This window comes from Heloderma suspectum, chromosome 7, assembly GCF_057233095.1.
Source record: "Heloderma suspectum isolate Gila_16-S chromosome 7, 16-S_ref, whole genome shotgun sequence".
Taxonomy (NCBI): Eukaryota; Metazoa; Chordata; class Lepidosauria; order Squamata; family Helodermatidae; genus Heloderma; species Heloderma suspectum.
The window spans coordinates 122,051,197-122,297,944 of record NC_139464.1 but is presented as its reverse complement, the minus strand read 5'-3'; the positions used below and the strand labels follow the sequence as shown (position 1 = coordinate 122,297,944).

Here is a 246,748-nt window from a genome sequence, read left to right as displayed (position 1 = left end):
GGAAGGAGATGCTAATGGAGGAGTACCAGATTTTTTAAAAGGAATCAGCTTTGCTGTGCTTTGGTCCATGCAGGGCTCCGTGAGCAGGTTCTCTGCACCAGTAAAAATCGCTTCACAGAACATACTTCCAGGTGAGGGTAGGGGGTGGAGTGAATGTCATCTGACTGGCAGGAGCTGCTCAGCCAAGTAGAGAGGCTTCCCCCTCTCCCCCCTTTCTCCTTTCCCCTGAAAGTCCTGATGCACCTGCATTTCAGGAGCAAACCTCACTGAGCACAATGGGAATTACTTCTGAGTAGACATACATATGCTTGTGCTGGGAAATGGGGGTGAGAACACAAAGATGGGAAACCAGCCCCCATTTTAACCTGCAGGATCTCTATAACAAAGGGTCGAAGTAGTTACTTCCTAAGGCAATAAACCAAACAAAGGAGAATCAGAGCCTCAAGATTGCGCTTTACACACTTAGGGAATTGGGCTTTAAACTGTGCAATGTCAGTTGTGGGGGATCTTTGTAAGTTCTGATGTGGGCATTCAGAGGGCAAGCCTCATTGACCACAAGGGGAGTTACTTCTGAGGAGACACTAATTGGTTTGTGTAGGGATGAGAAACACACAGGAAATACCCCTTAACTGGGGTCACAGTGAAACACACACCCCTGGGCAGGGCTAGCATACCCAAGGTAAAGATGCGGGTTGGGGCACACAGCAACTATACCAGGGAGAACCCAACTTAAGGAAAAGGATCAGGCTTTAAGCAGTCCCAGGAAATCCGGTTTTTCCCTGATAAGCTGGTGGCTGCTGGATGGCCTAATGATGGTCCTAATAACCTCAACATGCAGCCAGCTCAGAGTAAATGGCTGGTGGAAACACCCCCAGGGTAACTATTATGTTTAGGATTGGGACTGGGAAGGATGAACAGAGGTTTGCTTTTTCTCGGAGGTTTGCTTTTTCTCGAGGATACAGGATGGGGATTTGCCCCAGTGCTGGATGAGAGAGGAGAGGTAAACTACAGAGGCTTAATTCAGCACTTCCAGTAAACTTCCCTGAGCAGGGGAGCATTGACAGAAGCGGGGAATAACTCTCTCATTCACTGAGCAGCACCCATAGGGTTGATGACGTTTTTCAAGATGAAATCGGCTTTGGCCCATAAGCGGCACATGAAGCAAGAGAAGCTGGGCTTTAGGTAGTGCATGCTCGGCTTTTCTTGCTTCGTGTGCCACTGACGGACCAAAGCCGATTTCAGAAAAAAATGGAGAAAAGTTTAAAATGCTTCTCTATGCGTTTCTGTGAAGATTGGCTCCTTGAGTGTGACCTTTGTATAGAATATTTGTTACCATTTCAATACTAATAATTTAAAAACAATGTATTATTGATCAGTCTGTGTGATCATATCTTTATTATGGTATGATGTAATAATACTGCAGTGAAAAATGTAATTGAAGTCTTTTTTAAAAAATTACTCTTATAAAAGAATACTAAGTAGGCATGTATGGGATTGCACTGTCAGTCAGTTCCATATACAATCCTGGGACTTTACAGAGCAACTTTAATCCCCAGATCCGCTTGCTGGGTTGGAGGTGGGGATAGGATAGGATAGGATAGGATAGGATAGGATAGGATAGGATAGGATAGGGTGGAGGAAAGGGCTGTATTTATCTAGTAGCCCAGTTCTGCCTATGGAAAGCTACTGATGGCAGGGATCCCAATGGCAATGGCTGGCATGAAGCTCCAAAATCAGGCCCCTGGAGGGGTTAGGCATGTGCAGCTTTGGATCCAAAGCCTCTCTGATCCCTAGAGGGACTCCAGGATTGGCCCCTCAGCTATGCCAGCCTGGCAGAGCAAAAGCACCCCCGTTGTTTTCATCTTCCTGCCTTGGCCCCACACAAATGAGCAGGGCTTTGGAAGTGGTGGCGGATCTGCCACTTCACTCCCCCTCGACCCCATGTAGTATTGCTTTGTAAGCTACTCTGTCTTAATTTTTATACTTAATTGTACATGGTGAAAAATGGAGGATAGGGTTTTTCCCATCAAGCACCTAACAAAATAAGATGAAAACGTTTCTTTTTGTTTTTCCATTTGTCACAGTATTCAGAGCCCATAGTTAGCGAAACATTTATTGCAGTTCTTACTCTGGCATAATATAGCCTTGCAAATTACAGTCTAGTGACACCTTAAAGATGAATAGAGATACAGTACAATCCTAGCCACATCTACTCAGAAGTAAGTCCCATGGAGGTCAATGGAACATACTACCAGGTAAGCATATAAAGGAGTTTTTTCCAACCTGGTGCCTTCCAGATGTTTTGGACTACTCCATGCTGGAAAAAGCTGATATATGAGACTGAAGCCTTATTTCTTCAATAAGTCCTATTGCCTGTGCCATACACTTTCATGGACTATAAGTATAGAGCAAAAATACCCCTAGTGTCAAGTGGCCATGAAATGCAAAAGAAACAGTACATGACAATTCTGTGTAAAGTTTATAAATATATACAAGATAAGCACAGTGACTATTCACAACAGCAGTGATAAGTTCTATTATAAACTTGGATCCTAAGTTGCACTACTGTTCACATAAAGGGTGTGTGTGATTTCTGCCAATTCCCCCTCCTTTTGCACCCCTACACCATATCCTGCCCCATTCCACTCCCAGGAGCAGATTTGGGGGAGGGGGTGCTGCAGAGGAAAGGAAGAGGAGGAAGGCCTAGTTTCCTACCTGTATGCTGTACAAGAAAGAAAAGTAGGATCCCAGCCATAATCTTCATAGCTCTGCTGTGCTGATTTAACACCTATAAATGGGAGAAGAAGTCATGGACTCAACTGATCCATCCGATGATACCTAAAAAAAGGTATGGTTGTTAAATCTGCTTAAAGCACCTTATTATTAAATCTCCTTTAAAAGTTTCAGCTGTGCTTAATGAATTCTGCTGTTGCAGTTGTAGCAATGTGTTTTCTTCGTTCAGAGTAAGTTCACCTGGCGGGGGTGGGCTTAAGACTGACACGACGAGAACTGGAGAATTTATACACAGTTTCTTTTCATGAGGTACAATGGTACAATTGATGTGGAATGTTTGGGTTCAAAAATAATGCTTGAAGCTTGCTGAATGGCCTCAGGAAGCCATGCATAGCCTACACCACAGGAGCTATTTAGAAGTTAAAACAAAGTAATGTAACTATGCCTGGCTCACTTTTCATAGAACTGAAAAGAAAGCTAAATAGGTGCTAATAATAAATGTCACAATGTGTATTCAACGGCTGAATGTGCCCAGTAGTTTCTGAATTTCTAGGACTGCATGGCAAATAAATGCTTGCTAACTGCGTCTGCGAAATCCTTATACATGGTTTATCATATATGGATTATATTACATCAAGATACACATCTGTGGTGGGGGGGGGTTGCATGACTTTCTAGCCCCAAGGGCCACATCTGGTGCAGGCTGGGGGCATTCGGAGATGCACATATGTATTCACGTGCACACACACACATTCACAAATTGGACATTCTCCCATCGGGCATACAAAGTGGAGCTCAATTCTATGCATCTCTATTGAAAAGTAAGCCCCAGTGCAACAGCTTTCAGGCTGACACAGCACAATTCTAACATTTAAAGGTATTTAAGTACCAGCTGGGTATTTAAACTTTAAATGTCTTTCAAGTACTCTTATCTCCGATCAATGACCAGAGATATGAAAAAGGGTTTCCTTAGTTACTGCTGAAGAAAGCCACATTTCATTGGTCTTTCTAAGGTCCCCCTTTTTGCTGTCTTTTTCTGAAGTCCAGCTGATTAGCTGCAGTCTGGGGAAAAGTGGATGGGAGGCGCACAGCTCACAGCTGCTTGCAGGCTGTACATCTGTGTTATGACTTCCGCTAATTCTACAGATATACGTCAATAGCTAGAGTGACACAAGATTACCTAAATTACGATAGTGTAGCACAAAACTCAAGCCCTCTATCTTCCTACTGCACCCTTGTATATTTATTTATTTATTTATTTATTTATTACATTTATATCCTGCCTTTTTTCCTCTTGCAAGAAATCCAAGGTGGCATACATAATCCTCCCCCTCTCCATTTTATCTTCACAACACCAACCCTGTGAGGTAGCTTGGGCTGAGAGACCGTGACTGGCCCAAAGTCACCCAGTGAGCTTCCATGGCCAAGTGGGGACTAGAACCCAGATCTCCCGACTCCCAGTCCAACACTCTAGCCACTACACCACACTGGGTCTCTAGGAGTAATATCCAGGAATATTAGATTTAGGCAACCCTATTACTTACATAGTAATACTATTGTAAATAGTATTACTATTACTATTAAATAGTATCATTAATAATAATAATACTATTAAATAGTAATACTATTATAAATAGTAATAGCAATTCCACTGGAGAAGGAAATGGCAACCCACTCCAGTATTCTTGCCAAGAAAACCCCATGGAACGTATCACAAGGCTAAAAGAGATGACGCCGGAAGATGAGCCCCTCAGGTCGGAAGGTGTCCAATACACTACTGTGGAAGAGCAGAGGGAATTTCCAAGTAGCGCCAGAAAGAGTGAAGCGGCTGGGCCAAAGCCGAAAGGACACTCAGCTGTGGATGTGTCTGGTGGTGAAAGTCCAATGCTGTAAAGAACAATATTGTTTAGGAACCTGGAATGTAAGATCAATTAATCAAGGTAAGCTGGAGATGGTCAAACATGAGATGGCAAGGTTGAACATCGACATCTTGGGAATCAGCGAGCTAAAATGGACAGGCATGGGCGAATTTAAGTCAGGTGACCATTATATCTACTACTGTGGGCAAGAATCCCTTAGAAGAAATGGAGTAGCACTCATAGTCAACAAAAGGGTGGGAAAAGCAGTACTGGGGTACAATCTCAAAAACGATCGAATGATCTCAGTACGAATCCAAGGCAAACCATTCAACATCACAGTAATTCAAGTCTTTGCCCCAACCACTGAGGCTGAAGAAGCTGAGGTTGATGGGTTCTATGAAGACCTACAACACCTTCTAGAACTAACACCAAAAAAAGATGTCCCCTTCATCACAGGGAATTGGAATCCTAAAGTAGGAAGTCAAGAAATCACCGGGATAACAGGCAAGCATGGCCCTGGTGTACAAAATGAAGCAGGACAAAGAGAATTTTGCCAAGAGAACACGCTGATCATAGCAAACACTCTTTTCCAACAGCACAAGAGGTGACTCTACACATGGACATCACCAGATGGTCAATATCGAAATCAGATTGATTATGTCCTTTGCAGCCAAAGATGGAGAAGCTCTATACAGTCAGTAAAAACAAGACCTGGAGCTGACTGTGGCTCAGATCATGAGCTTCTTATCACAAAATTTCGGCTTAAATTGAAGAACGTAGGGAAAACCACTAAACCATTCAGGTATGTCCTAAATCATATCCCTTATGAATATACAGTGGAGGTGAGGAATAGATTTCAGGGATTAGACCTGATAGACAGAGTGCCTGAGGAACTATGGATGGAGGTCCGTAACATTGTTCAGGAGGCAGCAACGAAATCCATCCCAAAGAAAAAGAAATGCAAGAAAGCCAAGTGGCTGTCTGATGAGGCTTTACAAGTAGCTGAGGTAAGAAGGGAAGTGAAAAGCAAGGGAGAAAGGGGAAGATATATCCAACTGAATGCAGAGTTCCAGAGAATAGCAAGGAGAGACAAGAAGGCCTTCTTAAATGAACATTGCAAAGAAATCAAGGAGAACAATAGAATGGGAAAGACTAGAGATCTTTTCAAGAAAATCGGAGATTTCAAGGGAACGTTTTGTGCAAAGACGGGCATGCTAAAGGACAAAGAAGGCAGGGACCTAACAAAGCAGATGAGATGAAGAAGAGGTGGCAAGAATACACAGAAGAACTATACAGGAAAGATCTGAATGTCCCTGATAGCCATGATAGTGCGGTCACGGAACTTGAGCCGGACATCCTCGAGAGTGAAGTCAAGTGGGATTTAGGAAGCATTACTAGCAACAAAGCTAGCAGAGATGACAGTATTCCAGCTGAGCTGTTTAAAATCCTAAAAGATGATGCTGTTAAAGTGTTGCACTCAATATGCCAACAAATTTGGAACACTCAACAGTGGCCACAGGACTGGAAAAGGTCAGTTTACATTCCAATTCCAAAGAAAGGCAATGTTCAAACTACCGTACAATTGTGCTCATTTCACATGCCAGCAAGGTTATGCTCAAAATCCTACAAGCTAGGCTTCAGCAATATGTGAACCGAGAACTACTGGAAGTATAAGCTGGGTTTCAAAGAGGCAGAGGAACTAGAGTTCGAATTGCCAACTTTCGCTGGATCATGGAGAAAGCAAGAGCATTCCAGAAAAACATCTATTTCTGCTTTATTGACTATGCTAAAGCCTTTGATTGTGTGGAGCACAACAAACTGTGGCAAATTCTTAAAGTGATGGGAGTACCAGACCACCTTACCTGTCTCCTGAGAAACCTGTACGAGGGTCAAGAAGCAACAGTAAGAACCAGACCTGGAACAACCGAGTGGTTCAAAATTGGGAAAGGAGTACGACAAGGCTGCATATTGTCACCCTGCTTATTTAACTTATATGCGGAGTACATCATGAGAAATGCCGGGTTGGATGAATCAGAGGTCGGAATTAAGATTGCCGGGAGAATTATCAACAACTTCAGATATGCAGACAATACCACCCTAATGGCAGAAAGCGAAGAGGATCTCAAGAGCCTCTTGTTGAGGGTGAAAGTGGAAAGTGCAAAAGCTGGTTTGAAACTCAACATTAAAAAAACTGAGATCATGGCATCTGGCCCCATCACTTCCTGGCATATAGAAGGGGAAGAAATGGAAGCAGTGACAGATTTTATTTTCTTGGGCTCCAAGATCACCACAGACGGTGACTGTAGCCATGAAATTAAAAGACGCTTGCTCCTTGAGAGGAAAGCTATGGCAAACCTAGACAGCATAGTAAGAAGCAGAGACATCACCTTGCCGACAAAGGTCCGTCTAATCAAAGCTATGGTTTTCCCAGTAACAACGTATGGCTGTGGGAGCTGGACTATCAGGAAGGCTGAGTGTGGAAGAATTGATGCTTTCGAACTGTGGTGCTGGAGAAGACTGGACTGCAAGGAGGTCAAATCAGTCAATCCTAAAGGAAATCCACCCTGACTTCTCATTGGAAGGACAGATACTGAAGCTGAAACTCAAATATTTTGGCCACCTAATGCGAAGAGAAAACTCCCTGGAAAAGACCCTGATGCTGGGAAAGATTGAAAGCAAAAGGAGAAGGGGACGGCAGAGGATGAGATGGCTGGATAGCATCCCCAATGCAATGAATATGGACTTGAGCACACTCTGGGAGAGAGTGGAGGACAGGAAGGCCTGGTGTGCTATGGTCCATGGGGTCACGAAGAGCTGGACACGACTGAACGACTGAACAACCAATGGTGCAATCCTATGCATGTTTGCTCAAAAATAAGTCACACTGAGTTCAGTGGAGCTTATTCCCAGGTAAGTGGGTACAGGATTACAGGCTAAATTGCATTCTGCCAGAACAACTTAATCACTTGAACACTCCCACCATAAATGATTTCTTTTTAAACAATTCATTAGCCAGTATTTCCACTAAGTGTAGGACTGGTGTGACATGGAGGGAAGGTGGAGGCCATACACAGCATAGAGACCAATGTATGGTACTCAACAGAGGTAAGAATCGGCCATAGCACTGTTGAAGTGCGGACCCCAACAGATTCTCTATGATGCCATGCAGACCTTTACAGGAAAATGATTCCCCACCCTGGCCTTAACTCGTATGCAGAGCACTGTTCTCGGCCTTTTGAATTTCCCTGTTTCCATAAACTCTGTATTTCTACAGTATGTTTTACTCTTTCATCACAGCACAGTAAGCACATGTATTTGGTTCATCTCTGTTAACGTGGGATACATGCGCTGTCCCATGTGAGCTTATTACCTTGCAAAATAAGTTGCCTTAAGCACCACGCATCTATCTGTTCACATGAAAAGAGATGACAAACGTGGGTCGTGAATTTAAAAGAATCTGAACTACAGCAAGGAAATGTGCTGTATTTTTTAAAATAATGTATACCCATCACATGCGTTCCTAATGGTAAGGTGTACAGCTTCAGTTGCTTTGCATCTTAAGAATGCATATTTTAATCATTGGTACTCCTTGAACCATCATAAGAAAATCAGTATGATGCGTCTTCACAAAAAGGAAGCAGATCAAGAATGATTAAAGCAAATGGCAGTTACGGATGGATGATAACGGATGTCAGTTTGAATTCTGTGAGAAGATACCTTATGATCAAATGTGTTGTGACTACCTTGTACTGCTATGCACTACTATGAAAGACATGGCTTTAGAATAGTACTTTGCACCCCTTAAGCAGTAAGAAGTTCCAGAGGCAGCTACAGGATCAGTTTCCTTGTGAGACTATTGGAGAGTTACTGGAGAATACTGAAGTGTTGTTAGAATATATGGTTTTGTGAACTGCTCAGAGAGCTGTGGCTATTGGGCTGTACAGACATGCAAGGAAGTAATTAAAAAAAATGAGGGGGGGGGGAGCAGGCAAGTACCTGGGCAGATAGCATGTCTTTAAAGCAGTATCTGTTCCCCAAAAGCAATAGTACAGGTTTCTTGTTGTCACCTGCTGTAAAACACTTCTTAACATTCTGTTAACGGCAGTATATATATGACTCAATTTTAAGAGAGGACCATTTGCCACCTAGTGGTTGAAAGTTAGATTTCTCGAACTGGTGGGTACAAATCTTTCTACATCTCTTTTCTTATGGCACACCAAATGCACTAATTTAAAATTGCTCCCAAATTCTAGCTGAAGAGAAATTTCAAGGTGAATTCAAAAGTTCTGGCTCAAGTGAGGCGTCTTAAGGAATTTAAAAGAGAAATATCAAGATTGGATTAAACTAGTGAAGTTGGAAATAATTTATAATTGACAAGCATCAGGTTTGGAAACAAGCAACACAGGGTACGTTTCTCCTTTGTGATGCTACACAGGGGGTTCAGAAATCTTCTAGAAAGCAGTGGCCAGTTTGGTTGATATATGCAGCAGAATGAAATGGTAAATGCCAGTGACAGAATTCTGGACTGGAATATTTCAGCTTGCACACGAGGAGATGCCCTTTCTGAATAGTCACTGATGTAAAATATAGAAAACAATGCTCTCTGCAAATGAAAAACTAGCACAGCACAGACAAGGATATGATCAGACTTCTCTACATGCATACTGTCCACCCTACCGCTACATTCAGCGCAACATGTAGACTAGGCCACGGTTAGTCTCATAAAGGTGGTCTCTTTCCAACTTCAGGACGTCTACTCTGACAGGCAGGGGCCTGAGGCAGAGATGTTACTCAGTTCTTCTACTGGGATCCTTTAACTTAGGTGTGGGCAACTTGTGGCCATCCAGACGTTGGACTACTCCCATCAACCCGAACCAGCATAGCCAATGGTAATGCATGATGGGAGTTGTAGGCCAAACCATCTGGAGGGCCCCAAGTTGCCCACTCCTGAAGCCTCGTTGGAGCCTTGTTGGATCAGCACAGTGTCCATTTAGTTCAGCATTCCCTTCCCAGATGCTTTTGGAAGCAGACAAGTAGGGCATTGTGATAACCACCTTCCCCTATAGTTTGTCCCCATTGTCTGGTATTCATAAATATACTGATCCTATACATGGAAGTTCTAATTGAGAGCCAGGGCCTGCAGGAGAAGCCACCACCACCTCTGGGGAAGAGGCGTCCCTGCTGCCGCCGCCATCACCAACACCAGCACCAGTCCTCACCGTGGACTTCTGCCTGGTGGACCGCCAGTCCCTGCAGGACCAGGCCCCCAGGTACTGAGCCAGCTGTGCTGCTTCCACCTGCCCCTTCCTGGAGGGGCTACATAAGCTGGCTGGCTGAGGTGGCCTGGGAGAGCCAGGGCCTACAGGAGAGGCTACCACCACCGGGGAAGAGGTGTGCCTGCTGCTGCCATGCCTGCTGCCACCACTGCCACCATCACCACCATCACCACCACCGTGGACTCCTGCCTGGCAGTATTTTTAAAGGGGATTTTAAATTGTTTTTAAATTTGGGGGGAGTCTGCTGTGTTTTTAGGGGTGGGTAGCCTGCCTGATAGGCGGGAGCGAGGGGCCATGTGTCCACCTGATGGAGGCAGTTGGGGGAGTGTTGGGGGCCAGAACATACCAAGGCTGGGCGGCAGGCGCTGGCGGAGCACTAGGGGCAGGCCATGCCAGGTAAGGGGAACAAGGGAGAGATGTGTAGTATCTGTCCCCTGCTCCGCGCCTGTCCAGAGCCAAAGGATGGCTGGGGGAGGCGTGACCCCATCTTCTGGCCTTCGTTTGCTGCTCTGCAATGCCAGGTCTGTTACCCAGAAAACCTCCCTCATCCATGACATGATCCTGGATGAGGGTGCAGACCTGGCATGTATTACGGAGACCTGGCTGACTGAGGCCACTTCTCTAACTCTTACAGCCATGTGTCCAGCTGGATTTTAGTATGCACAGCAGCCGAGGGCTGGGGATCGGGGAGGGGAAGTGGCTGTTATCTACCGAGAGTCCTTGGTCTTCACCAGACCCCCTCTCTGGGAGACCAAGGTTGCTGAGTGCATGTACTGGAGGTTGGGCCCGAAGGGCAGTCTGGGGATTCTGCTCGTGTACCATCTACCCCGCTGCATGACTGACTCCCTGGCCGAGGTGCTTGAGGTGGTCTCTGATGTGCGTGTGCAGTCCCCTAACTTGTTGGTGTTGGGGGACTTCAACGTACATTTGGGGGCCGTCCTCATAGGGGCACCTTGGGACTTCATGGAGACCATGGCTTCCTGAGAGCTGCACCATATTCCAACTGGGCCTACCCATGTAGCCAGTCATGCACTAGACTTTGTGTTTGTTTCTGGAGAAGCGGGGAGTGATCTGGAAGTCAGGGGTATATCCATAAGATGCCCCAGGCGTCTTATGGATCTGAATGGATTCCTGAACATGCTTGGGGATTCTCTGGAGCACGCCAATGGTCACTTGGTCAAGACCCTGGTGGGTGGCTGGAATGCTGCAAACAGTGGGGCATTAGATCGGGTGGCTCCGAAACACCCTCTCCCCCTGAACAGGGCTCGGACTGCACCATGGTTCAATCCGCAGTTACAAGCGCTGAAACAGGCGGTGAGACGGCTAGAGTGCCGGTGGCGGAAGTCTCGCTCCAAAGACGATCAGACACGGGCTAGAGCTGTATCTTCAGCCTATCACATGGCGGTGAAGGCAGCAAAAAAGAAATATTATGCTGCCTCCATCGCGTCTGCAGAGTGCTGTCCCAGGAGGCTGTTCCAAGTGGTCTGGAGCCTGGTCGGTCCAGTTGCTCTGGAACCGCTGGAGCATTCTAAGGCCTCCTGTGAGGCCTTGGCAAGGCACTTTGCAGATAAAATTGATTGGATTAGGAGTGTTACTCCGTGCACTGTGGATACAGTTAGTGAGCAAGAGGCGGCCTGTAGCACACCAGTTTTGTGGGATCGGTTCCAGCTTCTTCCTTCTGATGAAGTGGACAAGGTGCTTTCATCTGTAAGGCCGACCACCTGCTTACTTGATCCTTGCCCATCTTGGCTCATTATGCGCTGCAGAGAGAGGTTGGGTGAGGGTATCAAGGCGGTGGTGAATGCCTCCCTTAAGGAGGGAGTGATGCCATCAGCCCTCAAGGAGGCAGTGATAAGATGGCTGTTAAAAAAGCCCTCCTTGGATCCCCAAGTTCTGAACAACTTTTGTCCAGTCTTGAATCTGCCTTTTTTGGGCAAGGTGATTGAGCGGGTGGTGGCGATGCAGTTGAAGACACACTTGGAAGAAGCCGATTATCTAGATCCATTTCAGTCGGGCTTCAGACCTGGGCATGGGACAGAAACAGCCTTGTTTGTCTTGGTGGATGATATGAGGAGGGCTCTGGATAGGGGCGAATGCTCCTTCCTTGTTCTCCTCGACCTCTCAGCGGCTTTTGATACCATTGACCATGGTATCCTCCTGGACTGCCTGGAGGGGTTGGGCATTGGAGACACCGTATTATGGTGGTTCCGGTCCTTCCTCTGCAGCAGGTACCAGAGGGTAGCACTGGGAGAGGAGGTTTCAGACCCGTGGCTGCTCACTTGTGGGGTACCACAGGGTTCCATCCTCTCCCTGATGGTATTTAACATCTATGTGAAGCCGCTGGGGGTTTGGGATCATCAGGAGGTTTGGGGTGCGGTGTCATCAATATGTGGATGACATGCAGCTCTACCTCTCATTTAAATCTTCACCAAGGTTGGCCGTAGAATCCCTGTCCAAATGTCTGGAGACGGTGAGTGGCTGGATGGGGAGGAATAAGCTGAAGCTGAACCCTGACAAGACCGAGGTACTTTTGGTGGGAGACGAGGAGGCTGGGGGATGTTGACCTGGTGTTGAATGGGGTATGGCTACCCTTGAAAGACCAGATCCGCAGCTTGGGGGTCATCTTAGACTCCCAGCTGTCCATGGAGGCTCAGGTGTCAGCTGTGAGCCGGACAGCGCTGTACCAACTCCGTCTGATACGGCGGCTGCGCCCCTACCTTCCCGACCATCTGTTCCCATCGGTAGTACATGCCCTGGTCTCCTCTCGTTTAGACTACTGTAATGCGCTGTACGTGGGGTTACCCTTGAAGACAGTTCAGAAGCTGCAGCTGGTACAGAACGCGGCGGCTCGCCTGATTAAAGGCAGCTGCCAGCAAGATCACATCACTCCAGTGCTGAAGGAGCTGCACTGGCTGCCAGTTGTTTTCTGGGCCAAATTCAAGGTGTTGGTTTTGATCTTTAAAACCCTATATGGCTCCGGCCCAGCCTATCTCAAGGAGTGCCTCCAGCAACACCAGACAGGCTGCTCGACAAGATCAGCCTCGGATGGCCTTCTCTCTGTCCCATCAGCCAGGACAGCTAGGCTGGTGAGGATGAGGGAGAGGGCCTTCTCTGTGGTGGCCCCCACTCTGTGGAACTCCCTCCCTAGGGAACTCCACCATGCCCCCTCTTTAATGAGCTTCCGCCATGCATTAAAAACATGGTGGTTCAGGCAGGCATCTGGGGTGGGCTAGGGTATTTTTAGAAATGTGATGTTTTTAATGTTGAATTTTATTGTGTAAACTGTTTTTATTGTTGTACATTGCCCAGAGTGGCTGGGTGACCAGCCAGATGGGCGATTAAATAAATAAATAAATAAATAAATAAATAAATAAATAAATAAATGCTTTCATAGCACACTGCCATCAACAGATATCTTCATAATCTAGTGCAAATCCCATCTCAGACTACTACCTACTATCAGACTACTACCAACTACAGACTACTACCTACTACAGGGGGTAGTAGTCTGAGCATGATTGGTATCACTCATTCGGATAGGTTTAAGTAGGCTGCTGTCTAAGCTTAGTGAATATTTCACTAAAGAAAGGTTAAATATTAATTATGCTAAAACAAAGGTGATGGTGTTTGTAATGAGACATTCCCGCTTCCGATGTTCTGTTGATGGCCATCAGATTGATCAGTGCTGGGAATTTAAATATTTTGGCATTCATTTTACAGAAAATCTGTCCTGGAAAGCTCATGCAGAAGCAACTAAAGTAATGGCATTAAGAACTATTGGAGCCATTCTTAAATTTTATCATACTGCGGGCGGCAGCTTAGTTGACCCAGCTCTGAAACTTTTTCAGAGTAAAGTAATTGCCCAAATTTGATATGGGGCTGTGGTCTGGGGTTGGGACGACTCTCTAAGGGTCACACTGGAGGACCTTCAAAATAGATTTCTCAGAAAACATTTAATTTTGCTACCTGGTGCTCCCGTTGCCTTGGTTCAGGCAGAGATTGGTCTTCCCTCCATTAGTGCTCGTACCCACTGCGCCTTGATTAATTACTGGAGAACTCTAAAATAATCTTCTGTCCAGGTTTTGCCAAAATTATATTATGAAGAGCTATTAAACTGTAAATTCTGGTGCTCGAGATATTATAATTTACTACAATCCTTTTTCACCTCAGTTGATGCATTTTCTACTCTGGATTCAAAAGAGAGACTTCATGAATGTATCTTTGGTCACAGTGTCTCCCTGGACAGACAGGCGATTAATAACTCACAGTTTTCAAAATGGTACAGGTTTTACAAATATGATCACCAAAGAGCCGCCTATTTGACAAAGCTTACCTTCTCAAAACTTAGGCAAGTTTTTACAACTCTTCATTTTCAAACTGTGCCAACAGCAATGACTGGCAGCAGATATTCTCACCTTCCTCTGGCTCAGCATTTATGTATTTGTGATGCTCCAGAGACTGAAGATCTGCCACATTATTTGCTGTCCTGCCCTTCATGCTCTGAACCAAGGTCTAAATTTCTGGGTTTTATTTTGTCTTATCTGTACTGTAACACTGTTCCGGCAATGATTTTCTATCTTTTGTCTGATACAGATCCCACTGTAACACACAATGTCTCTCTCTTTGCTTTGGCAGCATTGAAAATTCGTGCAAAATTCATTTCTGACAACGCAGTTGACAGTTCTGGGAATGCTTTCTTTTAATGGTCTTTTAAGCTGTTTTAATTCCCAGATCATAATTATTCATTTAAGTGTGGAAGGGGTATATTTTAAATGAATGTTAATGAATTTTAAATAATATACTGTGAATATGTTTTAGTTTTAACTATTTTATATTTTGACTTGATGTTGTATCTGCCCTAATATGTTTTAGTTGTTTACTTGTTTTGTATATGTGAATGGCCTATGGCCCATTACTAAATAAATAAATGGGGGGGAGCATGATTGGATAAAATATATATTTGCCCATTTCCCTTGCGACTTGAACAACTTTACACTTTTGAAATAAACATACCAGAAATAAACCAACAAAGGTGAAAACAAAACAATTCTTTTTAAAAAGATTGTTTGCCATTTCTTGAAGTTTGAGGTCGAAAACAATGAATGTAACATAAGAACAGCCATGCTGTATCAGAACAAGGGTCCATCTCGTCCAGCATTCTGTTCACACAGTGGCCAACCAGCTGTTGACCAAGAACCCACAAGCAGGGCATGAGTGCAACAGCGCCCTCCCACCCATGTTCCCCAGCTACTGGTGTGCACAGGCTCACTGCCTCTGGTACTGGAGGTAGCACATAGCCATCAAGACTAGTAGCCATTGATAGCCTTTTCCTCCAGGAATTTGTCTAACTCCCTCTTAAAGCCATCCAAACTGGTGGTCATCGTTACTTCCTGTGGCAGTGAATTCCATAGTTTAACTATGTGCTGTGTGAAGAAGTCCTCCCTTTTATCTGTCCTGAATCTCCCACCAATCAGCTTCATAGGATGACCCCGGGTTCTAGTATTTTGAGAGAGGGAGAAAAATGTCTCCCTATCCACATTCTCCATACCATGCATAATTTAGTACACATCTATCATGTCTCCCCTTATCCTCCTTTTTTCCAAGCTAAACAATCCCAGCTGTTGTAACCTTTGCTCAGAGGGGAGATGCTCCAGCCTCTTGATCATTTTAGTTGCCCTTTTCTGCACCTTTTCCAGCTCTACAATATCTTTTTTTAGATTTCGTGACCAGAACTGTACACAGTAATCCAAGTGTCGTCGCACCATAGATTTGTATAGGGGCAGTATGATGTTGGCAGTTTTATTGTCAATCCCTTTTCTAATTATGCCTAACATGAAGTTTGCCTTTTTTTTTTTTACAGCAGCTACACACTGGGTTGACATCTTTGTGGAGCTGTCCACCACAACCCCAAGATCTCTTTCCTGGTCAATCACCGCTAGCTCAGATCCCATCTGGCTATACTTGAAGTTGGGATTTTTTAGCCCCAACGTGCATTTTTCTCTCTCTTCTCCCTCTGGTGTCCTTTCAGCTCCTCAGCTTCTCTTCCTCCTCCTTTAACTATCACCAACTGACTCTTATTCAGCCCCTTTCCCAACATTCTGTGCCTGTCCTTTCATTGGCTCAGCACTCTAAGAGCTCACAGAAGTAAGCATTATTCCATGTGCATACACACACTCTGTCACATGTTACATTACATGCACAGTCAGGGGCATATGCATTAATCTCCCCTTTGCCTCATCCCTCTCCCTTCTCCCTTCCCAAGCTGCCAAAAACTTGAGCTTTGAACTTTTTAAAAGTTTCAAAATTTTCTGCACATCTACACAACTCATGTTTCAATTTTAAAGAAAATGAACAAAATCTTTCTGGTAGATCTCTAGTAATAAGTTTTACACTACTGTATCCTTATATAAGATATGTCTTGTCATTCATCTAAACACAAGGACTCTCATTGAAACATTGGATACCAATGTTTCCCCCCCCTTATGATAATTACTTTTGTTATCACACAGTGGATAGTATCATAGTGTGCCTGTGTGCTTGCAGGAGTCACTGCTTGGAGTCACCACAGGGTTCACACTTCTAAAAAATAGTCCAAAAAAAGTGAAAATGCTTGCTTCTAGAATGGGGCATGTTAGCAGAGCTTGAAGAAGGGAGCTCCGCTGACCTGTCCCAGTTTGGAAATGAGCATTCTGTCTCATTTCTGGGTTACTTTAGAAGTGTGAAAGCCCTGTTGCACCAGTGGTTGCTTCCGTGAGTACAACAGAAGTTGCAGAGGTGAAGTGGCCTGTTGGATACTGCCTGAAATTCTTCACTTGGCTTCAATACTCACATTTCATTCCAGGTGAACATGATGTAAAATATGCTACCAAAGCTCAACGGCTTTTAATTTAATTAGCTTAGCTTCCATGTTAAGCTAACCACACTTGCCATTTCATCGCAATCACAAAAAACTATGGTTAGTTGAAACTAGGGGTGGGCATTCACTCACACAGATACAGTCTTGTCTCATACTCTTCTCCTTTTTCTTCTTCCAAAGTAGGTTTACATCCAGTTTCCAAGAAATGAATCACACGGACAATATATCTGTCATGTGTCTGTAACGTCTTCCAATCTAAAGGGCGAAAATGGGAGGATCTGGTCTTTCAGGCAAAAAGTCTGGATTCTCAAGTGATGTTGGTATGTTGTCTTCATCACCTGGCAGTATCTCTACTAACTCTGAGCTTCTAGATGTTAGTACTTCCTCACCAGAATTATCTGCTTCAGCACCTATCTGTGCTTCATGAGTTTGCATAATTGCCTTACAGACTTCATTGTTCCAAATACTCCACTCTTCAGGATTAGGCTGAACTTGAGAAAGCATTCCAATAACACACTCTTCTTGTTTCAGATTTTCCTCGTCATCTAGTGGAACTACATGTGGCCTTCTTGTTAGTGCATCTGCATCCACATTTGCTGTTCCAGATTTATAGACAATATCAAAGCTGTACAGTGACAAAGCTGCCCCTCACCTGTGACCAGCTGCATCCAATTTTGCAGTCTTCAGCATATCTGCCATCAGATTGTTGTCTGTCATCACTTTAAATTCTGCACCATATAAAAATCATGAAATTTATCACAAACGGCCCACTTTAAGGCAAGAAATTCTAATTTCTGAACTGGATAATTGCGTTCACTAGAACTCAGCCCTTTGCCAGCATAAGCAGTGACTCAAAGTTTTCCATTCTGTACCTGGTACAGGGCAGCTCCTAGTCCAGTGAAACTTGCATCAGTATGAAGAATATATGGAAGTTTCCAATCAGCAAATCCAAGAACTGGTGCAATGGCGAGCTTCCGTTTTGAAGTCTCTAAAGCATTTTGACAATTTTCATCCCATCTACCAGCAAAGGTTTGTCTTCCATCCCATTTCCTCCCCTTTCCACCTCCAGCAAGAAGGGAATTCAAAGGTCTTGCAATAAGAGAATACCCATCTATAAACTTCCGATAATATTCAGCAAATCCTAAAAATGTATGCAGTTCTTTCATAGTAGTTGGCACTAGCCATGTTGTAATAGCATCAGTTTTCTCTTTATCTGGGTGAATTCCATCCTGAGAAACCACATGTCCACAGCTTCAATCTATATTCTTGTAGTCATCTCAGAACTTTCAAGAGACGTTCTTCATGTTTCTCACGAGTGGCTGAAAAAATAATCAGATCATCTAAAAATGCTACTGTCTTGGTTAGATGCATGCCATGCATGCCATGTTCCATCATTCTCTTGAAGGTAGCTGGGGCATTTGTTAGTCCTTGTGGCATCCTCTTGACCTGCCAATTTCCAAATGGTGTGGTGAAGGCCGTTTTGAGGCAATCACTTGGCTCAACTGGTATATGATAATGGGCTCCTTCACACTGAGCTTTTATCCTGCGATTGAGATTGCTCCTTCACGGAAGTTTGCGGGCTCTTTACATGATGCTGTGACCCTGCCGTGACCCTCCAGGGCGTCTCCTACACTTAATGCCCTTTGTTCCATTTTTAAATAGATTGCAGATAATGAGCTATCAAATTACCCCATTGTGTTCTGCTTCAGTTTCCTCCATGAAAAGAGTTAAAGCGGCAAGAAGAGGTGCGAGATCAATGAAAGATATGGAAGACTCAGAGAAGGAGGGGGAAGGGGAGAGGGGAAAGGAAGCGCATATAAAGGGAGTCAGAAAGCCCCGTTTTAAATGCAGGATTTTAGGCTGGTGTAGAGATGCCAATATAGAATCATAGAATCATAGAATGGTGGGGTTGGAAGGGGCCTACAAGGCCATCGAGTCCAACCCCCTGCTCACTGCAGGAATCCAAGTCAGAGCATCCCCGACAGATGGCTGTCCAGCCTCATCTCGAACGCCTCCAGTGTGGGAGAGCCCACCACCTCCCTAGGGAATTGGTTCCATGGTCGTATTGCTCTAACAGTCAGGAAGTTTTTCCTGGTGTTCAGCCAGAATCTGGCTTCCTGTAACTTGAGCCCATTATTCCTTGTCCTGCACTCCGGGATGATTGAGAAGAGATCCTGGCCTTCCTCTCTGTGACAACCTTTCAAGTACTTGAAGAACGCTATCATATCTCCCCTCAGTCTTCTCTTCTCAAGGCTAAACATGCCCAGTTCTTTCAGTCTCTCCTCACAGGGCTTTGTTTCCAGTCCCCTCCCCTGATCATCTTTGTTGCCCTCCTCTGAACCCTCTCCAGTTTCTCTGCATCCTTCTTAAAGTGTGGTGCCCAGAACTGGACACAGTACTCCAGATGAGGCCTAACCAGTGCTGAGTAGAGGGGAACTAGTACTTCCCGTGATTTGGAAGCTATGCTTCTATTAATGCAGCCCAAAATAGCATTTGCCTTTTTTGCAGCCACATCACATTGTTGGCTCATATTCAGCTTGTGATCGACAACAATTCCAAGATCCTTCTCACTTGTAATGTTGTTGAGCCACATATCCCCCATTCTTTTTCCTAGGTGCAGAACTTGGCATTTATCCCTATTAAATGTCATTCTGTTGTTTTCTGCCGAGCACTCCAGTCTATCAAGATCACTTTGAATTTTGTTCCTGTCTTCCAGGGTATTAGCTATTCCGCCCAGTTTTGTCATCTGCAAATCTGATCAGCGTTCCCTGCACCTCCTCCTCCAAGTCATTAATAAAATATCTTCTTTTGAGGTCCAGTACGGAGAACCACTTTGCTCCTGCCAATAACGCAAATGTTTCTTCAATTCAAGGCAGTGGGTAAGCATCTTTTCAAGTCATGCTGTTATGTTTTCTATAATCTAGCACAATTTTAAGTGCTCCAGTTTTTTATGCACCAACACCACTGGTGAGGCATATAGGCGGCAGGTTTCCTCAATCACACCCAATGCTACTAATTCACTCAGATGTTGATGCAGGTCTTCAAAATCAGAAGGTGATACCCTTCTAGTCTGTTCTTTAAAAGGCATATAACTTTTGAGCTCAATTTTGTGTGCCATTCCTGAGATGCTTCCAAAATCCATATCATGCATAGAAAAGGCATTGGGTGTTTCTTTATTAATGGTCTCAGCTATCACTTCCCTTTCAGCTATAGCTAAGGGATAACCTTCGAAATCAAGGGGTAGTTTATAGACACTTTTTCCTTCTTCTGTCACAAATGTTGGAATGGGAACAGGTTTCATCCACATAACCGCTTATCCTTTAGCAATGACAGTGTGAGATTTTAATACTATATTCCTTTCAGTCACATTTTTGATCCATACTCCCATTCTCATCGTGGAACCAGTGATCTTTACCAACTGAAGAAAAATGGCAAGCCCACCTGATCCAGGTGCAACCCCTGGATCTTCCAGCAATATGGAACTTCCCTTCCCACAGATGCTGTGTGTAATGTTCCTGACACAGTTGTCACTTTGCCTGGGGGAAGTTTCACTGATTTCCTTCCTTGCAGGATCACCTCAGTTTCATCTTCAGTCTCTTGGCATGCTCTTTGACTCTATAAAATGTTACTACAAGCACCTGCCCACACTTCTGATGAGATCTTTTTCAGAACCTTGGGACCCCATTTTCTCTTACAATCTTCTAGTAAGTGCTTCAGTACATTAGTGCCTATAATGGCATAGACTTCTTGATTCATGCGTTGATCTGGGCAGACAAGAACTAAAGTGTCATGCTTACTGTTGATCCCACAGGTAGTCTTTGGGAAGCTTATTTCCAAGGATATAAATCCAAGATATGGTACTAGCTGTCCTCCAGCTCCTTCAATTTGCAGGATGCTACCAATGGACTGCAACTCCCTATGAAGCAGGTGCTTGGTATAAAAGGACTCACACATACATGTCACTTGAGAACCCGTGTCTATTAAACAAGAAACCTTAACTGCATCTAAGTAGACATATCCATGGCAAGGGGGTCCTACTAGGTGTTGGTTCATCTCGTTAGTGTCCTCCTTAGCCAAATCTGTTTCAGGAATCTACTTACTAACAACTTTACTGTGAGGCTCACTTTTGGTTTGAGATCCCTTCTGCGTTAAGCACTGACTGGTTAGCTGCTGATGTACTAATGTGGGGTTAGCAGCATTTTCAAAATTTCTCTGTAGATGCCCCGTTTCCCACAGTTAAAACACACACAGTCTCTTTGCTTTATAGCTGGCTTTTCTGTATGACTTTTCTCCTTAAATCTGGCAGATTTATCTTTCAATGCCGCATCCCATCTTTGCTGGGTAGTCTTTGGTTGTGCCAGTTCCTGCTTAGATATGATGAAGTTGACTATTATATACTAATAAATTTCTGAGAACTGAGCTGTAAGCTTTGAAGCATTTATAACACTCCTATAAGCTTCTTCCAGAATTGTATAGCATTTCTCAGGACTTGACTTGCTACCTGCCCCATGTTACCCCAATGCTGAGGGTAACAAACTTTCTATGATCTTTCTCCCTGTAGCCCTGTCTGATATTGCATCATCTTCTAGCAATTCTCTAACCTGACTTGCCAGGTGGAAAAACACATTATTCCCTATATTTATTATAGAAGGAAAAACCTCAAAGTCACACAGAATTTTATCTTCTTGATCTCCATTCACCCTCTGCAGATCAGTTATTTGACCATAGGCCCTAATGGCTGTTCTGATTTCTTCTGTAGTTTCTACAGGGGAAACTCCACTAACAAACAGTTCTAAGAGGATCCAAACCATATTCCATACAGGCATCCGTGACTAAACAAAAAAAAAATTGCCTCTGGACAGCCTTCAAGTCCCTGTTGGGGCACCAATTTTGTAACACTTTTTACAGGGTCTCTAAAGGGACTCACAGCAAAGACCTTATACAGGGACAATTAACAGATATCATTTCGGGATCAATCCTATGGCTGCTAGACAGCGGCTAGACGGCCATAGGATATCCTGTTTTCCAGGAACTGACATCGGAGCCCATGCTCCCCCCACTTCCACACTGCCTCCGAGGCAGCACGGAACAGCCCCGTCCTCCGCTCTTGGAAGAGGAGTGTGGTGCGACTGAAAAGGGGCGTGTCTGGGGGCATTCCAGGGTGGGGAGGGTGGAAGTGCCTGTACGACACATCCAGTGTGTCATACAGCAGCCTCCTTCCCTGCTCAGCCCTCCCGTGGTTAGACAGCTGCAATCGGCTGTCTAGCCGAAAATGCAGGTCAGGAGAAGTGCAGAGGGAACGATCCCCTCCATGCTTCTCCTGCTCTGCTTTGGATAGGTGGTCGCCTCCGAGTCCGGAGGCGGCCGCCTATCTGAATTTCTTAATTATCAACAATAATAATACACACAAGAATTTTATTCACACATAAATAACAATTCACATATCATAAAACAATAAAACAGAGCACAGCCCTCCCAAAGTTTGGGTCCACGGCAAAAATATAAATAAAACTTCTCCCAGAAGCTTGGTTTTTTCTGCTGGCGAAAGAGGGAAAACCATCTCTTCCCATTTCACCTCAGCTCTGCAGCAGTCTTCTCAAGTGGATCAGAGTCCAGTAACAAACTTTACAGACAACCCTTTATATAATATAAATGAACATAAACAGACAAGGAACTCATAGTGTTTGTGAAAATCATGACTCTTTAAATTTTTTAAAGGAAACCTCACTACTAACCTGTCTCAAGTGTTCAGGGCCCTACAGAGAGGAGAAAGCAAGCTTCTCCCAAGTTGCATGGAGGTAGCTGACCATAATGGTGGCCACTCCTTATCTCACTCCATTTCTAAGCAAGTGCAGGAATATCTTATTTATTTATTTATTTATTTATTTAACTTCTTAATCGCCTATCACTCTGGGTGATGTACAATACAACAATCAAAAACAGTAAAATTAAGCATTAAAACATCATGTTCTCAAAATACCCTAACCCACCCCAAATGCCTGCCTGAACAACCAAGTTCTCAATGTGTGGCGGAAGCTCATAAAAGACTGGGACTGGGCATGGCGGAGTTCTCTGGGGAGGGAGTCTTCCCTCCAGAATTCTTAAAGGGAAATATATCAGTGGGTTAGACTAGGTCTCAGCTCTAGGAGATAAGGGTTCTTGTCATACCTGAGTTTTTTTAGCAGGATCATTATTCTTTAATCACTGAGCTTTAGGTGGTACCACTGCTCTCCTGCTGCTTTCGCACAACTTCCACTCCTTTTTTCCATGTTATCTGAGAATGGGGAAAACCCGGCATTTTCTGTGCTTGCGACTGAAATGGCCATTTCCACCCTGTGTACTTCCCCTTTAGCGCTTCGTCCCACTTTGTGTGGGCGTGTGCTGGGGGGTGTTGCTGGGCGGTGCTGAATAACATTGTCATGACAACAAATTGGTGGGAGTGGGCTTTCAAAGGTTGTCACAGAGAGGAAGGCCAGGGTCTCTTCTCGATCATCCCAGAGTGCAGGACACGGAAGAATGGGCTCGAGTGACAGGAAGCCAGATTCCGGCTGAGCATCAGGAGAAACTTCCCAACTGTTAGAGCAATACGACAATGGAACCAATGACCTAGGGAGGTGGTGGGCTCTCCCACACTTGAGGCGTTCAAGACGAGGCTGGACAGCCACCTGTCTGGGATGCTCTGACTTGGATTCCTGCATTGAGCAGGGGGTTGGACTCGATGGCCTTGTAGGCCCCTTCCAACCCTACTATTCTATGATTCTGTGAACTCCCATAGCCTGCTGTCCAGATCACTAGAAGGGCTTGCGACTTCCCTGCTTCTGTGGAGGAGTGGAGGGATGGGCAGAGCCATCAATCATGTTACAGGAACCAATGATCGGGTAGGGGAGGGGGCATGGGGCCAGCAGCCCACTTCTGTCCTGATTGTTCTGTGCAGCTCCGCCCAGCCATGAAAAGGTATAGAGTGGAGGGATGCGCTGAGAGAGATGCCTGTACACAGCGCCAGTGTAATCCCGGAAAGGATCAGGAATCAAAAGGAATGGTTTGTAGCGGAATAAAATGCCAAGTGTGAAGAGAGCCATGAAGTAGCAAGGAAAACAGCAGTGTGAGCATGTGCAGAGTGCCTTTCCCTAAACACAATGTAATTTCCAGCAGCAGCAACTCATTCAAATAAAGGCTTCCAAATCAGAGACTATGGGATAAACTACACATTCATAGGAAATCTATGATTAGATGCATGACTAAAAAAAACCCTATCTGGCAGAATGGGGCTGTCAACAGCAGTGAGAGAGGGTTCCCCCTTTTTTTCTTTTAACTCTTTCCCCCGGTGCCATTTTCGATTTTTCTGATCAAAATTGTCCTGACTGCCGTTTGCCCTGGAGGGAGAAAATACCTGCATGTTTTAGCTTAACTAGCAACTTATATTTGTAAAAGCAAGGATAATATTATACATTTACGTCTTAAAGTGCATAAATTAGCCCTGCTGGAAACTGGCTCCTTGTTCACAATATTCTCTCTGCAATATTTCATGTCAGGACATTTTCTACAGTAATTTGAACAGACGGCTCACAGCATGAGCAGAAGGGAAACGAGTTTGGCACCAGGGACAGAAATTCAGCCTACATTACGTGAAACCAGCGTGAAATGTTGACCACAGTGAAAAAGCTTTGGAGTAGAGCGGGAGCCCCACATCGATGCCAAACAAATTGCATCTTTGAGTTTTGCAACCAACTTTTACTTTTGTTTGTTTTATTTCTTTTTCTCTGCAAATGTTTATGGGCTTGACATATTCATGTGTTATAATATATTACAAGAACTAAATAACTGCCAAACGTTCGTGTTAATTGACATGGTACACTGCATATTCTCAGACCTGCCAATTCTACTGCTTTGGGTGGTAGACACACAGATTTAAGGCTATTCCCCATTCTGCCACTTTGAAAGGTGATTTCTCAGTTTTGCCTTATTGAGCGTCTTTACACATCTTTGGTGTATATCTAAGATGTATATGTACACCTAAAACTGTTAAGTGTGAATGAAACAACCCCCCCGACTCCTGTGGTACAGATAACCTCAGCTGGGAGCCATTGTTGGCTGCAGGAAGACCCTTAATTTTGCTGGGGTTTGAGCAGGTGGGTTGTGTGCCCCACAGATTTGCCTCCAAGTCACCTTTAGTGATGCGCTGACTGAGCTGCACTGACTCCCATGGAAAGGGCCACCTCTTGGTTTTCAGTAGTTTTCTGATTCCTTCTGGCATAGTTTTTCTTAGGCCAACACCTGACTCCCAACAGCTTCATTAGGAAAATACTGAATTCCACTGTCGGTATGGATTATTTATTTATTACAGTTATTTATATCCCGCTCTTCAGGACAGAAATCCTTTCAAGGTGGCTTGCAAGTAAGATAAAGATGCATTAATAAAATCATCATAAACAATATTTTTAAAAAGTTTTAGAACTCATAAGGATTTGCCCTGCAGGACAATTGATGACAGAGGGCTCTGTAGGGGAAGGGAGAGCCTTTGGTGGCCTTCACATGCCTGCCTCCCTCTCTCACATGGAATCCTTTCCACAGGGCAGTTGGTGGGAATGGCCCTGTGCCCCAATAGTGCCCATGAAGGGGTCCCTGATGTGGAGCCCGCAGGCATCTGCCAAACATTTTTATTTTTTTTAAGCCCCCCCCCTTAAATATACATACATGGATTTGTATATATATCTGTGGCAAAGAATACATATAAAATGCATACAACTTTCTACCAATTATACATAAGCTTCAACAAAAGTGGGCCAAATAGGTAAAGTATCTATTTGAACTGGCATCTGTATGCCACCCGTTCAAACAGTCAGAGCGTTGTAAGGTCCTCAGTCTATTGCATTATAGGAGGTAAGTGTTTAATCTTCCAGTGTTGTAATATCAGTCTTTTAGCTGTCAAAAGAATCATTTTACACTGACCATTTGTTGATTTCCATGAAACAGGTAAATAATTTAAAACATTATGTACATCACTGAATATTAAAGACTGTTCCAGTACAAAATTTATCTGTGTAATAACCTCCCTCCCCGCCCGCCCGACACTACTGGACATTGCCAAAACATACATTTAAAAGAGGCATTAACTTCATTGCACCGCCAGCAATTAGCCAAATTAGACAATCCTCTATCAAAGAGATGTTTTTGCTGAATAAGACACAGCCTGAGATCCACAGACACAACAGGTAGATCCCAAAGTGGCTGTCCACTGATTAGGCAATTTGTGGTGCTGCCCACAGCAGTTTCCCAAATTCCCAAATGTGCCCACAGGTCCAAAAACGTTGGGGACCGCTGATATGAGGTGATTTCCAAGCACGCTTTATCTGAATGTTGACAGAGCAATGGAGAGAAGGCCAGGGAACCAAAGAAGCATGGCAGCGGTGGGGATGGGTGGGGGTGGCAGTAGAGATAAGGGGTGTATGTGCAGACTGCCTCTTCCAAATGTGGTGTATACATGGGCAATCTGTGTGAAAAGAGATCCATTGGAGAGAAAGACTAGGTGGATGGGAAGTCTCTTTCCAACCAGCCCCCTGCAATTCATTGTTGATTCCCATGGGTGTGTCTGTGTGTGTCTATATATTTGGCATTTAATGCCAGGATGAGGTGTTCTGTTATCCCAGGCTTTTACGATACTAGATTCGATCAAGACTTAGTCATACCTAGAGTATATGTGTTGAAATCAGTGGGACAAGTCAGTCATGACTAACTTCAGTCCCACTGATTTCAGTGGGCCTACTCTAAGCATGACCAAGTCTGGATCCAGCCCCTGATGTGTGCGTGCGTGTGTTGCTGTTTGTTGAGTATAACTCTCTATGCTATGTTTTTATATTGTTTTGTTTTTATACACTGCCTTGTCCACTTTCAATAGAAAGGTGCTTAAGAAATTTTTATGAATGAAATTATATTATTGAAAAGGCTCTTTCCAACTTGCACGAAGTTTATATCCTTGTGCCTGGTTAGAGTTGCCAAACACAGCCGAAGCCCACTAGAGATTGAAACCTGTAAAGAAAAGGAAATCCTGGATCACCATAGAATGTTCAGTTCCCTCCACGTCAATCTCCGTTGGCCCTTTGGGTTTTCTTTTTAAACATCATATTTCATCATGTACTGCCTGGCTTAAAAGCCATCATAAATCTATAAAATGCACTAAGAATAACAAAGACAGCGCTATGTAATGTAGGGGGCTATAATTCCATCCAGCGAGATTGTAAGGCCGCATAAATCAATGAAGCAAGGTTTCACTAGGAAGTGTTGAGATGGAGGCTCAAATGACATGCGACAATAGCAGGGCCAAGTCCGTCCCAGTCATGTATGGGGGGGGGGGGGCTGATTTTGAGCAGAACTCAACCCTCTCCCATCCTGTACCTTATGTCCTCGCAGTCAGTTGCCCGAACTTCTTTACTCCTAGTGGAACTCCAGTAACCAGAAGCTGGTTCAGTTGAGGGGTGTGTGTGTGTGTGCACGTGCGTGCGTGCGTGTGCGCCAGGGGAATGCTAAGGCTGCGGGGAGGTAAGCTGCGGGAGGAAGGGTGGATTCAGTGCATGATTGGGGCATATCCTGGCACAGTGTTTTGGTTTAATGGCAAAAGTCTAACAGGAGTCATATAAAATACCAAGCGGGCTGTTGCTTTTTAAAGGCATAATATTGAATAAGTGCACTCGTAAGGTTAGAATGGTAAAAGGTATATGTAATGCAATCCTATGCATGTTTAGTCAGAAGCACGTCCCACTGAGTTCAATGTTACTTGCTTCCTAGTAAGTGTATGTAACACTGCAGCCCCAGGGAAGAAAGGTATGAGGTAGTGAGAAGGGTATGATCACTATTAAGTAGTTACTAATAATTGGTGTTTAGATGGTGAATTTGAAGTGTTCAAATCACTTATACATTAAGAGGGAAAAATAAAAGCAAAAGTATTATGTGGACTTTATCTCAGTAATCCTTACAAGACTCCTGCAAGGTAGTATGTGCATTTCAATGAGGCAGACGGAACCCATTAAGAAAAGGGGGGCTCCCCCTACCTTGCTGCCAGTCACAGAAACACATACCTACAGTGGGAATTGAATCGTGCTTAGTGGCCCTAGAGGAAAAAAAATAAGCGCTCTAAAATCTTTTATTGAAATCCGAAACTAGTCTCCAAATATGTAACCTTGATACTTTCAGAACACTTGCTCATGTGGATGACCCAGATCAACACATGTCTGGGTCAATACATGATGACCCAGATCAACACATGCTTTCTCCTCTACATTCCTCTCTACTGCTTCAGACCTGAAGGACAGGCTCCCTTCCTTTCCCTTTTTTCTCAGAGAAGTGATACTGACCAGGGAACAGGGGTGAACTTCCCTAACTTGGTGCCTCTAGTTGTTTTAACTACTCCCATCAGCCTCAGCCAGCATAGCTAATGATTAGGTTTATGGGAATTGTTGTCCAAAACATGCAGAGGCCACCAAGTTGGAGAAGACTGGGCTGGGTTCTTGTCGGTTGTGGAATCCATCCTTTGGAATGCCAGGTTCACCTAACCACAAGGAAATGCCAGTCTGACAGTAAGACAGATTCCGATGTTTAAAAATCATTGTATGTAGTGTATTTTGTCAAGTTGACGTGATTTTTTAAATCTGGCATTCTTTTTGTGTAAGTTACTTTGAAAGCTTCATATATTCAAAAGTGAGCAAATACATTTATTATTACAAAATAAATCAGAAAGAAGTATAGAAGTAACATCTGTCCGCACAGTCATATTGCTAGACCACAAACCATGTCTTTGCAAAGCCGCATGGAAAGGATGTCGACGACCACCAGCTAGTCAACCAGCAGGTGTCTCTGCACACGTATCCAGCAGACTGTCTTGTACTGCTCCAGTTCTGCAATAAGCAGAGCCAGAGCAGGAGTGAATCGACTCATCTTACGTTTGTGCCTATAGCAGCAGTCTGCCATGCAGAACTGTAGTCATGGGAGCTTTTCCTTGCATGAGGGTCATGTGATAGGGAAAACTTTGCCTGCAGCAGTGCTGTGTGATGACCTGCTGCTAAAGGCACAGGAGAGAGAATGAAAAAGGTGGCAGCCATCTCCCAGAGAAGGGGGGCAACTTAGCGAGTTGGTGGGGGGGGAGAAAAGATGAGTGCTGCTCACCAGACATGTTTTGTAGCCTGCTGGTTGCTCGATAATCGAACACAGGATATTTATCAAGCCCCTGTAGGGCCATCCATACATGTCAAGTGGGCTACATAAAGCCTACTGGGTTACAAGTTGTGCAGGCCTGTGGGGCCAGATGTAGCATTTTAGAAAGGGGACAACTTAACTTGTGCTATAAGCTCAGGATCTCAATATATGCTGCAGACATAAATGCCAGCAAATCACACAGTGGATCTTCCGATGCCCAGCAAAATCCAAATAGCAACCGCAGCAAACCATCTTTGTTAGGACTAACTGAGAGTTAGCACGGAACAGCCCCATCCTCCACGCTTGCAAGAGGAGCGTGGAGCGGGCGGCTGGAAAGGGGCGTGGCCGGGGGTGCTCCGGGGCTGGGAGAGCGTAACTGCCTGTGTGACACATCCAGTGTGTCGTACAGCAGCCTCCTTCCCCGCTCTGTGCTCCCGCGGCTAGACAGCCGCAATCGTCCGTCTAGCTGAAAAAGCAGAGCAGGAGATGCGCAGAAGGAACGATCCCCTCCATGCTTCTCCTGCCCTGCATTGGATAGGTGGTCACCTCCGAGTTCAGAGACGGCCGCCTACCTAGATAGGATTGCTCCCTGCACCATATACAGTTTGCAACCAGATTACATCAAAGGACGTCTCCCCTTATACCAATCTCCCAGGCCACTGCAACCTTCAGGGGGAAGCCCTGTTGTCATGCTGTGGCCTTCAGAGTTCCGTTTGGTGGTGACATGGAGATGAGCCTTCTCTGTGGTGTCACCCACCCTTTGGAATGATCTCCCCTCAGAGATATACCAGGCCTCTGTGCAGGTGAATTTTTGATGTTTATTGAAATCAGTTTACTTTGGCTTTTCCCCAGTTATGGGTGATCTTTGAACCAACCTCTAATATACTACTTTTGGTATTTTTGGTATTGCTTTGTAAACCATTTGGGGATTTGTTCAGTGGGAAGCAGTATGTTGCTGCTGCTGCTGCTGTTGTTATTCATCTGCACGATGTTTTCTAATTGCTAGCCCTAAGAGACCTTCATCTAGAAGCCCTCTATCAAAGGAACATCAGAAGAGCCCTGCTGGATCGGACAAGGGTCCCTCTAGTCCAGCATTCTGTTCACACAGTGGCCAAACAGCTGCCCATGGGAAACCCATGAGCAGGACATGAATACAACAGCACCCTCCCACCCATGTTCCCCAGCAACTGGTGTACATAGGCAGACTGCCTCCGGTATTGGAGGTAGCACATAGCCATCAAGACTAGTAGCCACTGATAGCCTTTTCCTCCAGGAATTTGTCAAACCCCTTTTAAAGCTATCCAAATTGATGGACATCACTACATCCTGTGGTAGTGAATTCCATAGCTTCATTATGCACTGTGTGAAGAAGTCCTCCCTTTTATCTGACCTGAATCTCCCACCAATCAGCTTCATGGGATGACCCCGGGTTCTAGCATCTTGAGAAAGGGGGAAAAATGTCTCCTATCCACATTCTCCACACCATGCACAATTCTGTGCACCTCTATCATATCTCCCCTTACCCTCCTTTTTTCCAAGCTAAACAATCCCAGCTTTGCTGATAGGGGAGATGCTCCCGCCCCTTGATCATTCTAGTTGCCCTTCTCTGCACTTTTTTCAGCTCTACAATAACATTTTTTAGGTGTGGTGACCAGAACTGTACACAATATTCCAAGTGTGGTAGCACCATAGATTTGTATAGGGGCAGTATGATATTGGCAGTTTTATTCTCAATTCCTTTTGTAAATTATGCCTAACATGGAGTTTGCCTTTTTTTACAGCGGCCGCACACTGGGCTGACATTTCCATCGAGCTGCCCACCACACCCCCAAGATCTCTTTCTTGGTTGGTCACTGCTAGCTCAGATCCCATCAGGCTATACTTGAAATTGGGATTTTTTTTGCCCTAACATGCATCACTTTACACTTGCTTACACTGAACCGCATAAATGTCTGGGCTCACATGACTGAATGCTCCCCCATATAAAAGGGCGAAAACCTAGCTCCCTGACTTGCTAGTTTTCTGTGTGGAGGGATGCAGTTATGTTTTGATATGGAGGAGCTTGCTGTCACGTGAGCTCTCACCTGCAGCAGCACAGCTCAGCGACTTCCCATCACAATGAGAACTAGGCCAACGTGGGTGGTGGGTGGTCATGCATGCTCAGGTGGTGATATTTGTGGTGAGAACGGCAGTATTCAGGTGCCCTAAAGCATTTCTGTTTTAATCTGTAAAATGTTAAGAGTATGTTAGCCCCCTTTCCACCGCCATCAGCCTTTTCCTATTTTCCTTAACAAATAGGCTGAAACCAATCGGAGCAAGACAGCACAGAGGCCATTTGGGTACCGCCCAGGTGCTTTAGAGAGGAGAGATCTCTGATCCCCTCAGGTCTATTCTCCCATTTCTGACATACTAGTGCAAATCCTGTGTCGCCACAGGGGCCAGTAGTCTGGGAACGTTTGGATAAAAATATGTTTGCCCATTTCCCTTGCAACTTGAGTAGCTTTACACTTATAAATGTACTACAAACCCCCCCGACAGAGGAGGAAAAAAAGATGTTTGTTTTTAAAAGGTCATTTACAATTTCTTGAAGTTTGAGGTCAGAAACATATGGTGTAAGATTTCTCTCTCTCTTCTCCCTCTGGTGTCCTTTCAGCTCTTTCTCCTCAGCTTCTCTTCCTTCTCCTCTATCACCAACTGACTCTTATTCAGCCCCTTTCCCAACATTCTGTGCCTGTCCTTTCATTGGCCCAGCACTCTAAGAGCTCACAAGAGTAAGCATTATTCCATGTGCATACACACACTCTGTCACATGTCACATTACATGCACAGTCAGGGGCATATGCATTAATCTCCCGTTTGCCTCATCCTTCTCCCTTCTCCCTTCCCAAGCTGCCAGAAGCTTGAGCTTTGAACTTTTTCAAAGTTTCAAAACTTTCTGCACATCGACACAACTCAAGCTTTTGGTTTAAAACAAAAATGAGCGAAATCGGTCTGGTAGATCTCTAGTAATAACCCTTGCACTACCGTATTCTTATATAAGGGCACAATCCTAAGTTGATAGTCGGCAGCCTCCAAAGTTGGAGGCTGCCAAATATCCAACACAGGGCAGCCGGAGCACAGAGATGATCCTTGCCTCTGTGCTCTGTCCACTCTGCATTTTCCCTGGGTGAGTAATTTCGCATATCTAGGCGCAGCTTTGGGGAGGGGAAGAGAAGGAGGCTGGGATGCACATAAGAAACTGTGTAAAGCAGCTTCTGTGGTCCCCTCCCTGCCCCAGGGACTGCCCCTTTTAGCCATCTCCATATCTGAGCACGGTGATATAGCCAGTGCAGAGAGAACTGCGCCCTCTAAGACAGGGAGGGGAAGGGGGAGGGGAGCATGGTTTCTGGGCTCCAACCTCGGATCCCAGAAACCAAAATATCCTATGTCCCCTAGAAGCTGCCTAGGGGACATAGGATTGCGCCCTAAGATACTTTTCACCTTTCTTTCTTTCTTTCTTTCTTTCTTTATTTTATTTATTTATTTATTTATTTCATTGCTATACCGCCCAATAGCCGAAGCTCTCTGGGCGGTTCACAAAAACTAAAACCAAACAACACACAATAAAACAATTTAAAATATATAGAACATTAAAACCACAATATAACAATACAACCACAATAAAACCTAGCAGCAGTACAGGAGTTTAAAATACAGATTTAAAACAGCAAAGATAAAAATTTAGAAAGCTAAAATGCCTGGGAAAATAAAAAGGTCTTCACCTGGCGCCGAAAGGAGTACAATGTAGGCACCAGGCGAACCTCACTAGGGAGCTCATTCCAGAGCCGGGGTGCCACAGCAGAAAAAGCCCTCCTCCTAGTAGCCACCCGCCTCACTTCCTCTGGCAGGGGCTCACGGAGAAGGGCCGCTGAGGATGATCTTAAGGTCCGGGCAGGCACATATGGGAGGAGGCGATCCTTCAGGTAACCTGGCCCCAAGCCGTTAAGGGCTTTGAATGTTAACACCAGCACTTTGAATCGGGCCCGGAAATGGACTGGCAGCCAGTGCAGCTGGAAAAGTACTGGCGTAATATGAGCTCGCAGGCCAGTCCCTGTTAACAATCTTGCTGCCCTATTTTGGACCAGCTGAAGTTTCCGGACCGTTTTCAAAGGCAGCCCCACGTATGACGCATTGCAGTAATCCAGACGAGATTGTGAATAAAGAATAAAGAGACTCTATAAATTGTGAATGGCTTATTATGTTGTGCCAAAGCAAATTAGTTCTTTATGAAAGTCTGGCACTAATAGCTGCAAATAAAGCTCCCTAAAGATGAATTAGATCTTCAAGTGCTGGCTTAGATTACTCTAAAAAGAGAGTGGACAAGTTCATGGGTGACAGGTCTGTTGGCCATGATAGCTACATGGATCTGCCACGTCCAGACGCAATGTGTCCCTGAATATCAGTTGCTGCAGACACTCAAGGGGGAGGGGACTTGCCCTTGCACCCTCCTTGGGGAAGCTGTATGGCCACTGCTGGAAACAGGGTGCTGGACTAGATGGATCCTTGGTCTGATCCATCAGAGTTACGATATTCTCAACCATGATTATCTGGACTCCTTTTGAAATATTGGTGTTTGAGGGCCAAACAACATATTGCATGGCTGCTACCAATAAGTGATGAACCACCAAAAATGCCTAATACAACATGTCAAGCAACGATCACCATAAAATATATTGAATCATGTATTTACTTTTTAAGTGCTTATGCCCATTGTTACTTCATATGTTTTACTACTTGATGTCCCTTTTTTGGGTTATTCTGCATAAAATGCTTTATTAATTTTGTAAATATGGTTTTTGTTTTTGAGTCCATGAGGAAAGCCCTGGCTGGCTTAAAATTGTTGTTGTTGTTCAGTCGTTCAGTCGTGTCCGGCTCTTCGTGACCCCATGGACCACAGCACGCCAGGCCTTCCTGTCCTGCGCTCTCTCCCGGAGCGTGCTCAAGTCCATATTCATTGCATCCGTGATGCTATCTAGCCATCTCATCCTCTGCCGTCACCTTCTCCTTTTGCCCTCAGTCTTTCCCAGCATCAGGGTCTTTTCCACGGAGTTTTCTCTTCGCAGTAGGTGGCCAAAATATTTGAGCTTCAGCTTCATTCTCTGTCCTTCCAATGAGCACTCAGGGTTGATTTCCTTTAGGATGGACTGATTTGACCTCCTTGCAGTCCAGGGGACTCGTAAGAGTCTTCTCTAGCACCACAGTTCGAAAGCATCGATTCTTCGGCGCTCAGCCTTCCTTATAGTCCAGCTCTCACAGCCATACGTTGCTACTGGGAAAACCATAGCTTTGATTAGACGGACCTTTGTCGGCAAGGTGATGTCTCTGCTTCTTACTATGCTGTCTAGGTTGGCCATAGCTTTCCTCCCAAGGAGCAAGCGTCTTTTAATTTCAGGGCTACAGTCACCGTCTGCGGTGATCTTGGAGCCCAAGAAAGTAAAATCTGTCACTGCTTCCATTTCTTCCCCTTCTATATGCCAGGAAGTGAGGGGCCAGATGCCATGATCTTAGTTTTTTTAATGTTGAGTTTCAAACCAGCTTTTGCACTCTCCTCTTTCACCCTCAACAAGAGGCTCTTTAGATCCTCTTCGCTTTCTGCTATTAGGGTGGTATCGTCTGCATATCTGAGGTTGTTGATAATTCTCCCAGCAATCTTAATTCCGACCTCTGATTCATCCAACCCAGCATTTCTCATGATGTACTCTGCATATAAGTTAAATAAGCAGGGTGACAATATGCAGCCTTGTCGTACTCCTTTCCCAGTTTTGAACCAATCGGTTGTTCCAGGTCTGGTTCTTACTGTTGCTTCTTGACCCTCGTACAGGTTTCTCAGGAGACAGGTAAGGTGGTCTGGTACTCCCATCACTTTCAGAATTTGCCACAGTTTGTTGTGATCCACACAATCAAAGGCTTTAGCGTAGTCAATGAAGCAGAAATAGATGTTTTTCTGGAATTCTCTTGCTTTCTCCATGATGCAGTGAATGTTGGCGATTTGATCTCTAGTTCCTCTGCCTCTTCTAAACCCAGCTTGTACTTCCGGTAGTTCTCGGTTCGCATACTGCTGAAGCCTAGCTTGTAGGATTTTGAGCATCACCTTGCTGGCATGTGAAATGAGCGCAATGGTGCGGTAGTTTGAACACTCTTTGGCGTTGCCCTTCTTTGGAATTGGAATGTAAACTGACCTTTTCCAGTCTTGTGGCCACTGTTGAGTGTTCCAGATTTGTTGGCATATTGAATGCAGCACTTTAACAGCATCATCTTTTAGGATTTTAAATAGCTCGGCTGGAATACTGTCATCTCCGCTAGCTTTGTTGTTACTAATGCTTCCTAAGGCCCACTTGACTTCACTCTCGAGGATGTCCGGCTCAAGTTCCGTGACCGCACTATCATGGCTATCAGGGACATTCAGATCTTTCCTGTATAGTTCTTCTGTGTATTCTTGCCACCTCTTCTTAATCTCATCTGCTTCTGTTATGTCCCTGCCTTCTTTGTCCTTTATCATGCCCGTCTTTGCACAAAACGTTCCCTTGAGAGCTCCGATTTTCTTGAAGAGATCTCTAGTCTTTCCCATTCTGTTGTTTTCCTCGCTTTCTTTGCAATGTTCATTTAAGAAGGCCTTCTTGTCTCTCCTTGCTATTCTCTGGAACTCTGCATTCAGTTGGGTATATCTTCCCCTTTCTCCCTTGCTTTTCGATTCCCTTCTTTCGTGAGCTACTTGTAAAGCCTCATCAGACAGCCACTTTGCTTTCTTGCATTTCTTTTTCTTTGGGATGGATGGTTTAAAATAACTTATGTATTTTTCAGCATCTTGAGATATGGTCTTTCCTTTTGCGGGGTGGTTTTTTAGTGGATGTTTTCTGATTCTGTGCATTGTTGCCAATAAATGAAGACCTGAAGACCTGACCAATCCTTTGAGTTTCCAGAACTCTCTCAGAAGGGCACCATTTGGACTGGAGAAGTGACCACTTAACCAATTCCTTGCCAGTCATTTTCCTTCTGAAATACCCTCAGCTGCTTATATTCCCCTTCAATGGTTTGGACCTGTGTTTACTTCAAATGTGACTCCAATTATATCTGGCATGTGTTGGAGGGAGATGGAATCAAGTGGGGAGTCAGCCCAGAATGGAGGCATTGTAAGCAAACTTCTTTGCCCGCAAGGTAGATCAAATTGTGATAGCAACCTGCACTCCAGCCAGCAAAAGTGATGATACAGCACTAGCAAAGTGTCTTTGATGACGAGGGGTGGAGTGTTTTTGGAAGGTGGACAGATGCAAATCCCTCCCATTCAGGTCTGGGTCATCCAGCGAGCGGGATGTCTTTATTACGATAATACCTTACTTTCCCCATAGGAGACAATACAACCCATTTACTTTTATGAGAGAAAGCAAAGGAGTACACTCCAGGATACGACTAGGGTGGGGGCTTTAAACATGATCCCAGCCTCGGCGGTGTTCCCAGTAACCTCAGCCACTGACAACTAATCCTGCCCTGTTTTCATAGCCCCACCCTAGGTGAAGATTTTCGGGGTTATGCTAGGGCGTGACAATGATGGGACAGCGAGATGGAATATTCCACACATGTACATACTTACATACATACATATGTACGTACGTACGTACACACACAGACACATATACACAAAACCAAACCAAAATTAATCTTATGTTTAGAATCTATGACAATTACCTTACGTGAGAATTGTTCAAGCTAAGGAATATTTACACTGAGAATAACAAAAGGAAGGTATTGTTATCTAAAGGTGTTGATTTTAAATACAATGTGTGTTACCCCGCCCCCATGTTAATTGCAAATGGGTACTAATAGGGAAGCTGTTGCTGATTCAGAAACAACCCTGACATAGGCAATTGTTTTTGCATGCAACTTTCTCCCACTTGGGCTCATTACGGATATAGGTTTACAGCTGCTCAACACAATTTCCAGAGAGGAGGAGTGGAATTCTTGACTATATTACTTCAAGCTGCAAGTAGGTGGTTTACCGTTGTTTTTAATGCTTCCTCACATGTAGTAACCTAACACATCAGGAAAAAAAGATGTACAATATGCCTCTCCTAGGTTTTCTACTTGTAGGGGGTTCTTGTATGTATGTATGCTTTACAAACAGCTTAAGTTCGCTTTGATTTCTTCGGTAGACCCTCAACGTATGGTAGATTTCTTAGGGTAGGTGAGGGGCTGGCAGTCCCCCTGGCTTTTTTTTTTATTATGTAGCAACAAGGCCCAGACATGGCAAATGAGATGCTGGTTATTTGTTAAAGTAAGCAACTTACACTCTGTTAATACATGTTTTAAATAAGAATAAAAAGAGAGTGTTTAAATGTCAATTTCATTTTGTAAACTATTGCTCCTCTTCATCTTCCATTTAAAGCCTCTTCTTTTCATTCTTATTTAAAACTTGTGTTAACAGGGGTGTAAGATGCTTACTTTAACAAATAACCAGCATCTCATTTGCATTTTTGGACTTTGCTGCTATATAATAACGTAGTTGATATGGTGCTTCCAGGAGGGCTCTTAGTGGTGCCAGTCAAAAGGCACCGTGCAGCTATTTTGTCTTTTCCTCCTTTTTTGTGGAAAGAAAAAAGATGGAAGGTGGGCCAAAATGGGAAAAGTGGGAAATGATGACATCTCTCCCCCGCCCCTGTAAAATTCTGTAAAACATAGCTTTATTGGACAGAGAAGTTGTGGTTCGTGAAAGTGATACACAAGAAAACATAACGATCTGTGATAAATATTGCAAACCTTCAAACAGTGAGGTGACAGTCTCCATTCTGATGTCCAAACCCTGCTCTTACCAGAGGAGATGCCAGAATGCTTTAAAGGTGGGTGTGGGGCTGGGCAAAAAACTAGGGTGGGAGAGCCCAAGAAATGAGAGAGAGACTGGCAAGATGGTGGGGTGCGTGCTGGAGCTGAAGAATAGCACAAGAAAACACAGTGGGTAGAAAATTAGAGAAACATTTCATTTCTTATATTGATGCTATTCATTTTCCATGGAACAGGAGAGGCAGGCTTGTGCGCACCCTGGAAAAGTGAGCCTACCTGGCCCTGAAATTAACCCCTGGCTTAATTTCAGGATAGCATTTAAAATGTGTCAGTTTGAGGTAGTACAGTCCAGATTTCTACCACACATTTTTCCAGTTAAAATTAAGGCAGGTTTTAAATCAGCATTTAAAAAGTAGTATGTACATTGGATCAAAATATGCTACCTACCACTGCATATTGGTTATGTATGAATGTCACTGGTTTGGCTCATACTGTATTCTCCAATGCAGACGGAGATGAATTTTTATTTATTTATTTGTATTTAGTGAGAAAGCTTTTACAGAGACTTTTCTCACAGACTCAAAAGTGCCTTACAATAAATAATGCATCATACTGCAAATAGAAGATTTCTGCTGTAAATGAACACTTTGAAATTCTACATATTCTCCTGATGTTCAGTGTCTCTTCTTAATGCGTTTCTTCTTTCAGCCACTCTACTGCTGGTTTCATTTGCTGCTATTCGAATGCCTCCAGGGATTTAAACTGCATTGCTGTTACTAAATGCTCCAGGATAACTGGAATAAAATCTCTCTGTCTAACCCTTGGCAGAGACTGGAGGGAGCTGCTCACTGGGCATGAAGTTCGGCTAGCACGTCAGCGAGGGGGATAGGATGGCCAGGGTAGTGGTTGGCACGTGGGCTGGACCTGGTAGATCTTTTTATCCTCCTCCATCCCAGGCTCTGCACAGCATGTGACCCACCAAGCTCAACACAGCCCACCAATCATGTGTTGTGGCCTGCCAGGCATTTGATGCAGTCTCAGGCAGGCACCAAAACCAAGGTTAGTCAAGCTCCTGCTGGCCCACCAAGCAAAAGTGGTGGATCACATTTGCCTAGGAAGGTCACAGGTTCTGCAGACCCGCTGCAGCCACTGAGCCCTGGCAATAAATAGGACGCTATGCTAGCTAGTTGGAGGCATTAAACGGTTGAATAGTACAGGCTTGGCCAACTGGTGACCTACCGAGACAATCACAGCCCCCCCCCTCCGTATTGTGGCCTGACAGAAGCTTAATAACCCTCCTGCTTTTTATCTCTCAGGCAAGCAACAAAGAACAGTAAGTTCTACCCCGGGTCAGCTGCTGTGCATGGTGGGCTGTGTTCAGCTTGGTGCATCTCAGATTGGGCAGGACTGGATTAAATCTTTCATCGTTAATAAATAATTGATGGCAGACTTGGTAGTGGGCAAAGGGCCATCCCCCCCCCTAACCTCCCAACCAGTTAAACAAGTTGCTAAAATGTTACTTAAGCTCTTCCCAAGCTCTTCATTAGAGGCAGGCAAGGTTTTCAGGCACTGATCCAGATTTCACACCTGGTAAACTGACAAGCTTCAAATAGGGCTGTGAGGCAAGTGCCATTTTCCTCATAGATTCCCAGCTGAAATGAACTTGAAATAAACTTGTGCTTGCAACCCCCCCCGCCCCCGGCATACGAACGTACACAAGCCGTTTGTAGTGTTTACATGTGTCGCTTTTGTGCACCTCTGTGAATCCGATATCGCTAGTAGCTATTCTATTTTTGTAAAATGGACTCATAGGCATATGCGCTTCCAGACATCCACCCACTAAATTCTTTTCAAAACCAGGCAATGGAAGTCCCTTGTGCCTCAGCCTCCAATAAAGAGATGCTATGAGGGTCTGGCGGGCCCTAAATCACTGGTGCTTAGCTATGGCGGCTACCACAGCACTCCACCCTCTTGCGAACCCTTGCCTCATTTGTGCTGCAATGGGCTGCTTCACCTGGGTTTGAGGGGCCTTAACCTCAACAGCAGGGGCCTTGCACAGCCAGTCTTTTGTGGGTCTGTTTACACTAGAGACTGGGGGTGCTTCCACACTAGGTGGAAGCCACGTTTTGTTGACGCACTTTTATGGGGCATCTGCATGTCACAACTGAACCATTCTTCCTCGTCTCTTTTCAGATTGCAGAGAATCTGACCTTCTGGGGTGGCGACAGAGTGGAACAGCAGAGCACTCTCCATGGGTGCAGATTACCTTAGCGCTACTCTTCTGTCTTTGGCATGGTTTTGCCGTCTGATGTATTGATTGAGCAGGTGAACCTTTCACCATGCATCTACTTTGGCAGACCATCACTATTAACTTCCCTGTCAGCGCCATTGTAGCCGTTTTTTTTGTTTTTTTTAATCTATACTTTAATTTGTGCTATAACACTTTTCTCACCTGTCTTTTAAAAATATTCAACTATAGGGCTTAAATGAGGAAGTAATGCTTAGGCAGTTAGCTAGGATCCTGGCTTAACTGTCACTGCCTGTCCGCAGAGAATTCTAAGAGGCATTTCTCAGCATCCTCACAAAACTACAATTCCCAGGGCTCTTTGGGGGCGTCCATTATCGTTAAACTGATTAACAGTGCAATCCTACACGGGAGTAAGTACCATTGAGTGCAGTGGGGCTTGCTGTCAATAGGTGTATACAGAATTGCAGCCTCAAGTTTGTAGTTTGGATATGCCCTCTGTGATTGTTTGCAAAAGGGTTAAGGATTGCACCTGCTTGCTATCAACCACTCATCTATGCGATAAATCTTTCTCAACCGGCATCAAAAGTAGCAAGGGAGGCAGGCACAGGCAAAGGAAACATCAGTGCCTACTCCAGTTGAACTACCCTTCCCCTGGGAGATGAGAGGGGAGCAGGTCCATTCCACTAGCCCTACTGACAATCTATCTATTTTTTTCTTCTTCCCACCCCATCTCCTTTTCCTTGTGTGTTGTGTCTTTTTCGGTTATAAGCCTGCAGGCAGGGAGTGTCATTTTTGTTGACTGATTGTAGGCTGCCCCAAGAGCCTTTTTTGGCTGAGGAGCAGGATAAAAACCATTTTAAATAAATAAATCTTCCGATGAGTAATAATTGCCATTTACCATGAAAACTGTATGAATGGCCACATCTGTGTTGTAAAACAAGTAGTGACCATGCAAAGATGAAGAATATGTGGTCGCAGTGTTCATTCTCAGATCATGACAATTTCATTCGAATTAAACGGTACATCAGGCTCTTCAAAAAACAACACATTTTATTGCATTCTGAGATAAAGAAGCCTTCTAAAAATATGCATTAGTTGGCAGGCACAGTATGATTTAGGAATGTAAAGTATTTTATAGAGGAAACAACTTTATACCCACATACAGTTTACCTTGGTGACAACAAAGATCTTAAAATCTTGCACAGGCATATCTACACTACACATTGAAACTGGTTTAAAACTCATACCCTCTTCCCAGGGAACTGTAGCTCTGCGAAGGGGGCAGGGGCTCTCCAACAGGGAATTCTCAGCACCTTCCCCAAACTACAGCTCCCAGCATACATTCGGGAATCAACGGTGCCAAAGTGGAAGAAACCCTGTCTAGGTGTGCGGTGCAGCTGTGCCATCTCCTCCAGAGATGGAAACTGGTTTTCTGGGCATGCAGCAAAGCTGCTCCTCAAGGAAGGCAGTAGGTTGTATAGTTATCTCCTGATTGGGGCAAAATCACTACCCTGAAACCACACAACCTACTACCTCACCCTGCCAGAGCACTGGGCAGCGTTTCCAGGAAATGTAACCCTTTGCTGGCTTTTGTTCCACAGTTCAGAGGGACAGCCTTGCATGTGGCAATGCAGGAGGAATATTGGGAGTGCCACGTGAGGCTGCAGCCGCTGGTTTTGGTGTCCAAGGGGCATCTGACACTGCCAAACAGGGCTGAGGATGTTGCTCGGCCGTATCTATGCTTGGTGCTGCATCGTGGCACCAGCGCCGCGTGGCTCCAGCTCTCCTCCCTGTCTCCACCTCTGTCCAGAGTCCTTCTCCACTAGCTGCACGGGCCTCCACCAACCCCCTTGTGTTGGCAGCACTCTGCCTCTCCTCAAGCACCGCTACCACAAGTCTCTTGCGAGATTTTTCCCCTTGCGTGGCCCCCGTCCATGCGCTGCCACACCCGCTGGGAATAGCTGCATGGACGCGCTCCTCTCCCTGAGCTGACAGCGCCAAGTGGGTCTATTCATGCCCCACCCCTCCAGCACAGACCTCTAATGGCCAGTGGGTTGTTTTGTGATTTACACTTGGGGGATTGTAGAATCTTCCAAAATGTCCCGTGAAATTACTAAACAAAGGGTTTTCCCTCCAGTTCTTTCCTGCAAAACATTGTAAAGAAGTCCACGCAGTTGTAATTAGCCAAAATTTATGCGCCTGGACATAGGGAGTGCCTCTGTGTTATGTACAACTCAATTTAAGAGGTCTTTATTTGGCTGGCACATTATGCCTTTGGATCATATCCTTGACTCAAATATATCTATTGACTGCTTTGAATAGAGAACGACAGAAGAATCTTATAGTGATTTATTATCTACCCCAAAGTGAGTCCCGTTAAATTCAGTGCAGCCAATTTCCCAGGTAACTGGGCACAGGAGTGCAGCCTGAGTTTAATGTAATGTTCACGTAATTCATCACGAGCCTGCTCTTCGGTCCTGATTCGCACACAAGCAATACACATCAGCAACGGATGTCACGACAACATGATGTCCTGCGCTGTTATCACAGCCACTTCAGGAAAGACAGTAGATTGTATAGTTATCTGACAGGCAGGGTATAACCCTAAAACTATACAACCTACTACCTCACCCCAAAGGACAGTCTGACTCTGGAATGGATGAAGTTCAGCAATTCCCAGGATTGCATTTCAGTGACCTGGAAGACACAAAAAAAAGCTGCTGGAGAAAAGTTAACGGCTCTGCATTTTGAAACAGCACATCCTGTTAGTCAGCCCATACGCTATTGATTGATAACGTCATGCTGGCTCAGAGGTAAGTCCCACTGTGTTCGCTGGGCACTTACTCCCAGGTAAGTGCGCACAGGGCTGCAGCCTTAACCACAGTGTAGTCTTGAAGGAAACCAAATATTTACATTGATCGTGCTTTATCTTTTATGTCATGAAAGTCTATCTTTATGGCGACTGCCATATAAACGGTGCTGGTCGTGATCCTGCACTGTGTGCGCATATGCTGTCCAGGGCACGCAGCTGCTGGAAGGGTCCCGCCACCGAGCGCACCTCCAAGGCAGGCTGGGGGTGAGGGGGGCTTCTTCACTTCCTGGGGAATGCAGGGAGAGGGGGAGCCTGTTGCAGCACCCTGCCAAGCCTAAAAAAATCACGGGGACTCTGTGGGTACCTACTTCATGGCGGCATCTTTCACCTGATTGAGAGCTCACCTCTCTGGTCCATCCTTAATAGCCTGTTGGGGAGGGGAGCCAATAAAGCTCTGACCATGTGCATCAATAACCAACTTAACAAACTTCCTAGTAAACAACAATAATAAACCTGCAATCCTATGCAGATTTACTTGGGAGTAAGCCCTTCTGTGTGAAGAGAAAACTCTCTGGAAAAGACCCTGATGCTGGGAAAGACTGAAAGCAAAAGGAGAAGGGGACGGCAGAGGATGAGGTGGCTAGATAGCATCACTGATGCAATGAATATGGGCTTGAGCACGCTCCGGGAGAGAGCAGAGGATGGGAAGGCCTGGCGTGCTATGGCCCATGGGGTCACGAAGAGTCGGACACGACTGAACAACAACAACAACAACAACAACAACAAAGCCCCTCTGAACTCAGTGGGACTTACCTCCGAGTACAGGATCAGCTGCATGTTGCAGCTATACAAGTGTAATATTTCTTACTAGAGATCTACCAGACCAATTTTGCTAAATTTTTTTAAACTGAAGCTTGAGCAGTGTAGACATGCAGAAGATTTTGAAACTTTAAACAAGCTTAAAGCTCAGGCTTTAATAGCTAAACAGTATGTGTGTTTGCTCTGCGCCAAACAGCACCTGATCTGACCTAAGGTATTTTCGGTCTGCATTACCTGCATCTTCCCGCTTCCCTTTTTTTCTGTTTCTGTTTGGGTTTGTTTTTATTTGTTTTGCTTCATGGGCAGGCTTCACAGGGCGCTGCTAGGGGCAACAGCTATGCTTCCCCCCCCAGACTACATTGAATCGGAGCTCAAGGAGGGAGGGGCTGCTGATGCTCTGCCCATTTGTGGATTTGTGTGTGTGTGTGTGAAAGGGGGGTAGTGGGCAGGGTGACGTGGCAGGGTGACGTGGCAGGGTGATGTGGGGTGCAAGACCAGTGCCATATTGGAAGGCTCTGGCTCAGGGCAGAGGAGAGAAAGGCATCGTTTTTTTCTTCTCTGCCCCCTTGCCTTTTCAACTTTACACATTTTGTTTTTCTCACCTTTTGTTTTTCAGGTCCAGGTGGGGCTTCTTGGGTGGGGGCTGCACCCTGCAACAGAGGAGGGATGGGCCTGTCTATACTTTCAAGTAATGGGAGGAGGTTCTTATTGGAAGGAGGGAGGCTTATTGTGTGGGTGAATGAGAGGGAGGGTGGTGGGTTGGAAGACCCGGTTGCTATGGCGGGGGGGGGGTTGCTTTAATGTAGTGGGAAGAGGTCATATTATTGGGGTGCTCATTGAAGGGAACCTGATGTGGGACATAACTGGAAAGTTGAGAGTGGAAGAGGGAGGGAAAGAAGGAAATGCCCCCTGAAATTTGACATGGGGTTGAAATTTCCATTTCTGATCATGTATACTTTCACCCATAAGTGCATGAATAATTTTTCGCATACTGGCTCTCAGGTGATCTGGTTATTTGGGGCTCACAGATCAGGGGTTAGGAACCATATACCTCTACCCCCCGCCCCAGGCAGGATGCTATCATTAGGTGACATTAGGGGCCGGGCCCCTCCCCCTGACATCACTGGGTCCCTGGCCGAAGTGCTGGCTGAAGCTCTTCTAGTTGGTGCTTTGGTAGGGAGCTGGTTTCGCTCGTGCTTTGCTGAGCAGTGCGCTAAGTAAGGGAAATCCCCCTTGTTACCTCCAATCTGTTGTTAGGGGGAATGGGACACAAGGGAATCCCCTTGATCACAAATTGGACGTAACAAGGGGATTCCTCTCCTTGCCTCTTCCCCAAGTCCCTGGTGGTAGCCTCCAGGCCAGGAGTGGGGTTTGGGGAAGTGAATGGGCCGGGGCTGTGGAGGGAACCCAAACCTCCCTGGGCCAGACTGGGGCCATGGTCTGGAGGTTCCCCGTTCCAGTCTCAGAGGATGTATCTATATTATACACCCCGAAGTCTTAACATACAATAGTCTTCAGAAAAATAATCTTAGCAATCCTGAATGTTTAGGCAGAATAATGCATTCTGTTCAGAAAGAACAGCGTCAAAAGCCAACATGCACTACTGTTGTGGGAGAGTCACGTGGGTGTTCAGAAGACGAATCTTTTATCTCAGATTCTCTGCCTGTAAAAAAGCAGCACTAAATTGCTTCACAGGTGAGTCATAAGCTCCATCATAAATATTAACTACAAACTGTTAGTTTTAACCCTGATTATCCTGTGGTTAAAAGGTTTGGCTACATTAATGCTTAATGTGCCTGTTACGAAATGTTTTGCTCAAGGGTGAATGCCAATTACTTTTTGTTTTTTTTTAAAAAGCTTGTAAATTTAAACTTGTTAAAAATGCTGCTTAATAAACCAGAACGGCACGTACAGAGTCTGTCTAAAATCTATTCCACAGGAGGAAAGCCGATACTCCTCCCCCACCCTATTTCCAACTGTTTCAGTGCTAAGTGAACAACGCCCTTTGCTCTTCAGAAGATTGGAACTGATGCTAATAAATACCTCAACAGTCTCTCCTTAAAAGGCACCAAGCCAGTTATTTCTGTTATGTAATAGGAAAGATGACAGTTTTAAGGCAGGAGAGACATAAAATCCAGAGGCTCACAATTGCCAGGATCAGGAACTGAATAGAGCGTTGTAATTGTACATTACATAAATAGGGTTGCCAATCTTTCATTTAAAAAAGCGCCAGAGTGAAAAGCAGCTTTGGGGGAGGACCATTTTCATCTGGATTGCAGCACGGGGGATATTCCAGCTGGGCTTCTCCCATTGCCCCTATTTAAATGAGAAAAAAACAGACATATTAAACGCATCTGTGCATTTAACATAGCATCTAGTTTGGTTCTCAGTTACAAGCAGGGCCAGGGCAGGGTTAAAACCACATGATGGCATGGGAATATGCAACAATAAGTCTGCTGTCTCCACTGCCTTCTGGGTTAATTTAAGGAGAGGTGAAGATTACTGGCATCAACCCCAACAAAAAAGCTGGAGTGGGGCCCATGCTGTGGGAAGTGACTTGCTCACACGCCTCCCGGGAAAGTGCTCCACGTGGGCCCACTCCGCATGTCCTGGTGGCTGCCCTTCTTCTAGATCCAGCCTATGAGAGACAGGCAAAAAGATACATCTGTGACCATATCCAAAGCAGCCTGTGTCTGCCTGTTCAGACGCTGAAAGCTCCCTACAGGCAAGAAAAGTGGGACGGCCTCAATGTCTGACTAAGCTTCTCGACCCAAGGCTGCTAATCTGCTATTAATCTGCTGTAGTGACTTTCAGTTTTGCTGCAGAACTGAGATCCGAGCACTACACAAAGAGTGTTTCTTTTCCTGCTGTTCTGCTACATAACCTCTAGGTGGCATGGTGGTAGAGCGGAATAGTACAAACACACAAGTGGAAATAGTGTTTTCTTTCCATTTTACAATTACGTACCACATTTTTCCTGCTCTAAAAAAAACTTGTCGAAAGAACCCGTACACAACCAGGAGTAGCGCATGATAAATGCCTCGTGTAGAAAAGCCCTAACGAGGCTTCCACACTGGCAGCTTCTAAGTGCTATTCAATCATTATTTTTCCACTATAAACTACACATGGCATTGCATTTGACTTTCTACACTTTGGGGATCTTACTATGTGACATAGCTGTGTGGCAGGGACAATTCTGAGCATGCAATTCTTTGTAAATCAATACTTCTTTGATCGGGTTTTAAAATCAAATATTTAATTTGTAGTAAAGCACTTTTTACTTAGGCAGTGTTGCATGATTACTTCCATAACTGTTTTAAAAAGTGGCCTGACGTATGTTTTAACATTAATGAAAAGATCTGCAAACAAAAATAATAGTGATAAAATGGTGCCAACTAGAAAGGGATTGCTTACTTATTGTTAATCAGTTTAAGAATTTATACTGAAATGCCTTTTCATATAAACAACATTGCACAAATATTTCAATATTTTTAAAGAGATCCAAACAAAAATTGTTACAGCAAAAATTGAAAGGTCAGTTAGGGTGCAACCCTATGCATATTATGACAGAAAACAGCCCTACAGGTCCCAGGATTTCCCAGCCAGCATGGCTGGCTGGGAGTTGTAGGACTTGTTTTCTGTGCAAGCATGCATAGGACGGTATCCTTCAAAAATAAACATGCTGATAAAATGATGCTGATGAGAAAGGTAATAGTGAACGTGTGCATGATGATAAGCTCACTAGACATGTCAAAACCATGCCTCTTTTAAACATTAAAAACTAGCACTAAGGTGATCTGCACCGGTGGAGACGGCACCACTGTTCCATCTTCCCCTTCCCCCCACCCCCCAAAACAGATGTTCTGTGGTCTAAAAAGACATAGAAGAATAATGGGGAAAACACAAGAAAACAATGATTTGATGGTAGGCTACAATCATATACCCACCTGCCTGGGAGTAAGCTCCACGGAGCTTCATGGGACTTATTTCTGTGAGAACTCATACAGGATTGCACAGAAAGTTCTGCAGACGCCCTGTAAAAAGTGAGTAAATGAAGTGTGACTATTCCAGAGTAAACACCTAATGCACAAATACCCCGGGTTGCAGCTAATTTTCCCTAGCATTTGGGAAGGGGAGGAGCAAGGAAACGTAGCCACAATAAGAGCGATAACAACAGAAGGAAGACACACTTGGTCAGCAGCTCCTCTTTCCCACTATGTCTGCCAGGCCTGGCATCAGTAACCAGCATACCTGTGCAACTGCTGGGGGCCATGTGCCCTGGCAGGGCCCAGTGGAATGACTCCTCCTACCACCCCTGCCATGGGGCCTTTCCCAGCACGGCCTCCAGCTTCAGCCACCACTTGGGTCCCCCAGCAGCAGCACTGCACCACCAGTCACTCCCCTCGTCCTCACTCCAGCACGTGGCAGCACGTTTGGATCTGTGGCAACGCTGAGCATTACGTCGTGGGTGATCTGATATGGTGGTTGTCGGCAGCAGATCGGAGCCTAGTGGCTGTTTTGTTTCTATGAAGAAGTGCTGCTGCTGGGGTGAGGATGTCTGGGTGAGTAACTGGCACTGGGTGGAACCCCAACTGCGGAGGCAGGAATGCTGGTCAGGGCCCAAGTTGGCAGCACCATGCCAAGGATCCGTTAAGGTCTAGTGCCAGCCCTGATATCGTAGAATCATAGAATAGTAGGGCTGGAAGAGGCTGTCCAGCCTTGTCTTGAATGCCTCCAGTGTGGGAGAGGCATATCTCCAACCTCAACTTTCCTTGCCTGTAGGAAGGGAGCTTTCATAGTTGGGAATGGGCAAAGGCCAGGCTGCTTTTTCAAGGTAAGTGTAATGTGCAGCCCAGCTCTGTGAGGTCACAAGGAGATTCAGAGACTGAGTCTCAGCCTGTTAGAGCAGACCGCAAAGAAGACCCTCTGTCCTTGTTTCTTCAAACCCAGTCTTACAAAAGCAGATGGTGTTGGCAAGAAAAGGAGAGAAAGGATTCAAATAGGTTGCAATTCAGCCGATGATAAGCACTTTTAGTTCCCACTGGTGTGTGCGTGTGCGTGCGTGCGTGCGTGTGAGAGAGAGAGAGAGAGAGAGAGAGAGAGAATGTGCTTAACTCGAATGAAAATTAGGGGAACTCAGAAATGCTTAAATTTGGCTGGACTGGGGCTGTAACAGTTTTCCATGATCCTTTTTACCTGTACTTACGCGTTGCTTTGCTGCGTTGGTGCCAATGGGCTTTATGCGTCTGCCTAACATGGTGGTGAAATGTGGCATACAACAGCTGAACAAGGCAGCCGCAGTGAGAACTCATGCTAGAGTGTGTTTCCGTGATCTCAACGGGAGGCAGCGATGGCTACCAGATGGTCCGAGCATAGAAATCCGTACCACGCAAGCCTTTGATAAGAAACCTGTGTGTGTCGGGGGGGAGAGAGATGAGATAGTATTGAGGAAGAAAAATAATTACCTGAAATGACAATTCCAATAAAGGTCTCATGTACAACATTTGACAAAAACAAAAAACAAAAGGAGTGAGGAGGGGCAAAGGCTATGAAGAAGATTCTGGGAATTTTGTGGAAGCCATTTTATTTGTTTGTTTGTTTATTAATTACATTTATATCCTGCCTTTTTTCCTCCAAAGGAACTCAAGGTGGTGTACATAATCCTCCTTCTCTCCATTTTATCCTCACAACAACAACCCTGTGAGGTAGGTTGGGCTGAGAGGCTGTGACTGGCCCAAAGTCACCCAGTGAGCTTCCATGGCCGAGTGGGGACTAGAGCCCAGATCTCCCGACTCCCAGTCCAGCACTCTCGCCACTACACCACACTGGCTCTTAGCCTTTAGGTTATCCTTTGTCAGCCATGAATTAATTTGGTGTTGGGATTTACTAAAGAGGTAGAGAAACATTTAATTTTCCGGCCCAATTTTATGCATGTTAATTAAGTAGTACTGAGTTCAGCAGGAATAACTCACTGGTAAGCGTTCCATGTTGTGATCCACACAATCAAAGGCTTTTATTTTCTTGGGCTCCAAGATCACCGCAGACGGTGACTGTAGCCATGAAATTAAAAGACGCTTGCTCCTTGGGAGGAAAGCTATGGCAAACCTAGACAGCATAGTAAGAAGCAGAGACATCACCTTGCCGACAAAGGTCCGTCTAATCAAAGCTATGGTTTTCCCAGTAGCAACGTATGGCTGTGAGAGCTGGATTATAAGGAAGGCTGAGCGCCGAAGAATTGATGCTTTCGAACTGTGGTGCTGGAGAAGACTCTTACGAGTCCCCTGGACTGCAAGGAGGTCAAATCAGTCAATCCTAAAGGAAATCCACCCTGACTGCTCATTGGAAGGACAGAGACTGAAGCTGAAGCTCAAATATTCTGGCCACCTAATGCGAAGAGAAAACTCTCTGGAAAAGACCCTGATGCTGGGAAAGACTGAAGGCAAAAGGAGAAGGGGACGGCAGAGGATGAGGTGGCTAGATAGCATCACCGATGCAATGAATATGGACTTGAGCATGCTCCAGGAGAGAGTGCAGGACAGGAAGGCCTGGTGTGCTGTGGTCCGTGGGGTCACGAAGAGTCGGACACGACTTAACAACAAAGCGTTCCATGGGATTGCTGCCGTAGAATTCCTAATTACATGAGTTGCTATTTTCAAATCTATCAAGTTCTCACCAAACAACATCCTACTGGTAACAGGTGGAATATCACTACAGCGCAACACTACAACAAGCACGGGGAGGTAAGACGTGCAAAACTGGGATTTGGGGAGCCCAGAGAGAATGGGGTGTACTTCAGTGGTGCTAGAATGCTTGAGATCCAGCCATCCAGACCATGGGTGAGCAACTTGTGGCCCTCTAGATGTTTTGGCCTATAACTCCTATCATCCCTCTCCATTGGCAATGCTGGCTAGGGCTGATACGAGTTGTAGGCCAAAACATCTGGAGGGCTACCAATTGCCCACCCCAATCTGGAAGGACAGGTCTGGAAAACATTCGCCAAAAGAGCCCGCTGTGGAACATGACAGCAATTCAGTTGCACAACCGACGCGGCTTCCCTTTTGTAACGTTCTGCTGCTCTTAAATGGACTTACTGCAGTTGAGTGTGTGCGCCTTTAACTCACAGAATAAGGCTTTTATGTAGTTAAACCTTCACTTATGGAGTGAAAAGAAGGCTTCAAGGTGTCAGAAAGCAAGGAGATCACTGCTGCCATGGTGTTCAACAGTGTGCTATTCTCAGTGTCAATTATTCATGATGCTTTTGCTGAGGGCTCTAATTTTACATAAGTGAAAGCAACAAGGGAACTGTTACGACGATCGGCTTAGCACTGAGACATGGAGGCTCGCTCAGAACTAAAGGCTTCCTTAGCTGTTCAACATTTTGCAGGCTTCCTATTCCTGCACATAGCCTCCTAACTGCTCTTTCATTCAGTAACCCTAAACCCAACCCAGCTAGGGCTGCGTGTGTGTGTGCTGCCCCGATCGCACGACCGGTGATAGCACCAATCAGCGGTTCAGGTGGTGGTAGGGGGATAAATGCAGCCACTCAGCCCTACCACTGGTCTGCTGACCAGGGCACCTCCTCCAGCTAATGATGCGCATGCAGAAACAAAGACAGTGTGGAGCTACCCGATGTTCTCAGGTGCCGCTCCCAAGTAAGACATCACTTGCTCTCTCTGGTCTTCCGGAAGGGCTGGGCTCTGGGTTCCTACAAAGCCAAATGACATCTGCAGAGGCTATCAGCAGAGCAGGAGCCCTTGCTCATGTTATGGAAGTGCCTCCCAAAAGAATCGTAGGGCTGGAAGGGGCCTGCAAGACCATCGAGTCCAACCCCCTGCTCAGCGCAGGAAGCCTGATTCCCAGGTGGTCTCCCATCCAAGTACTAACCAGGGCTGGCCCTGCTCAGCTTCCGAGATCAGGCGCATCCAGCCCAAGCGATCAGGGGTTCAAGGTTTCAGTCTTCTTGACTATGCAATTCAACCCCCCCTTTTTTGGTACAGCCTTGTCAGACAATTTTTAGCTCCCTAAATTAAATTTACTGTTTTAATTTCCGAACTCTCGTTTGCTTGCCTTAATTGTGACTTTAAGCTCTATGTATTTATTTTCATGGATGAGAGGAAGGGCTCTATTTGTGGAAGACCCCTCCATCCAAATTTGGAGGATTACTCCTCCCCCCAACACAACTCCCCCCATTTGGCAGGGCCTCCTGGCTCTCTGTGTAGCATTTTCAGAGGGCTGGAGGGGCTGCCATGGGAAAGAGCAGGCAGGGAAGTCCACTTCCACCAGCACCGTTGATCCAGATTAAATCTGGATACAAGCCTTAGTCATGGCCAAACTTCCTGAGTTTTACTTTAAAGAGAGGTGGAACAATGAACGAATACACAAAATAATTAGAAAAAAATGCTATTGGTGTACGTCCATTCTTTTCAACCAAACCAGTTTTCCTTTAAACGGTTCATACCGTATCACCAAACTTGTGGGGTGGGAGGCAGGGCGGAGAGGCAGCTCCTGTGCAGCAAACTCTCTTTTTCAAAAATAAAAAATTAAATTAAATGAGTGCAGGTGGTATATGTATGTGAACCATAGCCCTGGTTTACTATTTTCAAGAAAAATGATCAGATTGCAAGCTCCTTCCCTCCCTCCCTCCCTCTAATTCTCTCTGGAAGTCCTATGTACATTGTTAGTGCTAGATAAATAAAAAATAAAAAAGCCCAATACTGCATCATAAAGTCCAACCACTTTTCCACCTAAGGTGGAAAAAAACAGAAATCAAGTGAATGCTGTCTTTTACTGGTAAGGCTTAAGACTGTACGAGATCTAGCAGTAAATGTTAGAAATGTTTAGTGTCATTTTCATGGTTTATATGTTTATTTATTTGATTGACTGATTTGTACTCTGCCCTTCTACCAAAAATAGCACTCAAGGCACAGTTTACACTTATGGTAATGTAACCTGTAGATAATGGAAATGAGGATGACATTTGGACATTTACTGAAGGAACTCAGCTGGCCTTGAGCTTTATTTGTATCTGTCAGAATGTTCTGGTATTTCCCGCTAGGCCTCTTAAATGTGAAGAGTTATACGACGTATAATAGTAATAATATAGTACTTATATAGCATGTTTCAAGTTTTCGTAGCACATCACAATTCCCACAGTAACCCTTACGATCTGTAAGGCAAGCGAGTATTGTGAGCCTAATATTGTTACTTCAGATGTAGATACTGAAGCTGAGGGAAAGCAGCTTGTCAAAGGTGACTGGCCCAGTGAGTTCATGGAAGGGAAAAGACTAAAACTAGGGACTTCCTGATTTGTAGCCACTAAGCTATACTACACCAGCTCTTGCAAATTCACAAACCAGTGTGAGTAAAAAATTCAGGTCTGGAATGCTTGCTTCCTAATAATCTTGTCAGTCAGCACTATCCCCACAATGACCGCTAGATGTCATAAAGCAATCTTGCAAACAAGTGCGGGCAATTAGATGCTCGATGCAGTAGTGTGCTACCTCAGCAAAAAGCTGTTTAGACATGAAATCTGTTTAAATGTGTTATGATCCACATAATACACATATTCTCTCTCTGTCTCTCTCTCTCTTCTCACACACACACGCACACACACACGCGCGCATAATGGAGGAGCATGTAAAATTGCTAGGCTTTATCAAAAGACCTTCTCTTGCCCACGACCATGTGCTTGCAGACATCATTATGAATTTGTAAGTGTGCTAAAACCTTCTCGGCAGCAAAGATCCCTGCCTGTGATTCCCACCCCCCAGTTAGGACACAACCACACATCACCTTAGCATACAGCCTGAGACGTGCATGATCCTTTGTGACGCTGCAGGGGATCTTGGGTTGCACCTCTTTTGAGAGAGTGTCCTGCACTGAATCATCGCAACCTCGTAGGGTGCAGCCATCTGAGGCAACTGCCTGGATTGCTTGTGAAAATGGGAAGATGCTCTTTGTTCATGGGCCACTGGTCTAACCGGCCAAATGCCGTCCACTCAGGCTGGCACTGGCTCTCTAATTTATTTATTTATTATTTATTTATTGCATTTATACCCTGCCTTTTTTCCCTTGCAAGGAACCCAAGGCGGCTTACATGATCCTCCTCCTCTCCATTTTATCCTCACAACAACAACCCTGTGAGGTGGGTTGGGCTGAGAGTCTGTGACTGGCCCAAAGTCACCCAGTGAGCTTCCATGGCCAAGTGGGGACTAGAACCCAGATCTCCCAGCTCCTAGTCCAACACTCTTGCCACTACACCACACTGGCTCTAAGGTTTCAAGCAGGATTCGTTGTTAGCCCTGTTGCCAGGGAACCTTGAAATCTTCCCTGGAGATGTTGGAGCTTGAACTTGGGACATTGCACATGCCAGGCATATACGGCACCACCAGCCTATCCCCCCCCCCCCCCCGTATAGTCTGGCTAATCCTGCCTGTGTTTATTGCATTTAGGAATCATGAAACTAGCCTTTTCTGAGCTCATCAGGGCCAATCTGTAGATGTATGAAGGTACCCAATATCCTATGCAGTTCTGTGGTATAACACAATGGATCCTAAGGGTTGGTTCACATGTTAACCTCTCAGTGAGGAAACATGTGGAACCAAGTCTCTGACTTCATCACATGAGGCAGAAATCCCACATCCTTACCAGGGTTTTCTGCTTCCGGTTTCTTTGCGGGATTACGATGGGCTCCTTTTCACAGGGAACATGTGATCTGAATTGAAAACTTCCTTTCTGGGCAATGTTCTATATGTTTCATTATACAGCACCATCTAGTGGCTGTATTGTAGCACAACGCTGTCATTACACACTGCCGATATCTCACATTAACATTTGTTATTAGCTTATCTCTGATCTTTTAAAAAGCGGGATAAAGTTCAAAAAGTACAGAAAACACTCTGGAGGTTGACGACATTATGTAAAGGACCCTCAAATGTCCATGAGTGTGCAATAAAATCACAAGCGTGCAATAAAAGAAATGCTGCCTCTCTCTTGCCTTCTTTCCTTCCCATTATAGCAAATGCAGAACCAGGGGGAGAATCTTTCCAGGCATGCCACTCTTCCCTTGGTTCCTCTGATCCTCTGGCAAGGCATTTACCACCCATGCCACCCACTTCACCAGTCTACCTGTGGCTGCTCTTATTAGCCAGGGTGGGTATGGGTCGAGTACACATGTTGTTGGCTGGACCTCTCCAAGAATCCTTTCCCCCTCCCCAGGTTGCACAAACTGAAACACATCCAATTTAAGTGGACAAGAGGTGAACTAACTACAGCATCAAAGAGAGCAATCCTATGGCCCCTAGACAGGGTCTAGGGAGCCACAGGATACTTTGGATGCCTGGATCCGAGGTCAAAGACACTGCTCCATCCTTGGACTCAGGAGTCTGAGCTCCCCCCCCCTCGCAGCTGGCACAGAGAGAGCTGTATTGGCTGCCTCTCTGAGGTTACAAAGGTGTCCTCGGAGAGGAGGAAAGGGGGGATCCCCAGAAGTGGGGAGGGGCCTGGGGAAATGGGGATATGAGCTGACTCCAGCCTTCCCCAGCCTCTTTCCTTCCCCCTCCCCGACACCTCAGCTAAATGGGCGAAAATGCCCGTGTAGCTAAAATGTGGGGGGGGGGAGTGCAGAGACGAAGATCACCTCTGCACTCTTTCTGCTCTTCATTGGATGGCCATAAGCCTCTGAGTTTGGAGGCTTACAGCCATCCCCATTGGACAGCATCTTAAGTTGGAATGGATATGAGTGACAAGCTACTGTGCAGTCCTCCCCTTCACCCTGTGAGCTACGATGTAAAAGGTCTCTTCTTCGGAACAATTCTGGTCGGCTTTGAGTGGATGGAACGGTGGTGGAAATCACTGGGAATTTTATCCTGGTGCAGGGAATTCTTACCTGATTCAGTATGCAAAATGAAGCTTACATGTCCAGGGAGAGAACATTCAGCAGCAATCATGCCAACCCCCTGGACCGTTTCCCCATTCCAGAGGTCAACCAGGGCTTCAACAGTTTGTGTGTCAGGAAACTCCCCAAGAGCTATCAGAAAACCACTGGGATCCATCAGCCTCCTGAGGCAGACTATCTTAATAGTTCCCGTGCCTCTGCAAAGGTCTGGGGTGCTGCTGAGCATAAATTTGGCTAGGCAGTGGCATTGTCCATGACAATGGAGCTATATTAAGTTCCCAGATCACTCTCATCCGACCCAACAACAAACAAACAAACGAGGTCCAAGGTGTGTCAAGCCAAATATGCGAGGCTAGATGTCTGGGCTTATGGGAGTAGAAGTGCAAAACATCTGGTGAGCACTAACAGAATCCCTACTGTGTTCCAAGCACCCAGCTCTAGAAACACACCCCAAACCTGGTGAAGGCCAGATGGGACACCTGGGAGGAATCTTTATGGAAACGTATTGAGAATCACTTTCACCTTTTCTCCACTTTTTCCTGAAATCAGCTTTGGTTTGTCAGCGGCACACTAAGCTGAAAAAAGCAGACTATACCCTTCCCAAACCAATGGCTTTCACAGGTCACACTGCACTCTAATCCGCCTTACTCTGGGGTGGGGTGGGCAGTGTCAACCAAGTATGAGAGGCTTGGTCCCTGCCCCCTCCTCAGGGACAGGAAATGTATTGTAAGGGATATCAGGCATCCAGAGAAAAGGGGCAGAGCCTTTTTTCTGGAAGTTTCCCTACATCCCACCAACAGCTGTGCTTGCCAGTCTTTCTCCACAGAAACAACACTCCCACACCGCTAAGGCGTTAAACCCTTAAAGCAGTGAATCTTTAACATATCCCAATGCTGGATGAAAGTCTCTGTAAACCCCGCTCCCTTCTGTGCATGTTTACTGGGAAGTAAGAAATAAATCTTACTCCCCTGCAGTGAATCTGTAATATATCCCAGTGCATACACAGCCATGGCATATTGCTAAAGCATCAAAGGGTTAAAACGCTAAAGCTGTTTAGCTCCTTAAATGCTTTAGCACTTTAACCCTTTGGCGCTTTAGCAATATACCCTGGCTTCGTATGCCTTGGGATGTGTTAAAGATTCACGGCAGGGGAGCGAGATTTACTTCTTACTTCCGAGTAAACATGCACAGAAGGGAGATATGTTAAACATTAAAAAGCAGGCTGGCTGCCTAACGTGAATGAGTGTCCCCACTACTGCGATATTGTGAGGGGTCGCTGCTGCACTCTTGGGGATTTTCTTAATGGGAAAAGCTACTTAGACTGGGGAAACAAGAGTTTCCCGTAACCTTCCACTACCTGCTCTTCCACTACTGACCCACCAGCACCATAGGATTCTTCTGATAACAGATGAGAACAACAAGGAAGCATAGCGTAGTGGTATGACGATAAAAGAGATCTGGGACAAGCTGGCTGTAGTAGCGATCAGAACCATAGCTCCAATAACCAGCTGAGAGCTTCCTCGTGTGGAGGCTCTCCTGAGGCCTCAGTGTGACCCAGGCCTTACTTGTAAGTCAATGTGTTTAGGAATAGACTGCCTTGCTGCCAAAACTGATGTTTAGATGGGTGCTCACAGCGCAACACATGGTTTTAAGCGGTTAATTCTAGTGTAGGATATTCATACTCTACCTTGTTCATGTGTAAATTAACGTCTGGTATATAGCAAAGCTTTGAAACGATTGCTCCAAATATCTTTTTCTCCATAAATATCAGCCATTCTGAATCAACAAGCCATGATAAAAACTATTATTCAGAGTCTAAAGTTATTAAATCAGCATTTTAATACTGCCCAAGAACTGTATACCGCTATAACTGTATCAAAATCTTGTACGCACAGGCAATTTATGGCAATGCAGCATTACTACCTTTCATTTATTTTTCTGTTCATCCTAACGTGACGTTTAGAGGTAGTTCAGAAATAAGCTGAACCATTTAGACCCAGGTTCAGCTCAGCTCATTTCGAAGTCAATTTTGTCAGGTTTCCCCCTATGAGTACCCAAACCCATGCCCACCCACACAATCAGTATCATTCCAACATGCTGTGAGGGGAAAACGATAGCAGCAGGCAGCAAAAAATAAAATAAAATAAAAGGCTGCCATTTTCCCCGACAACGCCCTGGAATATTTATTTATTTATTTCTATACCGCCCAATAGCCGAAGCTCTCTGGGCCGAATATTGCTCTGTCTGGGCAGTTGGGAGAAAGAAAATGGCGCCTGGGCTGCTGAAATAAAGGTGCTACCTTTTTTCCTTTGCAGGTAGCAGTGAAGCAAAAAAAAGAAGGAAGACCCATGGTTGCTTCTAGTGGTGAAGAACCCTCTCCCCAAATTTCACCACTCTGCCATGTCCAGAAGTCAGAATTTGCTCCTCTCCCGATGAGTATTGCCAAAATAATTTTGCTGAACTTCACCTTAGCCCTAATCAAAATAAACTTAGACCCAATACAAATCTGAAGCCATTTTGCAGCCTTATCACATGATGTAAAGATTAACTTGGAATTATGAAAGTATTTTTATGTGAAGGCTTATTCTATGGTGTATACAAACCTTGTAATTTGGCTATTGGGTGGTATAGAAATGTAATAAATAGACAGACAGACAGACAGACAGACTGACAGACAGACAATTCCCCATTCAGAGGTGATATTACAACTCTTAGAACCAATATTTTCACAAGCAAATACGTATCGATTCCCAGCAAATGCCATTTCCCACTTAAAACAAACAGAAGATGTACATGTTGGGCCCCAGATGAAATACTTGCAATTGAAGCCCTAGAAAAACTGGCTAAATACAGATAATCCAGCAGGAGTTTATCAGGGGATTGATGTAATCTATGGAAATTACATTACATAAATGAAACAACATTAAAACTACCTCATTAGGCTTTTACTTCCCAGGAGAACTCCCAGAATGATAGTACTGGAGGACCTTAACATACATGTCGAGGGCATTAGATACGGAACAGCTCAGGACTTCATGGCTGCCATGACAACCATGGGACTGTCCCAACATGTCATTGGCCCAACACATGTGGGTAGGACACACTTTTGATGAGGTTTTCTCAGTTGGGCAGGGTGATAGTGATATGAGGGTGGGAGATTTAACATCTATTCCCATGTGGTCAGATCATTTCCTGTTGAGGCACAGACTTCCAGGGGCTTTTCCCCTTTGCAAGGGAGGGAGATCTATTAAAGCGATCTGCTGGTGGAGGCTAATAGATTTTGATGGATTCCAGACGGCTCTGGGAAATTTTCCAGCTGGTATGGCTGGTGCTTCTGTTGATGCCCTGGTTATGCTGTGGAACATGGGGATGTCCAGGGCGGTTGACATAATAGCACCTAAGTAACCTATCCCTCCTTGCAAAGCCTGGGCAGCACCATGGTATACATCTAAGCTGAGGGCAATGAAGCAAGTGGGATGACAGCTGGAACACAGGTGGAGGAAAACCTGTGCTGAATGTAACCGAACACAGTTTAGAGCCCATCATCATACCTATACTGTAGTGGGGAGGGTAGCAAAAAGCGTTTCTTTTCCACCTTCACTGCATCTTCACAGTGCCACTCAGCAGAGCTTTTCTGGGTGGTGAGGGGTCTGTTACAACCTGACCCAGAGAGAGAGAGAGAGAGAGAGAGTTGGTTGTACCATTGGAAGCATGTTGTAACAAGTTTATGTGACACTTTGGGGTTAAAGTTGTTCACATCAGTTACTGCTATCCCAGTAGTAGAGAAGTCCAGTTGTGTTGGATGAGTTTCAGTCATTGAGGGCTAGGATGTGGACAGTGTGCTTGGTCATGTTTGGCAAACATTTCTATGCTTGACCCTTCCCGTTCTTGGCTTATTACATCTAGTAATTCATTCAATGCTGAAGGCATAAGTGAGTTAGGTTTGATAGATGTATGGCGTATGCTACATCCTGTGGAGTGGAATTATCCTTTTTTTTTCATCTGTCCGTCAAAATGGCTTTAGATTATACTATTTTTTGGTCTCTTCTCCTCTGTTTCAATGTGTGACAGCATGTGCTATTGATACAATTGCTATCTCAAACCATGTTCCGGTTCATTTAGGAATTAAATTGCCTAATTTTGTTAAGCTTTTTGGCACTTGGCGCATGAATGTTTCCCTTCTTAATGATAATAACTTTAAAACACAGACGGCTTCTGAACTTAATGAATATTTTGAGATTAACAAAGGTTCAACCACTTCTTGTGCTATAGCATAAGAGGCCTTTAAGGCATATATGAGGGGAAGGATTATTGCATATGCTTCTTAAAACGAAAAGATTAGGGTGATACAAGAAGAGAATTTGGATAAAGCAGTGAAGTTCTCATTAAGTCAATTTACAGCCTGTCCCTCCCCAGAACTTTATCAACAGAGTAGAGTGTACTAAATATGAATGGGGTAAACTACATGAATCTAAAGCAGAGTTCATGTTGACTTGTCTGTGTCAGAAGTATTAGGAAAGGGAAGAAAGGCCTGGCAAGATTCTAACATCTTGGTTGTAACAACAAAAAACTTAGAATTGCATATTCCATTGATTAAAGATAACCACCACAACAATGTATACACTACCCCAAAGGATATAAATCTAGTGTTTCAGAAAATTTTATTCTGAACTATACAGGATGGATATGGATCCTACGACTCAGTAACTTTAACGTTTCTCTTCAGATTTGGTCCTTCCACAATTGGATTTATAGCAAAGGGAAGTACTTTGCAGTTGAGGAGTTTAAGTGTGTTATTGAGAATATAAGGAATGGGAAAGCTTCAGGGCTACTTCTTTTTTCTATAGAATGGTATAAGGAGCAGTTGAATTTGTTGACTCCTAAGCTTTTTTGTCTTTATCGTGAGGCTTTTGAATCAGGAAATTTACCAGCATTGTTATATGATGCTTAGATTTCTGTTTTTCCTAAACCTGGGGGCAGGGGGATCTCCACAATAACGGAATGCAAAGCATGTTTGAGTATAATCTGGGTTTTCATTGAATTGGATTTGGTCTATCAGGGACACTGTACAAAGCAAGAAAAGCTGAGTGTATTGGACCTTAAAAATCCACTTTTCACGGGTCACACAGTGCTTGAAAGCAACATACTTCCAGGTTGGGTGGTGGAATAGAACTGAACGTCATCAACCCAGCAAGTGCTACTCAACCAATGAGAGAGGCTTATTTCCCACCCCTGTCCAGGCTCCTCCTGGCTACCATGTTATTATCCCTGACAGCATCTGAAGGTTCCCCATAAGAGCACCCCAGCAGCGCAATTTCGCTCCATTCCAGCCAACGGTCAGGAAATTAGAGCTCCCACTCCTTTTCTCCTTTTCCAGAGAGTAAATACAGGGATCTAGGTGCTTCACTCATTGACAGTCTGCACCCTGTGTTGGCCAGTCATAAAACCCCAGTTGTGCACTTCCAGGGAGTAAATACAGTGACCTAGCTGTTTCATCCATTCTCCGTCTGCAGCCTCTATTGCCTGCTTTCTCCCCACTGAGAATCTGTAGCATCTTTTTCCCATTGAGAAAATCAGAACTGTGCTGTTTCAAATACTAGTGATCTACTGAGAGGAGGTGGCCAGGAGTGGGAGCCTGCAGCACTGGTATTTTGCTGTACTGATACGGCAATACAGTGAAAACTAAAGAAAACAGGAGAGGGAGGCAGCTGGCAGAGGCAGCAGCAGCACTAGAAGAGGGAGGCAACTCCAGCAAGTCCTTTCCCTCCATGCAGAGAAGCAGCGAAGTAACACAAGCATCAGAGAAGCAAAATTATGCAAGAATCAGAGAAGGCTCTCAAGGGGGACGGAGTGGGAAATGGAGGCTAGTTACTCCCACTGGCAAAAAGGAAGTACAGCATGATTCTGAAGTAACAGAAGAGCACTCTAGCGCTTTTATGAGTTGGAAAGGCAGGCTAGTTACTCTAGTTACCTAGGTTACTGAGGTCACGGTCAGGAGAAAGACACACCCCTAGAAATGCCCCGATCATACCGAATTTAAAGGGGAGGGATGGGCACACAGCAGCTGAACTGCAGGAGAGCCAAATTAAGAAAAACAACGGAGTAAAAGTATTCTGTAAAAATGCAGCTTCCCCACAGGTAAACTCTGGGGTGGCTGCAGACTGGCCACGATGTAATGTGCCGCAAAGGACCTCCAAATGGTCCCAGTCTGCAGCAAATCACCCATGAAGGCAGGCCCCGGTAAAGATCATACCAACTTTGCAAATTATAGGCCAAATTCGGCAGCAGTTATTTTGCTTGATGCTGAGCTATCAAATAGTATTTGACAAATTACACTGGCATTTTATGTCTGCAACTTTGGGGAAAAACTGGTTTTCTGCATGAATGTTTAAGTTGGATTAGAACGTTGTATTTCTCTCCTGTGTCACAAGTGATGACAAATGGAATTTTTCAAGTTTTTGTTTAGAGAGGGGCATAAGGTAGGACTGTCCTCTTTCTCCCTTGATTGGAACCCTTGGCAATGCAGTTAAGCAGAGCAGAGAAGTTCATGGGTTTGTACATAAGCAGATGAATATAGAACGGTTTTATATGCGAATGACTTGTTATTTATCAATAGGTTAAAGTATTCTATGCCAAAATTAATAAGATCAATCGAAATCTTTGGTATACTTTCAGGTTATACTATCAATTTGTCAAAATGTGAATTAATGTTAGTAGATAGTATTAAGATACCCCATGTAGTTACTAAGGGGGCAATCCTATCAGATCTGCCCTGGGTACTCGTGAGCCTCCGAACTTGGAGGCTTACATGTATCCACTGCAGAATGGGTGTGTGTTGTGCCTCCCGCTCTGCATTTTAGCTAGACAGGCATTTTCACCTGTCTAGAGGAGGCTTCGGGGAGGGAAGGAGTCTAGGGACGGCTGGGGATAGCTTGTATCCCCACATCCCCTGTCTCCTCCCCTTCCCACCTACTGGCACGCCCCCTTTACCCTTCTACAAGCTTGCGTTTGCGAGCTCGTAGCAGCGGCTGGTGTGGTTCTCTCTGTGCTGGATGTGATGGGGTAGGGGAGGGGGTGGGGAGTATGATTTCCTGGTTCCCAGGACAGAGACCTGTCTCTGACCTTGGACCCAGGAAACTGCAATATCCTACATCCCCCAGATGCTGTCTAGAGGCTATAGGATTGCTCTCCCCATGATAATTTCACTGGTGTCCAGAAGCTATAACATGGAATATAGGTGCTTAGACACATTTCTCAAATAAATAATTTAAACATATTACAGGCAGAAATATCTCTTGATTTGGAAAAATGGGCATCACTTAATTTAAGGACTTCAGGTAAGGTTAATATATTTAAGATGAATTTTTTATTATGCATAATTTATGCATTGCATAAATATTCCTTTATATATTCCCCAAATGCATTTTTTAAAACTCTGTGCAGCATTTCGGAAGTTTATTTGGGGGATCTCCTCTCCGGTTTTCGCTTAAGGCGACGTAGTTGCCAATGAGGGAGGGAGGATTTAATTTTCCAGATCTTAGTTTATATTATAAGGCTTACCTTTTATCTTATACCAATTATTGGAATATATCTTTTTCATTTAATACTCCTCCATGGGATGTTTTGGAGTCAAACTATGTAACACCTCTTTTTGGCTGGATGGCTCTATGATCTAGGCACATTAAAAAGAACAGAACGGTTCCACCTGCAATTTCGGCAACTAGAGAGACATGGCATATAATGTCTCATCAGCTGCAGTCTGACTCTTATTCTCATGCTAAATCAACTTTATGGGAGAATCTTGATTTGAAAATAGGAAAACTGCATTATTTAGAGGAATTGGGTTGATAGTGGAATTTATACTTTAGATCAGTTAATAGGATCAGACAATAAGTTTTTACCATTTTCAGTACTGCAGAGCAGATATCACTTCTAGTGCTGGTTGGCAATATATTCAATTACAGCACCTTCTGGTGTCTATATTGGCAATGAGTGCTTCAGCACCTCCTATCCCGTTGGAGGAATTAATTGGCCCTTTACAGAAGGCTAAGCCTACAATAGTTGTTTATAAATGTCTTTTGAAGACATTTCTTCAAAATATACAGTGTATGTTCTGTATATTAGAGGGGGATGGAATAGGGAACCGGAATGCTCTATCCAGCCTAATCAATGGAGAGTTGTCTTAGCTTTCATATGTACTATTAGTCTAGATTGAAAATGGAGACTGATTCAACAAACATTTTTGTTTCCTGTCTATTGGAAACAAAGGCTGGTTAAGAAAAAGTGGTTAGCTCTGGTAGATGCTGGCGATGTAATGCAGATAATGTGTCGCTGAGGCATATGATGTGGGCATGTCCTGTAGTGGCTTCTTTCTGGTTGGAAGTTACTGCCCAAATAAATTTTGTTCTAGAAAAATCTGTGATAATTGTGGTTGCTCACAAGCTTTTAAATTATATTCCCGTGATGTCAGGATTAACAGTTGGACAGGAAAAGTGGATAGAGACAGAGCTGAAACAAGTTTGTTCCTAAAACCTTCCTACAAAATTATTCCCTTAATCCTGAGTATTCGTTAGGTATTCTCTGAATATTCAGGAAATATTTTATACTGGTAATTGAAATCTAATAGTAATTCATTTCAATACTTGATATTTGACATGCAGTAGTATTGTTATTTGATAGCTGACATCCAATGATATTTAATATCTGATCATATAGATGACAAACAGTGCATAGTATTTGATACTTGGCAGCTCGTGAGATTTCGTATTTGACAACTATCACAATGAAGGGGGGACGGAGACACAAAGTCTGTCCTACCTCTATTCTACTTGTATTTTGTCTCTAGCTGCAACTCACCAGTAGTTCCTTTGGAAAAGGGTTTCTATGCTTCCAGGAAGAAAGATGTTGGTGTTTATTTAATCCTTACCATTATAGAAGCTCAAAAATTAGACATTTTATCTTGATATATTACAGGGTTTGTGTATGGTTTCAAAGGAATTTTGTGCTCTTTCCAAAAGTATTTAAATTTCTTAAAGGAAAACTGGAAGAAAGACAACTTGGTACTTCCTTGCTTAATTCTGGCGTTGCCCCAGGCAACGTTCAGCACCAGGTTACAAAACGCATTATTTTGTCATTAATTTACAATGGAAGTTGAACAGTACTAGGGATAGTCGAGTCACTCTGTATCCAGTCTGCGTCAGTTCCGCATATATTAAATCGTAAGTCTGTTCTCTCCAGTTTCCACATCAGTCTGCAATTAAAAAAAACACCAAAGGCACAAATGCCTACATTCGTTTTCATAAGCAACTGTCCTTAACATGTGCATTTCAGAGGGAACTTTCCCTTATATGTATATTTTGTACACCAAATATATTTATACGCCACTCTCTGTACTTAACTTTCCCTAAGATGGGTTGGACTCGATGGCCTCGTAGGCCCCTTCCAACCCTACTACTATTCTATCATAAGATATACATTACTGTATGCAATTTTGAGCCAAGAACTGCACCGCAAAATTCAGAAGAGGGTGCAGTACAGAGAATAGCTGTATCCCAATCCATGTATTAGGTCTAGGGAAGTGCAATCAAGTTAGACTGGTTAAAAATGGGGACCAGATGAAGAACTCCCTGATCCGTATTGGGCAGAATCCATAGAACTGTGTCGATGCACACAAGTGCTACCCAGGTCCTCTGGACAGTTCTCTGGAGGATCTCGTGACCTTCCAGAAGCTGCACACAGTAGGGAGATCTCAGAACTGGCACAGCACGGACCAAAGCGCCTGTGTGCGAATCAGAAGCGATGCCTGAGGCTATCTGGAACTTGCCCGGTGCTTTATCAATGAGGAAAAACACAGGGGGCTGGTTGATATACGCCAGCAGCTCCTGAAGGATTATCTTCTGGCATTCATGAGATGACTGTTACTAAATATGGACTGGCCCATATCTGCATAGCTTCAAAGGGTAGGAACCTCCTCTGGGCACCTGGTACATGACCACCTGTACCTCTGCAGGAATGTGTATGTGCAGCTTAGTGATTTTAGTACAGAGATCTGTTTCAGAGCTGGCGAAATTGTTTGAAACTTATTTCACAAGCAGGGCTGTATTCAAACTGCTCACTCTTAGCATGCTTCTGAAAAGATAACAGCTGTATATCTTCATGCTTCTTGAAACAGGCATCTAAGTTTCCCTGTGTTTCCTCTTCCTCTTCACCTGTGTCAATGTTGCTTTTTTTCACTGTAGGTTTTATCCTGGTAGGACTCCCACTCCTTTCCCTTTACAAAACACTGCTCTCCTTCATTGCCATTTCCTCTGATTCCTTAGAAAGTAGACCCTGCTCTAGCTTGTTGCGCCTCCAAAAGCTGCTATTTTAAACAAAGATTTTATTTTGATTCCATTATGAGCTATAAACCCCTACGCTTCAATTTCCCATAAAAGAGACCCTGCTCCTATTTAACATATTTCATAGCCCTTAAAATATTTAATACATTGATTTGTCTCATTGAACAGCTGAAGATAATCTGTTTCAAGTGAGATTCATTTCCCCCCTATAAATCTTTCAGTCAATATAAATACAATGTATGGGGGTTAAATTAGCTTAAAATGGGTACTGACAATATTTGGCATTATTAATCCATTTTCATCCCACCTTTCCTCCAAGGAGCTTAGGTTGGTATATATGAGGTTTTCCCAATTTTACCATCACAATGATCCAAAGAGGTAGAGTTTGTGAGCTGTGTGGCTCTAAGCAAAATTGTCCTGCCTGCTTTACTCCCCAAAGGTAAAAAAGTCGGTGACTCTGTATCTTTTCCTGCACAAGTGGCAAATCAGGTTGGGAGTAGGGAAGGAAAGCAGCTAGGAGTAGACATATGACTGGCAAGGAAAGGGTTAAACATCCCATCCTCACCCATCCTTTCACTGGTCCTCCACAGCCTGAAACCCTCTGCAGCTATTTTTCATTAAATACACACACACACACACACCACAAAATGATAATGGGAATATACTTTGGCCTTAAGCAAAGTCTCAAACTTAGGTTTTCCTAATCCAACATTCTATCAAGTGTTTCTGTCCATTTGATTTCTCTCTCTCCCCCCCCCACCCTCTCTCACACACACACCTGTCATCTATAATCATGTAGATGCCTTCTGAGCAGAATAGGTTAAAATAGACAAAAAGAAAGGAATATATCTACTTTTAAGTATAAAATAACTTCCATCTAAACTTAAGCACTCCAAAGTCTTACTGGTTTCAGTGGGAGAGTCAAGTCCATGCTGAAATCTGTACCATTTGAAATCTTATAGATATCTACTCAGACGTGAGTCCCATTGCATTCAGTGGGGTTTACTTTTAAGCAGACATGTGTAGTGCTGCTCTGTTAGAAATGCTTAGCTTTGGCTGGACTGTGCTCAAAATGTACAAAAGGCAAATGTGAAATTCTGGAAACTCCCAACATTTGACAAGATTTTATTGATATTATAGTCAAATATCAAACTCAGGATTATAACACAGTATTGCACAAGGTACCACTCTTAACAGGCATGTGATAAAAACTGGAAGCATGATCTGGCCCAAGATAAGCACTTTTAAATCCCGTTGATTCCCATGTTTATGTCTTAAATGTCTCCCATTAAAATTGATGGGACTTAAAAGTGCTTAATTTAGGGGTAAACTATATGCCATGTTAAATATGTACCATGTTGATGATTCTAACACGGGCCCCCAAAACTGGACTGGGGCTAGTACATGTAGATAGGGGAAGTTTAAATCTCCCCCCACCACTGCTTCCCCCCCTTGCTAAATTTGCCCCCCCCCCCATGTGGGAGCTAAAAACAGAAAGAAAGAAAACACCTCGGAAGGCACATTACAGGCAAAATTAAGTCATTTTAATGTTACAATGATTTCAATTAAAGTTAAGCATGTGCTGGATTATGTCCAAAATTATTAAATATGGCTTTTCCTTTAACAATGAATGGTAGCCTTAGTTTAACTGTAAGTTGTTATTTCACATTTCCTTCAATATCCTTAAAAAAATCATCTATATCTAGGTTTCAGTAACACATAAATACATCTGACTGTTTAGTTGGTTAAAAGGCAGAACAATTAAAATTTCTTTAATTGGTGGCCAGTCCTAATGCAAACTTGGTAGCAATGGCAAGAAAGTCAAACCAACAGAAAATCAGACTGGTTCCAAACCAAACCCAAAACTAAAGAAAACCTCTCTGCGTGTGGACTTTTCTCAACACTAAAGTCATTTTTCTAAAACTAACCTTTCTTTGGCAGATTATACATCTGTGAGCAATTTATTTCCATGGTTCAACCTTAGCAATTATATATAATTCCCTCTAATAGCAAAGATGGGTGGTTGAGTGCCTATCAGTTTGAAATTGAAACAGGGCCACCCAAAAATAAAACAGCAACCTTCCACAAAACAGCATGACAAGGACTGGTGATCTTTCGGGATCTATGGAATGTTGAGGTGTCAGCTGAGGGGGTGGGGAGGAAACTAGAGTGGGGTGCGGGAAAAGAAGAGGCAATTGGCCTATTCAAAGCCCTGACATCTTATACTAAGTATCGCGGGGGGTGTTAAGGATCGTGGGGGATAAAGTTAAAAGGACTCAGCTCCCAGCACTATGCAGGGATATTTCAGGAGGAAGCAAAGGGAAAAGGGTACCTTTTTTCTTTCCCATTCTCCAGAACCCCATCTCCCACTGTACAGAGCTATACAATGCTCAGATTCTGTGGTGGAAGTCCCAAACTTGAGGAACACAGGAGGCTGCCTTATGCCAGGTCAGACCATTTGTCCATATAGCCGAGTATCACCTACTCTGAGTTTTAGTATTCCCCAGGGACTCAGGCAGAGAAGCAACTGATATCTGCACAGCAGGGGGTGGCCTAGGGCAAGGTGAGGAAATAAAAGGTGTCATTTCCCTCTTCCTCCCTCTTGAAACTCCCCCTTCCTGTGAGGCCCAAGCAGGACTACAAGGCTCCTGTTCTAGGCTGGCTGGAGCCCACAGCAGGAGGACTCTGCTCAGATACGTTTTTTTTAAACATATCCAAACTCTGTGCGCGTGCACACACAGAAGTGAAAGTTCGGAAAAATTCGAGAAAAAGGGTTTTCCCTGTTTTTTTTCCCAAGGACTGTTTTTGTTTCCCCCCGAAAAATGGAACAGCTTTGGATTATGAAATATTTTCTTTTATAATTTAAGACAAAGTATTCATATATTGTTAGCCATCATTCTAAAAACGATGTAATAAGAACACTTTTATAGAAAGACTAGAAATGTAAAATGTCTGGAAATAATGAAGCTATAGGGGAAAATGTTTTTTTAATCCCCTTTGTAAGATTCCCAGCATAGTTATTTATTTATTTATTTTTATTTATTTATTTTTATTTATTTCATTTCTATACCGCCCAATAGCTGAAGCTCTCTGGGCGGTTCACAAAAATTAAAACCAAACAACACACAATAAAACAATTTAAAATATATAGAACATTAAAACCACAATATAACAATACAACCACAATAAAACCTAGCAGCAGTACAGGAGTTTAAAATACAGATTTAAAACAGCAAAGATAAAAATTTAGAAAGCTAAAATGCCTGGGAAAATAAAAAGGTCTTCACCTGGCGCCGAAAGGAGTACAATGTAGGCGCCAGGCGAACCTCACTAGGGAGCTCATTCCAGAGCCGGGGTGCCATAACAGAAAAAGCCCTCCTCCTAGTAGCCACCCGCCTCACTTCCTTTGGCAGGGGCTCACGGAGAAGGGCCGCTGATGATGATCTTAAGGTCCGGGCAGGCACATATGGGAGGAGGCGATCCTTCAGGTAACCTGGCCCCAAGCCGTTAAGGGCTTTGAATGTTAACACCTGCACTTTGAACCGGGCCCGGAAATGGACTGGCAGCCAGTGCAGCTGGAAAAGTACTGGCGTAATATGAGCTCGCAGGCCAGTCCCTGTTAACAATCTTGCTGCCCTATTTTGGATCAGCTGAAGTTTCCGGACCGTTTTCAAAGGCAACCCCACGTATAACGCATTGCAGTAATCTAGACGAGAAGTTATCAGAGCATGGATAACTGTAGCAAGGCTATCTCTGTCCAGATAAGGGCGTAGTTGGTATACCAGCCTAAGCTGATAAAAAGTGCTCCGTGCCACTGAGTTCACCTGTGCCTCAAGTGACAGTTCTGGATCCAAGAGCACCCCCAAACTACAAACCTGATCCTTTAGGGGGAGTGCAACCCCCTCCAGAACAGGTTGAATATCACCTAGCCGGGCAGACGAACCACCCACTAACAGTACCTCCGTCTTGTCTGGATTGAGTTTCAGTTTATTAGCCCTCATCCAGTCCATTACCGTGCCCAGGCACTGGTTCAGAACAGCCACTGCCTCACCTGGTTTTGATGAGAAAGAGAGGTAGAGCTGGGTGTCATCCGCATATTGATGGCACCTCAGCCCACACCTCCACACTATTTCATTCATTCCTTATTAAAATTATTGATCTGAAGTATATTTCACTGATAGACAGTTACGCTCAGTTTCCCAACATGTGAGTAGAGTCACCATTGTGCATTCTTGACGGTAAATGTGCATTCATGACACATTCAGTTTGGGTTTTGTTCCTTAGAGTCCTATGTTTCTGATGCTGTAGCAGTCATTTAATGTAGTTCTTATCTATTCAGACAATAATTACAAATTTACTGAATTTCCTTTTAAAAGCTTAAAGATATAATGATAATTGTATGAGCAAACCAAGTTATACATAAAATAACTTTAGGAACAGAAAGGCTGCTTTATGTTCCTAGAGCAGCCCTCCTCAACCTGGTGCCCTCTGGATGTCTTGGACTACAGTGCCCAGCATTCCTGACCACTAGCAATGTTGCCTGAGGCTAATGAGAGCTGAAATCCAACATATGTGGAGAGCACCAGGTTGGGGAAGGCTGTCTTAAAGCAAAAATGTGACTTTAGAGCTGTAAAGAGTGCTTAAAAAATAAGTATTGCTTATTTTTCATTTCCCCCCCAAAATTTCAATTGCCCCCTGAGAAAAAACGGGAAGAAAAATGTTTTTTTCCCCCATGGCCATAACATTTCTGGAAATTTTACACCTCTCTCTGTCTCTCTTTCTCTCATAAAATAAAATGGCAGCTCCCAACATTCCATAATGTGACCAGGCAAGAGAAGCTAGAATAGGGCTTTGCGGATAGGGGCAGGCCTGAACCTCAAAAGCTCATGACATCAGAGAGAAGGAACAAGTAGCGCTCCCCTGGCAATGGCATCATTCAGCGTGCCCCTTCATTCGTTCAATTTATGAGATGCCCTATAGCCAAAGCCCTCAGAGTGACATACATAACAAATACAATAAAACCAACGATGGAACACATTAAAATAGCTTAAAAGAAGCAACAATAATTCAAAAATAGTTTTCAAGAGAGAGATACCTATCAAAGCAGCTAGAACATGGGAAAGTACGATTTTAAAATGCAGCTTTAAACATATAACTAAAAACAACACAAGCTGCAGTTTGAGATAGCCTTTGAGAATAAAAAGGTCTTCACCTGGTGCCAAAAAGTCAATGAAATTGGTGCTAGGTGAACTTCTCTAGGGAGGGTTCTCCACAATTTCAGCCACACAAAAAAGGCCTGCTCACGTGTAACCACTCACCAAATCTCAATGTGTGGGGGTACTTGGAGCAGAATCTCAGATGATGATCTCAGGGCACCAGCAGGAACATATGGGAAGAGGCATTCCTTTAGATACTGTGGTTGACAGCTGTGAAAGGCTTTATAGGTTAACATCAGCACCTTGAATTGTGCCTGCCCGGACCTTAAGATCATCCTCAGCAACCCTTCTCCATGAGCCCCTGCCAAAGAAAGTGAGGCGGGTGGCTACTAGGAGGAGTTGGAGTCTCCCACTTGCTTCATTGCCCTCAACTCAGATGTACACCTGGAAGCTGAATGGGCTCTGCAACATGGGAGAGGATGCTTAGGAGCGATTGTGTCAGCAGGCCCTGGTCAACTCCATATTCCACAGAGTGACCAGGACTTCAATAGGAGCACCGACCAGACTAGCCAGAAAATTTCCCAGAGCCCTCTGGAATCCATTAGCCTCCAGGGATCCTAATAGGTCCTCCCCTGCAGAGAGGATTAGTTACTGCAAGCCTAGAGGGAATAGACGTAATATCTCCCATCTTCAGACCACCATCCTCCTGTCTAGTAGGGCAGACCAAATCCAGAGTGTGATGAGCTACATGCACTGGGCTGATGACATGCTGGAACAGCCGTATGGTTGTCATGGTAGCCATGTAGTCCTGAACAGCCCTGGTGGCCCTGACATGAATACTGAAGTCCTCCAGGACCATCGTTCTGGGAGTCCTCAACACCGAATTTGAGACCTCCTCCATCAGCTCAGGCAGGGAGAGTGTTGGACAGTGGGGTGGGCCAACACAATCTGTCCTGAGCACCCAAAATAAGATAGACGCTCAAGTTTGGCACTCATACCGGAAGCCTGGGGATGGAATTCCTATAGACTACAGCAACTCCCTCTCCCCGGTCATGTAATCTATTCTGGTACTGAAATGAGTACCCAGGCAGGCACACCTGGAAGAGACTAACTCCTTCCCGACTCATGTCTCAGTAATATATAACAACTTGGCTGCCTCATCCGCAATCAAATCATGTATGAAAGAGATCTTATTATTGACCAATCTGACATATAACAACAGCACCAGCAGACCAGAGGGCAGGCTAGTCAGGCCGCCTCTCTTTTGGATGGGGGAGACCAGGAGGTTGTCTTCACGAGCAATTTAGTTTGAAGTTAGAGCTGCCTGAATTCCTTCACCAATCTGCTGCCAACCAGCCGCTTCCCTCTTGAAAAGCTGCATTTTCTGAAACTCCTTTTACCCCGATTTTTTTTTTACTGAAAGTGGCTCCCTGGTGGTTTTACCACAGGGTGTCATGTCCCCCCCGCATTAAATCCTGGGTGTGCCTCTGTGACCTGGCAGTGATGTAGTCAAGGGGGTGTCAGGGTGGACACTGAGCCCACAGAATCCCAGAGTAGTTCTGATTCGGAGGAAGAGCAGTCGCTCCTGGGAGAGGAGCGCGCCCCTTTTTCCCAGGGCCCGCAGCTGACAGAGATTCCTCCCACCCACATTCCTAGATTAGAAAGCAGTCCAGGGAGTGACCCAGCACCGATAGCAGACTGGTTGGATGCGCGGCGCAGATGCAGAGAGCGGCGCCAAATGGAGAGCGCGGAAAGGAGGCGTAGCGCCCGGTTGGCGCTCAAAGAACGGTTGCGCCCAGAGGATCCGAGGGAAAAGGGGAGGGAGTCTCCCTAGTCCTTATATTCAGGGGTCTGCCAGTAACTGCTTTTCAAACGGGGACCAACTGTTCCAACTTAGGGCATAGGGATGCTGCTGCTCAGATCGAGTTGCTACCTGTAGAGTTGTAAGTTGTAAGAGAAGAATAAAGCTTTGAAAAGAATCCCTTTGTCTGCGTCTGGACTTGGCTACTGGATTAGACTGAGAGAGCCCTCCAAGGAGCCCTTGACAGGGGGTGGGATGCCCCCTTCCCTCTTGTTTCTCCAATGGAAGTAGTTTTTCCCACTGAGGAAATCCCCAGGAGCATAGCAGCGGCCCCTCACATTACCACAGTAGTGGGGACATTAATTCACCCTAGGTAGCCTGCTTTTAATCATTAACATAACCCTCTTCTGTACATGTTTACTCAGAAGTAAGAAATAAATCTTGCTCTCCTGCAGTGAAAGGGTTAAAGGCTACCTTTAGTAATTCGCCCTAAAGCGCTTTTTCACTTCTTGATGCTCTCTTAAAACGCTAATGCAATTTTGTGCTTCTTTGATATTATGTAGTTTTTCTGATGTAAAGTTGTTTCTCTGTTGTTATGTAAAGTCCCTTCTCAACTTTATTGCAGTAACAATCTTTCGGGTTAATGGGAGCTTCTCATTGCAGGCAGGGAGAAGGAGAAAGGGGAAGCAATAACTCCATGGCAGAATGCTGGAGCGGGACGAAATTGGGGTGGGGGGAAGCTCTCAGGGGGAGCCTTCAGATGCTGCACTTGAGAACGGGGGATTTTGGCTTCTTCAGGGAAATCTGCACACTTGGGAAAAATTAGTTGCTCTCCATTCATAATAATGTAGTAGCAGGGGGAAGCCTGGACTGGAGTGGGAAACAAGCCTCTCTCATTGGTTGAGCAGACCCTGCCAGGTTGATGATGATCAGTTCACCCCACCCACAGTTCAAGCACTGTGTGACCCCCTAAAAACCAGATTTTAAACGTTTGGTACACTCAGCTTATCTTGTTTTGTGTGTCCCTGATGGACCAAAGCCAATTCCATGAAAATCTGGGTAATACTCCAATGCACTTCTCATTCCACTGTCGTGAAGATCCCCCCCCCCATTATAGGCACAAGATAATAGCTAATAGCTTCTAATAGCTCTTCTCCTCACCTGGCATGTCAGTCCCATAATGCCATACTTCTCTCCAGTTTCCATTTACTTTATGGTTGCTACTCTCGTGCTACTCTCCTACACTCCTAACTCTAGATACACTGGCTCTGACCGCAATCCCCATAGAGACACACAGTCGTAGCACATTGTAATTTAACAAAGAAACAGAAAGTACATGTTTATATATGTAAGAACAGGCCTGATTTTCAATGGCTGGGTCACCAGGTAGAGGAAGAGGTTTAGCTAGCTGTGACTGCAATAGTGCTCCAGGTTGCACCCTGTTCCTGTCCTCCATATAATGGCTGCTATTCTGTGGAGCTCCATATATGCCTCAAAACATGTTGAGGCCGATATAGCAATACAGTTCCATTTACACCCACGTGTGCAGTCCAAAGATGCAATGTGCAATTCCCTTTATCTAACATCTTTAGAGTGCAATATTAAAGGCAGAGTCCCTAATTAATTTTTTAGTCCAAGCCCTCCAGCTAGTAGCTCTTTATTAACACAGTGCGTCAGAAAGATACCAAAAGATTATCTTTAGGATTAATGGAAATCATTGTCACTCTTTTAAGCTTGCTGAATAAATAATCTTGCAGGCTGATGGTATGAGCAACCAGATTATGAAAAGAACCCTTTTCGTAATTATGTGACACAATTCTGCAGGCTTTTCCCTTTTCCTGCAGTGAGAAGCTTTTAGATTTCTTTTTTGTGCATTTGTTTGTTCTAAGCCTAAAATGGTATTTGAGAACAAACGGGTTTGGTCTCATACCGTTTTAAATGAACATTTAATTGTTTACTACACCAATGAGAGAATTTCTTTTCCGCCCCACTCCATATTGTCACTCCATGTATGCACAACATCACAGTTGTGCATAAAAAGCCCAACAAACTAAAAAAATGGATATAATGAACCAAAGAGTTTCTTTCAGAGTTGCTGCTGAAATCCTGCCTAAAGCAAAATTCAAAGTAAATTTGGGGGTTTCTCCTCAAGTGACATATACAATGAATTTCTAGGGAAGTCAAAAGAGTGAGACCACCAAATTTTCTCATGGAGGGGCAGATCTCCAGGGTTAGCATCACATGAATTAGCCTCACATGAAATTCAAAGTGAACTTTCTATGTTCCTCCTCAGGTGCAACATGCAATGAATTTCAGGGGAAGCCAAAATCATTACGGGAGCAATCCTCTAGATGCTGTCTAGAGGCCCATAGGATATGCTCTTTTCCGGGAACCGACCTCAGAGCCCATGCTCAGAGGTCAGTTCCTGGAAAACCGACCTCCCCCCTCGCCTGCACTGCCTCGGAGCCAGTGTGGAGAAACCCCAACCTCCATGCTCAGAAGAGGAGCGCGGAGCAATTGAAAAGGGGCATTCTGGGGTGGGGAGAGCGGAGCTGCGTGTACAACACATCCAATGTGTTGTATGGCAGCTTCCTCTCTCGGTCAGCCCCCCTGCCACTGTCGAAAACGACTGTCTAGCGAAAAATAGCAGGGCAAGAGAGGTATGGCGGGAAAGATCCCCCTCGTGCCTCTCCTGCCTTGCTTTGGATAGGTGGTCGCCTCCAAGTTCGGAGGCAGCCGCCTATCTTGATAGGATTGTGCCCTAAGACAAGCTCAGTTTGTTCGCATATCATTGCTTATTGTTCCTTGCAAATCGGTTTCCCTCCTGCTGACATATACCAACAGCCTACTAGATTGCACAAATCACAGTAGCTGTGTGTATAGGCTACAGGTGGAGGAACTGCCTCAGGGACTCTACATGAGCCTTCTCCAATCTGGTGTCCCCAAGTTGTGCTGGACTACAACATCCATAACCCTATAACAGTTAGGGGGTTATGGGAGTCGTAGTCCAACACATCTGGAGAGCACTAGGTTGGGGAAGGCTGCTCTACACGGCCATTGCTGGACTGCAAGCTGTCAGTGGCCCTGCACGCTACAGCAGGTAGCAGTGGGAGCCACTGAACAGCTAAAATGCGCCACAGGAAATATATCGGTATTTAATGTTACAGTACCCTTTGGGTTTTGTATGTGATACTTTGGCTGGTCATTGCTCAGAGACTGACCCCAACTGCCCATGAAGAGGTTGGACTGGGTGAAAAAACACATATCCACCCCGACCACTGTTTGAAGAATAGAGGCCCCCTGAGAGTATAGAAGTCGGCCACTTCCACTTCCGGGCCTTGTATAATGATTGTGAGCAGAAGGCAGATCCTAGAAACAGTAGCTGATTCTTGTGCGCAAACTGTGATCCCTGGAAATAGTAACTGTTTCTTATATGGAAAGGGATTGTACGATTATGCCATACTAATCTTCTGGTTTGTTGTACTAGTCACCAGTGCTTTGTTAGTAGAAAAAACATTGTGGTCGACAACAACCACAAAGGTGACTCAATCCATGGCTACATGATGAGTAATGGTCTGTAACAACCATGTTACTAGTCCAATTTTTAGAATGCACTGTATGCGGCACCACAACACGGAAACCAATGCTTCATAAAATTTTTGCAGCACTTAACGTTTTACCAAAAAGTGGGTTTTTGCAGGATAAAAAGAATGCCCTGCCTTAAGTGTTCTTTCATTTTTTTATTTTTGCATCTGTTTACAGCCCCTTTATACTACTGCTTCCATTGTGTCTATATGGCTTCTCCTCTCTTCAATGCATCAAATAGAGCATTGAGTACACTATGTCATCACCAGGGGAAGAAACAGCCTTCCCCCATTGCCCTCACACTGAATGGGAGGAAAGAGAGAATGTGTCCCATTGCTGAGGCAACTGGACTAATGCTCTCTTACATCCAAATGCAGATGTCATTCCTCTGCCCTGCGCTGCTTAATAGGATATGCGGCTGGATGCAAGGGAATGCGGGCTAGCTTCTCCCCCCCTCCCTTGACATTTCCTTTCTTGCAATTAGTTTCATGACTTTTTGCAAAGGGATGCACAAACTTCTGAATAGAGGAGATTATGACAATGTTCCAGTGTGTATCCATCCTCTTCAGCTCAGCACTAAAGCAAACTATACTTCAATGCTGAAGATGTTTACTATTATTTTAGTATTTATCAATTAATTTATATTCTTCCTTTCTTCAATGGAACTCTAAGTGGCATACATGGGGATGTACGAAAGTCACTTACCTTTTTGACGAGGCGATTCGTGGTGGGGGGGAGGCCATTCTCAGATGGTCTCCCTCCAGGCATTGACCAGACTCAGACTGCCTTAGTTTCAGCACGATTGCTTTAGGAAGCATGGTACATATCTTATGGTTATGTCTGAACCAACACTAAAAAGTAGAAAATATCCTACCCCTTTTGTTTGGTAATAAGTAGGGATGGCGGAGAATTCCGCCACGGATCTCAGTGAGGCTGAATGCCAGTGCATTCGGCCCCCTGAAATCTCTGGCGGAAAGAAACCCCCCTGCCCCACCACCCTGCGAAAGTCACGCGAAACGGAGCACCTACTTGGTGCCGTTCGCGCTGCTTTGCGAATGGTGGCCACATCTGCGGCAGCCATTCGCTTCACGATTTTTGCCGTGATAGGCTACGTAAATACTTACGTAGTCTATCACGGCTAACGCAGGGACACCATGTGTATCCCTGAGGCCGTGATAGGCTACGTAAATATTTACGTAGCCTATCACGGCGAAAAAAAGGGACGCAAATGGCAGCAGCTATGGCGGCCGCCATTTGCATCCCCGCACAGCCCAGCAGCGGCCGGATGTTGCTGCGGGTGGCCCCGGCCAGCTGGCGGCTCTGCGGAGTCACTGCGGAGCGGAGCTGGCCGGCGAGGATTTCAGGGGGAGGGATGGAGCGCCTCCCCTCCACCGCGGATGTCATGAAATGAAACAGGTGAGTCGTTTCGTACATCTCTAGTAATAAGATCATTAATCCACTGAAAAATTAGTTATTTGGCTGCAGTATATATGGACCAACTAACATTTCTACCACTCCTTCCCCCCCATACATACATGCAAACTGTGCAGTGTTTCAGTGATGTCCTGTGGAAGCCTGTTTGTGGGAGAGTATTTTTGGCAAGATTCCTTGGGAAGATCAGGGGCGCTCAACTTACCTGTCTTTCACCCTTGAATAAGAGATCATGTAAGAGCACACAAAATATCTCTGGTGGATGGATTCACAGTTCCAGGGAGAAACACTGGGTCCTACGTCCCAATGCAGTTTGGTTGGTACTTCCTTTTTCTAACTGAATGCAGCCACTGGGATGGTGATTTACCACAAATCAAACACTGCATGTCTCATAAAGATATAAGGATAGAGTATCTTCCTCTGTCTATGTCTCAGTCTCACCACCTAGATCATAGTTTTTAAATAGGGTTAGGCAGTGAGGACTATGTGTTACTGGAAACACAGAGCACCTGACCCCAGGGTCTGTGGCTGAAATACCCAGGAATTCCTCTTTGTGTTGACAGCATGGTTATCTTATTATGTATGTAATATCCCACCTTTTTTCCTCCTTAAGGAACCCAAGGTGGTGTACATAATCCTCCTCCTCTCCATTTTAGCCTCACAACAACAACCCTGTGAGGTAGGTTGGGCTGAGAGTCTGTGACTGGCCCAAAGTCACCCAGTTGAGTTTCCATGGCCGAGTGGGGACTAGAACCTGGATCTCCTGACACCCGGTCCAACACTCTAGCCGCTACACCACACTGGAGGTTATTACCTTAGGATAATAAGCTCCGGAATCTCGATTGTCTCAATAGCCTCATGGATAAGTGTTCGGCGTGGGATAAAATTCCAACTGGAAAAACAAAAAAGGAAGATGAATGTGCTGCATCCTATAAAATCTAGGGATGTTAGAGAATTCCGCCACGGACTCCAATGAGGCTGGATTCTAAAGAATCCAGCCTCATTGGAGTCCGTGGCGGAACGGAGCACTCTCCCCCGCCACCCTGTGAAATTTTCCTGGGACGGACCCTATCTGGCATTGGTCGGTCCAGTCCATCCGCTGCCCCGGTCTGTGGCCGCCATTTGCCTCCCTACTTTAGCCGAGATAGGCTATGTAAGTATTTACGTAGCCTATCATGGCAAACAGCAGGGACGCAAATGGCGCCTGCTACGCTGGATACCATTTGTGGCCACATCCCGGCAGTGGACGTAAGGCCGGCTGCGGGCGGGCTCAGCCAGGGAGGATTCCGGGGGGGGGAGGGAGGGATTGCCTCCCCTGCACCGCAGACTCCCCGGACCGGGGTAAGTAATCCGCCCATCTCTAGGTGCATCATCCCATCCAATAGGAAACATGATGCTGGTGCCCTTGCCCCTGGTCTAGAAGCTGCAGCTAGTACACGGTGCAGCAGGTAGGATGCTCAGTGGGACACTATATATATAAGCCAGCCCTTGGGGTGACTGGGCATATTTGTCTAGTAGTCATCACCCTGGCATACTGAAGCGGGAGGAGGGAGGTTAGATGCCTTTCTCCTTATTTCACAGTTAATAATGAGTAAGTTTAATTAGGCCCAGATTACTTGGGTGCTTCTCCATGGCTAGGCAGGTACTGGATATGGGGCAGGTATTAAAATGAAAGAGGGCACCATGGTGCCCGTGTTACACAAATTTTGAAAAATACTGAATTTATTGAAAAATGTCAACTCGGTGTACAGCACTGATGAAAGAGGCAATTTAATTAGGGAAGGGATTGAAAATAAAGTGGCAAGTCTAAAAAATTCAATATACCTCTGAATAAGAGATACTGGTGCCAAATAAAAGGAGAGGTCTGTTGCCTTCATTGCAGCTTCCCTGAGGCATCTGGCTGGCCCGATGGAAACAAAACACTGCAGTAGATGGACATGGGCCCACAAATATGTTCACCATGGCAAGCATTTCCCTTCCCTTTAGTAAACACCTCTCTGAAGCCCAGTATGATGTCGAGATCTGCCCCCGTTTCCAAGCCTGGAGCTCTTTCTCATGCATAACCTCACAATTGGACTATTGTAATGGACCCTACGTGGGGCTGCCCTTGCCCCTGGTCCAGAAGCTGCACCTAGTACACAATGCAGCAGGTAGGATGCTCAGTGGGACACTATACACACATTACACATGTATTAAAAGAACTGCACAGGCTATCTATTAGCTACTGAACCGTTTTCAGGGTTTTCCTGTTGACATACAAAGACCTAAATGACTCAGGATCAGGATACCTAGCTGACCCTCTTCCTTTATATATACCCAGTCGACCCCTGAGATATTCTGAAAAGGGCTTACTGGTCGTTCTGTGGCCAACAACATCACAGGCAGTGGTGCATAAGTGGGCCTTTTCAATGGTGGCACCCACCCTTTGGAACACTCTCCCATATGTGGTTTGAGAGGCAGAAACAGTGGCAAGTTGAAACGCCTCTTGAAAACACACCTATCCACAGAGGCTTTCCTTGACATGTGAGAAACTCTGTTACCTCCCTTATTATTATGGTATTGTAATATTTTTACATGTTTTACTTATTATTTTATCTGGGCTGTTGTATTGTTGTGTTGTATTTTAATGTGAAGCACTTAGGGATTTTAATATATTAAGCTGTACAAAAGTATTTAAATGAATGAACAAAAGGTTGAAGGAATGAAAGTGTTTTTTTTAAAGGATGGTTTTAAAAACATGGAAAATAAAAAGTGGGAGTGACAGCTTCAAGGTGAAAAATACATTAGGATGGGAGCTTTAAACTGGGGTCAAATAAAATATGGAGCGATAACTATCTGAAGTTTTTCTCTTTAAGAAAAATACATTAGAATTTTTTCATGTTTAAATCTCATTTGCCACCAGCTTGAGGGTCTTTTCTCTAAAATGTGCTTGGTTTTTAATGACCAATTTCATCATGGCTTTTATGCTCATTTGTGGATGAGCTGCGCTGTCTTTCCAGTATTTTAAAATTAAATATTGTTCTCAATCAGGCCTGCACAACAACTTGTGACCCACCCAGCTCAAAGCAGTTCACTAGTGGCTAAATAAACCTTCTGGTTTTGCTGCCTTCCTGGGACTGCAAAACAGTAAAACACTTCTCAGGTCACAACATATGGCCGGTGGGCAGCTTTTGGCTTGGTGGGTCATGTTGTGACAAACCTGTATTTCCATTTTTGCAAAAGCATAACAATGGTGGTAGTGCAAGTGCATCTGTTGAACTAGGGACAGTGTGTAACCAAGTACAATTAGTGCTCTGTTTAAAGGCGATTAATCTCTGCTTAGAGAGTCATACATTTTACCACTGGGTAAGTTATAGCAGCCACAAGATAACAGCCTAACAAACTGACAAATGTTTAAAACTGAGAAGAATGAGAGCTGATTGCATGCGGGGAAAAGATAATCTTTTCGCCCAAGTTATTCTATTAGCAGTTTGTTCCCTTAAATCTGCCACACATCAGTTTCTGTCAATGCAATTTCCCGCATGGCTACCTGATAAAGGGGCAGGCTTCCAAGAGAAATACATACTTAATAAGACCGCACATTTATGTGGTCTCTCTTCTACATCGCGAAGTCTGGATTAGTCAATGAAGCTTTCAAACCGGCCAACACGAAAATTAGTGCTTGGCAAAGCGTGTGGACATCTGTTTGCCACAACTTTATTTAGCCCCTTGGACATTCCCCAGAGGTATGGCATACGGGTAGTGCTGCCATACCACACCAGAACAACTGCAGACGGAAGGGAATGCAGACAGACATGCAAAGTGTTTAAAATAGGAAACATGGCTTTTGTGCAGGGGAGGGTGGTAGCAAAGCAGGTGTATGTATATTAGGAACTTACTTTAATAACACTTCTGTTACACACGGGCACAACTGTACTCTTCCCCCCTGCCCCAGAAGTTGGATGGGTATTTTTGTGAAAGTCAGACAGGATAACCTCACAGTGACCTCCAATCTGGCACATAGCCATGAGGGAGGATTCTGAAGGACTATCCCTCAGTGCTGCATTGATTAGATTTCTTCCCATAATACCTCCTCTGTTTTTGCTCAGTAAACCTTACTGACGTCGGAGTTGAGAATAAAGGCAGATACGGGAAATAAAAGCTGATCTCCATGTGAAAATGGGCCATAAAACTAACAAGATTCTTAACATCAAGGTAGTTTTCTATGCGCTCCCCAAACCAGACAGTGGAAGCATGGGGTGGAAGCAACAGAAAACTTGGGTGGGGGTTCGTGGGGAGGGATGCTACATTCACATTAAAAAACAAACAAAAACATTGCAAGCTCAAGCTTGAAGCTATCCAGTTCTCAGAGTTGGTTGCTTCAAGAAGTTAAAATTAACTTCTTGCATACATTGCTGGACTGCATTTATATGCTGACAAAATATTATTTATTTACCCATTTATTTACAATATGTATATACCGCTCCACATCTAAGATTCTGGAGGAGTGATATTGAATGCCGAGAGGAAGTAATTCATTGTATGATACAGAAAGAATGTCTGTGGTGTTGTGTTTTAAATTTTCGAACCTCAAAACGGTAATAAAATCAGTTTTAACTCCATGGGACATAACAGTTCATTTGGGGGCAAATATTAGCAAGGAGGATGACCCACACTTGTAGGAAGGCTGTACACACCAAACAACAGATGCAGACGAAGGAACTGGTTCAGGTCCTAGACTTCTTTCCGTAGATTTCCCACAAATATTGGAGTTGTTCCATACTTTTTGTTCCCTGTGAATATGCTTGATCCAGCTCAGTGCTGGCCCAGTATCAAAGACTGCCACACTTGTAAGAATCACGTTAACCCACTTGTAAGAGTCGCAGATTCCCTTGGCTATAATCTGCCTGTATTGAGAAAAACCCTCAGGCCACTTCAATAATAGCTATGTGCAGAAATGAAATCAGTGGGTACAATCTTCAACATGCAGTGGGTCAGGTGAACATCAGTTCTTTGCTGATGTACAACTGAACCTCAGGAGATGTACAGCTCACTGGTGCAATAGCTCTCTTGACATTTGCGTGGTTTTCTGGAGCAAGGTCAGCAGCTGGTCAATCCACATGGCACAATTTGCACCTTGCTTTGACTATTTCATCCTTCTATTTGTTCTATTTTGCCTCGCAGCTCTGAATGGTACAGGTGAACGAAAGTCGCTTCAAATACAGCTGGGTCCATATGTGAGTGGAGGTACCAATCCAGCTCTGAGGTTTCAATTTCACAGACCAAACTATCACCCGAAACCACTGAAAAGATGACTGAGCTAGAGACCATGGGTGGTTTCCTCAAATTACACGTACAATTATTCCCTCCCCTAACTTACCTCTTATTTATAGTGCAACCATACCTTCAATACCCTAATAATGTGACTGAAGGGTAGTGTATAAATCTAAATCAATCAATCAAAATCCTCTTTCTCCTCTAGACTTCTTGCACTCAGCCCTCTGCTAGCCCACAACCCTTCCGGGGTCCTATCCCTACTCTTTCCAACTTCTTTCAGCTACCCTCATTCCATGGATTCCCTGTCCCTGGAACGCTAGTGTAACACAGTGGATAAGGGAATGAGCTTTGAATTATCAGTCACCAGTTCAACACTTAGCTTAGCCCTAAACTTACTGGAGGGGCCATGTGCCTTAAGCCAGCAACCATACCTCAGTCCCTACCCCCATAACATATAGTATTATTAGTTACAAGTTTTAACCAGTAGATTAATCTACTAAACCTTTAGCTCAGGGGTAGGGAACCCACAGCCTGCATGCAGCTCCCAGAGTTATCTGACTCGCCTTTTCTTTTTCTTCCCCAATGTTGCACTCCTTGCATATTCTTGCTCCCACAGCATCATCACTCTTCTTCTGTGATCTAGACGCAAGTGCTTCCTTTTTCACAGGCGTACACACACACACACACACACACGAGAGAGAGAGAGAGGGAGAGGGAGAGGGAGAGAGCGAGAAAGTGCAATATGGAGGTGGAAAAAGCCAAAACTAAGAAAAAAGTGGGGTGGTCTGCAGGAGTTAAAAGAGGGATAAAAAAATAGATAGAAGGAGGTGGGGGGACAAAGACCCTTGAAAGGAGTCATCAGAGGTAACTCTCTCTGTGTACTCATTAAACAATGCGTAACTTACTTTCTGAACTGTAGAACTGCTCATCTGTTGCTTGCTGGATTTCCCGCACAGATCCGTCTAGCAACAGGTGATGCTAGGATAAGTGCAAAGGTTGTTTTTGGTTTATGAAATGGTATACGCCAAGATGCTTATTTCCTTCAACATCTCACAAAGACACTGATATGGCTTGGTAGCCCTAACTAATACTAATGCTGCCATTGTGTGTGCAGCGTCTAACTGTGTCCATGAGCCGGATGAAAGGAACAAACCAGAGACACCAACCTAAATGGGTAATTAAATTGGCCACAACTTCATTAATTTTGAATAGGATTGGCGGAGGCATAGGGTGTGGATCCCGCCATCAGGCAGCCCAAATGCTGTCCAATTTTCCTTCCTGGCCCACCTGCCAGGAGTGTTGGTGGTGGGTGGAAGGGTCAGAGGCCCACCACAACGCAGACCGCTAACGTGGGCCCTTTCCCCTCCGCCCTGGATGTGGCATGCTTGCAGCCACCATGCTGGCCTTGTCTTGCCGCCACACCCACCCAGATCCCTTAAGGGGATCCCACGGCAGGGAAGTGGGGAGCCCAATCCCGCTGTCCCTCCCAAACTGATCCAGCCCAATGCCTATCACAAAGTTGTGACATTAACAGTACAATTCTACCAAGAGAGCACTCGGATAAACAATTCAGCTTGTTTACACATGGACTACTCTTGCGATGAGGAAGGCGAAAACCCTCCCCTCTCCCTCCTTGCCAATTAGAAGGCAGGTACAATTCCTTCCCAGCCCCGTTAACTGGCAACTGACTTCTGTCCGCTGCAAGATCTACTATTACCAGGTGTGGGTGGGTGTGTAATCCAGCAGTGGCGCCAGCCAGCACACGAGGCCCCGCTCTTTTATGAGCCAGGCGGACCAGAGAGGGAACTGCCTGCTGCTGTTCCCATTTAGCTCGTCTCCTCACGGCCACACCCCAGCTGAGCCGATCAGCCTTTCGACTGGCTCGGCGCTATCGGGCTGCAGGGAGGCACTGCTGCGGCTGCACAGGCTCCTGCCAGCTCCCTTCCTTTCCTGCCACAGGACCTGCATGCGCTCACAATGGCAGCTCCCCGGCACGCAGGGAACTCGATTTCTATGCATGCTTACTTTGGAGAATGTTCTATCTGAATTCAGGGGAACTTGCTTCCAAATAAATGTGAAAGACTAGTGCCCCTCTACTCAGAACTGGTTAGGCCTCATCCTGAGTACTGTGTCCAGTTCTTGGCGCCACACTTTAAGAAGGATGCAGACAGACTGGGGAGGGTTCAGAGGAGGGTAACGAAAATGATCAGGAAACAAAGCCCTATGAAGAGAGACTGAAAGAACTGGGCATGTTTAGCCTTGAGAAGAGAAGGCTGAGGGGAGATAGGATAGCACTCTTCAAGTACTGAGGGGAGATATGACAGCGCCCTTCAAGGACTTGAAAGGTTGTCACAGAGAGGAAGGCCAGGATCTCTTCTCGATCATCCCAGAGTGCAGGTCACGGAGGAATGGGCTCGAGTTACAGGAAGCCAGATCCCGCCTGAACATCAGGAGAAAACCTCCTGACCGTTAGAGCAATACGACAATGGAACCAATTACCTAGGGAGGTGGTGGGCTCTCCCACACTAGAGGCATTCAAGATGAAGCTGGACAGCCATCTGTCAGGGATGCTCTGACTTAGTTTCCTGCATTGAGCAGGGGGTTGGACTCAATGGTCTTATAGGCCCCTTCCAACCCTACTCTTCTATGATTCTAAACATGCATAGGATTGGACTGTAAATATTATTATTATTATTAGCAATAGTAGTAGTAGTAGTATTAAAGTATTGTCAGTAGAATCACTGGTAAAATTTCTCTTATACCTGTGCTATGGGATTCTACCTAAGTATTGTCTTTTTGAAAGTTGGCTCCAGGTTGTTATGGACTCTTGTTCAAGAGGCTATCAGTGAGATCTCCAAATCCCTTTAATGTGAAAACAGAAGACAACGTCCTTGAGAATGTACAGAATGTTCTCTCTTACCACTGAATGATCCCAGCCAGTCTCAACGCATCTGAGATTAGGGGACGTTTAAGGAACCTTGTTACTCCGAGACCCCACCTCATTTCATATAGTTATGAAATCTATGTTTGTAGACTGTACCACAGATTGCTACTGCTACTGGCTTCTGGGCAGGGCCAAGGATTTGTTTATGAGAGCAACACTATGTTGGGTACAGTTTGCACCATGTCTTTTCCCTGATGTGATTTTAGACTGCTTTCCCACTTTCTGGCCCCTTGTGAAGTAGGTCTCATTTCTGCTTTAGACAATAAAATAAATAATAAAAAAAACAGCAGAAGAAATGGGACAAGGCGTGAATGGCGGTATGTGTGCAATTAAATGTCACACATCCACCATAAAGGGAATTACTCCAATACTGTGAGGGCAGGACAATGTCCAGACTCCAGACCAATTGCAGGTAGGCTTGTACTGTTGTAGTTGTGGACAAGCTTTCCTGCAGAATAACCTGCAAGGGATGGTGTAACACCAAGTATTAAAAATGCTGGTCTGCACAAAACCTCGGATATGGTAGCTCAAATGCTGGACACTATAGCAAAGAAACGGCAGGTAATATTCAGAATGAATCACAGCTGGTTTGGAGGCTCTGATGGAGAAATGAGTTAGAGGCCTCCCTATAATGTTTGCCTCTCGCCAGCAACATATTACTGCCAAAAGAAAAGAACAGTTGGTGGCATCCACCCAGGTTTGGCTTCTCATGTTCTGGGTCTGGTCTTCTTCCAGACACTGTAAAGTTGCTTGTTTAAAGGCAGCCAGTCAGCAACAATAAAAAGGCTAAACAAAACACACCAATTTTGTATTCCTATTGAAATGTCTTCCATGCCACGCTGTTTACTTTCTGTTTCTCACAGTCTTCATTAGTCATCAATCAACTACAAAATGGCGGCAGGAGGAAAGTAGATGTTTTTAAAAAGCCTCATCAAGGAACTAGACAGAAACAGGAGAAATGTATGCCAAAAGGGAGCCAGTCTAACATGTGCTTGTTGGTTTTAAATAAAGATTAATATTTTCTCTGTCTTTCAGTGATTGTCTGAGTGATTACCTATTTTTAACTTAGGTTCTTCTGTCTATGCTGCTTTCATTTGAGTAGTTTTATATGTTCTACCATGGCACAGATCAGTTTGGTCCATGATACAAAATGCCCACATGAAAATTTCCTATAGTTTAGCATGCATCAGGTATACTCAAGATAAGCTAATGACAGTTAATCAGGGTATTAAAGCTCACTTCAGACACTGTATCTTTAAAAAATTCATTTATTGCCTGCCCTTCAACAGTTTCCCAGGGCAGCTAATCACGCTGGGAACAAACCTTAGTTGCATGGTATGGGGGGAGGCACACACCCATTCCTCCACCATGGAAAGGCCGTTGCTCCCCAGGCGTCTCACTCTGAACTAGGTCTTAGCTGAAACTAACTTCTGTTTGATTTTGCCCCTTATCTGCAAGAGCATTGAGAGGCTAAAGTATGATTTTCTTGTCCCTCAAATGCAACTTTAAACACCATCACTAAAAACAACAAATGTTTTCATGAACATAGGAAGCTAACTTATACGAAGTCAGATCAGTTAGTCCAGAGGCTGATAATGCTGCATGCTTTATCAGTGAAACTCATAAATAGATAGACTAAGGAAACCATTAAAAGTTAACACAAAATGTATTCCTGTTTTCTGGAACTGTGTCACTACCAGATTTCTAAATGTACAGAAGTGGAAGGTTCCAAAAAAATCCATGTTCCAACCCTTTGAAAAAAGCAGGCATGCACATGCTACCAATTAGATTTTGTGTACATGTCAAATTTCAGGGTTAAATAGTCAGCTGTTTTGCATTATTTCCTCCAGGGAAAACAGCAGGACAGTGTTCAAAAAGTGTTTGGTTGGGGTGGGAAATTGTCCACCTTCCTATATGTTGAAAAAAGGCTCAAGAGGGGTGGGAATGGATTCAAATACAGAAAAGTGAAGATATGGAAACGGTATCATACCTACATTTGTGACACACTGATAGTAGTCACAATGTGAAAAACAAAGACTTCAGAACAGGTCTACACAACTTGTGGCTCGTGTATGGCGTCCTGCGTGAAAGGGAGGTCTGGGAGGCAGAAATGGTTTTTAGATAGGTGGTGGTACTGCTACTAAATGAGAGGGGAGGGAAGTCTACTTACAGCAGAGCAAGGCTTTTGCTGTTAAACTGCGATCTCTCGTGGAGCTGTCTGCGCACAACAAATGCTCCAGGAGGACACACCGCGAAGAATTCCAGCTGCAGAAGAGTTGTTTGGCCCTCTTTAAACACACAATCCCTCTATGTTTATAAAGTATCTGTTTCCTTCAGACTGTATTGCTGCAACATTCCATCTCACTCCAGAAGTGCTGGCAGCTTCCAGGAATGCTATGGCAACAGGTGGGAAAACCGTGCGCAGTTCCGTCAAGATCTAGAGCCTTTGCGAAGCCTCATGCGTACACAGAGCACTCAGAGCTCACAGGCCATCTTTGAAACCACTAATCTGAATGCCATGTTGATTGCAGCTGTGCTTTGTATTTGTTAGTAAACCCCCAAATCCTGTAATACCATCTGGAGCAGGGTTATGTTACGAAATCTGAAACATAACCCCAGTTCATGGAAAAGTTCACTGAAGGCCAAGACCCTCCCAAGGAAAGCTTGCTTGATTTACACACATTCTCTCTCTCTCTCTCTCTCTGTGTGTGTAGGTTGGTCCCATCTCAGGACTTGAGCTGACATTTATCTTTCTTCTCAAGGTCTCTGGGAGGAGGCGTAAAATCTCAGGGGGAGGGGTACAGAACAAAAGGGGGGCAAGCTGTTTGCAGCTTAGCCTGATGAGAGCTTCTGTTCTTTGAGTCACCGCCACGTCCATCAGGGTCTACCCCTCAGGGACTAGGCATAGCCAGGCTCTTACCTTGACTGGCCAGGTGCCATCCTGGGCTCTGTGAGGAACCACAAGGCCCTGTGCCTACTCCCACTAGGCGCCACCCTTTATCTCCCAGGCTACTCCCTCAGAATCTTGTGATCTGAGATCCCAGTGTTCCGGCATGTATATGCAGAAAAGAAGAAGGTCGTCCCAAATAGGTTGTAAACTTATGTGCGCTGTAGACTAGAAACAGCAGTGCTTTCTCGTAAAGATTTTATTCAGAGGTTTCAATGACAACTCAGCATGACTGCTGAGGAACATCTTGCATAACTCATAACCTTCCATGCTGAAGCCAATACGCCAGCAAAAACAGAGTGGACTGTCAACTACCTGGCAGGCTGATGTACTGCCATTGGTGTCAGGGTGGACACTGAGCCCATAGAATCCCAGAGTAGTTCTGATTCTGAGGAAGAGCAGTCGCTCCTGGGAGAGGAGCGCGCTCCTCTCCCAGGAGCGACTGCTCTTCCTCAGAATCAGAACCACTCTGGGATTCTATGGGCTCAGTGTCCACCCTGACAATTGGCTTAGTGGGGCATAAGTTGCGCACGTCAGTGGGGACGCACTGTTTTATTGTTTTAATTGTTTATATATTTACGTTTTCTTGCATTTCCAAGCCCTCCAATATTTCGCAGGAGACCAGGCAAAAGTGGGAGCATCAGGTCACAAAACATACCAAGTAGGCTGTGCTCCCCTTGGTGGGTCAGGCATTGTGTAGGCATGACCTATCCCTGTGATTCCTGGGTGCAATCTTGAAAAAAATGTTGTAAACTATACCACAAGGAGGAAACCTGTCACAACTGGGTTGTGCTGTAACCAATGGAATGGATCTCAGTTGCAACTATCTTAAGTATCATCGATCATAATGGTACAAAGTTGAAACACATTTTGCTGGGCTGTGCCCACTGTAAGAGGTTTTGTAGGGAAAAGGGCTGGAAGAGTGTATTGCAGCCCCAAAAGAAACCATACCAGGTTCAAAAAGTTAAAGTTAGCTTAATTTGCAAATGGGTTAGAATATGGCTATGACCAAGCAGTAGCCCAAAATGGCAGATTGATGCTCTGAATGCATTGAAGTTACCATAACGACCTAATGTACCTTTTTATACAACCCCTTTCCTCATAATCATGTAAGCAGTTGCCTTGACAACCAAAAGAACTGTGTAATATGTCAACAGCAAAACCAAAGAAATATCTTTCTTGCCTTCCTTAAACTCAGAAAACCAAAAAACCTTAAACCAAAAGTTTTCCCATGAAAGTGAAATTTTGAAACAATTTGCTTCTTTTCGTCATCCTCAGGTATTTGTATATTTTCCAAGGAAGGAAAGGGAAAAAAAAGAAGCAAACTCTGGCAAAAGGTGGTTGCAGCTATCCCCAACTGAAGCCCAGTGGGCAGGACTGGATTCCTCCTTACCCTCCTTAAACTACACTGGTGGAGAAAAACGTGTGCCAGTGTAGTGACACTGCTCAAGTGGAAAATCTGGCTAAAATTAGGAAGTGGAAGTCAGTCGGCCCAACCCCAGATGATGGCATAATGTTATGCCTTTGGAACTTCAAAAACATTCCTATTAGAGATCACCCCCGTCTCCCTCTCTCGCAGCCTCTATAGCCACAACAAAGGACAGGATTCCAGCTAGTTCAGGGATATGATACAGCCCCAGGGATACATCGAGAAATGGAACACAGATCTCATATATCAAGATGCATGACATGGGGCTACATCACTTTGTCCTGATGTCTTTAAAATGTGCTGGTTTTGACCTATAAAGCTTTACATGGCTTGGGACCAAAATACCTGATGGAGCACCTCTCCTGGCATGAACCTACTCCTACACTGCCATCATCATCTAAGGCCATCCTCCAGGTGCCTCCTCTGAGGGAGGTCCAGAGGATGGCAACAAGGGAGACGGCCTTTTCGGTGGTGGCTCCTCAACTATGGAATGCTCTCCCTAGTGAGGTCCACCTGGTACCAACATGGTTATCTTTTCGGCACCCCGTTAAGACTCACCTCTATTCCCAGGCATTTGACAGCGTATGGCAAGGTTTTCACCATTCCTGCAAGTTTTAGTGTTGATTGTTTTAAATTGTTTTTGTATGTAAATGGTTTTTATGTTATGTTTTATATTGTATTTTTTAGGTTTTAATATTTTCTAAACCGCCCAGAGAACTTTGGCTATTGGGCAGTATAGAAATGTAATAGATGATGATGTTAATACACACACACACGGCATGCGCACACATGCACACTCATTAAACAGACTACAGTATACTCTAGAATGATTCAGATATGTTTGTCTGGCTTGCTTCTTGGCCTGCGTGCTTAATGCTGAATGATGGCCTGTGAGGAGCCACGATTATAACTGTTGTTTCTAGAGGTTGGAAGGGGAATATAATAGCACTATGAGCCAGGAACTCCATTTCCCATCAGCCTGCCCAATTTGGACTCTTGACCTTTGGGGGAGAAGGGTTGGAAGCTCACGGATCTGGATGTAAGAAGGCTTTGGCTCAGGAAGTCTCTTGTGCCTTTGGACTCTCCAGTTAGAGCTTTAGTAGCTTGGACCGAAGGGAATTTGAAATTCTGATCCCAGGAAAGCTGGCTACTTTTTATAGAGTCACCAAGACTTGGAGGGAGATTCAAGCTGGGGAGAAGGGTGAAAGAGACCTGCCCATTCTACGAAACTGACATCAGGGCTGAACACAGAGTAGTTTGTAGATATGAGATACATGTTCTGAACAAGTGCGGTGACACTGATGGCCTAACTAAAAAAACGAAGAAACTTTCTTTCGTTTGACAAAAGCTTCTTTGCTTGGTTGCCTGATGGGAATTCTTGCTCATCAAAAGCAACCAGGCAAGTGACTATTCATATGCCTGACTTACATCTTTTGTGGAGCTAAATCTGGCATTCTCTTGCAGTCCTGCAATTAATGTGTTAACTTCACATCCAGAAAGAGTGTTGCCTTTCATAAGAAAAGCATTAAAGCTTGCCAAGTATAATAAAGCCAAATGAAGGCCATCCGTTTGCCTTTTGTCAATATTTTCATAGCAACAAACAGATCAAATGAAAGATATTCCAGGGCTTTTATTTTGTACATCGAATATGCTTTGGTAGATTTAATTTCAAAATGATTTCCCCGTGAACTAATTTAGCACAATAGATTTAAACCATCCATTGCTGCTTACCTCTTTCTCTCCTTTCTCCAGAACTAAGACATTTTATTTCACCCTCTAGAATCATAGTTTCATTCAACATTATCAGCAGTGCAAATTGCACTTCATACTTTTTGGCCTCATGGTTATTACATTTTCTCTCTCTTCACCCATGGGTCGTTCGTTCTCTCTCTCTCTCTCTCTCTCTCACCCTCACCCAGTTGAGGTTAACACCTCACCCACTGATTGACAAAAGCATATGCCATAATAAACCTGTTAGTTATCAAGGTGCCACAAGACTCTTATGCCCCCCTTTTTTAACTGCCCCTGCCCTATGACAGCACAGCAGTCCAACACAAAGAAGAGGTGAAGGTCTCCGTTGCATGGAGATAAAATAATGAGGAAACCTTGAAATGTTCAATTTCTGTGTGTAAGGCAACTGGGAATCCTAGACAGAAATGGTCAAAGCACTGTGGAAGATACAGAAGAAGAAAAAGAGATGGCAGCTCTAAATTTATTCCAGCCTGGCTTTTTTTCCTAGTCCAGAAGACAGGGGTCCGACTGGGAGACAACACTTCCCAATAGTCACGAAGAAACTGCAGAACATCATTTTCTTTCTATCCATTACTCTGAAGTAAGCACCATTAATTTGATTGTACTTACTTCCAAGTTAAGTACAGTCAGGATGGAAGCATTAATAGGTAAAATAAAAGTTTTGCTTCTTTCCTTGTTCAGACTGCAGTTGGAAAATAACATTCTTTGCAAACATTAACTCATCATTTTGCCCCACCTAAAAAAAAATACAGCATCGGATTTCTTGACATCTCTCCTTTAACCACTTTTCTGCTGGAACCAGTTCCGGGTTTTACATGTATAAAAGGAAACTATTTTGCATCTACACTCCTTGCCATTTTCAGCAATGAATAATATTTTATGTACCGAACCTACCAAAATTAAGATTGCGCCTGTACAACGTGGGACTTTCCAAACAGAATGCAGCCCACCAGATGCTTGATAACCTCTCTTTTTTATAGTCTCAGGTAGGCTGCCAAAATGGGAAGTTATTATGCCTTTGGTGGGCCAGCATATGTGGTTAGGAGGATATATTTGGCTTCAAGCTGTGGCTGCATTTGGCTTCAACTTTTTCAGGCCTGAATGAGAGATGACACTGGATTTTGTGGGGTTCTTGATAATTAGACCCTAATGGGATATACACATTTCTGCCGACTCTGTGCAATCCTTTAAATGATATCTGAACCAGGTGGTAGCATTTTTCCATGAGCAGCTCCTGCATGGTTGAAGTAACATTTAAAGGGCCCCATGGGCAGAATTCAGTTGCGTGGATATTTCCCATGCAGCTGGCACTCTCCTTCCAAAAGGGGTGCCAATTCTGCAGTTGGGACTGGTGCAATTGCCTTGCCCACATGATTGGGTCATTTAAACATCCTGGGAGCCATTCACAGAAAGGCAGCTCACATATGGGTGGGGCACCAGGCACTAGAATGGCTTCCTATTTACATTTACACAGCCATTTAAAAGACAAAACAATATATGTCAATAAAGTAGGACAATTCCGCCTGTAATCTTAAGGATATAGTTTGCTTACCTATTCCCATATACATCATGTAATGAATGGAACTTGGCCTTGCTTGTTACATGGGCCATTGTGGCAAAAAATATGGGACAGTGAGTGGCAATGAACAGAGGCACCGCATGTTCAGATGCCCTAAAAAAAAGAAAAGGGGGAGGGGTGGGAGAAGAGAGAGGGAGAGAACGAGTTATGTTTATTTTGAATTTATTCCTTTTAAACTATTTACAGGAATACTGGCATTGCCTTATCGGTTCAGAATAACTATTCCAACTTTGTCTTGTCCAATATCCAGTCAACATCTTCAGTATTCTAAAAGTAGAGAGCTAGTGCAGTGCTGTGTCCCCAACTTAGCTAAGAAGCTCACTGAGTAACCTTAGGCAAGTTCCTATCTCTTTGCCCAACCTACCCTGTTGACTTGAGAGGAACTAATGGGATGCTATATCAGCTGAATTAATTATTTGTGTCTATCGTCAGTGTGGAAGATATAGGAAAGTTTCCTGCACTTTAATTAATTTTTTTCAGTGAGGGCATCTGAAGAACTAAGTCAAATAGAGGTAACAAGAGATGAGGTTACAGGCTTTTTGACAAATTATAATTAACAACTCACTGGTTCTAGATGGCATCCACCCAAGAGTAATTAAAGAACTCAGTTATGAAATTGCGGACCTTCTTAGAAAGATATGCATCTTGTCATTAACAATGGCCCCCATACCAGAGGATTGGAAAGTACCAACATAAGACCAATTTCCTTAAAGGGATCCGGTGGATCCAGGGAATGACTGGACAATTAGCTTAACATCCTTTTGGGGAAAACTGCTGGAAAGCATAATTAAAGACAATAATATTAAGCATATGAAAGAACAAGTCTTGCTCAGAAAGAATCAGCAAGGCTTCTGCAGAGGGAAATCCTGATCTACCAATCTTTTGGAATGCTTTGAGATTGTCCAGAGGCATGTGAGGAGGACAGTTCAGGCAAAGGATGGAAATAAGTAGCAGTGTTCCCAGAAAACTACTATTTTTAACTTGTTCATAAATGATCTGAAGTTACGGGTGAGCAGGCCAAGTTTGCAGACAATGCCAAATTATTCAGAATGGTAAAATCCTAGCAGAGCATGAAGAGCTCCAAACAGATCATTCCAAACAGGGAAATAGGCAACAAAATATAAAAATGGGTTCAGTGTAAGTACATGTAAAATGCTGCAGATTGGGACGAGCAATTCTGACTTCATGTATACACTAATGGACTGAACTGCGGACAATTAACTAGGAACGAGTTATGGTGGATAGCTCAATGAAAAATCTGTGTGTGACAGCTGTGAAGAAAGCAAATTATATGCTAGAGATTATTAGGAAAGGCACTGAAAATAAAACTGCCAGTATTATAATGCCTTCATATTAATGTATGGTGCATTCACATTTGTAATATTGTGTACAGTTCTGTTGTCCATCTCGAAAACAATATCATAGAGCTGGAAAAGGGGCAGAAAAGGACAACCAAATTGTTCAAGGGGTTGAGGCATCTTCTCTACAAGCATTTAGGGCTTTTTAGTTTAGAAAAAGATGATTGGGAGGTCATGAGAGAGATTTATAGAATTATGCATGGTGTGGCTAGAGATACTATTTCTCACTCTCTCATAACTTGGGGTCAATTTGACTAGCAATATAGTCAGGAAAGACAAACACATTATGAAATTACAGTGCCTTGCATAAGTATTCACCTCCCCCCCCCCCGCTTGACTTTTCGACATTTTGTTGTGTTACAATCTGGAATTAAAATGGATTTAATTAGGATTTCTTGTCACTGATCTACACAAAATAGTCCATAATGTCGAAGTGGGGAAAACATCTACATATTTTACAAAAAGATTTACAAATAAAAAAACTGAAAAATAGAAAGAATATGGCACAACCACGACTCTGCCTATAGAAGGCTGCCAATCAAAACTCAGTGACTGGGTAAGGAGGGCATTAGTCAGAGAAGCAACCGAGAGGCCAATGGTAACCCTGACGAAGCTGGAGAGATCCACAGCTGAGACTGAAGAAACCGGCCATGGGGCAAGTATCACCCAGATCCTCCTCAAAGCTGGGCTGTATGGAAGAGTGGCGAGAAGACAGCCATTCCTGAAAAAAAAACCCATATCAAATCCTGTTTGGATTTTGCCGAAAGGCTTGTGGGAGACAGAGCAAACATGTGGGAAAAGGTCCTCTGTTCTGAAATTGAACTTTTTGGCCTTACTGCAAAACGCTGTATGTGGCACAAAGCCAACAGTGCTCATTGCCCTGAGAACACTGTCCTCGCACCATCATGTTGTGGGGATGCTTTTCATTCGCAGGGGCCGGGAAACTGGTCAGGATTGAGAGCAAGATGGATGGAGCTCTAGATGATTCTAGAAGAAAATCTGTTTCAGCCTGCAAGGGACCTGGGACTGGGATGGAGGTTCATATTCCAGCAGGACAATGACCCTAAACACACAGCCAGAGTTACACTGGGGAACCTGAATGTCTTAGACTGGCCCAGTCAAAGCCCAGACCTCAATCCAATTAAGAATCTGCAGCAAGTCTTGAAAATTAACATTAAAAAAAATGTTTCACGTTTTTAAACTGTTGTTTTATTCTTTTATCATGTTGTTCACCGCTCCAAAATCTTCTGATGTGGAGCGGTATATAAATATTATAAAAAAATAAAATAAAAATAAAATTGCTGTTCACCAACGGTCCCCTTCCAACCTGACAGAGCTTGAGCAATTTTGCCAGGAAAAAAGGGGCAAAACTGCAGGATCTAGATGCGCAAAGCTGGTAGAGGCTTACCCCAAAAGACTCACCGCTGTAATTGCTGTCAAAGGTGCTTCTACCAAGTATTGACTCGGGGGGGGGGGGGGATACTTATGCAACCAGCAAATGCCAGTTTGTTTTTGTTCAATTAACTTTTGTGCCACAATGAACGTATTTTGCACCTTCAAAACGTTAGGTATGCTGTGTAAATCAAATGGTAAAAATGCCAATTAAATCCGTTTTAATTCCAGGTTGTAACACAACAAAATGTGGAAAAGTCAAAGGGGGTGAATACTTATGCAGGGCACTGTAACATATGGGGTTGACCGCCAGAAGATGCAGTGATAGTGACAAGCGGGAGCCGCAGCGTGCTGTGGAGTGAGAAGGGCCGCTCCGCACTGCTTCCAGGCAGCCAGCCCGGCCCTGCTTCACGAGATCCTGGTCCTCTGCCCCGCTCCGGCTTTCCTCCTGGCTCCCCACCCGCACAGCCAGCCAACGTTCTGTGGCCAGCACAATCAGTCCTCGCTGGGCTGTTGTTGTTTTTACAAAATTACAAAACAGAAACAAGACAATACTTCATAACATCCATCTTAAATTAAATTTACCAAAAAGGAAGCGAGAAAAACAGTCATATTAGAACCAAACAGGTTTGGGTTTTTTTGCCTCCCCTCTCTTACCCTCACGAAATAAGCAAGTTGAACCATACAGACAGTTTCCCAGTCTTTCAAATGCCATTCAGCAGCTCATGGGGGAATTTGATCTTTTTTCACGTTTTACTCATAAGCAGATGTGCTGTTTGGGGGGGAACCCCTTAGGCTTTTTCCCAGAAGCTCTTTTTGTACTCCTGCAAGCCTCAGGGTTCCCCCTGCATCTACAGACACCTACTTTCTTGTGTGTTGATGGTGTTGCTTTGGCAACATAGGCAGTGGCAGTTACGCATGGACATTAGAAACAGAGGGAATGACAGATCAATCCATGAAACCTTTATATTCTAGGGCGGAGCTGAAATGCCCCCTCCCCTAATTTTGCTGCTCCATTAGTAAGCAGCAAATGGGGGAGCCATTTCATTGATTTTGTGAGGAAGCCGGTTGAACTTATCACCAGCGGCACATCCTATATTCTCAACAGCTGCAGTGTTTTACGTGACACTCCTAGACAGAGGGCAGGGAGCATTACCCTCAATCTAATTTATTTCAGGGATTTATACCCCACCCTTTAGAAAGTTCCAAGTGCAGCTTTCAAAATGTTAAAATTAAAATTACAGAAAAACAAAGCATAGCATGAAGGCAAACCATTAAAAACACCACAGTATAAAAGAACAGTATAAAAAACTCGAAGCAGAAAAAGGCCAGGAAAATTAAAAGATCTTTGCCTTGCACTGAAATGACATCAAGGTAGGCACCAGGCAAGCCTCCTTGGGAAGAGCATTTCACAGTGAGGGAGCCACCACCAGCAGGCCCCTTTCTCTGTAGGCCCCATGGTCAGTGTTAGGCATGGGCCCCAGATCTTTTGAGCAGTGCCCCGCATCTTTAGAGCTGCTCCAATTGCCATAATCTGCCTTAACAGAAGCCTGCTTCTTCCCTTTGAACTCAGTAGCCTTGAAGTTACTAGGAGACCTTAGAATTAACTCTGTTAGCTGACTAATAGGGCGCGCAGAGCGAAGACACCAGCCTTTTAAACACGAGGTGAGACTGCCACCATTTTTCTCAGCGTGCTCATTTTTTTTCATTAAGTCCAGAGTCCAAAGTGCCCTAACAGCACCACCGTCTCCTAGCTTCCTCAGAGCGTGCCTGACTCCGCAGAGACCTGCCCAGCCAATTGCTACTGGGAAACTCCACTGGTGCCCTGGGTCTTTGTAGACAGGGAGACCCTGACAAGAGGAAGAGCAGGCACATGGGCTGCTCACATATTCAGTGGAGTGCCAGAGGCCTTCCTCATCTGTTGCTTCCTCTAAGCTGGCCCAGGCCCCTTATGCTGGGGGAAAACAGAAGTGGGTTTGCTTGCAAAAATGGTTTGAATGAGCCACAGTGTCTGGATTTGTGGCAAGGTAATGTGTTATGGCTTGCCCTCGCTTGCTGGAGTGCATCTGGAGCATCTTGGCTCTACAGTCGTCTTTTTGGCGCGCACCTGCTTTTTGCATGATCCATGCGGTCAGATTCTGGTGAGTGCATGTCCTCCCTGGCATCAGGGGTTTGCACTAGGTTAGAGAAAGGTGAATAGATGTGGGAGGAGAATAGGGGCTTCTTGCTCTCTTGTGTCGAAAAGCCACAATGCCTTGTGGCACCTTAAAGACTCCCAAATGTACTGTGGCATAGTAAGCTTTCACAGACAGGAGTCCACTGTACAGAAAGTTATTTTCTAGGATGTTGCTTTTCATGCAACTGGAGAAAAATGGAACTTGCTGAAATAAAGGTGCAGGGGCCTTGATGATCTCTGTTGCGTCTGATCTCCCTGGAGCAGCTGGCTTTTTGCCAGATATGCTTCCCTTCCTGCTGCTTCCCTTGAATCTTTGTGCCAGAATCTTTCTTTTTCTGAAATTAAATGTCTTCCTCTCCCCTGTCCACACACTCCTTTTTACAAATGGGGATGTCCTTAGCAGAAAGGGTCTTTTAAGGACACGCACACTTTAGAACTCGAGGCAGTTTTTTTCCTTGGTCTTTCAGGCCCAAATCCAGATGGAGAGGATGGAGCGCCTGCGGCCAGCAAAGAGCTGTATGGCACCTTAAACATTTACAGATTAACTGCACACTTAACATGGCACACTGGCAAAGGAGAGTGTGGGTATATATTGTAGACTATAATAACCTTCAGCTGATTTGGGACACCATGAAAAAGTAGCAAATTATTCATTATTTAGTTTATTAATTATTATTGTATTTTCACTGCCAGGGAAGGGGAGAGAGGCGCATGAAGGGTTTTCTGCCTCAAGGGGTGAAACAACTGGACCGGCTTTGAGTACTACTATACACCTTGACTGGGGTTGCGGGGGAAGGCACTATTTGCTGCTCTGCCAGAGGCAGCAAAATGTCTTGGGGACAGCCCTGGACATGGCTATAGAGACCTGTGGGATGGGAAAAGATAGCTGAGACGGTACAGGAAATTATGTGGGGTTGGGAAACAACTGAGGGTGGATGGGGAAACATGTTCAGGATTGCATCAAATTTACTGTGTAATCCTAAACATGTTTACTCAGACGTAAGTTGCACTGAGCTCAATGGGAATTACTCCCAGATAAGCGTATGTAGGATTGGAGTCTTACTCCTTACTTAGTTAATGTGCTCAGAACCGCAACTTGCCTTATCCACCCGGAAGATAGTTCCAGTATCTGGATCTAGAGAGAAACCTGGGGATTGAGAACTCTGGTAATCTAAAAAAACAACCAACCAAAAACAAAGGTAGCCATGCTGGTCCAAGAGAAATAAAAACCTAAAATCCACAATTGGGCAATACCTTAGGAATTTTGATACTTTAAAAGTTGTATGATGATGAGGTTAACAGAAACTTAATACTGCAACATTTGGTATTGATTTTAGGATTTCCAGAAATTAGAGCTGAAGAACTGCAAAAAAAAAGTGTTCCAGAATCCCAGAAACTACCAAAATAAAGTATTTGAAATAAAATGCAGTCACCTTTGGCGGTCGTCTCAACTGGTCTGGAAACCAGGAGCGGGAAAGCAATGTCTTCCAGTCCTGAGGTCTCTGTCAGGTGCAGTTGTGCTTGTTGGCGATGGAGGTGGGTGGGTGAAGAGTGAGTGAGGATTTACTCAGAAGCAAATCCCACTATGTTTAATGGGGGTTACTCCCTAGCAATCCTCATCTGGATTTGGGACTGCAAGACCAAGGAAAAGTGTGGGCGCACAGAGGGTAAGTTTTAAGAAAGCACAATGTGGGACATTGCACAGTTCTGCCCTGAAAGCAAGCAAGAGCTTAATTAGCATGCCTTCTATAAAATTTAAATTCTAGTAATCATTTCTAATTATGCACATATATCTGCATATGTAAATTGGTATATGCAAATTTGTGCGAGGTTTTCTCCTCTGGGCCTGAGCTCCAGATCTTTTCAGTACCTAGCTCCGCCCTGGCAGGTCCCTTTCCCCTCAGATGGCAGGCCTCTGTTGAAAATCTTGGTGTATGAGCAAGCATATTTGGAGAGAACTGGTCCTTCAGGTATCCTGGACCCAAGACGTAATTGGCTGCAGAGATTATGCATCATTATGGAGCTAATTACAGTGAAGGCAATCCCTCACGGGCCCTCACTCTAGAAAGGTATCAGAACCATAAAACAGATGTCAGCGGCAGAAAACATTGCTGCGGGCGGGGCGGGGGGTAGAGCAGTCCACCTCCTCATGAGTTTACTTTCTGTAGATATCGAATTCTCCAGTAGGGCTTTGATGATTGCAGCATCAAATGATGCCTTGCATATGTGTAGCAGACATCAGAGAGACCCATTACCTCAGATATAATTTTCATCCTGCTTCATATCAACTCATACATCATGATGAGAAATTAAGTGCTGTGTATGGATTTGTGACGCAACCCAATGAATGGTGGTGATAGGCATGGTGAGTGACAGCTTTTCTACAGCAGGCTGTTAATCTGCTGTATCTACTTTCAGTTTCATCACAGAATTGAAATCCGAGCACTACGTGAAGAGCGTTTCCTTACTGCTTTTCTGTAACATAGGAGCAAAATTGCACAATTACACAAGTGGGAAAAACGTTTTCTTCTGGTTTTACAACTAATACATTTCCCTGCTCCAAAAAAACTAGCTGAAAGTGGTGTTTAAAAACAGAAGCAAAACTGGAGGTCGTCACGTTTTCATCTAAAGAAGCCATAAACAACTGTGAGTAGGGAATGATGAGCGCACAATAAATAACCTCAGGTAGAAAAGCTCCGTTATTCAGGATAAACGAGTGAACTTCATAGCTGAGTGAGCATTTGTACCTGGGTTTCCTGCAGCCATTTCTATGTTATGTATTTCTCTGAGGAAAGAGCCAATTTCCTCTGCTGTAACTGATATACACTATACCAGGGATGAAAAGCCCCAGTACCCTCCTCACAATTGGGGACTGAAAAACTGGTGACTGGCACCGGGATTGCTTGAGAGATTTATTTATTTATTAATTTATACCCCACCTTTCTTCCACTGTGGGACTCAAGGTGGCTACATGTGGTTCCCAGGTGGTCTCCCCTCCAAGCATTGACCAGACCCAGACCTGCTCAGCTTCAGCAAGGGCCCTCATGGGCCTTCAGACGATGTCCTGGGACCTGAGATGGAGACAGTTTCTACTTATTCCATATGTGCTGCTATGTACAAGACTCAGCCTATGCCAATATTTTGTCTTCTTACATCCTTTCCTCCAAAATCCGGGGGGGGGGGGGGGCGTAATCCCTTTGTCATCCACTGTATTTTCTCCATGATTTTAAACATCCGTCCTCTTTCCTTCTCTGTTTCTTTTCCTTTCTCTCCTCTCACCCATTGTAGCCCATTCAGCTTCCCCTTAACTCCTTTTTTAAATGTCTTTCTTCATTTGTCTCCAATACCTTTCAGAGTTGGGAAGGCTACTAATATGAAGCAGCATCAATAAGAAGAATGGTTGTGCAAATATGCAGAATGCCTTTCCCTCATCACTGAATGACCAAAACCGGCAGCCACTCACTGGAGGAAGGACTCCCACATCAGAGGCTGTAATTTCCAGGAAAGCTTATGTTCTTCTGGCAGCTCTCAGTTCTGCACTACCCGGAAATGGAGGGAGATCAGGATGTACCAGCAAGAGCGGAGCCTACCTCTCGCTGGCACATTCAGCTCTCTCTCCCTCCTTCCCTCCTAACTCCTAGGAAATTTGGATGGCTGCAGAGTTTTCCAAAAAAATTCCATGCCCAATCTACACCCTTTCTTCTAGGAGCATCTTAACAGGTCAGAAAAGTATTCCTGTTGATTTGAAAAGGTATGAGTTTTATTTTTCTCTTTCCATGTAGACCTGATGAAGATCTTATGGATTCAAAAGCTTACAACATTTTAACTTATCACATGCTGCAAAACTACTGTTTTGCCTATTCTCTTTTCCACTTTTACAAACTTGTTATGAAGTCCAGAGGGAAACAGGATAATATAAGTTAAATAATGATGTTTATTACAACAGGAATTGCTTATACTGTGGATAACCAGTATCTTCACAAACAGTCCTTGTGAAGATACAAAGCTGTGAAGGTGTTCAAAAGTGTGGTCAAAGAAATGAGCACTCTTCCCCATGCCTCTGTAACTGCCCAGCCCCGGAGGAACAGGGAGGAGTGAAGGAGCAACACAGAGTGACACAAGCACTAGGCACGCCTACCACACACCCACCACAAAATGCGAAGTCAGTTCAGGGAAGGGACAGACAGACAGGAAACCTGCAGCAAACCAAAAACATCGCAGCAAAACGCGTCTTTGGAAATCCGCATTTTCCGGGTGAAAACCACAGTTAGGCTGTGAGGTGGCAACTACGTCATAGGTCCCAAAGGACATTGAAACGCAGTGTCCCCCGAGGAAATGGCTCGTGTGGATGGGCCCCAGCAAATGTTAGTTGTGATCGCAAACCAAATTCAGAGAAAAAAACAGAGTGGGACTTAACTGCATTTAAGCTAACGTGTATTAAGTTGTGCTGATTTAAATTAGACTCAGTCATGACAACTTTTGCTGAATTGTACCCATTATATCCAGTTTAACTGTTTCTAATGCTGCCAACTGATGATGAGGATGATTTTCAGTTGATTTAAGTAGCCATCTTCTAAGAGACTGATCAGTCAATTAATCAAATTAACCAAATACTTTATATAGGTTTGTGATATTGAAGGGGGCATAAGATGCCTTACAATTTCAGTGCAATCCTGTACATACCTACTTAGAAGTAAATCTCACTGAATTCAATGAGGCATACTCCCAGTCCCAGGTAATTGTGTACACAGTCTGCAGGACTGACATTCATTGTTGGAAGGAGAAGCCATTTCTAATATTTCCTCTTTAATTCCCTATTACAGAAAACATCCCAGAACAAAAATAATGTTACAGAGCAAACATGTTTGCCCTTACGTTGCAGACCTCTGGATTAAAATTACCTTTGCCAATTAAAATTTGTCTCCACTGATCTACTAGAGCATTCGCTGATTAATCTACTGATTAAATATATATTAAAGCTTACAGCCCTAATGCTTTTTCCTTCTTAACGATTAAACTGTCATTTGTTAATATCTTTAGCAGTATAACGTCCAGTTCTGAAAACATTAACTGTTATGCATGCCAGATGATTTTACTTGCAATCCTTTCATCTTTAGAAACTGTACGAAATTTAACTAATGATGCAAATAGGCACAATTCCAGCATGGCAGATGAGCCTACATACATTACTTGTAGAAATGGCTGAACATGTTTAAGCATACCTTTTAATTAGAAGCTGGGGAAAATAGTACTTTTTCTTATAGACTCAGGTGTTCCTTTTTATTGCTTAGGAAACATAACCACTTCCACTTTCGAGTAATGACATTCACAAATTCTTGGCAGGATGAAATGGATTTTAAATACATCAACCCTAGGTTGTCAATATTAAACCTGTTTTAGGTTTCCCCAAAGTGCTCCCCCCCCTTGCATGAGTAATCTTTTAAAATGTTTGACACTTTGAAGAGCCATATGTAAATAAGGCAAAATAATGTAAGAAGAGCTGTGGTTGATCAGACCAAAGACTTATCGAGTCCAGCATTCTGTTCCACAGTGACCAACCAGATGCCTATGGGAACCCCTTTCCTGCTCAGTCCTGCAAGCTCAAACCCCAGCAGCATATATATGAAGTCAGGATTGTTTACTCTAATGTACGTCACTTTACTCACTGCTCACTGCCTGTGGCCCTTGGGGGCATAAAGGTTGTTCACCCCTGTAACAGATGCATCAGCCCTGTGCTTAACAAGACCACTTGTTAAGTGCTTAAAGACCACTTTAAGGTCCACTTAAAGACCACTTTAAGGTCCACTTAAAGACCACTTTAAGGTCCACTTAAAGACCTCTTTAAGGTCCACTTTAAGTGGACCACTTTAAGTGGACCACTTTAAGGTCCACTTTAAGTGGACCACTTTAAGGTCCACTTAAAGACCACTTTAAGGTCCACTTAAAGACCACTTTAAGGTCCACTTTAAGTGGACCACTTTAAGGTCCACTTTAAGTGGACCACTTTAAGCACCACTTTAACAAGACCACTTGTTAAGCACCCTGTGCTTAACAAGTCCATAGACCACTTATAATTGTAATGGGGGAAGTACAGAGGGGCTGTACCTCCATTGCAAAAGGTAGAGAGGGACTATAACATAAAGTACATGTTGTTTTTCCTGAACTGACCAAAATAATTCTCACAGATGCAGCTCCTATGAGATAGGGCCTGGAAAAAGCCAGTGTGGTGTCGTGGTTAGAGTGTTAGACTGGTACTGGGGAGATTCAGGTGCTACTCCCCACTTGGTCATAAGAATGCAAGAACGTAAGAAGAGCCCCGCTGGATCAGACCAAGGGTCCCTGTAGTCCAGCATTCTGTTTACACGGTGGCCAACCAGCTGTCGACCGGGAACCCACAAACAGGACATCAGTGCAACAGGCGATGAAGCTCACTGGGTGACTTTGGGCCAGTCACTGACTCTCAGCCTAACCTACCTCACAGGGTTGTTGTGAGGATAAAAATGGAGTAGAGGAAGCCCATGTGACCTACCTTGGGTTCCTTTGAAGAGGAATAAAGGTGAGAAAAAACTGCCTTGTTGTGGCGAAGGGGCTTGCGTAACTCAGTGAAGCCATAAGCTATGCCGTGCAGGGCCACCCAAGACGGACAGGTCATGGCGGAGAGTTCTGACAAAATGTGGTCCACTGGAGAAGGAAATGGCAACCCACTCCAGTATTCTTGCCAAGAAAACCCCATGGAACGTATCACAAGGCTAAAAGAGATGACGCCGGAAGATGAGCCCCTCAGGTCGGAAGGTGTCCAATATGCTACTGGGGAAGAGCAGAGGGTATTTCCAAGTAGCGCCAGAAAGAGTGAAGCGGCTGGGCCAAACCCGAAAGGACACTCAGCTGTGGATGTGTCTGGCGGTGAAAAGAAAATCCGATGCTGTAAAGAACAATATTGTTTAGGAACCTGGAATGTCAGATCAATGAATCAAGGTAAGCTGGAGGTGGTCAAACATGAGATGGCAAGATTGAACATCGACATCTTGGGAATCAGCGAACTCAAATGGACAGGCATGGGCGAATTTAATTCAGGTGACCATCATATCTACTATTGTGGCCAAGAATCCCTTAGAAGAAATGGAGTAGCACTCATAGTCAACAAAAGGGTGGGAAAAGCAGTACTGGGGTACAATCTCAAAAACAATAGAATGATCTCAGTACGAATCCAAGGCAAACCATTCAACATCAGAGTAATTCAAGTCTATGCCCCAACCACTGAGGCCGAAGAAGCTGAGGTTGATCGGTTCTATGAAGACCTACAACACCTTCTAGAACTAACACCAAAAAAAGATGTCCTCTTCATCATAGGGGATTGGAATGCTAAAGTAGGAAGTCAAGAAATCACCGGGATAACAGGCAGGCATGGCCTTGGTGTACAAAATGAAGCAGGACAAAAGCTAATAGAGTTTTGCCAAGAGAACATGCTGCTCATAGCAAACACTCTTTTCCAACAGCACAAGAGGCGACTCTACACATGGACGTCACCAGATGGTCAATATCGAAATCAGATTGATTATGTCCTTTGCAGCCAAAGATGGAGAAGCTCCATACAGTCAGTAAAAACAAGACCTGGAGCTGACTGTGGCTCAGATCATGAGCTGCTTCTTGCAAAATTTCGGCTTAAATTGAAGAACGTCGGGAAAACCACTAAACCGTTCAGGTATGACCTCAGTCATATCCCTTCTGAATATACAGTGGAGGTGAGGAATAGATTTCAGGGATTAGACCTGATAGACAGAGTGCCTGAGGAACTATGGACGGAGGTCCGTAACATTGTTCAGGAGGCAGCAACAAAATCCGTCCCAAAGAAAAAGAAATGCAAGAAAGCCAAGTGGCTGTCTGATGAGGCTTTACAAGTAGCTCACGAAAGAAGGGAAGCGAAAAGCAAGGGAGAAAGGGGAAGATATACCCAACTGAATGCAGAGTTCCAGAGAATAGCAAGGAGAGACAAGAAGGCCTTCTTAAATGAACAATGCAAAGAAATCGAGGAAAACAACAGAATGGGAAAGACTAGAGATCTCTTCAAGAAAATTGGAGATCTCAAGGGAACGTTTTGTGCAAAGACGGGCATGCTAAAGGACAAAGAAGGCAGGGACCTAACAGAAGCAGATGAGATTAAGAAGAGGTGGCAAGAATACACAGAAGAACTATACAGGAAAGATCTGAATGTCCCTGATAGCCAGGAGAGTGCGGTCACTGAACTTGAGCCGGACATCCTAGAGAGTGAAGTCAAGTGGGCCTTAGGAAGCATTAGTAACAACAAAGCTAGCGGAGATGACAGTATTCCAGCCGAGCTATTTAAAATCCTAAAAGATGATGCTGTTAAAGTGCTGCATTCAATATGCCAACAAATCTGGAACACTCAACAGTGGCCACAAGACTGGAAAAGGTCAGTTTACATTCCAATTCCAAAGAAGGGCAACGCCAAAGAGTGTTCAAACTACCGCACAATTGCGCTCATTTCACATGCCAGCAAGGTGATGCTCAAAATCCTACAAGCTAGGCTTCAGCAGTATGCGAACCGAGAACTACCGGAAGTACAAGCTGGGTTTAGAAGAGGCAGAGGAACTAGAGATCAAATCGCCAACATTCGCTGCATCATGGAGAAAGCAAGAGAATTCCAGAAAAACGTCTATTTCTGCTTCATTGACTACGCTAAAGCCTTTGATTGTGTGGATCACAACAAACTGTGGCAAATTCTTAAAGTGATGGGAGTACCAGACCACCTTACCCGTCTCCTGAGAAACCTGTACGAGGGTCAAGAAGCAACAGTAAGAACCAGACATGGAACAACCGATTGGTTCAAAATTGGGAAAGGAGTACGACAAGGCTGCATATTGTCACCCTGCTTATTTAACTTATATGCAGAGTACATCATGAGAAATGCCGGGTTGGATGAATCAGAGGTCGGAATTAAGATTGCCGGGAGAATTATCAACAACCTCCGATATGCAGACGATACCACCCTAATGGCAGAAAGCGAAGAGGATCTGAAGAGCCTCTTGTTGAGGGTGAAAGAGGAGAGTGCAAAAGCTGGTTTGAAACTCAACATTAAAAAAACTAAGATCATGTCATCTGGCCCTATCACTTCCTGGCATATAGAAGGGGAAGAAATGGAAGCAGTGACAGATTTTACTTTCTTGGGCTCCAAGATCACCGCAGACGGTGACTGTAGCCATGAAATTAAAAGACGCTTGCTCCTTGGGAGGAAAGCTATGGCAAACCTAGACAGCATAGTAAGAAGCAGAGACATCACCTTGCCGACAAAGGTCCGTCTAATCAAAGCTATGGTTTTCCCAGTAGTAATGTATGGCTGTGAGAGCTGGACTATAAGGAAGGCTGAGCGCCAAAGAATTGATGCTTTCGAACTGTGGTGCTGGAGAAGACTCTTACGAGTCCCCTGGACTGCAAGGAGGTCAAATCAGTCCATCCTAAAGGAAATCAACCCTGAGTGCTCATTGGAAGGACAGATAATGAAGCTGAAGCTCCAATATTTTGGCCACCTAATGCGAAGAGAAAACTCCCTGGAAAAGACCCTGATGCTGGGAAAGACCGAAGGCAAAAGGAGAAGGGGACGGCAGAGGATGAGATGGCTAGATAGCATCACGGATGCAATGAATATGAACTTGAGCACGCTCCGGGAGAGAGCGCAGGACAGGAAGGCCTGGCGTGCTATGGTCCATGGGGTCACGAAGAGTCGGACACGACTGAACGACTGAACAACAACAACAAAGACAAATATCTCCTCCTTGGGATTGTTGGAAGCTGATCATAATAACACAGGAAAAGCCATGCTAGATCACACCAAGGGTCGATTTAGTCCAGCATTCTGTTCACACAGTGGTCAACCGGCTACCTGTGGGACATCCACAAGCAGGATATGAGTGAAATAGCACTCTCCCGGTTGTGTTCCCGAGCAACTGATGTACATCAGCATACCTCCACTGATACTGGAGGAAGCATACAGCCATAATGTAGTAGCCATTGATAACCTTATCCTCCATGAATTTGTTTCCCTTTTAAAGCCATCCAAACTGGTGGCCATCACTACATTTTATGGTAGTGAATTTCATGAACTGTGTGAAGAAGTCCTCCTTTTTATCTGTCCTGAATCTTGCACCAATTTGTTACATGGGATGACTCTGGGTTCTAGTATTATAAGAGAGGGAAAAAAATCATATCCCTATCCACTTTCTCCACACCACTCATAATTTTGTATATTTCTATCATGTCTCCCCTTATTCACCTTTTTTAAAGCTAAATAGTCCCAGACATTGTAACCTTTCTTTAAAAGGGAGTTGCTCAAGCCCTTTGGTTATTTTAGTTGGTTGCCCTTTTGCGCACTTTTTCTAGCTCTACAATATCCCTTTTTAGGTGTGGTGACCAGACCTGTACACAGTATTGCAAGTGTGGTCACACAACAGATTTGTATAAGGACACTATGATACTGGCAGTTTTATTTTCAGTACCTTTCCTAATTATGCTTAATATGGAATTTGCCTTTTTCACAGCAGCTGCACACCAGGTTGACGTTTTCATCGAGCTGTCCACCACAACCTGAAGATCTCTTCCTTCATCAGTCACTGCTAGCTCAGATCCCATCAGTGCATATGCAGAGTTGGGAATTTTTTGCCCCAACTCGCATCACTTCAGACTTGCTCACGCTGAACCAATTTGCCATTTTGATGCCCATTCTCCCATTTTTGAGAGTTTTTTGCAGCTCTCCACACTAACTTTTTGTTTTAACCACCCTAAATAATTTAATGGCATCAGCAAACCTTGCTGCCTCACTGCTCACTCCAAATCTCAGATCATTTATGACTAAGTTAAAAAGCTTTTTGAATAAAAAAGAACACTTTCCCACAATTGCGATAACCCCCTCTGAATTTTAAAAAGGAGATTCTATTAATTCAAACAATCATTAGTTAACATGCTGTTTATTCTATTAGAAACATGCTTGTAATGTAACGTACAATGGCAAAACACAAAGAACTACCATGGAAATCAGCATAAATTCCAAATCTGAAGGACTGCTTAAAAGAAATATTGAATATGAAGTACATGAATGAATTATAAAGCACTGGGCACTTTCATGAGAGAATGATGCAAGGAGGCGGGGGGGGGGAGAATTGGGAACTCTACACTGCTGATAATGCTTGTTCTTAGATTTATTTTACATCATGGTTTTACAGTGTATTTACTCAGAGGTAAGTCTCATTAGGTTCATTGGGATTTATTCCTAGGTAAGTGTGCATAGGATTGTAGCCTTAATGTTTTAGTTCTTGATTATTATGAGACAATAAATAATACATACATTAAAAGTCCACATGGCACCGAAAGATGTCCCCTCCCTGAAACAGCATTTCAAAACTATTTATATAGGTCTTTGTCTCTATGCTTTATTTGTCTTTGGCTGGGGTTCAAAGGACCATGAGCCAGGGCTTTTCTGGACATCCTTCCCAGAATAACCTCTTATCCTCCCACCCCACCCCGCCCCGCCCCGCCCCGCCAAGCTGCTTCTGAGAGTTGAGGGACCTTGCAGAGCCACGTGCAAAGGAATATGAGGGGAAGAAACTAGTGTGAGGGATCAGTAAGCACCCCGACACTGGAAGTCACAGCATTGTTTCTGCTCTCACATGAGGTTATTTGGATCCTGCCTAACTAGTAATTTGGTGTACCCACAGTAAATAAACTGGGTGTTTATCCAGCCAAAAGTCAAGACTTTTTTTAGTCCCACTGATTTCAGTGGAAGTATAAAAATATATACTTGGCTCTCTCCTACTAAGATCAATAAAACTTAAAGGTGTTAGTTTTTGCTAGACTGTGTCCTCATGGTTTTTCCCCTCAGGACTGGTTCAAGCTATTTAGCCACATAAAGTGAAAATTCATTTTGCTGCCCCAAATGGGCTGCAACTGGGAAAACATGGGAGCACCCTGGACACCTTAGTACAAGTGACCCTTGGGACCTACTGTGCTGTGCTCTCCCCATTAGCATCCTTACAGCTGAAATCCCCTATCTCTACTTCATAAAAGTGAATAGACACATTTACTGAATTCACTTGCATGGAGCAAGAAAGAAGCTATAATAAGGGGAGCACAATTATCCTTACATCTCAGATCTTGCAGCACCAAGGATTTGTAGTAAGGAGAAACGAAACTGTGTTCTCCCTTGAGGAATCTTACAATTAGCCTGGAACTTCTACAATTCTCTTGCCCCTAGTTTGGCCTGCTATGATGGGCCAGCATGCCTTTCCCACGGGCACAAATCAGCAACAGCTCAGTCAAAATTTGAACATGTTTTGCATTCATGTTAAACCATAATCGTCCCCCTTCAATGAATACATTTCTGCACATAGTGCGCTACAAGATTTTAGCAACATGGCATGGCTGACCGCTGAAACGCATGGGCATAGTAAACAACAGCAAAAGTAACTATCTATAACCCAAGATAGATAGATAGATAGACAGATAGATAGATATACACATACACACACACACACGCGCGCGCGCACACACACACACACACACACACACTCTCAGACATTTCACTGAGACAAATGGAACATCTTTCTGAATTTGTTTGGGAGTTTAAATTTTCTTTTAAGAGACAGCAAACTGTAAATACAATAGAACTAAAAAAGCAAATAAAATATCAATATTTTTAGTACTCTAGGAGGGTCAAAATATAAAAGTAAATTGGCGCAGAACACCTTAGTTAAGTCCATTCCATTTAATAAGCTCCACTGGAATTCAAGCTAGGCTTTTAGGGCTGCAATCCTATACCTACCTATCCAGGAGTAAGTCCCACTGAATTCAATGGAGGTTACTTCTGAATAGCAGCAGCAGATTTTTTAATTTTATTTTTTAGCAGTTAGCCATCATACAATTTCAGCAAATAAAGCCCTCTCCTAAGTACACATGTATCCAATTGCACTGTAAGTGTACTTTTGAAGAAATAAGTCAGCAGCGCTTACTTGCAAATAAACAGGCTTAGCATCACACTGCATGCGATCAGGGTGGAAATGACTAAGCCCTGGATTAGCATCTGCTCTGTTACTTGTAATAAATCAAAACTTAATGAACATTTATAATTATGCTAGTCACTTTGACTAAGAAAGCCAGGCATTTGTTGACATGAAATGCACATGCAATAACAAGGCAAGGCTAGCACTGTACCTTAGCCTTCATTCGTCCTGACTTGCTCCAGCTTTCCCCATGGCTGGGTGGCTCTACTTTCCCTCTGCAAATGACTCCTTAAGTTATAAAAGCACAGCTAGATGCATAATGGGCTGCGTGGCTGAAATGGCTTCCGGAAGGAGGATGCAAATCTAAGCTGCCACCCCCAATTCTCCCCAGTCCGGTCACCCCCCCTCCCCGCCCAGTGACACTGAGATGGACTTCCACAAATAGCTGGAAAGTTATATTAAGAGACTGTCAGATGTGCTGCCAAGGTCTTTGACAGTCGTCCAGAGTCCAGAGGTCAGATACTGTTTATTTCGAGGGAAGATGGGTGCTTTGTAAACCATCCAATATATGCACTACTTTACTGTACAAGAAGGCATCTGAGAACACAACATATACATGCAAAATAAAGGTGCTCTTTTACTGTTCCATTGTCAGGACTGGATTAAAAGATATGGGATGAGTGTATTCTTGAACATGTTTTGTAATGATTTATTGATTTGCATTCTGATTTCCCTGGATTAACAGTAGCTAAACATATAAGGCCAGCAAAAAAGAAACATCTATTTTTATTTTTAAAGTATTTTTAAATGCTTCTTAGAGCTTTTCTATACGAGGCTGTTAATGGGCTATATCTACTTTAGCTTTCATTGCAGAACTGAGATCCAAGCACTACACAAGGAGCATTTCCTTTCCTGCTTTGCTGCTACATCACCTCTAGGTGGCACTGTGGTTTAGTGGAATAGCGCAAATGCAGAAGAGGAAATTGCGCTTTCTTTCACTTTTGCAATGAAATGCCACAGTTTCTCTGCTCTAAAAAAGCTTTCTGAAAGTGCTGGTTAGACACAGAAGTGAAACTGGCGGGTCACAATATCATCTAAAGAACCTGCAAACAACCGTGCATAGGGAATGACGAGCACATGATAAATGCCTCATCTAGAAAAGCCCATAGTCCACTGCCCCTATTCACAGGTGGTGAGTGTGGGGAGCATTTCAGCTATTTTGGGTGGGCGACTATGAGGTTGGGAAAGCATGCCCTCCTCACTGCTGTTGCTCCTCACTGCTGTTGCTGGCTGCCATCTCTAATTTCCCACAAAGTCCCTGGAACACCATATCAGTGTAGGATCATTCTGGGAGAAATATGCGGCATTAAAGATGGTGGCCACAATGGAACCTTTTCCTCCCCCTTCCCCACCTACCTAAGCTGGACATGAGTAGTACCAAGCACAAGGCAACAAATTTGGACATTCGTTCCAATAGGAGTGCCAGCCACACACCCCAAATATAGGTTCAGGAGTACCTGTGGGATGGGAGGGCCCATATTATGGGCCAGGGCTCAGTGTTTTGCAGGCAGAAGATCCCAGGTTCAATCCCTGATATTTCTGGGCAAAATAAGTTCAGGTAGGAGGGCTGAGAAGCCTCTGCCTGATGCTTTTGGAGGCAGTCAAATAGATCGTTCCAGCTAGAGGGAGTAAAGGCCTGATTCAGTATATGCTAGATTCATGTGTTCATTCAGGCTGCTCATGCTTCCTGAGGGAGGGAAGGCTTTAGTTATGCCCACAGAGATTCCCTCCTGCACTCAGCACTCTGAAATATGTGCATGTAGGAGCGGAGTGGATTGCAACCAAGAAATCTATACCCACACACGCAACTCTTGCCACCCTGCAAAACCAAGAACATGTAATGCTCATTTATAAACCAAACCAAATGAAAAGCAAAGCAAAGCAAAGCGAAGCGAAGCAAAGCAAAGCAAAGCAAAACAAAGAAAAATCCATAGTTTTTGCAGGGCTACTAGTGTTAAAAGGAGCAGTACAAAAGCACAATACAAAACTGCATGGGACAAATCTGTATTCAACTGCAGCAAAGTCTTCCCACTCCCCCCGCCCTGCCCCAAATACAAGATTTCCCTAAGCTACACAAGGTTCCTGGACAGCTTTAGCAGTTCAGCGAGAGAGGGTAATAGGACACTTGGGATGTTTCTGTAATATTTACAAATGTACAAGTTGAGAAAGTGGGAAGTATATAGCCACGCCAGCAGGTGGATAGTACTACCCCCAGAAGAACACCAAACCAGCACCCCAGATGTATGTTTAAAAGCCAGCAGCAAACCTCTTATCAGCCTTTCTCAGCCAGCTTCAAAACTGAGAGCATTTTCCATCCCAGATTCAGAACTGTGCAGACTGTTTCTTTCAGGCCCAGGTAGATATGGCTTCAGATGTTATGCACAGTGGTAGCCTGTTTGGCCATTAAGGAAGCACCCAAAAACATAAAAAAACAGAGGTCTCCCTCTTTGCATGACACAGTGAAATACCATGGCCCATAACCACTATGTAGCCTATTGTCTTGCCAGTTTCAGTCAATAGATTCTGTGAAATACTCAAAGAAACCTATGAACCATTCCAAAAGAAGTGTATAGTCTGAAATTAAAATTAAAAGAAGAAAAATAGCACGAGCAATTTCATAAATGTGTCACCAAATAAACTTGTATGCAGCTAAATTTATGTGTTTTTAGGGTTTAGGGCTAATGTTTCTAAAATGCTGCATTTTTATAATGGATTATAATTGTGCCAATTGAAGCTGCCTTTAAGTGGGCTTAGCAATCAATACCACCATTTATAGACCAAAATAAAAGCTTTGGCTGTAGTGCAGCACAAAAGAGAGAGTCAATTACTGGGAAACTGGCTTTTGGGTTTTGTAATGGGAAGCAATTTTTAACATTTTAAGGAAACCGCCCCATTGTCTAGACTGGAGATGAGAGACAAAATCCTTATTGGCAGTCCAAACAATATCATTCTTTCCCTAAAATGCTACAAATTGTTTGCCTTTATGTAAATTGAATGCAGTCTTGAAGATATTCCTATACATTAAGTAGGATCTATCACCAAACATTAGATTTTTTGGTGCCTTTAAAAAAATATGGGAACTGAAGAGAATACCTGTTACTTTTGTTTTAGCAACATAACAAGGTAAAAATAAAGATGCATTACATTTAGCATTCATGCAGCACATGAAGCATTTAAAACATTTTATTAACCTGTTTTTCCACAGAGAAAACTCGCCACTGAAATTTCACCCAAAATTAAATCCAAAGCCAATGTGGAAATCCCACTCCAGGCTAACCATCTTAAAGATTTCAGCCATGAAACTCAAATGAGTTTCCATAAGCGAAGCCACATTTCTTGGGATGAGGATGGAAGAGTTCTATACATTCCCAGGCTGTCACTGAATTCAACCTAAAATGAAATTCAATGTGTGTAGATTCAGGCAAAACACCTGCAGAATTTCAAGGGAAAAGTTAAGGGCTTAGCTGCTCTCCCCGGATGGATCTAAAGTTTAGGAAGCAACTGTATCAATGATCAAAAGTAGTCATGGGAAAAATTAATGAAAAATGTAACTAGTTGAAGTTAGACGTTAGTGGCCTTTATAATGAACTGAAGTTAAAAATTTCCATTTTCATCTAGTTAAAAGGTAAGTTCAGGAATAGTGTCATCGTGAGGTAATAGCAATTCAATTAGGCCACCGTTGGTTAACACTGCTGGACCGGGGTTGTGAATGCATGCTGGCCCCCGCGGCTCAAGCACTTGGCTCCTTCTGCCAGTAGCAGCAGCTAGGCAACCCAGAGATGCTCTGTCCCTGGGTTCTCTAGCATGCCGTCCAAACTCAGTACTGTGGCTTGTCTCTCCCCAGACAGGCCAGGTTAAGCCAACAGTGGCGGATCCCTGGGACAGACGTTTGGCTCTCCAGCAACCCAGGGTTGAAAGAACAACGACCCTGGGTAGTCTCTGCATGTGAACCAGGCCTCCGGGTTACTTAACCTTTTAAAAATAGTCCCTGCACTATTCTGAGGCAATAAAGAAAAGGAGAGTGATTCTATGCATGGGAACAGGACTCTGGAGCTTTGCAACACAGAGAGGGGATGCTAGGAAGCAGCACAGGACATTTTTTACAGATCGATTTCACAAGGCGGTGAACTCAAAAAGGCACTTTTATGTCATGCAAAGAGGCAGTTTTAATACATATTTTTTCAAACACACATTTACTTCAACAAAGAAATACTGTGATGCATGTATTTTAACAGAACCGGTGATGGTTATTTCAGGAAATTTAGCAATACTCTAAAAATGTCACCTATCCTAAAAGAATGTTCATCACAAGATCCACTGGCATAAATCTCTGAAAGGCTTAGAAACTTGTAAATTAAAGATAGCGTATTTACTCATATATCTTCAAGAGGCTGTCAATTTAGCAGCAGAAATGGCTCCCACACTCGCTAGGATCTATGCCTCTACTTGCTTATGCTTTTTTCTTCTCCTACAGCCAGCTGGCTGCCCTTTTGACTTGAGCATGTGCCCAGAAAATGCCAGCATGAACTAAGTAACTCTGGGATATTTAGTTCTTAAGGGACCCTATCTTATAGGAAGGTACAATTCTCTCTCCCTCAAAAAAAAGTCCCAGACTTTCAATAAAGAAATATTGTTCCGTATAGAGTCCTAGAGCAGGGATGGCACAACCTTTTTCAGGTCAGTGGGCACATAGGGTGAACTATGGGGGGGGGGGGCACATGAGAACAGGGGAATGTCCAGAGTCAAAAAGGTCTAAGCCTAATCAGGCAATTTGCATTTCATTTTAGAAGTTAATTCATGTTAGTCATCCCATCCCATCTTTTTCCTCATCATCTTCATTTTATCTGTTTTTATTTATTTTATCCCACATCATCCTTTTTAAAAACAACATTTTTTTCAGTCCTCCACCACTCCCACTTCCATGCTCCATTGCTGTCTTTCTCTTGCTTTTAGTCAGTGTGAAAAGCTGCATTTCACTCTGCCTCCTGGCATCTGTAGTAAACAAGTGTCGACAAGTGCGGTCAGTCTGTGGCGGATCATCCTCCAGAAGCCAATCTGGGAGACTCTCTCGGAGAGCTCTATGGCTCCTGCAGCAGACGCACCCTTCCTAAAGCATCTTTGGAAGCAACCGAGCCAGAAAGCGTCTCTGGAAGCAACTGACTCTGAGCCACACACCTACCCCACACATTAATCACAAATCAATCATAAAAACAGTGAGTAGGATTACTGGAGATGGCGGGGTATGTGTGTTCATTTATCGGGATTTGGAAGCATTTTTTCAACAGCAGCGCAGCATGGAAGTGGGAGTGGTGAAGGGCTGGAAAAAACCCAACAGTGGAGCCTAGGGGTCTTGGGGAGTTGCCAGACAGGGCCTGGGGGGCTGCCTGTAGCCCATGGGACACACGCTTTTCACCCCTGTCCTAGAGAGTGTCTGTGCCAAGAAAAGCTCTTGGAAAGCCAAGGAGGCTGCTTTTGTAGCTGCTGACGGTCTGCATAAATGCACCCTGCTCCGCCCCGCCCCCCGCCCTACAGTTCAGCCTTACATTATTTCATTAATCCACAGGACAGCCTGTACAGAGGGCAAAGCAACCCAGATGCTATCCAGCCCCCAGGAGGTGTGTTAGGAGGCAATTCAGCCTTTGGTGCCAGCCCAGTTGCTGCCATTTTTTCCCCCCACAAATCCCATGGGAATGATGCTGTATCATCACCTGGAACTTGTGGGAAATGGCAGCTACCCAGAGGAGCACCATCACACGCACCAGAGGCAGGAATGCTGCCACTACTGCAAAACAGGCAGTGGCAAAGGAAGGTAATCTGGGGGCACTTGCAGAGCAACGTGTATGCCCCCCCAGCTTTGAGCCAAATAACTTCAAGCTCATCCTTACTAACAACCACTAATTTTCTGTAGTGGATTAGTGTTTTGAAGAGCTGGTAAGCTCAAGATTATGATCAGATCCAGATTTAGTCATATTTAGAGTAGGCCCATTGTAATCAATGAGACTTAAAATGGCCATGGCTAATTTAGGTACCACTAATTTCAATGGATCTACTCCAAGTATGACTAAGTCTGGATCCAACCTTGAATGTGCAGGGTGATGTACAACTAAGCCAACTGAAGATAATAATATGCATGAGATTCACAACAATATCTATACTAGGTATGTGGAGTACATTCTGGTAAAACACTATGTGCAAAACACACGCACACACGCGCGCACACACTTAGTTCTGATAGCATATAATTTTCCTAGCATTCTCTTCTGAACATCTCCTTGTTCATACAACAGTGACAACACAAACACTGTAAGAGGAAGAATCAAGGAGTAACTGTACAAGTGGAGAGTAGATGTTTATGGAATTCACAACCTTATTTAGGCCCCATTAGCAATATTACGAAAGGGAGGGAGGGGCGCAAAATAAAGAAGTGATTTGCATTTCCTGTTCCTGTTTTTTTGCATTTCCTGTTCCTGGTGCTTCTCTGGGTCACCTGGAATTAAACTTGCACATCCTCGTTCCACACTTCTCCTGGCACAGAGGAGATATGCTACCTCATCAGCTGCAACTAAGGTTGAAGGGAATGGAAAGGATAACTCAACTGCACACTCTGTCTCACTCCTTTTTCATGTCTACAATAGCTCTACAACCATTTATATTTTAGCACCTGCTTCTAGTTTTGAAAGTGGCGGTCTTTCCTTATGTCTAACAGCAATGTATGCTTATGAGAAATAAGGAGTCATAATCCTTATGTTTCAGTAGGTACTACATTCTTTAAGGATCACAGCCTAACTTTAATTGTCCTGACACAATAATTTTATGTGAAGAGTTTGTAATGTTGCAGAAATCAACATTACAAACGGTTGATTTCTGAAACAGTAAGGCTCTTTCAAAAAATGGAACGTGACATAATTTCTTTTTGATGTGTGTTTTCCTTCACAAACCAATTTGTGGGGCTTAAATTACATACGCCTTACTACAGAGACTTGCTCGTGAATGCTTTATGCTACAACATATTGCATTCTCTTAAAACACCAAATTATTGCCATGTCAGACACTGCCTGCAACAGGCAGGACAACTTTTCAGGCACCCTATGGCATCTGAGAAAAAGTTGGCTTCACCCCCATCCTTCCTTTAAAAATTAAGGAGTAGCAGATATTTCAAAGGCTCCTTTTTTTTGGCAGTAGGGCAGTTTCTACTGCATGTACAGCATAAGGCCTTATACTGATATTTGTTTTATTGATTTATTTAACCTATTTATAGCCTGTCCTTCAGTGCACGATTCCGACACAACACGCAGTGTGAAACAAATAAAAACTCCATATAAAACCTTAGACGCACAGGAGCAGCCATAAAAGCCAACAAAATCCAGCAGAGCTATAAAGACAGTCCTAAAACCAGTCACATAACACAATGGAATGAATACCAGAGCAAATTAAAAAGTCTTTGCTTGGCACTGAAAAGATATCAAAGGGGCAACCAGGTAAGCGTTGTGGGGGAGGGCATTCCAAATACAAGTCACCTCACCTGCCATCACCAGCCTAAGCTCAGACGGTGGGGAAAGTTGGAGGTGATACTCTGATGATGAACAACGGGCTTGGGGAGATTCGAGTGGGAAAAGGCAGCCCGCCAGATCCCAAGCCACATGGGCCTTATAGGTAATGAGGAGCACTTTGAACTGTGCCTAGAAGCAGTCCTCTCCTCAGCCAGACCCACCTTGAGTAAAAGGAGAAAATGTATTAGTGCTGTTCTGTGAACTCTTGTGCAAGTGCTAGTGAAAAACTTCCCACAGTGCAGCACCTCAAGGTATTGGGGGACTGAGATACAGAACAAGAAACACGGAAAATAAGGAAGATACAATGGCATATAAACTCTAGTGAGGCATAAAAAGTACTTGAAAAGCACAAAGTCTTGAACAAGAGCCCGCACAAATGAAGAACTTCTCTAAATTTGGGGTCACTTTTCTTATTCAAAGCTTTTCTGCTAGGTCAGAAACTGCCCCTCCATGAGCAGAAGAGGCTTTCCGCTAAAGGAAGCCAGATACTCTGGATCCAAGTATGGCTGTGCTGAATTTTCCCTTGCAAACTTTTTCAGGGCAAATACAGAGCTTTTATTGTGGTGGTGGTTTCACCTTGTTTATACCCCGTTTGCAGGCTGATCATTCCCTGACTGACAGCTTCTTCAGCACAATTTCTTTGTCTTTAAATTCAGTCTTCTTCTCGGGAATAACAGTATGTAGCCTATCGGATTTGGGTACATGACGATGTCACTGAAAGCTAATGAAGCAGGGTCAGGGGAATACTTTTAGCACTGCATTGTCCTCAATCTGAATAGGTGAACACTTTTTTCCCCCTTTCAAGCCTCTGCTGAAAAATGGGGGGGGGCGCTTTTTCCCTGGTGATGAAAATGTTTGCAAGAGGTGCCACCCGATTTTGGCTCAGCCCTCCATTAGAGGCCTAAAAACCACGTTTGCATGTAAATACAGTTTACATGTACATATCATCCATTCACCCCCTAGTCTCTGTCCTCTGTAATTCCCTTTTTTCAACCTATGTTGCTGTCCCCAAAAGGCCAGCAGCTTAATTGCTCATACCAAAATCAAAAGCCCAACCAAGGCAGCGTACAAAAATGCATAAAACAACTGTAGAACAATGTAAAAAGCAAATAAGAACATGTTAAATAGCTGGATTAACAATCAGCAGCCTACCCCCTCCCCAAGTAGAGCGTACCACCTCAAAAAGGAACTACTAAGGGAGCAATCCTATGGCTGCTAGATGCAGTCTAGCGGGCCATAGGATATGCTCTATTCCGGGAACCGAGCTCAGAGCCTGCGCTCAGAGGTCGGTTCCCAGAAATCTGACCTCCCCCCTCGTCTGCGCTGCCTTGGAGGCAGAGCGGAGAAGCCCCGTCCTCCGTGCTTGGAAGACAAATGTGGAGCGACTGAAAAGGGCGGGCCTGGGGGGAGTTCCAAGGCTGGGAGAGTGGAGCTGCGCATACGACACATCCTATATGTCGTACGGCAGCTTCCTCTCCCAGCTGCCCCCCCACCCTGCCACTAGACAGCCGAAAATGGCTGTCTAGTGAAAAAGAGCAAGGCAGGAGAGGCGCGGAGGGAACGATCCCCCCCGTGCCTCTCCTGCCTTGCTTTGGATAGGCGGTCGCATCCGAGATCGGAGGCAGCCGCCTATCTACTTAGGATTGCGCCCTAAGACACAATACAAAATGCCACCTAACCACATAAACAACCAGTGATCATTAACCACCAAAGCTTGGTTGAACAAACTGACTTGGCACAGCACCTAAAGCAGGGATGGAACTCCATACATGGGGAAAAACCACAGAAATAATTTCAGAAGGCAAGAACACCAGAGGGTACCTCTTATGATGATCTCAGCTGCCATGCACGTTCATATACAATCACAGAACTGGAAGAACCTTGGAGACTATCTAGTCCAGAGGTGGCCAACTTCCACAGGTCTGGGGACCACATTTCCCCCTAGACCCCACTGGGGCTGCACATCTGTACCCCTCACCACTGAATTTTGGTGATGATGTGGCAGAGGCAGCAAGGAAAAATAGCCTGCTTTTAAAAGCCAAAATTGTGGTTTGCCACCAAAATCTGGTGGTGCAGCAGCAGTAGCAAAAAGGGGTTATTTTAAATAAAAATAGCCCCCCTTTCTCATCACAGCTGCATCACCAAAATTCGCATCCCATCTCTGCCTTGTACGCTGTTTCTTGGCAATATTACATCTCTCTGAACGTCATCAGTTTGCCTTCTGTAAAACTGGTGTTTTGTGACTGGCCACGCCTACTGTGACAGCCATTTTGTGAGAGTGCCCATGACACAGTCTCAACATTTGAAATGTGCCCACCAACCCCAAAGGGTTGGGGACTCCTGTCTTGGAAGCTTAAGTGGCGTCTAAAAAAAGGGTTGGACATATTCATGGACAGTATGTTTATCAACAGCTATCAGCCTACAATAAGTAGAAAGAGCCCATGTTCAGAAGTGGTGTAGCTCTGAATACCAAATGCAGGAGATAGACAACCCATCCCCACCCCCACAGAAAATGACAGCAAATACTTCTGTATCCAACTAGATACAGAATATTTCTGTATGTAGCTGTTTACTTCAACTTCTCAGGTGGAAGGGCAGAGAAGTCAATGTACCTCTATCCTGGGATGTGTTAATAAGAACTAAAATACTGAACACCACACTGGGAGTGGTGTGTGTTTTACAGAAGCCCGGAGCTTCAGGAAGCCTTCCTCACAGAGCAGAATCTTATTAAGTTGTATTAGAATGCTGTAGGAAAAGGAAAGTGGTCCCAGCCATCTAAAAACAATAAGATGGAAGCCAAGAGAGTGTATACTTTGGTCCCCTCAGTGCAGAACCAATTACACTCAGCTTTGATATTATGAAATATACACCAGCAGAACAGGGCAAACAATTATACCCCATATCAATCTGTACAAGAAATCTTACTACCACAGGGGTGTATGTGTGCGTTTTAATATGCTGAACACTGATAGTGCCGTGGTCTCAGGGCTCATGCCTCCACTGGAATCATCCTCAGAGGAGGACCCAGAACTTTCAGAGCCTGATGGCCCCGGGGAACAGGTCACCACAGAAGATCCTGGCACTACCCAAGATGGTCCAGGACCCTCAGGGGTGATGCCTTCAGATTTGCCTCCTGAAGAGGCAGAGGAGCATGCTGGGCCACCACCTAGCCCCCAAGAACGCTGGCACCTTAAGATTCATGATAGGACAGTGGTGAGGTGAAAGAGTGCTCGCTTACGGAAGATAACTATTCACGAGTAGGGCTCTCCTCACGAGGAGGGCATCTGACACAAGCCTCTAAATGTGATGCAGCTGAGCACTACCTGGGTCTCTGGAGCTCTGGCTCTATCAGCTGATTCAGCTCTCAGCTGTAACTCAGGAGCTCCTGGAAATAGTGCCTCAGCTTCAGTTCTAGTTGTTGGTATCCTGTTTTCCCTGACCTTGCCTTGTGTTTAAACTTCTGTGCTACTGATTTCTGGTTTTCTTCTTGACTCTCCTTTTTGGACTGTGTTTCTATGAAACTGTGTTTGGACCATGGCTATGCCTCAGGACTCTCTTTTGGAAAACACCTGTGTTCCTGGAAAAACTGTGCTTTGACCATTGCCTGTATCTTGACCGTTCCTGTCTTAGTGTCTTCCTTTTCTGGACTGAAACCTCTGGGCTTGACCATTTACCTGCTTAATCGACTTCCCTATCTGGATTTCTTCCTCTATTTTCATAACATAGAGCCTGACACAGCTGGAGCAGGACAAATATAAAACTCCATAGCAACAATTTAACTGTTCTTAAAGATACCTGTATGTATGCCAGTTTCATTCTGCCCCACTCTTAGGAATGTGCGAACCCGCCCCCGCTTGCCAGTCCCCAGACCACGCTCAAACTCCTCCCACACTCGGAGAGCAGCCCGCACTCACCCCAGCAGCCTCGTCGAGCTCCACGGTCACCATTTTTGAAAAATAAAATGGTGATCGCAAAAATGCACATATTTGTGTATGTGCAAAAATGCGCAGTTTTGCGAATGCGCAGTTTTGCACATGCACAAAATACACAGTTTTGCGAGTATTGTGTATGTGTGAAAATGCATGCTTTCGCAAAAATGCACATTTTGCGCATATACAAATGTGTATATTCGCAATATGTGCATTTTTGCAACTGCCATTTTATTTTTCAAAAATGGCGACCATGGAGTTCGATAAGGCTGCTGGGATGAACGTGAGCTGCTTGGCAAGCAGGGCTCAGTGGTGTGGGTGGGTGGGGTTTCCGCCAGATTCCTGGACGGAATTGGGCAACCGCGCCACCCCTACCCACTCTCTGAACATTCTGTTACACTCTAGCGTGACCAAGACACAGGAGCTATGAAGAAAGGAGCAGGGTGGATTATCAGGATCACCAGGGGGGAAACATAGGTTTAACTCCCATGCAGATGGTGTTTGCACCCTGTTATTCTCTCCCATATGCAAATGGTCTCAATTCATCAGGGTGTTGAACTTGGAGAACTTGTGATGAAGACAAAACCTGCTCACCGCCCTGAGTGCTGGGTGACAAAGCCACCAATGATAGGGATACCACAGGGGGAGCAATGCCCCTCCTCCTTCTAAATTCAGATCCACGACCGGGGGGGAGGACCTTGAACTCTCTATCCCTTACCACTCTCCACTCCATTAAATGTGATGAGCCTTTAGCTATTCATTGTATTTCAAGTGTAACTTTTAACTTGTATCTCTATCTGTACCTAAATATAGATATATTAGTCTGCATTCAAACGTACAAAACTTGGGTCCTGTGGGTTCCTTGAGGTCACAAGTATGACTGAGGTACCAATCTTCTCATTAGAGCATGGGGAATCAAGTTTTGAATGGTGATAGGCTCAGAACCTTTTCAGTTACGAGTTACAGGGGGAAAACAAAATGGTGGCCAGAATTTTTAAAAAACCATTAATTGTTACTGGGAAATAGTTATTGCTGCCTATTTTTGTTATTATTTGCACGGTAAATTGTTTATTGAGGCATATATTGCCAAATCAGTGCAGACATCAAAGTATAAAAACAAAATGGTGTCTAAATTACCCAAATTATGTAATTTACAGCACCTTAAGGATTTAAAAATGAAAAAAGTAACAAGCTATAGTTTGCACAGATGTTTGGGAGAGGCCATCTCAACAACATATTTAAAGTCATCTCATATCCAAGGCTTTTGTGTTTGGAAAAAAGATCGAAAATAGTTTTATTACATGAGGTCAAACAGTAAATTTATTTACCATCATCTTTATCATCACAATCATCACTCTCATCAGAAATGCCATTTAAGTCATCTACTTCTTCATCTTCAATCTCTCCCAAATTGTCACACCCATCAGGGTCTCTTTCACAATTGCAAATTTCTGTACGCTTGAGACCAGTAGCCTGACAGATGCATGGAAGAGAACACTTCCTTTGTGTGCAGGAGCAGTGACAAAGTTTGAGTATAAGCTTCAGAGCACAGGGCACTGTACACACAACTGGTTTGTATGTATTCCCAACTTTTCTCCATCCTAGTTTTGGGGTGGAGGAATATTAGGATGCTGAATGATATCATGATTCCACTGGAGAGTCTGAAGGTGAGCCCTTTGTAGGGCTGGGTGGAGTGCTCCTTTGGTTGGAGGAAGGCCACCATCGTGACATTGTTTTTGGTGAAGAACAGTCATTGTTGTTTGGGGGATGTACAGTTGGCAAACAAAGGCTTCTAAAGCATCCCAGAGATCTTCAGGAAGACAGGGAGAGGCACCCAGTTTGGCCAAAGCTTCTAGTAACTCACTGTTCACCAAATTAAATGCCTTCCACCACTTTAGTTTCCCCATATTAGCAAATGAACCTGTTACATCTGCGCCAGATAGTGCACGTAATCCAGGGAGTGCACAAGTTTTTTTTAGTAGTCCCAGTGCTTTGTAGATAGGAGCTAGCTCAACATACCTTTTCATTCCCTGACCAAGATAAATGCCAAGCTCCAGTGGAAGAATGGGTTATCACCAGGGGGAGCAATCCTATGGCCGTTAGACAGTGTCTAGACAGCCATAGAATTTTTCGGTTCCTGGGAATCGGTCTTGGAGCCAGAGCTCCAAGCTTGGCTCCCAGAAACCACACTCCCTCCCCTTCCCTGGCAGCACGGTTCTTCCCCATCTCTGTGCTCATAACTGCTTTGAAAAAAGTAAAGTTCTTACTGACTTAAGTTTGATTTAATATCTATGCACAGTCTGCTCCTTGATGCAATTAATAATCTTGAAATCAGAAACATGTCAGTCTTTACAGCTACTGTTTCCTCTTTCAGAGCAATGTTTACTTTGTTTGCTACTGATTTACATGTTTTCTGTTCACATTTTTTCATTAGGGCCCAGAGGTTTATGTTATTGGGCTGCACTCGCTGCTGCAGGAAATTATCTAACAATTCTTTACCAACTTCTGCCACATGGTCCCAGGAAACCTGCACTTCTTTGGGGAAGACACATTGAGTGAGAGTATGAATAAGCTCTTCACTTTTACATTGAAAAGGGGTTGTCAGTGTTTGAAAGGATTCCTTAAGTTTCAACATGGTGGAATCCTGATGTTGTTGAGGGAAACTTTATGATAGTTTTTTTTTTTTGTTCTAAAGTACTTCACAATCATTTTTCTGTTTCATTTGCAATTCGACTCAATTCCAGATTAGCAAGGAAAAGGCGATTCCTAGCATTGCCATTAAGTGTCACACCAACTAGTCCTCTTTGGGCTTTGAGCTTTCTATTTTGATGCTCAAGTGCTTCATCAGTTCCAAGAGCACAGAATGGCACCACACTTCTGTTAACCACCCACTTCCCTTCCATGAAATGCTCCCAAATGTCTGGATCAGTTAACTTCAGGTTATCCATGTGGGAAAGGTACGAAGTAATCATCAGTCCATAATTTTTTCTACTGAATGCAAAGCAGCACTTGTTAAATTCGTGAAGGGAGGTCAAGCCTAGCATCCAGTCTGGTTGCCCTTCATGGGGGCAAGGGAGGATTTTTTTCCAGGTTACAAAGACTGGCTGAGTGTGACTTGTATTTTTTCTTCCCTTAGGAGGACCAGTCATGTGGTACAGGATGGCTCTGGTTTTTCCTGCACTGGGCAGGGGGTTGGACTAAAAGGCCTAGAGGCCCCTTCCAACTCTATGTTTCCATGATTCTATATTAACAGTTCACTATATAGTACTGTATATACTTAAGACAGAAAATGGACATTGAATTTGCAGGTAGAGGGTTACTCCTAGAAAGATATTAGTAATAACTGAGAATCCTCCAAACTGCTGCCTCTTCCACCCAGCCTCCCTGGAGGCAGACAGACCCAGGAGCACTCCCCTGAGGCTGCCTGGGAAGACATACCAGAGAGGCAGGAAGTGACAGAGGAAGAACCCGAAGTGGCTGGTAGAGGTTGGAGGACCCAGGACCACCAAGATGGAAGCCAGAGAAGCCAAAGGGGAAGAGGATCACAGAAAAACAGGGGGAAAGGGCTAGAATGGGGCTACGTATGGAAGGGGAAGGACAGCCAATGAGAACATATTCCCCATGCTTATGAGACCAGGAGGTCTGAGTGAGTATGAACTGGAGGAGGAGGGCAAGGCTGACTAGTACCCACCTCCCCTCTGATACTGAGGCCATGGGTGGGCTTAGAGCTGAGCAGAGGGCTGACACAAAAGCGGGGGCACCCAGGGTTATCTGAAGATCCAACTCCCAAGCATCCACAATAACATTTTATGAGCAACAATTTTGATAATAGTCAATTTTGTCATAGGAGCAATGCTTAACAAGATAAATGGGAAAAACAGTGTTAGGTGGTGGCCATTTTATTTTCATTCAAAACTTGATTTCCCCATGCTCGAATGAGAAGATTGGTACCACACTCATACCTGTATCATCAAGGAACCCACGGATAAACGGGAAAAACCATTTTAGGAGGTGGCCATTTTGTTTTCTTCCTGTAACTCTTAACTGAAGAGGTTCTGTGCTTGTCACCATTCAAAACTTGATTCCCCATGCTCTAATGAGAAGATTGGTACCTCACTTATACTTGTATTATCAAGGGACCCACAGACTGACATTTGACAACAGACTATATGAACATATAGATATACAGGTTGAAGTCACACTCTAGAAACAGAACCCAGGGTGGAGCCACGATGACAGAGTCTGTCTTGGTACTCAGTAGCTTCTACTGAGTTCTATGAAACAAAGTGAAAAAGGCTGTGTTTTACAACGTTGCTGAAAGGAGGGAAATCTGCCCTCTCCCTAGATACTATGGTCCCTGTGTATTCCATGCTAGTTTTTCCCATACAAATCATATTGCTGTTACTCACTACTGTGGAAAAACACTACTGTGGACAAACCTATTTTCCACTCCAGGTGCTGGAGGCACAACTTCACATGACCACAGATCATGGGGTGTGGGGGGAATGTGCCTGTGCATTCAATGATCTATGACAATCTTGCGTCACCCCATCTATCAAAAAGGACCGTTTTGTTCATATTAAATTAATACTTAATGGCATACAAGGGTGATCTGAAAGAACAGAATAACCACAGTTAACATATCATAACACCAATAGCTACCAGTTATTCAGTTCCGTTTGAGACATTAGCCCCCTTCATACATTAATCACATTCAGGGCAGCTGGGTTTTGCTGCGTACCGAACACTGATAACTGCAGGGAGAGAACCCACCTGCATAGGCTTCCCAGGAGCTGGATACCTGTGCATTTGGGGTTCCTCACCCCATGGAAGCCTGCTCACTTTCAGGCGCTCTTGGAATCTGTGTGAGGCTGCCCTGTGTGGTGAACCACTGAACTTCCAGCATCAGCTTGCTTGGTGAAGAAACTGATCTTTTATAAGTTGGTTTACTAATGGCATTTGACCCACTAAAAATAGAATTGATAAAAAAGGTAATTGTGCATGTTGAAAATAGGATCTGCCTTCAACTGTCTATATATATATGTGGGAGGCAGGGGGCTTGTCCAAAGATTCAAGGTTTTTGGAAACGAGTTAGAGATATAAATAGAACTAGATAAGCTTAATTTCAGACCCCAAAATAATGCTATTGAGGGATGGCAGACAATGAGACTCTAAGAGCACAGTCCTATGCATACTTAGAGAAAAAGTCCTACAATTCCCAGCATTCCCCAGACAGCCATGCTGGCTGGAGAATGCTGGTAATTGTAGGACTTTTTCTGTCTAAACTTGCATAGGATTGCACCCTAAATTTGTTAATGAATGGAATCCCTTTACTGAGTACTGTAAATGTAAATAGGATGTAGAAGTTAATACTTGTGTTTTATTATTTCTAAATTATTTAACCAATCTTATTCAGAATTCTATACATAAACGAAATGATTTATGCTCTTCCTCTCCCTATCTATTTAGCTTGTTTTATTATTTCACTTAATTAACAGATGGTTTTTACTACTGTAGCACGGGGTAGAGTGTGTACTGTAGTGTTCACGAGAGTGATTGTCATATATACCCTGTCTGTGGAAGTTGTGTCTAAAGAGGTTGGCTTATCTTGCTCTTTATCTGTGTTCCATTGCTAAGTGAAGACATTTCTTTTTAAAACAAGCATTTGACTCTGCTGTCACTTAATTTTATTATTAACTGTTAGTTTTGTGTTTTCTGGTTTTGTTTTGCTGCTGCCTTTAGCTAGATGGGTTTGACTGGTTGTCATTTTTTGTATGTTCTTGAAGCCACTTTGAACGACTCCTCTTTTTGAAGGTGAAATAAAGCATGATTTTAAAAAATAAGTAAGTAAATAAATAATATCCTGGACTTCTGCATTCTTCAAAAATAGTTTGCCTTTTTTGTGATTTACAGTTTACAATTTATTTTTTTTTAAGTCCATGTCCCAAAGAGCATATGATTGAATTTTCAACAGTGGGGAAGACAGGAAAAAGAAAGGAGAAGAGTAACAAAGAACAGAGAGAGGAGGCAAGGATGAATGAAGACAATGTAGTTAGACATATTTAGGTTTCTTAATGCAACTTACAGTGAGACCAAACTTTGTGTCTTCAGTAAATTTGAAAAAGAAGAATGTGTAACAGGACACGGATTTCAGTCTTTCTGTGTGTAGTCAAACATCTAGAAATAGATGCACACAATTTTACTGCTTTGTTATTACAGGTGTACTCAATTTTACATTCATTGAGGAAGACCTCATTCTATGGCTTTGTGTGTGTGTGGGGGGGGTATGGGAAAGCTTTTCACACACATCCGGATGGATGTCTAATGCTGCCTGATTGGCCCTGGGAAATATAATTGGATGATTAAGTGTACAATAAATTATTTGCATCCGAACATTCGGTGCTGTAGAGTAATAGTAATAGTAAGATGATGATGTTATCCACAAATGTATTTAGTTTCTTTTCAATATTTCATTAGGTAGTACTGTTTTCTAAGTTCTAAAATTCTGATATTGTTCCTTTAATGCTAACTATACATTTCCTTTATGGCCCCAATCTACAAGAATATTAACACAGGCACTAAGAAAAGCACCTTTACAGAAGACTGAGTTGTAACCAAACACAGTCATAAACTGTCAGGTGTATCAGTTAAATGATTACAAATTTAAGTTCTCAGTTGTTATTTTTTCCCCAAATATTTGAAGCAATACTCAGGACAATGTATAAGCCAATGTTACAAACTGGTTAGAAATTATTAGGAGTGAAGAATGATTTATCAAAGTCAGATTCTCTTATTGTGGCACGGGTGGGGAGCAGTTTGGTGTGACATGGCTCATTTGCTTTCAGCCATCTGACTCCCCCCCCCCCCCCCCCGGTTAAGCATATTCCTTTGCTGTTCTGGAACATCTGGCCTGTTGTATCATGTTCATTTCGCTTTCCCAATTGTGGTTTTCTATAATGGAGGAGTTACCACTGAATTTTTGCCCAAAGTAGAATTTAAAGCAATGACGGAGGTCCTTTTGCTGAAACATATAAGAGATTTTGAGGGAAACCAAAAAGAGTTTTGAGAAGATTAGAGAGATTTTTCAGGGAAATCCTGCATATCCTTAGGTAGCCACCAGATTTTACCTAGTCCTAGAGCAAATTATGAAGCAAAATTTGGACATTCCTTCTTACAAGAAACATCTGAAGGATTTTGCAGGAAGCCAAAAAAGAGAGTATGAGTAAGACCAGTCATTTTTCCCCAGGACATTTTTATCCCTAGAGATTCTTCTGTATCAAAGAATCTGAGTAGGTAAGATTTAAAGTTATTCAAATCCCACAGTTCTTTGATCTCCCTTTCAGTATTGTGTGTATACCCAAACCACCAATCCACTATTATCCCATCCACGTTCTCTACAGTTTCCACTGAATTTTGGCTAAAACTGGAAGTTTGCTTAAAGCAAAATTCAAGGTGAAATAGGAGGTTCCTATTCAAGCAAAATAATCCTCAGTGACTTGGAGAAAGTTAAAAGTTTTTTTGTTTTTTGCACACTTGAAATTATCAATGCCAAATTTAGTCTAAAGCAAAATTCAGGTGAACGTGAGTGTCATATTCAGATTTTGAAGAAACCTAAAGAATTTTGGAAATGAACGAAATTTCTCAAGGAGGTTTTAATATTATTACCATTATCATCTTTCGGTTGTTGAACATCGTATATAAAATGGCGCGGGGCTCAGTTTTACCCCAGGTACATAGAAACATACTACTGGAAAAAATATAAAGTGTAAATAATTAAGGGTGCAATCCTGTACTCAAGGTCCGCTGGCTGAGGGGCTATAGGATTCAGCAGAAGTTCTGCTACATTAGCAGAATGCCAGATATGCCACCACTGTGACAGATATTCTGGCATAACACTTTGCCAATGAAATGGCTGAAACCAGGTGGTGTCACAGATGACATATGGGTGGCGCAGGAGAGTAGAACACTTATGCCATATCCTATACTCCTTTAAAATATAGCTACTCCCCTGTCAACAATGACACTTTATACTACCTCCAGATACATAAAGCAGGGATGGAGAACCTTTTGAAGCACCAGAGATGAGTTGGTTCTGGGCAAGCATGTCAGGGACCATATGCCAGCAGTGGACAGGGCCAAAACCCAAAGTAAGTGTGGCCACCGCATTGCTGGCACACGGCTCCAGTGGGATTGTCCCGACGTCATTCACTATCCCACACTCTCTCTCACACACACACACATCACCCCTCTCCCACTGTAGTCAGACTTTTAAAAACTTATATTTTTTAAAAACAAAAACAGATTACAAATTCAATAAAACACTATTCTTCATAACAATTACAGACAAAAAAGCAGGAAAGACTATAAAAACTACAAGCAGACTGAGACAATATAACCCTCTAAAATGCCAACGTGAATAGAAAAATCTTAATCTGGCACCAGAAAAAGCATGTGTTTATTTATTACATTTCTGTATCGCCCATTAGCTGAAGCTCTCTGGGCAGTTTACAAGACAATGGTTTACAAGTGTAGTGTCAGTGCTAGTCATACTGCTTTGGGGAGGCATTCCAGAATCAGGGTGCCATCCCGAAAAAGTCCCTTTCCTTAGTGAATATATAATCCACCTCCACTAAGGAAAGTACTCAGATAATGGTTTCAACTGAATATCTTAAAATCTAATGAAGTTCTGTCCCAGTCTTCCCCAACCTGATGTCCTTCTGATGTGTCTGCTGGGGATGATGAGAGTTGTAGTCAACACATTTGTGGGGCACCAGGCTGGGCTAACCTAATGAAGCCCACAGTTCTTCCAAGAAACCATAACACAGCAGAGGTTCTACCACTGTACACTTCCAAAGGAAAAGTACCTACTAAGAATTTTAATCCGTTTCAAACCTATTTAGTCATAGCTACCAACCAACGTATGCTGGAACTTACAGTTTTGTGAAAGGCCTACAGTTTCCTAACCAAAGCATTCTCAACAAGATACAATTCTAACAATTATTTGGAGAAAGCTATGGCATTTAAAACCAGTTTATAAGTAGTTTTAGAACAGGTTAAATTTTCAGTAGGCTTTGCATGCTCAACCCTCTACAGAGCGGCTGAAATGTTGAAATTACCAGTGGTGACTGTCAGACCATACCCAGTTATCTTACATAAAATCTCTTGTTTCAAACCTGTGCATTGCCTTATTAAATTGAGTGGAGAGGTAGCCATAGTACTGATATAAATTCACCAGCATTTTCTGCTATGGATATATTAACTTTTTAAAGAGTGAGCTTTGTGGATTCAAAATAGAAAGAATACCAGCATGTGGTATCTTGTACAACTGTAAAAAAAATCTCACCTATGCATTTTTCTTTCATCAAGTTAAATTGCCACAACTTTAATGCCCACATGAGGTATAATTAGCACAATTTTATACTTAGCATAACAGAGAAATGGGGATATCAAATGACTTGCCAAAGGTCACACAGGAAAGTGGGAATAATGCTGGGAATAGAAGCCTTATTTCCTGTCTTCTGGAGCTGTGGCCACAAGGCCCACTTTCCTGTTTAGGATACCATGTAGGATAGACATGTGTTTTCTGTGTCACTACTTAAGTGTGACACTTTTTTTTTTTTGCAAGTGTTTTCAGCAACTGGATGCAGCCAATTAATTTAAAAATATAATTGGGGTCTTTTGGACCTGAAACCAGATAAGGTATGATAGAAATGGGGTTAACATATACTCTGAACATTTAGAAAAACTGGATCCAAAACTCAGTGCCAGAAGAATTATGATTTGTAATATTGGTATGCTAAAAGTCTATTTTACGACAGTTCTGGGATCTAATCTCTTAATTATACTGTCGTGTGACCAAGAACCTCAGAGCTGGTCTAGCTAGATGATGGGTTAGGGCCGCACAGGTAGAGATAGATTTGGTTCTTAATGGCTCTCACTGAATTCTATGAGAAAAAGTAAATGGACTGCAATCAAGGGCTTGGGATGCGGGGATCTGCCCTAGACACGCAGACGAAGTGTACCATCAACAGGCTGGCTGCCCCTTTCCTGCCATAATGATAGACAGCTGGACTGACAAGGACAGGCTTGCACAGCTTGTGTCCTACCAAGCCAGGCAGGCAGGAAAAACAAGAGGAGCTGGACTTCTGTAAATTGCAAGTGAGCTTGTTAGGCATACAGGCCTGGGCTGAAGCAACAGGTCTGCGTGTGGGAAGTGCAGATTCAAATCATCACTCACCAAAAGGGTTTATTGGGAAGAAGAGATGTAAAGATCAGGGCGGGGCGGGTGTGTGTGTGTGTGTGTAGGAGAGTGAATGGAAAAAATAGTTTTGCCACACACGTTTTTCCAGGGCCTTCAAAAATTTAATTCCCAATGGAAATATTATTTCTTTTATTTGTATCCTGCCTTTCCACCCAAACATGGTGCTTAAGGCAGTTAACAATAAAATACAAATTAAATAAAATACAATTAAAACCTTAATTGAAACGTAACATAAAAACCAATAACATAATTCAAAACACAATAAAAGAAATAAACAGCGTCCAACCAATGAAAAAACCCTTCAGAAACAGACCAGTTTATATGCCAAAGGCCTGACTGAATAAAAATGGTGAAAGGACAACACAAAGAAGGCCAACCTAGCTTCCCTTGGAAGGGAGGTTCCAGAGCCTGGGAATGGTCACTGTGAAGGCCCTCTCTTGTGTCCCCCCCAAACGTGCTTCTGATGGATCAAGGACTGAGAGAAGGGCCCCCCAAAGATCTTAAAACCCAGGCCAGGCTCAGATGGATGAAAGGAGAAATTTCAGGGGAAACTGAAAACTCTTGGGAACCATTTTCTCTTTTAAAATTATGAATAAAATTATTTATCGGGAAAGGTTTTAAAATATTATTTTAGCTGCCCTTTACTTCCTCAAAATGCTTTGTAATAACTAGGCAATAACCTTGTAAGACAATCAATTATATGAAGACATCTTCTGCAGCGTGTGAAGACAATTCTATTAGACATTGTCTGTAGCATGTGAAAAACTGATCTATAGCTGGAAACACACCCGGAATCAAGAAAACAAACTAATGTGTGAAAGAGAAGAGAAACTTGTTTTCAATTGGTGCAGATCTTCAGTTCTTTGAAGTTCACCAGATGAACCCATCTACCATTGTCCTTCTGTACCAGGATATGCTGTTATTCAAACCCTCTCTCCTCTCGCCATGTCCCTGATTTGGCTGTCACTGCTTAAAGGGAGAGAAAGGGGCAATGTGTTTGGGGCAGGGTGGGGTAAGAGATGGCTTTTGGAAACAGGAGAGGGTGGCAGAGAGACCAGGGAGAGAGAAGCAGAGAATTCTTCTCTGAATTGCATTTTGATCTGAGCTAGATGAGAATTTCAAAACATGGAAAGGTCGCCCTTCGTTTAAGACGGGCTTTTATGAACCCCCAAACTTCAGCCGCAGGAAAACTTTGCCAGCTTCTCTATTAATCTTATACATAACACTGGTTCCACCTTCAGAACTGCACATGGTTCTACTCTAAATCTGAGCTGGTTCATACATTCATCAGAGCCAGCTAATATACCAATTTATTTGGCATTTCTACCCCTGTATTTCGGCTGCACAAATAACCCTCTACACACCTACCCATACAGCAAAAGGGAAAGTTTAAAAACAATACAAAACATCATCAAAACACCATGAAAAATGAAAGTCATACTGCATGCACACCCATGAGCACCACAACACCTAGTCATTCTCTGGAATGGAAAGTCTGTGCACATCTCTTGATCCCTATCCAGCCTTCCTTTCACCTGGATATACTTGAGCTATGAGTTCCTGATCATAAAGTAACCAAGTGCCAGATTTCCCACCTGCAACCTAGCTGCAGGCACACAACGAAGGAGGAAAATGGGTACCCCAAGCCAACTCTTCTATGTGTGGGCGACGTGCCCATGCTTGGATGGCTCATGCTTTCCATTGGCAGCAGCAAGCACAGGAGTTAACAACTATACTGACTCCAACAGTCAGCCAAATGCTTTCTAAGACAGGAAAATCTTAACAATCCTCCTGAAAGTCTTCAGGGAATAGACAAAGAAATATACCAAAGAAACAGACATGCCAGAAATGAAATAAACACTTTGCTTATTTACAATAATTTGAAAGATGTTCTTTTCAAATATATACATATATTCTTAAGCACTTTCTGCATTTTGTTGAAAGAAGTATACATGGCTCTGTGTAGTCCATGCTAAAAAAATAAAATAAAAAGTCCGTATCCAAGCAATCCAAATGCTGCAACCAAGAATTCTATGGAAATTCTATGGAAATCGAGTACACGTGCAATACTTTATTTGGGTTTGTCTATTCAGGGGAAGCAACAAGGAGCTATGCATGGCATCATCTGAAGAGCACCCCCAATCACTGAAAATCTTATTCATCTCTATCTGCCTGAAATTTCAGCTGATACCCTCTTTCAAGTATACTGTTGCAGGTGTAAGGGCTAGAAACCAGCTTTAGAAAAAGAAAGAAAACTAGTTATTGCAAAAGCTAACTTCTGCACCCAATATAACATCCTGCAGCTCATGTAACCAGGGTATATAGATAGCCCTTGTAACTTAGGCCTATTTATACACATACGTGCACAATGTGTAATTTCATACACATTGTGCATGTATGTGTATAAATCTATTAAAAGTAACTTCCACATTTCAATTCAGAATCATTCTCTCATATTCAACAACATAGGTTTTGCAGAACAGCACCTACAGAATGATAGCAATCGGATCTTTGTGGGTGGATCTGGGAGCTCACACGGAAAGGATGAAAGGGTTAGGGTTCAGGAAAGCCAGAAATAGAATATCAATCTTAATATTACTGAGCTACAGCACCTGGCACTGCCAATACAGTAAAGAGCTTTTATTAGCACCTATCCACACCAATGCCTGAGGACAAAAATGTGATCAAAGCAGCAAACGCTCTGAAATGGGATTACTATTGACCTCTTTTCTTTTTTAAAGACGACCCAACTTTCCTTTTTTTAATTAAAAGCCAAATTAACGTGAAACTAAGAGTCCCAAATAGGCGTATACGTTATTTTCTCTCATAATTCACACACGCATCTTGATCTGCACCTGTGGGTGGACCTTCTCAGATCTAATAACACATAGAATTCCCTCATCTTTCACTTCACTTTAAACCCAGTGCTTTTTGCTGAGTCTGTACACACATTCAGCTGTCTGTTATCAAGTGCAGAAAACTCAAGTGATATACATGTGCCTATGTGAACCAACCCTGGATGACTCTCTGGCCACTACGTGGAATTCTCCACTCATATATGGAGTTGAATTAACATTGGCAAATATGGCAGTTCTGTCCAATCTGTGATGGATCTTACACACACACACACTTAGTCCTTACTCGATGCTGCCATCAACAAGTGAATAATGACGTTATGTATGCTAGGATATAAGTAGGGCAGGGGCGGGCAACTTGTGGCCCTCCAGACATTCTGGCCTGCAACTCCCATCATCCTCTACCACTGGCTGTGCCAGCTAGGTCTGATAAGAGTTGTAGGCCAAAACATCTGGAGGGCCACAAGTTACCCAACGCTGCGGTAGGGTGACTAGATGCAAAAGAGGACAGGGCTCCTGTACCTTTAACAGCTGGGTGCTAAAGGGCATTTCATTCACTACATATAATTTGTCATGAAAGCTGAAGCTACACGGGGTGAAATAATTTTTTTTTGCACAACTATTAAAAGTGCAGGAGTCCTGTCCTCTTTTGCACCTGGCCACCCTAGATACAAGGTAAATGCTTGTAAAACCACATTATTTTCAGGATGCATTCATCATAATTGCTGTCTGCAACCTAACCTTCATCCCTGATTATGTAGCATGCACAATGGTGTGGGGTGGAACATTTTTCAGTGCTTTACTTTTTCATAGAAAAATGTCCATTTCATAAGTTTATTAGTAACAATGAATGGATGCCAATTGCAAATACAATATTAGGCAAGCTTGGCAGTTTCAGTTGTAATTATGGTTTTTCACTGATTATTCCTAGCAGGTATGTGAGAGAATACATATCTGTCACTGAAATACATATATGTCTTAGTGTGAAATGGAACTAAGAAGTAGTGACAGTGAAACGGAACGTGCCCCAACAACCTCAGTTGAAGAGAATAGAACTCTTGAAATACATGAGTGGTTGTCAGCGTATCATGCGCAGCTCTTTGGGTTGCTAAAATTAATTAGTGCAGCCTTCCCCAACCTGGAGCTCTCTAGATGCATTGAACTACAACTCCCAGTATTCTGAGCTAGCCATGTTGACTGGAGGATGCTGGGAGTTGTAATCCAAAATATCCGGAGGGCACCAGGTTGGGGAAGGCTGAATTAGTGTGTCAAGTACAAAAAAGGGCCACAGTTGTAAAAACTAATATGAAATAAGCGAACAAGCACACAGGTAATAATAGTATAATGTTTTAACATTATGAACACACAATGAACAATATATATATATGTAAGACTTTTTGGATGGACCTTGAGATCCTTTGAACAAATTATAATATTCGTATGTATATACCTGTGATACAGATGCTTCTGTTATCTTCCAATATATGTACAATTGTATTCATATTGTTTTTATATGTATAATTATATTGTTCCAACAACAATCTATTTTAAATAGATCACTAACACCCGCTACGTTCATTGTGTGTTCATATTGTTATAACATTATACTATTATTACCTGACCTATTTACAGTTGTGTGCTTGATCGCTTATTTCTTATTGAATTAGTGTGTCAACAGTTTTCAGTGCCTTTGTTTCTTTCCTCCATTTCAACAATGTAAGGGAAGTACACGTTATTGTCTTTAAATTTTTTGAAGTATTCCAATAAAAATGTCTACATCATGGCTGGCTGGGGAATGCTGGGAGCTGTAGGACTTTTCCTGTCTAAACAGGCATAGGATTGTGCTCTAAGTGTGCTTACATTTTTCTCTCCAAATATTGCAGGTCAAATACTTGCAGTGTATTTGGGACAAAAAAAAAATAACATGTCGTACTTTCTTTTAGCTTTCTTGTTTATTTTACTTGTGTTTAGTAAACATGTTAAATTAAATCATTTTAAATCACTGAAAATTTCCTGATGCAAATTAGCCTAATTTGCACTGGAAATTTTTCCAGAAAATTTTCCAGTTCCAGATTTACAAGACAACCCACACCACTGAGTATGCATTGCAGGAAACACTATTAGCACCACTCTACCCTTTAGCATTTTTGTGCTGAAGAAAGAAGAAACAAACAGTTATTGACCTGGAGCAATTGTACAGAAAAGATCCACCAGTCGGTATTTTTGCAGCTGCATTACAAACTGGACTTGCCCACTAATTCATACCATTTTTCTCAGTTAAGTTGCAATGGCAGGGGTTCCCTGTGTTTAAACTTGGATGGAACGGCTTTAGTCACATAGAAAGATGGATGGGGCAGAGGACCCTGTTTTAAAAACAAAATAAATACGCAAAAGATGGGGAACAGAGGTTTTCCTCCTCCTATGACTGACTTCCCTGTAATCCAAAAACGCTTTTCTCTCAGCCAGAATCATTTGACTTTGGGAATCCCAGCGGAGATAAAACTGCCTGGTGAAAGGACTGAAGCCACAGGGGAGGGGTTCTACTCATTCTTTTCCCCTTTTGTGTTTTTACAATTGGGCCCTTATCACCCACTTTCTAAGCAAATGGGACAGTTCCATGCCTGAACACATCGAAGTCCAGCTGTCCCTTCTTACCAATTGCATTAGATGTAACAAGCTTTTGAAATTCTTACCCTACCCCAACAGATACATAATGATATTTTAAGACAAAAAATGTGTAAATATCTACTATACCATGGATGGTTAGAGAACTGTGGTCTGGGGTAACATTTCCCAATACCTCCTTATTGTTTCTTATTTTGGGAGCAAGGTGAGAGGATCAGGATGGCAGGGTGAAAAAAAACTGATTTCATTTGGGCTTTTACTCTCTATCAGCACTTTCTACTCTACAGTTACATTTTTCTGAATGCTGCTGGCGAATATTATTTAATCATGCTTTCACAAATACAGAACATCCAACTATTGCTAAATGTATAGTGATACCCACCTCTTGGCAGTAGCCAGGAGTGTGTTCGCACAGCTGAGGCGCCAACTGCGCCTCTTCGTGGATGCGTGATCTGGCCATGGTCACACATGCCCTAGTTATATCCCATTTGGACTACAGTAACACACTCTACATGGGGCTGCCTTCAAGAATTGTTCAGAAACTTCTGCTGGTCCAAAATGCTACAGCCAGACCATTGACCAGGGCTGGTTACGGGCAGCACGTGACTCCCTTGTTACAACAGCTTCATTGGCTACTGGCCTGTTTCCAGGCAGAATTCAAAGTGCTCGTTATGACCTATAAAGCCCTATACAGCTTGGGACCAGGCTACCTGCCTTCTCCCATAGGAGCCTGCTTATGGGATCTCCCATAAGATCTTCTGGACTGGCCCTTCTTTCAGTACCACCGCTGTCAGAGGTGTCTTTGGGGGTGACCCAAGAGAGGGTCTTTTTGGTGGTTGCTCCCAGGATTTGGAAATCCCTCCCAAGGGAGACTAGGTTCAGTCCCTCTCTACTGTCCTTCCACTGGCAGGCAAAGACCGATTTATTCAAGAAGGCCTTTGGACTGTATATGGTTCTGTTGGGTAGGGTGCTGTTTTAATTTTTAAAAAACTTCTATAATGTTTATGTTTTTAATGTATTTTAATGTATTGTTTTACTATTTTAATCAATTTTAATTGTGCCTGTAAGCAGCCTTGATTGCCATTTTTGGGTAGAAAGGTGGAGTACAAATCAAATAAATAAAAAATCTCTCTCTCTCTATCTTGCTTTCTCTCTCTCTCTCTCTGCGTATACATACATACATACATAAAAAAAGGTGTCCCCAACCAGTCGTGTCCAACTCTAGGGTGCGGTGCTCATCCCCGTTTCTAAGCCGAAGAGCCAGCGCTGTCTGAAGACGCTTCCGTGGTCATGTGGCCGGCATGAATGAACACCGAGGTACACGGAACGCTGTTACCTTTCCCGCCGAAGCGGTACCTATTTATCTACTTGCAATTTCTTGCTTTCGAACTGCTAGGTTGGCAGGAACATACATACATACATACATATATATACATACACACACACACACACACAGTTAAGGTTGAAACGATAATCACCATGAAGTTTACTTTCCTCCAGCAGATAGATATGTGGTGGTGGATGGGTGGGGGTGGGGGGGAATCTTATATATTGCCAAGACTCCTGGAGATGCAGTGTGCTTCTGTTCACAGAAACACATAGCACCCCTGTGTGGAAACCCTATCAGTGAAGACCAGGCCATACAGAAACACAGTAGAGAACAGGCTTTGCATTCTGTAGCAGTGTCCCCAAGTCCAGTGCTTTCATTTTCCCTATGGAAGTGAATGGCAGATATTCATTCCTAATGGAACAAAGAAAAGGGTGCTCTGAGGACATGACTGGGGTGGGAATGTGTGGTTAAACTGTTTCTTGCCATTGGTGACCTCAGTCACTGAGAACTAAACCACCCCATCTCTACATAGTTCTGCCTTGGTTTCTAATTTTTCGTTTGACTAGAACAAGTGGGGCTTGCAACAAAAAGTGTGGCACCCCTGTTAAGGGTTCCAGCCCACCAGATGTTCCATTTCCCCCCAGGATACTCCATTCCAATCGCCTCTCCAATCTCCCTCCCCAAACCAGACGCTCAGCATTCTGTGGCCACTGGGCATGCTACTTTTCCACAGGACTATTTTTGCAAACCCTTTAGAGTTTTTCCTTAAAGTTTTTTCCCCTCTGCTTCTGCAAAGGTTCCCCCAAATCCTGCTGATATCTCCCTCTTGTGCAAGGATGGTGGCATTTTGCCTATGTAAGGATTCTGGGAATGAGTTTGCTGTTGGTGGATATGACAGAATGTTGGGAGTGTGGGATGGAATGTTGAGGAGGAGAATATTATACAGCAGGTCTGCATTCAGACATTCAGAAATGGTGCTGGGCTAGTTGTTTTGTGACAAGCACATGTGATGTGCACTCTTCTAAACACCTAATGTGGGCAGAGTCTTGGGTGGAGTCAAAGGGATCATGGCAGAGCCTCATGCCCCCAAGGCCTTGCAATGAATAAAGAATGCTCAAAGCTGTGGCCAGCTTATTCCTCTGTTACAGACCCTGGATAAAACCTTATAATGAAATAGCGCCCAAAGTATTCCCTCTGTTACACAGAACAGGCCCATAGCCAGACATTTTTAATTGGGGTGGCCAGAGAATAATAAGGTTGTCCGTCATGGTTCAGCGGAATGTAGGCGAGGCAATACTTGTAAACACATAGGAACAACTGCTTTAGTTTATTAAGATCAGTTGTATTAAACTGGATTGCTAACAGCATATTATATGAACAATCATCATAACTGCTGAACGCTGGCCTGGCTCCAAATAACCATGGAAGTGGTTCTCTGAATCCACCATTGATTTCTAACATTTATTATGTTCAACCTCCCAATCCTGTTATTATAGAGCCTACTATTATTCCCATTTTTCCGATGAACTATCGAGGCTGCAAACAATGCATATTTTCTATAACATCTAACCAAGAACCACAATTATTCAAAGCTTCTGGTTAAACCCTGTGGACAAACTAATAACCTCCAAGATTTACTCAGACTTTATTATTATACAAGTTTCAAATAGCTATAAAGTTTTAACTAGAGTTGTATTTTCACTCTTACAGTAGAGAAACTAGAACTAGTTGGATCTGTTTTCTGTTCTGCTCTACTTTGATATAATTCAGTGTGCAAAAATCATAAGGAGCTTGTCGTGGCACTCACCAGCCCCCCCACACAAACTGATGGATTAGGCGGGACCAAACAGAGAAGATTCCCTTTCAGAATATCCATTAAGCAAAACAGGCACTATAGCAATAAAACCTCTTTCTGAAGGGTTCAAGGTTAAAGTTTATTGAAGAAAAGCCCTCCCCAAAAGCCCCTCAAAGTGTACATTGGAGCAATAATAAGACCGGTATTTAGGGAAATTAGGGTGTTCAGTTTTTTTAACCAAGCCTATAGACCAGGAGTCCCCAACTTTTTTGGCCAAATGGGCACATTTAGGAATTTGAGTAACAGCTCTGGACATCACCACAAAATAGCTGTCATGCAGGATGTGGCTAGTCAAATAATGGCTGCCGTGGGGGCCTGGCTAGTCAAAAGAGGTGTGTGTGTGTGACAGAGGTGGGGGGGCTAGAGGCTGGGGGGGAAGAGCAAGGCAAAGGGGTAAAGAAACAGCAAGGCTAAGAGCGGGGAGAGAAAGAGGTGGGCTAGAGGCTGTGAGTGGACAGAAACAGCAACATCAAGGGGTGAGTGGAAGAGAAAGAGCAAGGCTACAGGCTAGGAAAGGAATAGGAGAGAAATAGTGAGGAAAGGGGTTGGGCGGAGAGAAATAGCAAGGCTAGAGGCTGGAAGTGGGGGGAAGAGAGAGAAAAAGACCAAAGGGGAAAGGACTGTGTGGCTGGAAGAAGATTGGGCGGGACCAGTCTTCTCTTCCTTCCACTGAACAGCTGATCAGCGGCAGGTTCAGGAACAGGAAGGAGAACCTGGAGCCCTAATATTTTTAAAGGATTTTTTAAAATTAAAACTACATATTTGAAGGGGGCAGGGACTGGAGAACTTCACAGCACCAGTGGAGGTCCCCGCAGGTGCTGTGTTGGGGTCCCTTGCAAACCTGTCATGACATAACATCTCCAAACTTCAAAAAATGTCAATGCTGCGGGATGGTAACACTGAGAAAGGGTCAAAAGGCTGCAGCAGGAGAGAAGGTGAGGTGATGGCCATAGAAGGAAGTAATTCCAGGTCTCTCAGGCTGCAATCCTATACTCACATACCTGGGGGTAAGACTCACTCAACACAACGGGGACTTAAGTTTGAGTTGACATAGATTGTGTTGACAGCCTCTCAACTGCCTGAGCCTCCGTACACAAGTCAGATTGAGCCCCTGCATGTTTACTCAGAAGTAAGTTCTACTGAATTCAATATTTACTCTCATGTAATATGCCAAGGAATATAATCATAAAAAAGCTGACTGCAAAAGTATTAGACTCTCAAAGGAACACAAAGGTGCATGGGAGGTGAAGAACCCAGAAAAGTGCATTGAAACTGATACCGAATGTGTGTGTGTGTGTGTGTGTGTGTGTGTGAAGATTCCTAGGATCTTGATGTGGTGGTTGGAGTTTCTCAGATGAACAATTTACTATGGGGTGTCTCCATGAGCGATTACTCCGAGCTGGCTGTGTTTGGAGGTCATTAGGGATACATGATGTCGTAGCCATCCTGCAGCCACCCCGGAGCTTATTAGGGAAAAAACAGATTTCCCAAGACTGCTTAAAGGCCAATCCTTTTCCTTAAGTCGGGTTCTCCCCAGTATAGCTGCTGTGTGCCCCAACCCCCGCACTGACCTCGGGTATGCTAGCCCTGCCCAGGGGTGTGCCTTTCACCATGACACCCATCAAGGGTGTTTCCTGTGTGTTTCCCATCCCTGTGCAAGCCAATTAGTGTCTATGCAGAAGTAACTCCCATTGTGGTCAATGAGGCTTCTCCCCTGAATGCCCACATCAGAACTTACAGAGATCCCCCTCAACTGAAATGGCACAGTTTAAAGCCCCATTCCCCAAGTGCTGTAAAGTGCGATCTCGAGGCTCTGATTCTCTGTTGTTTGGTTTATTACCTTAGGAAGTAACTACTTCACACCTTCATTATAGAGATCATGTGCAGCATTTGGTTAGAAAGGGGGCTGGTTTCCCAACTTTGTGTTTACTGCTCTCTTTCTCTCTTTCTTACAAACCCATTGGTATCTCCTCAGAAGTAACTCCCATCATGCTGAAGGAGGCTTGCCCTCTGAATGCCCACATCAGAATTTACATAGATCCCGCTGAATTAAATACAGAATTTAAAGCACTGAGTCCCTGAAGCCTGTAAAGCACTTTACCGACCCTGCGATTCTCCATGGCTTGGTTTATTGCCTTAGCAAGTAACTACTTCACACCTTCATTATAGAGATCCTGTGGTTAGAAGGGGGGCTGGTTTCCCATCCCAGTGTCCCCCCCTTTCCCAGCACAAGCATGTGTGTGTCTACTTGGAACTAACTCCCATTGTGCTCAATGAGGCTTGCTCCTGAAATGCAGGTGCATCTGAACTTTCAGGGGAAGGGAGAAAGGGAGGGAAGGGGGGGAGCCTCTCTTATTGGTTGAGCAGCTCCTGCCAGTCAAATGATGTTCACTCCAACCCCCAGCCCCACAAGGAAGTATGTTCTGTGAAGTGATTTTTACTGGTGCGGAGCACTCACTGGTGGAACCCTGCATGAACCAAAGCGCAGCAAAGCTGATCGTTTTTAAAAAATCCAGTACTCCTCCATACGCTTCTCCTTCTGTTGTCACAGAGACACGGTCCTGCCTAGCTGGATGCTACAATGCAGGGTTATGATACCCTAGTTGAGTTCTATCAACTAATGATAAAATAAGATTTGTGGGTACTGAACAGGAAAAGCTCTGTTGTATGTCAAGAAGTCAGCCATGCCATACATCTTGCAGTAAAAAATATGATTACTAGTTCTATTCAGCTGGCACGTCAACTGCGTCAGTTCCTGGACAGGGATAAGCTTAACCACTGTGATCCATGCATTGATAAGCTCAAGACTGGACTACTGTAACACTCTCTATATGGGGCTGCCCTTGAAGCTGCACTAGTGCAGAATGCTGCAGCGAGGCTGTTGAATGGAGTGCCTTCCCATCCACGCATAACACCTGTGCTGAAAGAAGCTGCCATTTTGCTACTGATTCAAGGTATTATTGACATATAAAGCCGTAAATAACTTAGGACCAGGTTACCTGAAACATTGTCTCTCCTTACATAGACCTGTTAGACAACTATGATTTTCAGGGGAGACCTTGCTGCCTATGCCATATCCTGCAGAGTCCCATTTGGCAACAATCTGGCAATCGGTCTTTTCTGTTGCGGCACCCTCTCTCTAGAATCACCTCTCATCTGTAATCATGCGCTTTCAATGATTATCAAAAACTTGATTGTTCACCCTGGCTTTCCCCAACCATTAACTTATCTAGACGTTGTTGTGCTTTATAATGATGCATTGTTTTATAATTTGCTGTAAACCATTTCTGAAAATAAATATTCATCCATCCATTCATTCATAAATAAATAAATCCTATATGCTTTTTAGATTGCAAGTCTGTAAGCAGGTCCTTCTGATTTTTGTGCAGTTAAGAGTTTAATGGGATGTATACCGTCTCCCAAGTAAGCAGAGATAGCTGACATCTTTATAAGCACATTAAAACCATAATCATAACTGGATTAGGAAATGTTAGGGAGTCTGACTGAGACCATGTGGCGAAGTACACAGTACCTTTCATTAGTATCAATTAGTAAACTGCTCTGGAAGCTCTTCTAGAGGGTGTTCTATAAATCCTTTAAAGAAACAAAATGATGAAGTAGCATGCAGGCCTCTGAGTTCATCAGAACTCTTCCTCAAATTGAATGTTAAGAAAAAAATTAGGGATACAATCCAACCACCTTTACGCTGCACTCCTAGACATGTCCAAGGGTGCTTACTCCCAGGTAACTGAGTACATTAGTACAGCCTTAAGGACTTCTACAGTTCTATTTTTAAATGGGAGAGTGTTAAGCACATGCATAACTTTCCTCTTCAAATCACTGGAATTTCAAAAAGCTTAATTTTGTTTGGATCATACTGTTGACTATCAAATTATCCATGTTTGTTCCTCTAGGATATAGATTTAGGATGTAATGGTCAATGGCTATAGGCAGCAAGTTTTCATATATTTAAATTCTGGCTGGGTTAAAAACTCAGGAATGTCCCTACAGTCTACAGTCCTATACTTGACTACTCACTAGTAAGCCCCACTGAATGTAATGGCACTTACTCCCAGGTAAGTGAGCACAGGATGCCGTCTACAAGTCAATCCAGCTTAGCATTGTCTCCCAACTCTCACTGCTAACACAGCTTGAACCCCTCGATTCTTTCTACTGATTAAGTGAGCTTCCTCCTTCACCCGCATACTTATACGTCCCCTGCAATCAGCCAATACTATACACACATGATATTTATTTTAAATCTTTATATACCGCCTTTAAGGGCTATACAGCCCTTTGAAGGCAGTTTACACACAAAAGAAATCATAAAACAAATAAGTAAATTACAAAATCAATAACTATATCCACAATTTATACTATCTAATACCAACAATATAATAATCGAAAGTAGCAACAATTAAACAATTTCCATTTTAAGCCTGGACCAAGTTCTAATTAATCAGATAAATGCAGATGTGAACAACCAGGTCCTTAACAGAGATGTAAAACTTTCAGGAATTTTGAGGCCATGGGAAAAAAGTGTGGTTTTTTGGAGGGGGGGAGACAAAAATTTGGGGAAAATGGAAAAATAAGCAATACTTATTTTTTTAGTGCTCTTATGCCAGCAAGGTTATGCTCAAAATCCTACAAACTAGGCTGCTTCAGCAGTATGTGAACCGAGAACTACCGGAAGTACAAGCTGGGTTTCGAAGAGGCAGAGGAACTAGAGATCAAATCGCCAACATTCGCTGCATCATGGAGAAAGCAAGAGAATTCCAGAAAAACGTCTATTTCTGCTTCATTGACTACGCTAAAGCCTTTGATTGTGTGGATCACAACAAACTGTGGCAAATTCTTAAAGTGATGGGAGTACCAGACCACCTTACCTGTCTCCTGAGAAACCTGTACGAGGGTCAAGAAGCAACAGTAAGAACCAGACATGGAACAACCGATTGGTTCAAAACTGGGAAAGGAGTACGACAAGGCTGTATATTGTCACCCTGCTTATTTAACTTATATGCAGAGTACATCATGAGAAATGCCGGGTTGGATGAATCACAGGTCGGAATTAGGACTGCCGGGAGAATTATCAACAACTTCAGATACGCAGACGATACCACCCTAATGGCAGAAAGCGAAGAGGTTCTAAAGAGCCTCTTGTTGAGGGTGAAAGTGGAGAGTGCAAAAGCTGATTTGAAACTCAACATTACAAAAACTAAGATCATGGCATCTGGCCCCATCACTTCCTGGCATATAGAAGGGGAAGAAATGGAAGCAGTGACAGGTTTTATTTTCTTGGGCTCCAAGGTCACCATAGACGGTGACTGTAGCCATGCAATTAAAAGACGCTTGGTCCTTGGGAGGAAAGCTATGGTAAACCTAGACAGCATAGTAAGAAGCAGAGACATCACCTTGCCGACAAAGGTTCGTATAATCAAAGCTATGGTTTTCCCAGTAGCAACGTATGGCTGTGAGAGCTGGACTATAAGGAAGGCTGAGCGCCGAAGAATTGATGCGTTCGAACTGTGGTGCTGGAGAAGACTCTTACGAGTCCCCTGGGCTGCAAGGAGGTCAAATCAGTCCATCCTAAAGGAAATCCACCCTGACTGCTCATTGGAAGGACAGAGACTGAAGCTGAAGCTCAAATATTTTGGCCACCTAATGCGAAGAGAAAACTCCCTGGAAAAGACCCTGATGCTGGGAAAGATCGAAGGCAAAAGGAGAAGGGGACGGCAGAGGATGAGATGGCTAGACAGCATCACTGATGCAATGAATATGGACTTGAGCATACTCCGGGAGAGAGCAGAAGACAGGAAGGCCTGGCGTGCTATGGACCATGGGGTCCCGAAGAGTCGGACACGACTTAACAACTGAACAACAGACAGCCTTCCCCAACCTGGGTGCCCTCCAGTTATTTTGGATTTCAGCTCCCATCAGCGTCACACAGCATGCCCAATGGTCAGGAATGCTGGGCACTGTAGTCCAAGACATCCAGAGGGCACCAGGTTGGAGAGGGCTGCTTTAGGAACATAACACAGCCTTTCTGTTCCTAAAGTTATTTTATGTATAACTTAGTTTGCTCATACAATTATCATTATATTTTAAAACTTTTAAAAGTAAACTCCGCAAATTTGTAATTATTGTCTGAATAAATAAGAACTACATCAAATGACTGCTACGGCATCAGAAACACAGGACTCTATAGAACAAAACCCAAACTGTCATGAATGCACAATAGTGACTCTACTCACATGTTGAGAAACTGAGCATAACTGTCTAAAAATATACTTTAGATCAATAATTTTAATAAGGAATGAATAAAGTAACTATGCTGGGAATCTTACAGAGAGGGTTAAAAAAACATTTTCCCCCATAGCTTCATTATTTCCAAATATTTTATATTTCTAGTCTTTCTATAAAAGTGCTCTTTTTAGACATCATTTTGGGGGGAGTGAAGGCTGGGTAACAATATATAAATACTTTGCTTTAAATTCTAAAAGAAAATATTTCATAATCCAAAGCTGTTCAGTTTTTCGGAAAAAACAAAAATAGCCCTTGGAAAAAAACATTTTTTCCCCAGGCTTTCACATCTCTAGTCTTTAAATCTCATTTAAAAATATACAGCAAGGGGGCTAAGCATATTTTCCCATGAGAGGGAGTTCCACAATGATGGAGCCACCACCAAGGAAGCGCTGTCTCTTGTGCCCACCAGCAAGATGGACCTTACCAGTGAAGCGGTGCACAAGGCCTCAGAGATCTATCTTAATGGCAGGGTGGGCTTGTATGGGGTTAAACAAGCCTTCCCAAACTTGATGCCTTCCAGATGTTTTGGACCTCAACCCCAAACCGCACAGTGAATGGTCAGGAATGCTGGGACTTGTAATCCAAAACATCTGGAGGCACCAGGCTGGCTTCGTAGGGAGGAGGACCATGGCACTGTTAACAGAATGGCACACAAGGGCATGTGCTCTGAATCTTCTGAGCTGTGCTCTGAATCTTTTCAGCTACCCCAATGATATTATTTGCCTTATTGCATGTCTACCTCTTCCCTCTGAGCTCAGCAGATCTGCACTGACTGGGAGTACTCTGGACTCCATCCATTAGCAGACCAGCAGGGAGTGTAGCATAAAGGCAGTAGCCTTTTACAGTACAGGAGACAATGCCACCTTTCCTTCCAGACTGCTCTTTGTTGTTCTTTCCCCCTCTTTCTGTTCTTACACACCCGCTGCCGGGAGCTTGCTTGCAACGAATATTTGAAGGGGGAACAGGATGGGCAGGAAAAGTTCCCTGCAAAATACAGCATTTCACACAGCGTTTTTTTTTAACTTTTGGCTTCATTTAATGGGCCTTCACAAACTTCTTCCCCCCCACACACTCCTTTAACTTCTCTCGTATAGCTGCAGGCACACACTATACCAAAAGGAGAGTTAGGACTATATGGAGTAATGTTCCAGGAAGTGCTAGGGAGGCTGTGTGCACACGGCCTCAAAAGGAAGCCCTCAGCCAGTATGTACAACACTCAAACACCCGAAATTTCTCTGAAATGCTCCCCCTTTGAAAAGAACCATAGTGTAGGGAATTCTCCCTCCTTTCTCCATTTCCAAAACTCATTCTTCTTTTCCTCTTCTTCCCTTCCCACCCCTATCCTGTTCTTTCTTCCTCTTTATTCCATCCAGAGCAAGTCTTGAGGGATTCCTAGAAATTCTGGCCTGTATTTGACTTTATGCTAACAGACAAGAGGATTTTTCTCCTTCTCCTCACCCAACTCTTTGGGAAGAGTGTATTTAACATGAGTTGCTTCCAGATTAGGCTTTTATGGCACTATTGCCCTGCCTCATTCACAGATGTTTATGGGGAAGCCAGACGTCACCTTCTACATACTTCTTCCATCTTTTTCCTTAACACGGAAAATCTGTTAAAGTGGAAAAGATGGAACAACTGCATAATACTTTCTAATTGCTAGTGCTAGGAGCCATCAATCTGGAAGCACCGAGAGTTGCAGAGAAAGGAATCCGGGAGCATTTTGTTCATCACTACCATTATTTAGCAATGGAATAACAACCTTTAATAAATACTGCTTGCTTATACAATCCTATATATGTATACTCAGATATAAGTCCCATTGTGTTCAGTGGGGCGTACTCCCAGGAAAATGTACACAGAATCGCAGCCCAAGTTGCTTTTGTAAACCATCAGGTTTGCAGTATGATCCTCTGCGAGTTTACTCAGAAATAAGTCCTGACCTGTGAGCATAGTACTGCAAGCTTAATAAACTGTCCACCCTATTCCACTCCACTGATTTGGCTACCCCTTCACCGCAGTCCCATGCATGTGCTGCAATTTGCGTTTTTCCTTTTTGCACAGACTCTAGCTTCAGTGGAGAAGGGTACATGCTCAGAGGTACTTTCCCTGTAACTTACCCCTAGTATTGAAAACAGAATCCTTGTGAGGTCTTGGCACAAATGAAGTTACGGGAAGGAGGAGACAAAGAAAGCTTGCCCATAACAAGGAAGACATATGGGAGAGGGGCAAAGAACAAAAAATAAACATGTTTTGGTGAAGAACTGCTGGAAAAAGGAAGACGGATGGTTGTGTGGAGGGGAACAGAATGAGCCAGTTCACATATCACAACAAGCCACCGTAGGTTAATTACCCCTCAGGGCGCCAGCCTCCATTTTGAATATGCAAGCCCTGGCCAGCAGTTGCTGTGGCTTGTTGTGTCATGTGAACCTAGGCGGCAGGGGTTGTGTGAGAGTTAAACAACCCTTGCATAACCCTAGAAGGACCATGGCTTATGTGAGGGTTGTTTAACCGTTGCACAACTCCTGCCACCTGGGTTCGCATGACATGACAAGCATGGCAACCGCCAGCTGGGGCTTGCACATTCGAAATGGTGGCTGGCACACAACGCAGCGGACCCAAGGGTTAATTAACTAATGGTGGCTTATCGTCACGAGCAAACCAGGTCACTGAATGTGACCTGGTTGTAGTTTTCTTGCAACAGGTCTGATCACTGCTTAGTCTCTAAAAAGGGAAGGCTGAGGATTTAGTGTGTTTGGGATATATTATATTACTATTAAATGTGTGAGGAATGACAGGCTGTAATTGCTCAATGGTGAGAGAAAAGAATTCTGCATATGCTCAGACACATTTCATTTCACCGCTGTATTTGCTAATATTTGTGAAATTTAAATAAAAATAAACCCTAAGAGTTGTATCCAGAATCTGCCTTCCATTAATTAGAGCTCTTCTCACAGATGTCCCCCACCCCACTACAGCTCAATCCATTCTGCAGGGTCTCCTAACAATGACCTGGTTCACACGACATGGTGCAGCTCGGCATGGGTTATTTAACCCACTGCAAGCCACAGCATGTCGTGCGAACATGGCAACTGTGGGTTGTGCGAGTGTTATGCAACCCTTGCATAGCCCATCTTCTGTTCTAGAGGTATGTGAGGGTTCTTTAACCCTCATATAACCCATGTGGCTCGGCTCGCACAACACAACAACCCCTGAGTGGGGGTTGAATATGTAAAATGGAAGCAGCAGGTACCCCACACACCCTGCAGCCTCACCGTGGGTTAAATAACCCAGAGTGGGCTGTCGTGTCACATGAACTGGCCCTCTACATAGTACTTCCTCAGGGCTAGAGTGTAATGGCCTATGCCCTGGATCTTTTAAGTACCTAGCGGCATCCCTAAGGAGGACAGAAAGGTTTACAGGTAGCCACTAGGTAGACAGTATTCTGGGCTGGGAGATCCACGATGTAGAACTGATTTGTTAGGCTACATTCTGGAGAGACGCAAGCAGCTTGGGTCATCATATGACTCATTTTACAGACTCTTCTCCCCTCTTGCCTGACCACTGTTAAGAGTTGGAGCTGGAAATTAGTTTGGAGAACCAAAAAAAGCAAGCAATTATCTTTAACTTTATTTCTCCCTCTCGCTTCTGATGAGAAGCGCGTGTCAATCCATCTGCCCACCGCATTAGACCCACCTCTGACATCGAACAGGATGGAGACATGAGCAGTCGCTCATTACTACCAAAATGTAGGACCTCTCTGCTAGGAGCAAATCCAGTCACTGAAGAGGTTCTGTGAACACCTGCCTGATGCTCCAAGTCATGCCCCCAAAACCTCATGGTCAGGCCAGCTGTATCAAAAAAGAAGCAATTCCATGCACAGATTGTCAGAGCTCGGCCACAAACATAGCCGCTGTTAGGTTTTCATTATTACTGAGCAAAACAGACATGTTACCTATCTATATGCACGTGAAATCGTGTTTATCCAACACAATGGAGCACTGGAATTGGGCCTGTGAGACCTCCCTCCTGGCGTGATGGCTGAAGTAAGAATGCGGCTCACAGAGTCCCCTAGTGGCTCGGCCTAGTCAGCAAGACTGCCTTGAAAAACACCACAGGGATCACACTAGCTTGGTCTGGCTACTCTCCCTGCAGCTTCTTCCTTCGGCCAGATCGTGACAGCGGCACGAATCTTCCTGACATCCCTTGGGTCCCAGGGTCAGGACTCACTGAGGGCTCAAATCCTAAGGGTAGTTGCTTTGCCCCCACAAGCCTAGTTTGCCTATGAATATCAGACGCCACAAATGAGTGATCTCACAGAATCATAGAACAGTAGGGTCGGAAGGGGCCTATTAGACCATCGCGTCCAACCCCTTGCTCAGTGCAGGAATCTCTAGACAAATAAAGTTCCATGTGCACAGGGAAAATAATACGCAACTCTTATGTGGCAAAATGGGCGTAGGGTTGAGGATTATTGAGCCTGTGCACATAAACACCACTTACACATTACATGCAAAGTGCGTAGGTGAGCTGGGACTGAGGTGGCCGATGCAAACCTGTTACCTGTAAATGCACTTTCACATAAGTATTAAAAGTCCGAGATCCATTGTGGATGCGATATGAAAGAAGCTGCACTTGTGTAGCATCTCCTTACTGTGCAGATACTCAAAGGCATAAAAGCCTGCCTTAAATAATGACTCCCATCATGTTTTCTGAATAGGATGCTTTAGCATTTTACTCATTCGGTGTTCCCTTGGGAATTTTCTTTCTTTAAAAACATCCTCAGGTTAGAAACTGCTAGATCATTACGTTTCCTTCAAAACTCTTAACTTACTTTATAGGAATAGCAAGTAGTGAAACAATATTTTGATTTGTTTCTTGGCCGGATCTTTTCCCTTTCTCTTTCTTGTTTTGAAAGCATATCTTACAGAACAAACACTCCAATCCAATCACATGTGAACATAGCCCTGTTCCAATAATCAGCAACTGCACTGATCAACTAAATAAAACCCTCTTCTGATCCCCATCCTGAACAGCTGAATAGTGCTGTCACTGATTTTCTGACATGCCGGATCAGGCTAGGAGCTCTGAGTGCAGCACATTCTCTACACCTACACTCCTATCCAGCTAAGCATACATATACAGAAGCAAGCACATACGCCTTCTAGCTGAATTGGTTTGAACATTTCCCTTTCAATTCATTTCCAGAAAGGCAAACACAGCTTCAAGAAAGAGCAGAAATGTACTTTCAGATGCACACACAATCAATAGAATATTTTGTCTAAAACATGGCACATTTTTTCCTAATCTTGGGCATCCAACACACCCACATTGAGTGTTTCTTCAGACTGGATGGAGCTGCTTGCCTTTCTTTACAGCTAATTCACCAAATCAAATGCATGGTTTATTCTTTATGTTACATATTGTACTTAATGTTCCAACAGTTATAGCCTTTCCTCTGAACAAAATAGGATTTTTAGTCATTTCCTGTGTACTGTGTACTGGAAATGAGCCTAGATTGAAGTGATAGGCTTGAAAGAGGGATTTGCCATTGCTGAAAGTGTTCTGCCCGTTTTCCATTTGTACTTCTCAGCAGCTCAGCTAAGTTCTCTGCTGTACGAGACATAATTCAGTTTTCACAGATGAGTACAAAACCTGAAAAGTATCATTCAAATTACATAATTTGTTGCAGAATTTTAAGCCACCTGGGGGAACTGTAACAGAAACGAAGTAATCCCAATAGACCATGTATTTTTCATGAAGAAGGTTCCGGGTTCGATCACCGGCATCTCTACGTAGGACTAGAAAAATCTTGCCTGAAACCCTGGAGAGCCATTGCCAGTCAGTGACCCACCCTGTGCACTAGGAATGATTTTTTAAAGTCATACATTCATTTGACGTAAAGTCAAGGGCTGGAGAATTCTACACAAGCCAATGAACATCTGCTGAATTTAATTGCGAACTCTCTCTTGCTAGCAGGTGGCTGCCTCCTGGGGGCTGCATGAGCTGGTTGCTTAGCCTTAAACTCAGGAATGGAGGAATCTGGGTTGCCGTTGCTATGTAGTTACTACCCCTATGCAGGTTTCACCCTCCCAAGAGTCCTATTAAGTTCAAGTAGACTTACTCCCAAGTTAAGTGTGCATAGGATCGCACTCTTAGTTAGATTTGCCCTAACACCATATCTTAGTTTCAAGAACCAGAGTAACCCTTGTTCTAAATCGGACTGCCTACCAGAAAAGTCCCAGTCTGCTCACGCAGGAGCTTGAGAAGAGGAGGCAGACTGGGATCTACCACTTCAGGCTGCAGGGGGAGAGATGCCATTTTTTTTTTTAAATGTGCAGCCACATTAAAAACAAAAATATCTCCCTTTAAGTAAGAACTAGCACATCCGAAAGAATAGCCCCCTACTTCCTGAAACAGGGATTTTGCTGTTTTTTTATGTAGGGAAACCTTCAACTATGTGCCCCTGCACCTTCACTCTAAAGTGAACCCACCCATTCTGCCTGCTCAGGGCTCTACCATCTTCCAAATTCATTATGCTGCATTTGAAGGCCAGGCAGAGAATCAATGGCGGAAGGATTAATACACTCTGAGGAAAAGAGGGCAGGGCTAGAAATGAGCTACTTAATGGCCTCTCTGAGAAGGAAATGAGACGAGATCCCACTCCCTCCAAAACAAGGCTTGCTCTTAGGACCATTTATCATTGTCTGGCAGCCTCACTAGCTGAGGCTATCAGGCATGCCAGGTCCTGCGTGACCTCTCTACTCGGGCAGGCGAGATAGGAGGGTCAGTTTCCAGTAATGAAGTTTGCTGTATGATCTGACACCTCAGTGACCTGGTTCTTGAATTAGCCAGCAGCTGAGTCCAGTAAGGAATCATCTTCATAACAAGACATCCAGCCTCCTCTGAGAGTACGGCAGTTGACAGGTCACACTTGGGTATTTGCTATGTGTGGAAACAACAGGTTATCTTGCTCACCCTTCTCCTCTCAAGAACCTTACTCAAACTGAGGCTAAGACCATCATCACTACCATCTGGAAAGAAGGCCAACAGGCCCTCGTCTGAAAGATTGCACAAGACCAGCGTTGTCTACACTAGTCTTCTGTTCTCCACCTACATGCAACCTTAAACTTCATATCTATTTGTGACATCAAAGCCAAATATGCATAATCTTTTAGGACATTTAACTGTTATCACAGTGCCTTCACCTGAGCTTGATCAGCAGACATCAGCTAAAGCATGGGCAACCTTCTTCAGCCTGAGAGCCATGTCCCACCTTTGGGGGTGGGGGGGGCACATGCCGTGGCATCAGAGATAAGTATCTCCTGCTAATCAGTGCAGATTAAATGACTGTTAAAGGCACAGTTACAAGGACTGGTTAAAAACTTGGAAAGGCTATTGTGAACATATATTCAGATGAATATCACTGCCCATATGAGCATTCAATACGAATGGTTCTGTGAAAGGGTGAAGGAGGATAGACACAGAGAATATGCTGCACATGAAGAGACACACAGATTCATGAATGTATTTAAGTCTCAATGTGTATGTATTCTGATGGGTTCTTCCCAGTAAGTTATTATTGTACTTGTAAACTGGAGTTGTAATATTTCAGGGTAGTTATTTAAATACACAACTCGGCTGTTCTGCTCCACTTATGCATACATTAAAACTACTGGCAGGTAGAGAAGGGTGAACATGTGATGCTCAAGCTCATTGAGATCCTCCGAGTTCTTCCCCAAAGCTCATTTCGCCTCATTTGCATTCCCAAATGCAAAGGTGTCTTTTTCATCGGGAAAAAATGAGCATTTTCAATCGGGAAAAACTCTCATTTTTAAAAGCGTGCATTGAACAAATACAAATTTATTAATATGCATATTTTCCCTGATTGAAAATGCACATTTTCCCCCATAGGCTAAAGTGTGAAAACGAAGTCTGCATATGCACAAGTGCAGACTTTCAAACATGAACCTAAGTTTGGTCAATTGCAAAAATTTATTGAGAACTGCATTCCCGTTCACATTCACATTTGGTAACAGGACACATCTGCATGATTTTCAAAGAGGAATAAAATTGTCATACATCCCTGCTGGCAGGTCACTAGAGTAATCCCAGGTGGTCTAGTGGTCAGAAAGCTACTATCCTACCTGGATCCCAAGAACACTTGATGAATGTGCAGCTCCCAAGAACCCAACAGAAAAGGGTATGCTACAAATGCATTTTTAAACATCCCCTTTTCTAAATAAATCTTGAATCTAATTCCCTACCCACCCCTTATTAGAATTCGATTCAGAACACTCCATATGCAGATGTCAATTTTGGAAACAATCACTCTGTCATTGTCATCTTCTCCAGCTGTGCAAAATGCATTATTTTCTTTATATGTATTTTCTCCCCTGGAGAAAGGATCTAGTAGGTTTAAAAAAAAAAAAAAAAAGCTTCTATTTTGGGCTAAAAGAGGCAATCTCACCACGATTCAAAAGTGTTATAGGGAAATTCAAGGTCTGACAAACAAAAGCCCTAAGGCTTTTAAAAGAAATTCCAGGCCCAGGTCTGTCAATCTTCAAGTCAAGTGCAGGTCTGCTTGTTTATTTCAGTGCCAGTTTAGGTCTGTGGTGTAGATATGCCTGCACAGTCCCTGAAAAGCCTAGAATTCAAGACCAAACTAGATATAAGAGTGGCAGATATATGCATTTAAACCTGGACCTGTCATTCATAACCACATAGAAAAAGGGGATGTGGGTTGGTTTGGCAAGTGATTGACCCAGAAGGAATTGTTACTCATTGTGGCTAGCTGCTGTATTTATTGGCATTTATATCTGAATACATATACATAGTAGCCACAATGCTATGTTCTGTGCTTTATGCATTTAACTGAATAAATAGTGACAGCAAGGATTGCATTGATATAATTTCTCAACATGGGTTTTAAAGCTCTGCAGACTACAGAGTGGATGCATTTGATTGGGCACAACCTTTTCCTTATACATAACAGTTTCTTTGGATTACATGCTCTGTGCACAAATTCGTGCTGTGCCAAAAATGTCTCCCACATCTTTTTCAACCATTCTCATTCAATTGATAGAAAAGAAATGGCTTTCGAAAAGGAATTCAAAGGAGGAGAAGTTTTGGAGAAATTCTCATGGGTTGGGTTTGGGGTTCTTGTGCTTATCTTACTTGTAAGGGGGCTGAGGAGTGCGCATGAGTGACCTGTCTGTTATTGTACAGAGATCTCTGTGGGAGCCTGTAGCCTCCTCGGCTTCCCGCACGTCAGTTAAAGCCACCATGAGGAAGACATCATGAGGCAATTCCACCTGTACTTTTTGTTCAGAAAGTGCAGGTGGCCTGGGAGGCTGCAGAGCAACGGAAATATATGTAAGAGAGAGAAAACACACACACAGCACCCTCGGCTACCTTGCAGTGACTAGGTAAGCTCAAAAATGCCACCAAAAGAAATGCAAAATTCTGCCTCAGAAAAGCGGAAGCCTCAGTACAGTTGATGCTATTGCCACCTACAGAAGCAGACCAAAAACCCTTAGGAAAAAAGAACCTGTGAACATAAGAACTTAAGAAGGGCTATTGCAACCTTCTCTCTTAGGGGAGATGCTCCAGCCCCTTGATCGTTTTAGTTGCCCTTTCCTGCACTTTTTCCAGCTGTGCAATATCTTTTTTTAGGTGTGGTGACCAGAACTGTACACAGTATTCCAAGTGTGGTCGCACCATAGATTTGTATAGGGGCAGTATGATTTTGGCAGTTTTATTCTCAATTCCTTTTCTAATTATGCCTAACATGGAGTTTGCCTTCTTTTCTTTTTTACAGTGGCCACACACTGTGGCTTGATTGGTTGTTGAATACAGGTGCTGATTGTTAATCGATGATCCCCCACTGAGGCTTGACCAGTTCCTGACAGGTTCTGGCTCAGCTTATAAGTGGTATTGTTGCATACTTTTATTTGTGACTGAAGCTGGTGTTTTACATTGAAACGTTTCATATTTTAAGATCTGTGTGTGTGTGTACACACATATAATTTTTAATGTATACATTTAACTTTTTTTTAATTAAAACTATACATTTATAACCTGGATGTGCTCATTTGTTTTTGTTTTAAATCCGTTCTGCTGTCTACCTGGGACTGGAAAATCAGGTGAGATTTTCAAGCCCTAGCAGGCTACATGGCTGGTGGGGCTACATTCTTCAGCGTGGTGGGCAGCTAGCTGTGCAGGCCTGATTTCAAGTGCAAAACATATAAATAATATATTATCTCAAAGATTTCCGCATGAATCAGACAGATGGCACACGGTTCAATGTTTTTGAGGGTGGAATCCAGCTTCTTGTAAGAAAATGCATGAATACATGAAGCTAGTAGAAGTCGTTGCATAACTGAGTCAGATATATGTTGCAGAACTGTAGCTTTGGGACACTGGATTTCACCCTATTAATTCTTTCTGCTCACAGGACTGCTTACGTCAGCAGAACTGGTGTTTGTGTGTGTGATTTCCCCCTCACTACTGTAGCCTCCTGCACACTCTCAAAATCTGCTCCAGAGGGCTGGAGGAACCTGGTGAGCAGATTTTTAGGAGCTACAGGGGGAGGAGAGAGAGAAGGATAAGGTCCTGGTGCATGGACAGAGTTCCACTAGCACAACAGTGGCTTCTGCCCATATTCATTAATAAAACTCCAGTATCCGTGCTTGTAAGTATGAGATTGTTAAAACACACATGTAAGGGATAATGTACCAATAGCTGGGTCCAGATATCTAATGATATGTATAGATATAACTGTCTTTCATAATGAAAGTTGTGCCATTTCATAACTAAAGTCCTGAATCCAACTACATAGATTGATGTCACTTTGGCTTTAACTGCACATATTTCAGTTCATCATAAATCTGTTATCCTTCCTGTGACAATAGATAATGCATCTTGTGCAACATAAATAAGGTCAATCTAAACCAAAATATTTACAAAAACAATACATTCCAATATATTTTAAAAAAAACCACCTCCACCACGGCAAAAAGTCTGAGACTCATTGTTCACAGCTTCCTCTCCTTGCTCCTTTGATGGAATATATATTTGTCACTGTCAAGGCCCCTCTGTTGCCAGAGTGCTGTTTGTTTTTCCTTCTGTACTTCTAACACTCCTTTTCCACCTTATTTGTAATGATAATAATATATCCTATGGGAATTATCTTTCAGGAAATGTTTCTCTCCCCCCGCCCAACAAACAATTTTTAATGCCTAATTGTGCTTTTGATGCCCCAAAAATATGGGGGGGGGGTATTCTACAACATTTCCCTCTCCCTTCCCCCATGGAAAATCAGGTCCGTTATATACTGTTTCTATTTTGCCCACACAAAAGTGGATATAGTAACAACTTTTCAGTTAGGATATATACATTTAGAAATAGTAAGCAAAGAAAGCCACATAATTGTTACAAGCAGTTTTCTTTTTCTAAACAGCTTTTGCAAGCCAAACTAAATGTGACGGCAGCAGATCTACGACTTTAAACCTGGATGTATTATAATCATGCAAAAACTGGGAACTTAGAGCCTGATAAAAAATGTTTTAACTCTTTGAACCTGCTGTTTTGTTTTGTTTTCCCTTGTTGCTCAACCCTCTGAAATCTTCTGATGAGGAACGGTATAAAAATATTTAAACAAACAATCAAACAAATTTAACAGCACAATGGATGCACAGGTGAGGAGCGCAAACCTTTATCCTCTGCCATTACCTTAATGCAGAAATTCTTCCCCCAAGCACTGGTGTGTGTTTTTCAGCCAGGCTCACTACTGATACCTGAGTCTGGCTGATGGCACATTTACCTTGGAGCTGAAATACAAACCATGAAAGGTTTGGGATCTGGTCCATGGACTTGGAAGTCAAGTCAGACATATCACTGAGTGCCACACCACATTGAAGGCTCCATGCCAGTAACCTGGGGCTACTCCCACTACGCTGCCATGGTCTTGACCCACTACTTTAGAAACCATCTGGGCCAGCCTGCCTAAGTGACCACCTCTACCTGTATACTCCAAGATCAACTAAACATATTCTCCTAAGTACAGTATCTATGGATCACATCAGGTTGTCGGGTTTCTGTGGCAGCCCTTGGAATTCTCTTCCCCTGAGAATATTCAAAGCCCGAACACGTGCATTTTCCAGAAGCCACCTTTATTCTAGCTGGCCTTTGGTGGCCAAGGGAACCAAAGAATATGGCATGATAATTAGCATACGTTATCCCTCCATGAGCCCTTGGGATGGGGCACACTGTAAGTCTAATCAATTAAAATGTAAAAAAACCCAGCAAACCCTTAAAATCTATATTTGAATACATGCAGTATATTAAGCTGCTTCAGATTTCCCATTTCCAAATTTATTTGTTAATTTTAACAATAATTATTTGCTGCCACACTAAAAAACATGCTCTGGGGCAGTGGATCTCAACCTAGACTACTCAGAAGTTTAGGTGGGTCATGGAGTTTTTATAACTATTACTAAGAACTTGCTTAGCAATAATACCACTGTTTTTATCTATTATCTTTGAGTTTTACTTTTACTGTAGCAGTGAAATTTATGCTCAGCGGCAGTATTACAAATGTCTAATGTTTACTGTGCCAAATACAGTTATAACAAAAGCTTTTATTTTCCTATTTATATCTCTCTGATTTGATTTTTAAGTCTGAGAAGTAAGGAGCATCCTAATTACCAGTAAGAGAGGCTTCCCCCCTCTCCTCCCTTTCTCCTTTCCCCTGAAAGTCCAGATGCACCTGCATTTCAGGAGCAAGCCAGTTTGAGCACAATGGAGTTACTTCCGAGTAGACACACATATGCTTGTGCTGGGAAAGCGGGGGGGGGGGGGGAGAACATAAAGATGGAAACCAGCCCCCATTTTAACCCACAGGACCTCAGTGACCACAATGGGAGTTACTTCTGAGGAGACAGTAATGGGTTTATTGTGGGAAAGAGAGCAGTAAACACAAAGACAGCCCCCACTGTAACTCGCCGGATCTCTATAAGGAAGCTGTGAAGTAGTTACTTCCTAAGGCAATGATTCGGAGCCTTGAGATCGCGCTTAATCGCACTGAAGGAATTGGGCTTTAAACTGTGCCATGTCAATTGAGGGGGATCTCTGTAATTTCTGTGGTCATTCAGAGGGCAAGCCTCATTCAGCGCAATGGGAGGAAACACCCCTTGACTGGGGTGAAAGGCACACCCCTGGGCAGGGCCAGCATACCCGACATCAGTGCGGGGGCTGGGGCACACAACAACTATACCGGGGATAACCTGACTTAAGGAAAAGAACCGGACTTTAAGCAGTCTCAGGAAATCCGGTTTTCCCCTGATAAGCTCTGGGGTGGCTGCTGGGTGGCCATGACGTCATCTGTCCCTAACGACCTCAACACGCAGCTGGCTTGGAGAAAACCACTGGTTCAAACACCCCACAGGTCTCCGATGTTCCCCAGCCTGGTTCCTGGCCCAAGTGCTGGGTGTGAGATCCACCCAGGGCTTGGGCCTGGAAGCAAATGATGTCAGACTGACATGGTCATGCCCACCTGACTCATATGGCCCACAGGGGGCTGGGTGGGGGACATTTGGCCCCCCACCCAAAAGTAGATCTACACCCCTATGGAAGACAATTTCATATATTTCTACGGGAGGTAGCTGTGAACAATACATACTGTAGGAACTGCAATGTTCTTGTCTACCAAGGTCTGGTACCAATTACTAGGGATTTGGAAACCCTCTATAAAAGACAGTGCCAATTTGGTTTTGATTTTTTGTGTGTGATTAAGCTGTCAGAACGTGGGGCAAATGCAGAGACGAGTTGATTTTTTAAATGGTGCTTTAATGAATTATGCAAGAAAAGTGATAGTGCAGGTTTGTTTTTTCAAAATGCTAACTGTTCTCAGCATTGTAGCCAATCTTATTTTTTTTTAATCATGCTGAGCTAAAGTAGTCACTAGCAAAATTTCATTTCAGAGGATACCATTCACATGCATTCAGAAACAGTAAGCAGACAAAACCACAGAACCTGCCACAGGCCTACCACATTGTCTATTCAGTCCAAAATATAACTTTCACCTGTGTAAAGCTATTTAGTAAGCAGCAGCTTTTCACCACAGTTACTCTAGTATTACCAGCCTGATTTTTTTTTTTTTTAAGATGTTTCAGGTCCACCCCAGAAAATAAGCAAATTTTGGGGAAACATCCAACCTTATTTCATTCTAGCTACATTTTTCTGTCTACTTATGGTTGTGGTCCTAAACATACTTTGAAATAATTTAAATGGTACCTGTTTCCAAGGAAATCTGCAGTAATTAGATGCAATATTGGAACATACCTGATCCAAACTTGACAATATAAAGAGAAACTAGGATCGTTAAGAATACATAACACAAACATCTGATCAGGCAAATTATTGTGATCTGGAAAAACTATTATTGGGAGACATGCAGGAAAACATTTGAGTGGACTACTCCCCAAGGAACAACTAGATGCTACAATAAGGCTACATTGTTTGGAGTAATCACTGAAATCATACATCATCATGGTACAGAGATAGGGCTGTTTGCACATCATAGCAGCATTAAACCATGTTTTGCAGGGTTAACTTTGGTTGTCTAACCCATGAAAACCCAAAGTGTCTGAGTTCAGACATCATGTCAACAACCTACAAATGGCAGTTTGTAGTTTGTTTTTGAAAACTGGAAACGGCTCACACGTAGTGCACGTCCCCACAAATCAAGGGTTAAATAAACCAAGATTTGCTGCTGACTGCTGCCATGACAGGTAAACCAGGTCATGATGGCCAACTATAGTTTGATAAAACCAATATATATTACGTTATGCACATGAGGGAAGGGGTGGAGTGAGCACTGCTGTCTATGATTCATTCCCAGTCCTCCAAACTATGGTATGGAGCAGCCTTCACCAACCTGGTACCCTCCAGATGTGTGGATTACAACCCCCACCATCCCTAGCCAACGTGACATGCTGGCTGTATATGATGGGAATTGTAGCCCAACACAACTGGAAGATGCCAAGTTGGGGAACACTGATTTGCAGGGTTGTCTGAATGCACCCTGAAAATGTGGCTACTGCCAAAAGTGGCAGTTACAACTTTAACTCCCCCTCTGTAATATCTAATAGAATTTATCCATATCTTCACGGCATGACATCCTACGTTTCCCCACTCTCCCATGCCAGTGGCAGCCAATGTAGGGCAGCAAAGGTGAGGACACACAAAACTCTGTAATGGCAGAGCACATGACTGATTATCTGGACCCATTTCAATCTGGGTTTTGGCCTGGTTATGGGTCAAAATCAGCTTCAGTCACCCTGATGGATGACTGTTATTGGGAGAGGAACAGGGGGAGTGTGACCCTATTAATTCTGCTCAATCTCTCATCAGCTGTTGATACCACTGACCATGGTATCCTCCTGGACTGGGTCCATGAGTTGGGCACTGGAGGCACTGTGCTACAGTGGTTGCAGTCCTACCTGCAGGCCGGGTCGATTTCAGGGAGTAATATTGGGTGACTATTTCTCTGTCCCTTGGCAATTGAGCTATGGGATTCTGCAGGGTACCATTGCATCCCCAGTGTTGTCTAACATCTATATGAAGCCGCTGGGAACAGTCATTGGGGGATTTGGAGTGAGGTGCCATCACTATGCTGATGATGCACAGCTCTGTCTCCCTGTGACATCTGAATCAGGTGGGGCAAGCCCAGGATCAGTGCCTAGACTCAGTGATGGCTGGATGAGGACCAATAAAATGAGGCTAAATCCTGGCAAGACAGAGACCCTGTGGGTGAGTGGTCCTCAAGTCTGGGAGAGGTTCATTGCCTGTCCTGGATGGGGTTGCACTCCCTCTGGAAGATCAAGTTTGTAGTCTGGGGTACTCCTGGATCCATCTTTGTCACTGGGGGCCAAGTGCCCACAGCAACTCAGAGTGCCTCGTACCAGCTTAGACTGGTACACCAACTACGGACTCTTCTGGACAGGGATAGCTTGGCCACAGCGGTACATACCCTAGTAACCTCAAGAGTGGATTATTGCAATGTGCTCTGTGTGGGGCTGGCCTTAAGGTTGGTCCAGAAGCTTGCAGCCCTTTTCAGTAGGTAACACCTCTACTGAGGGAACTGTATTAGCTGCTTATTTGCTACTGGGCCAGGCTTAAGATTTTGTTACAGGTTATACATTTCTAAATCTTTGTAAACCGCCCAGAGAGCTTTGGGTATTGGGCGGTATAGAAATGTAATAAATACATACAGAGAGCGCATTCTCCCTTACCAGTCTGCTAAGTCACCGAGGTCATCAGCTGAGGCACTCTTGGTGGTTCCACATGGACCTGAGGTCTGTTTGGAATCCACTCGGAGTAGAGCCTTTAGTGTATCGGCTCCTTCTCTATGGATCTTCCTGCCGCTGCCAGCTGATGTCAGGCAGGCACCAACCTTGTTTCATTTTCAGCATCTGCTGAAGACATTTTTATTTATACAAGCCTCCCCTGACTACCAGCCAGTTTTATTGGAATAATCTGATTTTAAGATTTTAATTCTCTAATTCTATTATTATTATTAATATTATTATCATCATCATCATTATCCTCCTCCTCTTCCTCTTGTTGTTCACTGCCCAGGTATCTTATTGATGGAGAGCGGCATATAAATTGTGTAAATACATAAATGACTGCCATGGGCAGCAAGCACCCGTGCTGTTCCTCCAGGGTAGCTTAATGGCAACAGGCCATTCACCTCCAGCTCTCTCTCTTTCCTGCTGCCATTGCTCCTAGTTAACCAAAGCCAAGTCGAGCAGGCTTCCTCCAGCCCTCAGAGTGCTTTCCCAGCAGTAGGAAGACAGCTGGCTAAGATCCCAGTCTCCACTGGCATAGGAAACATCTCCCACACCAGCCTACCTGCACACTAAGATCTTCTTCAGAGGCCCTCTGTCATCTGAGGTGAGATGGGAGCTAACCCATGATCGGGCCTTTTCCATTCTGCCACCCTGCTTGTGGGACTCTCTCCCCAGGCAGGATCGCCTGGTGCCTACGCTAATGACTTTTAGGGACCACGCAACTACTTTTTTTATTTTCCCAGGCATTTAATCACCTTTAACATACAATGGGTCTGTATAACTCCTGTCTGTATTGTTTTAACACAGCCTCTTATCTGTCGTTTTAGGTGCAGTTGCTTTATAGTTGTTACACTTTATTGTTGTGTACTGATGGAAGGATGATATAAATGTCTGTGAAATAAGTAGATACTGCCTTCTGTGTTTGTAATCATTGTGTTTTCCTAATTTTAAAGTTGTGTTTTATTTATTTTAATGTCTTTTTGTCATTGAAGACTTTTTTTTGTCAAAAAGCAAGTATTAAAATTATCTTGTATCTTAAAAATATAAGACAATTTAAAACAACCAACAATGTAATATGTGAAACAGCCCTTCAGGTACTGCACACTGTTGCAGAGTTAATCATGAAAATACTTGCCTGTTATTCATTTAGATCACACCTCTTTCCCCTTTGAATGTGCTTTCTTCCCATTACTGAACATCTCACATCCTACAGTTGGCTAACAGCATAATTCTAGCAAAGAATATAGAAGCAGCATTCTCTAAAACCACGGGGGGGGGGGCGGTTTAAGGTTGGTTTAAATTAATAAAAAAAAATAGCCACGCTGATCAGTTATTCAAAGCACAGGTCCAGGCAGGTATTAGCTCAGGAACTGCACTGGGTCCTCGACATACAGGCTTCATACATCTGTGCTTCAATTCTTGGTTTACAGTAATTAATAGGTCCTACCAAAGCTCAGTCAATGGATAGACTCAACAGGCTTTGGATTAGGGTATGGGACTGGAATGTGATCTGGCCTACCAAAACCACAAGCAACCATCAAAATTTGCTGACTTAAAAACACACAGATGGAAAACAAAAATATTCTATGTATTATATCACAATCTTGAATCATTGTAAAATTGTAGCAAAGTTCTAAGAACTCTTTATATACAACACAGATACTAAAACGCAATTACAAAGAGATAATTCTGTGTCCTTCTGCACACTAAGCCAATTAAATGCAAAAATGTAAAGGCTTTTATCAGTTCACTCTGTACTTTACATTCATTTATGACTTCTGTATAATGCAATACCTACTGAACAAAAATAATAAATTAATGAAATTATTCTCCATAGCATCTGCCAACAATGCTATGTAGAAGAAACTGAAATTAAACAGATTCAGGACTCTAGTCCATGATAAATACATCTACCTTTGATCGTATTTTAATCATGTATTCACATTCTTTTACTATTAATTTAGCTACTGCATTCAAAAATGTATCCGAGCGGGGGCGGGCGAGCAGCATTGTGTCTAAAATGTACTGCTCTATTTGAAATAAGAATGCAGATTTGTTTGTCCGGCATTATATGAACATTGTTTCTCTTAACTATTTCCTTTTCACATTTATATAATTAAACCAGTTTGCTGTTTCATGTTAATTCCAAAATAATTAAATTTTTTGCTTTACTATCTGTGGATAACTGAAAAAAACTAAAATATCTAAAACTAAAAAAACTAAAAACTAAAACTGTTATATTGTCACAGTTACAAAAGCCTGACCAACTTAAAACAAGCACCAAAATTCTGAAAAATAATATATTTTTCTAGCAACAGCATCTTCATCTCTACTTGCAACTTAATACAGAATCAGTGTTTAGCATTAAATGCGTACACCTTGTTTCAAAAATATGATGGCTGCACGACTATTCATGCTTTGGGGATGATTCAGTTCATCTCATGCGAGCAGCAGTGAGCATGCTTTTCTCTGTGCATGTGGAAAGGGGCTAAGGTGGAGAGAGATCAGCAGAAAAGGAATTACACACACACACAGCAGCTGGCAAAGGAAGAGGAGTGGGAAGAAGGATTCAGCAAGGGACTCTACTGTCCCCTTCATTTGGAGGTGTGTTTCCTTGAAATCAATGGATCTTACTTCCAAGTAAGTTTACTTAGGACTAGGATGCAAGTATGCTAATCCTACATTAAAGTGGTTGGCATTGTGAAAACTATGAAGTACAGTGAAGACCTCTGATGAAATAAGCTTAATGATGGGCATTTTCTTCCCCTTACAAGAACTGTGCCTTGAAAGCTAAAGCATATTGTCTGTTGCAACAAGATCTGACTGCTTTATAAAGAAGCCTTTTGACCACAGCTAAGAGGATGGGATGGCCCAAATACATGTATATTTTTGATGCAAACTCGCTGATTAAAATACAGCAAATTAAAGAGAAATAAATGGAACTTAAAAGGAGAACCTAACTATTCTATAATGAGTTACAAAAAAGCTTAAAACTGTCTTTTGCTAGAAAAAAGGATACCAACAGGATATTTATTTATTTATTGCATTTATGCCCCGCCTTTTTTCCTCTTGCAAGGAACCCAAGGCTGCTTACATTATCCTCCTCCATATATATGATCCAACATATGTGGATCATAGATGTGCATCTTTACGAACTGTAATTTACATACACTGGAATACTGTTTCTAAACTTTTGGGCCTCAAGGTTGACATAATTCCTTGTTTTACAAGCCTGAATACTGGTACATCCCATCCAAAGCAGCAAGCTTTTAGGGTCATTAAGATTAACAATGTCTTCAATTGTTACCCCAAAACATTTTCAGGGCAAAAAATATGCTGTGTTTTTAAAGGGAAGCAAAATGCCCCTGAAACTCCTCCAGCCCTCCTTTTCGGTGCCTGTTTGCAGCCTGACTGGCTGAAACAGCACAGTCATTCCTCCCTATTTGTTAGGGCCATTCTCAGATACTACATGATCTCAGTCAGTTAGGGATCATGAGGTGACTGTGATGACATCACAACATCACATAGTGAATGACACTTTACACTGCTGAGGCAACTGGACTAACTCCCGGTGTCTTAGTGCACCGCAGTGCGACTATTTCATTGCCTGCCCTCTCTGTGCAGCAAGATGACATGCGTCCCTACATTGTCAAGGGGACCAATGCTCCTAGTTCTGCTGTGTCGTAAAGGCAGGCAATGAAAGTGCTGCAGCATGCCAAGAGAGGGAGCATCGGCTCAGTTACCTTGGCAATGGTGTGCCCCGAAATAACATTTCCATCTCCTTTCAAGTCCCCTGAAAAAATGGACAAAAGACGGCCCTTGTTTTTGGAGTGCATGGAAGTGTTTGCAAAGACATTTTAGCTCAACTCTCATTAAGACACTTTTTCTAATAGTATTCCTGCATACCTTTGATTAGACCAGCAAGGGAGAAACAGTTTAACCCCAGAATGGATTATTTATGAGGCACTACTGTTCGCATTTGAAAAACAAAAATTAAGAAACATTATTTGCAGCATCAATAATGCAGTCCTAGAAAGACATAATGTTTAACTATGGTGCATTTTCCTTAACCATGGTTACACGATACATCTGACTACCTAATCCAAGATTAGGGATTGTCTGCCAAGTAGGAGGTAAAACCATCATTTGAAGAAGGTATGCAAGCATGGTTTCCATTAACCATGGTTAAGTGTTACATCTACACCAAGAAACCATGGTCAGGCAATTTCCCCTCTCCGATCCATCTGCTAATAAGGTAATAAGCACGTCCCACCGATATCTCTCTATACATGTCCTCTGCGGGGCACAGCTTAGCTTGGTGAGCTAAACCATGGTTTTACAGTATGTTTCGGGTCTTAACTAGAGTTAAGTCAACAATTACCAAGCATTATATCTGCATCAGGCCAATTTCTATGCTTCCAACAGGAAGCAAATCCATACAAATTGCCCAAAGTAAGGTAGTCAATGCAGTAGGATAATTTTTTTTTATAACTTTAAAAATTAAGCCATTAAAGGAGTCCACTCCTGCAGCTACCTTTCATGCATATAATCCCTTACGACTACAAAGGAAAGGCCTGCATGATTTGACTTAATTTTTCTGACACAACCATAAATTAAAAACAGAAATCTACCATGATTCGTCTGAAGCCACAAGGAGTGTCTGCAAACGGATGCAAATCATCCAGGGCTCATATACTCCCTTCTTCATAAAGTGATATATGGATCTTTTTGAAATTATTATTATTAAATTATATTTCTTACCCTTCTTTCTCCAATATGTCGTCCCAAGGCATGTTACAAATCAACAAAATTCAGTATTAATTTTTAAAAAACATTGCAAAACCTTTCATAAAATACAGCACAATTACAACTTATCATGACAAATCAAATACCATCTGAAAGAGAATGGTCTTCACCATCTTTTGTATAGGGATGGCGGAGAATTCCACGAAATCCGTGGCGGAACGGCCTGCCCCCGCCCCCCCCTCGGATTCCCCCCGGTACAAAGCTTACCTGGGGCGGATGTTCCAGATGGCAGCAGCTCTGGTGGCTGGTCTTTTGACCGGCTGCCACGGCCACCATTTGCATCCTGGTCTTTGTCGTGATAGGCTACTTAAGTATTTACATAGCCTATCACGGCAAGCCAAGCAAAAAAACCACCAAAAAATGGCGTACGCAAATGGCGCTGGCTACGGCAGCCGCCATTTGCATTCCCTATTTTTCGCCGTTTTAGCCTACGTAAATATTTACGTAGGTTATTACGGCGAAAAAAAGGGAACACAAATAGCGTAGTGGGCGCTATTTGCATTCCTCCCCCCCCCCCGCCGTTTTAGCCTACGTAAATATTTATGTAAGCTATTATGGCGAGAAAAAAAAGGAACGCAAACGTTCCCCTTTTTTTCACCGTAATAGCCTACGTAAATATTTACGTAGGCTAAAACGGCAAAAAACAGGGAACACAAATGGGGGCCGCCATAGCCGCCACCATTTGCGTACGCCGTTGGTTTTTTTTTTTGCCCAGCCGTGATAGGCTACAAAAATACTTATGTAGCCTATCACGGCAGCCTGGCTGGATGCAAATGGCGGCTGCTACGGCAGCCGCCATTTGCATCCACAGCAGCCTGTCCGCGGCCGGAAGTCTGGTTGCGGACGGCCCTGGCCGGCTGCTCCGCAGAGCTGCCGCGGAGCGGAGCCGGCTGGGCAGGATTCCGGGGGGAGGGATGGAGCGCCTCCCCCCCTACCATGAATCAATTCCGGAAAAGGTAAGTGACTTTCGTACATCCCTACTTTTGGAAAGTAACCAAGGACTGGACCAACAAGCCTCATGGGGAAGCACGTTTGACAGCCATGGCATCACAAGTGAAAAAAAACAAAACACTTGCCTCTCTGTAGTGACCAGCCTAACTCCTGAAACCCATGACACATAGCAGGGTTTCCCCAAGAGATCCCAGAGTGTGACGAGGTTAAAGTAAGAGCAGATGCTCTACTAAATAGGTAGAATCCAAACAATTCACTGCATGCCTAAGCATATTTGTTCAGAAGTCACACTGATTTTAATGGGACTTACTCCACGTAAGTGTGTATAGGATTGCTGCCGTCATGTCTTGCTCTTACTTATGTTTTCATTCTGGAAAGCTGCTACATGAAGCTTAGATTTGCTTGAGCATGACAATACCAGTTTGAATAACACCAGTTTCTCAGTCATATCAATGTAGCATTTGATCTGCCTAAAAGATTAGGATTCTCCATTGGCTTGACTTTGTGCCTGGAGATGCTGGAGACTCATAAAAGGCCTAACACAGGCATTTCTCAAATTTCAGTTTAGCAGTTCTAGCCTTATATATTCTACCTGTTCATTGAGCATTTAGTGATTTATAAATACTCATAACATACTGGTTCTTATTCGTCATATTACATCCTCTTCAACAAAGATCTCTAGCTATTTTAATCTGTGGTTTGTCTATCTGTGTGAATAAAGAGTACATGAATGCAATGCACAGAATGCAATCTGGCTGCTGCAGTAATACCCAGATCGCATTTTCTGTTCTCCTTTGATCTACATTGTATACACTTGTGGCATTGGTGTTAATCCATGTTTCTATTTTAAAATATGCATGTTTTCTCTGGCCGATACAGGTTTACAAAACACAATCAAACAAGGTTTTGGCCTAGCAGTCAACAGTTTTAGACTTTCAGTATGATGACATAATAAAAATGGTTATTATTACCTGTAGATGTGTCAGGGTACAAATGGGTTGCAATGAAGGTGCAATTATAATGTGTTTCTAAGAGGAAGGGCTTATTATTCCAGACTCTGTTCATACACACGTTTCTACCCGGTAGCATATCTACTCCCTGTCTTTATCCTTCCTCTCCCCATCCTGCATTTTCCAGGTAGAATGAGCAACCTATCACACAATTCCTGGTTCATCTGTATTTGAGATCTCCCTGAAACTATCATCTACATGCCTCTGTGTGTATAAATATTACAAGAAATCCTACAGATATTAACATGCGACATTCCAAACCATTGTTACTGAACAACATAACCCATAATAGCAAGGATCCTGTGAAGTAAACACTGGGGCTACCAAAATGAGAGGCTAATTTAAAACAGGCTACTGAATCACTGCCACTGCTTTTGCAGAAAAATATGGATGACGTGAATACTATTAATTGTTGTAAAACCACTCCTGTGGTTTTGAAGATATCTATGATGTGCAATAGCATATTCTAATAATGTATTTATTGTGGGGATTTTTGTGAGTATATAAATATATGTATATCAGCACAGACTTGTCCGGTGGAGGTTGGGGTATCTAGTTTTACTTTCTTTGGTTGTTTTTGTGCGCATTCTTTTGCAAAAACGAAAGGGCCATTATTAGGAGGTCAAATTCAAAAAGGTATGACCACCCTAATCTTTCCCTTTTCTTATCAGACAGTATTAGCTGTGTTTATTTTACTAACAATTACGAAAAGAGGGCCCTTGGTACATCCATTCCAGTCTATCATCGTCATATGTAATTATCTAGTCATAATCCCTGCGTTTCTGTAAAGTAGTCAGTACAGGCCTTATTTTCTTTTCTTTCTAGTTGCTCTTCTGCTTTTTACATACAATGCCTCAAATAAAATATTGTTGCCCCGATCCAGTTAGGAATACAATTATGTGCATAGAAACAAGATTCTGTGCACATATCCTAGCTGGATAGGGAGCCGTGTACATAACTAGGTGCTTCTCAAGTTCTCATGCAATTACCCTACATATGCGGAACCTCTTTTAAAAAAACTAGTACCCTGGTGATAAGCAGTTCAGGGGGACAAATGTGGATCTGGATTCAGTTCCTCCTCTCCTCACCGAACGGCCTATACGTGTGATTTTAGCTTTTTGAAAAGGGTGGCCCTGCTTGCACTTCACTATGTTGGGGCATTTCACTGAAATTTTATGCCCAGATAATACAATTGAAATCAATGGATTTACCTATCATGCCTATAATAGTATGCAGGACTGCTGCCTTTATCCCAACCATAGGTTTAATATGAATTTTTACATTTTAATATCGAAATACTAGCAGATTTTGCATTCAACTCATTTCCTTGCCAAACCACTGAACAGGACAAAGCCCTAAATTATTAGTATCCTATTCTAAATCTAAATATCACAAAGCTAGCTACACACACACACACACACACTAAATAATATATATATATTACAGGCACACACTTTAGCTCATGATTATAATTTCTCTTAGAACTTTCTTGCACTCTCTTCCTAGATTATGTAGAAATAAATCCCATTCATTTCAATAGGACTTACTTCCATTGACTTGGTTTAGGATTGCAGCCTTTGCAACTGCTTTTTTTTACAATGGCATGGAACTTTAAAACTTCCATGGGAGTAAATAATCTAATTATTGTGTTTATATTCATCCCCTACAACAGTTGCACACCATACACAGTATTTTATGTCTTACTAAATCTAGCTCCTACCATATCCACAAAAATTGCCAAATTAATTTAACATAACTTTTATTTTAATTACACTTTCAAATGTGATTGTTTTCTATAAATATTCTTTAATACAACCATCAATGGTAATTTTACTTCAACCAACACCAAAGAACAACATGGCAACGTAATTATTATGAAATTAAAATTTTGGACATAGGCAATGCACCTTATATTGTATAATTTGGTACAAGTTGCTAAAAATGCTAAAAAGTGGTAGAGATTTAAGAATACCTAAACTTCTATTATGGATGGCATAGGCCCTTCCTGAACAATAGTCAGAAGAAATTAATGTTAGCATTCTTCCAACGTTATACTTCTTTGGTCTCAAGATGATAATCAGCTATAGATACTACTTTCCAAATGTTATGATTTATATTTTAGACTATGTAATGGTAAACAGTTCTATGGAAGAACTACTATAAGGCTACTATCCCTGTCTTGGCTAGTGTCTTATTTTAAAAGAGCATCTGCACAAACTAGATTCTTCTACTATCCCTGTCTTGGCTAGTGTCTTATTTTAAAAGAGCATCTGCACAAACTAGATTCTACTAGATGTATGTTCTACTTGTTTACAGTTTCACAAACCTGTTTAAGTTTTTAGTAACTTGAATTTAGTAGATATAAAAGCAGATATATCAAAGGTAATTGTCCTCACTGAGTAAGCTGACACCTTCCATGGTCGAAACTAAGAAAACTATATAGCAAGTAAAATGTCGATATCAGAAATAAAAGCACATCAGTGGAAGGACCTTTTTTGTTTCTCTCCATATGTACATTTTAATTGGCAATATGAGTAAAACTACACATATTGTAAGATCAGCTTACGTATAGTACTAATATATCCAAAGCATACAGACGGTATGCCAAACTGGCTGATTGCCAAGTTCATCAAAAGACCATCAACATCCACTAAAAAAAAAAAGCATCACATTTGCATAAATGCTTTTGTTATGAATAATTAAAAAGTATATATTATGGGTGCTTGTATATCCAATGCTCATGAGCACAATGGCAACATACATCAGATCATTCCAGGTATTTTACAAAAATAATTTCAAACTTACATTTAGAGTATTAATCATCAATGCATACTCTCTTTCCTCATCAAACAATATATGATACAGATATGCCTAAATAACGTGCTGCTGTAGCTCTCAGGAGAAGGTGATTGACATGAATTTATGTTACTAAAAACATAGTTCTACGGTACTATCAGTCCCTAAATGCGCAGATACTCTCCCCCGGCCCCAACACACCCACACTTACAATAAAAGGCAGTGCAAATCTTGATGTGCTTGAAGTTCCCAGTGATGGGAGAGCATTAGAGTCAGAACATGAACGGCACAATTTCATTTCATACAATAACCGCATCACATGCAATTCTGTTAAATGCACATAATCTGTAACTTTATATTATTTATATATGCATCCACCTACACAATGAAAGAAGGTGGGTAGTAACGAAAAGCACAATTCATGTAAGTAACTACAGTGAAATTAGTAATAGCATGAATAGCACAAGCCCTAAAACATTCGCATTCAAAAATAAACCACGCAGTCGACCTTCATCTGCTTTTTTAAAAAATAAAAGCTTGCTGGTTTTAAAACAGGTTGGCAGAAGGAAGAATGAAAATGAAAGGCATGTAAATTGAAGAATGAACGACACTACATCCTTAACGTAAAAGCAATATGTTTAACATCTAAAGTGAAACCTGGATAGGCTGATAAAGACGCTGATGGTAGGTGGCCTAACTAAGTAATCCAAGGACAATCCACCGATACCACCAAAACTTCGTATTCCTACTTGGCAATGTCTGTACATTCGCACTATTGTGGATCCTACTAAATGTGAAACGTTGCCACAGGATTATACAAAGCATGTAAAGGAAAGGAATCAGTTTTTTACCCAAGGAAGAGCAGGAATCCAGCTGTAGGAACAAGATGCTGAGAGAGGGCACCGGTGTTCACCTTGTGGCTCTGCAGTCTCCTGCGAAAGCAGATGGAAGACACTCCGTGATCTCTGTGGCATTTCTTGATTTTGCAAGCGCATGCAGGCCTAGAGAATATGGGAAGGCGGTCCTTACCTAGCAACAACGGGCTCCAGCTTCTCAGCCACATGCTTCCCCCCTGCCACCACTACCCCCCTGGCTGCCAGCTCCCAGCAATAACAATAGGAGAGGCAGAGAGGGGTAGCTGAGAGAGAAGGAAGGACACTGTGAAGGAGGGAGAGCGAGTGAGATAGGAAGGGGGGGAGAAGGAGAGAAGCGTGTTAAGCTCGTCTGGCAGTTAACAAGTCTTGAATGAAGAATGTTAGCAAACAGACAAACAGCATGTCTGATGCATGCTAATGTCCCTGGATTCACCACTGACAATTTGAATAATTCAGTAGGCAGGGAAAGAAAGAAAGAAAGCAAGAAAGCCCTTGCCCCTTTAGTCTGCTTGCAGAAAAAGTGTGTTTCAACTTTTCTCTTCACCCATTTTGTACAACAAAACGGAATCATCAATGTGTATCAGTTCGGATATTTTTTCCCCAACCTGGTTCAGTTGGCAGCGGATGCCCCCTTCTTCTCTCACCCATTCGATTGCCTTTTTTACCTTGGAGCTGGCACCTGGCCCAGAGAGAACATTTTGCTGCCCCGGCCCCCAATTTTCCTTTAAAGTGGTGGGGTGGGGATCGGGGTGAGCAAAGGAAACTGCCAGAAAGCTTGGCGAGAGGGGTAACCAAAAAATACTCATTATTTCCACTTCTACCATGCTCACTCTACAAAGGGATGCAGGTAAAAATGACCATGGAGGCTTTCCCACATAATAACAGATCCCTCATTCATCAAAGCAAAAGCAAAATCCAAAGATGGGGGGGGGGGCCCACGCCAGCCTTATTAAAACCATTAAAATAACGCATTCTTATTGTCATGGCTTACATGCGAATCCTGCTCCATCACTTGATCGAAATACAACAAATGGCAAGGTCAATGAGCAAAACCAGGGATGCGATATTTAAACCTCAGCTTCTGCCCTATGCAGAGTTGCAGATCAGCCTGCGGTGCGCGCAATGAAAAAAGGAAGGGGGGGGAAAAATAAGTCCAAGTATTGGGGAAGGCGGAGAACAGCTAAAAATACGGGGTGGGGGTGCGGGGGAGAGACGCCCCTATTTGCAGGGTTTCGAAAAAAAGTTATCAGAGGCCGTGTGAAGGGGAGGAGGCCTTCGCGGCAGGCAGGCAGGCAGGCAAGGCGCAGCCCCCGCTCCCAATATCCCCTGTGAGCGGCTGGAAAAGCCTGGCCGAGAAAGAGCAGGGCGCGCGCGAGCGGAGCAGAGGGCCGGCGCCGACGACGCCGCGGAGGCCGGCCCGCGCGCGCGGGAGGCTCGCCTCCGCCGCACGTGCGCGCGCGCATCGCGCCCGCCCGCCCGCCCGCGCATGCGATCGGCGCTGCGTCGAGCCCGCTCCCCGCGCAGCCGAGCGCTTCCCCGTCGCGCGGCGCCCCCCGCGCCCCCGCGCAGCTGCTCTTCTCGCGGCACAGCGCGGGCTTGTGCTTGCGCCGGGGGAGGGACGGTGCGATGACAGGGCGAGAATGGAGGCCGCGGCGGGGGGGGGGGGACGCGAAGCGGGCCGCGCGCGCGCGCGCACGCACAGGCCGTAACCGTATGCTTTATAAAGGCGCGCGGGTTAATTAAACTTTTGGAACGCCGCCTCCCCCGCCACTAGGGCCAAGGGATGAGAAGGCGCGCAGCCAAATCCGGAGCTCGCTCCACCTTTACAAGTAACTGGACGTGGGGTGGTGCCGTCGAGCGGTCCGTACGCGCCGTCGGAAAATGTGCGGGGGGGGGCAGGGCAGTCGCTGGCTGAGGAGAACCCCCCCCCCGATGCCGGGAGGGGGCGCGCGCTTGGCGACCCCGGGTTCTCACGCCCTCGCTTCCCCCCCGGCCGCACAGCCAGCGCCGAGGCTACTTGGCCCGCGCAACTCCCTCGGCACCGAGTCAAGAACCGACACGCGTTTGGGCGAGGCAGCCCCGCTGCCGTGCGGGAAGAAGAGCGGCTGCCGCGATCGCCGCCGGACTGAGCGCGCTTTCGCGGCCCCGCGCTCGCACGCGCCCGGGAGCAGCGCGCCGCGCGCCCGCTCCCCCCCCGCGAACTGTCCACACGTGGCCTCCGACTTCCCCGTGTGCGCGCGCGCGCGCGCGCCCCTACGTAGCCTCGCTTCTCCCCCTCCCGTCCCCGCCCGCATCCGCAGCTCGAGCGAGGTCGAGGGATCGCGCCAAGGGCCCTGCCTAGTTCCCGGGTGCGTTTTTTTAAAAACTCCCTTTGATGCCCTCTCCAACCGCCCCCCCTCCTGCGGACTATGCAAAGAAGATAATCCGCCCGTTCCTCTGAAGGAGGGCGGGGGCTCGGGCAGATAGCGCCGGCTCTTCTCCCCCCCTCGTGTTCGCGGTCTGGGCTTGAAGGAGGACGCGCGCACACGCGCCCTTCCCAGACTTGCCCAACTTTTGGCTTTTTCCGTCTGTGGCCGATCGCTGCGACGCGAGGGCGAAACAACTTCCTGCCCCTCGCTCAAGTTCGAGGCGCTGCGCTGCTACGTTTTCGGCAAAGCGTCTTTGCCTCTTTGCTAACGAAGCACCATAGCCCCCCCCGCGCCCCGCCGCCGCCCCCCTCCAGCAATTTAGGGGCGGGAGTGGCGCGGGAGGCTCCCTCCGACACGAACTCTGTGTCGATCGAGCCTTGGGGATGTTGCGCAAGGGACGCCTGTGCGGCAGCTGGATAACCCGCGTGCTTTGGAAAGGTGGGGCATTCTTGTACCTGTACGCGTCTACTTTTCCGTTTTAAACGTACGTCTGACTAGCCTACGGACTGATAACGTGTTGTGCTGCTTCGTGTCTTGCACTGAATCTGTCACCGCATAGGAGGGTAACGCTCAGCCACCCACCTACCCTCCCTCTGGAATCCTTTGTCTCCTTTTGTAGCCAGTAATCTAACCTGCATCTCTTGTGCGTGGATGGGTGAGTGGACGGACAGACAGAGGGATAGATCTGTGACTGCCTGTATGACCCGTTAGCTGCCTACAGTTGAAGACATATATTCTAGAGTGTGGTGAAAGTGGATTGAGCACACAGTCATAGCTTTCTGAAGCATTTGGTTTCAGGGTAGAGAATGTGCCCAAGAAACCATCTCACTTTACACTGTAAAGTGCACAATGTCTGTTTTCACCCTATATTTTATACACAGATATATTACACGCCCCTCTCAGGCTTGGGTTTCTAATGAAAGTATTCATCTCAATCCTTTCTAAAGGGGCGAGCCAAATAGGAGGATATAAGGCCTGCACAACTTCTCTCTCTCATAGCAACGACAGTATTTCTTGGTATGCCTGTTTTGGCATACATCAGCCTTGCTACCCATCCAAATGTCCTTCTGCGTCACATCTCACCATTTCAATCAACCAATTGAAATCCCACTTTCGTATTAGAAATAGATAGATATTTAATTTTCCCTTCTACTGGTGCATTTGGCAATTAGTGTATTTTGTAAGCTCTGTCCCACACACGCACAAAAGCCTCACAATGCACAGACTTGATTAACTCAATGTACATTTTTAAAAAGGATACCTTGAAACAGTCATTCGTAGAATCTCCTATTTGTGTAAGGTACTTTGCCATGGGGCATATATAGGCATTAACAGTGCAATTCCTATATATGTTTACTCAGAAATCCCATTGAATTCAGTGGGGCTTATTTCCAGGTAAGTGTGTACAAGGTTGTCACCTGAGTGGAACGTTAGCAGTGCTGTTGCTTGGATGCATATTGTTGGCACCTCTGCCATTGTACTTTCAGATCAACTGTTTTCAAATTTTACTGTCTATAATATGACAAATATCTGTCCTCTACTTCCTTGTGCAAAATTCTCCTTAGAAATAGTGTCTTTTGTTTCCGATAATATTCACTGGGAGATTTATTGACTTGGAGAAGTTAAATGTAAAGTCTGTCTTTATTGCAAGACACATTTTCTTTGCCGTGCTGCTGCTGCTCACTAAGTCTTCTACTTGACAACTCCCTGGCATGAAAACTTGCAGCCGTCCTTTTTTCCAAATGGAAGTTCATATTTTCCAATTTCAGTAGTACTATAGATGTACAGCATTGACATTATCTGGTCTACTGTCCACCTACATAGCTTGACTAAAGCTAAGTCAAACATTATTTTAAACTAGCGAAGCTCACATTGTAACTACTTCTGGTTCAATATACATCCTAACAGCTAGCAGAGAAAAAGCCATCAGTTTGGGGTAATGAAAGCTACAGCCTCACAGCATTTGACTGTCTACCCAGCTACAAATATTGCAGATCATGACAACAATTTCCCCCTTTTCAAACCAGACTTTTCTTAGTTTTGCTCCTTTTAAGGACACACTCAAGAAAGTATATTCAGTTTCTCACAAACTCGGCCTTGTCCCACCTAAGCTTTGGTGCGTCTTTCAGCATGGAGAGCATCCACGAGCGTTTTTAATATTTTTCTTTATGATACGAAAATTGTGTGACGCCCTTTAACCATATTAAAAAAATCACTATCTTACATCCCTTTTTTTCTCTGAAGTGCAGAAATAATCATGAACCAACCATGTGTATAGTATATGTCTTACACCAATACTTTTGCTGCACTGACAGATTTGTAGTATTACCTTAATTGATAGGTGTGTGCAACGGACAAATTATAATTTTAGCTGCATAATATTAGTTTTGCAAATGATTGCCACAGTACTTTAAGCATTTGCTTTTGCACATGATAAAAAGCAGTTGATATTTTATTACATTGGCAGCACAATTGCAAAACTAGCACAAAAGTATAGAACTTAAGTGCCCTGAGATCATTTCGTAACCAATTTGTAGAAGTATCATATATATACATACATACACACACACGCACACACACACACATCTTATCTGTTGATTAATTTTGGTCAATTCTCTGTGGCATAACCTCTCCAAACTGGGTAGCAAGGTGAAATTACGAAACTGACTGACTCTAATGAATTAACACTTTTACTTTTTCCAAAACCACAGTAACTTTTGAGGCATCTTTTAGTTCTTGTTTTTAATTAATCATGATGACTAAGGGTGGTAAGCTTACTCAGGTTTGGTTTTACTCAATGAGAAGTAGGAATGCAAAGTATACATTCATTGTACCAATTTTATCACAATAGAGTTAACATCTATATTTTATATCACTGTGGAAAGTGAAAATAATTATTAAACTACTTTGAAAGCAATATTGTATGGTATGAAAATTTTAAGAAGATGAACAGAGTATTTGGTAGCTATAATTGTCGGTGAGCCAGAAATCATATTGAGTTTAACAGCTCATTTTCTCCACATTTACTTTAAGAGCTTCGTATTCTTTGAAAATCCAAGATGGACTCTAAGTCTTCCTTGTGTTTGTGGTCAGTTTTCTTTTTATTTACACAACTGTTTTGCTTACTAATGGGAAAAAACAAACAAACTCTGGAGAAACTTGAGTTACTCTAGAAAAGAACTCATTCCCTATTCCATAAATCAAAAAACATACATGGAGGGCTTAATTTCAATATGGCATTTAATATGGCAAAAAATAGATGTAGCTGGTTTTAATGCTTAGGTTTTAGGTGACATACAAGGCCAAAATTCCTATATTTACTATTGTGCTGTATTTATTTATTTATTTCTTACATTTCTATACTGCCCAACAGCCAAAGCTTTCTGGGTGGTTCACAACAATTAAAACCACAATGTATATGGATTACATACCTATGTTTATACTTGCACATGAATAAAGTGCATATTCCCTTATGTAACTCAAACCTAGCGGTAAGAGAGCCATCAAGAATTAATCAGCATTGAGAATAACAGTGAAGTATGTAAGACCAACACCTTCTCTCTTTCTCTAGCTATAGATAGATTGATGCTCACAATGCAGTAAAGTATTTCATAAAAGTATTGCTATCAATAAAATATGGTCACAATCCACCATGACATTCAGTCCCACAAGTGCCATTGAAAGCAACCTGTCTAAGAACACAGTACTACTCTTGTGCAACTCCCATCCATTTCAATGGGGCTTGTGACCCATATGTTTTAACAATGATGTTTCAAAACAAACTTGGCACTGAACTGGTAACCCTATAAAATGAAACGTTGGAAGTAGAAAATGTTTGCTACCCCATCCACAATGTGTTTCTCCACCAAGAATGCATTAAACAGTTCACCAAATTACCGGTTTTTAACAAATGTGCAAAAACACAATATTGAGAGTTTTCTTTCCTTAAACAAGAAAAAGAAAAAGGGCAAAACAGCTTGCTTGAAAATAGTCAGTATCAACATTTTGCCCTTATTTCCATATTAAACAATGAATATTTACAGCACTTTCACAGAGACAAAACACAGAATTAGGGATGTAATGCACTAAAGTTTCACAAGTGCTCAATGCTGGTACACACTGAACATCAAATGCACTGTTTTTAAAGACTGATTTGGTGTGGTGTAGTTTAGAACAGAGATAAAAATAAACACATTTTAAAACATTCTTAGATTTAACAGGCCATTTACCTTTCCATATTGCTTTTTTAAAAAACTGTTATTACAGTACATTAAACCTACTGATATTTAAGAAAGTCAGTGTTATATTTCTAATACATGCTATATTTATGAGTGATGGCATTTGCTGTTACTTACTGAGTTGCTCCATTAGTAACTTTTAAAAAAAGAAAGCAACAATATTTCCAAAATATTGTGGTACGAGTGAATGTGACTGCTATGACAGCTTCTTAAATGATATCTGAGATTGCACTGATATTTTACTGTACTGATTGTACTTATACTTTAAAAATATTTCAAATCAATTAGGTAAGGGATATTAAACATGCATTTGCTTACATTGCAACCTTTCAAAAAGTGGGCTTTTGTCTTTCTGTGTGTAAAAGAAATTTTATTTATTTAAATTAAAAATAAACACTGGGGGCCCCAAAATTCTTGCACCTATTCAAAAGCAAGTAACTCTTTCTACAGTACTTATAATTTCTATGCATTTGAAGGAGATTAAACATGGTAGAATATTTAACAAGTACTTTTTGCCATCATTTTAACATTTGAAGCTCAGTGATCTATACATTCGAATTTTATTCCTCCTCTTCTGTATAACTTATAAAATATACCTTAATTCATAAATTAGCAAACTTTCCTTAGTAAATTTTCTGCCATATCTTGCTAATAAGGACCCCCCACCTACACAGCTTTTGCAAAATTAAGGACTTTGGGGGCCAATTCCCTTTCATTTTCCCACAAATTTAATTTACTTTAAACCTTGTTTTCAAAGTGATGGCAGAATAGGTCTTCGAATCAGTAGTCATTTTGAAATGTATTAGTAAGCAGTTTGCACCCTTATTTTGCTTTAAGCATGTAAAAATATGTATCCGTTGCACTTTTAACAGGTGAACTATATATTAAAATAGCTTTGTTCAGAAAATTACCCTAAACTGCGAATTGTAAAAGGATTTTTCTCCACACATTTGGAGAGGAAATTCCCATTTTAGATCAATGTGTTCTATATTTCAACTCTAATGTCAACTGCAATGTCTTTAAAAAAAATTACCATGATAAAATACTATTAATTATGCAAAGTACAAAATTCTGAAGTCTTTAAAAATGAATGCATTAATAAAGATTTGATACAAATACACTTAGATTATATTTAGTTGTATTAAAAACAGTACTGTGTTTCTGTATCATGTTGCTTTGGCTCTAAATTTTGTGACTGCAAATGTGAATGCCCTTACTTGTGGTTAAGCCCAATTAATGTCAGTGGTGTTACTCATGAGTAAGTACTTATTAAAATGTTGACCTCCAGTTATTTCTGGAAAGAATTAACTCATTTATCAGTACCCCTCCCATAAAATAAAATGTAGGGCACTGATCCCAGCGGGAAAGATCTAAGCACTGGGATTTAAAAGTGCTTAATTTTGGCAGGGTTGGGAGTGTGACCACATTTTTCAGTATAGAAGGACATGCTCAGAAAGTGGGTTAAATATTGTATCTTTTAAACAACCAGACTAAGTGATATGCCTGTACAGTTTTTCTGCATGGGTAGAGACCACCTCAAAGCCACTTTCTGATCAAGGAAGCAAACACTGACCCACATTTACTCAACACCCGAAGTGCTTTATATCTGAAGGTGAAAATTATACATACTTATTCTTTCTGTTATGTTATACAAAAACATGTTTTAATAAAGCAGATTAGAACCTCAGTTGCCATTACAAAATACCAGGGGGCAGGGGTTAGCATTAAGTAATATCCTCTAAAGCCTTAATATGACTTTTTGTCACACTGGTCGGTAAAGAAGCTCTCTTGTAGAGGTGGTGCAGTGTCCTATACATAACACACACACACACACACAAAATCACCATAATTACCTCATTGTGTAATCAATGTACTTATGGTCTTATGTGGTAGGAATGAAAGAAAAGGGAAAGAAAGAAAAGAAATGAACATGAAAATTATATTATTGAGATTTTTTTCCGTCCAGGCTCCCAGCAATAGCAATTTCAACCAACTGATTCTCAGGTCTAACCTTGGATAAAACCTCTCTTCACAAAACTGCTTGTCCTCTCTTTAAAACAATTTAGTTTTAAACACATTAGATGTTTTAACAAAACATAGTTACACAGCCTAAAAGATTATGGTTATTATGGGAAACACTTCATTTTAACTGGGGAGCAGGGAGCAGGCTGTCAGTTTAACAATTGTTTAGGATGCAATCCTATACTTACTTACCTGAAAGTAAGTCCCACTGTATTCAGGGAGACTTACTTCTGAGTAGGTGTGCCTACGATTGCACTGTTAGTTAATCAAAGACACATGACTGATCAACTCATAAGTAAGTCGCACTGCATTAAATGGGGCTTACTCCCAGGTATGCGGGTATAGGCTTGCAGCCTTAGTGATCAATCAAATCAATCACTTAATTACCTAAGCCTCAATATAGGTGAAGATATTTAAGGTATAGTTATTGAAACTTCCAATTTAATAAAGAAAACTTACTGGCCACTGTTAGATAAAAGGCCTACCCTCAGTATTTCTAGATGTATGTAATGTTCCCTACAACAATAATGCAAATTCTTTGAAAACAGTGAACAACTTCAAGCTCCATCAGTATTGTAGACAATCCCAAAGTAGAGAATGCAGTGGCATTGGCTTAAGCTGAGGATAGTCAGCTCCTGACACAGGTGGTTCTATAAGCGAAAATGATACATTGTTTTACCCTGAACTTCAAATTATTTGCCAGCTTTGGATATAACCTGGAACGAAAGCAATCTTTCAGAGCACAATCCTAAACGTACCTACTCAGAAGTAAGTCCCATTAGGTCTAATGGGGTTTACTTAAGGTAACTATGTACTATTCCTATGCACAGGAAGCTAGATGCCAGAGGCTGTGTGGCCTGTGAGGTGTAGTGCATTTACATTTTAGTCCCACTGATATCTACTGATTAAATCCAGTAAAGTGTGTGGCTCTAAATGTGATTGTAAATTACAAAAAAGCAGTTATTACATGACCATCAATGTATATAGGGCTTTTACGATAAGCAAAACAGATTGTCCTTTGCCACAAAGAACTTGGCAGAGGTGGGCAATTTGTGGCCCTCAAGATGTTTTGGCCTACAACTCCCATTATCCCTTGCCATTGGCTTTGCTGGCTAGGGCTGATGGGAGCTGTAGTACAAAAAATCTGGAGGCACATGAGTTGCACACCCCTGGTTTACAGTAAACTATTTCGCAAAATACAGTGCAAGAGAGAAAGGTTATGCTATGTTGAGGTGTCACCTTCAGCTTTGCAGCAGTGTTAATCAAGTTTTCTTGGCTTACCAAACAAATGTGATGATGCATGAATCCCCTCTGCAATACTTTTTGTTGTTGTTGCTAATATTGTTATCCATACCTCCTTTTATCCCAATTACTTTTGTGATAAACAGAAAACAAAACAACATCAGACTTGGAACAGATTTATGAAACCCACAGCAGAATCTTCAGACACCTGACATCTAGGAAGACACCAGGCTGCTCAGATCTGCAGATGTCTAGGAAGGAATGCAGGTATCCAAACCATGGATTTGACTTGATCATCTTATTTGATATACAGAGGTAAGCGCTTGTAAGACCCTTCGATTTCAGTGGGAGAAAGCTCAATATTTCCTTAAGTTTAACATTGAAATCCATGTGACTTCAGTGTGCTTAACTTTGGACCATGTTCTTAATATTCTGAGTATTCTATAAATTATATATTTTCACTATCAGCCCCATGGCCTTGAAACATGGAGAGGCCTGCTGCCTCTGTGGAACGGCAGAATTAGATCCCAGAGTGCACATTCCTGTTGAATATAAACAGGGACATTTTTCTAAAGGGCTTAAAATGTACTATTACCAACCTAAGTGTCACAGAAAGAAATGTGCTTTAAAATCACTGTTAAAAACTATTAAAATAATTATTTCTAGATTATGTATGGCACATTTACAGTAGTTTATAAGAATAGCAAGAGCTTTAGTTAACTAATAAAGTTAAATAATTTAACTTTATTTAGTAGCAAATTAAAAACATGCTTAGTCCCTGAAAAACAAGCACAGCCACGTCACTGCTAAAGGCACAGTCTTTAGCTTTGACTTCCAGCCCCACAACTGAAATTAATGGGAGCACTATACTGCAAGACCAGCTTGGTAGTGTTCTTGCACAGCTTCCATTTATTTCAGTGTAACAGTGGATTACTTTATTGCCCTCCATTTTCAGTACAGGTAAATAAATACAGTCAGCAGTTAACTAAATGCCAGATCTTACCTCAAACATTAAGAAGGGCTTGAGCTGATAAGTAAATTGAGAACGATGATTTTCATAGCACGAGTGCACACAGATTCTCAGTGGTCACTTCCTCACTTAGGAATTATCTTCTTTCAGAGGTCTGAGAAAATCTAAGGCTGAATATTTTCCTGAAGTTCTGCATAACCGTCCTCATATGAACATGTCTTTAGTAGTCAGGAATGAAGCTGGTTCTTTCCTGACATTGCCTACATTTAATAAGTTTATTTTTGGCTGCAATCCTATACACTTACCTGGGATTAAGTCCCATTAATTCAGTGGGTCTTACTTTTGAGTAAACATGCATAGGATTGCATTGTTAATGTTTTTAAGCCTTCTCAGGCTGCAATCCTAATTGACCACAGTGTGATTTGTTTCAGAGTAAATATGTAAAGGATCGGGCTGTTGATGTATCTGCCCAGAGAGCCACTGGAGATAGAACAGGATAGAAATATAATTATTACATGTAATGATTTATTAAATTAATTAATTTTAAGAAAATGCCTTGTATCAAAAGGTCCAACTGTAAGGGTGGATGATACCTCCACTTCTGCAAGAAGGGAACGGGGATAGTCACCCAGTCAGTAGCTTCACTTTACCCTCCTGGAAGCAGAAAGTAAGAGGGTGATTCAGCTACCTCCCAACATACAAACAGAAGTGAATTTTGCTTGTGAAGCAGCAAAAAAGAGATAGCCTCATTAGAATCAAATCCACTCTCCTTTTGTTTGCAAAACTTCAAGTGACTTTGGAGCATGGTGTCTTGGAAAAACCACCACCAATTGACTAGTCTTAAGTATCCACAACAGGGAAAAGATGCTGTATACATGCATCATGTGGAAAGATAGCTGAGCAATCAAGCAAAACTATTCTGAAGTAAACACATTCCAACTATTCCAAAAATGGAAAAAATCCAAGACCTCTGTATTTCCAACAAAAAGGGATGCCATGCCATTCACATTTGAAAATTCTAGCATTTCCCAGAAGCACACTTTATCAAGGCAGGTCTGAGTAACCGCAAACACACTGTATATTTTCATTAGCCTCACCTGAAAAGGGTGTTGTTGTATTATTATTATTATTATTATTTAAAACAAACAAAACAACTTCTTTTCTCTGTATTCAAATGTATCTTCCTACACATTTGCATGGGCACTTCATGAATCTGATTAATTTTTGTTCATCTTTAGGGTCCCAAAGGATTATTTGTTGTTTCTGCTGCTACAGACTAACATGTGTGCCTGTCTGGAATTTATTGTTACAGAATTATCCTCATGCAAAATTTATACACTACTTGTCACTTTCTTGTTTTTTAGCAGCTGTCACAAACATAATTGTTATTGGTAGTGAAAAAGATTACATTTCAAGGAACAGCTATATGAGAAAGTCACCAAAGATTAAAACATTGACTAACAAGTTTATCTATTATATACAGAGAGCTCAACAGCATACAACAAAATACACCATTTTGATGCAGGGGTATTTGTACAGATCTTGTCTGTGATCTGCTTTGTTCCATCAATACTCGTTATTATACATTACATCAAATGTATAATAAAACTGTATAATGAAGGACTCGCCTTTTTCTAAAAGAATGCATCACATCAACCATATAAGGATCAGGCCTTTACAGGCTTCCAAGTGTACACCATGTAGTTCTAAGCACCGTAACAATGCTGAAATAAAGGGAGTTTGTACTGGATAAAACTACATTCACACCACAACATTCTTTGAACAGGAGAAGAATTTTTGCCACTTCTAAGTAAAAAAATAAATAAAAAGAATTAAGCACTCTTGTAGCGTAAACAAAGATATTCCACAAAATTACCCAACATCTTAACAAAAAGTAAGACATACTTGTTACAAAACCAAATTCTGCGGAGAAGCAAAATTAAAGCATGCAGTCTGGCCAAGCTGAATTAAAAAAAAACATTGAGGAAGTCCGTCTAAATACAAGTATCAAGAAATATTCTGTTTTATAGTGCATATATCCAAGAAAATACTTGTCAGATATATTTCACTCTCCCTTCATATGTGAAACTTAATCCTCATGAAACTTAGTTAAAAGCTCATAGTAGGTATTCAAATCTATACTATTTCAGCCTTTTCTTGATTTGGATAAAATTAAAGAGCAGAGGTTTTTTAAACATTACCTACACACACATACGGATTTTTCTTTCTGGATGTTACTTTCTAAAAAATACATTATACAGTTTTCCAAGATGAAGTGGTGCTCCAAGTATGATCACATTTTTTAACCTGTTTCTTATAATAACTTTTGCCTGGAAAAGTTTCTCCACAACTCCCATTTATTCAGAAGCTGTAATACTTCGAAATGATGAAGCATAAAAAGGGTAGCCCATAATATATTTAAACTATATGTTCCATTTTCTCTTAACAAATTCAGAGTACTATCATTGCTTAGTGGCATAGGCCATAAGCCTATTTGTGTATGAATTCCCAGTTAACACTTGAGCTGATTGCTCTCCTCCAGGAGAAATGACTAAAATTAAGCTAACAGCTCAGTTAATACATTTACAAATGATTTCTTTAAAAATACTTTTATAATTCAGTACATACAACTTTATCATTATCAGCATTATCATTACAAAGTATAATGATGTGAGAGCTCTTATACCTCGAGCCATTTATTTTTTTGATAGATAAGCTGTTGATGATGTTAGGATGTTGTTCTTGTTCTACTAGGTAGATAGGCTACAAGTCAAAATAGTATATAACCGAAAGGTAGCAAGCAAACTGCCATAGCCTCCAAAGAGCGTAGCTTCACACTTCCTCCAAATATGTTTCGTGTCCATAGCATCTATCAAATATACTTTGGCTGCACTGCAGTGTAGGTATGCAACATAATATTGGTGGGAATAAACATTCCATTAATAGGCCACCCATATTATCCCAATCCAATTCTTTAACCCTACTGTTTTAATTTTGTCAGGGTCCTCTAACATTTCTGCATGCACAATGAGTATAAGGCAGTATAAGCACAACCCCAAAGGCATTAACTACAGATATTAGTCATTTCAAACCAATGAATACTGCCAAATAGAATAATCACGATTTTGCTGGCTAGCGCTTGGTGTCACAAAATCTGAGCCAGCAACAATTTAATATGGAAAGAAGGGTCAGTACCCTTATTGCATCAGCTCTATCACCGGTAATTCAGAGATGTCACTGTTTGGAACAAACACAGAAGAACAAGATATTAAACACCAAAACAAACATGAAGTTTTATGTAGATTTGCATCAGCTGTTTTATCGTAGTGCACATGCAATCTTGCACTAGAGTCTACTTATGTGAACAAATGAAAAAGTATGTAAAATTGATTATGAGATAAACACAAACTTGGACAAGACAGTATTAGAAGGATCCTGTTCCTATATTCAATATAATCCCTGCTGATTTTATATAATGTGTTTAGTGTAGAAAAGGACATAGGTTAAAAGGTTTCACTCAGAACATATACTGTTATTTTAAGAATTAATGGGAATTTCTTTATGAACTAATAGTTTCTTTTTCTATGGATTTTATTCTCTGTATTGTGTATCTGGAGAAGAAATAAACAGAGGTAGTTAATATGAAAACAAAACTATTTTCTGTATCAAGAATTAAGGAACAAAAAAGATAGATAGATAAAATTCTATTTTAGGTGTGCTGTAAGTAAATAAGTTAATTTTGCTACAACACCTAGAAGACGGTGAACCACCAGTCCATACATTTTTATATCACAGTTTACTTCATGTCTCATAATTTCTCTTCCTCTATTTCAATAGTAAGATGTTTTCCTTATAGTGTAGTGAAGGCCTGAGATGGATGGTTCTGCATGGGAAGTTAAAATTGAAGAGTTTTATTCAAACGTCTGCTGAGGAAATGTCAGATTCCATTCCCAAAGCACACCATACATGTTTTTAAACAGTATCTTTGAAAGACACTCTTAGATTTAGCCGGTCACTCACCAAAGTTTAGGGCTTTGATGTTCCTCCTTGCTTTTTGTAATTTTTTACATTTCAGTGTTCCCAAAGTAAATTATTATAGAATTGTTCGTATTGGATAATACACAGTGTATAACTCAACAATTTGCCACAACCACTCTAGCGATACTTGTGAAATGTAGTCATGCAAGAGATTTGAGGGAAACTAACAAAAACGTACTCCCATTTTGTCCGTGTAAATGTTGGTACTGAAGAGTTTTAAATGAAGTAATCCTGATACTCTTCCTTTCTATGCTAGCACGTGCCTAAATTAGTTCTCCATTTTGTGGTGGCCCTCCGAGAGCAATTCCTATTGAGAAGTGAACAAAGGCCATGACCTCTGGGTCAGAGTGTAATGCAGGAAGCATGACCTCCTCTTTGTTCAGATCAGCACTGTTTACTTTTCCTAAGTAAAGATCACCAATACATTAACTAAAGAGGATTAAAAGGGTCATATCCCCAGGGATGTAGCTCAGACAAGTGGCAGCGCTCCTTAGCTGCCAAAATCATTTGATTTTTTTCAAAGTTCACACAAAAAATTCCTTAAATGATCTGTGAAACAAGGAGAGTGATAGAAATAGTTGGGTTTTTTTAAAAAAATAATAATAATAATAATAATTTTTTTGTGATCTCCAGTTCTTAGTATATTTTGAATATAGTTTTCTATTTTCTTATTTTTCAAAGCACAAATACGATTTGTTTTAGAGTAGTTTGCAAGAGTTTTTTGTCATTCTTAGCACTCATATTTTAAGGTACTTATTACATATATTGTCTTAGAAATACGATTAGTTTTAATTCAAAGATCCTTTAAAACTTGAATCACGGATAACATTGGTTACACTTTAGCCAGGGGTGGTTCTTATTCCCTTTTGGTTCCTCACAGTTTCCCCACACTCTAGCAGTATTCAGTGTTCTTTGCATGACAATACAGTTGATAATATAGTTCATTTGGTAGTGCATAACTGCTGTGAAAGAAATCATTTGGGGCCTAGATCCATATTTTTTGTTGCACAGAGTATCAATGCCAGGTGCGGCCTGATACGCCTAGGGATGGGATAATCAACAAGGCTTGAGCTTGTTGAGGTTTTCAGAGTTCCACTTGGTCTGCATTCGCTTGGTTCCCAAATACAAGCTTTTTGTTGCTGTTCAAATGGGAAAACTGCGCATTTGGGTGCGCATTTTTCAAAGTATGCACCCAAATTCACACTTTTCCCCTATTGACTAAAGCATGAAAATGCGTATCTCTCTCTCTCTCTCTCTTTCTCTAAAATGCACATTCTCCTAATGAACACATTTTGTGAACATGATTGCAAGCTCGGGAATAAATGAACTTTGCCCCCCAAATGGTTTTGCAAGTGCGAACGAGGCACGTTCTGCTCAAAAAACAAATCATAACAAAATTTTCATACATCCCTAGATGCACCTGAAGACCCCGCAGCCCTAACAAATCCAGGCATACCTTGGCTTGGGTTATTGCTTGGCCCACAACACTACTTCTGTCCAGCAATGCTGCTGTGAGAGAAGTAAGCAGTTTTAGTAGTGCCTAGCCAGGACCTACATACCCGCAGTGCTCTATTCAGGTATAGCAGTTCCTCGCAACAGATCGGCGTGCTGTGGGCCGGCCTGCTGCTTCTGAGTGGGGACTGTTGAAATTACTCCCGCAGTTACAGCAGGAGCAGGGCTGTTGGACTCTGCAGTCACAAACTCCAGGCATGTTTAGGGGTTTGCTGGGGCTGCAGGGGAGAGGGCAGAGCAGCACCTAGACATGGTAGACAGTGTGGGGAGATCTTGGATTGGGTCCTTAGTCAGCTTCAGCCATTGAATGGTATGGGAATGTAATAAATAAATAAAGTAGTTCTTGCTTCTGAATTATAGAGAGAAGACTGTATGCTAAGGGATGGATGAAAAGAAAAGCTTGACCTGTGTGCGCCAATACACCCCACCTTCTCTGGCATCATACAAAACCTGCTTTGGCTGAATACTGAATGGGGGTGGAGGTAATGTCAAATATCGATGTTCCTTTTTTATTAAATTGACAAGAAATAGTAATGGGTAGAAAAGATTTAGTATCTCTATTTTGTTTATTTAAAACATTTCTATACCAACCTTCACTTAAAAAAAAAAAGAGTCCAGGTTGGTTTACCACCACCACCACCCCACACACACACAAAATCCCAAAGATGGGAGAGAAGTTAATTTTGGTCTGAAAGGTAATAGGTGCCCAACAGTTTCCTCTGAAGAGAGCTCAAGCATTCAGTGTACATCCATAAGGAAGAGATTTCTGGACTAAATCCACCAGAAAATTCCCTTGCATAAGCCGCATTTTAAGCAAACGGTGGGAGAAACCCTTTGTAATTAAGAGACATCTTCGATGTTTATCTATGCTTCCTTAAAGCTGGCACTACAGTTTCCCCACAAAACCAAGATCCGCAGATATAACAGGATTTGCCCAGACTCCAACTATAGCTCCCACAAGAGACAGGCTATAAGAGGTGAGAAATAACTCAATCTCTCTCTGTTTCAATATTTCATACTGTGGTTTCACTATTGTGTGGATTTTTCCCACGAAGGGGCCAATAAAATTATATAGTTCTAAACTTTGCAACTGACGCTACTTTGTCTTCTGCAAACACACAAAAATCAGATGAAAAGTGTTCTCTGACAAACTCCTCCTTCCTAACAAGAATGAAAAAATTTGTATGTATAAAGGTATCTATCTAAATTGGGGATTAACTGAAGCACTGCCAATTGTTCAAGTTTTGGAAGTGCAGCTCCTGCATTGTTTATCTATGGTGGCCCAAATAACGGCCGTGATTCCCTGATATTCATTCAGGTGGTGGCTAGAGATTAGGGATGGCAGAGAATTCTGCCACGGACTCCAGTGAGTCCGTGGCGGAACTGACTACCCCCACCCCCCATGAAATCCCCCCCGGAACGGACCTACCTGGTGGTGGCTCCGGGTCGTCTTCTGGCCACTGCTGGGCTGCTGCGGCTGCAAATGGCAGCCGTTGTAGCAGCCGCCATTTGCATCCCTGCCGAGCCGTGATAGGCTACATAAGTATCTATGTAGCCTATCACAGCAAAAGACAGGGACGCAAATGGCGTAGTGGCCGCATACTTACGTAGTCTATCACGGCTTGGCAGGGACGCAAATGGCGGCCGGCATAGCGGCTGCCATTTGCGGCCGCAGTAGCCGGAAGTCCGGCTGCATCCAGCCCCGGGCAGAGGCTCTGCGGCCTTGCCGCGGAGCAGAGCGGAGCTGGCCGGGGAGGATTCTGGGGGGGAGGGACGGATCGCTTACCCCCTCCCGTGGACCCCTGTGGACGGAGGTAAGTGGGGTTTCATACACCCCTACTAGAGATGTAAAATGTCTGGAAATTTTGAGGCTGTGGGGGAAAAAAAACTTATTTTTCAGGGGGGTGGGTCAGAACAAAATGAATTTTGGGAAAAATGGAAAATAAGCAATACGTAATTTTTTTAGTGCTCTTTACAGCTCTGAAGTCACTTTCTTGCTTTAAGACAGCCTTCCCCAACCTGGTGCCCTCCAGATATTTTGGATTTCAGCTCCCATCAGCCTCAGGCAACATGGCCAATGGTCGGGAATGCTGGGCACTGTAGTCCAAGACATCCAGAGGGCAGCAGCTTTAGGAACATAAAGCAGCCTTTCTGTTCCTAAAGCTATTTTATGTATAACTTAGTTTACTCATAAAATTATCATTATATTTTTAAGCTTTTAAAAGAGAACTCAGTAAATTTGTAATTATTGTCTGAATAGTTTAGAAGTACATTAAATAACTGCTACAGCATCAGAAACACAGGATCCTATAGAACAAAACCCGAGCTGTCATGAATGCACATTTACTGTCAAGTGTGCACAATGGTGACTCTACTCACATTTTGGGAAACTGAGCATAACTATCAGTAAAATATACTTTAGATCAATAATTTTAATAAGGAATGAAAGCTATAGTGATGTTGTAAATCTTACAGAGAGGATTAAAAAAACATTCCCCCATGGTTTCATTATTTCAAGACATTTTATATTTCTAGTCTTTTTTTTTTTTTACATAGTTTTTAGAAATCATTTGAGGGGGGGAGTAAAGGCTGGGTAACAATGTATAAATACTTTTTCTTAAATTATAAAATAAAATATTTCATAATCCAAAGCTGTTCAATTTTTCCAGTTCTTCGGATAAAAACAAAAATGGTACTTGGAAAACAACTGAAGAAAACTTTTCCCCTAATTTTTCTGTTTTTTTCCCCAGGCCTTGACATCTCCAGCAGCAGCAGTGCATGCCACCATTCAGAACGAAGGTAATGTGATACAGGAAGCATTGGCCCTCAATGAGGTTGTCTTGTTGCCAAATTGGCTATGGCACTGACAGTGTTCACTGTTTATATATGTATTTGTGTTTTTTTTTTTAATTATAAACTCACCTTAATCCAAAAATGGATTCCAGGGCAGAGTACATTTAAAAATGCAGATCTTCAATAAGATGATAAAATAACAAAAAAACTTTAAGAATACTCTAAAACTGAGAGGAATAAAGACTATTCAAGCTGCTGAAAATACAATACATTTAAAATACCTAGACAAACATAAAGGTTTAACCTGGTTGTGGAGGGAATGTAGTGTTGGGGCCGAGCATACCTCCTTTGGGAGGTCATTCCAGAGTTAGGGTGCCACCTCAGGGAATGCCCTGTCTTTTTACATGCATAATGCACTTCTCCTATGGGTGGGACATGGGAAAGCGCCTCCTTTGATTATCTTAATGCACTACGTGATCTTTCATTGGCTGGGATCACTTAATAATTGAGAAGTAGGCCCTAATTTTTTGGATAGGGGTAGGAAATGAATGCATCTGGAGCAGCAGCAAGTCAGGCTACAATTACACATTAAAAAGGACCAGTGTTTGACAAGGGGTTTGGGAGAACAATTACTATTCCCTCCTAAAGGAAATTTTCATCCCAAAAGTGTTCACGTAAGAATATTTGGTGCGTGCATCCCTAATCTATGGGTTGGATCCAGATTTAGTCATACTAAGAGGAAGCCCACTGAATTAAGTTATACCATTGATTTCAGTGGGTCTACTCTAAGTATAGAATCACAGAGTTGGAAAGGACCTTGAAGATTGTTCAGTCCAACCCCCAGCTCAAAGCTGGCTCTGCAATGCAGGTTGTAGCTACAGCATCCCTGACAGATAGCCATCCAGCCACTACTTAAATACCTCCAGCAAAGGAGGTCCCACCATCTCCTGAAGCAGTCTGTTCCACTGCTGATCAGCTCTTACTATTAGGAGGCTGTGGATCCACAGTAGTAGCATCCAACCCACATTCTACCATCTTGTCAACAAAGGTATTATTTCAGCAAATGCTTTGCTGAAATCAAGATATACGAGGTCCACAATATTCCCATGATCTACCAAACTAGTAGTTTTATCAAAAAAGGAGATAAAGATGGCCCTGGCATGACTTATTCCTGACAAACCCATGTTGACTCCTAGTAATCAATGCATTATTTTCTAGATGCTCACAGACCAACATCTTAATAATCTGGGTGATTAGTCTTTAGTTTCCTGGATCTACCTTCTTTTCCTTTTTGAAGATGAGTACAACGTTTGCCCATCTCTAGTCTTCTGGCACATCACCCATTCTCCAGGAGTTCTCAAAGATTACTGAAAGTGGCTCTGGGGTAACATCTGCAAGCTTCTTTAGCACCTGGGGGTGTAATTCATCTAGCCCTGGAGACTTGAACTTATTTAAAGTACCTAGGTGTTCTTTAACTACCTCCTTACCTATCCCGGGCTGTACACCCCTCCTTATATCAGAGAGACTCACCTGACAGCTACATCTTTGCAGCACCAGGAGAACACCTTATTTTTTTCAGGCATTTTAGTCTTTCAGTTTCTGTCATTTTTTAATATGTTACTATATTTTAAATCTTTACACTGTTGCTAGGTTTTATGTTGGTTTTTACTTTTCATTTTAGTTTGATACTGTACTTTTAAACTTTGATATTTTTTACCACGTCAAATTGTATCATTTTAATTGTTGTGAATCACCCAGAGAGCTTTGGCTATTAGGTGGCATAGAAATGTAATAAATAAATAGAATATAATTTGTTATACTTGTTTCAAGTGGAACACAACTTTCCTTATAGGTGAAGACTGAGCAAAATAGGAGTTGAGTAGTTGCATCTTTTCTCCATATGCCTACAGCTGGATCCAACCCAGTATCTAAATATCACTAGATAAATGAAGCTAAGCACCCTGGTTAGTACTTGGATGGGAGACCGCCTGGGAATCAGGCTTCCTGCACTGAGTGGGGGGTTGGACTCGATGGTCTTGTAGGCCCCTTCCAGCCCTGTGATTCTACATCTATGTCTAATGGAGGGGGCAGGTAACATAGTGGAACAACCTTCTTGGGATAGGAATAAGGAGTTATTTCTGAATAACAAACCAGTAACAAGAAAGATGAAATAGAAATGGATATAGTTCACAACAGCCTTTCCCAACCTGGTGCTCTCCAGAGGTTTTTGACTACAACTCAATATGGTGGATCTATATTTGAGAGTGTGCCTTCCCCCTTATCAGCCTGCCTCATCACTGAGGTTTTTGGATGAGGCACTACTGGTAGTTGCACATGGGCCTAAGGTCCATTTAGTATACATTCAGATAGAACTTTTAGTGTCCTAGCTCACTTTCTGTGGAATTCCCTGCCAGTTGATGTCAGGCAGATGCCAACAGTCCTTTGTTTTGGGCATCCGCTAAAAACATTTTTTATTTAACAAGTTTTCCCTGAATGCCCAGCCATAGTTTTATTGGTATAACTTGATTTTAGATATTTAGGTATAACTTGATTTTTTATTTGTTCGCTGATCAGGAATCCTTTTAGATATAAAGCAGTTGATAAATTTCGTAAACAAACAAACACTCCGGTCATCCCTGACCATTGCCTGTTCTGATTGGGGCTTGTAGACATTGTAGTTCAAAGCATCTGAAGGGCACCAATCTGGGGAAGGCTGGTCTATATGTATGAGACATTCCCATTTTTCCCAGTCCATGTTCAGAATTGTCCTGCTCGAGAGCGAGTCTTGGCTGGCTGCAAGCATGTACAGGGAGCGAGGCAATGGGGTGGTCAAGCTGGCAAGCAAATGGTCAAGCGCACAGGTTTCAGTCCAAAGAGTTTTAAGCTCAGGTGGTGGTGGTCAAAATCCAGGCAGAGGATAGAGCGCAGGCAGGCAGGCAACAAGGATCAGGCGGCAGCAGGAGTAATCCAGACACCAAGCAAGAGGTCGAACACAGTCAGTCAGTCAGGGACGTTACGCGGTCCAGAAGCAGGGTCAGTGAGCAGTCCAAAAGGTCAGGAAACAGTGCATCACACACAGGGCACAATTCAGGAGGCAAGGGACATGGCAGAGGCTGGACGGACCAAGTTGTTCCAACACCAGCTAGGTTTCCAGTGAAGGCTTTTAACCCTATAGCCATCCAGACCCCACCCAGAGCTCAGCTGCAGCAGTCAGAGCTCCCTTTCCAGAGCCTACCCCTGAGGAGTCCCTTCCTCCTGAGGAGACCTCTTCTGGAGGCGAGCACTCCTTCACACAGGAGCCCTGCTAGCCTGTCGCTTGAGGTGACAACGCTCCCGGGGATTGGGGGTGGCTCAGTCTCTGCCTCTGAGGCACAGCCCCTCTCTCCTGCCAGGGATGGCCCTGCAGCTACTTCCCCTGAGGCTCAGGCTCCTGGGGGTCTGGGGGCAGTCCCTGGTCTGGGGTATCTTGGGCTTCTGGGGCCTCTAGCTCCCCCTCTGAGGAGCACTCCTCCAGTTGGGACATGACAGAAATCCTGTCTTCCATGCAGTACACCAGCTCTGATGGCCCACAGTCCGTGGGCATGGGAGGAGGGCTGGTGGGGGAAGAGGGTACCTCTGTACCTATGAGGGATGGATGATCAGAGTGACTGGATCAGGCCCTACAGTTCTGAATAAATTACATGTTTTGTTTTTTAAATTACCTCATAGATATATAGGAAATTAAGACAAAAATATTCTGAGATATTTTTCAGTGAATTCAGAAATAAATATGATTGCCCTCCTCTTGAGCCATGTAATTGAGAGCTACATACATACATACATAAAATAGTAAGATAATGAAAGAAACAACTGGCCCTCTAGTCTGCAGAAGCAAAGGGTGAGTGTCCAGAACAGATTTTATTATCTTATACACCTAGCATAATGGTTCTTAGTACCCATTCCTGGCATTCATGCTTTACTCTAGCAACTGTTGTAGAGAAAACTACCATGGTGACCATGAGATCTTTTACCCCTATAATTTCCTCTTCAGACATACATTTCTAGAATATTGCATGAAATGTACTCCATTTTGCGCCCTTGAAAACAACCAGATCAATCTGAAGAGTAACACTGTACCTTCTACAGGATCTACTGTATGAGTGAAGCTACTTGAAGGCAAAGTACACAGTACAGAGAAACATGCATAACGGTGCCCTGTCATTTTTATTGTAATAAAAAGCAGCTTCAGGATGGGGGAATTTAGAATGGACTGCTTATCTCTTCCTGCAAATTTCCCACAAGCCTCTTTTTTAGCCTATGAGGTTCCATATATATGTGCGTGTGCACGTCTGTTGGTGTAAAGCGGCACAACAGCAAAGACACAAGGAGGCCCTGGATCCACTGTGGACGCTGTCAGTCTTACGGTAAAATAAAGCTGCTGATGCGGAAGGCGAAACGTTTAGCTTAAATATATTTTTGGAATACTCTGTTTCTAGTCTTTCTATCTTTCATATGCTACACATCTGAAATCCCGTAGGAGGAAAAGCTTCTTGGGGTTGGGGGAAACATGATTTGGATTGGGAAAATGGGTGAAGCCTTAAGCACGCGTACACACACACACCCCTTCTCCACTTTAAATTTGTCTCTTCTGAAACTGCTTTATGTGTGTGCGTGTGTTATATATTTACATTTGTGCACTACACATAGGTAGGTGACAAGGAGAGGAGTGGGGAGGAACGAGCTAAAATTTGCACCATTGACAGCAAATGGATTCCAGGCCTAACATATGAAACATTATAACCAGCATGGTGACACCTGCACTGGATTATGTTTTATGACATTATAGCTAAAAAAATCCCCACACACCCTACTCTCAATGAACTTAATTTACAACAGTTAATTTCACGTTATGGTTCACCAATCTTTTGTTGTTATTTGCTCCCCAAAAAGCTTAGTCCTGAGCACAGGCTCACAGCTGTTACTCAATTTTTGCTGGAGATCCAGATTTTCTTCCTCAAGGCATTGGTTATATTTTTGGAATATCACATTTTGTTGGTGGGGATTATATTTTGTTGGTAACCGAAAGTGATTTTCTCTGCCCTCAGCCCCCTGCCTCCAAGTTGTATATTCACTGTCATTACAAGCGCTTTGTGGACGGTGACTGCACAAGTGCAACAGGCCCCATGAGCTGATGGTGCCACTGCCATCACTAATGACCAGCATCACAACTGCTCCTACCAAGATTTTAAAAACCTTTTTGAACATTTTGTTCACTGGGTGACTACTCTGGAGGCTGTATGTTCCCCTGCTGTTCCACCTTTCACCAGAATATTCATCTGTCCCTTAAAGCAAACAGTGGCAGATGAAAGAAGGTTGTCCCCTCCATTCAGAGCAATGCTACACCACTTTGTCCTTTTTAAGAACATGTATTTATCTAGTTCTTTTGAGGCTGTGCACTCCTCTCCAGTGCTGGAATACATATTTGCCCCGAATTTTTTTTTTTTTTTAAGTGTAGTTGCATAAAGCTATTCCCTTTTAGCAAGACTAATTCCCTTTCACCAATTGCACATGAACTGAATAATAAAGCAACCCTGGAAATGACCATAAACGCCAGAGTCTGGAATGGGACAGGTCACCAAAGCTCCCTGCTGCATTCTGGAAACGAATGTTTGCTGCAGGACCAACAGATTCCCATTGCACTGGTGGTGGGTCTTGCTGGTGCACGGGCAGCATTAGATATTGCTCAGTATTTGCAGCTTCTTTCAGCTGATTGATCTCACCAACATTAAGTACCAACAATAGTCTAATTTATTCTTATAGCTATTGTTACAAGTAGGTAAATAGCTTGGAAATTAGAAAGGTGAATAAAGACAATCTGCAGTGCATCAAAGACATTTCCAGCTGTTAATAAACATGGATGTTTATGGTGTGACCTCAAGCCAGTTAATACATATTACAGGGTATTTAATTTAAAATGGTTTGTAGCCATGTTTACTTGGAAGCAAATTTCAATGGGGTTTATTTCCAAATATGTTTGCTTAGGACTGCGGCCTCAGTCCTACAAAATGAACTACCTTATTTCCAGGAAGTAATCTGATTCATTGGTTGGTCAATCAAGGGTCATTTTAAGCACCTATTCATTTTTATTTGCTGCTAAATATTGCTGATTACTTGCACCTTTTCAAATTAAGGTCATCTTTTGTAATCACGACACTTCCAAATGACTTTGCTGTTTGATTTGAGTTTTTACACGAAGTTTGTTTTAAAAGCTTAAGTCATAGGTTATTTAAGATATTCTTGTTTACACCTTTTACTGAGCATGTTCTAAGCATATTATATCGCTTGCATTTCATAATCAACTTCATAGACTTCAGTTAAAACCCACACTAGCATTGAAAATATTGATGGAATTGCCCTTGTGTGCAGGATACATCAAGTATTATTTATTAATTTAAGATGACACAAAATTGGATGGGATAGCTAATACCTTAGAAGACAGAAACAAAATTCAAAATGATCTTGATAGGTTAGAAAACTGGGCTGAAAATAATGTAATTAAATTCAGCAGAGTCAAATACAAAGTTCTTAATTTATGAAAAAGAAATCAAATGCACAGGTATAAGATGGGGGATAGCTGGCTTGGCAATAGTACATGTTTAAAGGATCTTGGAGTTGTAGTCAACCACAAGCTGAATATGAGTCAGTGTGATATGGCTACAAAAAAGGCAAATGCAAATTTAGGTTGCATCAATAGAAGTATAGTTTCAAAATCATGAGAAGTAATAGTTCCATTCTACTCTGCACGGGTCAGACCTCACCTCGAATACTGTGTCTAGTACTGGACACCACACTTAAGAAGGATTTAAATAAACTGGAATGAGTTCAGAGAAGGGCACCAGAGATGATCAGAGAGCCAGAAATTAAGTTAGCCTCGAGAAGTGAAGACTACGGGGTGGGGGTTTGGATAGTATAGCACTATTCAAGTACCTAAAGGATTGTCAGAAGAGGGCAGCTACCTGTTCTCGATTATCCAAGAGTGCAGGACACAAAATAAGGGCCTTAAGTTACAGGGAGGCAGATTTCAGTTGAACATCAAGTATAACATCCTGTCAGGGCAGTCAGACAATAGAAGCAACTGCCCAGGGAGGTGACGTGCTCTCCATTGCAGGATGTATTCAAAGAGAGATTGGACAGCCATCTGTCAGGGATGCTTTAAACTGGATTCCTACACTGAGCTGTGGGTTGGACTTGATGGCCTAAATGGCCCCTTCCAACTCTTAAGATTCCAAGATTTAGTTTTGAAATATTTTCATTTATGCATGTACAAATGCATACTAACAAATACGAAATACTTTTAAATATCTGAGAATGTTAGCAGGGTGAAATTCTGTATGCAGTGAATTACGACAAGATGACGAGGGGCTTTGCTACATCACCGTCAAAGGGTCAACATGTTTCCCTCCTTTAATGGTTCCACAAACTGCTTCCAGTTCTCCATATATTCTTATATATGAAGAACAGGAAGCAGGCATGCATAATGTTCAAGTTACATTAGAAATCAAGTTCTAATTTAGTTCTCTAAGGGCGCAATCCTATGCAAGTTTAGGCAGAGAAAAGGCCTACAACTTCCAGCATGCCCCAGCCCGCAATGGGGCCTTTTCTCTGTCTAAACATGCATAGGATTGCGCCCTAAAACAATAAAATATGTAATATATTTTGTATTGCAGAATTTATATTTTTGCAGTCTTTCTATATAATCTCAGCTTTTCACTCATTTTTGAGAAAATGTGTTATACAATTAAAATACAATATCGATGAAATTATGGCTATTACACGTTTACATGGTGCACGTAATAAATCATAGCTTATTTTAACAGAAATCTACTTCAGTATCAAGTAATTACATTTTATGGGCTAAACATATCTAGTAAATGGAAGTGTTACTAATATTGCACAGTCAGCATCCTACAGCACAGCAAAGGAAACCTATAATTCTTCAGTTTAATTAATATATCCATGTACTTTTAAAAATTTAGCTGGTATGTAATTATTCAAGTATCAATTCATCATTACAATGTTATTAATATGTTAAAGTAACTGCTTGTTTAGTTTTAGAAAACGTACTCATACTAAATCCATTCTTCGAATTTTAAAAAACAATGACAGCTCAACCTTTGATGAATTAAAAAAAATATGAATATTGTTCAAATGTACTATGAAAGTGTGGATTCTGAAGGCATTGACATTAACATCACAGGTATTCAAAAGCATTTTAATATTAATGCCCTTCTGTGTATTTTTTTAATTTTTGGCTTTATGTTGGCAAAAAGCCAAAAGCACAGAAAGCATACATTTATTACCTATATAGAGAGAGAAACAATTGGCTTACCTATTATTTTAAATACCAGAAGCGTTACTAGTATCACAGACCTTGTTAGTGATTGTTGCAAAGGAACAAAAACAATTATCTTACAGAAAATGGCATGCACTCTTCTGTCCATTTATCTGCTGAGATGTATATTGCTGCCATTTATCATCCCAAAGATTAACATGATGTAAAATGGTCTCAGCATGCTTAGGTGTCTAGCTCTAATAATCTCTTAGAGCATTTATACAATCTTGGTGCAATCCAGTGCCTAAATCTTACTAGAATCAATGGGATTTAAGGATCAGTTATGCAATTACGGTTAATGGATTTCTATAAACTTATATATGCATTTGCGTCTTCCGGATTGTTAACTCCTTCTATAAGCAACGAGATATCAACCTGCCAACAAACAGCATCCACAATAAGATGCAATAGTTTACATAATTGGCTTAAGCAATGTAATGGGACTCGGTTAAGTTTTATGGTAAGACCTCCACATAAGCGCCATTGCCCGCGATAGATGGGATCAAACCCTTAATATGCATTTCTCCAATTCATCTGGATACATTTGCAAGGATATATTGATAACCAACGGTACCAGAAAGAAGCATATTTAGTCATGGGAAGGACTACATTGTATGAAATCAATAAAGAGAGACTCTGACTCTGAGGCTCGCCTGGCACCTACGTTGTGGTCTTTTCAGTGCCAGTTGAAGACCTTATTTTCCCAGGCATTTGAACCTTTCCATTTCTGTTGTTTTTAAATCTGTTATTGTATTTTTAAATATTTGCACCGCTGCTGTTTTATACTTTGGTTTTAAACTTTTATATTTTATTGTGTTGTATTTTATGGTTTTAATTGTTGTGAACCACCCAGAGAGCTTTGGCTATTGAGCAGTATAGAAATGTACTAAATAAATAAACAAATAAATAAATCTCAAAATAATAATTTGATTTAGCAAACAAAACAAAATGCTGTGTGAAAAAATCAGAAGTGGCCTGAAGGGATCAACAAAAGCTGAAAATGAAGAATAACAGGGGGAAAGGAAAGGGGGGGGGAAGCCTCCATAACTGGTGTAGGCCACTAGAGGTTATACAAAATCTCAGCTATTCTGGTACTGTTTTCTTCTAGCAATGCATCCAAATAGTGACTACTTGCCTCATGGATCTGGTCTTGACATCTTGTGAAGCAAACATAACTGTATGGTACAATTCTACATAGATAGCCTTCAGACCAAATATAAGAACTGGATGAAGCTACTTTGCCTACAAAACAGGCTGGTCAACAGTATCCACCCCCTGCCCCCATAAGCTGCAAGGAGCAACATGTGAGAAATATTTTGCAAAGTAGTGCAAATGTATTTTTTAAAGTCATGGCACACGTACTTCACCATGCGCAAAATGGATGGAATTAGCGAGCAAAAAAATGTTATTTAGACTGCATTTCTGTGTAGACTGCAAATTTGGAGATGTTCTACTTGTAGCAAAACTAAATAATACTCATCTTGAAAATGCTGTTATGTTCCTACTTCTCTAAATATCCTTACTCTGTTTAGAATAGGGTAATTTCTGAAGGAGCCTCATTATTTTGCCTGTATGTACACCTCAGAAAAATCTCACTTCTCTAGGATTCGATCTACCAATTATGTGCTTGCTAGAGAAAAAACATCCAACAATAATAAAATGCAGCTATGTTAATTCTGGAATATGGGATGATATTTTAAAACGGGACAACTGGTAACTCTACTACAATTCAAAGCATTAATATAATTACTGTGATGTAAGATATCCCTAGAGCAGGCCATTTAAAAAAAAAATTACACTTACTGAACTACGCAAGTGTATTATAAAAGAAGACAAAAAAAAGCTGCAATCCTTAAACATTTGCTAGGGAGTAAGCTCTGCAAGGCACAGTGAGACTTACTTCCAAGCAAACGTACATAGGATTGCACTGCAAATCACCAAGAAATTATTTGGTACCATACTGCTAAGTCTTGTCTGTTATTACAGTAAGTAATTATTGAGGCATATGAAAAACATTATTTGGTTATAGAAAATCCATTTAATGCATTTTTCATTTACAAGGTGGAAAATTATCCTCCAGAATTGCCTAATATATGAGACTATATGTAATTTCATTAAATGGCTGACCTCATCCTTTGTACACATACTTGAAAGTAAGCTCCACTAAAATCAGTGGGAATTTCTTCAAAGTAAATATCTCGAGGGTAAGGTTGCATGAGCCTTCCCTAAACCATATTTTCATTTTAGAACTCCCTGCATTCTCACAGGTTCAAACTATCCCTCTATTTTTTATGGTGATTATAGAGGTAGGGGAAAAGAAGAAAGTGCTTATACAGTATGCAGAAGGGTAAGGGAGATCAAAATCTGCTAAAGGGGCATATTTGGGAAATTGTCTCACATCAGTGTAAACAGGATCATTAACATTTTTTGTCTCACCAGAATTGTTTCAAATTGCTTTCAATACCTGTCTGCTTATTTTCATACTAACTTTGATATAAATTCAGGTCAAGGATTTATAATATACCTGGTTATCTTTTTTTTATCAGGAAGCACTGCCCTGCATAAGAAAAAAAAGGGCAACAACTGAACATAGCAAATGTGCAGCCTTCCTCTCCCCCCCCCGCCCCCCCTGCCATTCCTTCCCTTGACAGCATGTAGCCCCACCTCAGTCTGGCCATTCCTCCAACCTCTGCTAACCTAAAAAACAGCACTAACCTCTAACCTGGCACTGGTCCATGCATTCAAAAGTAAACACAATTTGCCTGGCATTTCCCGCCTCCCTCTCCCCCACAACCGTTTCTCATATCCTAACTCTCCCAGCCCTGTAACTCAAATAATTGTCTTCGTTCCAGCTTCTTTCACCTTGAAATGACACCAAAGTTCCACTTTAATCTAACATGGCAATGCTCACAAGTGATGCATTTGCAAAGATGGTTCTCTGCCTCTGCAAAGTGAGACTACAAACTTGGCATGCAGGGGGGGGGGGTTATGGTGGGAGGGGGATTGTACAACAAGGCTTGTCCCAAAATGCTGTAACAGCCAACACTCCAGTAAGAAGGGAGTTCCTTCTACATGGCAAAATTAATAGACGGCACGAGCAGAATGGAACAGACAGCTTTCAAATCCTGCAGATGTGGGGAAAAGTGTAGGTTTTTAACTATTTTTCCACCTCTTTATTTTTCAGGCTGAGGCTTCAAAAGAGCTACATTATTTTGATTGTGAACACAGGCACACACCCTATGCCATACCTCTTTCTTTGTTATCCCTGTGCCCCCCCCATATTCTCATCTTCCCCATTTTGAAGATTATCTTGAAAATAATCTAACACAACTTGACTATTAATTTTCAGTTGCACCTTGCTCATTAAAAAACACACCATACATATGAACACATGTTTGATGGGTAGTTCACATATCAGAACAGGGGGAGGGGAGAAAAGGGGATACAGCTCCCCCCCCCCCTCAACCTATGAGCAATCATCTTAATTATCCCACTGCAGCAGATGCTGGCTGGCAAAGCCCTTTCCGACACTAGCGAATTGCTCTTTCCTATTAAGGTCTCGGGAGCGCAGACTAAACAACGGCCATGTTGTCAGCTTGCCCCTCTACCCTCCTGCCCTGGTCTTATCATCGGGTGAGAATCTGGCAGGCTGCCAAGTCTACTGTCAGAAGGCTGGTGTCAGCCAAGGGCAAAAAAGCCCCCCTCCCCGTCCTCCTCCCACACACAGACAAACATACTTTCACATGGTTGTCGGTTTCCCCCCTTCTTCTAAAAATGAGAAATCCTCTCACTGAGCACAGTGCAAATCCATGCGCAGGCCTGTGTTCTAAACTGCAGTGCCTTCGGCGGCGTCATGATCAGGCAAGCCGGCTTTGGCCAATAATCAAGACAATGACGACGAAAACACCATTCGCTCTCTCTTTCCCTCCCTCCTTCAGCACAGTCGAAAACACAGACATCATGGAAATGGTCTAGTCAGAATAGTCATGTGCCCTGCCAGAGTAGCAAACAAAAACCGGTATTTATTTAGTTAGTCCATTCAGCCATGGATAGAGGAGGAGTGTGTGTGTGTGCGCGCACACATGCACACGTGAGCGCACGCAAGCATACACCACCAAATGTCATACATAAATGAAGGAACGGGGGATGTTTGCTGCCCACAATGATGCTTTTCTGCAAGAAAAAACAGCTTTGCCTTGAAGCGCCACAGGACAGCCTGGAGGCTCATTAATAATTGCGGATGGCTTCCATTTCCATATTTGAATTGTGGAGCAGTGTATGATTAATTAAGAAGCGGAAAACACCCTCTCTCCCCCCTTCACTACCACAACCAAAAAGAAAGAAAGAGGGGAGGGGAGGGGAGGGGAGAAAAGACCTCTGACTAATCCAGATTCCCAGGAAGCTGCTTAACTCCCTGTCTGCTGGGAACAGTGGCGTAGTGGAACCAGGGCTTTCAGGGATGCAGCACCAGCTCTTTTTTATTAGCGAGGATGCTGACATTGGCTGCCACCCATCTCAAGATTCCCTGTTCCATCTGAGCTTAGCTGCAATTCTCATGGGGGGGGGGATAAGTTTTCCCAGCAACCGGATATGGTTCCTTGTTGTCATGCCGAGTATTTCGGGGATGCCTCTCTTGAATGAGCAAAAAGCTCCAATAGGTTTATAAAAGACCTGCTCGTGGTAGAGATGAAAATGGCTAGAACCAGTTTGCTCATATGGATCAACGCAGCTGCTTGAATTCTTGGACTCTCCTTGGGAGTATGGCAACAGGGGCTGTCATGATGAGCACCTGTACTTCAAAAGTTACCAGTACACCACTGCCTGCGAATGCACACAGAGTGAGAAATAACATGCTCTGTTTGACTTACAGTGTGCATGTATATATACACTAACATGGAGAGAGAACATAATAATTGCCTTGTTGAGATTAGGATGAGGTCCATTTGTTTGAAACACTGCCCAGTCAGTTATCTTTAGGTACTCAGGAGTAGGACAATGAGGTGATGTTTCTTGTTTGCCATGCCCACATCATCTGGCATCTAGAGATATCCTTCCTCCATACATGGAGGTTCCACTTAGCTATCATGGCTAATGGCTGTTGACAACAGCCCGGATGTTGTATGAGAGGCTTTTGTGGTGGATGGCATATAGAAGAGATGTTCATTGGGAGGAACAAGTAAACAGCAGGACAGATCCAGGTATGAGACCTGCCAGGTGAATGATCATTTTCAGAGTTACAAAACCACCTCTATGCACAATGGATAACAGGGATTAGGGATACAGAGGTACTTCAGAGAGGGAGAGAGGAGCTCCTAGAGGCATGACACTCCTTGACATGCCATATACAGATTGGAATGCTAAGTCCAGAATAGTAGATTCAGTATAGTAGAAAGTTATTCTTTAAAGCTATCCTCAACATTTCTTAAAGAACAATACAGTATAAAACTATTCACAGAGTAAGGTTTATTTAGAAGAGGTTTCATATTGATGATATGTAAAGAGAAATGCAAATTGTTGGCATGCAATCTGGTATTATCTATTTCCTTGAATTCCATTATATTTATTTAGGTAGTATCTTCTCCTTGAACTATGGATGATCATTCATGGCTATTTCTTTACTCCATGCTTTCTCACAAATATTTACTCACACAATGTAACGGCATGTGCTGTTCAGCCCTGAGTACTCTTGCTGTGCCGTCTGTTGTATTCCTCTCTCCCATTATTCATGAGTAGGCAACCAGGCCCCCTCCAGATATTCTGGACTACAAATCCCATAATCCATGACCATTGGCCATGCTGGCTAAGGCTGATGGGAATCATAGTCCAAAACATCTGGAGGCCACTGGGCTGCCTACCCCTGACTAAATTTATACTGCAAGCTATTTGGGATGAGGACTTCTCTTTTGGTTGTGTGCTACAATGTAAAATAGCACAAAAGTACATGAAAAGTCCAATAATCAAGACCTGGTTCACATCTGCATGTATTGCACTTGATCTCTCAGTGCTTGATTACTGTATACTCCATAGCTGGCAGCTGAATTGCAGATTGGCTCCGCTGAAAAGCCTTGAGTGAGGTGAGGTGAGGAGATATGAAAGCTCAAACTGTGATGTTATACCTGTGGGGATGGCCTATTCAACCATCCAAGGGGGGATTTCCATGACAACGGAATGAGAAGCATGTTGGAATATTGTCCAGATTTTTGTGGAATCGGCTTTGGTCCATCAGTGACACATGAAGCAAGATAAGCCTAGTGTACCGTACCTTTAAAATCCGGTTTTCAGGGGCCACATAGCGCTTGAAAGGAACTCTGCATGGAGTGGGGGGAGTAGAACTGAATGTCATCAAACTGACAGGAGCGGCTCAACCAATGAGAGAGGTTTGTTTCCCAGGCCATGTCCAGGCTCCCCACCCCCCGCTACTATATTATTATGAATGGAGAGCAACTAATTTTCCCCATGTGTGCAGATTTCCCTTAAAAAGCCCAAATCCCTGATTATCCAGTGTAGCATCTGAAGGCTCCCCCTGAGAGCATCCCCCCCATTTTCCCCCATTCCAGCAAACTGTCACAGAATTATTGCTTCCACTCCCCACTCCCTTTCTCCTTCTCTGGGCAATTTCTCCCTGCTTGCAATGACAGGATCCCGAGACCTCACCAGATCAGAGAAGTGACTTTACACAGTATCGGAGACAAGATTTAACGCAACAATAGAGAAGTGAAGTAATGCAAACATCAGAGAAGTGCATCATCATAGAGGCTAATTACTCCCACTGGTAAAACTGGAGTTCAGGGTGATTCTGAGGGCTGGAAAGGCTCAGTGAGGTCACAGCCAGGTGAAAGACACACACCTGGGCAGGGCTATCATGCTAAGGTAAATGTGGAGGACAGGGGCACACAGCACTAGAAGCATGGTGAACCCAAATTAAAGAAACAAAAAGAAATAAAATAAAATAAAAAATAAAAAGTAAAAGTAGTTTCAGAAAATCAAGCTTTTCCACCAGAAATCTCTGGGATGGCTGCGGATTGGTCACAATATCATGTGCCTCAAACAACCACAAAATGCTCCAAATTCACAGCAAATTCTCCGTGAGGATAGCCCACACATCATCTCCAGTCATCAAGAGATGGACAAGCATGTGTGACCAAGCCTAAGTACAGTAATGTTACAAAGCCTGCTTTTACAATTGCCTTAATGATTAATTTACCAAATTACTTTAACATAAAAAGGTAGCAAAACCTAAGGTATGCTCAGACCAAGACTGATGGCAAATGCAAATGTCTACTCATTTCAGATAAAGATAATTATATAGATTTAACTGAGAGTGTGCGCTTTGGCTGAGATTTATAGAGATGGGAGAGTTCGCTGTGGCTCGTGTCAAATTGACACAAATAAGTCAAGGTGCTTTCCAGAACAATCGGAAGTAGTTCAGCTTACTGTTGCCAAGTCAAGCCAAATTCCCTGCCTGCCTCCCCAGCCCCTCTCCTTCACCCAGCCTCCAAAGTGTCATTTGCAGCCTGAGATTACAAATGCTTGCAAGGCTCCACCGTCCTTAGAGAAATGGCAGCTCCACAGCTGAGAAGTGGTCCTTCCAGCAAGACCTCTCCTCGGCTGCAAAGCTGTCATTTGCAGCCTGAAATGGCAGGGTGCTTGCTAACATGCATGATCTTGGGCTGCTAAGAGGCTCCCCACCTCCGAAGAGAGTCCTCATGTGGGGCAGCGGGGAGCTGGATGCCCTTGGCACCCAGAGATCAGGGGGGGCACAGACTGCAAAAAAGCTCCCTACGACCCTGCTCCCCATCGCCCCACTCAGGGACCCCCCGGGAGTTGCCGTTTGCAGTCAGTGATCACTCTGCTTGCACACACACATCCTGCTCATCTGGGATCTCGGAGGGTGGCGTGAATTCTTCTCCAGGCTAGATTTTAATCCAAGCCAGAGAATGATTCAGGGACTGTGTAATACCCCTTCTTTCAGGTGAGTATTACAAGTCCCCAAAGCTTGCATCTGAGCCTGAGCACATTGGGCTTTATCAGCCTCTTCAATGAAGTGTATTACCAAAAAGAAGACAGTACCCTCTCTCTTTCAGATCACATCTGATTAATCTTCGTGAGCATCTCTATCTTGGGCTAACTCATGAGTACTATTGTTGTAGAATATTGATATGAAGAATTAGCTGTATTGCAGAGAAAATAGCATGGGCGGGGTGATTTTCAGTGGGAAAACAGCATGGAGGGAAGGGGTAACCCACCCTGATCCTTCCTCTGGCAGCTACTATTTATTTTTAAAAAATCTTATTCACAGATTTCCACATGCATCTAGTTTGATCTTAGTTTGGTAACTGCAAGTACCAAACTCTTACTGTTACTGCTTATCTTCGTGGATTTGTGGTTCTATGATATACGTCTTCCACCTTGCAATCTTTGCCAAGTTAAGCTTCCATGAGGACCCCTCTCTAGATCCTGGTCACTCCTGCCTGTCTTATTTTTGTCAGCTGTTTTGTGGTTGTTGCAGCACAGAATCACTGTGTTGGGCAAAACCACTGACTTGACCAGCTCTTACGAGTTATATCCATGCCATCTTGGGAAGCCATCCACTGCAGTGGGGTCCCTTGAATCCAACCTGATATCTAGCATGGATGGAATCTGGCAGCATCCCTAAGGGAAACCAACTTCTTTTATCCCCCCCCCCACCTCCAACACACACACACACACACACACACACACACACACACTTTTTTCCTCTTGCAAGGAACCCAAAGCAGCTTGTATGGCCCCCCTCCTCTCCATTTCATCTGTTAGAAGCTCCAGCTTTATTAGATAAAGCTGAGATCCAGGTATCTTGAGGACTTCTCTGCACAGAGAAGCTTACAGTAGAAAAATTGCCATTTGGAGCAACAGAGTGAGGGGAAGATAGACGCAAGGGCAAACCGTAAACAATGTGTTCAGTTACATGAATTTTGTCTTAGTTTCAGTACACAGAGAGAACTAATGGACAAAATGGAAAACGTGTGTTTTGAGGAAGGTTTCGAAGGAAGAGAGAGGGGCAGCTGTGTCACTGAAGGGAGCAGGAGACCATCAGACAGTGGAAGGTGATTGAGGTGGAGGAGTGAAGGACAAGGAGAGGGAAATATATAACAAGGAGGGGGGGGATAACAGGGGAGTCAGATACTCCCGTGCCAGATGATCCTGGTTCTTTGACATGTTGCAAACTGGCTAAAGCCTCAGATTCATCTGACTTTGGCTAACAGTTCTTTAACACATATTTTGCTAAACTACCACATTTTGCAGCTAATGATGGAAAACAGTCAATTTTCTTTGAATCTATTCTTCAGGTGTATTTGCATGCAAAAGGGTGGGTTTATAAATTACTCAAAAAGTACTCTACTCCTCCACTTTTCCCTCCAAAGTGGATGCAAGTGATCACGATAATCTTGTGTGACTCATATGCTTTTATGCACCTCTCTGGTGTTTTCCAACCATTCTCTTCCATTGGCTGTCGCGCACCCTGACCCTACTCACGTTTATCCAGAACTAAGCCCCACTGTGTTCAGTGTGGCTTACTGCCCAGTAAGTATGCATAGCAGTGTTCCCCAACCTGGTGCCCTCCAATTCCCATCATCCCCAGCCAGCATATAGTCCAATGCATCTGAAGGGCACTAGGCTGGGAAAGGCTGATGTCATCTCAGGGTCTTATCACACCCTTCTCCGCTCCCTACAACTATCCCTTCTAATGCAAGTACCCTCTTTCTCATTCCCTTTTGCCCGTTTCAAGGTTTCAATCTCCTCCTCAGGGTTTCAAGGGGAAGCAGTTCAATGTCGGGGGAAGGAGTCAGAAACAAAATGGCAGGCTATTTTCCACTGTGCCATTGCCATCCTTCTCTCTCCATTCTAAAATTTAAATCACACACTCCCCAAAGCATGTTTGTTTAGGGCTGGGCACTGAGAAATGCATAATCTGTTTTGAAAACACATGGGAAAGAGGGTGCTCACTCTGCACTGGAGATCCGATAAAGGAGAGGCATGTGATCTCTTTACAAAGTACCAAGTCTCATTAAGCTCCCCCCGACCCAACAGGGTCCCCCCTGAAGTCCCAGGCTCCACTGCCTGAACCTCAGGAGATCAGGCAAGCCTAATTAGCCCCAACACTGCAATGGCAGCATCTGGTTTAATGTATCCCCACTATGTGAAATGTGCAAATTAGATTGTCTGCTTCAGGAACCAGCGTCTCTCAGGTTAGCCACAACATCATCCTTAGGATGTGATCCACCATCTCTTCATTTGGATTTCAAAGTTCGGAAGCTGCAAATATACACTTGATGGTGAGCAATACCTAGCAGAGAACCCTTTCCTATTCCCTGGAGTGATAAATGCTATTCACACAGCTGGTCATCCATCACTGATGCTTATTTTATGAATGATTAAAATAAACAGAGTAAACCTCCTTTGGGGAGAAATGGCTTTCTGAAATGAACAGTCATGTACCCCACTGTATTCTTTCCAGTGAGGAAAGTCAGCAGGCATGTTCAGGTATGAGCAACTGTCAGAAGGTTTCGTGATGGTCCAGGGATATTACCTTAAGCTATACAAGCCCAGGGAGAGATTCCTGGGACAGATTTTGGCATCCTTACGGGGTAAAAGTATCTATGCGAAGATTTGCTGGTTGTTGTCAGACTGCGACCCTTATGTTACACACCAGACAACTTTGTTTGCTAAGGCTACAAAACATATTTGTGCAATCAATTGCTCTGAATGCTATTGCGATGGACGTGCAGGTGATTCGTTAACTTGATTCTGTTTATCTTCTGTTATTGCACAATGCTTTAACTTATGTTGCTTGTAACGGCTATTAAAAAGGTAAAGGTGTCCCCAACCAGTCGTGTCCGACTCTAGGGTGTGGTGCTCATCTCCATTTCTAAGCCGAAGAGCCAGCACTGTCCGAAGACGCTTCCGTGGTCATGTGGCCGGCATGACTGAACACCGAGGTGCACGGAACGCTGTTACCTTTCCCGCCGAGGCGGTACCTATTTATCTACTTGCAATTTCTTGCTTTCGAACTGCTAGGTTGGCAGGAGCTGGGACTGAAGACGGGAGCTCACTTCGTCACGCGGCACACGCGTCTCGAACTGCTGTCCTGCCGACCTTCTGGTCTGCAGTTCAGCGTCTTAACCACTAAGCCACCGTGGCCCCTAATGGCTATTATTCAACTACAATAAAATGTTCAGACTCAGACCTTAAGCTATACGATTTTAGCAGAGGTTTATACTGTGTTTTCTGAATGCTGCCAAGAGAGATGGGATGTCATTTAATTTCTAAAAATAGAGGTTATGGGACTCAGGCCTGTGAAGGAGTCTCGCTCCTCAAATCTATGGGGACAAGCTGCACTTGTTCAGTGCTGGGAACCTTCCTTATTTATGTATTTTAGGTTGTATCCAATGTTCGTCCTACTTAGAGCAGACTCACGGACATTAACTAACACTGGATACAATCCTTAATCTGCTGCTGCTGCCACCGCCATTTTATTGGGTTTTTAAAAATGTTATTAAAATATATTATTAATTGTAAGTTTTGGGGCCTGAATGTGCAGGATAAAATAAATACATAAATATGTGCATGCTCAGAGGTACTATGCATTGTTATATCAACTATTACTTTGTCCTTTTGAAGAAGGGGCATGGCTAAAGATAGGAGGGGGTGGTTCCAAATGTGCATAAATAAAAAGGGAGCAAAGCTACAAGACAAACAGTGCCTGCAAGAATTATTTTGACTGACACCATTCGTTTATTCAAACATCGATGAGTTGTATGGACTCTGCAGTGTCATACATTTAACAATTACTTTTTTGCAACACAAGGCTACGAGGTACAACTGTATTATTTGGAAAATATGACTGCATCATCTCTATATGAGGGAAACTATTTGTTTCCATGGAAACAATTGCTTGCAGCAACAGGTTCAGCAGCCTGTATCACCGATGAATTTGTATGCCTTAGATTTTCTGGAAGTTGCTCTACTTACTTTAGATACATACATCTACTTTTCTATGCCTGACTTAGCAACTTCTGTCCTGATTGACATCTGATACAGAAATAACATTTCATCTGATACAGAAATAACATTTTTATCTACTGAGAACAAAAATAAAAAAACATTACGGACAAAAATGTTTCAGAATGTAATGTTTTTACACGGTCACATACTTTTAATAGTAATGTATTTTTTTAAAAAAACATAAGCTACATGATGCACTGCGTTTCCCCCCATTATTTATTTATTTGTTTGTTTTGCAAAGTTCAACTTCCACTTTTACAAAGTCTACCGCCTTTCTAGGGGTAGTGTCGTCTATATCTTTTAATGGAAAATACATTTTCAGAGCAGTTGCCCCAAACCGAGTCCTGCAAGAACCAGGATCAATAAAGCCTCTCCAGCGGAGACAGACAGGTTACATTTAAGCAAATAATGAGGCAGATCTTCAATATCCATGAACTGCAAATGTAAATTAAATTCTCGTACTGAATTTTGTGGCGCCCCCATTTAACTTCTGTAGTCATAGATTAGACTTCCCCAACTTGGTGCTCTGCTGAAGTCTTGGGCTACAACTCCCATCTTCTCCAGCCAGTACAAGCTGGCTGGGGATTATGGGAGTTGTAGCCCAACACATCAGCAGAGCACCAGGTTGGGAGAGTCTGTCATAGATAGTAATTCAAAACCAAGCTACATGTGACATAATCAGATCTCCTGACATCTTTTTTCTTTCCTGCAAAGCAGCTGCAGGGGGCTGATAATTTGATCAGGGGAGCTGAACTGGTAGGTTGAAGGTGTAACCCCCACTGCCCAGGCTGTTTCTCTCATTGTAATCCCCGTCCCACCCCTACTACTGGTGAAGACATCCATATGGTTCACCTCTACCTTACTGATGCACATGTGTGCATAAAACACTGAAAAAAGCCATCTTTATGTGACATATGTATGATTATATCAAGAATTATTTTGTGTTTCACAAAAAGAACTTTTTTACATGAGGCATTTGTTGGTCGCTCATCATTCCCTACTCACGGTTGTTTATGGATTCTTTAGATGATATTGTGACCCTCCAGTTTTGATTTTTTGTAAACAGCAAAACTTTCTGCAAGTTATTTTAGAACAGGGAAAATGGGGTATTATTTCTGATGACAAAAGAAAGCATGATTTCCACTTGTGCATTTGCACTATTCTGTTATACCACAGTGCCACTTATGTAGCAGAAAAGCAGGAAAGGAAACGCTCCTCATGTAGTGCTCGGATCTCAATTCTGTGACAAAACTGAAAGTAGATGTAATGGATTAACAGCCTCGTGTAGCAAAGCCTCTAGTCCTGGCAAAATACCACACAAAAACAATATATAAAATGAACGGTCACATTAATTTTCTCTCTCTCTCTGTCTTTTCAGTATTTTACCAATGCATACAAATGCACAAGAGCATTGTTAAAACACTGCACATTGTTGAAAGAGCTGTCCCGGTATTTTAAATTAGTCATAAGGACCATAGCCTGTACAATTTTATAAGAGAGCACAAGGTAAAGAGACAGGCATTCATGAATTTTCCCCTGCTATCAAGAGCAACACCGTGTTCACACATGAAATTCTGGACATGAGCTACAATTCAATGTGCTGCTAAACAGTTTGAAATAGACTGATTTCAATGAAACTCCTAACCATTCCTGTTCTTCCGGCCACACCAGATGCATGGAAGAACAGACAGGATAAACCTGAAAGCTGCACGAGAAGAAACGCAGCTTGCTGAGTGCAACCACATTTCAAGTAGGAGTCCAACTGAAACTATTTCCTGCAAGGAACTGCTTGGAAAAAAGTCATTCACTGGGTGCTTCCTAGTGTTACCTAGAAGGCATTATGCAGCTCTTCCATCTTTCCCCCCTGTAATTGATTTTCTGCATTAAGGAAAAAGATTAAAAGGAATGGTGGGAAAATACTGAAGGGCAGAAGACGACGATGTCTAGATCCTCAGTACAATTCCACAGATTAGTTGGGGTGGGGGTGGAGGTCTCCACAACAACGGAAGGAGAAGTGAATGGAGGATTACCTGGATTTTTTCAAGGGATCGCCTTTGGTGTGCTTTAGTCCATGCAGGGCTCCACGAGCGAGTACAAATCACTTCACAGGACATACTTCCGGTGGGGTGGGGGGGTTGGAGTGAACATCATCTGACTGGCAGGGGGCTGCTCAACCAATAAGAGCCCCTCCTGATCCAGGCTCTCCCCCACTTTCCCCTTTCATAAAATCACTCTCCTTCTCTCTCTCTCCCCCCTGCATTGTGTGAAGAAAGCGCTGTGTGTGTGCGGCTGTGGGTGCTTGTTTCGGTTTGTTGGGGGCACAGCCATGACGATGATGGCACTGGCATCATGGTGGGCATGTTGGTGTACTGACCTGCCAGCTTGTTGTCATGCCGGCTTGCCGCCATGCTGTGACTAAATGCAATGCATCAACTTTTCCTCCCGACTTCGGCTGCTTATTCCACAACACAGAATGGCCAGCATGCCATCATTCCAGCAGTGTGCCAGGAAGCTGGTGCCTGCGGGAGCAGGGGTCAGGCAGTTTGGTAGAGGTTGCATGCCAATCACAACCAAACTACCAGTAATCTGCAAGGGGAGGGGAAGAGGCAGGAACCAGGGAGGAAATTTCACAATGCCCCAGTGCGTGTAATGGTTTTTCACAGAAAAGTAGCCACCCTGTGAAAAGGTGAGCGGAACATAACAAGAAAGAAACAACTGTGTAAAGGAGCCCCGATCTAATCCTGCGACAAAACCAGATGGAGAAAGCCCCGGTACTGATGTGGATTTCTGCCCCATGTGATGAACCCCCAAGAGAAGCTAATATATTTTTTGTTGTTCTTGTGTGAGAAAGGCTTCATAAATTCCAAGGTCAACAGCTCCTTTTGTAGTGGCCACAGGTAAGATCCAGGAGATAAAAATCCAGCAGAAACATGTTAGTGAGGGTTTTTAATCCTTAAACATAATCCAGCCAAAATTTAGCATCTTTAAACCCCACTGGATTTCAATGGGAGAAAGTTAAGTACATACATAATTATCTCCCTTGAAATCCCTGGGACTTAGAAGTATTACATGTTGGCTGGGCCTTGGCCCTGATGTTAACAATTGCCCTGGGAATGGCATGTTCTGTGTTTTTATGTGTCCATACCCTTTGTATTAACATGTCTTATTTTGTTGTTTGTTCCAATTGCTTTTTGCAACAATGTAAGGAATAACACCAACGCAACACTCTACTGTTGCAACGGCCATTTCCTGCTGCAATAAAACTCGAGTTAATTGTTCCTTCTAGAAAAAGAGAAACGGAACCAAAAACCATTATGGTGGTGTTGCCAGAGCTACCACCATCGCACACACAAACAACATTTCTACGTTGCCTAGGCTTTCCCAAGCAGACTGCACAGAAATGCTCCACGTCCCCCCGCCCCACCCCTGCTTCTCGCTGCTTGTTTTCTGCTGCCAACCCACTGCAAGGAGCGTCCTTTGTTGCTCTCCTCCTCTGCCCATCGATTATCAACACCATAAAAACTACAGCTTGGCACTGGTGGCCAGACGGATATGCTAATTCCAGAGCACCCAGTTGCAGCCTTGGCATCCAAATGGCCTCTGTCTGCAACTTCACCTTCCATTCAGCATTTTTCCAAAGAGGTTGGCAACTGACAGAACCTGTCTGCCTGCAGTGAATTGGATGTCTGGTTTTTTGTATATTTTCTTTAATGCTCCAAGCGGCTATGAAAATAATATAGATTTCTATTCCAGTCTATTAAATCGTTGCTTTAGACTAGGGAGGGGGGAAGGGAAGCACAACAAATGCACTGATTAAAAAGGCTGATAATCAGCATAACATTATTCACTGTGTGATATATGTTATCTGGCTAGTGCCCTAAGTGTTTTTACAGACACTGCTGTATGTGTGTATGCCTTATTATTATTGGGCATAATTCAACAAAAATTAGTCACAACTATGAAGACAAAGTCGCCTTATAATGAGTCAGAACACCTACCCCAGCTGGCAAGAGGTCAGCTGGAGCTTCCCTTCCCAGATCCTTTGAGCTAGAGAAGCCAGAGGTTCAACATGGGATCTTCTCATTCCAGTGTTCCATATAGGAAAAGGGGGTGGGGGATAATTCAGTACTGAATTCTTACAACAAGAACCACGGCCTGAGCTCCCCTCCTCCACTTGCACATTGCTGAAGGCGTTTCTCCAGCTGTCGTATATGAAAGTGGCCATAACGGTTTACTTAAACAACAACAACAACAACCACCCTTAGGGATGTTGAACTGAATGTTTAACTTCACAACGCCCTGATTACATTTAGTTGCTACCCGAACACAAACGGCAACATTTACTGTGTGTTGTGAGGCCGGAACATGGAAGTGTGCTGACATTCTGGGTCCATGAGCATGCATTTGCAAGCATTTGCACGCATGTGCACTGGATGCAAGATGCATCCATCTCTTACTCAGAGATGTATCTTCTAGAGACCCCCAGCCTCTCCCCAAAAGGCAAGAGAGAGTCAGAAATAAGGACAGTGTTTGACAAGGGGCAAGTACCAGAAAATAAGTGTTTACCACATACTCCTCAGAAGCACTTGCAGTAGAGCATTTCGGACCGCAGCACTCACCCTCTGGCATGCTTTACCAACTGCCATTGGACAGGCCCCCACAGTTCTGACATTTTGATGCCTTCTCAAGACCAGCCTCTTTACACAGGCTTTCCCTGAAGTGCGATCCAGCCAGCTATGGTCTGTAGCACACAGCAGAGTGTGCAGTTTTACTGTTGATTACTGTTTTATTGTGTTGTTTTATTGCTGCATTTTATTATTGTTTTGATGGCATTATATTTATGTTCACCACTTTGATACCTGTTTTGTGGAAAGCAGCATATAAATTTGAGTAAAGAAAATAAAATATAAGTATTACATTTAGCAATAAATCCCGCTGAAAGCAGAGGCACCATTTTGGGAAGGCCAGGGGAGCCGCACCCCCATGTTTCAGAACATATGATTATTCCCTAGTAGCATCTGTATCTTTGGATATTTTAAGTGTAGAAAAGTAACTACAATAAATGGGCTTAAATGTTGTTTTTGCAGTTCAGTTTTGACTATGAGGATCAGACCTTTGAATCTTGCTTCTCCATGAAACCTGGCCCCTGTCCGACTGAAATCTGAAATGGCTGAAGTGATGGTCAGCAAAGGAACAATCACACTCATGACTAATAGCTCCCAATTTTGAGGAGACTTACAACATACAACTGGATTGTGGTGGTGTGGTGTAGCAGTAGTAGTACAGAGTAATCAATGCAAAGATTGCTTTGCACGCACAAAAAAGGAAAAAGAAAGAAAGAAAGGGTCCCTACCCCAAAGAGCCTCCAGTCTCATTTTCCACAGGTGGATTTGAGCAAACATATTTATACCTAGTTAGCTGAGTATGTTTCAGTTTGGGTCGAGGATTAAAGGGGTTAGGTCAAAGGCTTAGTGGAAAAGGTAGTTCCTGAGAGGGATTTGAGCAAGGATACATTTGTGTTTATAGCTGGATGTCCATGTGTGGATGAGAGAGAAGGGGAAGGGGAATTTTTTTTTATTATTTCAAGGGATGATAGCGTGAAACAATTAACTTTGCAAATCAGCTGCAATACATGGGGATAATTTGGAGCTTTATCCAGAGCCTATGTTTGCCAAGAAAAGCTGCTTCTGTCGACACGACTTGAGAGGGAAATATGATTTATTTATAATCATTCAAACAGAGAGGGAAGGAGGGGGAGGGGGGGAGAGAGAGAGAGAGAGAGAGAGTGTTTACATTGGACAATTAATACCCTCTCCTTTGCCTCAAAAGGCCATGAAGAATAAGAAAGATTTTAAGGGGGAAAATGTGAGAAGAAAGTGATGCCTATGTTTGAATCACAGTCAAAGATTTCTTTTGATCTGCTGCCACATCTAAGGCTAGTTAGAAGGATCCTCTTGCCCCCCCCCCCGAGCTATGCTTGTGATTATTAAAATATTTCAAACCACAGATAGCATACATGGCTTCAGATTTTTTTGAACGCACACCTTTTAAAGATAATTTGCCTCTAATCTAATAAAGATGCTAATACCATTGTGAGTTTGGGCTATACTTTAAAAGGGTGTCTGTCACTCCGGTTCTGCCCAAGGCAACCTTCCCCAGGTTGGTGCCCTCCAGATGTGCTGGATGCAAGTGTCACCTTTCCCAGCCAGCTTGACCAATGAACAATGTCTGGGAATGATGGGAGTTGCAGTCCAACACATTCGGAGGGCACCCACACAGGGAAGGCTGGCCTAAAGTGTCACCTAGTTGGAGCCAGGGCTTAGGCAAAATTCTGTACCAATTTATTCAGTACATCTCTCTGTGTTGAATGGGGCTTGCTCCCTGGTAAGTGGGTATAGGATTGCAACCTAAATCCTCCTTTAATGGCTGTGGCTGTTCCCTGACTTAGCAATTCAGCTGCGGGGTTGGGGTCTCAGACCCATTGCTCTGTAGGGTGGTATGCATGAACGAGAGTGAGTATAAAAGCAGTTTCCAGTTTGAATGGGCAGAGAGAAGTAGTTAGGCTGAGAGCTACTAGCTGGAGTTAGCAAGAAACTGGAGTACAGCCTTAGCAGGAGGGGAGGCTGCAGAATGTCTTTGCTTGGGGACTTGCTGCCAGCTATAGGAATGCAGACTCATGCACTGCATGTATCTTGTAAATTAAGTAAATATTACAAAGCCCCATAAATGTCAAGTGCTGTCCCATCCAAAGGAAACTAAACTCTGTAGCGCTGCCTCTGGGACTTTCACTACTCGAAAGCTTGTAAAAATAGATAATGCCATCTCCATGCAATTATTACAACAGCACATGAAATATTCTGCATCCTATATCTTGGCTCGAAAGATACTGTTAGTAAGTTTTATAACAAAGGGAAGCACCGACAACTCACATCAGGTACAATCTAGCAGGAAGTCTTCCTACACAACCTCCACGGTGGACAGGGCTGGCCACTCGGGGGAGAGAGTGGGCTCCCTCAGGCAGCAGCTTTGGGGTGTCATGAGAGGGCAGCAAATTGCTATCTATTTAATTCATTATTGTTGTATTTTTACCGTGAGGCAAGAGAAAAGCAGCTTGTGGGATTTTCTGCTTGAGGTGCCGAGATAACTCGCCAGGCCTTGATTGAAGGACAGAGTGCAACTCGTTCAGGTCCCATCTATTTCCAGGAGGCTTATCTGCAAAGAGAACTTTTAGTTGTACCCAGTAACCAAAATCAGATGTATAAAATGTGATCCAAAGCAGAGAGTGCTACAAGCGATCTCCCTATGTAATGTGAATCAAAAGAAGTGGCAGCATTCAGCACAGGTCTCCACACCTTCTGGCCCATTGCAGCCCACCAGACATGACTTGCCTTGTTTTATTTTAGTGCAGTTCTAGGTGAGAAGCACAAACCGGAGGTTTATGAAGACACTGGTGGGTAACCAAGTAAATATAGCTTGGTGGGCCAAGCCCCATGTAGCAAACACAAGAAAAAGGCATGGTGGTGAGTCAAAGCTTCCAGATTGGTGCTTTATTTGCTGTTTGACAAAAGGTAGTTGGGAACAACGTACTTCTCATCATCCGCAGTGTTTACATGTTCGAATTAAATATTTATTTTTGGTTTTGAGTTTTGGTTGTTGATGATGATGCAAATATTCAGATATAATTTCAGAGCATGAGTCCATTTCAAACATTTATTTGAAATGTTCCTTTGTCGGCCTAAATTGCACCTAGTCACACAACTAAATGCAGAGAGGACCTTAAAATGACACACAGGTTCTGACAAGTGGCTAAAAAAACCCTTCCCCCAAGCTGTGACTAGTGCAGCATGATCATTATGATGTTATTTAACACATTTTTAAAAAAAAACAGTGCATAATCCAAGGACCTTTAAATCCTGTTGGTTTCAAACAGGGACAAAAAGCACATATTTAACTCTCCAACTGACATCAATGAGACTTAAATTTGCTTAATTTTGGTGGGATCATACCCACATTTACTAGAACACTGCAGTCTCATAATTTTCAAAACTACCATTATTTTGTATTGTGACAGTTTCAAGTCCATATATTATTTAAATCACTAGCCACTGACTACTATCACTATATGATGATGATGTTATACAAAATATTATAAGCAAACAAATAGGCTCCTGTCTGAAGGAATTTATAATCTGAATTTCAATCTCATAGCTATGAAACAATATTTTTCAGCAAAATCCATGCATCCTTTCACTCTCAATTTCATGTATTTCCCCCACTCCCAGTCCTCCATATCTTATGAGAATTTGTTGTCTATGATCTCATAGGGGGTTCTCAAAGCTTAACATCTAGCCCTGTGTGAAAATGAATGTTACAGATTTATTGGGGAAAAGGGGGTTACTACTGGGAGACAACAGATGTGATAGAGAAGAAGCAATTGATATATTATTTTATGTCAGTCTGTTCAGTTAATCAGTGTATAGAAGAAGGTGAGAACTGGGATTAATATTAATTGGGGTAAAAGGAAAACTGAAAGTAAATTCTTGGGGCTGGGTTAAATTCCAGTGATATGGCTGCTTGGCCTCTCAGAAGAGGGATGGATTTTAAGGGGGAACATGCATTGTTATGTGCAAAGAGCATGCAACTGATGACTCTGTTGGCACATAAAAAGTACTATCTGCAAAACAAGGGAACTCACAGAACCTAATTTGATTTGGAATTGTTTGCTAGATTGGTACAGGTAGAAACTTTGTGATGGATGTTATTAATCAGTGGATAGGGGCAATATATATGCCATTCACATGTGAACACTGACAATCCCAGTTAGATTTCATGAATGTGGGAAACACGGGAAATGAGAACATTAAAGCGAATTATTTGCATCGCTTATAAATAGAGCTGTCCACCAACTAAAGGATTTTTAGTTAATTAATCATCTGCCTTTTTATTGACTCAATTAAATGTAAATAAATTATCATATTACCAATCCTTCAACATAAGCACCTTTTTGATTAATGGAAGCATTTGATAACGTACAATTTAGCCAACAAATGCTACGAGTTATTGTTGCATGGAAAAGCCAACCTTTAATATTTTCATTGCCAGACTCATAACCAAAATATCCTAAATAAAATAACGATGATTGACCCTAACTCCCAAATTCTTCAATTAAAATTAGTCTCCATCAATTAAACAACTAACAGCATTAACCTATACCTTGTTGTTGTTGTTGTTCAGTCATTTAGTCGTGTCCGACTCTTCGTGACCCCATGGAGCATAGCACGCCAGGCCTTCCTGTCCTATCCTATACCTACTCAGAAGTAAGTCCTATTGAGTTCACAGTGGCTTACAAGTGGGCATTAAGCCCCATTGAACTCAATACTTCTGAATAGACACATATACAATTTCCCTGTAATGTATTAAATCTTGCAGCCCTTGCTATAATGTAATGTGTGTGTATGTGTGTGTAAAATTAAAAAAATATATATTTTTAAAGAGTAATAATAAATAGGAGAAATGTATTTTTCAGTAACAAGATTGGATGCTTGACCTCCCACACACCAAGAAAAAAAAATTCTGATGGATTTATTTGCATGTGTGTTAAAAGATTTTAAAAATACATAAATGGTGCATGTTCCTAGGCAGCGGCGGCAATGGGGCCAAGCCGAGACAGCATAACACAATAAAGCAATTGTACCTGAACATTTGTTTTGAGCAACGTTGTTTTCCAGCCTGTGTAGCTGAAGAGTTAAAGGCCCAGTTTGAATTCTAATCCGCCAATGAAAGGCAGTGCCAACCTGGCAGCAATTCACATATTCAAATGGGTTTCCCTGGTCATTTCAAATGAAGGCATCAGTACGAGATTTAGCCAGGGTTTTACTAGTTTACAGATACAACCTCACTACCAAGAGAAGCCTCTTACTGGAAAACAATCCCTATTCCGCAGAAAGCCTCTTTCAAGTAGATTCAGAAAGGGAGAGTCACCGTTTGCATTTAAATGGGGGCATTAAACACCAGGCTTGGCACATTTTGATGTGTCTGTAAAGAAAATCTCAGGGCTACAGATCTCAGACACAGCTATGGGATGAACTTATTTTTGCCCCTGAAACTGATATTCTCATCAACTCAGGAGAAAGAATGCTCTCTGACATCAAAAACAGTACAAAATACATTTCAAGTTAAGCCTAAACCTCTTGGAAGCAGAGTTGCCAGAATTTAATAGGTTAGCATCTTGCCATGGTATCCTTTAAACTGTACATAATTAATACTTTCAAAATGCAGGTTTCTCTTTCAAAACCTCTTCTTGATCTAAAATTAAGATTTAGTAATGTTTAAAAGACATGGTTGTTTCCCCCCCCCCCCTCCAGGAGTGCTTTATACCACACACACCAAAACTAAGCACCATCTTTACATCAAGGGCACGGTTTTATTATTACGTTTCAACACACACACACAAAATCCTTAATCATGAAGAGATTTTTCTTCCCCAAGACTATGTCAAAAACAAAAGGTTCTCTGAATTAATGTGTGCATTAAATAATATGCATTATTAATCTTTCCTTTTAAGGTTGGAACACTGCTTTCCCCCACCCCCTACATAGCTAAGCAGCAACCAGTTCAGGATGTAAACCTGCATGAACTGAAATCCGTAGTGACAACAACAGCATGGAGATTAAGTGCCTGCAAAGCTGCCAATGAAAACGACAAATGTCGCCTTTTATTCATCTGGGTTCTTTTCTCAGAAGGGAAGAAATGGAAGAAATACAGATATATACAGGTGAGCAGTGCCCTCTCACTGCTTCTGGATGCAGTGACATTCAAGCAGCTGCTGATTAGTATGGGCAAAAGGAAGGAGGAGTGTGGAAGAGGGGAGGCACGGGGGGGGGGCGGGGAGGGACAGGCAAGCTGGCATCAAGCCATGTCCTCCATCTTAGTCCCAGCTGGTACCAAGCTCCCAAGGAACAAAGCAAGTTCAGACTGAGCCATCATATATTCATGGCCGAGAAGAAATATACAAACCAGCCTGTTTGAATTCCTGACAACCATAGAAGAATGGTGCAGAGGCATGGTGAATTTTTTTTTCCAGCCAGCCTCTACTGACCTATAAACCTTTGTGACTGGAACAAATGCAAATCGAGCTGACTTGCTTCACAAGCTACTGAAGGGCATTCAGGCTGAGTTGTGTCTAACAGGCTAACAATAACCCACTGTCCCACCCATGCAAAACACACAGTCTGGGTGGGGGCAGGGTGGGGGCAGCTTTAGAAAAGCACTTGACTGAGACACAAGCCCAGGGAATGTTACAGAGGAACAGCCATCTTTCTTCGTCCGCATTTCTTTGCATCAAGTGCCCTGTGACTGCATGGGCATGCAAGAAAAAGAAATCAGGGTGCCCACATATGTTTTAAAGTGCAGTTTGATAGCACGAGAGCTTCCAGAAAAGAACCCAAATGCAATGGAGTGGTGTGTGTTTTTAAACTCGAGTGCAAATATGAAGTAATCCAAGGAAACCAAAATGTATAAGGAAAGTATACATGCTCAGTGATGTGGAGGGGGCCTTGTGACCACAAGGGCTAGCCCCACCCACTGCCAGAACCACGTGCTGCTTTGCTCCTCGCCTGATGAATGTCCACTGGCAGTTCATGGGGACTCCTCTGTGTAAACAGATGTACACCTGGAGAGCTCCTACATGTGAGGCGGGAACCTGCCAAGCAGGGTCCCTCCTTGCGTCTAAGACCTCTCTGCATGCGCAGATGTTATGTGCAGAGATCTCCTTCTCATGTGTTTATCAAGGCAGAGGGAAGAAGCACATGATTACCAGTGGTGGGCAGGTCTGGCCCGTGCAACCCCGCCACGCCTGCCACACATTCACTGAACATGTGGAGGGGTCCGTGTACACTCCTTACCTTTGTTTGCCTTGTTGGGAAATGTATTCCACCTACACAGTGAGCATATGTGGGGTTTGAAGGAAGAATGGTAATTTGTACCTTCCCAGTGAGAGATGCGGGAGGGAGAAAGGAAACCATGGCGAGAGCTGTGGCAGCCATCCCGTATATGTAGGTTAATTGTGGAGAGCCCCAGGCCATTCTGCCACTGCAGAATGAAATGGAGATCTTTTTGGTTTTGTATGTAGTGTATGTCATTTTTCTTAGGCTTTATTCTCTCTCCTGTTTGTTTTTAAACTGTTGGATTACATGAGTTTATATTTTATATGGTTATTTAGCCGTATTGAATTACTGATATATTTATCATGTATTTACTTATTGACACTATGGCTATTTGTAACTGTAATTATTCATGCTACGTTTCTAAACTCTTAGATTTATTGCTGTTTGTTTGATATGTTGTGATCTGCTTTGAACTCAATCTTGTGGAAAAGCTGCATAAAAATAAATGAATGAACAACTGTATGAACAATCTGCCCTGCGAGTATTTCTCCTCCAACTCTGTCACTCTCAGCTACTCAAAGGTCTCCTGGTCTCTTGAGCAACTCCAACCATTCCCTGTTGCAACCCCTTATGCCTGGAATTCCCACCCAAATCAACCCTGTGGTGCTCTTATTACTTTTTTTAAATAATTCACTACCACAAGATGTGGTGATGGCCACTAGCTTAAATGGCTTTGAAAAGAAAAGAAAAGAAAAGAAAAGGACTGGACAAATTAATAGAGGACAGGCCTCCAAATGGTGGTGGTGGGCATGATAACTAAATAGAACTCCCCATGCAAAGGCGGTCTATCTCTGAACGCCAGATGCTGTTGACAAACAAAAAGGGCATCACCTTTGTGTTCAGCTCGTGAGCTCTTGGAGGCATCTGGCAGCTGTTGGAAACAGAATGCTGGACCAGAGGAATGCTAGTTTTATTTTTAAAAATCATATGCCTCTTTTCTAAGGCTCCAAGGAGCTTGCAGAAATAACAATTAAACAAATTAAAACACAATATAAAATCATACCAAATAACAAAGCATCCCTTTGGAAGAAGAAAAGAAAAAGAAAAGAAAAAGTGTAGGCAGCAAGGCCACTAAGAGCCAACCAACTGGAAGAAGGATGAACATCTGGGAAAGATGAATACACAGCTCCAGAGCCATTGTGCTAAATGCTTATTTGCTGGCCCTTGGCAACTGGCGCCTCGTGTAGAGCTGGAACATGAAGAGGGCCCAATTAGGTGACAGGGGGGAATCTACATTACAACTTTAAACTGGTTTCAAACCTGTTTTTAGTGATTACAGCTACCAAATACAGGAATTCTGGGAATTGTAGCTCTAGAGGAGCCGCTTGGGCAGGGGACAGGGGTCTCTAGCAAAGAATTCTCAGTACCCTCATGAAACTGCAGGACCCCTTTAGATAAACCGGTTTGAAACCAGTTTAAAGTTGTAATGTAGATTGCCCCAGGAACTGGCATGGAGCTTGATATGGGAGGAGTCAGCCTTTCTCTGACATATTTGGGGCCCGAATGTGAAGGCTGTAACCGTTAACACCAGTACCCTCAGTATGACCCAGAATTATCCTACCAGTCAGGTCCTGTACTGGTATTAACTGTTAAACACTGATACACAAAACCACTACTTTTTTCACAGAACTGCATAATTACTTCACAAGAACCTTCATATTCTAATTTTGAAAGATAAGCATCAGCAGCACTCAGAATATCCTGTGGATTGTCCAAAAGCAAAAGACAGGGAGCTTTGGGCATAATTATTTCACCCCATAATATGGGATATGTACAGGTTATTCTGGCATCTGGGGCGGCAGTTTGAATGGGGAGACCAGTGCAGGGCGAGAGGGCCCCCTTAACCCTTTTCCTGCTGAAAAGCCACTCTCAAGCGACTCCTACTACAGCATGGTAAACGATGGCTTTCCTCTGATGAGGGAAACAGCTCAGGGGTGAGGAGATGCTGTGAGGGGAAAGTGTTAAGAAGTGCATTTTCCCCTGCGCCAGTCTCTCCCTTGAAACTGTAGCTTCAGTGCCTGCATGTCATAAAACAAAACAAAAGCAAGGAACTGATATGTAGTTCTCCCCAGAGACTGAGATTCCCTGTTGGTCAACGAAAGGCAGCATGGCGAGAGAAGCGTTTCCATCCTTCCCATGTCCCTCTTCCTGTGCACTGGATGTCACGCTCAAGTGGGGCTGCCCCACCCATCTGTACGCAGATCTGCAAGGACAGCAGGGACCAAACTGGGCCATAAGTGGGTGCATGGAAGGAAGCAATTCTGAGGAAGACAAACAGCGAATTAAAACTTTGGGCAGAGCAAAAAATTGGAATGAGGGGCAGCAGCCATTTTAAAAATGCAGTGGCTGTAGTAAGAATGAACACAGTTTTATTTAAGTAAAACAACTCAGTCATCGATGGCATCGTTTCGTAAAGTTTGAAGCAGCAAATATTACACTGACCCCACAATCCTGACCCCAGATTAAATGGGGATTGGAAATGGATCACAGATACAACGATACCCTGCGTGTACATCAACACACAACAGACTGGCTTAAATATTGCATTTTGCGCATAGTAGTGGGATCAGCCGGGGTGGGGGTTGGTAGCGCTCCCACTCTTACCACTGACATCTTCTCTCACCAGGCCCTCCCGCTCCCTCCTCACACTACGAGGTGTAACATGAGGAAGTACTCAAGAGCAAGTGCCCACCAACAAGGGCTATTTGCATAGCCTCGGCTGGTATGTGGTGAACTGACCCAGACCCTTCTGTTCCGAGTGTTATGCTCAGTGGTAGCAGCTGATGCAGATAAGCAAATAGGAAATCTCGTGCCTTCTCCATGTGACTTCTGTGGCCTCGGCTCCACGCTCTATCATCTCTACATGCATCATTCAGAAAGTGGGAAAAGCAAAAGCTGAGAGCAAGAAGAGGTGATGACAGATTAACAGCAAAGGGAGCAAACGCCACTGCCTGACAGTATCTGGATGGTCCAGCCACAGCTAGAAACTGTGATTTAGCTATGGATCAACCTGAGAATGCAAACATCAGGAAGTCTTCAATTGATTCCCAAGGTTAGTAATGAATTGATTGATGTTGGCAGCCTGTTATAATTGCTGTGCCCTTGCAATCAAACACAACAGACTTCATACATTTGAACTTGAGACATGCTAGCCAGTGTAGTATAGAGAACAATGTGATGAACGTAGACCAGGGAGACCTGAGTTCAGATCCTCACTCAGCCATGAAGCTCACTGGGTGTCTTTGGGCCAGTCACTACCTCTCAGGCTAACCTATCTCACATTCAAAGCAGGGTTTCTTTCATGGTGGCTCCCCTTCTTCAGAATTTGCTTCCCAAAAGGACACTTAACAGACATACTTAGTTGGTGCGTCATACAAGGACAATTAATTCTTCTTCTAGGCTTCAAGATGTAGAATTCTGAGACCTAATTAGTTTTCAATGTGTGTCTTTACAAAGGCATTTTTGTCTTATTGTCTTACAGTTTTGTCCTTTTTAAAAGTTTCTGTTCGCATTTCATTCTTCATTTGCAGAATATTCTGAGCCACTTTGGGGCCCTTAATTGGTGTAAAAGTATAATAGAAATTTAATAAATAATAATAAAGTGGACTCGGCACACTTCTATAGTGTCAAATTTAATTCAAGTTAAATTATGCATCACAATGCTAAGTCAGACTTGTTTAGTTTCAATCTGTAAGCCTTAAAATCAGTTTAAACAATACCAGTGTATACTGAGGAAAGTATTTTTTTTAAGTACTACTTCTTAATGTTAAAGGTGTTTATTAAATTATTACACTTACAAATGCATTCCGGCGTGCTTAACTGATTCTCTGAGTGAACAACACTTCAAATATGTGCACCTGGGTCCATTCGTATAATACTTCAATTCTTTCGGTTCAGATAAATGCAGGTGCCTTTACAAAATAGGCAGCAATAACCCTTTGTTTAACTTTCAGTTAAGAAGACTGGACTCAGCAAACACTTACGGCATCCACTTACTATGGAATTTACCAGAGAATACTGCTTGATGTAAGAACATAACAAACTGAACAGTACTATGATTTCCCTTATTTTGCATAATTCTGCATATTTTTTTTACTACTTTATATGTAATTCTGATCTTGCTTGTCAGAGGGAGGGGGGCAAGGAGCCCTGCATCACACTGGAGCACCACTTGCAATCACTAGAAATTTTATTCAGCTGCTTCCTCTGGCTTATGAGATTTCACCACGCATGGTCCTTCACAGTCATAAGGGCTAGGACGTGTTTGTTTGTTTGTTTAAGGAAACTGATGTTATCAGTAAGCTAAATTCTGTGTGCAATGTGCAGCATTCTGCAAGATTTTGTTTTCCTTCCCCCAGAATTGCAGTTTACATGCAGCCCTGATCATACCATTGAAAATGAGGCAAAAATAAAAGAAAGTATCGGCAAATCACTATACCGGAGAACCTCAAAGTATACACCATGCATGCCTCCGCTTTAGATTCAGTTATATGTTTAAAGATGCATGCTGAGTAGGAATGTTGAAGCAACATGGGAAGTCATGAGGAAACGGTCCATAAAAAGAGCCTGTACTCACCTAGCAGCACCTCAGTGCAAGATATTGGTGAGGACCAACAAAGCCCTCAACAGCCTGAGGCCATTTGCACCCCTACATACCATCACAACCTTTAAGATCAACCAGAAATGCACCTGGTTAAACTTACTATCTATGTCCCAAGTCAGAACCACAAGGGCACGCAAGGAGGCATTCTTGGCGGCTGCCTCATAATTCTAAAACTCCCTTCCTATGCCGATCTTTCTGAAGCCCAGGCCAGGCCCCTCTTCACACCATTAATTCAGCATCATCACGGGAGATGCCTCCCCATGGTACAATTGCACAGCAATGATGTGTGTGAATACTCTAACCATGAGTTCCTACCCGCCCAATCAGCATCCCACCAGGAAGTGGGGGGCAGGAATGTGTCAATGGTGTGGGAAAGACCCATGTCCCACACACATGATGAGAGTATTTCCATATAGTCTCCAGCAGTGTAGAATCACACGAAGCGGAAATGGCTCCCACATCACTAGGTGAGTCTGCAAAATGTCTTTATGTCTTCCAGAAGTAGTAAAGAACCCTTTTATTTAAATGGATTTTTAGTGGCAAGTGGACCCTATCGCAGTTGACGTTGGTACTTATATGGAGCGTGGAATAGAATAAACACAGAAAATAAAAGATCTATGTTACTGTGATTTCATACTATCAGTTAATATACAGCAGCTTTGATTCCATCAGTATCCTTCTACAGTTATTAGTACGATCCAGTATATAGTTAGGTACATTTATGTGCATGGGTTTCATTGAGCATAAATGTTCCTAATCCTGCTGGGTTGTGGCCACTGTTCTCCACTTCCTGGAGGATGTCAGGGACAGTACACAGGGTCAAATTCCTTGTGAGGGAAAAGAATTGGAGACCTACTGTGCCTTTTCGATTATACTCTATTTATTTACAAATGTAGAGGTTGAGCAGGTGGGAGACAAGTATTTGTGTAAGCAACAGTAGTGCTAAAAACAACATGTAAATATAGTACTCAGCAGAAACCTCTTAGCGGCCTGCATCGGCCATCTCCAAATTTGACACTGCTTTATCGTTGTTCTCTGGCCAAATTCAAGATGGCAAAAAAAACCCCAAAGCCATTAGCCTCCACCCTAGCAACTGGCATGTGATACAAACTAATCAGAATCTATTGTCTAGCATCAAGTGCCAGGCTGTACAGAAACCCAGGGAAAGAGGGCCATTATGCATAACCAAAGAGCTTGTTCATAACACTATCACGCAAAATGTCTAGGGCGAGTGAACATGCATGCAGGTGTGTGGAGGGGGGAGCAGGCAGGGCTGGCTCTGCCATTAGGCAGAGTGAGGTCGTTGCCTTGGGTGGCAGTTGCTGGCAGATGGCAACAAAGTGTTAGAGGAGAGAGCTGTGTGGCCTGCCCCGTGCTTCGTAAGGTAGCCTGCTGCTTTCATGTGCTGAGTAGGATGCTGTCCCGTTGCCAGTGTTGGAGGACTATTCAATAGCCATCCAGTTGGGTTTTGTACATGGAGGGGGTGCCATCTTGATCTTTGCTTCAGAAAGTGCGGTGTCTTGGCCTGGTCCTTTGAGCAACTCCCAGCCATTATGGTGGCAGCTCCCTGGGCCAGAACATGTAGTAGACTGTCTGAACAGACCCTTCGCCTGGGCCAGGATCATGGGTCAGCATGGTTGGGCACCTACTGAGGGCCATACTCCACTGAGGGCCATGCCCCAGCCAAAAGCCCTTTGGTTCTGCTACTCCTCTCCCTAGCTGTTGCCACCTGTTTGTTTACTCACTCTCTGGCCTGGGGGGGCAGGTGCAGTGAGCAGTGGTAGTAAGAAGAGGAGCAGCTGCTGCTGACCCTTGCTTACTCCCCAGCTGTCTCCCTGGCAAGTGACCAGCTACCAGCAATGGCGGTGAGGACGAGCATCCACTGAATTGGGGCTGCACTGAAGCCATCTTCCCTGACAGCATCCCCAAAGCTGGAGCCACCGAATACTGCTCTGTGTGCTTACAAACGGTGAGTGCACATGGGTTCTGCATGATCAGAAACCATGTAAAAAGCAGGGTCTCTGCCTGCATGGCCAAGCCAGCACGCGTGCCATTTATATGGATTGACGTTCCAGTTACTGATTGCGGGCCGGTTGTTGTTGCTCTGTCCACCCATCCCACCCGGGGTGTTTATTCATCCTGGATGTTTTAGAAGAATATATACGTTGAGTCAGTAGTACACATTAGGGAATAGAGTAAGATACTGTAATGCAATTGTACAAGGCAAATACCATCACAACAATTAAGAACCAAGGATGCTGTTAACTACATTAGTTTTCTCAGACTATGCCCTTCAAGCTGTCCACACTCACCGCCCATTTTTTTCCCTCTTGGCTTCCATTCACCTGGACCATATTCATGTGCCAGCTGGTATTTTCCCTGCATTTCACATATTGAAGATAAACCGACACACTATGCCCTCTGCCTATTTTTACACAAATAGTCCCTAATATAAAACAAACATACGCAACTGATGATCGTACTCGTTATGATGTGGCTTGCTTGTGCCAATAGCTATTTATGGAAACATGCATAGCGATCTAAACCCTTACGAGCAGTTTAAGGCATCTGCAGATTTCACTTTCACAAATATTAGCTGTACCAAAATATTTTGTACAATAATCTACCTTTGTAATTTCAAGTATTTGCTGTGTTAGCTGCTGTTATCAGTTAAACCAGGGGTTCCTAAACTGGATACCAGAACATAGTAGCATGCTCTGACAGAGGCTGGTGTGTGTCTTGAAAAATTAAGCCACCATTGTAGATGAATCCACTGCTGTATTCCATACTTGGGAAAGTTCCATAAAGCACCGATTTTACCCCTTGCCAGTGACATCATCCTGAAAGAAGATGGATGCCCCAGGATTCCCTTGGACCATCTACACTATGGATGACAGATCAGAGAATCCCAGAAATATTGCCATCTCTCAGAAGGCATGTTAATCTATCCCTGGCTTCATAAGCAAAGGGAAAGGCATGATGTCACTCACTGCCTATATATTCATTTGTGATGTGCTAGAGAGGGCAGAAATAATGCTGCCAGAGGCCACCTCACTCTGACAGGCACTGCGTTATGGCACGTTTAACATAGTAGCTTAATTTTCTATAGAAGACAGTATTAACTGAGGCTAATCAGGAGAATGTATACATTTCTTGCTGAGTATGAGTGAGTGTGCCTCTGTTTTATTGGGGGAGGGGACCTGTGCCCCAGGTTACCGAGGTCTGGAAAACACTAGCATAATATTGGCTCCAGTGTCAAAACTCACCTCTCCAGACCAAGATCCCATGTATTTTTCCTGATAGTGTGAGTTCACACTTGCAGGCTTGTTTCCAGTCAGGCAGAATGCTTCATCTCACATAATGTCCCCCCTTTTCACAATTTGCCTGCACATTTTTACTAATTATCAAATCTGCATGATGGAGGACACTGTTTGGACACCTCACCGCTTGTCTCCTCTTCTTCCAATTAAATCTGATCCTTCACTGAATATGTATCATTGGATTTGTAAATGACAAAGTGTTCCCTTCAAGTGCTAATAAATGCTTTACACAACAGAGGGGGAGTGAAAATTGCAGATAATAAAATCAAGTTAGGCATTAACTACTTACAAATGGGTGATGAACTCAGTGACCACCATTGGAAATGTCTAATAGCAAAACAAAGTATCACCGAGCCAGACACAATTCCATTCTTTTTTACAGTACTTCTCTGTGGGCTTCACCACACCAGGCTTTTTATTCCGCAACTTAACAGGGTTTCTGCTTCCGGATTCTTTGAGGGATTTAAATCTGTTCTTTACACAGCTGTTTTTTCTTTTACTGCATAATGCTACCTGCCATTTACTGGGAGGAGCTTGCTGGGTGGAGCCTGGTGGGATGTTAGCAGATGTCAGCAGCATTGTGTGCCCTCTGTTCACCCGCTCTGGGGTAGCCCCTCCGCCCTCTCAGCATGAACTTTTCCATTTCAACTTCCTTGCCTCCCCTTTTCACTTCTGCTGCCTCCAATCCCTGCCTCAGCAACTTCTATATACAATCCACAGTACGTTGGCAACTTCAGAGGTCTGCTCTCCCCCCCCCCATATGCACAAGTCAGTCTCTGCCGTGGTTACTAGTGAAACGCCAGTATGGTACACTTCTGAAGTTCCCCCCTTCCTACGTGTGCAAGTCAGTATGGTCCTTGTAAAAGCCAGCGGTAACACTTTTCTCATTTGACTATACACTGGGAGGTAGGATTGAGTGGAAAGGGGTTGCGACATTGCGGGGACTGGAAGCAGCAGCAGTATTAGTCCCATGCTGCAGGAGAAATGGTTTTGCATTTGCTGAGTACTGCATTTCTTTGCCATCTTAAGTGCTAAATGTTAAATGTTGGATAAGCCCCTTCTGAATTACTCACCGCCACTTCAGACTTTGCTTCTCATTTTCTTCTTTTGGCTGCTCATTAAAATTCCTCAGACATTTCACCTGAAGAGGAGTGGAATGCCTTGCTTTAGTCCTGCCAACAGAGTCTCCACTTGTCCTGTGCAGTGCTGCAACTACGTAGCTTTAGACCCTGGGCTTAATGGTCTTACAGGGGGGACCTTTAGACAGCCATGTGTATTACTTCAGTCGTGAAGCACACAACTCACTTTTCTCTTCTCCCCCCACCCTTTGAGTCTCAGCTCAGAGCTGGATGCTGTGCGACGTTAGAAGCACCTATGTCAGCCTTGTGGCCATGCTGGCTGGGAGTCATGGAAGTCGCAGTCCAACATCTGGCAGGCACCAGGCTGAACTATGTCCACTGACTTAAAAGGACTTAGGCACGTCTATCTTGCAACAGATTGGGCTGAAATTTGGCTCATAACACTGTCTGTAATGCCAGAGAATAATGAGAGAAGAAGGGTTTAAAGAGATTGGACAGGATAAGTATAATATGTAATCTATGGTTAGCATTCTTGATGTAGGCAAAAATTGCTATGGGTCATTTCTATTAGTCTGTCATAATCAGCATAATTAGCAAAAGTCAGGGGCATTGATAAAAGATCCGGGGCACAGGCCCATAACACAAATTTGCATGTGCTGAGTCTAAGCACACCTCTAATATGTGTGTGTGTGTGTGTGTGTGGTATGCATGTGGTGTGCTTGCGTGTGTGTATGCGTGTGTATAGATTACATACATACATACATAAGAAGTGTGCACCGACTCCCGCCCCCACTTCAACTCAGACCCTGATTCAGCGTTTTGGAAAACATCCCACTTCTGCTTGGGCCAATTGGTAGTCAGTCCACTTCAGCTCAGCAGCAAACCTGAGTCAAGGTTTAGAAAAATGAGTCTTTATGCTTCTTGTTGATTAGATTACCATGGGAAATTAGGAAAACAACTGTAACTTTTTTCTCTTGGTCAAGACCTGGATTTGAATTCTGAACTGAAGTAAATTGGTCCAGATGTGAAGTGGGCCCAGATCTGAACTGGGTCAGATCGATCCAAATCACTTCACATCACTTTGGATGATTCTGAAGCCCAGACAGCCTGTCTGGGAAATGTCACAATTTCCTTAAGTTTAGGGAGGGGGAGAGGAGGAGTTGGGAGGGGGGAACTGAGCCTTGGCAAGTGACATCTAGCTGCCAATAGGGCTGAACTTTTAACCCAGCAGTTTCCAATCACAGTGGGGTGACTGAGAATGGGACGAAATCACTCCTTTGTAAGGAAAGGCTTCAATATTTTGGCTATTTAATTTAGAAGAAAGGCAAATAAGGGGAGAGGTTTATAGAATTATATGGAGTAGTGAAAGTGGAGCAGTGGAATAAATGAGCTGAGTTCAGTGTGACTTTTCCCCAGGTAATCTGTATTGCAGCCAAAGAGATGTTTAACATTTTTCTTCCCTTAATGAGGAGCCTCAGGTCATCCAACGAAGCTGAATAGTGGCAGATTCAGGACAGACAAAAGGAAAGTACTATTTGCACCTCAAAAAACAAAATAAAACCCTACACCAGAGATTAGGGATAGTGACCTCCTAATGGTCACCTTAAACACCTTCTGAATAGGATCTCTAATCCCCTATGTGGCTTGACAGTTTTTACTTTTTGTTTTAGTCATTGAGAAAAGGAAACTTTATGCATGGCTAGCACAAAAGCCACTGGACTTAACTGCCTGAAATATGGCAGGTTCAGTCAGCTCCATAGGGGCTGCCAGGTCCCCAAATTCCATACACTTATGTGGAAACACAAAAAGTTATATCTCTTTGCTTTGGCAGATTTTCTTGAAAAAAGCAATTTGTTACCTGTGGCTAGCACAAAAGCCACTGGACCTAACTGCCTGAAATTCAGCAGGTTCAATCAGCTCCATGGGAGCTACCAAGTCGCCAAATGTCATGAATTTATCATACAAACTAAAAAGGTTATGGCTGTTTCTGTTTTCCAATGCAGGTCAATGGGAAAATGTTAAGAAAATGGCCATTAGGACAGCTCAACAGATCTGAGGCACAGCTCAAAAAAGATCCGGGGCCCATGCCCAGGCAGGCTGTATACAACAGTGCCCCTGGCAAAACTTAACCTATGTGAATGTAAGTACATGTGACCTTGTTGCTCTCTTAGAAAAGTGGTGAGGTGGTGGCAGGGGGAGGGGGGCAAACTGTTGGACTGACTTTGGCTCACTGGGCTTCCAGCTAGGGAGAGGAGGGCCAAGGGGAAGCCAGCAGGAGTCTAACTGAAGTTGCAGATCATTAGAGGCTGATGGGAGAGGCTGGACTATTCAAACTATAAACCAGAGATAAAGGAGCATGAGAAGATGGAGGGTTCACACATTCAAGTATGTGTGAGGGAGGGGAGAATAGAATCTCGCACCCTGGAGGCCAGTACAGGTGGCTGCCACATGCCACTGGCCACGGATTAATGTCATTAGGCTGATCCGTGCATCACGATAACCGATGCACCAAACAAGCCACGTTGGGTTAGTTACTCACTCACTAAGTCATACTGCTGCTGCAGAGCTTTCCGTAGTTTGTTTCCCCCTTTGTCCTCCTACCCGCTCCCAGCACGTATCCCGGGGGCCTTTGCAGCACAACTTGCCTGTACTTCTGCTACGATGAGATTCTCCCCCACTCTTTTCTTGCCTTGCAAAGCACCTGAGTTGACATATATATGCCATAACTTTGGAGTGGGGGCGGGGGAGGTACCTTACTTTTTAGGACAAGGTAGTTGAGGATTTTATTTTCTTTCTTTAACACTAAAAAAAAGCCTCCTTGGCTGGTCCTTGCCGCCAGGGATGAGTGACGTTCCTCTTCCTAGCACAGCTATGCGTGTATGTGTGACTGACATATCTCTGGGCAAGCACGTGAAGTTCCAACTTGGGACCAAGGCAATTCCAAAGGGGGGATTAAGCTTTCTCCCCTCTTGTCTCTGAGGTGTGGATGGCAGTTAAAAAAGAAAAAAAATTGAGACCTTTTCTTTTCACCATCCCCCATAGGGTGGGGATTTCAGCCTGAAAACACGAGGGGTGAAAGTTCAAATCCCCTCCTCTCGAATTGCCATGGTCCCAAATTGGGGCTGTGTGCACTTACCCAGAGGTAAGTCAATCATGCACACATGCATAGCTGTCCTAACTAGGCTCACAAATGGACAGACCCAGTCGCCGTCAAATGAAGCACCGGGCTGGAGGAGGGGTGGCTCAGCCCAGTCAGGGTTTTTTCCACTTGTGCCAGGCATCTCTGTAGCCCTTTCAAACAGGCCATGCACGAGCCATCGCATCAGGTTTGCACATCGCAACAAGCCACTCTGAAAACAAGGCACCCTGAACAACCCCAAAACAACCCATGGGTTCTCAGGGTGGCCTGTGCATGTCTAACAACCCATGCTTAAGCCATTGTGCCGGGTTCAGACAACACGACAAGCCTCTCAGAAAGAAAAAGGGCAACAACCCGCTGTGGGTTGTCATGTCGTGTGAACAAGTTCATTGTGAAGGCTCCACATGAGCACACAGATGTACATGTAAAGGGATCATGTGAAGGGGAGTCTTGGAACAATCGGGATTCCCGCTTGTATGCAGGAGCCCCAGGCACAGACATCAGTAGAGATGTAGGACCCCTTCACGCTGATGCCAGATGTGTGGCTGCCCCTTCATGAGATTATGAATGTGCTGGGGAGATTGTGTGAACACCCCTGCCCCCAGAAGGATACAAGGCCAAAGGGGATACAAGCTCCTCCCTTCATAATCATAGAATCATAGAATAGTAGGGTTGGAAAGGGCCTATAAGACCATCAAGTCCAACCCCAGCATAATGGCAGAGTTGGAGTTTGTAGATGGAGATCAGTAGGCATGGCAGACCCACCACCATTGCTGAGGCCAACATCGCTGCTCAGGTGCTTGGACCCAGAGAAGAAAGGGTACTCAGGCAGCCTAAACACACATGTAGGCACTAACTTCCAAATTTACTTGAATATCATTTTATGAGGAATTCGCTGGCAGCTTGAGTCAAGATGGTGCACCAGTTAAGTTTGTCCACTCCCTAGCTGGAATTCAGAACTCATTAAATAAACATATAGTGAACGTGTGAAGCTTTTGTTCCAGGAATGTAGTGCCGACATAAATATAGGGCTTCCTCTCCCCATCTTTAAAAACTTTTTAAAATGAATTCTTCTATTTTGGGGCCTTGAGCCCTGAAGCAGCTTGGCCTGCTGCCAATTATGATTTAACTTACCTTACAGTTAGGATTCAGCAAACTGTATCCCCTTTGGTGTGGCAAGGCTGAATCACTGATTCTTCCCATGGGAAGATGTGATCTTAAGCAGTCACATAATATTAGTATTCATAATATCCACCAATGACCTCATCCACACCCAACTCTAGGGTATTATTGTTACTTTTTCTTATCTCCCCCCGATCCCACGACACCCCAGCCAGAGCATCAAACTGACGACTCAGTCAGCAATCTGCAGCAGATAGGAATCAAGAGCTATTTTGAGTAATGAATCAGAACACTTCTAGCTTCGTAGACAGGCAAATCCACACTGCCTTTGTGAGACAGTAGGCACAGAATCCAGATCTTTTGGGGCTGCAGTATGGTATTTTTGACATTTTTATCTGTAAACCCTAATGGTTATTGGCAAACCTTCAGTGCTGCAACTACAAATATATTAATTCATTTTGTTTATCCTTCTCTTTTCAGCAAAATGGTATAAATCACTAATGAGGGAGTGTGTGTGTGTGTGTGTGTGGGGGGGTAATTTTCAGCAAGGACGCATCATATCTTATCTATCACCATACTAAAATGTTCATTATGAAGTCACATCTGGAAGACATTTTCCACCCCAAGGTGGGCAATGTTGTCTATTTTGCCACAGGCAACAAGCATCTATAACGGCCAACACAAACTGTATGTTTTTCTTTATAAAATGTATTCCCCAATGTTTATTATAAAATAATACCAAAGTGGAGTACAAAACTAATAAAGCCCAATAAAATTATACAAACAGCAACTGATAAAACAGGAGAGAACACAGACAAATAACAATGCAGCCAGATAGATTAGGTCACAGAAAGGTCTGCAAGCATGTGAGTAACTGAATGAGTGAGTCTGTCCAGGTTTCCTCCTGAATTGCTTCACCAGGTTGGTAGAAGAGCTACCATCAGAAAGCTAAATGGAGCAGGATGATAGTAGGAGGAAAGGAAAGGTTCATCCTGTGCAAGCACCGAGTCGTTTTCATGGCAGACTATAGTAGGGATGTACGAAAGTCACTTACCTTTCGCGGATTATGTTGATGGTAGGGGGGGAGGCGTTCCGTCCCTCCCCCCGGAATCCTCACCAGGGAGGGAGGTGCTCCGTTCCTCCCCCCAGAATCCTCCGCGGCCGGCTGTGCTCCGCGGCAGCTCCGTGGAGCAGCCGGCCAGGCCCAGCCAGGCCAGAGCCATCCGCAGCCGGATTTCCGGCTGCGGAGGGCTCTGGGTAAAAAAACCCCACGTACGCAAATGGCAGCAGCTATGGCCGCCGCCATTTGCATTCCTTATTTTTGCCATCTTAATCTACGTAAATATTTACGTAGACTATGACGGCGAAAATAAAGGGGAATGCAAATAGCGTAGCGGGCGCTATTTGTGTCCCTTTTTCATTCACCATTTTAGCCTACATAAATATTTACGTAGATTAATGTCAGGGTGGACACTGAGCCCATAGAATCCCAGAGTATTTCTGATTTGGAGGAAGAGCAGTCGCTCCTGGGAGAGGAGCGCGCCCCTTTTTCCCAGGGCCCGCAGCTGACAGAGATTCCTCCCACCAACATTCCTAGATTAGAAAGCAGTCCAGGGAGTGACCCAGCACCGATAGCAGACTGGTTGGATGCGTGGCGCAGACGCAGAGAGCGGTGCCAAATGGAGAGCAGGAGGTGTAGCGCCCGGTTGGCGCTCAAAAAACGGTTGCGCCCAGAGGATCCAAGGGAAAAGGGGAGGGACTCTCCCTAGTCCTTATATTCAGGGGTCTGCCAGTAACTGCTTTTCAAACGGGGACCAACTGTTCCAACTTAGGGCATAGGTACTCTGCTGCTCAGATGTAGTTGCTACCTGTAGAGTTGTTAAGTTGTAAAAGAAGAATAAAGCTTTGAAAAGAATCCCTTTGTCTGCGTCTGGACTTGGCTACTGGATTAGACTGAGAGAGCCCTCCAAGGAGCCCTTGACAATTAAATACTACGTAATTTAGTACGTAGTACATTTGCGTACACGTTTGTTTTTTTTTAACTCACCCAGCCATGATAGGCTACGTAAAGATTTACGTAGCCTATCACGTCATGTTTTTTTTAAAAAAACCTAGCCATGATAGGCTACGTCTTTTTTTTCTTTTTTTTTACAAGCCCGGAAATGGCGGTGGCCGCAGCCAGGCAGAAGACCAGCTGCCGGAGCCGCTGCCGCCACCCAGAAGATCCGCCACAGGTAAGTCTCGGCCCGGGGGGGATCCGCAGGGGGGCGGCAGGCCGTTCCGCCATGGAGTTCGGGGGGCCGAATGCACTGGCATTCGGCCTCATCGAGATCCGTGGCGGAATTCTCTGACATCCCTAGACTATAGCAGGGTGGTTTGCCATTGCCTTCCCCAGTCGTGACCACCTTTCCCCCAGCAAGCTAGGTACTCATTTTACCGACCTCAGGAGGATGGAGGGCTGAGTCGACCTGAGCCGGCTACCTGGGACTGAGCTTCCACTGGGATCGAACTCAGGTCGTGGGGAGAGTTTTGGTTGCAACACTGCTGCCTACCACTCTGCACCACATGAGATAGTAGGAGAGGTTGCCCCAAATTCCACATCCTCCAAAGAACAGCAGTAAAGAAAAGGCTTTGCCAAGCCACAGTTACTAGGGATGTACGAAAATCACTTACCTTTTCAAAGGGTGACATTCACGGTGGGGGGGAGGCACTCCATCCCTCCACCTGAAATTCTCTCCGGCCGGCTCCACTCTGTGGATATTCTGCAGAGCCACCGGCCGGGGCCGCCCGCAGCCAGACAGCCGGCCGCTGGGCAGCCTGCAGGGACGCAAATGGCAGCGGCTGTAGCCGCTGCCATTTGCGTCCCTGTATTTTGCCATGATAGGCTACGTAAATATTTACGTAGCCTTAGCCTATCATGGCAAAACTAAGGGAACACAAATGGCAGCTGCTGTAGCCGCCGACATTTGCGTTCCCTCAGTTTTGCCATGATAGGCTACGTAAGTATCTAGGGATGTATGAAAGTCACTTACCTTTGATGAAATTTGCTTCGCTGTTGGGGGGGAGACACTCCGTCCCTCCCCCCCAAATTCTAGCCGGGTGGGAGGCGTCCCGTCCCTCCCCCCCAAAATTCTGGCCAGGGGGGAGGCGCCCCGTCCCTCCCCCCCGAAATTCTGGCCGGGGGGGAGGCGCCCTGTCCCTCCCACCGCGAAACCCGGCCGGCCGGGAACGCAAATGGCGGCGGCCATAGCCGCCGCCATTTGCGTCCCTGCAGTCAGCCGTGATAGGCTACATAAATGTTTACATAGCCTATCACGGCTGAGTGAAAAACAAAACAAAACACGCGCGTACGCAAATGGCGGCGCCCATGGGTGCCGCCATTTGCATTCCTTATTTTTGCACGTGTAGTCTACGTAAACATTTACGTAGACTACGGTGAAAATAAGGGGATGCTATTTGTGTTCCCCTTATTTTCGCCGTAGTCTACGTAAATGTTTACGTAGACTACACGTGCCAAAATAAGGAATTGCAGCTAATGTTTGAATCAGGATTGTTTGAATCAATAAATGTTTATTAATGTTTGAATCGAAAGACCGGCTGCCGCCGCTGCCGCTGCCCCGCCGCCGAACTGCCACCACAGCTGCCGCCGCCACCAGGGACATTCACCAAAGGTAAGTCCCGTCCCGGGGGGGGGGGGCAGACCGTTTTGCCACCGATTTCAGGGCATTCGGCCTCCCCGAGATTCGTGGCGAAATTCTCTGACATCCCTAAGCCTATCACGTCTTCCGCAGGGACGCAAATGGCGTCCCTGCGTTAGCCGCCCGTGATAGGTTATGTAGGTATTTATGTAGCCTATCACGGCTATATGGAAGAAGCGAATGGCAGCCGCAGACACGACCGCCATTCACAAGTCAGCGCAGATGACAACAGGTAGGTGCTCCATTCCGGGCCCATTTCATGGGGCGGGGGGGCAGGGGGGCTTCGTTCCGCCACAGATTTTGGGGGGCCGAATGCACTGGCATTCGGCCTCACCAAGATCCGTGGTGGAATTCTCTGACATCCCTAACAGTTACATGCAAAGCACTGCAGGATAGCCTGTTCCACATACAAAAAAAATCTGCATGCAAATCGTGTCTGAAGAATTCATCCTGGGCAGCTCTCCCATGCCCCACTACGCTGCTTTGGGTTTGGTGAACTTACTAGGTAGCCCTATGGCTAACACTTGGGGTATTTCTCAAGGCCAGCCATATGTTTCATTACAGTTTTGTTTTCACTATTCCCAGTACTGCATGTAAGAAAAAGGAAGATCAGAACATACGGGAGGAGCCTGTTTTAATTTATACAGCAGCAGCATTTGTACTAATATATACAAGTTACACTGAAGGCCAAAACTATGAAATTTTGGAAGCGTCCTTGTCTCTGAGTTGTGAAGCATGTTTTCCAGAAATGTTCAAGCACTGTTCAAGCCTTGCCAAAAGCAATGGGCACAATCCAGCCAAAATTAAGCATTTTAAGTCCTAAATTGGCTGACTACAGCCCAACCTACACGGCACCACTTTCACCCCACACGCCGTTGCAAATGCGCAGCACTGCAGCTGTGAATTAGCTTCTGCTGCGATACGCTCATGATTTACCGCGGCCTTCCCCAACAGGAAACTCTGCTGTGCCTTTTTTTAAACATTATATTTTAATGAGCTGCTATGCAGGCACGTGGGCATGGTGGTGCAACACTTCAGGTTTTAGTGGCTGTTTTGTATTTAGGGGTTCGGTTGTGTCTATCTGTCCCTCGTCAGGTAAAATGTGGGTGATCTGTGAACCTCCATTTCCACGCCAACTGTTTGGCACTTCCCCAGCCTGAGACTCCCACAATGGTTCGCACTCACCAAGGCATGAGAGGTACATGCCTACCCATCATTCTGAAATGGTGACCAGAGTGAAGTTGGTCCTGGACCTTCTGCTCCCTCGAGACACCCCTCCCCTGGCCCTTGGGCATTGACTCCAAAGCAACCATTGCGAGGATACAAAGCTGCAAAACTGTGCGAAAGTGTGATTAAACAAATGAAAACCCCTCTCTGTGCCTCTGCAATGTGCAGCTGTGAAGGGGAGTAAACAGGCATCACAGAGCAAAGCAAGGACTACGCACACCTACAACATGCCCACCACAAAATCTGAAGTTGGTCTGGGGAAGGGACAGACAGCTTGCAACTGCGGAAAACCCGCAGCAAACCAAAAACATTGCAGCAAAATGCCTCCTTGGAAATCCACATTTTCCAGGAGAAAACCATGGATGGCTGAGAAGTGGCGACTACGTCATATGTCCCGAAGGACCTCAACTCGCAGCCGCCCTGGAGTAAAAGGCTTGCGTAGATGGGGCCTACATTTCAGATCATAATAAATACAGGCAGGCTCTTAGTAAAAGAAATGGCTAGGAGTGGCTACCCCACCCCAACCCCCTTTAAGAAATTGCCTACGAATGTAGGGATAATTTCATCTCTTCAAGTAAGCCTTGGTGGTTTCCAAACTTCCTTCCCTCAGGGAAATCTTTACCCATCTATGCTATCTGCTGTGGAATGTTTGTGGGGTTGCCGTGGAACCTGTGAGCACTGCAGAGGATACGGTGATGTGTGTCAGGCCAGCTCCAGGTTTGAAGGAGCTCGGGGCAAGCTGCCATCTGGGGGGGGGGGCACGTCAGTGCACATAGTCCCCTCCCAATGGGCATCAGCCCTCCCACACACACACAGATCGGCTTACCGGGCAGCAAGGGCGAGCAACAAAGGAGGTGGAGATGCAACCTGAGCTATTCTGCACCCACTAGCCCTGGACCAGAAAAGAACTTATTTTAACCAGTGCGGGGCACGGGGGAAGTTGCAACAGGCAGCTGGAAATGGAGGAGGAGAAGGATTCACAACCCGCACTACTACTCTGGGCCTAACAGCCCCTTTAAAAGCCTTCTATCCCAGTAGTGGGCCAGAGCAGTGCAGATGGCTCTGTCTCTCTGTTACTTCCTGCTCTCACCTTTGCGATCCATCACACAGAAACCTGCATCACTCTGGCCAACCCATGTGAACAGTCTTATTGTTGTTTATTCGGTCAGTCGCTTCCGACTCTTCGTGACTTCATGGACCAGCCCACGCCAGAGCTTCCTGTCGTCGGTGAAGAGTCTTAGGAAACTGCAATTGGTCCAGAATGCAGCAGTGGGAATGCTGGTGGGTGGTCATTTACAGGATCGTATTGTCCTGCAAGAACCGGGGCTCCTTCACATGGAGCTTTTATCCTGCGATTGAGATGGCTCCATCACAGAAGTTTGTGAGCTCTTTACATGACGCTGTGACCCTCCAGGGCGTCTCCTGCGCTAAATGCCCTTTGTTCTGTTTTTAAATAGATCGAAGATAATGAGCTATCAAATTACCCCATCGTGTTCCGCTTCAGTTTCCTCCGTCAAAAGAGTTAAAGCGGGAAGAGGAGCAAGATCAATGAAAGATAATGGAAGACTCAGATACGGGGAGAAGGAGGGGAGAAGGGGAGGGGGGAAAGGAAGCGCGTGTGAAGGGAGTCAGTTGTGATCTTGCATTTAAAACGGAAGCAGAAAGCCCTGTTTTAAATGCAGGCTTTTAGGCGGGTGTAGAGATGCCCCTATACTGGTTACTGATTTGATTCCAGGCACACAGTTCAATGTATTGGTGATTACCTTTAAAGT

At 43.4% G+C, this 246,748-nt stretch overlaps 2 long non-coding RNA genes across 2 annotated transcripts; one reads left to right on the top strand and one right to left on the bottom strand.

Moving 5' to 3' along the window:
* Nucleotides 1-43,787: 43,787 nt before the first annotated feature.
* On the bottom strand, nucleotides 43,788-177,486 carry LOC146340273 (uncharacterized). Its single transcript, XR_014784515.1, has 5 exons — nucleotides 176,196-177,486; nucleotides 175,181-175,261; nucleotides 48,807-49,009; nucleotides 47,548-47,634; nucleotides 43,788-46,238 (listed from the first exon to the last, which is right to left on the bottom strand). It is a non-coding gene; the product is annotated as an uncharacterized LOC146340273 (long non-coding RNA).
* A 4-nt stretch (nucleotides 177,487-177,490) lies between these two features.
* LOC146340272 (uncharacterized) lies at nucleotides 177,491-196,788 on the top strand. The gene is made up of 5 exons (XR_014784511.1): nucleotides 177,491-178,050; nucleotides 185,261-185,429; nucleotides 191,995-192,116; nucleotides 194,385-194,433; nucleotides 195,646-196,788. It is a non-coding gene; the product is annotated as an uncharacterized LOC146340272 (long non-coding RNA).
* The last annotated feature ends 49,960 nt before the right edge of the window (nucleotides 196,789-246,748 follow it).